General features: G+C 42.9%; 3 protein-coding genes across 6 annotated transcripts; 1 reads left to right on the top strand and 2 right to left on the bottom strand.

Moving 5' to 3' along the window:
* Positions 1-117,029: 117,029 nt before the first annotated feature.
* On the top strand, positions 117,030-174,614 carry TMEM45B (transmembrane protein 45B). Of its 2 annotated transcripts, none has more exons than XM_080815841.1 (7): positions 117,030-117,153; positions 161,387-161,488; positions 168,975-169,170; positions 171,138-171,344; positions 172,219-172,403; positions 172,902-173,047; positions 174,098-174,386. In XM_080815841.1, the coding sequence occupies exons 3-7, from the start codon at positions 168,990-168,992 to the stop codon at positions 174,204-174,206; spliced, it is 828 nt and encodes a 275-aa protein (XP_080671967.1). In that variant the 5' UTR covers positions 117,030-117,153; positions 161,387-161,488; positions 168,975-168,989; the 3' UTR covers positions 174,207-174,386. The 2 variants fall into 2 exon arrangements, with proteins under 2 accessions (XP_080671967.1, XP_080671966.1); XM_080815840.1 differs by lacking the exon at positions 117,030-117,153 and adding an exon at positions 141,687-141,806 and having other exon boundaries at positions 174,098-174,614.
* A 631-nt stretch (positions 174,615-175,245) lies between these two features.
* Positions 175,246-217,974, bottom strand: NFRKB (nuclear factor related to kappaB binding protein). The gene is made up of 27 exons (XM_080815839.1): positions 217,901-217,974; positions 216,756-216,839; positions 214,540-214,695; positions 211,829-212,030; positions 202,695-202,822; positions 202,026-202,200; positions 201,338-201,475; positions 200,645-200,718; positions 199,609-199,693; positions 199,029-199,209; positions 198,666-198,774; positions 198,325-198,451; positions 198,018-198,083; positions 194,068-194,147; positions 193,913-193,959; positions 190,991-191,051; positions 190,403-190,577; positions 189,252-189,358; positions 188,733-188,856; positions 188,477-188,556; positions 188,122-188,342; positions 187,729-187,999; positions 186,927-187,139; positions 183,550-184,317; positions 180,002-180,108; positions 179,080-179,215; positions 175,246-178,964 (listed from the first exon to the last, which is right to left on the bottom strand). The coding sequence occupies exons 3-27, from the start codon at positions 214,672-214,674 to the stop codon at positions 178,839-178,841; spliced, it is 3,936 nt and encodes a 1,311-aa protein (XP_080671965.1). The 5' UTR covers positions 214,675-214,695; positions 216,756-216,839; positions 217,901-217,974; the 3' UTR covers positions 175,246-178,838.
* A 1,453-nt stretch (positions 217,975-219,427) lies between these two features.
* PRDM10 (PR/SET domain 10) lies at positions 219,428-279,591 on the bottom strand (the record flags this gene model as incomplete). 3 transcript variants are annotated; one of them, XM_080816898.1, is made up of 21 exons in its annotated part: positions 219,428-222,383; positions 224,831-224,934; positions 228,828-228,999; positions 231,708-231,848; positions 233,062-233,232; positions 233,637-233,780; positions 234,521-234,721; positions 235,621-235,731; positions 236,405-236,584; positions 241,244-241,399; positions 243,066-243,413; positions 248,561-248,803; positions 249,548-249,677; positions 252,886-253,003; positions 255,017-255,089; positions 259,783-259,986; positions 261,480-261,721; positions 263,897-264,122; positions 275,210-275,269; positions 277,068-277,232; positions 279,523-279,591. In XM_080816898.1, 21 exons carry the CDS (start codon positions 279,589-279,591, stop codon positions 222,183-222,185), a joined length of 3,459 nt encoding a protein of 1,152 aa, XP_080673024.1. In that variant the 3' UTR covers positions 219,428-222,182. The 3 variants fall into 3 exon arrangements, with proteins under 3 accessions (XP_080673024.1, XP_080673022.1, XP_080673023.1); XM_080816896.1 differs by lacking the exons at positions 219,428-222,383; positions 224,831-224,934; positions 228,828-228,999; ... (10 more) ...; positions 252,886-253,003; positions 255,017-255,089 and having other exon boundaries at positions 258,655-259,986; positions 263,897-264,098; XM_080816897.1 differs by lacking the exons at positions 219,428-222,383; positions 224,831-224,934; positions 228,828-228,999; ... (10 more) ...; positions 252,886-253,003; positions 255,017-255,089 and having other exon boundaries at positions 258,655-259,986; positions 263,897-264,098; positions 277,068-277,157.
* Between the last annotated feature and the right edge of the window lie 8,767 nt (positions 279,592-288,358).

Below are 288,358 nucleotides of genomic sequence, written 5' to 3'. Positions count from 1 at the left end.
GAACCAAACGGCACTAGGTACTAGCAGTTCTATCTTCGTACTATGTACTCAAAGAAAGCACAAAAGTGCCTCATTTCATGTCCCTGATGAAATAGTAACAATTACTAATTTTATTAAGTCTCTGTCCTTAAGCATCTTTAAAAATAATCTGTGCATGTTAACATGCAAAGTACACATAACGCCATTCTGCTGCAATCCAAAATATGATGGTTGTCTCAGGGAAAAGCATTTGTGTGATCATTTGAGTTGCAAACTAAACTAGCCATCCTCCACCCCCACCCCCCGCCCAGCAATAACACCATTTTTACTTGAAAAGCATGACTGATCGATAAACTGGTTACTCAGGCTTGGGTATTTGGCAGGCGTGTTCTTAAAAATTAAGTGAGCCTGTCACTTTAACGAAAACATCTAACAAAGTTTGTTGCCAATATAAGATTTGATCTTTCAAGCAAAGGTAGGATTTTGAAACACATGCATCTGCTACTACAAGCATGACAGCTTCCCGATACTTAATTACTTTTGTGATGAAATTGGTGGCGATATCAGTGAGTGTGTGGGGTTTGTTTTGGATCTTCTGTAATGAGATGTGTCAACATTTGGAAGATTTGCATAACCCAGTCAGTCAGTATTTTCCAAATGGTCAGTGGTTAATGTTACAAAATCATGTGTGGGTAAAAACAGAACAAAACAAAACATCTGTTCGGGAGCGAGACAAACCAATGGTTTTAATGGGACAGTTCATTAACATGGCTTCAGGTTCCACACTGCAACTAATCTTTAAGAAACTACCACTCATTGGGCACCTCAATTAAGGGCACCTCAGTCAATTAAGTGTCTGGCACTTGATTTTGACTCAGGTCCTGGGGTTCAAGCCCGGTATGGGGCTCTGTGCTTAGCGAGTGGTCTGCTGGAGATTCTCTCCCTGCCTCTGCTCCTGCCCCTCCCCTGCTTCTGCTCCTGCTCTCTCTCTCAAATAAATCTTAAAGGAAAAAAAATAGTTTAAAAAATGAAAGTGTAAAGGGCTCTTAAAGCCAAAAAGTTTGAGAACTGCTGACCCAATTAAAAAAAAAAAAAAAAAAAAAAATCTGGGGACGCCTGGGTGGCTCAGTTGGTTAAGCGGCTGCCTTCGGCTCAGGTCATGATCCCGGCGTCCTGGGATCGAGTCCCACATCGGGCTCCTTGCTCCGCAGGGAGCCTGCTTCTCCCTCTGCCACTCTGTCTGCCTGTGCTCTCTCTCTCTCTCTCTCTCTCTCTGGCAAATAAATAAAATCTTTAAAAAAAAAAAAAAAAAAAAGATTTAAAAAAAAAAAAAATCTGGTCATTTTTACTATTAAGCTTTATGTTAATTTTACAGATTAATTTGACACTTAACATTCAGGAATAAGATACAAAAAGCAGATAAGTGACAGTGGCTTGGGAAATAATTGCAAAAGCAAAAGTTAAATCTTTAAAATTGTGAAATGTTCATACTTAGATGATGATTTGCCTTAATGACAAAAAAAAAGATTTTGATTTTGATATAGTCCAGTTAACCTATTTTTTTCTTTTGTTGCTATGCTCTGCTGTTGCATCCATGAAAACATGGCTAAATCAGTGTCACAAACCTTTCCTCTATATGCTCTCCCAAGAGTCTTATAATTTTAGCTCCTACATTGAGGTCTTTGATCCACATTTAGTTAATGTTAGCTTATGGTATAAGAAGGTTTCACAAGCTTTGTACAATGTATTGGGTCATTCATTATTTGGCCTCCACCAGCCTCTCCAGCCCTCACTCTCAGTCCTGCGCCATCGCCAACACGGCGTCATCTCCCTCCTTCTCCTGCCATGGCCACACTTCCTCCATCCCCACGTACTGGGGCAAGTTAGCCAGAGGATATGAGCTCTGGTCGACCCACCAGATGGCCCCCAGCAATCGGAGGCTCTTTACCCCCTTTCCTGTCCTTGGAATGTGCTTCCCACTTGCTTTAGAGGAGCCACCCAAGAACATAACCTTCAGGTAGCGATGTATGTGGAGGCCGCCTGGACTGAATATGGGACCGAGCTCAGTGAGGGCCTCTATACATACCTCAAGATTTGGCGGGTCGTGCGTGCACGGATCTACTCTTCTTGCGGGCATCCAAGACAAGCCTCCTGGGTAAGTTCCCTTGCTTATTAACCCTACCACCTCCCACCCAACCTGGGGTGGCCGGCTTCTTTCTTCGGTCTCTTCCTGCCCTCCCTATGTGGAGGCCAGGTTCAGTTTGCCTCCAGAAGCTCCTACGGAGCTTGCCCATCGACACCATGGGCTGGGCTTTCCCCAGCCTTAATGCTTTTGCTTACCATCTGCCTGGTCTGCCCTTTTCTTTTGTTGCCTTTCTGTTTCTAACTCCTATTCATACTTGAGAATGCACTATTGTCATCTTCATTTTTTTTTAAGATCTTATTTATTTGAGAGAAAGAGAGTAAGTGAGAGAGAGAGAGAGAGAGAGAGAGAGCGCGCGCGCACGAGCAGGGAGGGGGAGGCAGAGGGAGAAGCAGACTCCCCACTGAGCAGGGAGCCCAATGCAGGGCTCCATCCCAGGACCATGCCAAAGGCAGATGCTTAACCAGCGGAGCCACCCAGGCACCCCACTATTGAATCTTAATGAGACACCCTTGAAAGAAGGTGATCCTTTGAGGAAGGATTCTTCCTTGATCCCTCCCCACTTTATGTTCCCTAGATCCTTCTATCAGCGCACCCTTAACACTACAGTGCTGGTTCTCCAGCTTAAGCCGCAGGCCTTACCCCGGGTAAACTTGTGGATGGTTCCACAGTGTTAGGCAATGGATCGCTTCTAGTTTCTGCTGTTCCTAACAAAGCTTCCCTGGGCCTGCTTGTACGTGTCTCCCTGGGCACTTGTGCAAGAGGAGATTCCTGGAAGGGGGAATTAGGGTGTCACAGGGTTTGCACCTCTTCACCTTTAGCAAGTATTGCTAAGTGTTCTCCAAACCCGTCAAACTGATACACCACCACCCGCCATCAATAAAACCTGCTGATTCCCCTACAATTTTGTCAACACTCAGTATAACCAGACTACATTTTTTTTAACTGATGAAAGAATATCTTACTGTTATTTTCCTAATTACTAATGAGGTAAAAATCTTTCTGTCACCTACCCAGGATTCCTCCTCTGAGAATTGCCCGTTGAGAAATATCCTTTGTCTCTTTCTCTGTGGTTTGTCTTTTTCTTACTGATTTGCAATTCTTTCATAGGTTCTGGATACTAACCTTTTTTTCTGCTGTATGCCTTACAAATCTCTCTTCCGTGTGTGCGACTGGTCTTTTAACTTGGTAGGTGAACTTCGTTATTGTACCAAAGTTCTCATTTTTAATATAATCAAATTATCCACCTTTTTCTTTATGGTTGTAGCTTTTTTTTTTAATAGTTGAAGCTTTTTACTATTATTTAACACAGTCTTCCTCATCGTAAGTCCAGAAGATATAGTATGTATTTTTGTCTAAAACTTTGAGAGTTTTGGTAATGTATAAAGAAAAGATGTACTTCTGTTTTTTTCCCCATCTGTATAACAAACTGGTCCAAATTCACTAACTGAATATTTCATCCTTTCCCAATTGTATCGAAATGTCATTTGCTGTCGGTCTTTTATTTTATTTCATTGGCCTGCTTCAAGGGTCAGCAGAACTTTTCTGTAAAGAACCGGATAGTAGATGTTTTATGGTTCGTGAGCCTTAGAGTCTCCATCACATTACTCACCTGTTGTAGTGCGAAAGCAGATAGCAGGTGGGGCTGTGCCCCAATAAAACTTTATTTACAAAACAGACAGTGGGCTGGATTTGGCACGGGGTCCTTCGTCTGATCCCCCTAGTCTATTTCTCCACTGTTGCACCATTAGGACGTTGTTTCAATTATGTGGAGCTTTGATCTTTTATCTTTCTGTTTGGTACAATCCGTTCGCCCTCCTTATTCCACCCTAAAATTGTCAAAGCTATCCTTGGCCCTTTAATCCTTCCACATAAATTGGATCACCTTAGGAATTCCATCAAAATCTCTGATTTGAAGGAAGGAGGAGTTTCTTCTCTATTATCTTTTCTAACTTCTTGAATTGAACCGTTAATTCTTGATTTTTAGTCTTTTTTCTTGTTACACATTTTCCTTTAGCTGTTGCCTATCTCTGTCTCACAGTTTGGCTGCTGTGTTTTCACTGTTGTTGTTATAAATACTTTCTAACACCCGTAAAGATTTGTTTTAACTATGGGTTATTTAAAAGCGTGCTTAAATTGTACAGATGCAAGGGAGTGGAGGTTTGTCTGTTTATTAGTTATTAATTTCATATTTAAGTACATTGAGCTTGGAGAATCCAGTTGAATTAAATAAACTGGATTTTTTTTCATTTATTGCAACTTGCTTTGTGACCTAGTACATGATAAAATTTTATAAATATCCTAGAATGCTTAAAAAAGAATGTATGCTCCCTAATTATTGGTAGCCACTTTCTGTACTTTTCATTTAGATCAAACTTTTTACCTATACTGTTCTAAGCTTTCCAACATGACTATGGATTTCTCCATTTTTCCTCAGAGTTCTGTACATTTTTGCTCTTTCTATATATATTTAAGGCTATGTGATTGTGCGCTATTGGGGGTTTTGATGAGGTCCCCAATAAATATACCCTCTTGCCTGCCTGAGTCTGATTATATTGAGAAATAAAACAGAAAGTAAAGATGTATCACCATCACTGCTGATAAGACTAAGAGATATCTTGGTTTGAGGACCAAATGGGCCTGCACACAAAACACAGAAGGGGCAGGCATCCCCACCTCTGGGTGCAGTCAGCCCTAGGCCACCTAAGAGGAACAGAGCCCCCGAGGACCTTTTGGTCCAAGAGGATGAAGGCAAGGGCAAAGTGAACGCCACGTGCCACTTATCAGTGCCCACGTACCAATCAGACAAGTTACTCCCAAGAGCTGAGTGAGCAGGTGACAGAGAGCCGTGGAACATGCTTCAGGAACATCTCCGCTCATGGAAGCTAGGAGCAAATAGTGTTTCCATTAACACACACCTACACATTTAAAATGATTTCATCTTCCTGCTGAATTGTTTTTCTATTACTGTGTATTGACTTTATGATGAATACCACTTTTTCATTTTAAAAAACATTAAAACATTAAAGAAGTTATGTGGCAACTTTTAAAATTAGTTTATGCCTCATTCATCTTTTTTCCCCCCATCCCTTTACTTTTAACCTTTCTGTGTCATTACATTAAAGTTGTGTCATTTTCAAATAACATCAGCTGTTGGTGGTGATTGGGATTTTTGAATAGATTTATTGTGGTTTTTTCTCTTGAAAATGTTTAAACATACGCAGTGAACACCACTATACCCCTCAACTAAGATTCGCCAACTATTCAAAGTCCTGCTAAATTCATGTTCTGTGTGTTGTGTGTGTGTGCACATGTATCTTTATCACACTATTCACAATACTTCACTCCTAAATATTTCAACACATATTTCCAAAGAACAAAAACATTTTTTATGCAACTATATCACCATTACCATCAATGCGAAAATCAACATTAATTCAATAATATCTTGTGATATTCAAATTTTCCAAGCTGGTTTTTTGTCTTTGGTTTAGGATCTCTTCAAAATTTATGTATTGAATTTGGCCATATAGCTCTTCAATTTCCATCATTCTAGGTATTCCCTACCATTTCCTTCTGTTCTCCATTATATTGAATTTTTTTCTTTTTTAAAGATTTTATTTATTTGTTTGACAGATAGATCACAAGTAGGCAGAGAGGCAGGCAGAGAGAGAGGAGAAAGCAGGCTCCCCCTTGAGCAGAGAGCCGGATGCGGGGCCTGATCCCAGGACCCTGAGACCATGACCTGAGCCGAAGGCAGAGGCTTAACCTGCTGAGCCACCCAGGCATCCCATTATATTCAATTCTTTAGAGAGACCAGGCCTGCGGTCCTACAGTAAGTTCCACGTTCTCAATTTGTCTCTTTCCCCTTGACATTCATCTTAAACATTCTGGGTAAGGACTCCATATAGGAGACGGTGTGTATCTGTGGGTAATGCCAAGCTTGACTCCTTGACTAAGTTAGTAGCTGCCAATCTGCACCCCTGTAAAGTCACATTTTTTTCCCTTTTTAACTAAAAAGTAATCTGTGTAGCGATACCTTGGGACCAAGTGAGTATCTTTCACTCAGTGATCTGAGCTCTGATTGATCACCCTTGCCTGCATAAATGGTTATACTGAGGAGTTACAAAATAGTGATTTTGAGATCCCATCCTTCTTTCTGTATTTGTCAGGTGGCGTTCTTCCAAAAAGAAATTTCTATTCCATTTCTGTCTCTCTCATTCTCTTCTTCCCTCTCTCTCTCCCACTTTTGCTCTCTCTTCTTCTCCTTACAATTTCCTTGAGGTATAACTTTCCATACTACAAACTGCACATATGTGAAGGATATGCTTTGTTGACTTTTGACCTCTCTATACCCCGATGAAACCATCGCTATGATCTGAGCATTTTCATCACCCCCAAAATTTCCTCATTTCCCAACCACTGATCTGCTTTCTGTCCCTACAGACCTGTTTGCATTTCCCGAAGCTTTACATAAATGTAATCACCCCCTACATACTCTTTTTTAGTCTGGCTTCTTTCATTTAGCATAATGATTATGAGATTCATTGTTGTTCCTATTTATTGCTGGGTATCATTCTCTTGTGCGAATGTACCACAACTTATCTGTTCATCTGTGGATGAGCATTTGGATTGTTTCCAGTTTAGGGCTATTGCAGAAGAGAGCTGTTGAAAATATTCTGTACAAGACTTTGTCTCAGCATAAGTTGCTATTTCTCTTGGGAAAATGCTTTGGAATGGAATGACTAGGTCATATGGTAGGTACATGTTTACACTATTAAAAATCTGCAAACTCTGGATAGCCTCCTTGGTTGAGCACTGGGTCTTGGTTTCAGTGCAGGTTGTGATCTTGTGGTCATAGGATCAGGCCCCACGTCAGGCTCCACGTTCAGTGTGGAGTCTCCTTCAGATTCTCCCTCTCCCTCTGTCTCTTTCCCCACTTTCTCTCTCTCTAAAATAAATAAATAAAATCTCTGTATCATCTTACATCAGCAGCAGCCATGTATGAAAGATCCAGGAAAAGATCCATTAAACATGACCCACATGTATTTTGTATGTGGTATGGTCAGTCCTCTTCAGTATAGATGGGTGTGTGCTGGATTCTAATGGGAATTTTAACTTGCATCTCCCTGATGCGTCATGGTGTTAATTATCTTTCCCTCTGATAACTGCCCATACATGTATTTCTTTTGTGAAGTCTCTGTTCAGATCTATCACCTTTTCCCCCACATTGCTTCTCTTCTTATCAGATTTTAAGATTTCTGGATATAGGTCCTTTGTAATATATATGTGTGTGTGTGTGTGTGTGTGTGTGTGTGTGTGTGTGTATATATATATATGACATTTTTTCCCAGTCTGGCTTTATTTTGTTTGCTCTTTCAGAAAGCAAAAGTTTTTTTTTTATTTTTATAAAATCCAGTTTATCAATTTTTTCCTTTTATGGTTAATATCTCTGGTAGCCTGTTCTTTAGTATCTAAGAAATATTTGTCTGACCTAAGGTCAGAAAATCGTATGATTTTCTCATATGTTTTCTCTTAGAAGGTTTTTTTTGTTTCAGGTTTTGTATTTAGATATATGGTTCATTTAAAATTTATTTTCATATATGATGATAAGTATGGTTGGTGTTCATTTTTCTCGTATGGATATTCGGTTACTATAGCATCATTTCTTTAGAAGACTTTCTTTTCCTCCATTGAATTTCCTTTACATTTGTGTTGAAAATCAATTGAGTTTATATTTGTATCTCCATTGCTGGGCTCTATCTGTCCTATTGATCTAAATGCTTACCATTTTGCCAATACCAAACTATCTTGATTATTGAAAGTTTATTTTAAGTCTCTAAATTAGGTGCTATAAATCTTCCAACTTTGTTCATTTTAAACATTGCTTTGAAAATCCTGGGCCCTTTGTATTTTTATATGCAATTTAGAATCAGATTACCAATTGCTGCAAAATAGTCTGCTGGGATTTTAATTCAGATTATATTGACTCTGGAGATCTGTTTGGAGAGAATTGTAATATTAACAATATTGAGCCTTCTGGTGCATGAACATGGTAAGCCTCCCATTTGCATGTTGGTCTTCTTTAATTTCTTCCAGCTTTTGAAATATTTATTCCTAAGTATTTCAGGGCCTTTGGTACTGCTGTACATGAAACCACTCCATCTTCCATTGGTTTGCTATAATTGATTTTTGTATATTAACCTTATGACTTGAGACTTTGCTAAATTCACTTACTAGTTCTAGGAGTTGTTTTGTAGATTCCATTGAGTTCTCTTTGTAAACAGTCATATTCTGTGCAAACAGGGACAGTTTTACCTCTTCCTTTCCTATCTTGATGCCTTTTAAAAATTTTTATTATTTTATTGCAATGGCTAGGACATTCAGTACAAGGTTGAATAGAAGTTATGAAAATTAGGTCTTTTTTTTGCCTTGCCCAATCTTAAGGGCAACTTAGTCTTTAATTCATTATTAAGTAAGATATTAGCTGTATGTTTTTTGTAGCTGCCCTTTATGAAATGGAGGTAGTTCCATAGTTTCCTGAGTTTCAAACATCACTCTCTTAGAATTTACCAGCCAGTATTCTTTTAAAAAGAAAAACACTCCCTTTCCCTATACTTCTTTCTCAATCTCTCCTTTTAAAAAAATTAATACTAACTTGTAAATTATTTTGTTCCATTTGTTGTAATCCATTCCCATCTTTTTGATGCTCAGATTATCCCAATTTTGGCCACTGGGAACCTCGTTGTGTCAATTCCTGTGTCCTTTTAATATGTCCCATTAATCTTTGAGCACTTCTCTGCTTAATGGCACAGTTAATGTGTCAGGTTCCCCCTTGTGCTTTCCTTACCCCAGATATGAAATCATGAATTTCCTTAAGCAACTGTAACTTCTTTTAGTGAGGAATGATATTGGGAAACCAAGAGATGGATGCTGAGCATACTCATTTTTAGCTTAGTAACTTGCTTCTAGATACTTTCAGAGACAGCGCTAACACACACACACACACACACACACACACACACACACACACAGAGCTTGTTTTGCTAAGTCCAAATAAAATCCAGTAGTATAGGGTTCTTCTTTATCTTCCCTTAGAACATGTTTGACTCTCTCTTCTCTCATAAAACATGTTTTCCCCAAACATAGTATCTTTACTCTATCCTAAATACCACGTTTTCATTGGGTTATTACATCCCACATGATCAATACATTTGTTCATAGAAATAGTGAAGCGCAGCCTAGTGAAAACCCCAGATGCCAGACATAGTCCTCCTTGTCCCCATTATACAGAAGAGAAGCGGCCTTATTTCCCTTTGCTAACTCAAACCGTTTATGCCAACTATGGAGTGACTGTCTCTCCTCTGAGACCTGAAAGGCCCCAGATTGTCAATGGAAAGTCTCAGTTCCAACTTAACCATTTCTCACGGTGAAAGTGTTGCTACCTTGGGCTTCATGATCTCAATCCTTTTAAGCTTAATGATGCATGGGTAGAAAGCAAAAAGTCTTAGGTAGTTATTTATGGGACAATACAGAGCTTTCTGCCTATGTTCTTGGACTACATCTGAAACTTGCAAAATGTTGTCCCTATTTGGTCTTATAAATGACCCCTTAGCAGGCTATTTTGTCATTCTTCCAAGCTTGTAGGTAATGAGCCATGACGTAAGGCCTTTGAAATCTGAGACCATGAGCCCATTGCCACTCTCTCTTCTGTAAAACACTGTTTTCTGATCGGAGATTATTTTGAGTATAATGCCATGACAACAATTCGGGTTTTCTTTATGTCCATGAATGATGATGCTGGCATCAACTTTACTGGCAAAGAAGATAAATCTGGGTCTCTTCTTATGAAAAAAGCCACTGCCCTTCAGTGATGATGTGAGGTATCTAATGTAATCAACCTGCCACCAGGTGGTAAGCTGTTATCCCTAGGTAATGCTGCCATATTGGGACTGCCTGTTGGCAGGTGTCATTTGGCTGCCATATTGGGACTGCCTGTTGGCAGGTGTCATTTGGCAGAGGTAGCCAGAGCATCTTTGCTGAGGAAAAGGTATGTTGCTGCACCCACGAATGATGCCCATCTTGCTAGAGAGGTAGCTATTTTTCATGGGTCCATTGAGCAGGCACCAAGGTAGCTGAAGAAGGAAGCTGAATCATGTTCACAAGATGGGTCATCTAATCCATGTGATTGCTGAGGACCTCCTTTCCAGTAGATGCCCTCTAGTGGGCAGCATGTTCACGCTTGAATACAAAAGATCCAGCCACATTTCTGTCTCCCAAATTTCAGTAATCAATCTTCCAGTCTTGTCTTTCCAGGTCCCTGATCAGCCAGCCAACCCATTAGTAAGTGTCCACAAATTAGGGTAGAGTTGTACCTCAGGCCATCTTTCCTTCCACACAGAGAGAAATCAGGTGTATTTCCAGATATTCTGCCCACTGAGGGGATTTTCCTTCACCAGAGTTTTTCAGAGCACCAGCATACTGTGCAGACTCATTTTAAAATTGGTCCCGTAGATTATTCTGTTAACTGGTCATCAAAAAAAAAAAAAAAAAGAAAAGAAAAGAAAAATACCCTATGAGGTCGAGGTTGTAGCTATGGGTCAAAGGTGTGGTGGCAGAGGAGTAGGAATAAATACCATGGGAGTTGAAGCCACTTGTTCCTGCAATTCATTTGTGCACTCCAGACCCACCACTTCCATTTAACACACTGCACATATCCAGTTTTATGATCTAGTAGATCAGACAATACCCAGCTTATGGTGGGTGTTTCAGATCACATAGTTCCTTGGTGTCTCTTGGTCAGGCACTCAGTTTCTACCAGAGCATGCTAGCAAGCCAATAACTGCTTTTATCATTATTAGTGAAAAATAAACAGGCTCAGTGGGTTAAAGCTTCTGCCTTCGGCTCAGGTCATGATCCAGGGTCCTGGGATCAAGCCCCACGTCGGCCTTTCTGGTCAATAGGGAGCCTGCTTCCCTCCTCTCTCTCTCTGCCTGCCTCTCTGCCTACTTGTGATCTCTGTCTGTTAAATAAATAAATAAAATTTTTTAAAAAATAGAAAAAAGAAAAAGAAACAGCCTTACTCCAAATTCTCAGGAGTCTGTGCCATGATTCTCTTACTGGGTCTAACTCTCTGTTTACCAAAGACACTAATTACTATTGGAACTACACTGTCATAAGATCCAAGTAGCAAGGAAACTTGCACTGTGGTCTGGATCTATTTTAGAGTTTCTTACTCTGGGACTTTTTCAGAATGGATAGCTTTTTAAAATTTTTTAAAATTTAAATTCAATTAACACATAATGATTTAGTTTCAGGGTTCGAGTTCAGTGATTCAACAGTCTTATATAATACTCAGTGATCACTACATCACATGCCCTCTTTAACATCCATCACCCAGTTACCCTGTCCCTCCACCCCACCCCCAGCAACCCTCAACTTGTTTCCTCTGATTAAGAGTCCCTTATGATTTGTCTTCCTCCTTGATTTTGTCTTTATTTTTTCCGTTTCTTTCCTTATGATCCTCTGTTTTGTTTCTTAAATTCCACATATGAATGAGATCATATGATAATTCTTTCTCTAACTGACTTATTTCACTGAGCATAAAACCCTCTAGTTCTATCCACGTTCTCGCGAATGGCAAGATTTCATTCCTTTTCAGGGCTGAGTAGTATTCCATTGTATATATGTACCACATCTTCTTTATCCATTCATCTGTCGATAGACATATGGGCTTTTTTCATAGTTTGGCTATTGTGAACATTGCTACTATAAATATTGAGGTGCATGTGCTCCTTCGGATCACTACATTTGTATCTTTGGTGTAATACCCAGTAGTGCAATTGCTGGGTCATAGGGTAGCTCTATTTTCAACTTTTTGAAGAACCTCCATACTGTTTTCCAGAGTGGCTGCACCAGCTTGCATTTCTACCGACAGTGTAGGAGAGTTCCCCTTTCTCTGCATCTTCACTAACATCTGTTGTTTCCTGACTTGTTAATTTTAGCCATTCTGACCAGTGTGAGGTGGTAGCTCTTTGTGGTTTTGATTTGTATTTCCCTGATGCCCAGTGATGTTGAGCATTTTTCTATGTGTCTGTTGGCCATTTGTATGTCTTCTTTGGAGAAATGTCTGTTCGTCTCCTGCCCATTTCTTCATTAGGATTATTTGTTCTTTAGGTGTTGAGTTTGATAAATTCTTTATAGATTTTGGATACTAGCCCTTTATCTGATAAGACATTTGCAAATATCTTCTCTCGTCCTTTAGGTTGTCTTTTGGTTTTGTTGACTCTTTGCTGTGCAAAAGCTTTTTATCTTGATGAAGTCCCAATAGTTCATTTTTACCTTTGTTTCCCTTGGCCTTGGAGACGTATCTAGCAAGAAGTTGTTGCAGCCAAGGTCACCGAGATTGCTGGCTGTGTTCTCCTCTAAGATTGTAATGGATTCCCGTCTCACATTTAGGTTTTTCATCCATTTGAGTCTATCTTTGTGTGTGGTGTAAGGAAATGATCCAGTTTCATTTTTCTGCATGTGGCTGTCCAATTTTCCGAACACCATTTGTTGAAGAGACTATCTTTTTTCCATGGGAGATTCTTTCCTGCTTTGTCATAGATTAGTTGGCCATAGAGTTGAGGGTCCATTTCTGGGCTCTCTATTCTGTTCCATTCCTACGTGTCTGTCCTTGTGCCAGTACCATACTGTTTTGATGATTACAGCTTTGTAATAGAGCTTGAAGTCCAGGATTCTGATGCCCCCAGCTTTGCTTTGCTTTTTCAACATTCATTTGGCTACTTGGGGTCTTCTCTGGTTCCATAAAATTTTAAGATTATTTGTTCCAGCTCTGTGAAAAAAGCTAAAAAAAAAAAAAATATTTTGATAGGGATTGCATTGAATGTGTAGATTGTTCTAGGTAGCATAGACATTTTCATAGTATTTGTTCTTCCAATCCATGCACATGGAATGTCTTTCCATTTCTTTGTGTCTTCTTCAATTTCTTTCTTGAGTGTTCTATTGTTTTCTGAGTACAGATCCTTTGCCTCTTTGGTTAGGTTTATTCCTAATATCTTATGGTTTTGGTGCAATTATAAATGGGATCAACTCTTTAATTTCTCTTTCTTCTGTCTCATTGTTGGTGTATAGAAATGCAGCTGATTTCTGTGCATTGATTTTATATCCTGCCACTTTGCTGAATTCCTGTATGAGTTCTAGCAGTTTTGAGGTGGAGTCTTTTGCGTTTTCCCATGTAGAGTATCATATCATCTGCAAAGAGTGAGAGTTTGACTTCTTCTTTGCTGATTCAGATGTCTCTTGTTTCTTTTTGTTGTCTGATTGCTGAGGCTAGAACTTGTAGTATTATGTTGAATAGCAGTGGTAATAGTGAACTTCTTCCAGATTTAGAGGAAAAGCTCTCAGTTTTCCCCCATTGAGAATAATATTCACTGTGGACCTCTCGTATATGGCTTTTATGATACTGAGGTATGTTCTCTCTATTCCTACACTGTGAAGAGTTTTAATCTAGAAAGATGTTGTACTTTGTTAAATGCTTTCTCTGCATCTGTTGAGAAGATGATATAGTTCCTGGCCTTTCTTTTATTAATGTAATGTATCACCTTGATTGACTTGTGGATATCAAACCACCCTTTCAGCCCAGTAATAAATCCTACTTGGCTGTGGTGAATAATCCTTCTAATGTACTGTTGGATCCTATTGGCTAGTATTTTGGTGAGAATTTTTGCATCCATGTTCATCAGGAAGCTTGGTCTATAATTCTTTTTGGAGAATAGATGAACAAGAGAACAATATACTAAAATGGCCAAAATGACCCCAGAAAAATATGCACTAAACAAATCAGAAGAGACCTAAAACTGAAAAAAAATGAAAAAATAAACAAACAAAAAAAGAAAATATAATCTGAAAAGTGAACAGACCAGAGCAATACACTGGATCCTATGTGTATTTTGTTAGAAAACTAGATCCCAAAATTGTAAAGAAAGAAAAACGTATATGTATACAAAAATACAAAAAAAAGAAAGAAAACATATATATACAAAAATAAAATTAAATACATCAAGAGGATAGAATGTAACTGTAAAAATTAAAATTAAAGGACAAAAGAAAAAAAAAGAAGGAATATAAACAGACAAGTGGACAGAACAGAGCAATACACTATAACCTGAGTGTATTTTAGTCTGTTTGTTAGAAGATACCACATCCCAAAATTGTAAAGATTTTTTTTACATATTTACATATTTTTACATATTTACAAAAATAAAATGAAATACAGTGAAAAGATAGGATGTAACTGTAAAGATGACATTTTAAAAGATTTTTTAAAAAGAGTTGATGAAATAAGAAATTGGCTGAAAAAAGAAAGAGGAAAAAAATTAAAATGGAAAGACTAAAGAATTGTGGAGGAAAAACCATGAATTCTATATACTGTTTTCCCCTAGCATTGGAGTTTTGCAGTTCTCCATGATTGTTAACTTGGTCTTGGCTAATGTTAATTTGCTAACCTTGTGGGGGAGGGGCCTGTTGGCACTGATTCTCAAGTGTCTTTGCCCCAGATGGAATTGCACCCCCCTCCCTAGGGCGTTAGACTAAGTTCCACTCTGGTTTGCTCTCTGTGGCTTTTGTTCCCTGAAAGCTTCCCACACAGCTCTAGAGGATGAGAATGAAAATGGTGGCCTCCCAATCTCTGGCCCTGGAGCAACCAAAACCTTGGGGCCCCACTCCTCAGTACGCTCTCAGAGAAGAACTGTCCCTCCTGTCTCCCCAGTCTCTGTCCTCACTCCATGCACACCTGGTCTGTGACCAAGAGTTTCTATCTCAGGCACGCAAACCCATTTGGACCCTCCAAGCCCAGCAGATTCCTGCAGCGTGCTCCCACACCACTCCTCCCAGGAGAGGAAGGGAGGTCTCGCTGGTTCTGCCACTTGTTGGCCCTGGCTGGGAAAGCAGTCGCCTGACTGTGCCAAGGTTCATGGTTTATGGCAACCCCCAGCTGAAAGCCCACTCCTGGGCTTGCAGATCAGAACTGGCTTCCTCTCTCTGATGCCTGGGAGTCTGCCAGCTCAGGCACTCCGGGTCTTCCTGTGACCCTGGGATCCTGAGACCACACTGTCCCACCTAAGATTCCACCCTGTTTCGCCACTTGAGCGCCCTTCAGGCCAGAATGTCCCTCACCAGAGCAGACTTCTAAAAGCTCTAATTTTGCACACTACTGCTCACTTTCCAGGCATTGGCTGACTCTGAGGCCTCCACGCCCTTAGGTCTATTCTCATATATCTCCTTGGACTCACTTCTCCACACCTTCCACCTTGCAGAAAGTGTCACTTTTCTATTCATAGAGTTGCTGCTATTCTTTTCTTAGATCTCCAGTTGAATTCATAGGTGTTCAGAATAATCTGATAGCTATCTAGCTGAATTCTTGGAACCAGATGAAACTAGGGTCTCCTATTCCTCTGCCATCTTGGTCTGTCACCTCAGAACTGACAGCTTTATCAATTATTTGGGAATGGATCTCCTGGTACACTTTTTGGCCCTGCATTTTTAAAAAAAGGTTTTCAATTTTTAAGTAATGTCTGCACCTGCCGTGGGGCTCAAGCTTACAACCCTGAAATCAAGAGTTGCATACTCTACCGACTGAGCCATCCAGGGTCCCCAAAGCTAGTGGTGCACTTAAGTGAAGTATATGTTTGCCTCCAACACCTAAAGAGGTCCATCAAATAGTATGCCTCTTTCTGCATAGTAGGCAATGCAAACTACGTCAGTTTGCTCACTTTACAAGAGAATATCCCGACTTTATCTAGGCCAGTGACCTTTTTTTTTAAACTGGTTTTGTTGTGTCCTAAAATTTCATGGGGTTTATCTCCCACCTTCTGGCATGCATGTGTTTTATTAAGATATTTAAGGTGTGTGATATTTCCTGTTCACCAGATATAATTAGCGTAATATCATCATTGTGATGGCCAAAGTAATGCTCTGTGGAATATCAAATTGCTCAAGGTCCCTTCATTCTAGATTAAGACAGAGAGCAGGACTCTGAGAACAACCAGTGAAGGTGCAGCCCTGATCCTGCCACAAGAATGCAAACGGCTTCTGATCATCCTTATTGATGGGAATAGAATAGAAAACATCGGCTAGGTCCAAGCTGCATACCAGATATCAGGAGCTCCATCTACTTTCTCCTGGAAATACACCAGGACGGCAAACTAGATGAATTACCAGATGACTAGGTTTCATTCTCAAAGACCCATATAACTTTTTCACCAGCCAAACATGAGCATTAAAGGAAGATGTTGTAAGAATCCCCACCCCTTGCATTTAAAAGTCCTTGGTGGGAGAAGTGTATCTCAAATTCCCTCATGGAAGGGCTCTCCGGGGACTTCTCCTAATAGCTTTCAATCCATACATCCAATAACCAATGTGGCAATTTTGTTAGTTACTAAGCATGTCTAAGTTCCACCATACATTAAGGGGCTGGGGAAATCCCTACCAGTTGGATTCTTTATTTCACTGGACCCACCATGAGTGAGCCTGAGTCAGAACTCCATCTATCACCTAACACCCCTACATCTCCAATCTTAACAGTGAGCTCTGGAGGCATTTCAAATCCAGGATTTAGAATCAGTTCAAGCCAATATCTAAGAATACATAGAAGTTCTGCATATTTCTCTTTCACAGCACATAGTTACTCTGGTAAATGGGTACCAGCTTCTCAGGAAAAGATTTGCAGAAATACTCATAGTACATACATTGTGACAACATTGAAGTCCCTTTTCCCTAGGGACTCAACTTTCTCCTCAATCAAGAGACTCCAAGTCTTTTTGAACAGAGCTAAGTCTGAGAATTAGGAAAGAGGCTATGAAACCCCACTACAGTATTGTGAATCCTGTTGTTGCCTACAAGACCTAGAGTAGTCCCACTCATATATTCCAGTAAATACCATTGTAGATTGACTACCCATTCTGTTCCTTCATAAGTCTGATTCATTTGCTATCATACAGGTTCCATGTGAGTAAAAATATAGATTGCCTCTACCCCAATTTGTCCAGCATGTCTCTGATGGCTAAGCACCACCACCAGAACTGTCCCATGCCAGGATCCATCATTTTTACCAAAATGAGGGAACCCAGTTCCACTATATCATCTGCAGCCATGATCTCTGACCCATATCATATTACCACAGTTTTTCAATAATTCTGGTGCTCTTCTGAGCAATGCATTTATTATATTTTAATGAGGAGGATATCCCCTAGGACCTCCTGGGAGATAGTTAAAGAGTGGCTGAACTCATGATAAGTCCATGCCAACATTCTCATCTCCTGAGTCTTTAGACTCTTTTCTCCACACTGTTGGTTAGAGGTTTTTGCTATTTGAATATGATCCATGAATCAGGACTTGTTCTAAATGCACAATCCAGGCCCAGCCCATACCTACAGAATCAGAACCTACATTTTAACAAAATTGCCAGGTGATGTTCTGCATATTAAACTTTGAGAAACCCTGCTATACACTATTATTGAGTCCAGACTTCAACTGAGTGCCACTTCCAGGTGTCTGAGTCAACGTATTAAATCTAGACTACCAGGTGAGTGCTCCAATATCAATAAATTCTGCCTGACCTAATTTTATATTCTATATTCGTATATTTCACACATTCAGAACCCACTCCCGTACATTCTGCCTGTAATGGAACACCTTAAAATATGATCTGACAGAGAAAGAGAGCCTGAGGCAGAGCCACCCCTATGGTATGTGGGTCTGGACAGATACAGTAGGGCTCTTTTCTACATAAACAATTTAACTTAAAAATGTATTGCAAAGTTCACAGACACATGTGAGTCAAAGTAATTTATAGTATATAAAATATATATATATTAATTATATATATATAGTATATAAATGTAGTATATGCACAACTCTTTGGAACCTGTATGAATAGAAACAACTATGTCTCTTTGCCTCTGCCATTTTCTAGAACCATTTATCTAATGCTGGTTACATCATTACTCATGACATCACATCATCCATACATCATGCCACTCATGAACACCAGCTTCCAGTGACTCTCTCAAAAGCAGCTATTGCGTTTCACTCACAATGACTCTAGGTCAAGTTTATCCAGAGAATGCAGAATGAGAATGACAATTAGCTTTCTGGTCATGTTAAACATGCCATTCAAGACTGACCTGGGAAAGCAAATTGATACCACGTCAGTCAGGAGAAACAGAGAGTGTGGATTAAGAGTTGGGGAGCAGTCCTGAAAGCCTTCAGAGGATACAAGTACAGCCACTCCCAGAGGATTGCCTGGCCTATGGCTCAGAGCCTATGAAGAGGGTGGTGGCCACCCAGTGAGCCAGCAGTGAAGCATACACACGGTAAAAGACCCTGACAGTTGCCCCCACTGCCTTTGGGTGGACTACTGATTTGAGTTAGCACCACTGTCAGAACACATTCCGGCAAGATATAATGAGTCTACATAACAGTCACAAGCCCGAAGGTGAACAGTCCAGTAGCCTAGAGCTCTGAACTCATCCTCTACCTGACGTGAGTCACCCAAAGGCAGCATATCCACACCATTCTGTTCTGTTGGCCCAATCACAAATCGATTACAGGGTCAAAATATGCCTCAAAGGTGATAAATAGGGCCTGAGATCCACACAATTCCCAGCCCAAGCTCAGAGCTCCCTGCTCAAATTGCACTGTTGATTCCAGCTAGTCCCAGGCACTAGAAGAGAGCTTAGACAATTTTGAGTAAGACACTCGCCTTTCAGGACCCAAGTAGGACCCAAAATGGCCAGCAATACCAAATCCAGCCAGTTCTAGCCACTGAACAAATAGTTAGAAAATTATGATTCAGCTAACCTGGGATCATGTAGAACCATGTGCAGGCTGTGGTATCCTGTCTGCTCAGTGTTGCTGGTTTTAGCTGTCCCAAGAGCTGGACAGGGGCCTAGACAATTTTGAGGAAGGCATTTCCAAATACATCTCTACTTCACCTTCCATCCCCCAAACATACTTTAATTCAGGACCCAGAGCAGGGGTCCTGCCTGTCTGGATCTAAGGGTAGTACTGATGATGGGAATAAATACTCTTTTCTCTTTTGAGAGATCTTACCACTCTCTACCCTACAGCGACTGGACCCAATCAGAAGCCAAAAAGCAAGTGACCCTGAGTATTGCATTTTACTAAGGTCAGCCTCCTGGGACAAGAAGCAATGTGCAGAAAGGTGGAGAGACAAACTGAAAATATCTAGCACATAGATTGACAATTACTTTTACTCATCCCTCTGATGGTATTGGTCCATTTTCTGCATTTTTATTACTGCTAATGAATTGATTTCAGTTGAATTGTCCCTTTGTAATATTCTGGAAAATTTTCTCAGCTCTATATTCTAGTTCTCTGATTCTCTCTCTGACCCTATTTAATCTGTCACTTAAATAGTCCATTTGAGTTTCTCATTTCAATAACTTATTTTCATTTATAGAAATTCTATTTTTTACCTTTCCTTCTAAAATAGTGTTTTTTATAGTTTCTCTTCTTCTTTTTATCTCTAATTATTTGCTTTTGGTTTTTTTTTTTTTCAAATAAAGTATAGTTCTTAGGTGAAAATTTTTTTAAAATTTGCTGACTCTTACTCATGATGAATTATTTCATCATTTTTAATTGTGTGTTCATCTTTAGTGGGGTTGTGATTTCTATTTTTTGTTTGTTTATTGTTTGTTTTTTAATGGGGTTGTGCTTTCTATGCAAGTCCTATACAACCTGAATTATAGAGGTATTCCCTCCAGAGTGGTCTTATATTTGCTTTGCCAAATGGATTAGAGCTATTACTGGCCAAGTTCCAATTTTTATGTTAATTTCTCAGGCTTGGGATTCCTGAACCACATGATTCAATAACACTGGACACTGGTCCTGTGCATGGTGGAGGCTTAGCCTTTGATTTCTCATAAAAGGAATGCTCTTTCCATTCAGCAACCTTGAGAGTAATAAGCTTTTGTCACCATCATAGATGGCCTTATTTCTTTACATGGTTATAAAATTCCTGGTCTGAAACTGCCCCATCCTTCCAGACTCCCTTACCACTCGCTACCTACCCCAATCCTCTACCCTACCCCAATCCCTGCCATTGCAATGTCAGCTTCTGTCTTATACCCCTGACTTTCAGGGTTTTGTTGGATTTTCTGCTCCTCAGTCTTTCTGTTTCTAGCACCTAAAAACTTCCTTGTTTTTTCTTCTGAGCTCAGCTCTGTTTTAGAGTTTTTTAGTTATATGTTGTCTAGAATTTCTAGGGATCTATAGATGGGAGGTGTCTTGTTGTCTCAACCCACAAGTTTCCAGAATCAGCAGTCCTCACTGTCTTTCTATTTCAGGTAAATTTGATTTAATACCTCTAAATTCATCAAGAATTGATTGAGAATCTAAAATATATCAATTCATTGCTAGACATTAGAGATAAAGATCTAAATAAGACTCAGTCGCTGCTTTTAGGAAATCTGCCATAAAGTGGGAAATACAAGCATATTTAAAAATTATAATACAATTTGGTGAGTACATTCCATTTTACAGAATAAGCATTGGAGAGGATGGACCAAAGAATACATGGCAAGAAGCCAGAGACTAATAAAGTAATTATTTGACTACAAGATTATGTGAACCTACCCTACTGTTTCCACGTAGGAATTCCTTCCTGACATTTCTTTAAAATGTTTATATTTTTCTAAACCCTAGACCTAAAAATAATAATCAGTTAAGAAATCATAAAAATGAAAGAAAATATTATAATTCACCTATGAGAATTAGAGCTTAACTACTAACCCTAGAGGCACTAATGGCTCAATGAAATCGATTCAACATCAAGTCAAAAACAAGAGCAGGAAACATGGGCCACAGAGGCGAATATTGAAGCTGACGTTCTGGGAACTGGAGCAGAACCAGGTAAGAAAGAAGCAGTCACTACCCAATCAGTCAGTCTTGCTTAAGGCTGTTGACATGCTACAGGTGTGTTTCTGAGGCTCTATCTCTTAATAATGATGTCATTCTTGCAAATAAAATAAATACTAATAAGTGTATACACATAGTATACTTTATACAAATTCTCTTGCTGGTCGTGCTAAGAAATTAACGAGTTTTGGGAAGCAAAAGAAGTCCCAAATAGGCAATTTGGGCATGCAATCCTGTGGGGTGCTGTTGAGCTTGTTAGAAGATCTAAGCGTTATGTTATTTGAATATTACTGAACACTCATTAACATTTCTAGTGTTTAAATATTCACCAGAAGCCATAGTCTTTGCAAGTATTTTGACAAAAGAAACGCATAAAAAAAGACAGATTAATATTATAGGATGCTCTAATAAGAGACCAGGAACTGATCTAAAATTTGAATTCAAAAAAGCAGTATATTTAAATGGCAAAACAAAAACCAAGGCAAGCAGACAAAATATTTTCATTGTTAAAAAAGAGAAAATGAGCATATGTGAAGCAACATGCTCACTAACACCCAATCTGAAGATGTTTCTAACATATCTTCAACCAACTAATTCAACTAACCTCAGCACAAGATAAAAGACATTTTTAGACATCTGGAATGTTTGTCCTAAAACAAAGACAGACTGTTGGTCAAGGAAATTCATGCTTGTATGATTTATAATTCTATTTTAAGAATAAGTTTAAAATATTAAATACTTGCAATGCTATCTTCTTTTTTATAACATAGGTTTTTATGGATGAATCAGTAGAGAACAATGTAAAACAATATTGAGAACATGACAAAACCAGGAGACAGTGAAAGAAATTGTAGGAGAGTATGAGGCTGCATGGCATGAGATGGCTCCAGAGCTTCTCATTGGAAGCTATTTTTCAATAGTTTCTTTTTTCAACAGTGCTTCCATATTATTATTTTGTTTCAATTTTTTATTTATATAGCCAAGGTATAGCACATCATTAATTTTTGATATAATGTTCAATGATTCATTAGTGCTCATCATATCACGTGACCTCATTAACTCCCATCGCCCAGTTGCCCCATCCCCACCCACCTCCCTTTCCACAATACTGTCTTTCAATTTTTTTAAATGATTTTAAAATCAGTGATTTAAAATTATTACTTGTGGCTAAAATTAACAACACAGGAAACAGCAGTTGTGGAGAAAAAGGGAACACTCTTGCACTGTTGGTGGGAATATAGACTGGGTCAGTCACTCTGGAAGACAATGTGAAGGTTCCATAGTTTAAAAGTTAGAAACAGAACTACCTTATGACCCAGCAATTGCACTACTAAATATTTACACAAAGGATACAAACATACTGATTCGAAGGGATACATGCACCCCAATGTTTCTAGTAGCATTATCAACAATGGCCAAATTATAGAAAGAGCTCAAATGCCCTTCCGTTGATGATGATATATATATATGATGGGCATTTATATATGATATACATATGATGATATATATATACCAACTCTTCTTCATCCATTCATCAATGGATGGGCATGTGTGTGTGTGTGTGTGTGTGTGTGTGTATGTATATACATATATATACATATATATGTGTGTGTGTGTGTGTATACACATATATACATATATGTGTATACACACACACACACACACACACACACACACACAATGGAATATTACTCAGCCAACCAACAAAAAGAATGAAATCTTGCCATTTGCAATGACATGGACAGAACTAGAGGGTATTGTGTTTAGTGAAATAAATCAGAGAAAGACAAATACCATGTGATTTCACTCATATGGGGAATTTAAGAAACAAAACAGATGAACATAGGTGAGAAAAAGGAGAGGCAAACCATAAAACAGACTCTTAACTATAGAGAACACAACGATAGTTACCAGAAGGAAGATGGGGGTAGGGGGATGGGTGAAATAGGTGATGGAGATTAAGGAGGCCATTTGTTGTGATGAGCACTGGGTGTTGTATGGAAGTGTTGAATCACTGTATTGTACACCTGAAACTGGGTTACAGTATATATTACCTAACTGGAATTTAAATAACTTCAAAAAAATAAAATCATTACTTGGCATTTGTGTTGTGTTAATGCTCCCTTCTAATTTTATATCCTCTTTATTTTAGCATCTATTATCAAGTTGTCTATATTAGGCAGAGGTCATTTTTTGTGTTACTGAATTATGTAATTTGATCAAAACATTTTGGTTCATAATAGTAATAACCAAGCATTTATTATTATTATATCTTTTTCTTCTTTACAGAAAACCTTTCAAATGTTTATTATAACACTATCACAGAAAAACTACACGTTGTTTATTATGGTGGTAAATCTTTATTATTTAAAGACATTCAAGTAAGGTGTTATGAAAATTCAGAAATTCTGATTTCTGATTTCTGCATCACAAAATGTATTGTGTCAGACATTTGGAAACACTGGCCTGTGCTAAGGCAGTCGCAGTGGAAGTGGAGAGGAAAAAACAAAGATCCTGAAGAGGTAGAATCATCAGGTTTTAGTGGTTGAGCTGGTGTGAGGAATCGGGGAGAAAGGAATCTAGAACAACTTCTAAGTGTCTGGTTTTGTTGACTTGGTTGATGTGGATTTCAGGAAGAAAAGCAGAGTGGGGAGATGAGATTGTTGAAGTGTAGAAAGTCTAGGGAGCCTGAGTCATTTGTCTAGGGATGGCTTCTGGTGTCTGGAACTCAGCAAAGAAGTTTGTTCTGGGGACGGAGGCTTGAGACAGCAGTGAATAGAAGGGAGTTAGAATCATGGACAAGTCAGTATTTGTTTCCGACTGTTTCAGACTCGTTTAAAACATCTAAAATATAATAGAAGAGGTAGGTGTTTGGGAGCAATATGTGATAATTATTTTATAACTTCCCCAACCTTACACATCATCTTAGTCATTTGGCAAACAAAATACGACAGCTGGTCATAGCTTTTAGCATCTAAAACTTCTGAAATTATAGATTTATGTACTTCAAGAAGTAAAACAGAAATGCCTTTTGGTTTTACTTTAAACGGAAACCAAAATTCTAGTGAGGGGAAGAAATCTTATTTAACCCTTCCTTTTCCTTTAATTACAACAATGTTTACACAAACGTAGAGGAAAAACAACAATGCAAATGAGTTAAATGCAAATAGGAAATGCTAATGATTTTTTAAAATCGAACACCCATGACTATGTTCTGATTTGTATGCTAGAGAGCTTAGAGTTAAAAGCCAAGGCTCCAGAGTTAGACTAACTGAGACTTGGATTTGACTCCGCTGCTTCCGAGCTGTGTGACCTCCGGTGAGCTGCATGATCGCTCTGAGCTTCAGTCTCCCTATGTGTAAGATGAGTCATCCTTGACTTCCTCCATTCTCTAAGCCCTCCACCAGTCATACACTGAACAATTTCTTGTATCTGTTACCTTCTCTCCAGCCCCACTGCCAATGGCCAAGTCCAGGCTAGGGAAATCTCAGTAGCTTCCTACTTGGTGTCCCTGCATTCAGTCTTGCTCTCTTGAAATCCACTCTTGATCCTATAGCCAGAGCGATTGTTTGAAACCCTAAACCTAATCAGGTCACTTGACTATTTGAAAGTCTACAGTATCTCCCCATTGCTGTTAGGGCTAACCACCAACCTTCCCCCCTCAATGGGGTACCTACCAAAACCCTCCCTGAACTCCCCTCTGGCCTCTGGGTCTTTGCACAAATTGAAGACAGTCCCCATCTCCTCCACTCCATGCCTTTAGGCTACCTAACCCCCTTTTATCCTGCAAGCCTCAGCTTGGAGACCACTCAGGGAGACCACTTCTCCCACGCCCCCCCCCCAAATCTGAGATTTGTTTCCCTTCACAGATATTCCTATAACACAGTATACTTCTGTCTGTCCTGTTTTCCTCATTGGGCATCAAGTTATTTAATAATTACTTACTGTAGCAGTCAGCAGTTTATCCGGAAAATAGAAGCTACTCTGTGTATCATGAATATTAAGAGTTTTAAGACAGGGAAGTAAGGCGTGCACAGCCACTGGGGAAGCAAAGATCAAGCAAGCCATTGTTCATGTCCTCAAGAGCCCACTGGGGAAATTACAAAACCCGTGAGTCTATAAGGTGCTCCCGCCAACTGTCAGCCTATAGCACAATATAGACAGTTGTCAAAAGGGCATCTGGAAGATGTTTGAACTTTATGCTTCTCTGTGCATTTGTTCACTTCTACCTGTGGAGAATAATGGTCTCTGTCTTCCCACGTCCTCACATAAGAGCCTCTCACCAGATGATCTCTCTTGGAACCATGTAGAGAAGATTCTGGGAAGTGTAGCTACCAACTTCTCTTCTACAAAACAGGAAGACATCAGAAAAGGATGTCAGTGATGTTCAAGTTCACAACACTCGGCTCAACACACTTGTCCTATGAAAACAGTTCATTACAGTTACATTAATGACATTGACGTTGTCGAACTGAACGGGTTTTTGTTTGTTCACTGAGCACCTATGCTCAATTTCCTGTAAAATCACAAAAACTCATAATGCACATTCATTATAGCCCATACAGAGAGTATTATGACTGTGGCTGAGTTGTTTGTGTACTTTTGTATGACTGTTAAGTGGATAGGTGAGTCACATCCTTGTGTCCTGCACATAACCCATTAAAACCAACAGGCCTCTACAGACCTGGGGAAAAACAGGGCTGTCTTGCGCTCCTAGAATTCATTTCTGGCAAAGGTGCTATAAGTCAAGATGATGTAAGCTGAATCAGATTTTCCAGTAGAAACCAAGCCACATGCATTGCCAACAGCCAAATGACCAATTTTTTTTATAGAAAATGATCACAAGTGCAACAACGAACTCAACACAAATTATGTATCCGCACACGTGTCAGTACAAAACCTCACAAAATGTATAGACACCAACCAGGGCAACATAGAAGCCAATCACTGTAATACCATAATCAGTTAAACCTTTAACACCTTTTTAATCATTTTTGTTATATTTACAATGACTGTAAAGTGAAATTGCATTTTTCAAGGGAAGCTTTGGGTCCATTCTCGTAAGTATCTTTAAATAGAACTTTGAGGAAATTTAGGAGTTTTCAGTGGTTGCTCAGAAATAAATCCAGGGATGTATACCCCTGCTGCCAAGTTGTTAGGATACAAATAATTGTCCATTTAGTATTTGAATTCTGGGTTTTGTTTTTTGAACTGCTACCCAGAAACACCAGCTAATCCCTCGCACCCAGTCTTACGCCAGGCATGCTTTCTCTAAAAACTTTGCTTTTAAGACACAGCCTAACCTTTGCAACGAAGTTTCCACCATTTTCTCTCCTATTATATTGTTTCACAGTGGCAGGAACTCTCCATTCCTGGCCTGGAATTATAGCGAGACTCGTTAATACACATCATTAGGCTGGTCCTGAGTCCAGAATTCATCCCTTTGTAGCTATGGTTGAATAGAACCCTCTAGGGGAGAAATGTACTTTCCATTAAAAAAAAAAAAAAAGGCGGGGGGCGGGTAGAGGGAGCTCTAAAAGAGTGAGTAGTTAGAATATGTTTAAGTTAAAGAGCTGCTGCTTTTCTCCCTAAGCATGCTGGAACATTGAGATCCAAATTCATGGTAGTCTTCCAAAGCAGCTGTTGTGGTCGAAGCATTTCTGAATTGTGAATTGTCTACAGAAGTGGTGTAATCAAGGTGATCAGTTTCCTCCACTCTGTGCTCCCAGGACAATTTTCAGGTGTCTATGGCTTTTCTTTTCTTCCTCTTTCTGTCTCCTCCCCTCCACTTTATCTGTTGGAGTCCAGTCTTTCCTCCTCCTCTGCTGCTGCCTTTGTGCTGGAGGCAAACAGGAGGGGTCCATGCAGGCTGGCATGAGTGCCAGGGGCAGGGATGGTGGAGGCGGACCAGGGCAGCCAGGACAGGGAAGGGAGGCAGAGGTGGAGCACAGCAGGAAGGCAGATCCCAAACCCAAGCCACAGAACCATAACCCTGCACTGACAAACATGACCTTTGTATTCCCCACAGTCACCGACGAGACAAGTTTTACAGAGTCTCTGGTAACCTCCATGTTCTCATCTGTGAAATGAGTGGGCTGCATGCTTTGGCTATGTCATGTGTATTGTCTGCCTGCTGAAAGAAACAGTGACATAATTTACTAAGCCATTAGAGTGTAAATATGTGCCACAGGCCAGAGTGAATATAGGTAGAGAGAGCAAACACCCATTTGAGTTCTAATACCATTTGCTGAAGGTGAAGATACTGGATCTGATTGGACACCTCCTGGGAAGCTGTGGTGCCGGAGGTGGGATTTCCAGGGACAACTGAACAATGAGAGAAAGAAAAACAACCTAGAAGCTTCTAATTCAAGTGGTCACGTCCTTTAAAGCTCTGGAAAATGTTGGTCCTCATTAAATGAGCTCGTCCATTCTGCCCTGAACATCTTCCTTGTACCACCTCTTCCCCTCCCAAGTTGTCACATCATGTTGACCCTACTGACTTTCTGGAATTCTCTCCAGGATGGAAACTTTCCTAACTGACTGGAATGACATAGTGATTTTTCCTGCTGAAAGCACTGCCCCATATTCAAAACCCAAAGCCCTTACCCCTTCCTGAATACATCAGAGCCCCTGACCTGAGGCCAGGATGTAATGCGTGTCGATATGGACTCAATGCTCTTGAAGGCTGTCCAGGCTTTGTTTCCCCATTGTGATTTTGGGATGTTCAGTTTAGACCATAAACTCTTAGAAGGAAGGTGCCACATCTATTTACTTCATCTGATTTGGCTCTGAATTTGTGCACAAAACAGGCTGTCTTCGGATTAACTCTTGAAGGAAAAAGATGTCCTCAGGCTTAATAATGGTTGATCATCCTTCAGAGTTGTGGCTGTTGAGATGGTCACTAGAGACCTTCTTGCCGTCGCACTCTATAAATGAAAGCATGACAGAGGTCCCACGGACAGGAGTTGGAGGCCTGGTGCCCAGTGCTGTGGTCCAGGGGGTCTTGGGTAGTCCCATGTTGGAGCTATTCTCATCCTCTTCTTTGTTTTCTTCCTTCCAAGAGAGGAAGTATCCATCTGTGCTTCTGTGGGTCATTCTCCCTTGATTTGGCTGTACTCTGGAGTTTCTTCAGGGAAGAAAGAGCCAAATCATGTTTCTTGTCTGAGAGGCTGAGATTACTCGAGATGCTGATGGGAAGAAGAGAGGCCGATGAGAGTCCTTTCTTTGCAACTGGAAAATGTGAGATGAGGGAAGCATGAAAGAACTCATTCTGGGATTATAGTAAATAGAAAGGAGAGAAGAAAATAAGCCCTATAACCCAAGCTGCTGAGGACGAACAGTGGATCCCTAGATAGAACCAGGGACAAGAGACCTGAGTCATTAGGCCAACCTCTTCCGTTTATATGACCTTAAAATCCAGAGAGGAGTAGTGACTTGCTTTCTTATGCTAGTGAAAGTCTCTGTGTTTAGATTCAATCTGATCTTTTGTGGTTCTACTAGAGATATAGTCACTTTAATTCCAAAACAATAGCGTTTCTTCTAGGGTCCCAAGGAGCCAAGAAATGTGGACCAATATTGCCTACCCCACACCCATCTGCATCAACCCCATATCCAAAGTCCCAACAAGTTAGGTCAGCAAGAAAATAGATAAATTTCAGCCTACTAAATAATCACAAGATATGCATTTTAAATTCCCAGGCCAGAAAGTTCATAGAACAATCCAGAAGAAAGAAACTTAGCAGAAACAAAGGCTGACTAAGAAAGAAAAAATAAATTGACTAAGAAAGAAAAAATAAATCCCAGATTTCATGTCCATATAATCCAAAGAGTATCTCATTGATGTAAACAAAGTATATATGTTTTTCCTAATCATGCTTTTATGTTTGTTTCCTTTCTGGTGATCATTTCCAACCAGCTGATCCCATGGCTCATGAAAACCCAGATCTAAGATTGACTAGCCTCCACTTCCAAAATCAGGGTCCCTAAGACCTTCTTCTGTAGAAATTCTGGAGTCTCCACTGTAAGGAAAACACATGGTACAGTCCAGTGTCCTAGGGAAGGACTGTGCTCCTTTGGGCAGACTATCTGAGAAGCATTCATAGAAACTCAAGATATTTGTGCCATTAGGGCCAACCTATGAAAATTGGAGGGACTCTCCATGCTCCTGTCATTAAACAATATAATCCCTAATAATGATGGGAGCCCCCTAAAGCTGGTTAACAGAGAGCAGGAGCTATTATGAAATTCCCCCAGTGACCTCAAGATTCCTGCCTTCTGTCCTGTTCTTCAACACAGCACCCAACTTGGCTCTTCATCTGACTCTACTAATGACATCTGTAGAGAAGAAGCTTTTATTCTGTCCTGCCTCATAAGAGGGCATGTTGCCCATTGAAATTTACTCCAGAGTGCTAGGCGGTAAGAGGTGCGGGGTTAGCTCACATTGTGTGGAAGCACTCTAGAACCTCGATTCTACAATGTTTGGTGTCTTTGGGATGGAGGAGTGCTCTGTAAATCAAACCCTTCTCCATTTGTCAGCCCTGTGTCAGCGTTTGCTGAGGCCTGAAGTCAAAGGCAAGTTGGAACAGTGTGGAGTCTTTGGCAAAGGGCTTGTTCCCCCATCTCTAGCTCTCCATTCGAATGAAACAATTCTAGGGTGAGGTTGGCCCTAGGAGTTTTTTCTCTGACTCATATTCCCTTGGTGCTTTTCACACACTCAGAATGCAACAACTCTGAGTACCTCATAGCCCTGGGCAGAGAGAGGCCAGGGTTCAGGCAAAGCCCTACTGGGGCCCACTCCCAAGACTGAGAAGATAGAGAGGCGTCTCTCCATGCTGATTTCTTTCATCACCCCAAGCTATTTGGGGACACCATTGCCACACACTTGGTGAAGAGGCCACAGACTGGTTCTAGCTCTCCAAGATCAGAATAGGCCTACTGAAGATATTTTTTTTACACTTGTGCCTATTTAATGGAAATATTAAAATAATTTTCTATTTCTTCCCATTGCTAAAACCAGGAAGGAATATTCCTTTTGTAGTCAAAGTAATAATTTGTTATCATGCAAGAAATTATTTTTGTTATCACATTCATCAGTAGAAACCAAAGCTGAGAGAGAATTGGGCCAGGCAGGGTGGGATGCAGGTTGTCTTGGTGTCTGCCCTTGTGGCTAGAAAAAGGAGCAAAGGGGACCCTTCCTCCACAGAGACATGGGCTAACGGGAGGATACAGGTCCTAGCCCAGAAAAGCAGCTGGACTCTGGGAGCATCTTGTCCCAAGTTTCCTCTTTGAGTATCTGATTCAGCACACATTTCCTCTCTTGGCACAGAGGGTACAAAGACAATGCCGATGTAATGCCCATCTTCAGGCCACTCACAGTTCAGTGTGTGTGGGGTGGGGGGTGCGTACCCAGAACAGCTTCCAGGTGATGGGTAAGTCCTGAGGCAGATCTCTTCAGGGAGTGCTGGTTTTCCTCTCCCAAAGACACGGGCTGAACATATCATGAACACAGGCACACACGTACACACGTGTGGGCACCATACACACTCACTCAGGACATAAGCTCTGTGTGGCTAAATGTCCCCGTTCATGACTAGAATAGCAGGAATAATGCAGGAGGAGCAAGAGAAATTCTGGCCGCACTGAGAAGGAGAATTTGCACAAAAGCCACCTGTGTTCTGCCACTTTCCTGGAGGCGTTCCCACTCCTGAAATTTCACAAGCCCTGGTTCAGTCTGAAACAAAAAAGTGAGTGTACAAATCCTGTAAAAGGCACAGCACACTGCCTCCATGTGGCAGCTGTCCTAGCCTCTCACACTCCCTGGGGAATAGAGACAACAGCTTGTCAGCTCTCCTGAGCTCAGGATTTCCAAATCCTCTGCCCCCCTCCTTGGCTGGTCTTCTGTGACTAAAGCCTCTGTCTTACTATACCATAAGAGTTGTTTGAAGAAAACGAAGGATTGGGGTCTTATGGGAAAGCCAATGTGAAGTCCATAAAAATGATGATGCCAGGAGACATTTATTCACTAACTTGTTTGTTCATTATGTCTGCATTTCACAGTTCTATTGGGTGGATATTCTGGGTTAATATGTTGGTGCAAAAGTCAAGGATGTGCAGAACACAAAGACGAATAAAATGTGCCTGCCCTTCAAGGAGTTTGCCATAGCAAACCATTCAAAGAGGAATGTTTAGCAACAGTTCAAGGAGGAATGATGTAAGAACTTTAGTAAAAAAATGTACCAGTAGAATTTCTAGGAACACTGACTTGGGCATTCTCCCTTATTTCATCTACTCACAAAAATGCTAGATAAACAAATGAACAAGAGAAAGAACTCAAACCCAGAGAGAGTGGAAAGTGAGAACCAATGTCACAATGGCCCAAGAGGTTCTTCAGGCCTGCATACAGGCCCCAGGGACCATGGACTGGTTTTTCATGTCTACACTGCTATCGGTTAAATGGTCTTGAGCATGTATGAATTTGGAAACTACAGTTGAATCCCCCTCCATAATGCCTAGTGACCTGAAGGGATTCCCAGCCCCTGGAAGGGAACTAGAAAAATTTCATACATCAACCTTGGAAGGGGCAAAGAAACTTGACAGCCCATTGAGGCCTTCTGGAGTTAAAACAAACAAATAAACAAACAAAAGTCATCGATGAGAAGGCGAAACTCCAAGCCTGTGCTGTGTCAGGATGTGAGAGCTAGATGTATGCAATATATACAGACAGAAAACCCAAACCAAGGTATCACCATAACATAAAACACATGTGGGGCACCTGGGTGGCTCAGTTGGTTGGGTGGTTGATTTCGGCTCAGGTCATGATCTCAGGGTCATGAGATCGAGCCCCACGTTGGGCTCTGTGCTGAGCATGGAGCCTGGTTGGGATTCTCTCTTTCCCTCTTCCTCTGCCCTCTACCCCCCTCCCATGAGCGTGCTCATGCTCTCTGTCTCCAAAACAAACAAACAAACAAAAACCATATATTCTACACCATTGAAACCCCTGTTGATCCAGTGGAAGCAATCAAAAAGCCACTGTGTAGAAGCACCAAACCCAGATTAGACAGGATTCCCCCAGGAGGAAAAAAGTTGTGCTAACAATAAGCTCATAACCAAAACTTGTAAACCACGTGATGAGACAAACAACCATGGGGTGAGGACGTGTATATGGGTGTTAAGCACGTGCAACAGACTTAGCATCTCAAGCACGAGAATAATTACACAACTTGAAAAAGATGATAATATATGGATATTTAAACTGATCAGACAGATCAATGAAGAAATGGAAGCTGTAATCACAGCAGAAGACAGTTTGGAAACATAAAAATAAATTCAATAAAGAACCACACAACATTTTTACAAGTGAAAAATACAGCCCTTGAAAATTAAAAACTCAATGGACAGGTAAATAGTTGATTTGTTTGGTATAACCACATGGGAAAGGAGTATGCCATCATCTTGAAAGTTGAGCATTCCCACATTCTGTATCTCAGTAATTCCATTTATTGGAACATAACCAAGAGAAACCCAAGAGACATGAACAGTGATATTTACTATGGTGCTGCTCATAATAGCAAAAACCTGGAAATGACCCAAATGCTTGTTGATTAAATATTAGATAGATAAACTGTGATATAATCACACGATAACACAATGGGACATTATGGTGCAGTCAAAACAAATGGATTGCATATACATGCATCACTATGCATGAATCTTAACAACATAATTGTAAAAAAGTACATCCCAGAAGACTATTTTAGCATAGAACCATTTTTATAAAGTTACACCATTTGGGGCGCCTGGGTGGCTCAGTGGGTTAAAGCCTCCGACTTCAGCTCAGGTCATGAACCCAGGGTCCTGGGATCGAGCCCTGCATTGGGCTCTCTGCTCTGCGGGGAGCCTGCTTCCTCCTCTCTCTCTCTGTCTGCCTCTCTACCTACTTGTGATCTCTGTCTGTCAAATAAATAAATAAAATCTTTAAAAAAATAAATAAAGTTATACCATTTTTTTAAAAAGTTGTATACTGTGCTTTCTAGGAATCCATATATTGTTAAAATAGGATTTTAAAAAACTGTAAGTAGAGGAATGATAAGCACAAGGTTTAGAGTTGAGATTTCCTCGGATGAGAGGAAACCACTGGGACAAAAGTAGGTGGAAGTACGTAGGCAGATTTAAGATTTATTGCTAACATTCAAGTGCCTTCGTTTTTTAATATATTATTAATGAATAGATCTATATCTGAACAAGAACAAGAGGGCCATGTATTAATATAGGAAGAAAGTATGTAATGAACCAAGGATTAACATCAATCTAATTCTGTGTACCTGAGTTTTTTTAAATCTGTAGTCAGCTCGACACAGCTGAAGATGCCTGGAGAACGGAAGGGTAATCAAAATTACACGTACAGAGATAAGAGATGAAATAGGGATCAGGAGTGAAACACAACAAGGTGTCTGGGTGGCTCAGTTGGTTAAGCATCTGCCCTTGGTTCAGGTCATGATCCCAGAGTCCAGGAATGGAGCTCCGAGTTGGTCCCATGCTCAGCAGCGGGGAGCCTGCTTCTCTCTCTCCCTCGGCCCCTCCCCAGCCCCCAGCTCATGCACTCTCTCTCTCTCAACTAAATAAATAAAATCTTTTTTTTTAAAAAGTGAAATACAAGGAGGGAAATACAGAAAGGCAGTTGGGATTTGGAGAATAGGATGAGCAGGTGAAACCCACATTTATTAGACATTCCAGAAAGCATGATGTCGAGAATAAAGGGAGATAGGAAATGTTCAAGGAGATTATGGCTGAGAATTTCCCAGAAGAAAAACATAAGACTCTAGATTGAAGAAATATACCAAGTTCCAAACAGGGTAAGTAAAAGGCGATACTAACTTAAATGTTTAGTAGTGATTTTAAAGGACATCAGAGATGAAGAAAAAATCTTCAGAGGAAAGATAACACACCCTTCCACACAAAGGCAACTTGAACAATAAAGAAACATTATCAACTGTAAGAGCCCAAAGAAAGAAATGATTAATTGCCCCTATGAATGAGGGACAGCGTAGCAGGGTGGGTATATTCGCAGTTGAGCACAGACAGACTTTGGGAAGGAGAAGGAGGAGGAGGCATTTCATGAATAGTTAATGGCGTGAACAGCACATACAGGGTACCTGGTTTGTTCAGACCGTCCAAAGTAGAGGCTTGGAGGCTAAGAGCAGTTTGGGATATTGTGGAATTAAAAAGGCCCAAGCCATTCATTCCAAAGTCATTAGTCTGCATTGTTTTTTGCCTTTTATCCAGTTTGCCAGGGTGGCCTATGGCACAGTCGGGAAAAAGTCTGGTTCAACACCATCTGCAAATATTCTTACTGTACCAGCCTTTCAAAGCACTACAACCTTTTTTTTTCTTTTTAAGATTTTATTTATGGGGCGCCTGGGTGGCTCAGTCATTGGTCTTTGACTCTGGTCAAGATCCCAGGGCCCCTTGGGAGCCCCGCATCAGGCTCCTTGCTCAGTGGGAAGCCTGCTTCTCCCTCTACCACCCTCCCCCTGCTTGTATCTCCTCTCTCACTGTATCTCTCTCTATTAAATAAATAAATAAAATCTTTTTTAAAAAGATTTTTTAAAAAATCTTTTTTAAAAAATCTTTTTAAAAAAGATTTTATTTATTTATGTGAGAGCGAGAGAGAGAGAGAGAAAGGAAAGAGAGCAATAGGCAGCAGGGGACAGGCAGGGGGAGAAAGACAGACTCACTGCTAAGCAGGGAGTCTGCCATAGGGTTCCATCCTAGGACCCGGGATCAAGACCTGAGCCGAAAGCAGATGCTTAACCAACTGAGCCACCCAGGTGCCCCTCAAAATTAAAATCTTGACTGCAATAAAAGATTCAGAATATCTGAAGGAGGTCTTTAACTTGAGGCTTTAGAAATACAGCATATAAGTTTAGATGAAAATGACTGGCTCTGTACAACTAATTACATATACTATCCTTTAAAAGTTAAGATAATCCCTATAATAAACCTGAAGGTAGGTTTATGATTAATTCCAGTCTTCCTCATGAAGGAACTGGTGAAACTCAGCCTGAGGTTCCCCAGCTTTGTCAAGATCCTCTCCTTTCTTCCTCCTGGCCCTACCTTGCCCGCTAATCCTATTCTGGGCCCTATGATGATAGTCCCCTTTAGTCTGCCCCGGACTCAACATTTCCATACATTAGATTAGAATTCTTTCAACAAGTGGAAGAAAATGAACATTTTTCTGTCTGCAGTTTCTTAGGTCCTCAACTTAAACACAAATGTAACAATTATATTTTTATAGATCCCGTTTGTGATCCTATTTTGTACCTCACACTTGGGCGCAGTGCTGGAACAAAGGAAACTTAACTTCTGGTGTGTTCTTTGTATTACTCCATGAATGGCTTCTTTCTCCCCTGGTGTTCTAAGGGACGGTCAAAGAGGTTCTATAGGGGTTTCGTTGACTTCTGTCAGGATCAAATTGACTTTCAAGCTGAGTACCACCCAGGTGAGTACCGCTGTGTCGCAGTCTCTGATCATTCCAACGAATAGAGACACTGCATCGGCACCAGGAAAATTCCAGAAGGGCTAGAATGTAGTATAACACAAGGACCCATCCCCAACACATCTCTCTCTCTTTTTTTTTTAAAGATTTTATTTATTTATTTGACAGAAAGAGAGAGAGATACCAAGTAGGCAGAGAGGCAGGAAGAGAGAGAGGGGGAAGCAGGCTCCCCGCTAAGCAGAGAGCCCGATGTGGGGCTCGATCCCAGAACCCTGGGATCATGACCTGAGCTGAAGGCAGAGGCTTAACCCACTGAGCCACCCAGACGCCCCTAACACATCTCTTCTGTCCAGTATCCCTTACTCTGCTTCTTCTGACTTAAAACTCTTGCTACTTGAGCCAATGGGGGACAGGACCACCTTGTAACTTTACAAGCACTACCTCAGAGATATTGCTGATTCCATTCCAGACCACGGCAATAAATAGAATATTGCCCTAAAGTGAGTCAAATAATTTTTTTGGTTTCCCAGTGCATATAAAAGTTATGTTTACATTGTACTGCAGTCTGTTAAGAGTGCAATAGCATTATGTCTAAAAAGACGAAGTAAATACCTTAGTTAAAATACACTTTATTGCTAAAAAACACTAACCATCATCTGAGCTCACAGTGAGTTGTGATCTTTCTGCTGGTGGAGGGTCTGGCCTCGATGGTGGTGGCTGCTGACTGTGCGGGGCAGTGGTTGCTGGAAGCTGGGGGTGCTGTGGTAAATTCTTAAAAGAAGACAACAGTGAAGTTTGAGACATTGATTGACTTTTCCTTTCATGAAAAGTTTCTCTATAGCATGCAACTCGGGGTCTAGCTTTCAGCCTGTCTTGGCTTTTGAAATGCTTTCCACCCTGAACTGAATCATTTCTAGCTCTCAATTTAAAGTCAGACACACATAACTCTTCCTTTCACTTAAACGCTTAGAGGCCGTTGTAGGGTTACTAATCGGCTAAATTTCAGTATTGCTGTATCTCTGAAAATAGGGAGGCCCCAGGAAAGGGAGAGAAATGGGGGAAGAGCCACTCTGTGGAGCAGTCAGAACCTAACATTTATCAATCAAGTTCACAGTCTTACACGGGTGTGGTTCATGACGCCCCAAAACAATACAGTAGTAACAGCAAAGATCCCTGCTCACCATAACAAATATAGTACTGATGACAAAGTTTGGGATATTGTGAGAATTATCAAAATGTGAAGCAGAGACATGAAATGAGCGAATGTTGGAAACATGGAGCCGATGAACTCTCTTGATACAGGATTGCCACAAACCTACAATTTGTAAAAAAAAAACAATAATAATAAGAAGAATTTAAAAAATAAAAACAAACAAAAAACAGTATGTATGAAACACAGTAAAGTGAAGCACAATAAAATGAGGTATGCTTGTATGTTAAAGCCTGTTATGTGCCTCTTAAACTTGCCTTTTCCCCAAGGCTAATAGAAGCTGGAATTTTAGCAACTCTAAGCCCTTTTAAAGATTTATTTAGTTAGTTGAGTGAGAGAGAGCATGCACATGAGTGGGAGGGGCAGAGGGACGGGGAGAGAGACTCTCAGCAGACTCTTTTGAGCGTGGAGTGGGACGGGGGACTCTTATCTCACAGCTCTGAGATCATGACCTGAGCCAAATCCAAGAGTCAGACGCTTAACAACTGAGCCACCCAGGGGCCCAAGTCTGCCGCAGGTAAAAAAAAGTTCTGTAACTCTGTATGGTGACAGGTGTTAACTAGATTTATTGTGGTGATCATTGTGCAACATAAATGAATTATCAAACCATTATGCTGTATACCTGCGACTAATATAATGTTGTATGTCAATTATATCTCAATTAAAAAAGAGAGAGAAAAAGAAATCTGGACGTGGGGCCTCACTGAACACACCATAAAATTTAAGACTTAAAAAGAACTTAAGAAAGGATCTGTTCCAACTTACCCTTTTTGGTTTACAAGCAAAGGAACTACGGTCTGGACAGGCAAATGATGATGATTCACATATTTCTGGATTTCACTTGCTATTTTGTGAAGGATTTTTGAGTTTATGCTCCTGAGGAGCATGGTTCTAGTTTTCTTGAACTGTCTTTTCTAGTTTGGTATCAGGGTGGTTTTGAATTTATGAGAATAAAATGAGATGGGACATGTTCCTTCTTTTCCTAATCTGTAAAATTTGTGTTGAATTCATGGTATTTTTCCTTTGGCTGTTTGTTAGAATTCATATACGAAATTTTGTGAGCCTGGGATCTTCATTACAAGACAATTTTTAATGATACATTCAATTTATTTAGTACTTACAAGGTCATCCAGATTTTCTATTTCTTTTTGTGTCCATTTTGATAATTTGTCTTTCAAGGAACTTGTCTATTTCAATATGTTATTAAATTTATGCCAATAAAAGTATTTTAATTATGTCTCATTATCCTTTTATCATTTCTAGTACTTTTGTGATGTTCTCTCTTTCGTTCCCAATATTAGTCATTTGTGTCTTTTTTCTTTACCAGTCTAGCTGAAAGTTTTCCAATTTTATTGATCATTTCAAAGAAATCACTTCTTATGTCATTGATTTTTTTCTTTTGTACATCATCAACTTCCACTTTTCTATTTATAAGTTTATTTTTTTTAGTACTCTCCACACCCAACATGGGGCTCGAACGCAGAACCCCAAGATCAGAGCCAGCCAGGTGCCCCATTTAACTTCCACTTTTTATTATTTCCTCTCTTCTATTCACTTTGCATTTAATCTGCTCTTTTCTTGCTTTTAAAATGGAAGTGTAGATCACCCCACACCTTCTTTTCTAATATAAGCATTTAAAGCTAAATTTCTTTTTAAGTCCTGCATTAGTGACATCCCCGCAGACTTTTATGTAATGTTTTCATTTTCATGTAATTAAAATTTTTTTCTGGTTTCTTCTTTAGAAATAAGTTGTTCAATTTTCAAAAATTGGGGGGATTTTGCAAATATCTCTTTGTTATGGAACTGCAATCTCAATTTTGTGATCAGATAACATAATTTCAGCCCCGTTATATATATTAAGAACTGTTTCATAGCCCACTATATAATTGATCTTGATGAATATTCCATGTGTACTAAAAAAGAATGTGTATTCTGCCACCGTTGGATGTATTGTTTGGAAAACATCAGTCCAGTTGTGTTTGTGGCTAGCATTCCCAAGGGGTCCTCCATTCTTAGTAATTATCTGTTTACTTGTTCTGTCAGTCAGTGAGAGAAGAGCTCAAAATCCTGCCATTGTTGTGGATTTACTATTTCTCTCTTCGGTTCCATCAGGTTTTGCCTAATGTATCTTGAAAATCTGTCATTAGGCACCTAGAAATTTAGAATTATGCTTTTTAAAAAATTAATTTGCACCATTATAATTGTGAAACATCCCTTTTAATCTCTTGTGATATTCCTTGTCTGAAATCTACTTTGTCTGTTATTAATATAGCCAGCTCAGCCTGCCTATGAGTAATGTTTGCATGGGATATATTTCTCCATACTTTCAGTTTTAACTTTTTGATTTTTTAAAAGATTTATTTATTTATTTGAGAGAGAGAGAGAGAGCAGGAAAAGGGGCAGAGGGAAAGAGAGAGAAAGAATCTCAAGCAGACTCCCCACTAAGCGTAGAGCCCAATCTGGGGCTTGACCTCATGACACCCAGATCACAACCTGAGCTCAAACCAAGAGTCAGTGGCTTAACTGACTGAGCCATCCAAATGCCTCCTTTTTAAAAATAACATTATATTGGGGCACCTGAGTGGCAAAGTCGGTTAAGCATCCAATGCTTGATTTCAGCTCAGGTCATGATCTCAGTGTTGTGGAATCGGGCCCACATCTTCAGTGCAGAGCCTGCTTGTCCCTCTCCCTCTGCTCCTCCCCCTGCTCAAAAGCACGTACTCTCTCTCTCTCTCTCTAATAAATAAATAAATAAATAAATAAATAAATATCTTTAAGAAATAAAAATAAATTAAAAGATAAAAATAACATTGTATTGACAGAATGGGAGAAGATATTTGCAAATGACATATCAGATAAAGGGCTAGTATCCAAAATCTATAAAGAACTTATCAAATTCAACACCCAAAGAACAAATAATCCAATCAAGAAATGGGCAGAGGACATGAATAGACATTTCTGCAATGAAGACATCCAGATGGCCAACAGACACATGAAAAAGTGCTCAGCATCAGTCAGCATCAGGGAAATACAAATCAAAACCACAATGAGATACCACCTCACACCAGTCAGAATGGCTAAAATTAACAAGTCAGGAAATGACAGATGCTGGCGAGGATGCAGAGAAGGGGGAACCCTCCTACACTGTTGGTGGGAATGCGAGCTGGTGCAACTACTCTGGAAAACAGCATGGAGGTTCCTCAAAAAGTTGAAAATAGAGCTGCCCTATGACCCAGCAATCGCACTACTGGGTATTTACCCTAAAGATACAAATGTAGTGATCCAAAGGGGCACATGCACCCGAATGTTTATAGCAGCAATGTCTACTGTAACCAAACTATAGAAAAAGAACCTAGATGTCCATCAACAGATGAATGGATAAAGAAGAGGTGGTATATATATACAATGGAATACTATGCAGCCATCAAAAGAAATGAAATCTTGCCATTTGCAATGACATGGATGGAACTAGAAGGTATTATGCTGAGTGAAATAAGTCAATCAGAGAAAGACAATTATCATATGATCTCCCTGATATGAGGAATTTGAGATGCAAAGTGGGGGGTTTGGAGGGTAGGGAAGGAAAAAATTAAGCAAGATGGGATCTGGAGGGAGACAAACCATAAGAGACTCCTAATCTCACAAAATAAACTGAGGGTTGCTGGGGGGAGGGGGGCGGGGGAGGGTGTTGGGTCAAGGACATTAGGGAGGGTATGTGTGATGGTGAGTGCCGTGAAGTGTGTAAGCCTGATGATTCAGAGACCTGTACCCCTGGGGCTAATAATACATTATATGTTAATAAAAAATTAAAATAAAAAAACACTAAAAATGTTCCAACTAAAAAAAAATTGTATTGAGCTAGGATTGGCATATAAAAAGATGTACATATTTCATGTATACAACTTTTGATGAGTTTGGAGATAAGTTTATACCCATAAAACCATCACCATAGTCTGTTCTATAAAAATCTATTAACTCCAGCTTTTCTCCTGCCCTCATTATTATTATTATTATTATTCTGTGGTAAGAACACTTAACCTAAGATCTTCTCTCTATGCAAATTTCACTTATACAGTATGAACTGTAGGCTCTGTGCTGTACGTAGGTCTCCAGGTGCTGTTCATCTTATATAAGTGGAACTTTATACCCTTTGACTAATCTGCCTGTTTCCTCCTCCCCCTCCCCCCACAGGCTCCGTCAACAACCATTATACTCCTGCTTTTTTGAGTTTGATTATTTAATTTTTTAAAGATTTTTTAATTTATTTGACAGAGAGAGAGCACAATCAGGGAGAGAGCCAGGCTCCCTGCTGAGCAAGGAGCCAGACATGGGACTCGATTCCAGGACCCTGGGATCATGACCTGAGCCAAAGGCAGACAGACACTCAACAGACTGAAACACCCAGGCACCCCCATCCTTTTCTTCTTACTCCATCCTTGTCCCACTAGAACCGTGTATCCAGTTGTTGAAAAAAGTTATAGAAAAGCAAGTCAGATTCCCTAGGTCCTGAGATACAACCCTTTGGAGAAGCCAATTTCCCAAGTATCTTTAGAACTGCACTTTCTAATATGGTAACCACTGGTCAGATGTGTCTATTAAGCTCTTGAACTATGGTTAGTCCTAACTGAGATGAGCTATAAACATGAAATAAACACCAGATACATTAGACTTAGTATGAAAATATGCAAAATACATCAATAATTTTTATATTAACAGCATGTTGAAATGATAATACTTTTTATAAATCAGGTTAAAATATGGCATTAAGACTAATTTCTCCTGTTTCTTCTTACATTTTAAGTAAAGCTACTAGAAAATTTTAAATTATGAATATGGCTCACTTTATATTCCTGTTACACAGCACTACTCTAGAGTATCAAATTTAATACATTTTGGTGATAATAATAAATCTATCAATAAACAGAACCATCCTGTAATTGGACACTCATTATCCATTATGTAATTTCAGCTAACTCTTTATTTCTTTCACCCATCTTTCCCATATAGTTTTTAAAAAAAATCAATCAAGACAAAAATGAATAAATGTTTTTATGTTTTTTTCTTCTCCCTTTAAATCCCTTGAAATTTGGGGGGAAGAGAGTGACAGCAGGATGCAGGATATGGTAGCAAAGACGGGGCCTTTGGAGAAGTTTGGATTTGTTTGTCATTAAGGACAGCAAAATTTGGCCAGGAGCCAGCTGTTCATCTAGAAAACCATTGCAAATGCACCTGTCTGCATCTATAGCTTCCCTATCTGTACTTATGCTGAAGGTAAAGACACGCATGTACACATACAATTGACCAAGTTAGGTAATTTTTCCTTCTGGTTGTGTTTTCTGTATTATTACTATCATTGGTATTGTGTCTCTTTCCCCTTCTGTCTCTTGCAAACTTTGTGAGCCAGACACATGTTTTCCTCACACTGCAGTGGCTACAGAAATGACAAGGCTTGAAGGAAAGGAATTTGCATCCTGTAGTGTTATGGAAGTTGAATGTGAGGGAGATGAGGAGGTTTGGGGGAGGGCCCCAGGGTATGAGAGTGAGAAATGCAATTTCTAATTCTCTGGTGAAGAAGTCTTTGGGCCTACAATGTGTCAGAAAGGCTAACTGAACATACATACATACATACATACCCTAGGAAAAACTCAAAATAAAATAAGAAAGAAAAGAAAGAGCTCTCAGAATGGTAAGGATTGGTTTTCTTTCATTTTGTCCAGAAACACTGCCGGGTGGACATAATCTCTTTGGAGAGATATCTCATTCCCAGTAACGGGGAATGGCAATGTTGCCATCTTCTCCTCTTCCTCTCTGCCCCCATGAGATGTTTACTCCTTCATCACAAACATCCAGAACATGGCAGGCATGGGCTCCCTGGGTCTGGGAGGAGAGAGCAAGCTATTGGTTGCTACCTAATACCTTTGACTGTTCTGTCGAACTAGAGCTAGGAGAATTTCCACCACATCCATGCCTACATGAAGAAATGACTACTCCCTGGTGAGAAGCCAGTCTTCACTCAGATTCTCACCGTATTCCCTAGGAACTATTGCAAGGCCTCCAATCTCATTGCTCTGCCTCCACCGTAGCCCATCTGAGCCACCCATTACAATACCTTGAGTACACTACAGTGTACTCAGGGGATTCTTCCCAGGGATCTGGTCTTATCATGCTTGAAACTGTTCAAACAACCCTAGATAAGTTTTAGTGGGAAGTGTGAAACTCATACCATGTCTGACAAGGACTTCAACATGTTCAACATGTGATTCTTTTCTATTTCTCCCTCATCATCTCTTCCTGGTACTTTCAGCCTCCCATAAGACCCCTTTCCCTCTTCCTCTGACCTTTTCTGACATTATTGCCTCTATATGCTCAGTTCAAGTTGATAAGCACTAATTTAGCATTTATTACATCTCAGGCACTGTTCTGAGACCACCAAGATGAAGAAGACAAGGTCCGTGCCCTCAAGACAATTATAACACCTGAAATGTTCTTTCCTATTCAACTAGCTGATGAACAGTCAGTCATCTTGAAGACTCAGTCGTGTCATACCAGCTTCAGGGGCTTTTATGGCCTTGTCAAGATGTAACTGCCCATGTGCTTATTTCTACAATATCTAGAACCATGCTGCACAAAGGGCCAGTCCACTATGAGATAAGGAGCTTATGCCAGAATTTAAATCAATGTACTACTTCTTTTATTGAGAAAGCCTTAATTTAAAAATGTCAGCTAAACTATCTACTTAATGATGCTTGCCAGTAATAAACACTTTGAAGACCAACAGTTGGTGGATGGACCCCAGAAGGGAGAATAAAAAAAAGAAAAAGTAGAATTTTGAAAATATAGTTACTGATAATTTGGAAATTCAATAATACAACAAAGAGTTGAAGCTGGTAGTCAACAGAGAAAATAAGGTGGAATCCTAAAAAGTAGTTCATGAGAAGACAGAAAATTTTAAAAAGAATGAGGAAAAAAAGGATAAGTAAAAAATAAATAGCAGTATGATAGATATAGACTCAAATAAATAAACATATTAGGGTAAGTTGTCTAAACAATTCAGTTAGAAGATTGTCAGTTATGACAATTAGAGATTGTCATGTTGAATTAAAAAGGAAGATCCAACTGCCTACAAGATACCTACTTTAAACATAAAGACACACATAAATCAAAAGTAAATGAATAACAAAAGATAAACCACACTAACACTAATCAAAGTAAAGCTAAAGTACATTAATATCAGAAAAAAATAGATTTCAGAGCAAAGAATGCTACCAGGATAATGAAGGCTATTTCACAATGGTAAAGATTCACGAAGGTTACATTAAATCCTAAATGTTTATTCCCCTAATAACAAGGCTTTAAACATGAAGGAAAAAACTTATTGAATTTCAAGAGCAATAAAAAAAGTTTAATATTGTACTCGGAGATTTCAACACCCTTCTCTCAATAATTGAGGGAGCAAGTAGGCAAAAATGAATAAGAATATAGACTTGAATGACACTATCAACTAAGTTGACCTAAATGACATTTATAGAACACACCACCCAACAATTCCAAAACACCCATTCTTGTCGACATTTACCACTGTACATCGTATTCTGGACCATCGGTACACTTAAAAGGACTCAAGTATGGGGTGCCTGGGTGGCTCAGTGGGTTAAGCCTCTGCCTCCAGCTCAGGTCATGATCTCAGGGTCCTGGGATCAAGCCCCGTGTGGGGCTCTCCGCTCAGCGGGGAGCCTGCTTCCTCCCTCTTTCTGCCTGCCTCTCTGCCTACTTGTGATCTCTCTCTCTGTCAAATAAATAAATAAAATCTTTTTTAAAAAATTTAAAAATTTAAAAAAATTTTTTTTAAAAAGGACTCAAGTCACCATTTTCAGACTACAGTGGAATTAAATTTGAAATCAGTAATAGAAAGTTCTCTGGAAAATCCCCAAATATCTGGAAACTAACTAATGGAATTGTAAATAACCGATGGGGTAAAAATAGATCAAAAGGGAAATGAGAAAACATTTAAATGGGATGAAAGTGGAAAAAAAAAACAGTATGTGCAAAGAGTGGGGTTCAGCTAAAACAGTATTTGGTGGGAAATATTTAGTACTAAATGCCTACATAAAGGTCCCTAATGATCTCAGCTGCTAACTTAAGAACTAGAAAGTGAAAAACACTTTAGCAAGTAGAATCCACTGATATATAAAATAGATAATGATCATGTGGAGTTTAAACCAGGAATGCAGAGTTAGGTTAACATCTGAAAATGAGTCAATATAATTTACCACATTGATAGATTTTAAAAGCCATGTGATCATCTCAATATATGAAGAAGAGTTTTATAAAATTACACATCTATTCCTCAGTGAGGTGGCTAGGGTTAGATCATACAGAATCTTGTAAAGACTCTGGCTTTATCTTTCTCCTAGTGACACGAAATGCCATTAGGGGGCTTTAGGAGAGGACTGAAATTGTTTCCATTAAATGTTAATGAGATCACACTCTGAACACTTCTGTGTTCAGAATAGACTTGGTTGGGGAGTGAGGGTTGAACACAGAAGTAGAGGCATTTACAGTGATGCCTGTGATTGATGGCAGTGCTTGGTTGTGGAGGTGATGACAAGTGGTGGGATTCTGGATTCTGTTTTGAAGGATTGCGTTGAATGTGAGGTCAACGATGATTCCCATGTTTTTGTCCCAAGCAAATGAAAGGGTGGTGTTATTAACAATGATGGTGAAGACTACAGGGTGGGGGGTGGGGGGAGTGAATTCAGAGAAAGAAAGGTACTGATGATCAGGAGATCAATTTTGAACATATTAACTTTGAGATGTCTACAGGACGCTCGGTGGAAATGTTAAATAAGTGTTAAGAAATACAAGATCAGAGGGTAGGAGAGAACTCCTAGCTAAAGTCTGAAACTTGACAGTCATCAGCTTGTGAATGATATCAACATTATAATAGAGGATGAGATCACCAAGAGAGTGTAGGTAGAGAAAAAGTCTAAGGACCCCTTGCTGGTATGGGCACCCGATACTTAGAAGTTGGGGAAGTGAAAGCCCTCTCCCTTGGATGTTAGCCCTTAGCATATGGCAGGCACCATGACATGCATGTGCATTTTATAGCTCATTTAATGCTCAACCTGTAAAGTAAGTACTATTATTATAATATTCCCATTTTATAGATGGTTGAAAGGGAGACCAAAGGTTTAAGTAACTTGATAAGGATAAGAAATATTCTAAGAATAGAAACAATATTGAAGAAAGACAAAAGGACTCAGACACGTGGAGATGAGCACCAAGAAAAACTAACTCACACTCTATCCAGGCAAATGGGATGGGCTGATAGGACTGCTTATATTACATATTTTTAAAGAATAAAATTCATTGCAACGATGCAAAAACATAAAGGAAGAAACCTAGTGTAAACAGGTAATGAAGGATCCATTCTGGAAGATAACACAACCCTAAGAAGCATGGAAAAACCCCAAAACAAGTGTTTTGTACTTAGAAAAAAAAAGAAAAACATGAACTCTATGAAACAAAAATAAGTAATCAGATGAGAAAATGAAATGAGAAGAATGATGGTCACAACAGAGCCAAGAACAAACTGAGAAGCAAAATAACAATTACGTAGTTAATAAACAACTCTAAAGCAGCAAGGAACAAAATGAACATATCTAAATACTAAATCTATCATATTCCAGAAGAATCTGTGATCAATCACAGAAAATGCGAAGGAAAAAAAACAAAATTGAAGTGGTTAGGAGAAAGATACAGATACAGAGGATAATGATCCAAAATACTATTATTCATGTCCCCAGAGGAAATACTACAACACATTAAATAGAAAAATTATTTACTATTTTTTTTAAAGATTGACTTATTTATTAGAAAGAGAGAGTACTAGCAGGAGGAGCAGCAGCCAGAGGAAGAAGGAGAAGCAGGCTCTCAGCTGAGCAGGAAGCCCTATGTAGGGCTGGATCCCAGGACTCTGAGATCAGAGCCTGAGCTGAAGGCAGATGCTTAACCCACTGAGCCACCCAGGTGCCCCCTAATATTTTAGAAAGGAAGAAAGAACTGTGTCAGGAAATTGAAAGAAGTACATTAGGTTCTGGGGAAAAGTGATACAAAATGCTCAACTCTGAGATGTGTCTTGATGAATCTGCTACCCTTCAAAGTAAGAGGAACCAGTCTTGGGTACCCAAGAACAAAAAGTAATTCACTGATACTGGTGGGAGGTGGGGTGGGCGAGGACAGTGAGCAATGAGAATCGGGCAGCATTTAATGCAAGAAGATGGTAGAACAATGTCCATAATGCATTGCTGTGAATCAGAGGCAGGAGCAATGTGAAACATACAAAAATTCAGGGAACATAATATCCATGAGCCCTTCTTGTAAATAAATGAAAATGAAACATAGTCAACCAAGAGATGAATCATAACAGTTCAGAAATGGACAAGTACTGGCATTGGAATTCTTCTTACAGAGGGAACTTCCCTAAGGAAAAAATACTTTGATAAGCTTCCAGGCGTAATATAGTATTTCCCACCTTCGCAGACATTTCCTTATCTGTATATTATCTCTACTGTTATTTACTTAATATGTTTCTTTAAAATCACTCACGTCTCAATTTAGATTCATTTGTTTATAAAGGAAAGCTGCTATTATAGGCCTAAAAGAAAAATTGGCATCGCTTACAATAAGTAGAAGATAGCCAAGCATGAAAATAAATTCAGAGAAGCCCAAACAATGTAATTACTATCTAACCAGATCCTGTTGCCAGCTTTCAAAGAGCTGAGCCTAACTCCTGCTCTGCCTCTCTCTCATGAAAGGGGAGATTGGTGCTACAGGTTATATGCCTATTCCCACCAAACTGAGACTTTCTTTTTGACCAGTTAACATTATTAATAAACAGAATGTAACATTTCGTCTTGTGATTCCATTCAGTTTAACACCATGTCTTTCTATCACCTTCAACCTCGGCTTTTGGGAAGCCTAAGTGGAGAATGAGACCCTGTGAACACAGGAAATGAGAAATCATCGTGCTTGGGACCATAAGCGGAAGCTGGTTTTGCTCTTCTACTGGGAGAGCGGAGACGCCATAAAGGGAAAAGAAGCCAAATGCATGTCTTAGTTTCCTCGGGCAAATCACCATGTAACAACTAACCACAGACCGGGTGGCTTAAAACAACACGTATTTGTTCTTGCATTTCTGGAGGCCAGAAGTCCAAAATTGAGGGGTTGGCAAGGCTGTGCTTCTCCCAAAGGCTCTAGGGGAGATTCTTTCCTCACCTTTTCCGGCTTCTGGAGGCTCTGGGCATTCCCTGGCTTGTGACCGAGTAACTCCAGTCCATCTCTGCCTGTCTTTGTGTGACCTTCTCCTCCTTCTCCCTATGTGTCTCTCTCCCGGGAGTCTCATATAAGGACACTTGTCATTGGGTTAAAGCCCACTTGATGTGCTAGATCATCTCATCTCAAGATTCTTAGCTTAATTACATCTGCAAAGACCCTATTTCCAAGTGAGGTCCAACTTATAGGTTCCATAGGATTGGAACATGCATATGTCCCCTGAGGGTCAACACTGAATGCACAACAGTGGACAAGCAGCTAAAACACTCAGTGAGATGCTTTTGGAGTACCTGGCCGGCTCAGTTAGTGGAGTGTGCAACTCTTGATCTTGGGGTTGTGTTTGAGCCTCACATTGGGTGTGGAGATAAAAAATAAAATAAAAAAAATTGAGAATTAGTGAGCTGATTTTAAGATGGGAATTTATTTGGTTGAAATAAATTTGCTAATCAGCAAAATGGTTTTTGAACATGGGGATCTCAAATGCTCCATTTGAAATTATTTGAATTGCTAGGATATAAAATCCTCCTTTTTCTTCCCCTAAATTTTCTGTCCAGCTATCACAAACACACACCCACACACACGACTTTTTAAACTCTCCTGTTTGCATGTAGGTAATTTTTTTTCTCAAGTACATACATTTAAGTAGATCATACTCTTCCTTTTATGAAATGCTATCATTATTGGCTCATGCAAGACCCCATTTTACCTTATTCTGTTCCTGTTTTTATCCAACATTATATTTTTGAGGAATATCCACATTATTACCTGTACCTCAAGTTATTTTTTTTCCAAACCCTAGACAGTATTCGTTCATATACATATAATGCACTTTCTTGCTACTAGTTTCCCCTAGAAGGATCCATAAGACATTTCCATCTCTTTGCTACCACAATCAGTGCTGTGATGAACTTATTCCTGAGGTCTCCTTCTGCATTCATGTGTAAGCTTTTCTACTGTGGAATTGCTTGGTACAGGTGTATGAACACTTAAGTTCAAGAAAGCTAACTCTCGGGGGCCTGGGTGGCTCAGTGGATTAAGCCTCTGCCTTCCGGCTCAGGTCATGGTCTCAGGGTCCTGGGATCGAGGCCCGCATCAGGCTCTCTGCTCAGCAGGGAGCCTGCTTCCCCCTCTCTCTCTGCCTGCCTCTCTGCCTACTTGTGATCTCTCTCTCTCTGTCAAATAAATAAATAAAATCTTGAAAAAAAAAAAAGAAAAAAAAGAAAGAAAGAAAGCTAACACGCCAAAATGGCTATACCAATTTACACTTCTACCAGCAGTGCATTACGGTTTCCGTTTCTCCACATCCTCACCAGCACTTATTAGTAGGTGGCTTCATAGTTTTTGCCAATCAAACAAGGGCAAAGTATCACCTTATTCTTGTTTTAGGTTTGTGTTTCTCTAATTACTGGTAAAATTAAGCATCTTTTTATATACAGACAGATAGTCCCTGACTTAAAACAGTTCAACTTACGATTTTTCAACTTTACAATGGTCGGAAAGCAATATTCAGTCAGTAAAAACAATACTTTGAATTTTGAAGTTTGATCTCTATCCAGGCTAGCAGTGTATGGTACCTCGAGATGCTGGGCAGCTCCCCGTCAGCCACACAATCACAAGTGTCAACAACCAGCATACTTACAGCCATTCTGGTCGTCATTTTCAGTACAATATTCAATAAGTTGCATGAGCTATTCAAACCTTTATTATGAAAATTGTTTTGTATTAGATGATTTTGCCCTGCTATAGGCAAATGTAAGTGTTCTGGCCATGTTTCAGGTAGGCTGGGCTGACCTATGATGTTCAGTAGGTTAGGTGCTTTAAATGCAACTTTGACTATGGTATTTTCAAATTGCAATGGGTTTATTGTAATGAAACCCCATCATAAATCAAGGAAGATCTGTACCTATTGGTAAATCAAGTTTCCTTTTCTGTGTGTTACCTATGGATATGCTTTTCCTAGTTTTCTTTTAGGTGTCCGTATTTTTCTGGTTGATGTGCCAGATACTAATCCTTTGTTACTTTTAGCCACAGAAAGCATCTTCTAGTTAATTCAGCTTCCTGTGACTGTCTCATGGCATCCTTCATTGAACAGGAATCTTTCATTTTAATGTGTTCAAATAACTCTATTTCCCTCCTTATGTATTGTGTTTTGGGAGTCCTTCCTCCACCCCAATGTCAAAAATCCATTCGAAAATTTTTCTCATTAGCTTTGTAGTTAGGCCTTATTTATTTATTTATTTGAGAAAGCGTGAGAGTGAAAGAGCACAAGCAGGGGGAGTGGTCTGAGAGAAGGGGAGAAGCAGGCTCTCCACCAAGCAGGGAGCCCGACTCAAGGCTCCACGTCAGGACCCAGGGATCTCGAACTGAGCAGAAGGCAGACACTTAAACCACTGAGCCACCCAGACCCTCCTACTTAGGACTTTTATATTTAGATGTTTACTCCATATAGAATCCTTACTTTCTTACATATGTAAAGTAGGAATTCCAATTCACTTCTGCCATATAAAGAGCCAATGTTCCCAACACTATTAACCAAATAACCTCTTCTAATGTTTTTTATTTTTTTTCCAAAGGGATTATGGCCTTTTAGAAAAGAGTTTCTACTCATAAATGAATAAGGAATAAAAAAAGAGAGAAACCTGGGGCGCCTGGGTGGCTCAGTGGGTTAAGCCACTGCCTTCGGCTCGGGTCATGATCTCAGGGTCCTGGGATCGAGTCCCGCATCGGGCTCTCTGCTCAGCAGGGAGTCTTCTTCCTTCTCTCTCTCTCTCTCTCTCTCTGCCTATCTCTCTGCCTATTTGTGATCTCTCTCTGTCAAATAAATAAATAAAATCTTTGAGAAAAAGAGAGATACCCTCAAGCTCGCCAAAAGCATGAAATAGCAATTAAAAACAATAAATACAAATAACCAAAGAATATGTTCAAACTTCCTAATGAACAAGTAGCCTAAAATCAAAACAACAATGAAATATCATTCTCATTTCTCAAACTGGCAAAGATTAAAAAATTAAAATAATGCTTGATGTTGGTGAGCAGGTGGCAAAATGGGCACTCATAATCTAACTGGTGGGAATCTAAATTGGAAAAACAATATTTGAGGGGGATATTTGGAAATATTAAATATCCTTGACTTGTGACTACATTCTTGGTTTATTAATTTCTGTCATAAAAGTATAACCTATGGAGGGGGTGCCCAGTTGTTTCAGTAGGAAGAACATACGACTCTTAATCTCAGGGTTGTGAATTCAAGCCCCACGATGGGTGTAGAGATTACTTAATATAAATAAGAAATTAAAAAAATAAAGAACATAACCTCTGGACAAAATCACAGCAATGGCCATGCAACTAGAGGATGCTTGATGAATGGAGGGGCTACTAAACTTTGACATGCAAGGAAATCTCTGCCATGTCACAGGCTTACCACAGAGATAATGGGATAGAAACTTCGGTGGCCACATGCAATGAGAAATACAGACATTACAAAAATAGCTTGGAAAAGTCACTATACAAATGGAGGACCAAGACCTCAAAAGACCAAGACCAAGACCTGGGAGGGGTAGAATCTGATTCTCAGAGTCACCACCTTATAACCCTCAAAATATCAAGTTCTCAACAAAAAATTACAAAGCATACAAAGAAACAGAAAAAATGTGGTTCATTCACAGAAAAAGAAGAATTTGACAGAAATGTATATACCTGAAGAAGCCCAGATATTAAAATTAGTAGTCAAAGTTATTAAATCAACTGTTTAAACTATACTCAATGAGCTAAAGGAAACCATGGATCAAAAACTAAAAGAAATCAGGAGAGCAATGTATTAACAAGTAGGAAATGTCAGTAAGGAGATGAAAATTATAAAAAGGAACCAAGTGAAATTCTGGAGTTGAAAAATGTAATAACTGAAATAAAAATTCACTATAGGGATTTAATGGCAGATTTTGGTAGGAATAATAAAGAGCCAGTGAACTTGAAGATAAGACAGTTGAAACTATCCAGTCTGAGGATCTGAAAGAATAAATAAAAGTGAACAGAAGCTGTGGGACACCATCAGACATACCAACATCTGTATCATTGGAGCCTAGAAGGAGAAGGGAGGGAGAAAAAAATATTGGGAGAAATAATGGCTGAGAACTTTCCAAATTTGATGAAATTTATAAAAATCTACACATCCAAGAAGTTCAACAGGCTACAAGCAGATTGAACTCAAAGAGCTCCACACCAAGAAACAGTAAAGTCAAATTGTCAAAGGACAAAGACAAAGAGAATCTTGAAATCAGCAGAGAAGTAACTCATGACATACAAGTGACCCTCAATGAGATTAATAGCTGATTTCTCATCAGAAACCATGGAGGTCAGAAGGCTTTCAGATGAGATAGATAGATAGATAGATAGATAGATATAGATATAGATAGGTATATATATAAAGATTTTATTTATTCATTTGAGAGAGAGAGAAAGAGCATGAGCAAGGGTAGGGGCAGAAGGAGAGGAAGAGGAAGAAGAAAACTCCCCACTGAGCCAGAAGCCTGATGCAGGGCTCTATCCCAGGACCTGGGGATCATGACCTGAGCTGAAGGCAGACACTTAATGGACTGAGCCATGCAGGTGTCCCTATATATATTTATTTACATAACATAGAGTATATATGATATATTTATATTTTATTTATTTACTTATTCATTTATATGTACATAAAAGCGCTGAAAGAAAATATACCATCAACCAGAAATTTCATACCTGACAAAACTATCCTTCAAGAAGAAGGGAAAATTAAGAAATCCACAGCTAAATGAAAGCTAAGGAAGTTAGTTACTAGAAGATTCATTAAAGGACTCTTGGTAGTAATTTGAATCCATATGAAGAAATAAAGAACACTTGTAAGGTAACTACACAAGTAAATATAAAAGTCAGCATTATTTTATTTCTTGCTTGTAACTTTTCTCTTTTTCTATATGATTTAAAAGGAAAATGCATTAAAAATTGTAAATCTATGTTAATGAGCAAACAATTATAAAGTTATAATATGTGACAACAATATAAAGGGGGAACAACAATGTATAAGAACAGGTGTTTGTGTATTATTGAAACTAAGCTGGTATTACTTAAACTAGGTTGTTAAAGTTTAAAATGTTAATTGTAATCCTCAAGCCAACCACAAAGAAAATAACCAAAAAATATACAGAAAGTGGGGGTGGGAGGGAAGGAAGGAATCAAAATGGTATACTAGAAAAAAATTAAAAATCAACCAAATACCAAAAAAGGCAGTAATGGAAGAATTGAGGGGGAAAGCATATAAAACATAGAGAAAGCAATTAACTGGCAGAGGGCAAGTCCTTTTCTTATCGGTCATTACTTTAAATGTAAATGTATTAAACTGCCCAATCAAAAGGCATAGATAGGCTGTCTACAGACTGAATGTTTGTGTGCCCCCAAAATTCGTATGTTGAAATGTAACATGGAATTGAACTTCATGTCCCCCTCCCTGCTCAGTGGGGAGTTGGCTTCTCCCTCTCCTTCTGCCCATCCCCCCCACTCATGCTCTCTCACACTCTCTCTCTCAAATGAATGAATAAAATCTTTAAAAAAAATAAAAGAAATAAATTTCTAGACACACTACCAGAACTGAATCATGAGGAAATAGAAACTCTAAGTAAGCCTAAACTAGTAAGAAGATTCAATCAGTAATTAAACCCTCCAAATTGAAAAAAAAGCAGATGCAGATGCCTTCACTGATGAATTCTATCATACATTTAAAAAAGAATAAATACCAGTCCTTCTCAAAGTTGTCCCCCAAAAATGAAGGTAACTCATTCTATGAGGTCAGCATTACCAAGATAGAGACATCACAAGAAAAAAAAACTGTAGCCCAATATTCCCTATTAATAAAGATGAGAAAGTTCTTCACAAAACACTATAAAACCAAATTCAGCAGCATCTTAAAAATATTATTCTCCATAAATAATATAGATAAATTGAACTTCATCAAAATTAAAAAACTTTTGGGTATAAAAAGATTCTATCAAGACCATGAAAAAACAACCCACAAAAAGGGAGGAAATATTTGCAAATGACATATCTGGTAAGAGTTTAATATCCAGAATATATAAAGAACTCCTGCAACTCGATTCAGAAATGGGCAAAAGACTTGAACAAATGCTTCTCCAAAGAAGATACATGGAGGGCCAATAGGCCATGAAAACATGCTCGACATCATTAGTCACTAGGCTGCAATTAAAACCACAATCAGACACCACTTTGCATCTACTAGAACAGCCATAATGGTTTTTTTGACAGAAACTATAAGAGTTGGCAAGAATGCAGAGAAACTGGAACCCTCATGCTTTGCTGGTGGGAATGTTAAATGATACAACCATTGCAGACAAAATTTAGCAGTTCCTCAAAAAGTTACACACAGAATTACAATATAACCTGGCAGTTCCATTCCAGTGTATGTGCTTAAAAAAGCAATTGAGAAGAGGGACTCGGGGGCACCTGGGTGTCTCAGTCGGTTTAGCGTCTGCCTTCGACTCAGGTCATGATGCCGGGGTCCTGGGATCAAGCGCCATATCAGGCTTCCTGCTCAGTGAGGAGTCTGCTTCTCCCTCTCCCTCTGCCCCCCCCATTCATGTGCACGCACACACACTCTCTCTCTGTGTCAAATAAATAGACTCTTTAAAAAAAAAAAAAAAGAAAAGAGGGACTCAAACAGATACTTGTATGACAATGTTCACAGCAGCGTTATTCACAATAACTGAAAGGTGGAAACGATCCAAATGCCCCTTAACTGATGAGCCGATAAATAAAATGTGATACACGCACACACACACACACACACACACACACACACACTGTAATATTACTCAGCTATAAAAAATGAAATTCTGATCATGCTTCATCTTGAATGAAGACATTGTGCTGAGTGAAATAAGCCAGAGACAAGTGTTGTCTATCCTACCTATATAAAATGTGTAGAATAAGGAAATTCATAGAAACAGGTAGTGGATTTGAGATGACGGGGGCCACGAGGAGCTCTTGCTTAATGGGCACGGAGTTTCTGTCTGGAGTGAGGAAGAGTTTTAGAAATATTTTGGAAGAGTGGTGAATGTTGCACAATATGCAAATACAATTAATGCCACTGAATTGTACCCTTGAAATGATTAAAAGGGCCAATTTTATGTTATATGTAATTTACTTCAATAAAAAGTAAAAGAAGAAGAAGAAGAAAGAAGAAAAGAAGAAGAAGGAAGAAGGAAGAAGGAGAAGGAGAAGAAGAAGAAGAAGAAGAAGAAGAAGAAGAAGAAGAAGAAGAAGAAGAAGAAGAAGAAGAAGTAGTAGTAGTAGTAGTGGTGATGGTCCTTCACAGCAGTGAGAGGAAGAATTACCCATCCCACAACTAGGATGATTCCCAAGAACGTAAGCATGACTGAAAGAAGACAGACACGAAGACATTCAGAGAAAAGGAAACATATGATACTCTATGGTTCAGGGCAGGGGGTGAAGAAGGATTGAATACAGAGGGGCTTGAAGGAACCTTCTGGGATGATGGAAATATTCTATATTTTGTCTGTGGTAGTAGTTGCATGACGATTTATATTTGTCAAAACTCATTGAACTATACACCTAAATAGATCAATTTTAGTCCATGTAAAGGAGACCTCAATAAACCTGATTTTAAAGAAAGATGCCCCTTGCAGAAATGTTGGCCTCTGCTTTTGGAGCGCTATGGACCCATTAGTCCAGACTCAGAGCATTTAATCTGTTCCTGGAGTTTGACTCTTTTCTCCTGCAGGCCTCGCAGCCATGCCCGCAGAGAGCCAGGAGTTCCAAAACCGTTGGCTGGATGACATTTTTATTACTTCCAGCTCTGGAAACCTGGCTAAGGGGGACCCCACAAGCCAGCAATGGAGGAGAAACCGAAATGACAGTTTGCTGGAGGTGGCAGGGACAAGGAACCAAAGGCAGAGATGGTCTGCCCCCAGAGCAAGAAGACTGGGGGGAGAAAGGAACTCTGAACACCTTTGCTTGTCCTTTCATACTCCCTCTGCCCAGAAAAGGGAAATTCCTCCCTCTGACAATCCCGCATCAAAACAGTCTTTGACAGGTGCTCTCGGCAACCACACGTGGAAGGAGGGTCTCTCCCAGCTGAGGTGTTTGTCTCTGTAACCCCCAGAGTGACACGCAGGCTGCCCCAGCCTTCTCACTGATGCTGCGCCACGATTCTGCCACCCTGCCCAGGAAAGGACACTGCCTGCCACCTCCTGCTCCCCTCCTAGTGGGACCTGTTGAGGCCTGTCGCTTGTTTCCTCTCCCTCTCATAATCCTGCCAGCCCGGTAGGGGTTGTTGGGGGCAGACCATGGGTGTGCCTCACCCTGGGAAAATGCTCTATCGTTGGTCCCAGCCAGGAAAAGTGATTGCCTTGGAGACAGCTGTACTCAGCTCCCATGGGCGAGGCGAGGAATTCAGCCATCTCTGCCAGGGCCACTGGCTCTCACTTCCAGATGCACCTGGGGACCTGGGTTTGCCTGTGGGCCAAACTGGAAAAGGAGAGTGAAGAACAGGAAATGTTAGCCAGGAAACCAGTACATTTTCTGTGGCGGACAGAAATACTGGGGAAGAGTTGGCTTGCTGTGGTCTGCACCTAACACCCCAGGGTTTACAACAGACCCTGGAAACACCCCGAACCAACTGTCTCTTCTCACTCCTAATGCAAGTACACCCCAAAGAGGTTACCTGATTTGTCCAAGTGTCATGGCAGAGGCCTGGCAGCCTCAGGACTGGAACAAATTCTCCAGGACCATCTTGTCAGGCCTCAAAAGCCGCCAGTGGCTCCCCTTTTCTCCCAGAGTAAAAGTTGAAGTCCTCAGGGTGGCCTCCAAAGCCCCTGCATGATCTGCCTTCCCTCCTCCAACCCCAAACCTCTCTGGCTTCCTCACCTTCCTCTCTCCTTTTTCCCTCCACCCCACTGCACTAACTGCTCACTGAGCACCCGGGCTGGCTCCACATCCTTCCCCAATCTCCTCCAAGGCTTGGCAAACTCTCACCTTTCAGTAAGTCCTCTCTGGGATCTCATATAACGACTCAACCAGTCCCCTTGCCCCTCTGCCATGCTAACTCCTCCCACCCAGTCCGACTTCTCTTCTTTCTCGGCACTCACTGCCTACCGCACCTCCAATGTCCTTATTTAGGAGGCTTCCTGCTCTTGTCTGCCTCTGCCACCAGCATGTCAGCTCCACAAGGGGGGGGCACCATGCGTTTTGTTCACTTCTGTGACCCCAACATCTATGGGAGGCCTAATACAATGAGTCCTTTCTGAACGAATGATTAAATGAGCTTTTTAAAGTGGGCATGTCCTATACATTGACTTATCTTTCTAAATTTCCCCCCAAAGGTTTGATATCAAACTTGCCAAATGATACACCTGCTTTCACCCAGCTCCCTGCTTAGGAGGCTGTTGGAAATACCCTATAGCTCGGGGGAAACAAGTCCCTGACAAAGGCTAGCACCACCTCAGAGAGGTCCCAAGTGAGTAGAAGCTAGCCCTTGCTGGTGACAAGACCTGTACATGGAAAACTGTAAGACATCGATGAAAGAAACTGAAGAAGAAACAAACAAATGGAAAGATATTTGTATTCATGGGTTGAAAGAATTAGTATTGTTAAAATATCCATATTCCCCAAAGCAATCTACAGATTCAATGTCATCCCTATCAAAATTCCAATGGCATTTTTCACAGAAATGCAACAAACAATCCCAAAATTTGTATGGAACCACAAGAGATCCCAAAGAGCCAAAGCAGTCTTGAGAAAGAAGAACAAAGCTGGAGGCATCGTGCTCCCAGATTGCTAACTCTGTTACAAAGCTACAGTTATCAAAATTGTATGGTACTATCATGAAAAATAGGTACAAAGATTAATGGAACAGAAGAGAGAGCCTAGAAAGTAACTCATGCCAAAATGGTCCATTAATTTACGACATAAAGCCAAGACTATACAATGGGGAAAGGACAGTCTCTTCAGTAAATGCTGGGAGAGCTGAACAGCCACATGAGAAAGAATAAAATTAGACCACTGTCTTATGCCATGCACAAAATCGACTCAGAATGGATTAAAGACTTGCATGTAAGACCTGAAACCAAAAACTCTTAGAAGAAAACAGAGGCAGTAAGCTATTTGACTTTGGCCTTCTGGGGATCTGACTCCAAAAGCAAAGGCAACAAAAGCAAAAATAAGCATGCAGGACTACATCAAACTGAAAAGCTTGACACAGCAAAGAACATCACCAACAAAGAAAAAGACAACTTACTGAATGGGAAAAAATATTTGCAAATCCTTTATTGATTGGGGGTTCATATCCAAAATATACAAAGAATCCTACAACTCAAGAGCAAAAACACCGCACAATCTCATTAAAAAATGGGCAGAGGATCTGAGTAGACATTTTTCCAAAGAAGACATCCAGATGGCCAACAGGCACATGAAAAGATGCTCAGCATCACTCATCACCAAGGCAATACAAATTGGAACCACAATGAGATCTCACATCACACCTGCTAGAATGGCCAGTATCAAAAACAGAGGAGATGACAAATGCCGACCAGGGTGCGGAGAACAGAAAGCCCTTGTGCACTGCTGGTGGGAATGTAAATTGAGACAGCCACTATGGAAAAGAGTATGGAGGTTCCTCCAAAAATACAATCTAGCAACTCCACTTCTGTGTATTTATCCAAAGAAAAAAAAATTAATTGAAAAGCATGCCCTTTATATATGCACCCCATGTGTTTATATTTTCAAGAGCCAAGATATGGAATCAACCAAAATGTTCATCAAAGGATAAATGGATAAAGAAGATGTGGTCTATAAATACAGAGGAATACTATTGAGCTAGAAAAAAGAATGTGATCTTGCTGTTTGCAACAACATGGATGAAGCTTGAGGGCCTTATGCTAAGTGAAATAAGTCAGACAGAGGAGGACAAATGCCATATAATCTTACTTACATGGGGAGTTTAAATAACAAAACAACAAACCAAATTCACAGATACAGAGAGCAGACTGGTGGTTGCCAGAAGCAGGGGGTGGGAGAAACCGATAAATGTGGTCAAAAGGTATGAACTTCCAATTATGAAATAACTATGTTCTGGGGATGCATGTACAGCATGGTGTCTACAGTTAATAATACTATATTGCACACTTGAAAGTTGTGAAGACAGTAGATCTTAAGTCCTCATCACAAGAAAAAAATTTTTCACCATTTTGTATGGTGATGAATGTTCACTAGACTTATTGTGATTGTTTTGCAATATATGCAAATATTGAATCACGTCATACACTTGAAACTAGTATAATGTCATATGTCAACTAAACCTTAATAAGAAAGAGGAAGGAAGGAAGGAAGGAAGGAAGGAAGGAAGGGGAAAGAGAGAGAGAGAGAGAAGCTCCTGGTACTTTCCATAGCCAGGGAAGAGAGCTGGGGCATCCCAGACTGATGGGGGACTAACACACAGCCCCAAATCACTGAGCAATGCCCATATGCCACAGCTCACAGACCCTGGCCCAGGAAATCATTGGAAGTAGGCCTGCCCTTCTTCAAATGCAAAGAACCAATAAGTGTGTGAAAACACACACACTTCGTTCCAAGGGGCCTGAAATGCCCCAAGAACAGACACTGCCTGGCATGGAGAGAACATGGCCCTCATTGCACCCAGGTTTCCTTCCTCTGGGTTTTCCCACCTTCAGGCCCTCAGCTCTCACTCCTCTTCCCCCAGGTGGATTACTGGCCTTTTCCCTGATGAGGCCAGGCTGTCCAACTTTGCTGCCGAAACGCCCCGTGATCAGACAAATTCATCCACAACAGGCTACTTGAGTGGTACACGAGATAATAGAGAGAACACGGACTTGAGATGTGGAAGATCTGGAACTGAGACTTCTGAGGACATTGGGCAAGTCTCTCCACCATAAAATGAAGAGTAACATGACAGTGCCTGTCCCCCAGAAAATCGTGATGATTCATGGGGCAGATACGCAGAATTACTTTAGATACTAAAAAACAGCAAAGAAAAATTAACAGTCATTGGTGATTTTTACAGGACGCCTTGAAGTGAGGGCACTGCCTGTCTTCAATCAATTTCCAACTATGCAATTTTAGATGTGATTCGATCTTGGTGAGGAGAAAGCTTTGGTTCTATTGAACCTCCTTGGTGTTTCTCAAATCATATGCTCACCCATTCTGCCAAGAGGTAAAGACGGGTTTGGGGGAAACTGCTCTCACCTGTTCTTTCCCATCTGAAACAGGCCCTGGGAGGAGGCAGCCAGGACCCGGGGACAAGGAGCCCTTCCTGACCTACAAGGGACTCAGATGTCTGGCTCCCTCCTGCATGGCCAAGGAGACAGTTGCAGCTGCTGGAGAGGGAAACTCGGCGCTTTATCGCAGGGCCGCTACCTGGAAATGGAATATTTCCCCCAACAAATAGTCTGTTACTCCAGGTATGAATTTTCTATCTCACTTTGCACCTTCGGATCTGGCCAAAATGCAGGAGAGACTGTGAGCAAATGCCTCCTGGTGACCTTGGGGGAGATAATGGGACTAAATGCAGAAGTCCCAGGGTAGGTGGGGCCACCCCACAAAGAGTCATCTCCAAAAGCCAGGACTAACCCAGTCAGAAGAGCTCCCTCCCAATGCCCTGTGTGGTGCCATCAGGCCCCATGTCCCCAAGGAGGGACAAGTTCAGTTCCGGCCAGGCTCCACCAGGCCCCCTTGTGGTCAGAGGGCTTATCTGCAGGATGGGTGGGTTCAAGAACTAATGGAAGTTTCTCCCCACATGGGAATTGAACCCATGCCCTAAAGGACACAAGTCCCTTAACGCCCCTCCCTTAGGAGGCGTGTTCTGGCCAGATTATGTTGGGGTCTCCCTTATCACAAGCTGTCAGAGCACAGGTGTCTTCCTTCACCATATTCCTCCCAATTGTAATGATATAGTTACTGGGGAGCTTATCACCCGCGGTATCCACATCCACAAAGAAAGCCTCCACCCCTCACCATAATGTCAAGACTGGCGCTGTCTTGAGAGAGAAGTAGGAATTCCACGCAATGGGGTGGCGGTGTGGGTGTTCTGGGCAGAGTGGAGCCATCTGTGAAGAGGTGCGGAGTCCCAGGGACAAGTACAGAGCTTACGGGACCCCAGGGCACCTGCCAGACAGTGCAAGACAGGATGAAGAGCAGAGGTTCCTGACCACTCGAGAATATCAAGCAAGGGATAGGCTAGGGGGCTGTGGAAGGATTTTAGGCGGTGTAGGTGAGACCATCAGACTTTTTACTGAGATGATCTCATGACAGCATGACAGAGAGGCCTGGAGAGAAGCATCCAGGGGCAGGAGGCTGCAAGATGCTATTGCTACAGTCCAAGCAGGAGAGTGGGGAGGCCTGGAGTAGGACATGGCAGTGGGACTAGAGGGAGGAGGACGGAGTCAAGAGATAGAACAAAAGACTTGGAGCTCAGTTTGGTGGTGGATGGAAATGGGGTGAAGGACAAGAGCCCAGCAATCAATCCAGTTCTTCCCAGCACATCCTCACCCCAAGTCCTCCCTCACTGGGCCTGGGAAGACAGAGAGACCCGGCTCACTGATCAGATTTCACATAGCTCAGCAATTTCCTCTGACAAAGAGGGATAGTTCAGAAATCCTACATCTGTTTGGAAACAGCCACTGACTCACAGGTCTGTCCTTGGTCAAAGGAGGAACCCCCGTGGCTCCCTGACCCCTGTTTTGAGCCCGTGTGCCCAAGGCCGGCTGGCTGCCCAGGCCATCTGTGACGTGCCATTGTTTGTCCCCCCACCTGTTCTGGGGGCCTGAACTGCAGGCCTGGGATGAAGGTCAGGTTCTGGGGCTTGTTCTTTCTGTATAGGGGCTAGAACAAATGAAAGATGGAAAAGTAGAAACTCCTAGATTTCTATGCTTTTTCGCAACCCTGAAAGAAACTGGTAAAAGTTCCTCCTTGCTTCCTAAATGATCTCACCCACCGCCTGGAGAAGATTGCATGACCTCCACGCACAGGCAGATAGCAACCAGCAGCTGAGATGATGGGAGAGATTAATTTCCTCATACAGGGCAGTTTCTCCCCTTTTTGCATAGGCAGCAATTCAATAAATAATTAATGCTTGTTAATCTTTTAGCTATTTCTCCCGTTGTAAAAAATTAATTGGTCTTCCATCATCTATTGCATTGGAACCCGGAGGTATTTGGCCTCTGTCCACCACCTGCTGAAACTTGTTCCTGCCGACGCTCGGTGGTGTGCAGCAGTTACGCTCAGCCGTCCTGCCCAGCCCCCAGGTTCAGCACCCGAATGGGAGTGCACAGCGCTGTGGCAGGCACGTCCAGGGGAGCCTCGCACAAACACTGTCTCTTTCTTCCAGAAAGCTTGGGGAGTTTGCAAACACTCCTTCTCACATCTCCTCCCTAGTTGCTGAGACTCTCAGTTTGCAAAAGAGGTTGAGCAAGATTGATGATAGGGTGGGGGAGGAATACCATCTCTCTCTAGGCCTCAATCTAGGGATGTCAGATGTCCTGAGATCTCTTACTGGCTTTTGTCACAGAGCTGGACTTCAGGACACCAGAAGCAGAACTATCAGATCCATAGGAGGTGAGATGGGGAGGTCAGGATGGGAGGGAAGACGCTTTAGATGGCTTGGTTCCTTCAGCCTCAACTACTACATTTTCCCCCTCTTTTAAATCATAAATCAATTATAGTGCCTCCTCCAGGAAGTTCTCCTAGATTAAACCAGCCTAACTTCCCCAGCCCAGTGCCTGAATCACCCTTGCCCCTCAGTGCCCTTTCCTGACCCGAACAATAGTGTTCTCTTGACTACTAGTTTGTCTCCTTTGTTTTCTGAAATGAGAACTTAAGCCCCGGTCCGTAGGGCCGTCATTGTATTGGCTCTGTATCAAATACACCAAACACTTGTGTGGCCACCAAGGGGCCTAAAGGTGAGATGAGGGGTTCTGGCGGAGTAGCTGAGGAAAAGTCAGTGAGAGCATCAGCACCTGGAATTGTCACTCTTGGAAAGCCACGTAGCTACCCTGTGGGTACATGTCACAAGCACTGCCAGGCACTCACTCACTGAGTCCCAACCCTGCTACTTTTGCTACTTAGGAGTAATATCACTTAACCTTTTCCGGCCCCAGGATCTCATCTGAAAAAAATACCTCCTCCTTAAGGCTGACGTAGGGATTGCATGAGAGGACACGTGGAGACAATGTTTGCAAATCGTAGCGCGCTAGGTGACTCTGAGAACTCATTATCATCATTGTCTGTGTGGTCCTCTCGCTCCAGTTCCCTGACCTAGAACTCTCTTCAGAGACCCCACCCTCTGCCTACCCCGGAAGCGGCCTGAATTCCAACATGCTGACTCTCCACCCCTCCCTCTGGTTTCTTCAGGTAAACTGAGGCTAGAATACTATAACACTGAGCTGGGAGGATCCCTTGAGGGCAGCCAGCAACTCGTTCCACAGGGAAGGAAAGAGGCTCCATCCATACTGCTTGAGAGAAGGGCATTTTTCTTGCCTGTTTACCTTGTGCTGGGATCTCTGCTAAGCACTGTGCACGGATTGACGAACTTCATCCTCATACAGCTCTGTGGGGTCAGTACAGTCATTCACCTCACAGAGACAAGATCACTGAGGCATTAAAGGTCGCCACTCAAAGAATCAAGGCCAGATTCTAGGTGATTCCAGAGCCTGGTGCTCTTCACTTTACCTGGCTGCCTCTATACACCAGCTTCTCAAAGGCTAACTCTCTCTAGGAAGAAAGCTCTGTGGAAAATACCCTGTCAGTCACAGGAGTCACTGAAGAATAAAGTAGGATCTCTGCCATCAAAGGGTTCTAGTCACGCTCTTCCTCCTCACCCTTCCCCCTTTTTCTGGAACAAGTCAATCTTAAATCTGTTAGTGGAGCTGAACAAGATAGGCTTCCAGTGCCAGAGAATGAGGGTGTGATGGCCCAAAATGGAAAAGTCAGAGACCAAGCAAGGTAAAGAAGGCATCCCTGTATAGGTTACCTGACGCAGCAGTGGTAGAGCCCAAGACAAGTAAAGAGGGGCATCTCCAGGGGGACGGCCTCACGGAGCAGCTGAGGAGAGCGTCCACGCAACCGCGGACCAGCATGGAGTATTGGCGCCCAGGCAGAAAGAGGAGAGATTTACACCGTGGGACAAACCAGCAGAGGACACCGGAGCCTGCCTGGGGTCAAGAAGGCGTGGAGAGGGGTGGTGGTGCTAACAGGAGATTTGTTAATGCAGACAGTTGATCAAATAAGTAAATATATTAAAGGTCGTGGGCGCCAAGTCTTTCTCTAACAGTAAAGGATGTTCAAAACCAGGCGATGGACAAACATGGGGATAAACTCTGCAGCTTGGGGGTGGAGCTGGAGGTACCCGTGTGAAGTCACGGATTTCAACCCATGGTGGTCTGGCTTAAGGGATCGGTGACGAAGTGGGATGATTCTGCTTCTTCGGAGGAAATCTTGTTTGTTTCGAGGTACTGGAAATCTAGGTGCAGGGGAAATGATCTGTGTATCCCAAAAGATACGGGGCCAGGGGGCCCCACCAGCCCTTCCTGCTCACCAGTGAAGATGGCCACCACACAGGGCAGCAAGAGCAGCATTTCCTCCAAGCTTCAGGGCCGCCGTCCGAAGCGCAGCTAGCACCTCCTCTGGGGTGGGGCCGTGTGCTAGCCCTAGGGGACCAGTGGGAGGGGCTACAGCCCTAGTCTTAGACCTGTAGTTCCGAGCCTGCGCGAGCATGAGCGTCACGTGGAGAGGTGGGAGGAGCTTATTAAAAATTCGGGGTCCTGGGTGCCTTCCCAGAACCACCAAATCAGAATCTCCAGGTGGGGCTTGGACAGTTGGGTTCATAACAATCTCCCCGTAAATTCTTGTCCAGCCAACCCGTGGGTGTGGGCTAGGATTGGGACTCGCTAGCTTAGAAAATAGTGAAGACACTGCCATATTTGTCCTGCTGAATTGAATAAAAAGCCTTCATTCTCAGTTAAGAGACAAGGAAGGGGTCCCGGGGGGGGCGGGGGGGCCACAGTGGGTTGAGTGTGGGACTCTTTGTTTGGCCCAGGTCCTAATCTCAGGGTTGTGAGAGGGAGCCTCACATCAGGCTCTGCACCCAGTACAGAGTCTGTTTAAGACTCCCTCGCCCTCTCCTTCTGTTCCTTCCCCGCACCCTGCTCACATGTGCACACTCTCTTTCTCAAATAAATGTCTTTTTTAAAAAGAGAGGGAAGAAGAGGGGGAGGAAGATAATGACAATTTGACATAATTATGGCATCTCCCTTGTAAGCATCAAAGACGATATCCTGTCTAAATTCCTTTTCCAGGTACCACTGGTTCTCACTATGAGTTGGGCACTACCCAAAAGGCAAGATGACTCCAGACTGTAGCACAGAATCCTGTGTTTCCGATGTAGAAAAAGTGGAGCGAACAATTCAGAAATTCTGCATGTCCTTTAAAGGCCTGATACAATCATTCCACACCATTAGCACAATTCAACTGTGTCTGTCACATAAAGTATTGGCCCATCTCCAAGAAAGTCACCAACATCCCAAGGCTACCAAGGTCTCAGGGATTGTGCCAAAGTAAATAGAAACTTTCCAATAAGCCCCACCCAAACTTCCATCCACAGTCACTGTCAGGAACAACATTAAGAGTTTCAGAATATTCAAAGATGGTATTTTGAGATGGCCTTTTATGGCTCACAGAGAACCCATTATACTCAAAGAGAAAGACTATGGCAAGGAAGGCAAACAATTGCTTGAATCAAGGTATGAAATTGAGAATGCGAAAGTGTATCCATGAAATAACAATAGCCCAAGATGGCCCAAGAACAGGGCACGACACAAGATTTTTCTTTTTCCTTTTTTTTCAAAAAGATTTTATTTATTTATTTAGAGATTGAGAGCATGTGTGAGTGCCGGGGGGGCGGGGGGCAGATGGAGAGAGAGAGAATCCCAAGCGGACTCCCTGCTGAGCTCAGAGTCGGACGTGGGGCTTGATCTCCAGATCGAAGATCACGACCTGAGCCAAAATCAAGGGTCCAACCCTCAGCTGCGGGCAACACCGAGGCAACCCCACACAGGATTTTTCTCTCCAGCTCTGAGAGAAAAACACATGAGGAATCAAGAAGCTAAGGGCTAAATGCAGGTTTGTACCTCTGAGAGATCCTGTCACCACAACACAGCATAAATGTCATGGAGACATCTTTTTAAGGCATTACCATTACCCGAAGTCTTATGGAATTCATAATCTCTTATACCTACATTTTTTTAAAAGATTTTATTTATTTATTTGACAGATGGAGATCACAGAGAGGCAGGCAGAGAGAGAGGAGGAAGCAGGCTCCCCGCTGAGCAGAGAGCCCGATGCGGGGCTTGATCCCAGGACCCTGGGATCATGACCTGAGCCGAAGGCAGAGGCTTTAACCCACTGAGCCACCCAGGCGCCCCTCTTATACCTACATTTTGCCTCTAGAAGGGGCTTTGCTGGAGATAATGCCTTAACCTAAAAGAATGAGTCCATGGTGGGAATACTGAGCTCCAAGGCATGGAGATACCTGTCTAATAACAGGTAAGCTTATTAACATCCCTCAAGTGCCAGCACATTCTACCTGCATTTGGCAAGCCCACTCAACATGGCATCAAGAGATCTGAGTTCCAGACTGGCTCTGCCATTTGTTTGCTGTGTGGCTTTGGACAGACATCCTAAATTCTGTGAATCTTTCATTCCTTGGCCACAAATTGCAGATAGAGTGTCTGTCCTGTGTACCTCACAGGATTTCTGTAGATGTAGCAATGCATGAAACGCTCTGTCAACTATTAAGCATCAGTGAAGGATAATGTGTTATTGTATGATTCTAGGGACCCATAATCCTTTCCCATGTTCTGCCTCTTGCCCTTGCAGGCTGACCAGCTCTCCTTTCCACTGGACACTCTGAGTCAAGGATGGTCTCTTTCCACAGTGGTGTCTGCTCACTACCCCATCTATCTGAGTCAACCATGAAGAGGACTCTATGACTCTCATCTGGGGTCCCCAACCCAGAACACTTGAGTCCCATCCACCTTAGGCCACATTCTAGGGGAAACATCTTGGTCATGTCTTACAGATTTTCCTCTTGCCCCAAATCACAGAGCCAACCAGACTACAGTAAGAAGAAAGTCTTGCTTGGTGAATTTGGGTTTTCCATTCCTTTGATGGTGGTTGATGCAATAGCTACTCCCGTGCTATTGTTTAACCAGCCTATTATGGTTCTATTTTCCATAAGATATTTTCCTTGTATTCCATCCAGAACTGACTCGCTCAGAGCTCAGGACTGCTAAAGACAGCAGGGCCAAGCCAAGGACCTCCTAGTGTTTACTCAAGGAAACTCCATATTAAGGGAGCGCCTTACTACACATAAGTGCTGAAAGAAAACAAAGTCATGTCTCATCTATCCCCCATTCAGGTCCCCATGACCTGGTTTCTCTCTTTCTCCCAAAGAGGAGATCATGCATTGTGAAATGCCTTCATGGAAAAAACAGCCACAGGGCACCAGTGTAATGGGATTGTGTCCAAAATCATTATGTCATGAAAAGTTTCTTTCCCCGAGTCCACACAGGCTGTTTTCCAGCATCTATCCCAAATCACTTTTTATAGGGAGATGGGGCTGAGGAGGTGGTTTATAGCCAGAGAGATGCACAATCCCCCAATTCATTCTTCTTGGCTCTGCATTCTCTCACATTGTAAAGGGCTCCCCCCAACCCTGAGACACTGGGCTCTCCTCCTGACTGTCTCTCACCATCATCCCTGCTTGCGTATTTAGAGGGGTCCTTGAAAAGAGATTTGCTGAGTTGGCAACTGCATTTCTCATATTTTACAAAGCCTTGACTGGAGAAAGCTCTCTAAATTTGGGGATGAAAACAGCGTTATCTCTGTGCAGGTCATGGACACCCCCAGGAAATGGTCATTCAACTGGGAGAGGATGGTGCAATGTAACATAAAGAACACTAGTCGGGGAGTTCTGGCTCCAGCCCTGTCAAGGACGACAGCTCACTTACAGAATCTGTATAGTTACTGAGTCTCCAAAAGGACTGGGTCTTGCCACAGTCAGCCTGACTGGGCTGAACAGAGTGCAGTTGAGCGTGCTGGAACCTAAACCATTTTTTAGGACCCAGCATTTCATTACTACTCATAGAGGAGAGGTAAGGAATGTGACTGAAGGAAGGGTAGGTGGGGCTGGAGGGAGAGGCAGGTGCAGAGGATGGGCGATAGTATTTTTCTGCAGATGATTTAGGAGATAACTGGTCTACCCAGTTCAGAGGCCAGTTGAAGGGCCCTGAAGTTAACTAATGAGAAAGTCAAGGCAAGGGGTGGAATCTCAAGAATGGGGCCACTACCCAGTCACTAACAGAGAGGATCATCAGTAGGTTCTGAGAGGGCTGTGTGGGTACAGGGTAGCCTGAGTACAGGGAACAAAGCCAAGTGACTGTAAGAGCACAAAGAGTTGTCGCTCTACTGCCTCACCCACACGAAGATCACCAGGTTCCAACGCAGGCTTTTTGTATTTGATGATAGGTTAATTTCTATAAAATGTCCTGAAGAAATGTATAAATACAAAACTGATATAGCTAGATTTTGGACAGCTTTAAGAAGCAACAATCTGATTGCTGAGTATTGTGCCTGTGAGAATTATAGCTTTAATTACCTTCTAACCTATGGCCAAATCCTTCTGGGGATCATGTCTATAGCAATGGGGAATTCCCAAAATTAACTCAATCCAGCCTCCACACATTAATATTAATGCCATGTTGATATAATAGAGATAGTGTTAGTAAGTTTCCTGGTTTCAACACTCCAGCAAGAGTAGGGGAAGTCCCAGGCATAGAACAAAGTTCAGTTGCTCTACTTCCCACACTCATATTGTTCTTCAAATAGTCCTCGGCTTCGATACCAAGAGAACCCAGGCTTGCTCCCAGTGGGGGACCCTCAGAGAAACCTTCATCAGAAGGGAAGGAACAGGCCCTTAAGAAACAAAACAGAGGATCATAGGGAAAGGGAGGGAAAAATAAAACAAGATTTATTAGAGAGGAAGACAAACCATAAGAGACTCTTAACTATCGGAAACAAACTGAGGGTTGCTGGAAGGGAGAGGAGTGAGGGAATTGGGGTAACTGGGGGGTGTGCATTAGGGAGGGCACATGATGTCATGAGCTGTGGGTGTGATACGCAACTGATGAATCACTGAACTCTACCTCCGAAAGTAATAATACCCCATATCTTAATTAATTGAATTTAAATAAAATTTTTAAAAATTTTTATAAAGAGAGCTGGAGATCATGCAATGCTAGAACCAGGGGACAACTGAGTCAAAGAATGGTCAGTTCTGTTCCAAAAATAGCACTAACATTTTGGCATGTATTTCCCACAAACAAGGACACTTTCCTCATAATAACAATGTGAGTAAAAATCAGGAAATTAATTCGTTTACATTACTATCATCAAATCTCCACACCCATTCGAGTTTTGCCAGTTGTCCCAATAATGTCCAGGATAGCACATTGCTTTAGCTGTCACGTCGTTTGATTCCTCTTTAACCTGGAACATTTCCTCAGCTGCCCTTGACCTTCGAGACCGGTGCACCTCTGAAGATTGTATGACTTCATTTGGTAGAATGCCCCTCCATTTGGATTTGTCTGACGTTTCCTCATATTGAGATTGAGGTGATGCATTTTTGACACAAGTGACACAGAAGTGATGTGGAGTCCTTCTTGCCTTTTCCTAGAAGTTTCGTGACTACAGTGTGCCTTATTAGAGCCGACACTTACTCTGAATCCTTGGTGAGGCAGCGTCTGCCAGGTTTCTCCACTGTAAAGTTGCTCCTTTTCCCTTTGTAGGTATGAGACTATTTGAAGCTACAAAAATCCCTAATCCTCATCAAACTTTCACCCACCACTTCGAACATTCATTGATGTTTCTTGGCTGAATTAACCGCTATGACGGTTGCCGAATGGCGATATTCTAATGTCATCATTCCTTCTAAGTGTATTAGTTGGCATCCCACTGTTAAGAAAAGCTTTCTCTTCCTTTCATTGATTTATTCACTCAAATATTTACACACTACAGACTCATGGATTCTACTTTATTCAGTGAGTTATAATTGATTACTAACATTATTCATTTTCATGTTCACATTATGCCCGTTTTGGTCATGGGGAGCTCCTGCGGGCTGGCTTTTATGTCCTCTCTGTCTCCATCTCTCTCGGAGCACTTCCTTACTTTCTAGCACAGCACACTGTTCCAGGATCATTATGTCCTTTCTCTGCCACACTCATGCAATCTGTCATTTCCCCAGGAAGCCTGGCTCATTTCAGTGGAGAATGGAATTTAGAAAGTAAGATCTGAGCTCTAAGTTTGCTTACTGCTATTGGCTATCCCTGTTCTCAGCACCCCTTGGTGGTGAGGACACACACACACACACCATATACCACACAACACACACATTTAATCTATTTAATGTATGTGACAGAAAGCAGATCAATGGTTGCATAAGGGAAATCAACAGGGGTGGGAAAGAGGAATTTTAAAGGGGCACAAGGAAACTTGCGAGGTGATGGATATATTCCTATGTCAAATTTCAGCAAAATATACATTTTAAATATAGACGATTATATGCAAATTATATTTCAATGAATATTTCAAATTATATTCAATGAACCGTTTGAATGAAAGTTTCAAAAACTTTCAATGAAAGTTTTTACATCCCTGGATTCCCCATATGAGGAAAGCAGTATTCCTCGCTGCCTTCTCCTGGCTTGATAGCTCATCTCTTTGTATCACTGAATAACGTGCCGTTGTATGGATTCCAACCTCTGTTTTCCATGATTTGTTTACCTGCTCCCCTATTGAAAGACATCTTGGTCGATTCTGAGTTTCAGCAATTATGAATAAAGCTGCTATAAACATTTGTGTGCAGGTCTTCTCATAGACCTAAGTTTTCAACTCATTTGGGTTATTAAATAACTAGGAGCCCCCCATGGCGGGGGGAGTCAGAGGATAAGACTTTGGTGAGCTTTGCAAGAAACTACCAAGTTGTCTTCCAAACTGGCTGGGCCATTTTGCATTCCCACCAGCATGAATGAGAGTTCCTTTTGCTCCACATCCTGCTTTGGTCTTTCCGGTGTTTTTGATTTTAGCCATTCCCGTAAGTGTATTGCTTGTAGATTTTTTTTTAATGTTAGCCATCCTCATTGTCTTGCTAGTACATTTTTAAACCAGCTCTCCAGCAAAGGAAAAACCCTGTATGTTTGCCAATTTTCACGGTAGAAGTACTTCCACTGTGGCCAATGTAAGCAACCAAAGCGACATCACCAAGAAGAGCATCAGGTTGAGGTGTGGGGTGGTGGGGGGCGGAAGGCAGTGCTGGTTCCAGAAAACCACTGCCTGTACTGAAGCCTAGTCTGAGAGTGGGCTTAGCCATTCTTGACAAATCTTTCTGTCATCTTCTTAGTCTGGATGGCCACTACTTGATCATAAAGTATTGACGTCCTGGTGCTCAGAGTGGGGGAAATCACATAAGCAGCCTCCTTGTGTGATCAGAATGCAGGCTTAGCAAGGCTAACTTCTTTCCTAATGCCAAAGATGCTAAAGGTAATAAGTGGGCATTGGGCAATCACTAAGTCATTCCTATTAATGCTGGGTGCTACTTCAAGTTTTCCAAGCTTTATAAAATTGTGCCCCAGTCCTCTAAAAATGTTTATGCCACCAAGACTTTGCCACCCTATACCTTCTTTCTCTGTCGTTCACCTTCCTTTAAAAGAGAGCCATTGGGGGGAACCTCCTCCTTCTCTTTTCTCCCTCACCTTTCCTCATTTGTCCTGCCCGAGTTGGAGAATTTAGTTGATGACCGTTTGACAGTGTAATTTAGATACATACTGATCTAGAAGGCAGGAGAAGGTCCCCATCCCCTTGTCCAGCCTCTTACTCTGACCCCACTCCTCTTAACTCCCCTATAGCCTTTCTGGGATGATTGTCTTTATCTCCATAGCCAAAGAGGTTTCCACGGCTTCAAGGAGGACATCTGATAGAGGTGTTAAGCTTTCTGATATAAGAAGACAATTGTATGTACACAGGATTATTTTTTAAATCCTCCATGAAGGTTCAATTATGTAACTGATTCCTCTCTTCCTAGAGCATTTCTTCTTAGTCATCAATAATTGGAGTTGGTAATGATCTTTTGATGATTTAGTGTTCGGTAATTATTTGATTAAAGCCAAATTTAGCCTTGATGGATAAGATTATGCTCTGAAGTGTGACCTAGGCCCCGCAAGCATGAAACAGGTGCAGCCAGGAAGTCAAAGCCGGAGTGTGGAGGCAGGACTCCACGGCCATAGTCCTCTTAGTCCACGTGCAGAGAGCGAAACTGGAGGGCAATTAACAGACAGGATTAAGAGGAGCAATCATCCCGGAGAAGTGAAGTAATTTATCTAAAAGGAAAATGGCCCCCCACAGCCCTGTGGTTCCCAGCCAGTGGCCTGCTCCAATTTGGCACCCTCTGGCCCTTCCAAGCGCCCTGCACTGAGCCCAGGTCTGACCTTGAGCAGATTGTGCAATGCCCTGAGATTAATTTCCTCATCTGTTACCTGAGACTGCAAGCCTTTCATGATGGACAGGTGGTCTGGCTTGGAGGGTGCAGCCATGGTTGGAAGCAAGCAACAGGGAATTTAAGACCGGTTTTGTCACTATTGGTGCTATGCGACCTTGACTGAGCAAAGCACTTAATTTAAACCTGTTTCTCTCTCTCTCCTAAATAAGGACAATGATGATGATGATGGGCTTAGTAAGTTACAAGATGTCCACTGTAACTCCCAGCCTGTAAACGATCTATTGAACATGATCTGAACTCCAGTTCCTTGGGCTAAAAGATTCCTTGGTCCTTTCCACGGTGTCTGTGAATTCCTGTGCCCCCTTTTCAAGAATCTCCTGTCTCCAGGTCCCTTGTTGGTGCTTATTCTGTCCCACATCAACCCAGATGTGAGTCCAACCCCCAGCTGCCACGAAAAATGCCCTTCCCTACAAGCACCTCGTGGATTCAGAGAAACTCACTGTGGAGGAGGCGGCTATGGAGTGGGTTTCCCTCCATGCACTGCCTCCAGCAGCCCCCCAGCATGAGGCACAAGCCCTCCCCATGCTGGTGCAGCGCATTCCACCTGCGCCCAAATGCCCCTAAATTTCAGCTTCTATTCCAAAGCAAAGTATCTCCCCCAACAAACCAGCCTTCTCTTTCTAAGGGAAATGCTGGTAAGCAAACGTCTTCCCTTGTGGGTACAGTTATAATAACTGTAATAATGCAGATGCACTCTTTGTTGGGCATTTTACAGGCCATTTCATGCGATTTTACAAATGGGGAAACTGAGGCTCAGAAACAGTCCATGACCATCAATATTGCACACCTGGGAAAAGGTGGGGTCTGAATTCAATGCCAGGCTGACTCCAAAGCCTGTGTTTTTCCTACCATCACCTGCTCTGGGTTTCAGATCCCAAGGATCCCCTCGGGACACACCAGGATGGACACCTGCTCCCAGGAAGACGCTGCATGCCCACCTGCTCCCTGCCAGGAGCAGGGAACCCTACTTCCACACCACTCCCCCATGGAAAGCCTTCTTCTATGACCACCAAGGAAACAGCAACAATCTTCAAAAGAAAAAACAGAAGGAAGCAAGCGGTTTAACAGAGAACTCAGCTTGGGAGGGAGACATTCTCTCTGGCTGTTCTCCTTCCTATACTTGCTTCTCCACCACCCCCCAATGAACTCCCTCACTCTCTTCTCTGTCAACCCCACCGATTCCCAACCAGGACGCCCATGCCTTGACAATGAGGAGGACCCTGGGGTATGTGACCCAGGAAGGAAGAGCAGGAAGCAGATGGGGGCCAGCAGTCCGGGCAAGCACGAGAGGAAGAAGTAGGGTCAAGTCCAAGTTGGGCTCTGGAGATACAATCTAGGCTCCAACAAGGGTGGAAGTTAGTGATGGGAGAGGAACAGACTATCTTAAGTACGTATTACATGTAAAACCTTCTTAAAGATTGACAATTAATTCTCAGGTAACAAGGATAATGAGAGAAGTGGGACTATATCTGAGCAAAATATACCTCTGAAATTGGTTTGGCTTTGGAATGCAACATGCCTCTTATGGGACTTTCACTCTCTGACCAAGCTTGGCTCAGGCTGACAATAAAAATGTAGTCGTGACCTCCTGAGCACACTCCGCACCAGCTGACGGTGGCGGGAGGTGGTGGAGAAATGTGCTGGGTGGTCTGGGCAAATCAGTCTTGGATTAAAGATTGGCTATGGATAATATACAAAATAAATACCAGCAAAAAGTCAACAGTTGACCATGCTACCTTAAAAGGGGGGCAAAGGGGGAAGGGGGGAAAGAGGAGGCAGGGCCAAGGGTGGAGGCTGCCTCACTGTTCCAAAGTGAAGGGTATTTTTAGGTTACCAAGTGAATGAAAGGCCCAGTGAACCTGATCTTGCATTTATACAGCATTTTACAGTGTAGGCAACGGTTTCATGGGCTTTGTTTCATTTAGAGAACTAGGTCGTCCAGAGTCTAGAGTTCCGCCGCCTCATCAGAACAGCAGCCCCACCGCATGCTCCTATGTGACTTCATGAAAATGGTTTTCTTCCCTATGTCTCGGGTTCCTGGTTCTCCTCTCACTGGGTTGTTCTGAGGGCTCGAAGAGATACCCATTCATTCACTCGGCAGATCGTTCTGAGCATCTCCTCTATGCCAAACGCTGTTCTAACACAGAAATTATGGCAAAAGCCTTCTCTCTGTGTTCTCTCCAGTGGGGGGAGACAGAAAGTTGACATAACGACTATGCTATGTTGTGTATGAGAGGTGAGCAAGCTATGAACAGACTCGAGTGGGCTGAGTGGGACCCCAGAGCCTTGCAACTCCCAAACCCTCCGTCCTCAGCAACCCTGAGCTGGAGACGGGCTTCTAACTTAAATTTTACAGGTGTGCCACCTGAGGCTCAGAGAGGTTGATGACCTGCCCAGGGCCACACAGCTAACAAAGGTCAAGCCAGGACTCAGAGTCCGCCTTCTGACTCCTTTTCCAGTGCTCTCCCCCTGCATCTTCTGTGGCTCTGGGGAGGCAAGAAGAAGAATGGTGAGACTCGGAGGGGACTCAACTCATCCACAGAGAAGCTGCTGTCCCCGAAGCTCTGAACCCTCCCTCCCATCCCAGCGAGCCTCCAGAACTTGCGGAGCAGGACCCTCTGGGTGCCAGGACCACTGACAGCAGGGGCTGGCCTAGGCTGAGCGCCTGGTAGGAGGCCTGTTCCTGAAGTAGACTCCTGGAGCAGGGTTCCCACGGTGCAGAGGCTGTCAGGGTGCCAAGGGGAGAAACACCGGCTTGTTTTATTGACTTTCCGCTGCGTGGAGTCCTCCAGCCCCGTGGTTAGAAGACAATGATCAGAGAGCAGTGAAGAGACAGCAGGATTGGGCAGCCCGCCCCCACCCCCGCCAGAGACCACCTTTCCTGGGGTGTGGGCAACCACAGGACACGATGTCTGTCTCCTGCAGTCTCCTGGGGTCATGGGCAAGGCTCCAGCAGCCAGCCCTGCCCCCCAGCCAGTGTGCACACACACTTCAGGAAGGACCCAGCTGGGCTAGGGCTCCACCAGGCTTCCAAGCGGGAGGTGGGGACATCCGTTGCCAGCCAGGACACAGCTGTGTGGGGCTGTGCCTCATTCAGAGACTTCCAGCCCTGCTTCCCTACAGCTGGACCCATCTGACTCTCACCCAGACGCCAGGACCCAGCCGCCCCTGGGATTCATCTGAACTCGCTGGGAGTAAACACGGAACTACCCTCGGTAGCGGACTCTATGGATGCCAGCCGGGGACGGGTTCCTGCTTGTACTTCTGATGACTGGCTCTGTTTTTCCCTGGGCCTTACTAGCTTGCCGGCCCTTCCAGGGAATCCTGATGTCTCCAGTTGTGCTCTTTCCAGACTCCTCTCTCCTGTTCCATTCCTTTGAGTGTCATCCTTGTCATCTTGACAAGGCTCTGTGACATCCTGACAAGCTCCCAGAGGCTATCTGCCTTGGGATAACACCGTCACTACACCCGACTCCCTGCCAGACCGTGCTCCAAGTTGCAAAAGGTTTGGGTTTCCTAGCTCTGAGAATGGTATGAAGATGATGTTACATAGTCTGTTCGATAAATACCTTTTTTTAGCTTTATTACAAAAATTCAAACAACAAAATGTGCACAAAGTTAAAATGCATAGCTCCAAAGGGCGTGAAGGGGCCAAAAGATACAAAATGCTAGTTATAAGATAACAGGTCATGGGAATACAACGTACAGCAGGGTAACTATAGTTAATAATACTGTGTTGAATACTGGAGAGTTGCTAAGAAAACAGATCTTTAAAGTTCTCAGCGCAAGACAAAAAACTCTGTAACTCTGTATGGTGATCCATGTTAACTAGATTTATTGTGATGATCATTTCACAATGTACACAAATACCAAAACATAAGAAAAAGGTAAAAAAATTGTGCTATAGCCCTGACACTAATATAATGTGATATGTCAATTACATCTCAATAAAAACAATTAATTGTTTCCTCCACACTCTTCCTCCTTAATCTCAATCCCCAGAAATACTTACTCTTAGTAGTTCAGTATGTTCCTCCACTCTTTACACACACACACACACACACACACACACACACAGCAGTCCGCATAGAAATAATTCTTTTACACAAACAGAAACATACAATACAAATTGTTCTGCACCCGTCTTCCTTGAATGTAGCATGGACATCTTCCTATTTAGGACTTGTTGCTTTAGTAGCTGCTACAGTATTCATTGCAGAGATGTCCCATGACCTGTTTAATCATTCCCCTGTCCATGTACAATTAAGTTATTTCTAATTATTCACTGCTACAAACAGTACTGCAATAAACATCTTTGTGCATCCATCTTTTGTACTTCTATTTTCCCACAGGTTAGTTTCCAAGAAGTCTTGTTATTCCATTTTACTTTGCATTCTTTGATGACTAGCGAGGTTGGTGTATTTTCACTGTCGGTTGGCACTTGGTGTTTCTCCTGTGGATTTCTTGCCTACAGACTCTGAGGTCTGCACTAACACTGAACTCTCTGTGCTTTTGCTTCTGTAATCCCTCTAACTCCGCCACCACTAACTCCGACCTTCCGTTTCATCAGCCCCGAGCGGACTCTACATTTCTCATGCAGAGTTTGGCTCTGGGAGGACTAGAGTAAAAGCACAGGTCTCTCATACAGCTTCCCAAGCAGGGGTTGGAGGGCTCACTGTCCTCCTGCCCAAGCACGCTCCCTGTGGAACCATGCAGAGCCGGAGACAAAGCAGATGAGAGACCCAGAGACGCAGCTGATGGCGGAGGCAGTGGGTTCTGGAAGCCTCAAGGAGATACATAATCACTTGGGATGAGGATCCCAAATGGGAGATAAAGTTTCAGGCGGGGGCTACAGAGAAACATGAGAGGGATTAGAAAGATGACGACAATGAGAACCGTGAGTTTTGTCATGGGACGTGTCGCAAAGCCCTGAGTGATGAGGTCTTATCCAATCCCTTCGTCCCTCCCTCCTCACTAGGAGGCAAAAGCTGATGGCTGAGCTAAATCCCTTCACCTGTCCTAATCCTCAGAGGATGTGTTGCTCTGCGATGCTCTTGAGACCCTGTAGGAAATGATACACTTGACCTTGGGAAGACAGGTAGGTGGTATTTGAGACGAGGGGACAATACCCAACCTGAGCGAGGGTCAGCTTTCCCCCTGCCACCGAGATGACGACAGGCCTTGAGGCCGAATACACCTCTTCCTCCCCGCCCCCCACCAGCGGCTAGTAAAGGACAACCTCCTGCTGCACAAGTAAGAATGGAAAGTTTGAGTAACAAGAAGGTTCCCATAGTCCTACCATGAAAACACAATCTCTGGGGACCTTTAGAAAAGTTCCATCCAATCCTGTGTGGTCCCCTTTGCTCAGTGTCTTTCCAGAGGCCAAGGGACTGGCTCTTGCATTGAGTGACCAACAGTCCTTGGACTGTAGCCAAGGCAGGCGCTGGGAGAGTGACTTTGGCATTGTTCCTGGGCTAGTGTGGGCGAATTTGGGACTGTGCGTCCTCAAGGCTGACACTCCATTATCTCTTCAGAGAAAACATGGGAATTGCATATATTAAAAAGCCACTCTAATGGTAGAAGCCCTCTAAAGAGGAAGAGGAATTAACATATACTGATGATATACGTTATTCCCATCCTCCGAATAATATTCCATGGTAGGTATGATCATCATCCCCATTGACAAATAAGGAAATTGAACTTCAAAGACATTAGGGAACTTGCTGAGGTCACATGGCTGGTCAGAGGGAAGGCATGGACTGGAACCCAGGTCTTCTCATCCCACATGCAGAACTGCTCACATCACACCAAGCTGATGACGTCATCTATTAGCCATCTTCCAAGTGCTAAGTAATGAGCAAAACTAATTTGTCATACTTTCCCCATCTTCCTATTCACATAAATACTCAAGTGGGCACTGGAGGAAAGAATCAGAGGAAGGATGAGGAAGTCAGCCTTAGGCTGAAGAATGGCCACACATGAGGATTTACACAAGTGCAAGTACGAGCTGCCAGCCCACAGTTGGGGATGTGGACACAAAGGAGACTGTCTGAGCAGACACCTGCTACCCTCCTCCCAGCGCCCTTATCATGCTGTCTTTAGAATCAGCTTCACCCCAGACAGCGGAGGGGGTTAGGACAAGAGCAACCGATTCAAACTCAGAGATAAGTTCAAAACCAGCCTCGGTGAGATACAGAGACATGACCTGTCTTGGTTACAGAGGACTCGGCCACCACGCACTGCTCGCAGCAACAAGAGAAGCCCCTCTCCATCAGGGATTCTAGCTGCTAGCATGTGTCTCCGTGAGTGAGCCCCAGGCAGCCATGCTTTTCAGGAAAAATGAGAGTCCTGAGTTGTAGCAGCATCTGCTTGATTTTGATGCTCTAACTCTCCCCCCACCCCGCCCCCATAGCCAAGGTCAAACTCAAATGTGATGTGACCAGTCATGGATTTGCGAAGACATTCTGCAATAGCTCTCAGCTCTGGCCAGCCCGTGCCGCTGCTTCCAGCACAAATTGGCGGCTTTGGGGGACCGTCAGCCAAGGAAAGGGAGCAGGACACCAGAGAGATGCCTACCCCTTTGGGGGCCATACTCTTCCCACCTGTCCTTCTACAGTTGCAGGATCATACACACCCATAGGTGGTGAAGCATTCAAGGAACAAAAATAAGGAGAGGGCAAAAAGGAGACTAGCTGAGAATATTCTGTTTGAAAAACAAATTTTTTTTAACAGAGTAAGTCAATTTCTTTCATTGTGTCTCCTAACCCAGAAGCCCAAATCTGAGATAGGATGACCTTTCAGAGTCGAGGCGGTGAAGACCTCCACTCCCTCGGCTGGCTCTATTCCCAGACCACCCTTCTCTGATGGTCTCAGCACAGGAGCTTTCCTAGCAGAAAAATCTTATGTCACCCTCCTGCTTAAAATCCATCCACCGCTCCTTAACATGGTCTGTACGGTCACTTGTGATCTGTCCTCTGTCCCTTACGACAGCCTCACCCTCTATGCTGACCCAAGTTCTAGATGTAATGAGTGTCTTCTAGCCGCTCAAACAAACCATCCTCTGCCTTGGCGTCCTACCTGCATGTAGGCTGTCTCTACCCTTCTCTCCAATTGGCCCAAACTCCACACTGGCTGTTCTGGTTAACTCACTGCCCCGAGGAGGTTCTTCCCTTACCTCTAAATTGGTGAGCTCTTGATACCCTGAGTTACCAAGAGCCTACATTTTCTCTGTTGAAGCCACCAACATGCATTGCCACTCTCCCTCATCCATCTATCGCCCCAGCAAACGATAAAACCCTTGAGGGCAGAGGACTTGTCTGCCTTGTTTGTTGCTGTGTTCTACTGCCTAGCATGGTGTTTGGCACATAGAAGTCCTCAGTAAATAGTTGTGAAATGAACCTCCAACTTTTATTTAACAACGCGTCCACCAAGTAATTTTCAGCACCTCAACATGCTAAGAACAGGGCAAAGGCCTAGAGATTGGGAAATCAACAGGCAAGATTCTCCACTTCCTCTTGTAATACACTAAGTGCAAACAAGAGCTGTGGCACCGATGTTCCTGCCACTCCAGTGCAGAGCCACCAAGTGGAAAGTGGGGAGCAAGAGGAAAAAATTGTAGATTCCAGCTATAAATTATACAAATGCTTGGCATTAAAAAATTATTTTAACACATCAAATATTAAGTCATTCGTATGCTCTGCAATTACTTTATCTGTCATCAGCATACTCAAGCTATTCGAAGTGGTGACAGATGGAAAGGAGTCCATGCCAAGTCTTCCCGCAGGTGTGCATCTGGGCTAGAGAGGAGAACTTTGTACGTGCAGAAAGGGAGGGGAGAGGGTAGGTTGACTGAGGTTATGAAACTGGAGCTGATGTGAGAGGCTTGGCAAAAAATAAAAATCACCAATTTGCATCCTGGAGAGCTGCAGGGCCTCACTCATCGTGACTGCTAACAGGGCAGCTTGGGGAGGTGAGACAGCATGCTGTCCACATTGCAGGAGAGAGAAGTCCAGACCCAGCAGGACTAAGGAGTTAGTAAGGCAGAGCTGGTGACCAGACCCAGCAGGTCTGGCTCCTCTCATCCACCTCGTTTGGAGCCTAATCTGTTAGGTTAATCGACTCTGAGTGCAGTGCCCCAGAGAAAGTCAGGCAAGAGGGAGGTTAAAATGTTCCCCAGAGACGACGGCCCCTCAGAAGCCAATAGATGAGGGATGGAGAGACGGCAGGAGGACCAGACACAAAATATTTGACACCAGATAAAGGATTTTCTAGAACATTTTCTAATACAGGTTAGAGACCCACTCTGGAAGAGAGTGACTCGTCTGTTTCAACCCAGCCTGGGATAACACTTCCCAGCCCCAAGGAGATAGCCTCTTGCCAGGTGGCATTACGGATTCATTCATACACACCTGTCCCCAGCTCCTTCCCCAAATTCCCAAACCTGGGCTTCTGCTCCAGACATGGCAACCTCAGCTGCCTTCCGGCAAGTGAGAATCTCTGTCGCCTATCCTGGGGGGTGATCGAGTCCCATCCCCTCCTAATACTCTCATTATGAACCCCACACCCAGCCCCTGGGTCCCACCTCCTTCTTCCATGATCTGTACTTTGTCCAACACTTTGACATCCAATCTCCCTATCTTCACTCTCTTCATTAACTTTGATATCAGAGCTCACCCCTCCCCCCTGCCTTCTAAAATCTCCCTCATATCTGGACAAGTAAAACAACCTCTCGGGTAGACTGAGCTGCCGCCTGTACCCCACCCCAAACACACACACACACACACACCTGCCATGTGGCCGACTGTCAAAGAACTTCACTCCGCAGTGTGCATTCTTGGAAGCCATAATGTCTTCGGCACAAATAGATGCTACTTTTCTTCCATCTTCTCAGGCACAGCAGGAAGGAAACGGCTTAAAGCATGAGATGAAAGAATCAAGGTTGACATGAAAAGTGACTTCCAGCCCACAGACCTGCGGAGTTCAGGCTTAACGAAGTTCTGAAGGTGCCTTTCCCAGGTGACTGCAGCAGAGACCCTTTGGGTCTGGGAGTGGGGGAAGGGTCTGGCTGGGTGGATGGATTAGATCTTTAGATCTTCCTGCCACCAGGGTGTCTCGCCCTGTGACGAGGCAGTGGCGCCCCTCGCTGAGAGCCAACTGCCAAACGGCCAAAGTGACAAAAACCAACTGACTTTCAGCAAACGTGCAGGACATTGACCGCCGGAGCCCAAGCAGGGCGGTAGAGTCACAGCGGATGGAAGGATCGCAGTCCCTGTCGAGCGCAGTACAGGTGGATGGGACGAGCATATTCAAAATGCCATTGCTTTGTTTGGCTTGAATAACAACATCTGCCTTGTTTTGAAATCTTCCTAACATTAAAGAAAAAGAAAAGATTTTTATGTTTCTCCAAAGAGAGCATAGGTTTTTAAGAACTGCACAGCTTGGTTTTTAGATGATATACGTGTTGATTAAAGCAAAGGAAGGAGGGAGATTCCAGCTTTATTCCTGCTTTTGTTCTGCAGAAGTAGGAACTCATTTCCTATTTCAGGCCTGGGATTATATGGACAAATAGGGCCGAGTTCCCAGCCTCGAGGCGGGCCTCGTGTTACAGAGAGAGATGGCAGGAGAGCCAAGACGGCCACTAGGGCCCGTTCTGGGATGCAGGGTACTCCGGGAAGAGGGTGGGGGAATTCAGCAGGCATGAGGTAGGAAGGCTTCACAGAAATATCTAAGGAAGTCCATGACGGGGGGCTCAAGCAGAGGACAAGTCTGAGGATGAGTCTGAGATGTGACAGACCAGGGAGCAAGCAAAAATGGGTGAATGTGTGGAGGCAGAACCGCCCGAATTCCAGAGCCATCAGGAGACTACTGCAACAGTCTGGGCGGGAGAGGTCTGTGCGTTGGAACATATTCCAGACTGAAGATCAGCACTGAATCACACATCTCCAGCACAACTGTGAGTTCAAGGACGTACCATTTCAAATAGGAGTTGAGAATAAGACTGGAATACAAATGCAGAACCGCTGGCGGTAGCGGCGGGCTGTAACTACCATAGGATAGACTCAGGTGGATAAAGAACAGCTTCTTGAAAGTGCTTAGGGGAACCAAGAAGCTAGAAGAAATAGCCTCCCACTCCATGAAGAACTTGAAGGATCATCAAGGTAAAGAGCTCCCAGTCAAAGGGCCTCTGGTCTGAAGGTTGTCTACTATGCCGCCTTGGAAGACACTCCTCTAGGTGGGGCCCTCAACCCGTGGGCTTTTACTTGCTGGCCGGCTCGGCTCGCCCCCTATGGAAGTCACAAGCAGAACTGACCTTCCCAACTCAGCAGCTTGAGCTCTGACAAGATCTCTGCCCCAAGAGGCCAGGTTCCCTGGCAGGCACTGACTCCCTCGCCACGCCTCATGTCAGAAGAAAATGATGCATCCTCCTGAATGGATTTGGGCTGAATTGGAAGACCAAGCCCTTGTCAGTCAACTGCCAACAGGGCAGTTCTGAACCTGCCAGGCTGGGTTAGTCATCACCCTTGTAAAATAAAATACCCCAATAATTAATACAGGACAAATTAATTAAAGGAAGTAGGAGCATTGCAGAGCCCATTATGAATTGGGTGATAATTATTAGCAAACACAAGAAGAGGTTTACTAAGTGCCCCTGACTCTTGCTTCCCTGACAATAAATTAAACCCTGAAAAATCCGTGCCTCCAAAGTCAGGAGGAAACAGAGTAGAGCCCACGTGACTGAAACATACAAGATGAGGGCCTCTGCTCAGCCTTTTGCCTGATCCATTTACCCAGTCAAGGAATTGCTAAGCACCTGTGTCCCTTGGTCAGTTACAATCCCAGCCCACTGAAGGAAGAACCACGGGCTTCTCCCTACATTTTCCACTGACAAAGCAAAAACAAGGGAACATTAATCCTGTAATAAGCAAGCCATCCCTTCAGCCGATGCCCTTCCCACCTTCCCCAGCCGTAGCGCTCCCTAGCCCCGAGGCGACTACCCCAGCTCCCTGACACCCATTCCCAAATTTGCAGCTCCTCTGGGTAGAGCTTTATAGATGATCGGAAACAGGGACTCTATCCAACTTGTGCTTAAACGACTCTATTTTTCTTCTCTATTACCATCTTTATCACCTGCTCATTTACTCCATGCACTCTTGTTAGGAGGTGGAAAAGGGACGTTAAAGTACCCCCCAAACAGAGAGGGCACTGTGAGACGAGAAGATGAAGCAGGCCACCCCACACAGTTGACACAGTTTTATTCAGGGTAACTTAACTGACTGGGGGTGGGGATGGGGCAGAGGACAATCCATTGCAGTTGGATGGTTATTCCGTGCAAAACCCAGACCTTCGTCCACAGATTTTCTAGAGCAAGGGGGACACACAGAAGGGCACTGTAATGAGATCAAAGGGCTCACACACACCTCACAGGGCTTGCATACACCCAACCAACAGCTAACTTTTAGTTAGATCTTAGGGTATCATGTGTGCATCAAGAAGGGGAAAGACTATGTCATCTCTAAGATTCATGGGAGGCCAAAACAAGCTTCCTCCCATCCCAGCCACAGTGGGCATTTCTAAAGTATATGCATTAATCTCCAAGGGGTCTGTGACACGTAGCCCCAGGAGAGGTCACCGAGAGACTGAATCTGAGCAAGATGGAGTCAGTATTGTCAGTTCTCCTGCAAAGACTCATCCACCGACGGCTCTGCTCTCTCTCTCTGCACATCATGAGCAGAACTGATCTTCTGAATCGAGCAGCAATTCACAGCATGTACACCAAGTCAGGTTTGTTGACAAGCAATGAGAATCTGAAGGCATTGGCCCTCTCACCACACCTGACGTCAAGAGAAAATGATGCATCCTCCTGAATAGATCAAACCAGATTGGAATTGACGCCCTCCAAAAGGCTCACAACATTGTATTTAGTGTTTATTATCTCTCATCTCTCTGTGTAACAGAAGTGCCATTGTTTCATTGCTAAAGTGTCATTGTTTTATTGACAGATGTGGTCCCTAATGCTAGAGCGTGGCACATAGTACCCACTCCATAAGTATTTTCTTGAATAACTCCATGAAGGAGACCCTAACCAGAACATTTCAGGAGTAGACTGTATATGTTCTGCAGAATTCCCAGGATGAAATGGCGCCCAGTCACAGCATTACCTCCGTGTCCCCTCTGCAGCCCTATATACCTGTTGTCACAGGCACTGCAGGGAAGAAGGACAGAGGAGACCAGCCATCTGCCAGACCCGAGTGTGTCACCGTCCGGAGATCTGGGCAGTGCTGGAGTTATGAGGTGCACCCTCCCTCTCCGGAGGCCTCCAGGACCACATCTCCAATGAGCTCAAGGGTGCTCGGGCTCAGGCTGCTGCCACTCCCAGCACAGACCCTTCAATCCTGCATGACAGGAAGACAAGGAGCAGCGTGTTCAGTATGTGATGGAAAACGCTCTGTTAGAAGCCCGATCACCGGCCCTCTGACCCCGCCCAGCACCTGGGCCCCCGGCCTCCAAGGCCCTCTGTTGGCTTCACTTTTGAGGCTTCTTGTGGAACACCGGGCCAGTATCTCTGACGGGAAGGGGCGCACCCTCCCTCCTCCCAGGGGAGGCTCCAAGCGACTCCCTGCCTCTGCCACTGTCTCTGGCTGCACACTGACAGATCACAGAAGGCGAAAGTGTTTCCTAAATGGAGGGGGAGACTTTTGCAACCATTCCCTAGGAATAGACTCCATCGTATTAATTAATTAATTGATTGATTGATTAGTTAATTAGTTAATTATCTAATTAATTAATTACTGGCCATCTTGAGTGTCATCTTTATCTTTAAGGCTGAAAAGGCCAGAATGTTTTAGCTGTGAGGCAAACAGGGCCCCTCAGGAAGAGTGACAGGAGCTGTCCACCCAGAGGCAGCAGTTTGAGTCTGTGCAGGAGGAGGTCCCACAGGAAGCAGGTGTCTCCCCACCTTGTATTGCTCGAAGGGAACAGAACATGATGAATTTTGTCTGTCAGTGAAGCCATATGTTTTGGGGGTAAATCCCCCTAAGTTCTTCAGCTACAACCCAGTGTGCCTGCCTTCTAATTACGTGTCCATTCCCTCCCCTGCTCCCCATACTCCTGCAGCCCCCCTCACCTCTCCTCTGCATGAGCACCCCCACTCCTCACTGGTACCCCAGCCTGCAGTCTTGCACCCTCTCCACCCATTGGCCACTCTGGCTAGAATGCTCTCCCCCAGGTCCCTTCCCTGAAACTTTCCAATGGTTTCCACTGAATTCAGTCTCCTTAAGAACCCTCCCAAACATTCGAGCCTCATTTCTTACCCACTCCTCCATCTGCTGCAGAACAGAAGGGTCAGGCTCTACCCACTTCCACTTTCCCCTACACACCATGCCTCCACCCCTCCAGGTCTTTCAGGATGCGATTTCCCTCCCTCCCCACCCCGCTCCTCCCCTCTGCTTCCCACCTACCCCTACGCTCCTGCTTACTTTACAGTTTGCGGCCCTCAGGAGATCTCTGATCCCCACAGCAGGTTACACCCTCCTGCTGTCTATTAACATCTGTCTGAATTTAGCCCGTCCCAAGTTCCATTAACACTTTGTCCTGGCTGGCTTCCCACGTGACGAAAGCCAGCCTGGTCTGTCTCCGCGGCCCACCACGGCTTTACCAACACCCAGCACAGCCCTGGGTCAATAAATGTGTGCTAGATGAAAACATACACTCCTTTGCAGAACCGCTGTGCGTCTCCGCCCCTCTGCTACCTCCCCCAGCTCCTGTCCAGTATCAACCTTCAGTTCATTTCCTAGCTGGGGTTCTCACTAGACCAATTTGCCTGGTGTACTTCCGTACCAAATACCTGCTGTCGTCACTTTTTCTTATCGGCTCACCGGCTCAGCCTCGCATTCCTGCCCTAGCAGTAAATTCCTTCCTGCGGAGGAACTCAGAAGCATTGAGAAAATGTGGGGGAATCGGCTACTTCACTTTCCAAGGCTGTAAGGAGGTCTGGCGCGCCCCCTAGAGATGACACTGAGTACTTTCGTAAAAATCATCTGGTCCTCTGCCTGGATCCTTGGCATCCGGCAATCACCCAAAATCACTAGGCATCAATTCTGGAAGGACTGTTAGGAGGCCTCTAGCCCAGGCAACTACACTCACAGATGAAAAACTGACCAGAAGATCTTGAAGAGGGGAGATGGTGAAAATACTGGTCCGGTGTCCCCCCCTTCTCCCTCCCAGTGCCCCTGCCCCCATCATTCTAAACACACTGCACAGTAAATTCAAAGAGAGTCAGCCAAGCAAACCCCTGGGGGGTGGACACAAGTTCGCTTTCCTTCCCTCTCTAATAGCGGTGAAGGACTGTAATGGGAATTACTGAAAGCTTGTTTCACAGCGAGGAAGCAGAGGTCTAAAATACCAAACGAGAGCCAATGTCCTTCTTGTGGGGGAACTTACCAGAACTCCGCCTGAATCTCTTTCCCAAAACTGTGCAAGACGGAAGAGCACTGCGAAACCTCATTTTTACCAGATATCAATCATCCATATAATGAAACACCTGAAATATTCTGGTTAAACTTAATAATCCCATGAAATGAGAAATACTAACTGACAGACATATTCTGGCACCTGCGTACGTGATACAATGAATGACGTTTTCAGATATTGTCCTCGAGTCGGGTGCAGCTCTACTCCACTTCTGCTGGGTCTGAAATAAGATGAACCTTATTGAACCAATCACCCATTGAATCACTGTCAATACGCTGGGGAGATAATAGGGCTTGAAAAAGATAGAGGGCGAACTGTGAATTTAATATCAATTAATGTGCAGCAAAATGATAACTGTCTAATGAGAAGAATAGAAGGCTGGCTCAGTCAGTAAGCATCTGCCTTCAGCTCGGGTCATGATCTCAGGGTCCTGGGATCGAACCCCGTGTCAGACTCCTCGCCCAGTGAGGAGTCTACTTGTCCCTCTCCCTCTGTTCCCCCAACTCTACCCCGACCCCCACCCCCACCCCGACTCTCTCTCTCCCTCCCTCTCTCAAAAAAATAAATAAAATCTTCAAAAAAAATAAAAGAGTAGACATGGTTTTCCAGGGGTAAGAGACTTTTCCGTAAGGAGACTTTCTCTTTATCACATGTGGCACAGGCTACCTTTACCAGATTGGCTTTCTAATATAATGCAACTGTGAGTCAAGACATTAAATGTTTATGTAGTGTGAACACTCAGTCTTCGAGAACAGTGTTTCCCAAAGTGTGATCTACAGACGACCACTAAGGGGTCTCCAAAACTCTTCTGGGGGGCCTGTGGGGTCAAAACTATTTTCAAAATAATACTAAGGTATTGTCTTTTCCACTGCGTTCCCAGTTGCACTGGTGGACAAAACGGCTGGTGTCTTAGCACAAATCGAGGTGGTAACAGCAAACATTCCTAGCTTCACTGTGTCCTTCTTCTCCAGGTGCTCACAGGGGGAGAAAGTGCTAGTTTCACTTGAGAATGTCCTGACAAAACGGTACAAAGTATTGGGCTTTTTAAAAAAGATTATTTATTTGAGACAGAGCGAAAGCAAGTGAGATCACAGAGGGAGAGGGAGAAGCAGACTCGCCGCTGAACAGAGAGCCCGACACTGGGCTCCATCCCAGGACCCTGGGATCATGACTTGAGCCCCAAGAAGATGCTTAACCTACTGAGTCACCCAGGTGTCCCAAAAGTATTGATTTTATTAAATCTCAACCCTTGAGTGCACACCTTTTAAAATGTCACGCACTGTACATAGAACACTTCTGTAGCACAACGAAGTACAACCCCGTCTAGAGGACTAGAGGATAAGCAATTGAGGATTCTTTGAATTGTGAGATGAACTAGCTGCTTTTCTCATGGAATGCCGTTTTTACTTGAAAGGGTGACTGACAAATTCCTCTTACTCAGACATGGATATTTAGAGATGTTTTCATAAAAAAAAAAAATAGAGTAAATGAGCCAGTCACTTCAATGAAAGCAGTTGAACCATATCATGTTGCCAATGATAAAATTCAACCTTTCAAACAAAAATTACAATTCTGGAAAATCTACCACTATACACTTGACAGCTTCCTTGCCCATAAAGACTGTTTCCAGTAAAGTCAGTATGTCATTAACAAATAGGAGTTTTTTTATCTCGCAAAATGAAATTTGTCAACCCTTGGAAGATCTGCATAACTCTGTGAGTCATTATTTTCCGAATGACCGATGCACGGCGTTACCAAATCATGCATGAATGAAGATCTACCAATAGATTTCAAGGCAGCAGAATGCAAAATTCATTGACATGGTTTCAGCATCCACATAGCCACCGTCCTTCCAGAAATGACTATGCATGAACTTTTTGTGTAGAAAAATATCCATAATTATCTCTTAAATACTTCTCCTCTCTATAGTTACGTATCTTTGTGAAACCATACTTTTTCTCTCTCTGTCCACTGAAACAACACTTCACAACATATTCGGCTCAGAAGCCAGCATGAAAAATCAACAGTCTGCTTTTAAGCCAAACATTAGAATGAGTTGCAAACTTGTAAAACAACGACACTCTTCTTGTTAACCGGTCGTTGCTTTGGAACACATAGTTTTTGTTTTTGTTTTTTTAAAGATTTTTATTTATTTATTTGACAGAGATCACAAGTAGGCAGAGAGGCAGGCAGAGAGAGAGGAGGAAGCAGGCTCCCTGCTGAACAGAGACCCCGATGTGGGGCTCAATCCCAGGACCCTGGGACCATGACCTGAGCCGAAGGCAGAGGCTTTAACCCACTGAGCCACCCAGGCACCCCCACATAGTTTTTTTTTAATATAAAAATCATTTCATCTAAGTGAATGTACAATGTGGTTATCAAAATTATTTTTTTATTTTTTTAAAGATTTTATTTATTTATTTGACAGAGAAAGAGAGATCAAAAGTAGGCAGAGAGGCAGGTAGAGAGAGAGGGGGAAACAGGCTCCCTGCTGGGCAGAAAGCCCAATGCGGGGCTCGATCCCAGGACCCTAAGATCACGACCTGAGCCGAAGGCAGAGACTTAACTCACTGAGCCACCCAGGTGCCCCCAAAATTATTTTTAATTAATACTTTTCGAAAGGTCTCAGTTTTTATTTCTAATTTACATAAAGAAAAGTATACTTTTTTTTCTCTTTCTAGTGCTTATCTCCACAGTAGTTGGAATATAAATCAAGCTACATCCCTCCCTACCTGAAATCTTTAATGGATTCCCATTGCAATTAGAATAAATCCCAAACCAGTTGCTGCTGGGCCCACGAGGGGCGTCCGAGCCCGCTCCAGGGCAGCCCCTGCTTTGCTGCGTCAGAGAACACGGAGCTTGCTCTCACTGTTTGGGCCTTTGCACTTCCTTTCACCCCAGATCCTTGCCTGGCAGCCAGGTCATTGTGCGGGACCTCCACCAACCCCCATCCAACGCTGCATTCACGCGCGGCACTTACACTCCCTGAAATCATCCTACTTATTTGTGGTTTTATGTTAATTTTTACTGTCTGTCTTCCCCCACCAGAAACAAAAGCTTCATGAGAGCACTGGCCTCCTCTGCCTTTTTTTGTCCCAAGATCCCCAGTTTGTAGAACAATTCCAGATGACACCCGGGATCTCAATAAATGCTTTTGAATTAATACATCTCTCCTGTGCGACCAGACACCCTGGAAAGGGAGGAAGATGGAAGGAGTGAGGGGACTCTGGACAGACAGATTCCTCAACCAGGAATCAAGGTGGTTGACAACAGCAGTGGAAACTTCGTAAATACTCTTCCCTTCTGGAAACATCTTAAAAGGGGAATGAAGGCAAGAGAAATCTCCTCACTCTGACACACGAGTGTAGAATCTCCCTTCCTCATGCGCAAACTCCCAGGACCCAGTTTCCCATCCATGCCCTTTCACACTGATGTGCTGGCTCAGTCACGCACACGAACAGGCCCCCACCCTCATGAACATTCTACTTTCTAAAATTCTGCCCTCCTCCTTTCCTGAAACACCGCCACTCCCATTCCTTCTGCTCCTTCCAGATTTAGGAGTTACAACGTTATGTTTCTAATGAAGGATTTTCTTAATTCCCTGGGTGTTCCCGGCATCGAGTTTATGACAGAGTGAACACTGAGAGTCTCGGGCGATGTTTTCTCTTCTCCTCTGTCAGCACCCAGGGAGGCCATCCTGAATCTGCAAGAGGGTGTCTCCCCTCTAACAATTACACTTGGCTCGATTTTATGAGCATTTTATATAGTGGCTCAACCTTTCACTGAATATCTTGCAAGTTAACAAAAGATGCAAAACGAAAGTAGAAGTCACTGAAACCCCAGCAGTGTTTCCTTAGCTCCTACCATCCTCCCAGCACAATAAATCACTGATTGGTGCCCTGGCTGGATCTGGGAACTCACCAAAAAGTAAAGGCATCTGTCCAGAGTAGATTGTAATTCTTTACCCAAATTTTTTAAAGAGGTTTCTATTTTAGGGGTGCCTGGGTGGCACAGACGGTTAAGCATCTGACTCTTGGTTTTGGCTCAGGTCATGATCTTGGGGTCCTAGGATCGCCCCACATCAGGCTCTGCACTCTGCAGAGTCTGCTTGGGATTCTCTCTGTCTCTCTCTCTCTCTCTCTCTCTGTCTCTCTCTCTGCCCCTCCCGCTCGTGCTCACTCCCTCTCTCAAATACGTAAATAAAAAAATTTTTTTAAGTTTCTATTTTATTATTTAATTTTTTTGAGAGAGAAAGTCAGGGGGTAGTGCAGAGAGAGGGAAAGAGAGAATCTTAAGCAGGCTTCACATTCATTGCAGAGCCTGACAAGGGGGCTGGATCCCATGACCCCGAGATCACAACCTGAGCTAAAATCAAGAGTTCGATGCTTAACCGACTGAGCTACCCAAGCACCCCCTTTACCCAAATCTTTAAAGTAATTTGATTCTGTTTTACATAGAACAGTAGATGAAGAGTCAGAAAGGTAATATAAACAAGGGACTCTGGGCCAGGAGAGGCTCACAGGTGTACATTGTGTGAGTCGTGGTGGTCTCTGATGAACTCAAGACCCTGCAAAGGCAGCCACCACGCAGGGTCAGCTGCTTGCTCCCCAGTGGAGCACGGACCTGGCACGGCCAGACCCGCCAATTTTTTATGGGAAGCTAGATAACTGGATTTTTATGCAAAATTCCCCCATTGTTCAATAGTAGCTCATATTCTTTAAAAGCATTTTTAAAACATGTTTAAAAACATATCTGAGGTCAGATTTAACCTGAAGGTCACCAGCTTATGACTTTTGTTCCAGAAGTTCAGAGAAAAAAGAAAGAGGACAAAAACCATGGGCGCAGGCGTGAGGGGTGTGGTGAAAGCAAAATTTAAAAAAAAAAAGGAGAAACAAGCTTCTAGGAAAGATTTTGAATTTCAAGAGTGGAGAGAGGCCCTGGACTCAAGGACAATGTGATTGTATCCGACTTCCTTCCAATCCAATAAAAACCCAAGCAGGCCTTTTCTGGGCCACTTGGTGAAAACGGGGTACGAAGAAATTCAAATGAGAAAATGGGGACCAGTCAGAGAAACTGATCAGCCCCAAAAGATGCGGGGGAAGCCAAAAGATGCTTTAATGACAGACTTCACAAAAGACAGAAATATAGAAAGAATAACTGTAGAACCTTAAGGAACATGGAAGGAGATGTCCTGATTCCCAAGACTCTGGGGGCAGTGGGGTGCAGGGGAGGGGCCGTCCATACATTTAGAAGCTACCTTTCAAATACCGTCCATCTTCTTTTTAAAATTTTTTTAATATTGATTGATTGATTGATTAGTTGATCGATTTCATTTTATTTTATTTTTTAGAGAGAGAGCACAAGCAGGGGAGGGGCAGAGAGAGAATCCTAGAGCAGACTCCCCACTGAGAGCGGAGTCCTACTCCGGGCTTGATCCCATGACCCTGAGATCTTGACCTGAGCTGAAATCAAGAGTCTGATGCTCCACAGACTGAACCACCCAGACACCCCTCTGCTGCCGAGCTTCTGACACAGGATTACCTCTGACAGGGCGGGAGGGGGCCTGACAACTTAAACTTCAGAGCTGCCGAGAGAGGCCCCAGGAGGCCCCTGGCAACGACCGGAGTCCAGGCTGAGCAAGTTTGTTGCATCACATTGGCAGGAAGCCTCCAGCACCCCTCCGGCAAGAGGCGATCGAATGGCTTTGGGGAGTGGATATAGTCTCCACTCTCAACTTGAACTTCCCACTTTTCTCCCCCAGAAGAGGCTTTCCCCTACTTAGTGATCTGACGACTTTTCTACTGCCCACCTTGCTTTTGTCCAGGAGAAAGGTTAAGGACTAGGGTAAAGGGTAAGGTAAAGGCTTGGGAAGGTGGGAGTCTCCTTATGGCATCATAAGACCCAAAAGAATTGAAGCAGGTGTTCGAGAAAATGTTGCACAGGAGTGTTCATCGCTGCACTATTCAATCACACCAAAAACTGGAAATCACTCAAACGTCCATCACTGGTGAATGCTGACCAGATGTGGCAGACCCGTACGATGGACTTTCATTCAGCCATAAACAGGAACGAGGTGCTGATACAGACATGGACAAAACCCGCCAACCTTTCTAAGTGAAAGAAGTCAGACAGTCAGACACAGAGGTCACATATTGTACGATTCCATTTATAAGAAATGTCTAGACGAGGCAAAGTCTGACAGTCAGAAAGTAGATCGGGGGGTTCCAGAGGCAGGGGAGAGAGAATGAGGAGTGACTGTGAATGGGGACAGGTTTCCTTTGGGGTGGGAAGTGGTTTTGAGGGGGCATTGGATTTTTTTTAAGATTTTATGTATTTATCTGACAGAGAGACAGACAGACAGACAGAGAGCACAAGCAGGAGGAAAGGCAGGCAGAGAAGGAGAGAGAAGAAGGCTCCCCACAAAGCAGGACCCTGGGATCATGCCCTCAGCCGAAGGCAGACGCTTCACCGGCTGAGCCACCCAGGCGTCCCTGGGGTGTGAAGTGTTTTGTAACTAGAAAGAGGTGATGCGTATACACCCCTGTGAATGTACTAAATGCCACTGAATGTGCTTTTTTAAATGGTTCATTTTATGCGGCGTGAGTTTGACCTCAATTTTGAATATGAAAGTCAGCGTCGTGTGTGGGGTCCTTACGGACTGTCTGGTTTGGAATCCCAGCTCTGCCGTAGTCCAGTCGCGCGATGCGGGGCAAGTTGCTGACACTCACTGAGCCTCGGTTTCCCTATCCTGCCTTGGGGATGCTGAAAAGTCTTCCCTCATGCAGTTACCATGAAGACTAATTGTGTTCATATTAGTAAAGCACCTCGACCAGTGCTTCCATATCGTAGATGCCCTATCAGCGTTTCTCACTGGATACTGAGCGCCCTCGCGCACTCCAAGCTGGCTGCTCAGACCCGGGGGGTTCTCTCCAGGTCTGCAGTCCTTGGTGTCATAGGATGGCCTCCTTGAGGAGCCAGGTGGCACGTGGGGAGTGCTGAGCTCAGCTGGGGACACTCTCCCAGAGTGTCTCTGGAGCTACACTGTCCCCAGGCAGTGGCTCCGCAGAGCCCAAGTGGGGTGCGTGCCCCTGCGAAGAGTCTGAGGGCACATTCTCTGCTGCATTCACCCAAACACAGCTGTTGTACGGTCCCTATTGTTGGCTTGGAGCTGCGTTTTCCCTGGGTTCTGTTTCTGTCTTTTACACAAAGCGGTTTTGTTTGGTTTGGGGATAGGTAGGACGTGAGTCCAAAATCGATTCATCCAAAAAAGGTAGACCCCGAAGGCACCCCACCCCACTTACTATCTCTTTGCTCCCCACTCCACAGCTAGTGTTACTAGTAGCCTGTGCATCCTTTCCCGCAGTCTCCTTAAAGTAATACAAAGGCATATGTTATTTGTTCCCTTATTTATAGGAAGAACGGCATGTTGCGTACACCCCGTTGCATTTTCCCTTTTTTCACTTAATACACCTTGGAAATCAGTTCCTAGCTACTAGCTCCTTCATTCTTTTTCATAGCTGTATAGTATTGCCTTGAAGGGCAGAAGCGTAATTTAGTTAGCCATTTCCCTCTCGACAGATATGTGGATCGATTCCCATCATTCGCTATTAAAATCCAGTGGCATAATTTTGCATGTCATTGTGCAAGTATGCAATTTCCTATAAGGTAAATCCCTAAAACTGTTATTGCTGGGTCAAAGGTTACATGCAATTTTGATGGATATTGCCAAATTACTCTCCATTTTACCTGCCAACATTACTGTTAAGAGAGCTCTATTTCCTCACAGATATACCAACACGGTGTGTTGTTATAATTTTGGACTTTTTCCAATCCAATAGGTGAAAAATGGTATCTGAGAGTAATTTTAATTTGCGTTGCTACTTTTATGAGTGAAGTTGAACATCTTTATATATTTAGGAACCCTTTCTGTCTTCTATCCTATGAACTAACTTCACATCCTTCACCCATTTATTTTTTTTTGCATTTTTAGTCTTTTGCCAATTGGTGTCTATGAGTATTTTTATCTGTTAGGAAGATCAGCCCTTTCCTATGATCCTAATTACAAATATTTTTCCTAGTTAATCATATTCGCAAGAGGTGTTTTTGCCATGTGGTGTTTTTTATATTGTTTAATTTCTCAGTCTTATGGCTTGTGTGATTTCTGGATTTTGAATCATAGTTAAAAACACATTACTCACCCCAAGGCTACAAAGGTTTTAGCATAAAAATTCTCCCAAATTTTCATCCAAGTATCTACATGGATATAAAAAAAAAAAAAAAAAAACATGTAATCTTTGGTCTTTTTTGGGATCTTTTTTTGCTTCCAGCTTTTTCTCACACAAGGTCGGGGATTCCTGTGTCCTCTCTCTCCATCCAGCCACCCTCATAACTTCCTTTCATCCTAACCTGAACTTGGCCCTGGCACTGGACTTAGACATTACAACAGCTGCCAGCAATGTAGGCTTTAGGAAAAAGCAGCAACCCTAGGGCATCTCCCAGAGCGATCAGAATTTCCACATGAATCTGAGGTAGTCTCGGGTGAAACAAGGTTCGGGGGACCCGAAGGAGACAACTGAACCCCCAAAGCAGGGACCCCAAAGTTGGTTGCCGGGGCCACTTAAAATTCTTGGAAGCACTGAACAGAGTCCTGTGGAAAGGGAGAAAAATGGACTTTAAAAGCAGCTCCGGGGTTTCAACATGTGTTCTTCGTTGGTAGAATTCAGGATGAGGATTTGAAGGACCCTGTGGGAGTATCCTTTCACTGCTCGCTCCTAATCCTCTCCAAATCGCCTAGGCTCTACAGCTGTTGGTTAGCCAGATAAACTATTTGTTCAATTATTCTTGGCCTCGATGGGGCGGCTGGCCTCAAAGGCTTTGGGCTTCATAATTCGGGCTACTTCAATCAGCCCGGGCCCTCCCAGGGCTGCCTACAGGAGCCAGGGCGCGTTTGAAGACACCACGCTCCTAGCAAGTCTCTCCCTTTCACTTCCTTTTCATCTCCACCCAGACAGGGCCGGGGCGGCTGACACCTCCCCACGGACCCCAGTGTCGGGGAGCAGAGTTAGCTTTGGGAACAATGCCAAAGCAGAGAATCAAGGCGATAAAATAATTACAAATGAAAGGGAGATTAGCAGGCACTGTCGGGACAAATGCTTCCAAAATGGTTCCTAAAACCTCGGGCAGCACATTCTCAGAGGACACGTTGCTGCAGCTGCTGTCTCCATGGCAATGGGGGCAACAGATGCCCGGCTGGGAGCACTCCCTGCAAATGTCAGACCCGACAAAACACCAGCCACGGGGAAGGAGATGACAGACTGGGTCACCTTTGCATCATGGAAATGGACTGGTAATTAACACAACTTTATTTTCTCCTTTTGTCTGCTCTCCCTTCCCCTTCCCTTGGCTTCAGCTGAGTCCCACTAATAAATGGTGGACAGCTGTTGAGAGATGGGTCCGGTCTGGCAGTTGCTATGAGAAATACTCTCTTTGGGGGTTGGATCCCCCACTGCGAAGTCCTCAGAAGGGCTGGTATGCTCTGCCCTCAGCTCAGTTCTCCTCCCGTTCCCTCTGGCCCTGTCTCTCCAGTTTGCTACCTTTTCCTCAAAACTTTATTTCAGTTTCTCATGAGATCTCGAGGCAGCACTAAGAACAGCGGGTTTGCTCCTCTTCATCCCATGATCTCCATCATCTCCCTAAGACAAAGCCTAAGTAACAGGAATGGAATTGCTAAGTAAGTCCCTGAGCTCTGTACTTCCAAAGAGACTGCCACTACCTGAGTTCTTGCTCTATAGAAGTTCTAGAACTGTCACTGATAGCACCTCTCTACCTAATATGATTATAAAATCTGGCACTCTCTTCCACATTCTATATCAGCTTAGGCGTTCCTCTTTTCCTAGAAACAATGGCCAGGAATCTCAGCAACATAAGCAAAGAGTATGAAGAGGTACTTCGTAAGTACTCATCAGGAGACCCTTGTCAAAATAATGAACTCATCGTATAGTTACTGACTTGGAGTCCAACGAACTGGACCCAATCTCAGCTCCTCCCTTCAAAACAAAACACCTACTATGTTCAGGATTAAACAGTAAGCTCCACGACCGACACAAATTTTTTTGTGTATCTTTATTGCCCAACAGAATGTTCAGAACAGGCATCAAAAAAACATGCAAGTTATGTAAGGCAGAATACTCCAAACTTTTAAAATCAGGTATCCTTATCAATAAGTTTTCGGCAGGCACCCCCAATCTAGCTGTTTATATAAATAATATGACCTAGTAACATAATTAGCATTACAGAACATACAAAAAAGTAGAAATTGATACAGAAAATTGGGTAGGATTGAAAATAAGTAGAAGTTCTAACATTTTCTTCTTTTACTGCAGCAGATCACCTTGCCTATCCACATTACAGACCACCGTTGTGGCAAATACACAATTCCCATGCTCAAGAGACTTATGGTCTACTTGAGAAGACTTGGGGGAAAAAATAACCGCTGGAACTTCTGTTAAAAAATACTAATAATGAAATAAAAGTGTAGACTGGGGACTGATTACCAAGCTCATGGATGGGCTCCAAGGAGCCCAAGAGACTCACTGAAATTGAATGCTGAAGTTCACAGGTATGAGCATATGCGCACTCTAAGGAAAGACCCAAAGCTTTCAGAGGTTCTCACATGGATCAGAAACACAAAAACACCGATGGAACAGGTGACTTTTTTTTTTCCTGAAGATTTTATTTATTTATTTATTTGAGAGAGAGAGCATGAGCAGGGGAAGAGGAAGGTGAAGAAGGAGAGGTAGACTCCTCACTGAGCAGGGAGCCCGATGTGGGGCTCAGTCCCAGGACCGCGGGATCATGCCCTGAGTTGAAAGCACACACTTAACTGACTGAGCCACCCAGGTGACCTAGAATAAGTGATTTAAAGGGAGAGGAGACACAGGAAATACAGAAGCATCCTGTCCAACGTTGTCCTGCTTTTGCAAACAGAGCACTCTAGAGCTGATGGGATATTGCTCCAAAAGTTTCTCAAGGAGATTATGGGATTTCCAAGGACTGAAACTTTGCCTCAAAGTTGTGATTTTTCCATTTCTTTTAGCGATGGCCACTTTTCAAATGGTCTCTTACATGAAAAGTCACATATGTAAAAGTAGATCAAAGTGAAGGTGTTCCAGATGAAGCAGGATTGACCTCCAACCACCGTTCTCCCGTCATCCCCAACCTCAGCATCCCCATGTTGGTGATTCCAGAGGACGGGAGGATTCCTTGGAATGCAGCTGGCAATCCCTCAGGGGTTCTTGAGCCTGTGATCTGACAGTTTCCCTTAATTAATGTCCACTTCACTCGGTTTATGAACCATTCACAGTCACTCCCTCTGCTCCACCTCTGTTACGTCACTTCCTCTGCATCCTTTGCCAAACACCCCATTAGCTGGAGTCTCTGTTTTTCACCAGGTGTGGTCCACGATCCACCTTCCGCAGAATCAGATTTGTGAAATTTGCAGACTTGTGGCCATCACCCCAGGCCTGCTGACTCGGAATCACTGGGCATGAGGTCCCACCACGTGTAACTTCTACAAGCTCCTCCCATGAGTCTCAGGCGCCCTGAGTTTGGGGTCAGACAGCAGCTCCCACCAGCTGGCCCCTAACTACCGGAGTCACCGAAATTGACTTAGCTTCACTTGAGCCTCCCCAGAAGCTAAACATAGAGCCAAAAGGAGGTGGAGATCGTGGGACTATGTGTCCATGGCTCGGAGGTGAACAGTAACTGAGTGTCCTACGAGGTGACAATCCCCTTTCTCTGGTCCGCATGCACAGTGACGAGTGTTTTTCTTTTAATTTGGGGCCTCAGGCTTTGCAAACTTCTGGAGGGGGAGCAAGGGCAGCTCCCAAGCCATGGAATTTACTAACCCTGGAATCGGTCATCTGCGGCCTTGGTGTAGAGGGAACCGGGGGAGGGGGAGCTGAACCCCAGAGTTGGACCATTGGCTCTTAGGGCATTCCGGGCAATGGGAGAACCCCGAAACCTTTCACATTTTCCCCAGTTCAAAAGACAGCAGTGGCTAAGCGTACATGTAAGCTACTCGGTAACCAGCCTCGTGGGGATGTTCCTGAGCGAAGCAGTCAAAGTTGTTGTCCTACTGACTTAGAGGCCAGAACAGTCCAGAGCTGTAAATGGCAGGAAGTCATAAAACCGATTTCCACGTTTGGCCTTCTGTTAGACGCAGATCAAGTTCTGCTTCTTTCGTGAAGCCCTCCCTCAACCCGCACCTCCCTTTGTTTTGAATTCTGAGCACATTCATCAGCAGAACATATTTTAACACAAACTTATTCTTTACTTTTGGCATCTTGCTTTTTGTCTCCGAGTCTCCACGGCATAAGCCCTTGAGGGCAGAGACCACATCTAATCCCAGTCTCTCCCTCTGCCTCCCACAGTATTTTCCACAGGAGCATCCACGTGTACCTCCTGAACAGAGACCACATCAAAGGGAGAGGCTGGGAGAGGGGAAGGGAGTAATAATGGCTGATGCTTCCTGGGTACCAATTAGGTGCCAGTACTGTTGTAGGCATTTCACATCTATCGATCTGCTTAACTTTCGCAACCACCTTTTGAGGTGAACCCCACATTATAGAAGTGACAATTTAGTTGCAGGGAAGTTAAGTGAATTGCCCAAGGTCACACAGCTACTAAGAAGCAAAGCCATGATCTGAACCCAAGGGGTCTGGTTTCATAACCCAGGTTCTATGCATGCCCCATAGAAGGACGGCTATCCCCTATGGACGTGGGAGAGGCAGATGAGGTCAAAGAAATGGAGGAAGTACATGCTTTCCAGAAAAAGACAACTAGAGCCCAGAATCTTTACCCCAGCTCAATCTGCAACGACCGGCAGCAGAAAAGGCAATGAGCTTTTTTCCAGTGTCTCAGCTCTAGTTTCAGCTTGACAAGTCAACTTTTCCCTCTGCTACACTGACTACAGCCCCCTTAACCGCCAGCCCCCCAGAGATCCTTCCTGCCTCTGCATGGATTGGGGGAGGTGGGAAGGGAGGGCTTTGTTAACGGAGAGTAGCTCCAGTCTCAGCTGGAGACTTGGAGTCTCCTGCTGGGTGCACCCCCAATCCGCATGCACCAAACCAAAACTGGGGAGAGAGCTCTCACTACCCTAGATAGGCACCCCAAAAGTTAGAACAATCCCTCACCCCACCTCCTGCCCCTTGCCGCATACTTTGTTTTTCAAACCTTCTAATGCTAAAAAGATTAACCTGACACCCCTGAGCCCCGCCCCTAAAGCCCAATCCCAGTTGGCCATGCCCCAAACCACCAGAGACACTTCCAACCCCAGCCCAAGCCTGAACGCTTGGCGACCTCTGCGCGTGAGGAAGAACCTTGCCCCAGGTAGCCTGAGAAGCCGCTTTCCATGAGTTGGAGGAAAAGTCTCTCCTTCGAAAGTAGCAACTATCTAAGAGCCTTCATATATGAAGTAAAAGTGAACTTCTTGCTCTGGTAATTATTTTAAAATGTAAACATATATTCAGGGATTCATAGAGCAACAATGAATGAAATGTCAGACCAGTTGTCCAAGAGGCACTGGCTTTGTTTGATTTTTACGGAAATTTCTATCTTTTTTTAAAAGATTTTATTTATTTATTTGACAGAGAGAGAGAGAGAGCACAAGTAGGCAGAGCAGTAGGCAGAGGGGTGGGGGAAGCAGGCTCCCCTCTGAGCAGAGAGCCCGATGCGGGACTGGATCCCAGGACCCTGAGATCATGACCCGAGCCGAAGGCAGAGGCTTAACTCACTGAGCCACCCAGGCGCTCCTGGAAATTTCTATCTTATGTAAATCCTTTGTAAAGTGGAATGTACTTTTTTTCCTTCATTCATTCACTCTGGTACTGAATGACTCCCACGTGCTGGGCTCTTCTCGGGCTGCATGTTGGAGATGTAGAGGTAAATGTGACCTCAAGGAGGAGAGCCTAGAAGACACAGAGAGATAATGTGCCAACAAAGTTTCGGTTTCTGGGAATGGACAACCGTAAAGGGAGTCAGTGGTGAGGGAATCATTAGATCCAGCAAGTGGCTCAGGAAAGGCACTCTGGAACCGCAAGGGCTTTCGGAAATCCTGAAGAGAAGGTAGGTGTTCACATCGAGCGTAGGTTCAGGGCACTGTGAACAGCACGGCAAGGGCGACAATGGACGAAATACAGTGAAAATTAATACTGGAGGGTGGGCAGGATTGAAAGAATGATTCCATTAATTCGGTTCCTCTAGCACTTCCTTCTGAAGTAGCCAAGAACTTGATCCAAAGTCCTTTCTTTGGTCCAAATGGTCTGGAATTCTTCAAGGGAAGAAATGAGCCTTCCACCCTCGCAAAGGAAATGCCCGGCCCTGGTGAAACCCAGGCCTTCAGGAGACCGGCCCGGGGGTGAAGGTCCACGGGACCACAAAGCCAGGCACCGGCCCTCCACGGGGAAGCACAGAGCACGCTCCTCCTGCAGGGCTGGCTGCTTCACACGCCTGACTTGGCCTCAAGTTCAAGGATACTCTTTCATCCTTTCTGCCCACAGTGCTTAGCCCAGTACTTTTTATACCAGAAATGTTAACTGGCCAAAAGTATGGTGATCTTTTTCATGTGATTGCTTTTGGGTAGTAGGATGTGTGGTCTCTGGATTCGTTCTCTGAGGTTGAACAAAGTTACTGAACTGAGGGTAAAGTTATATAATGATCCCCACTATTCCTTGTGTGTCAGCTAACTGCCAGGCCCTGTACTAATGGCCTTTTTTATAGCTATAGATGATACAGATCTATCTCATTTAATACAGCAAACTTATAGGTAGAATTACTGTCCATATTCCACAAAGGAGAAAACTAACCACAGTCTGTACTCAAACTACACATAAGTGGCTGGTCAGGGACTCAAAGTCAGGTCTTCCTGCTCTGTTACCGACATCCTGGCCTTGCACAGGGCATCGAAGACCGCAGTCAAAGGTCTAAGAAGTGAGTTAAGGTATGATTTTCGCCGGTTCCTCTCCACCCAAAACTTCATCCACTTCTTCTTTGACACTCAGATTGTCTCAATCCCTACCAGATTCACATCCTTTCATTTTCAACATTGGGTCTTCCCTCTTCCCTCCTGCCCCTGCCTGAGGGAGAGGAACTTCTGGAAGCGGAAAACCCATGCAGGGAAATAAAAGAGATTTGGACTCCATGAAATCACTGACCTCACAGCTAGAATCACTTAAGGGGGTAAGGTGCTGGTAAGCCTGCAGCCACTTGTTCTCTGCCCAGGGCCAGTTGGAGAAGATGGTTCTTGGCTTGTAGCATTCACCTCCGATGGAGGTCACCCAGCCTCCTGCCTCCCGGTCCTGCCTATCTCTGATGAGCGTCCCAGGGTGCTAACTTGGCAAGAACGGGGATAAGGAGGTGTGCTCCCTTCACCCTTGAAAAGAAAGATTTGCCAAAGAAATTCATACTTGTGCTAAGGATAGCACATGCATAGGATCCAGTTTTGTGCCTCAGTGACAGGCTCCCGCTGACAGACAGATGCCAGGGTGAAGCTGGGACACCTCTGTTGCTCATTCCGTATGGCTTGTTCAGAATACCTTTTCATGCCTCCACCGTTTCAAACCCCGGTGTCCTCTCATCTTTCAGAGTAATAAGAAGCTAAGAAGCCAGGAGAGAATTCTGTGGTGAAACCGTCTTGGACCTGGGCTGTGCGGGACCGGAGATATACCTTGGAAAGGAAGAGCAAAAGAGAGGAGATGGTTTTTTGCCTCGTGGCTGCTGTGGGGGAGCTCTGCACGGTCCTGTACTTTTCCAGGAGAGTTGAACGTGAACCTGTCTCTGGATTAAACTTGGTCCAGAAGACTATTAACATAATCGCTCCGGCTGTATGGACACACTGAGAATATGCTGAGATTGATTTGGTGGTTCCGGTGTCTGCTCTAGGGAGCAAGAGTCAGAGGGCGCGCCCTCAGCAATAATATGTCCCCAGGAGCGGGACAGCACCCCCTAGTGGCGAAGGCGTGCGGAGGTCATTGCAATAGCGTGGAAACAGCGCCACCTACTGAACATTCTGCAACATGGGGATTTGTCAACTCAAACTTTTCTGGAGGTACGTTTTCATTTGCCTATTTAAATTGGGCAGTATTGGGCTTATTGAAAGTGTACTGGTGACACGGAAAAGGAAAGTGAAAATACAAGATGGTTTGCCTACTGGAACAACGGGAATCAGAGAAAAATAGGCAGTCATTATTTCAATAATAAGTGCCGTCTATGAATACTGAGTTGTGAACATAGGGCAGCAAGCTTAGAGCAGTGAAAAAAGCATGGATTTTGGAGTCAGACAACGGGATCAAATTTCCATTAGCTTTGTGAACTTGGGAAAGTTACTTAACATCTCGGAACTCTAGTTTTCTGCATCTTGAAAGACCGGGGTCCTTGCGGTGTGTTACAGAAAAAGTTAAATGAAATAATGTATCAGAGTTAAAAATGAAATGTGTATCAAGTAAATCAGGTACTATGTATAAAAAATAGGCTTCGAAACCATAACATAAAATATCTAACATAGACATTTTTCCCCATTGTAAGAATTGCGAAATATTCCTGAAATGGATGTATCAAAAAGAGAAGAGAGAATATCTGTATTTTTTTAAGTAGTCTAAATTTTCTTTTCCCTGGAGTGGTTAATTCTGATGCTTCTCCAAAAAACAATCCATTTCTGGTCACAGGGCCTAGAAACAGAGTTCAACCAAACTGAGATTCCACTCACATTTATTGACAACGTCTGCCACGTGCTAGACATTTTCAGAGAGGCTTATGAGCAATAAAATATGAAGCTCCGAGATCATCCCTTCTTTCCACCAGAAAAATCTTGGTCAAGAATAGAAAAACCTCCTACTTTCAAGACTCCTCAGAAAAATCCAATACCGGCAACAACCCAAATGTCCATTAACAAGAAGACAGATTGTAGTCTCTCCATACAATGTAATACCACCGGGCAAGACAAAGGACAAACAACCAGACAAACACAACAATCTGGGTACATCTCAAATCTCAGGGGGAAAAAAGCTCAGATAGCCCCCCAAAAAATACACACACACACACACACACACACACACACATACATACGCTATATTTTGATGAAGTTCCAGAATACAAAAATCTAATCTGTGCTGGTAGAAATCAGAACAGTAGTTTGCACTGGATGGGGATGGGGACAGACAACCAGGGGGCACTAGGGAACTTCTGGGTGATGGAAATATTTTAAGTCTTAATTTCAGTGATGGTTACACAGGTAGGTACAGCCAGTGCTGTGCTGGAACCCACTGGAAACATCGAGAACGCTGATTGTCACATTTTCAGGAAGTTTGCGGCCAGTTGATATCCATAGCTTGGAATTCACTATGGTTAAAGTATTCATTCCACAGAAATTCAAATACTACAAAGCAAGGGCTTTTTATTCCACCAGAGAACCAGTTCTTAAACATTTACAAACATACCACTGTGCCTTCATACCTTTCTCAAAACTCATCAAACTATATGACTAATATCTCTGTATTTGCAAGCAATAGATCATGGAACACTACATCAAAAACCGATGAAGGACTGTATGGTGACTAACATAACATAATAAAAAAATAAAGTTGAAAGAAAATAATACCTATGTATTATACGGTATAAGAATTATACCTCAGTAAATGAGAGGGAAATCTCCACTATCAAAATGTGAAAAGGAACACAGCTGTGAGCCTCTGTTGGGCACTCAGTTGAGAGGGGAAGATTGTCGGCAGCTTCTTGGGGTTGACAAGGAGAATGTAAAGAAGCCTTTTTGTTCAGTCATAATGGATCCAAAGCAAGAATCCAAATCAAAATACCCAGACCTCATATACACAGCTGAATTTTTACAGTAGAAACACAGATAATAGACCTTCGGCCTCACCTTAGTGAGGAGGAACTGGAGACCTACATCAGAATGCACTGCCCATCTTCTACAATTTTGTTAATTTTATTTTTTAAAGCATAAAAGAGATTCTCTTGTATACAGTTCCATAATTTTAACACATGTAAAGAGCCCTATAATCATCAGGATACGAAGTAGTGCCATCACCCCACAAAATTCCCTCACACCCTGCCTTTATAATCACAGCCCTCCCCCCAACACAGACTTCTAACTCCTGGAAACCATTTGTCTATTCTCCATCGCTATCTGTGTTTTCAAAAACTGCAAATATGTAGCCTTCGAATGAGCAATATAAGACGTATTCTGTTAGAACAATGTCTTCCACTCAGCATACCTTGGAGTGTCATTGATTGTCGCACATATAAATAGTTGATTCCTTTTTATTCTTGAGTAGTAGTGCATTATGTAGACGTACCACAATTGTTTATCCATTCACCCACTGATGGACACTGGGATGTTTCCAGCCTGGGACAATTACGACTAGAACACTGGTAAACATTCATATACAGCTTTTTGTGTAAATATATGTTTTAATTTCTCTAGGGAGTTGGTCAATGTACATTGACTTTATAAGAAATTGCCAAAGTATTTTCCAGAATGGCTGTACCATTTTTCGTTCCTCTCCCCACCCCACCCCCGGCCCAGAAATGTATGAAAGTGAAGTTGCCCTTGATATTACTAGTGATTTTTATTTTAACTAGTCTAGGCATGTAGTGCTATCTTATGGCTTCGTGGTACCTTAATACTACCTTTGTCGTTTTACTTCACAATTCCCTAATACATAATGATGTTAACTTAATTGTGTGTGCTTATCTATATTCTTATGCTCTGCATACAAGTCCTATGACAGATGTGCGATTTGCAAATATTTTCTCCCAGGCTGTATCTAGTATTTTCATTCTCTTAACAGCATCTTTCACAAAGGTTTTTATTTCTGATGAAGAACAATATATCGGGTTTTTTTGTTTTGAACCATGTGTTCCGTATCCTGTCTAGGAACTGTTTTCCCAGCCTCAGGTCACAGGCTTTCTCACAGGTCACAGGTTTCCTCCTGCTTTCTTCTGAAAGTTTTAATTTCGCCTGTTACATTCAGATCTGTCATCTACCTTGATCTCATTTTTGCCTTTGTAAATGCCGTGAGCTCAGTGTTCTTTTCTACGTTTGGTGTTTGTTTGTTTATTTGCTTTTGGAGGTCCGGTTGTTCTAATATCATTTATTGAAAAGATGATCCTTTCTCTCCCAAACTGTTTTTGTACCTTTGCCAAGAACCAGTTGGCCATGTTTGCGTGGATCTATTTCTGGACTCTAGTCTGTTCCACCCATCAGCGTGTATCCGTCTGCAATTCCATGCTGTCTTGATGACGGTAGCGTCATGGTGTCTCTTAAAATTGTGTAGCGCGATTCCTGCAACAGTGTTCTTTTTTTTTTTCAAAACTGTCTGAGCTATTCTAATCCTTTGCCTTTCTTTATAAATTTTAAAACCTATACCAACAAAATGTCGTGGTGAGATTCTGACTGGACTTGGGTTCAATCTATAGGTCAATTTCGGCAGATTTTACTCTTTCGTGACATCTTCCCATTCATGAACATAGTGCGTCTCTTTATTTATTTAGGTCTTTGAGTTCTTTCACCAGCATCGCAGTGAGATTTTTATCTACGTGCTTCATTTTTGTGGAGCTTTTTAAGTGGTATTGTTTTTTAATTTTGCTTTCCAATCATTATTTCTGGTTGTGATCATCCATTTTATGTCCAGCTGGCTAGGCCATCCATGGTAGCCAGTACTGGGTCTCTTGATGTCCCCGTGAGGTAGTTTCTTGATGTCCCTGTGAGGTAGTTTCTAGATGGGATTAACATTTAAATCCCTAGAGCTTGAATAAAACAGATCCTCCTTCAGAGTGGGAGTGGGCTTCATCCAGTTAGAGAAAAAATTAAGATCCCCCAAGGAAAAAGGAATTCTGCCTCCAGAGATTCTCTCGCCAAGTCTTTCCTGGGTCACCAGCCTGCTGACCTGCTCTGTAGACTCAAACTCACCAGCCCCCACAGTTGTGTGAGCCAACGCCTTAAAATAAATCTCTTTCTCGTTCTTTCTCATATATATATATGTGCGCATAGGGAGACTAGAGAAAGAAATACACACACACACACATACACACACTCCATATATTTTTTCTTTGCACACATCCTATTGGTTGTTTCTCTGGAGAAGCCTGACTTACACTGGTATACAGAAATATAATTCATTTTTTATATATTGACTTTATATCCTAGAATCTTGTTAAATTCACTTACCAGTTCTAGGAAGATTTTTACAGATTCCTTGAGATATCCTACATACAGAATCATGTCAACTATAAATAGAGACTCCTTTATCTGGGCTGGGATGGAAAGCCCAGGGTAAGAGGGTAGCATCTCCTTTAGATTTTCTTATTAGGTGAGATATTTTATGAAAGCATATTTTATGAGAGATATTTTATGAGAGCATTTATGAGTGAATGTCCCTGGCCCTTTTGAAAGCATGAACGTTCTGAGAGAAAGGAACAGAGAACAAGGGTTTTCTCGATTGTGAGGTGGTAAGGAGAGGTGACTCAAACACCAGGGTAGGGAGAACGGGCCCAGACAGGGGGGCAGAAGACAAGTGGAACAAAGCCCAAAGATAAACCCAGGGAGACTAGGCCTTTAGAGGAAGCGGGAATCTGATCTTAAACTGAGGCTGAGTCCATCACAGGGGTCCGGGTAAGTCCGGTGCATCTCTGGGGGTGCCCAGTCTTTTAAGGGGATGGAGGGTGGAGCTGCTAAGAAGTTCTCAGGGCTACAGCTCATTGAGGGAAAAGCAGAAATGGTCACTGCAAACTAACCCGGAACAGAGCCTGGGTTAGAGCATTCTGAGCCCAGCAGGAGATATTTCACTGGAAGTCTCCAGAATTCTGAGACATAAGCATCCCTTCTTGGGAGCCCTTCTATTAAACTGAAAGTCCAGGTTGAGAGAGGCTCCCCGCAGAACAGCATAACACATTGGCCACTGGGCCCAGCAGAGCCGTACTGGTACAAGTCTGCAAAACTCATGCTCAGTGTGCAGGGATGCACCCAGACCCGGAGGTGTAGCTGCTGTCCTGGGGCAGCTATATTTGTATGTGAGCTCATGAAAGGCTCCTATAGGACTGAAGAGTCTGGTGACCGTATCCAACTTGGAATCTGAACCCAATTTCAAGGTTGGGGGGGGGCGGGTGCTGGAATTGCCATACCACCAAGCAAAACTTAGACACCAGCTGGGTGTCTTACAATTCAACTCAATTCTGACGCCCTCTACACCAAGATAGCGTGTACACAGAAATAGCGTCTACGCAGAAATAGCATCTACACAGAAATAGCGTCTACTCAGAGATAGCATCAGATCCCACAGGTTAAGGGTTCAGTCCTGCAAGGCCATCCCCAACACACTCCCCTTTCACATGCCAATCATAAACCCAGGTAGTCACCTGTGGCTTCTGAACAACCAAACCATCCATAAATCAGAGATGCCCACAACCCTCACCTTGGGTTCAATTAATTGGCTAGAGCAGCTCAAAGAATTCAGGGAAACATTTTAGTTACTAGATGACCAGTTTATTATAAAAGGATATAAGTCAGAAGAGCCCAATGGATGGGAAGCAAAGGCCAGGTATGCGGGAAGGGGCTCAGAGCTTCCAGGCCCTCTCGAGCATTTCCCCATGTTCACCAACCCCAGAGGCTGTCTGAACTACGTCTGTTTGGGGTTTTATAGAGGCTTCAATACACAGGCTTGATTGATTAAATCATTGGTCATTGGTGATTGCACCCAATCTCCAGCCCCTCTCCCCTGGGTGGGGAGACAGAAAGTCCCAGCCCTCTAGTCACCTGGCTGATCCCCCTAGCAACCACCCCTCATTCTTAGGCCATTTAGGGGCTTTCCAAAAGTCATCCCATTAACATACCTAAATACACCTGTATTTCTCTTGTCACAGGACAGCCCAAGAGTTTCAGGAGTCCTGAGCCAGAAATGGGGACAGAGGCCAAATATGTGTTTCTTATTACGAATCACTATATCCCAGGACACCAGACACTTGGTGTAGACTTTGAAGGGTCTGGAGATCCCGTGAGATCGTGGGGGTGCGGGGACCAGTGAAACTGGAGTTTTTAACCCATGACATGCTGTTTCTACATACTGTGAGGTCAAGAGAAATTTTTAAATAGGGGGATTGCATTTTTGTCCCTCGAGAACCCTCCCTATTCCTCCATCACAACACCTTGGAGACCTGCTTTTGCCATTTCCACAGAACCAGAAGCTGTGACAGTGACCACCGATGAAGCTGCTGACAATGGCAGGATGTCATCCAGTTCCGCCTGAGGCTGCCCGTTAATCATCACATCCCCTCGCTTCTGCTTACTTTTCTCTCATCCCATGGAAAGTCCCTCACAGCTGTCCCCAAGTTCTCCCAGGCTATAGAACGCTCTCCCTCAACAGTCTGTCAAAACACCATTAGTGCCCCTCGACACAGTCGTCACTCCCCTGCCCCTTCCTCTGCGGACCACTCTCCCCTGCTGCCTCTCTATCTCCACCTCCAGTAACCTTTCCCAGCTTCCCTCCAACCCACTCCTCCCCATCCTTTCTCCTCCTCCTTCCCCCGTCCCCCACACCAAGACTGAACACTTGTCAGAGAGCGTGTTACCTCTGGGCCCCTCGGAACCTCCCGCAGCTCAATCCCCGAGATTCCGGGGCTTCCTCTCCACCCCCCAGCTCCCTGACATCCCTGGGCCTCCCGACAGCTGGGCCCTTCCTGGATGCCCTCACACCACCAAGCTAAGCCAAGGTTCCAAAATAGCCTCCTGAACAATGATGACAACTGCACGGTTATTTTGGAAGGTCTGTACGGCCGAGACCCAGAACAATGCAAGAAGACAATGGCACAGTGACCACCGGGAGGGAAGCATGGCCAGCTGTTTGTGCCGATGAATTCTCACGCCTGGACTTCTGCATTTCTACAAAAGGATGACCAGAGAGAGCATGGAGGAGCACGAATGATGAATCTGAAACCAGATGCCTACAGCTCCCATCCCTGAAATACACAAGGACTGTGTTAAAAAAAAAAAAATTTCAATGGGGTAAATTTGAAGATTTAATTGGCTTTATTAAATGATTTATGAATGGGCAGCATCCCATCTAGCAGGTAGAGGGGAGTTCCACTGATTGAGACAAAAGAAAGGTTTTTAAGGGTAAAGAGAGGGGTTTTTTAAAAAAGAAGAAGAAGAAGAAGAAGAAGAAGAAGAAGAAGAAGAAGAAGAAGAAGAAGAAGAAGAAGAAGAAGAAGAAGAAGAAGAAGAAAAAGAAGGAGAAGGAGGAGGAGGAAGGAATTTATTAGCAAGGAATGCATTGTTTAGGCAAGGCTGTGATCCTAGGGGAGAGGAAGGGGTCTCTCAGGAAATTTCCTAGTATTGGCCAGGATTTTTCGTGTTGACTGATTAAAGGTTGCATTCCTACTGCACTTAGGTTAGGCATTAAGCCTTTGTTTGCTGCCTGGGCCTAAGTGACACCATTTGGGGCCTGTGGTTTTCTTTTCAACAACTGTAAACACATAGAAATATCTTTCTTTAAAATTGGCTTTATTGTTTTCATGAGATGACCAGAATCAGGGCCTGGATTCTTATATATCCGGGTCTATGCTAAGCACTGGCTCCCTTTAAAGAGTGATTTCAGGGGCGCCTGGGCGGCTCAGTCAGTTAAGTGTCTGCCTTCAGCTCAGGTCATGATCCCAGGGTCCTGGGATGGAGCCCCACATTGGGTTTCTTGCTCAGCAGGGAGCCTGCTTCTCCCTCTGCCTACTGCTCCCTCTGCTTGTTCTCATTCTCCTTCTCTGTCAAATAAGTAAATAAAATCTTTTTTTTAAGTTTTTTAAATAAATAAAAAATAAAGTGCAATTTCAAACTAGCCCTGAATGGATTCTAATTATGTATGACTGTATATTACTTTATTTTTTGCGTTAAATGAAAATTCAACTGAATAATTTAAAAAACCCAACCGACTTTTTTGAATGATTCATGAATCAGGCGGCATCCCATCTAGCAAAGAGAAAGGAGCCCTATCAAGCTGCAGTAAAGGAAAGGTTTAAAGGTAGAGAGGGAGCTAGGGGAAACGATATTAATAGCAAAGAATCCATTGTTTTAGGCAAAATCACTCTCCTAAGGGGAATGGAAGGGATCTATCAGTAAATTTCCTAGTGCTAGCCAGGAAATCCCAGGTTGACTGGTCAAAGGTTACACCGGGAGAGGAGCTGAATCTGTACTTAGGTTAGGGTTAGGTATTATGTTTTGGTTTGCTGACGTGGGACCCTTAACATTGAGCGACTCCATTTTTAACATCTGCAAATTTTATACAACATACATGTAGAAACATACATAAGTCATTAAACTCACAGCTTGATAAATATTCACCAAGTAGACCCACCTGGGAAACCAGCGCTCAGATCAAAACACAGAATATTACAAAACCCTAGAAGCCCCCCAGCCCCGCTTCCTGTCACTATTCCATAGCCCCCCAACCCCAAGACAACCAGTATTTTAACTTCTAACATTACAGATTAACTTTCCTGGTTTTTTTTTTTAATATAGTAAAATCATACAATATGCACACTTTAGTGGCTGGCTTTTTTCACTCAGTGTAAGTTTATGAGATTCATTCTTCTCGTGTGTATTTGTAGTTAATTCATTCCCATTGTTGTACAGTATATCAGGGAGTAACTACACCACAGTCTATGTTCATCCATTCCATGGTGAGCATTTGGGTACTTTCCAGTTTGGAGACATTAGGAATGGAGGTGTTGTGAACATTCTAGAACATGTCCTTTGGTAAACATATGCAAGCAGTTCTGTTGGGTATATATTTTGGAATGGGGTTACAGTTCTGGGAAATATATTTCAAAGAAAGGGAAGCAAGCTCAAGTATGACACAGACTTGACTGAATTCCACGATTGTAGCACACCTAATGTGGCCATGGGCCGTGGATGGAGCGTGTTTCCTGAACAACTGTAGTACTGTGACACATGTACAGATCTCAAGGAGATTGTTCAGAAAAGCACTGGACTTCTTTAAAATGATGGGAAAGACAAATAAAAAAATAAAAATAAAATAATGGGAAAGAGCCTCAGGAAAGGATTATAGAATCACTCAGATAAATAAGGCTAATGGGTGGGGCCAATAACTATCTTCAGAGAATTTTTTTTTAAGATTTTATTCATTTATTTGACAGAGATCACAAGTAGGCAGAGAGGCAGGCAGAGAGAGAGAGAGGAGGAAGCAGGCTCCCTGCTGAGCAGAGAGCCCGATGTGGGGCTCGATCCCAGGACCCCGAGATCATGACCTGAGCCAAAGGCAGAGGCTTTAACCCAATGAGCCACTCAGGCGCCCCTATCTTCAGAGAATTTAAGATCATACAGTTATTCTTCATTCTTATATGTGGAAATTTCTGCTGTGAACCACTGGGAAAGGAGACAAGCAGGAAATGGGAAGGGGACCATATGTGCCTGTAGGCCCTAAAAAAATCTTCCCTGGGAGTTATTTATAATCCTGCATGGGGGTAAGGAGGCAGATCTTCTTCCTTAAGGAAAGAAGATTCCAAGTCACCATTCTCTGTCCTCGGTCCTCATACTACATGGGAGTAAAATAATTTCATTAATGCCGTCAGATCCCCTCACCCATATATACAAAATATTTATGAATAACCCTGTCATTTCTGCTCTTTGAAGATAAGGGACAGAATTAGTCTTCCCATTTCAAAAATAGAAAAAATAGTACCAAGGGAGTCTGCATTTTCTAACTTAAGTTTTAGTCAATGATTTTGGAAGTTCTGTCCTAGTAACTGAAGTGACACCAGCCTGCGAACCCAAAGAAGCCCAAATCATCGCAAGCTGACAAGGCAGCGTGGCTGTGCCTCGAGCGCCATCTTGCGTTCACCGTGTGACAGCGACACGTTCTACACATTGTAGCAAGCGTTAGTCAGTCATTCAGTGTTGGGCACTATGCCTCCCTCACTACATTAAGTCCAGGGCATTCAGAGATTGGTAAGACAGTTTTAGAGTTCAAGTTTTAATTGCCATATGAATTGGGGCAGCTTACTTTAACCTCATTGCGCCTCAGTTTCCTAAACCTGAAAATGGAGATAAAAGTAAGAAACTCAGGTTCTCAGAGGAGTATGTGAGGGAAGCAGCACAAGGCACATCAGGTGTTCGTCCACTTGGTAATCGCTCCACACGTGGTAACCACAAAGCAGGCTCCCTTGAAGAGCTGACATTCTCATGGGGGGAAAGTGGGCACGTAAGTAGAACACAGAAAATACACGGTGAGTAATGAAAAAGAAATACAAAATGTTCATGAATATTCAATCCGCATAGACAAGCATCAAAACTAATATTATTCTCATGGGTGACCTTCAGGCATTATGCATTAAGACTTCATTGATCTCAGTCAAAATATGAGTAAGTACGTGCTGGGGCACCTGGCTGACTTAGTCCAGAGAAGTATGCGACTCTTGATCTTGGGGTCATGAGTTCGAACCCCATGTTGGGGTAGAGATTACTTAAATAAACAAATAAACTTAAAAAAGAAGAAGTACATCCTAAAACAACAATAGGGGACTTCCTGTGTGTCCACAGAACTTTCAGGCAGAGATAAGTTGCCTAACATCATTTTGTTTCAAACTCTTTCTCAAGCCTTTGTTGTTAGATATTCACATATTAATATATCATATCTACGTATTAACATTTCAGAAATTTATTTCATCTACACCAAATATTCTCTAAGTTCATTAACGTTGGAGAGTTAAAAGCAGAGACTACAGTTGACAAGAATAATGGCATTTGAATAACAGCAGTGCCTCTGTCTGGAACTCACCCCAGCAAAGACAGCAGGATGCAGTTTCCTTTCAGCCGTGCACTTGTTATCAGAGTTCCTGAGTGTTTCAAGAAAGGTCCCTCTAGCCTCCAGACACTACCAACCACCTTCTTTGCAATCAGCTCCCCTCCTCTGGTCAGTTGGTTTTTCTTCTCTTTGCTAGAGCTGCTTTCCTCTCTCTCTCCTATGACTCGCTTTACTGATACTAAAATCTCTCCCCTCGCCCACCCTCAAGCCCTACTGTGTCCTGAAGCTGGGCCCACATACTCCCACTGGGAACCTTCTAGGCACCATTATTCCCTCTCGCCTGAATGCAGCCCCTCAGCTAGTCCCTAACACAGGAGTGGGTGCCTCAGGCCAGAGTGGGGACTGGAGGCTGCTGCTCCAGAAGAGGAAACCCCACTTTCCCTTCTTTCCCTGCGGCATCCCCAGGGGGCGGCCTCATGCCAGCTTCTCTGGCCCGGCTGGTAGCCACCCAGACCCTCAGTCTTCCACTTTCTTTCAGATGCAGCACCTAACAAGTACAATGTACAGTGTTTTGCCTCCCATTGAAAATTACCAGGCATGAAGAAAAAAAAAAAAAACCACAAAACTACCATCCATAATGAAAAGAAAAAGCAAACACTAAGCCAAATCCAGAAACAACACAGGTTATACGGTTAGTGGACAAGAACATTGAAACAGGTTGTGTACAAGTATTTCCTATAGGTTCAAGAAGTTAGAGGAGAGACTGAACATGTTGGCAGAGATGTGGAAGACACAAAAAGACCCAAATTGAACTTCTGACAATAAAACTACAATTCTTTTTAAGAATTTTTTTTTTAATTTCAAGAGACGGGGAGGGGCAGTGGGAGAGGGAAAGAGAGAGAATCTTAAGCAGGTTCCACGCCCAGGGCAGAGCTGAATGTTGGGCTCCATCTCACGACCCTGAGATCATGACATGTGCCAAAATCAAGAGTCGGACCTTTAACCAACTGAGCCACCCAGGCATCCCCCTTTTTTTAAAACTACAATTCTGAGATGAAAACACACTGCGTTGGATTGACAGCAGATTATACAATGAAAAAGAAAAGGCTAGTGAACTTGGTGACAGAGCAATGTAAACCATCCACGAGGAAACACAGAGGGGGAAAAATATTGAAAAAATTGAAAAGAGCATCAGGGCACTGGGTGACAACTTCAAGCCTAAGGTATGAAAAAAGAGACCCTAAGAAAGCTTCCGAATGTAACAAGGAGTCCCCTAAAATGCCAGAGAGCCCATCAGAATTTTTAAATAGCTTAAATGGAGTAAAAAATCTATTTTTTGTAGGCTAAATGCTGTCATCCCAGGACTTTCAACCACACTGCTCATTTATCAGTGTTTTTTTAATGATATAAAAATAATACATGACCAAGAATGGTTCATTTCAATAATATGAGAGCTGTTCAACAGTGGGACTCCTAGCAACATAAACCATCATACTTGTATGCTAAAAAAGAAAACCTACATGATTTTATAAATAATTGCAAAGAAAGTTGTTTCCCCATATTTATTTTTTTAAGATTTATTTATTTATCTGAGACAGGGAGCGCATGTGCGTATGGCAGGGGGAGGAGCGGAGAGAGACTCTCAAGCAGATTCTGCACTGAGCAGGCAGCCCATGGCAGGGCTCGATCTCACAACCCTGAGATCACAACCTGAGCCGAAACCAAGAGTTGGAGGCTTCAATGACTGAAGGCGCCCATCCAGGCGCCCCTGTTTCTCAATATTTAATAGTAGCTCTAATAAAAACACTAACTAAAATAGGAATAGAAAGAAACTACTTAAATATGATGAAACTCTTTAGCAAAAACCAACGTTCAACTTCAGCTTTCAATCACAGTGGAATAAGAGACTGGATTCACGCTCCCTCCTTAAACAGCCAAATGCTGGAGCAAATATGTGAAACAAAAGTTTTCAGATGTTGTACTTCAGCCAGCACAGGTCAGTGACCCCAGAGAGAAGGAAAACAAGCAAAGTGATCCCGAAAAGTGCCCCCAGCTCACCACTGGAGAGTTTCCAGACTGGACGCAGAAAGTGGAAACTGAAACAGAGTCCGGCATTCTCCCTGGGTTAAGGAGAAAGTTTCAGAGCTGGAGGAGGTCAAGGTGAGGAAAATGTGTTAGTGAAGCATCAGCGAGGGAACTGCAGAGAGAAAGCTCTGGAGATCTGCAGGGGCGTCCCTGGAGTCTTTGGCTGAGCACTACAGGGTCCTGCATGTGGAAGGAAACCTCCAAGGCTGGGAAAGGAACACCAGAGAGGAAGAGGCAGACCAAGCTGGGGAGCTCTCAGGGCCAGAAATAGTGCTCCCCCCGCTAGCCAGGGTGGGAAGACTGCCTGTCACCTGAACCCTCCGACACAGGGCTCAGAAGCATAGTGCCTCTGTTGGGCCAGATTGGCCCTTGATGAAAAGTTAGGTTACACCTGTCCTATCAGAGCTTAAAAGCAAGCCTCAAAAAAAAAAAAAAAAACCAAAAAACAAACAAACAAAAAACCCTCCCGAATAATGTACTGCATTCTAAACGAAGCCCATAAAAATCTAAAGGAATTAAAAAAAAAACAAAAACAAAACCAGCACCTGATAACAGAAAACACAAAATGTCTGGAGTCCAATCAAACATTACCAGGTATGCAAATAAGCAGGAACTATGACCTATATCCAGGGCGGGGCTAAGGGGGGCAAGGGTAGAGGGCGGGCTGGGGGGAAAAATCTATCCATTGATCCACAAAAAAAATCAATTCGAATGAACACAAAGAACTGTATTTTAACCAAGATTCCATACTCTGTCCTCATCAAAGCTTTTAGCAGCGGATGCTGCCTCAAGGTTACAGAATTGGCAGATTTCCTTTCCCTGATTTTTGGTGCTAATAAACCAAAAAGTTGTTAAAAGGAAAGAACAACCAAAGGCCAACGGACAGATCGCTCCTGGGGAGTTCTCTAAGCTTCACGGTTTCAAATCCTGCTTCGCTCTCGACTCCTTTCCATTCTTCCTGCATCGCGTGTGTGTTCCTCCCTTCTCTTGGTAAGTATATTCCTGTTTTTATTTTTAACAAAAAATAATTCAAAAACAAAAACTTAAATATGCATATAGACACACCCCAGCTTACGCCTGGCCACTATTAAATGGATGCTTCAATTTTGTCCTTTTTGCTTTAGATCTCTCAAATAACAGAAAACACTTACGATACACCGCTGTGTGCCAAGCCCAGTCAGAGCAGTGCACATATGTACATACTCTCATATGAAATACATATGTTGGTAATCAGATCAGCCCTGTGTGGCAGATACTATCATCATTCCTATTTTGCAGTTGAAGAAATGGAGTTCTGAAGGCTGCAGTAAGTCACACGGTTGGTAACTGGCAGATTTGGGTTTGGGCTCAGATAATCTACAACCAGAGCCCATGATTTTGATCATAAACTCTACTGCCTTTAACTAATACAGAGGCTATAGAATAGATTATCTATTTTTTTAAAAAATTAAACTATACAGATAAAACCAATACAGATCCCTCCCTTCTTTTCCTCTCTATATCCCTCCAAATAACCACTCAGCTGAAGATGTTCTCATACATGATTTCCCCCTCACCTGTTCCCATCCTTGGATCTCGGATGAGGATGATTGAATGAATCCCATTCCTCAGTTTTCACCTTCATTGTTAACTATGATTTTCATAGTAGCATTATACATAATATTCAAACGAGTTTTGTATGTGTCTTCTAAATTCCATATTGGAATGCCTGGGTGGTTCAGTCCTTAAGCGTCTGCCTTCAGCTCAGGTCTTCATTTCAGAGTCCTGGAATCAAGCCCTGCCTCAGGCTCCCAGCTGTGCGGGAAGCCTGTTTCTCCCTCTCCCACTCCCCCTGCTTATTTCCCTCTCTCACTGTGTCCCTCTGTCAAATAAATAAACAAAATCTTAAAAAAGTAAAAAATAAATAAATTCCGTATTTAATGATTTAATGTGTTTGTATGTATCTTCTAAATTCCATATTTCATCCATGTTGGTGGTGATGGTAATGGTGTTTGTGTGTGTGTGTGTGTGTGTGTGTGTGCATGCTTTAAATTTATATAAAGGGCATTTTACTGTATAAACCTCGTATTATTTCTTACTATTTTTACTCAGCACCGTTTTTACAACATATCCTTGTTGTTACATACATTTCATTGTTGCTTCTAATGCACACGGCATTCCCTAACATGTATCAACTGCATTGTCTAATTGTCTCCAACTCCAATGACCATTTATATACATGCCTTGCTGTGAGTCTGCATGTGAATTTCTCTGCAACATATGAATGCTTAATTTGACCCAATACTACAACTACTCTCCAAAGAAAACTGTACCAATGTCACCACTTCCCCAGCAATGCAGGAGGGTTCTTATTTTTCCCACACTCTTACATTTTTTAGCATTATGGTGATTTCTAATTTTTGCAAATCTGATGTCCAATCTTTTAATACAGAGTACATTTTTCTATTGCTAATGAGCTAGAGTCCCTCTTTATTACTTTTCATTTGGATTTCTCTGTTTGTAAATTATGGTTTATATCATTTGTCCATTTTTCTGTTGAGTTTCTCATTGTTGTTTCACAAGAGTTGTTTGTATATTCTAGCTAATAGAGACTAATAGTCTCTTGTCAGTTTTAGATATGGCAAATATATTCTCCCAGATCCTTCATTTAATAAAAATCTGTAATTTTGATGCAATGAAATCCATTAAATTTTTTTGCTTTCTGCTTTGTGCTTTGTGGTCTTAAGTTGCCATAAAGATATTTTTATATAAGCTTTTTTAGGAATGTACCTTTAGATCTTTGGTACATCCGAAGTCCAGCTCTATAAATAGGGAAAGATAAGAAAAGGATGCAGTTTTAGTTTTCTATTCATGGGCCAATTTTTCCAAGAACATCTACTAAGCATTGATTTGTGGCACCAATGTTTGTCATGTATCAAGTTTATATAAACAGGTGGGCCTATCTCTGAGCTCTCTGTTTTGTTCCATTAGGCTATTTGTTAATTCTCTTTAAATTGTCTTTGTCTAAAATGGATTGGGCATAAATGTAAGAATTCCTTTCAGGACTTTCAGTTCTGTTCCATTGATCTATATGCCTATACTCACACCAGTTCCACACTGTCTTAACTAGCATATTAAAATTTAAATTCAGAAAGAGTAGCCTGAGTGGTTCTGTGGGTTGAGTGTCTGCCTTAGGTTCAGGTCATGATCCCAGGGTCCAGCGATCGATTCCTGCATCGGGTTCCCTGCTCAGCCGAGAGTCTGCTTCTCTCTCTTCTTCTGCCCTGCTTGTGCTCGCTCTCTCTCTCTCTCTCTCAAATAAATAAATAAAATCTTTTTTAAAAATTTTCAAAACATAGGGCTGCCTGGGTGTCTCAGTCATTAAGCATCAGCCTTTGGCTCACGTCATGATCCCAGATTCCTGGGATCCAGCCCCGCATCGGGCTCCCTGCTCCAAAGGAGTCTGTTCTCCCTCTCCCACTCTCCCTGCTTGTGTTCCCTCTCTTGCTGTCTCTCTCTCTGTCAAATAATTAATTAAAATCTTAAAAAAATTTTAAATAAAATCAGAAAGTGTAAGTTCTCCAACTTAATTCATATATATCAGGGCTAGCCCTCAGCTTTTTAGAACATTTTATTATGCAATTTGTTAACACACACAGAAGTAGAAGGAATAGTGTAATGAACTTTTATTACCTATCGTCCAGCTTCAACAACCTTGCTTCATCTGTACTTCTCCACCCCGTACCCGTGGTGGGTTATGATTTTTAATACCTTTACTGAGATATAACTTACCCCAAAATCCACCAATTGTAATGCACTATTCAATGATTTTGAGTAAATTTAAGAAGATGTGCAAACATCACCACAGCTCAGTTGGAGAAAACTTCCATTGTCCCAGAATGTTCCATCTTGCCCAACTGCCATCAGTCCCTACCCCTGCTCCTACTCCAGCCCCAGGCAATGAACCATTCACCTGCTTTCAATCTCTATACATTTGTCTTCTCCAAACACTTCTTATAAATGGAATCATATAGTACGTGGTCTTTTCTAACTAGCTTCTTTCGCTCACCATAGTTTTTAGTCATACATGTTGAAGCTTATATTATTGAAGCTTATTTTGGTAGTTCATTTCTTTCTGCTTTTGTGTAGGATTCCATTTTATAGATGTAACACATTATCATTCACCAGTGGACTGACCTTTGAATTGTTTCCGATTTTGAATACTATGTATAATGCATATGAAAATGTGCATATAAGCCTTTGTGTGGATACATGTTTTCATTTCTCTTGGGTATACAGCCAAGAGTTAAAATTTCTGGGTCAGATGATAAATTTGTTTAATATTTAAGAAACTGCCAAATTGTAATCCAGAGTGGCTGTTCTGCTTGATGTTGCTATAAGCAATATACGAGGGTTCCAGTTTATCCATATCCTCCCCAATTCTTACTATTTTCTGTATTTTATTTTTATTTCCACAATTACCTCTTATTAATATCCACTTGGGGTTGGGGGGGATTCCTTTATTTTTTAATCTAACTTAGTGTGTGTATTGGTGTCTCATTATGGTATAATTTGCATTTTCTTAGTTCTAATTTTGCTAACCATCTTTTTATAAGCTTTTATTTATTTTTTAAAGATTGATTTATTTATTTGAGGGAGAGAGAGAAAGCACATGAGCAGGGGGAGGGGCACAAGGAGAGGGAGAGAGAATCTCAAGCAGGCTCCCCGCTGAGCATGGAGGCCGACACAGGTCTCCATCCTAGGGCCCTGGGATCATGACCTGAGCTGAAACTGAGAGTTTGACACCCAACCAACTGAGCCACACAGGCGCCCCTGTTTGGGTGGGCTTTTAAATATTCATATAACTTTGATGGTGAAACGTCTTTTTAATCATTTTGCCAGTTTTTTAATTGAGCCCCCTTATTATTAAATTGTAAGTCTTCTTAGTACATTCTAGATAAAAGTCCTTTATCAGATAACATAACTTGGAAGTAGTTTCTCCCAGTCTGTGGCTCATCTTCGTTTTCTCACTGGTGTCTTTTGAGTTTTTCATTTTGATCATGTCCCATTTCTACAATTTTTCTCTCACTAATCATGCTGTTGGTATGGATATCTTGGGTCCTCCTTGGTCCATCCCGTGCAGACATGTGGAAACTTATCCAGACCTTATGGCTGTCTCATAACCCAGATCTTCCTGTTACCTTTTTGGCCAGCGCCCCCCCCCCGCCCCCCATTCATTGTTCATGCCAGCCAGGACTACAACCTCAGGCTAGCTGAGCCATTGGTTGGACCTCTCTGTTTGCTCCTGCGATCCTATTACTTCCAGTCCTGCTAGGAGTAGGTTTTTTTTGTTTGTGAGCCCCCTCTGATGGTGAAGCTGTTTTTTTTGTTTGTGAGCCCCCTCTGATGGTGAAGCTGTGGGTTTTCACAGTTTGAACACCTTGGTAGAATATCCCACAAACTGAGGTAGAAGGTGGAAGAAATGGGAGCAGCCTCGGGTAAGAGAATCACAGAACCTACTGTTTGCTGGAGATTTTTTTTTTAACATTTTATTTATTTATTTGAGAGAGAGAGAGAAAGAATGAGAATGAGCATTGGGAAGAGGCAGAGGGAGAGGAACAAGCAGACGAACCCCCTCTCCCCCACACCGAGCAGGTTGCCCAACGCAGGGCTCCATCCCAGGACTTTGAGATCATGACCTGAGCTGAAGTCAGGTACTTAAACTGACTGAGCCATGCAGGTGCCCCAGAACCTACTGTTTTAATTCAAAGTTTAGCATTTCATTAATAACTACCTCTAAATTAGTCATATGCCTTTGGTCAATCTCCAGAGCCCTGGAATGGTTGTTTTGACGATTTAGTCCAGTTTGATAATTAATTTTGGAGGAGAGAATTTGCTGGGGAGTTCCTTCTTGGCACTGACCAATACTGGGTTGGGGGATGGACTAATGCAGGCAAAATGACACTTTTCTTTTTTCTTTTTTTTTTTTAATATATTTTATTTATTTATTTGACAGAGAGAGATACAATGAGAGAGGAAACATAAGCAGAGGGAGAGGGAGAAGCAGGCTTCCCTCCAAACAGGGAGCCCGATGTGGGGCTTGATCCCAGGACGCTGGGATCATGACCCGAGCTGACGCTTAATGGCTTCGTGGCTGAACCCAAGACACCCCTAAGATGACGCTTTTCTTCTAAGACTGGGAACAAGACAAGAGTGCCTCTCTCACTACTCCTATTCAACATAGTACTAGAAGTCATAGCCACAGCAATCAGACAAGTAAAAGGCATAAAAAATATCAAAATCAGAAAAGAAGAAGTAAAATTTTCTTCGTAGATGATACAGTCCTGTGGAAAATCCTAAAGACTCCACCAAGAGACTTAAAACTGGGCGTCTGGGTGGTTCAGTCAGTTAAGCACCTGCCTTCAGCTCAGGTCATGATCCAGGGCTCCTGGGATGGAGCCCCGCATCAGGCGCCCTGCTCAGTGGGGAGCCTGCTTCTCCCTCTCTCCCTGCCCCTCCCTCCTGCTCCTTCTCATTCTCTCTCTTGTTCTTGCTCTTGCTCTCGCTCTTCCTCAAATGAACAAGTAAAATCTTTTTAAAAAAATGAAACTGTTAAAATTAATAAATTCATTTAAATTGTAGTATAGAAAATCAACATAGAGATAACAGTTGTGTTTCTTGCTATACGAAACAACAAAGTATCTGGAAAAAAATAGTCAAGAGAAGTGTCATTCAAAATAGCATCAAAAAAGAAAATACTTAAGAGTAAATTTAACCAAAGAGCTGAAAGTTCTATAAAACTATAGGACTTTGATTAAAGAAACTTAAGACATAAATAAGTGAGAAAATATCTAATTTTCATGGATTAGAAGATTTAATATTGTTTAAATGTCCATACTATCCAAAGCCATCTATAGATTCAATGCAGTCTCTATCTTTATCTATCTCTGTTCAATGGGTTTTTTCCATAGAAATAGAAAAGCCAATTCTAAAATGTGTATGGAATCAAAAAAGACCATGAGTACTCAAAGCAATCTTGAGAAAGAAGAACAAAGTTGTATGCACCTCACTTTCTGATTTCAAACTATACAGCAAAGCTATAGTAATCAAAATAGTATGACCCTGGCATAAAAATAGACAAAGACCAATGGAACAGAATCAAGAGCCCAGAAATAAAGCATTGCATTTATGGTCAACTAATATTTGATAACAGTGCCAAGAACACTTAATGAAGAAAGGACAGTGTCTCCAAGAAGTGGTGTTGGGAAAACTGGACATTCATGTGAAAAAGAATGAAATTGGACCCCTATCTTACACCACGCACAAAAATTAACTCAAAATGGGAGAAGGAATTGAATAGATTTAAGCATAAGGACTGAAACCATAAAACTCCTAGAAGAAGGCATAGGGGAAAAGCCCCTTGACATTTGTCTTGACAATGATTTTTTTGGATGTGACACCAAAAGTAGGAGCAACACAAGCAAAAATTAGTGAGTGGGACTATATCAAACGAAAAAGGTTCTGCACAAGGGCATTGGGGTGGCTCAGTCAATTAAGCATCTGCCTTTGGCTCAGGTCATTGTCCCAGCAACATGGGATTGAGCCCCACCCACATCGGGCTCCCTGTTCAGCGGGGAGTCTGCTTCTCCCTCTCCCTCTGCCACTCTCCTTGCTCATCTCTCTCCCTGTCTACCTCTCTCTCAAATAAATAAAATCTTTAAAAATAAATAAATAAATAAATAAAAAGCCTCTGCACAACGAAAGAAACAATCAACAAAATGAAAAAAAAACCTATGGAATCAGAAAATACTTGCAAATTATATATCTGATAAGGAATTAATATCCAAAATATTTAAGAAACTCATACAACTCAATAACAAAAACAAAAAACAAAACAACAATCTGATTTTCAAATAGGCAAAGGACTTAAATAGACTTTTTTTTTTTCAAAGAAGACATACAAATGGCCAACAGGTACATGAGAAGATGCTCAACATCACTCATCATCTGGGAAATGCAAATCAAAACCACAATGAGGTATTATCTCATAGCTGTTGAAATGGCTAATATCAAAAAGACAACAGATAGCAAATGTTGGTGAGGTTGTGGAAAGGAACTTTTATGTACTGTTGGTGGGAATGTAAGTTGGTATAGTTACTACAGGAATAGGTACGGAAAAAAATTTTTAAAGATTTTTTTTTTTTATTTGACAGAGAAAGATCACAAGTAGGCAGAGAGGCAGGCAGAGAGAGAGGAGGAAGCAGGCTCCCCGCTGAGCAGAGAGCCCGATGCGGGACTCGATCCCAGGACCCTGAGATCATGACCTGAGCCAAAGGCAGAGGCTTTAACCCACTGAGCCACCCAGGCACCCCGGAAAAAAATTTTTAAATAGAACTACCATATGATCCAGCAATCCCACTCCTTGGTGTATACCCCAATAAAATGAGATCACTATCTGATCAAGATATCTACATCTCTGTGTTCATTGTAGCATTATTCACAATAACCAAGACATGGGAACAATCCATCAACATATGAATGGATAAAGAAAACATGAGATATATCAATCTGTCCATATCTATATCTATCTACATATGGAATTTTATTCAGCCATAAAGAGGAAGGAAATTCTGCTCTTTGCAACACGGATGCACTTTGAGGGCATAATGCTAACTGAAAAAAGTCAGACAAAGAAAGACAAATACCATATGATTTCACTTATATATGGAATCTAAATATCCAAACTCGTAGAACTAGAGAGTAAATGGGTGGTTGCCTGGGGCTAGGGAGTGGGGGAAATGAGAAGATGTTGGTCCAAGGGTATAAACCTTCAGTTACAAGTTGAATAAGTTCTGGAAATCTAATATCAGAAGGGCGACTATAATAAATACACTGTATTGTGTACTTGAATGTTGCTAAGCATAGATCTTAAATGATCCCACTGTAACAACAACTCCCCAAAAATGGTAATTATGTGAAGTGACAGATGTGTTAACTATGTTACTGTGAGGGGCGCCTGGGTGGCTCAGTGGTTTAAGCCGCTGCCTTCGGCTCGGGTCATGATCTCAGGGTCCTGGGATCGAGTCCCACATCGGGCTCTCTGCTCGGCGGGAGCCTGCTTCCCTCTCTCACTCTCTCTGCCTGCCTCTCTGCCTACTTGTGATCTCTCTCTCTCTGTCAAATAAATAAATAAAATCTTTAAAAAAAAAAAAAAAAAAAACTATGTTACTGTGATAAACATTTCCCAAAATATACATATATCAGGTTATCACATTGTAAATCTTAAACTGACATGTTATATGGCAATCATAGCCCAATAAAGCTGAAAAAATTTGAGAATTTTTACGTATTTTACTGGATATTTATTCCTTTTTTTAAAGTGGCTATTTAACTCCTTTGTTTATATATTTTTTAAAGATTTTGTTTATTTATTTGACAAGAGAGAGATCACAAGCAGGCAGAGAAGCAGGCAGAGAGAGAGAGAGGGAAGCAGGCTCCCTGCTGAGCAGAGACCACCCCCCCCCCCACCACCATGCGGGACTCAATCCCAGGACCTTGAGATCATGACCTGAGCGGAAGGCAGAGGCTTAACCCACTGAGCCACACAGGTGCCCTCCTTTGTTTATATTTTAAATGTGCTTTCTGCCTATTTCTCACCAGCTTGAGGACATTATTTGTCTATTTTGTATACGCCTCCTTTATCAATACATATTGCAAATATTTTCTTCCCATCTGTGGCTTGTCTTTTCAGCTCCTTGTCCTTTTCTAAACACAACTCCTTAATTATAATCAAGTCTCATTTATGAATCTTTTCTTTTATAATTGTTGCTTTTTTATGCACTTTATAGGAAATAGTTTCTTTTTTTATATATAAGTTTGGGGTTTTTTTTAAGATTTTATTTATTTATTTAACAGGCAGAGATCACAAGTAGGCAGAGAGGCAGGCAGAGAGAGAGGAAGGGAAGGAGGCTTCCCGCCAAGCAGAGAGCCCGACTCTGGGCTCGATTCTAGGACCCCGAGATCATGACCCGAGCCTAAGGCAGAGGCTTAACCCACTGAGCCACCCAGCTCCCCATATAGAAAATAGTTTCTTATTCCCCAGGTTGTAAAGATATTTTTCCATATTGTCTTCTAAAGTCTTTATTATTCTTCCCTTCACAATTAGATCTCCAATCTACCGTCACCCATTCTGGGGAACAGTGAGAGGGAGGCGTCAATGTATAAACATTTCTGTATAGACGCACTATTGACCCAGCTCTGTTTACTGAAAGACTATCCTTTCCACCAGTGCACTGCAAACTTTGACATAATTCAAGTGACTGATTATGCATGGGTCAGCTTCTGGACTCTGTTTTCTGTTCTTTTTGTTAATTGGTCTGTTCTTGTGCCAATTTCCGTACTATCGTGCTTACTGCAACATTGTAGTAAGTCTTGATATTTGATAACATGAGTCTTTCAGCTTTGTTCTTCAAGTTTGTCTTAGCAGTTCTTACCATTTTTGCATTTCTGTGTCTGTTTTAAAATCGGTTTATTGTTTTCCACACACACACATCTTGAGTGATTGAGATCACATTGACTCTATAGATCAATTTAGAGAAGATTAAATCATACTGAGCCTTTCAAAATGTGAACATGATATATCTCTCTTTTACATAGGTCTTCTTTCAACTCTCTCAGTGTTGTTTTATAGGTTTCTGGGTAGAAGTCTGGACATATTGTGTTAGATTTACTTATTAATGATGATTACCTAAATTAATTGTCTCATTAGAAATTGCCCAATGGTGGGGCACCTGTGTGGCTCACTCAGTTGAGCCTCTAACTCTTGGTTTCAGCTCAGGCCATCATCTCAGGGTCGTGAGATGGAGGGCTCTCCCCATTCCTCCCTGTGCTGGGCATGGAACCTCCTTAAGCTTCTCTTTCTGCCCCTCCTTCCCTCCCATGCTTGTTCTCTCTCACTCTTTCTCAAAAAAAAAAAAAAAAAAAAAAAAAATTCCAAATGGTAATTTTCTAATTCTATCATCCATTCTGTACTTCCTAGATAGAATTTTTCTACAAATACTCTCCTGCATTCTCTAAAACTATCTAATTTCTCTGCTTTACAGTTCATATAAGGAAGGCAGGATAGGGGCACCTGGGTGGCACAGTTGGTTGAGTGTCTGACTCTTGGTTTCGGCTCGGGCCTGATCTGGGGGTTGCGAGACCAAGCTCCACATTGGAAGCCCAGAATGGAGCCTGGTTGAGATTCTCTCTCTCCCTCTCCCTCTGCCCCTCCTGCTTATGCTCTCATTCTCTCTCTAAAATAATTAAATAAGATTTTTTTTTTAAAGAAGACAGAGGAGGAGGAGGAGGAGGTGGAGGAGGAGGAGGAGAAGAGGAAGAGGAAGAGGAAGGAGGAGGAGGAGGAGGGGGAGAAGAGAGGAGGAGGAGGAGGAGGCAGAGGAAGAAGAGGAGGAGGAAGAAGAAAGGCAGGATAAATGCTTAATTCCTTCCCTTTAGTTACTAATGAGTTGGCCCTCCAGCAACCCCCAAAACTCACTAGTTGTGCTCATTGGTAAAGGAAATCTCATGTGCAGTCTTTCAATCCCCAGTCAGCACCCTAAGAATGGGCCTTGGGCCTGGAACACTTCCTTACCAAGAGACTCAGAGCCTGTGCACCTGTGCCAGGCTTACAGCCTTCTTCTGCTTAAACATGTGTGTCGATGGCCTCAGGCACACCCCTAGCATTCGTTATTTCAGGCAACATGGGGAGGTGTTCGGGGTCTTTCCACTCTGGACAAGAAGGGCGCCTACAGACCTATTGCCCTACAGTGGCTGTCAGGAATGGAGGGGGACCTTGGTGGCCACAGGGGACCCACACACACTGTTGGAACTGACCTTGTGCTGTTTCGTTCTCTGTGAGAGAAAAGCTTTGTTCCATCCAGTGCTCTGCTGGCTTTGTTTTCCTTGGTGCCTCTGATACCAAGGTGCAGTGAGCAGAGTGTCTGGACTTCTACTCCAGGTGGCTGGCGTTGTGATAAGCTTTGCTATCCTCTAGGTAGTTGGAGTCCTCCCCTCACTGTGTTCTGCTTGACAGTCTGGCACAGTGAGCAGGGTCACCAAACTGTGGCATGGTGGAAGCACAAGGGCTTGTCATCTCCATTGTCCCGGGGTGGTGCCGGCCCCTCAAGGATCATGGACTGCTTCCCTCCGCCTTATGGGCATAAATGGGATGTAGATAATCTCCCTGTCAATAGGACTGAGCTGGTGCAATGGATGAGGGCAGAGATACAAGACGTGGGTCCTAAGAACACCTATACCCTGGCTCTTGGCCACCCTCGCATTGCCACACCACCAGCCAACTCCCAGGGTATCCCAAAGGTCTGTCAGGGGAGTTCATTGAGACGACATGACTGCCGGTTGACTTGCAAGCTGGACTCAGGCAATGGAGGCTCTTCATCCCCACCCTGTCCTTAGAATGTGCATTCTGCTCAGCTTTCCAGCTCCCAGAAGCTGCCCCAAGGATATAGCCTTGGATATAGTGGATATAGCCAAAGATAGAGTGATGTAGTATTTACCATCTCGATAGTAAATACGATTAAACCCAGGTAAGGCGTCTACATAAACTTAAGATTCAGTAGGTAGGTATAGAGCTGTATTCATCTTGTAGCTGCCCAAGACAAGCCTCATATGTTCCCTTTATTGTTAAACCTGCCATCTACCAATCTGGAATGGCCTGCCTCTTCAGTCTCTTCCTGCCCTCTGGGTATGGTGACCAGTTTCAGATTTTGTCTGGGAGGTTCCCAAGGTTGTGAACCAACAGGGTCACTGGTGATGTCCAAGGGAAGTAAGGGAGCCCTGTGGGGGGAGTTCCACCTAGTCCCCCTCATTTTGGGGCCTCACATAAGACCTGTTTTCACTCAATGCCAAACCACTGATGGCATCGCTAAACACAAAACTGTTGAAATAAGATCCTTCTCTGAAAATGAAATACAAAACTGGAAGACAGATACAGACAGAGGCCAGGGTAATATCCTGCAGCGTGGCTGGTGTTTCCATTTGATAAAGAGGCACTGCAGACCCAAATGTCTCAGTCTGGGGGGCACAGTTAAGGGTGGGGCCGAGGTCAGTGGCCCTGTACCTCTGTCAGGATAAAAAGGGAAAAGAGAGAAATCGAGACTTTTATGGGGCTCTTGGATACTGGTGCCATAAGGACCTGAAAATTAATGACTTTGGGACATTTGGGGGTAAATGAGGTGACCCATGGCAGACAGGTGCTCATATGCTCAATATGCTAACTTTGGGTGGGACTTGACCTTCAACTAACCCAGGTCACCACAGGTGTTTTGGCCATCCATCACATCAATGATACCTTAGCTGGAAAGTCCACCAAAAAACAGGAGGAGGTGACACTTCAGTTAGTCATTGGTACAATGACTAGTGGCAGCTGGGCTATAAACCCAGGGAAAGTACAGGACCCAACACAGCAGGTGCATTTCCTAGGGGTCACTTGGGCACAAAGCCAAATAAGTACCCTTGAGAAAGTAAAGGAATTGTTGGCTCTGGTGGCATCCACTACTAAAAAGGAGGTCCAACATCTCATAGACCTATTTGGGTCCTGGAGACAGCATGTACCCCACTTGAATGTTCTTTTGTTCCCCCTAGTTAAGGTGACCCACAAGGCTATCAGTTTTGAATCATGCCCTTTGTTGCAGCAAGTCTAGAAAGTTCATCAGCTATCTGTGGCCCAGCCACTGCATTTGGGACCTTCAGAGCCTAGACATCACAGGTGTCCACAGCCTCCCTACGTGCTGATTAGGGTACGTGGCAACAAAAAACTGCCACTAGGGGGTGCTGGCCTCATGGATTCTGGACCTTAAGTTGCCTAAGGCAGCCACTGGATACACTCCTGCTGAAGACCAACTCCTTGCTTGTTTTCCAGCACTGGTAGAGACTAAACATCTCAGAGCCAGAGCACCACCTGTGACTCTGTGACCTGAACTGCCCATTCTTGCTTGGGTGCTTGCAGACTCCACCAATAAAATTGGACAAGCTCAATAGAGCTCAATTATTAAGAAGGAATGGTATATCCAAGGTGAGGCCTAGCCACGGCCCCAAGGGACCAATAGCCTCCATGAACAAGCCAGTTCACCAGGAAGGGTTGAGCAACCCACAGGGAACGCTTTGCTTTACCTCCATGGCTACTCAGCGCCCAAGATTCAAAGATATGCCTGCTGACAATGTGGCATGGTTCACTGATGGCTCTGCAAAACTAAAGACAGACAAAGTCATCACAGCTGTGGCCACCATTTAGCCAATAGTGGTCATCTTTTGGCTGGGACTGGATATGGACATTCTGCTCAGTGGGCTGAACTCCAGTGATGGTTGTGGTGATGGTTGTGCGGGCCACCCATACAATGTAACCAACCCTTGTTACATTTTCACCAACTTGTGGGTCATTGCCAATGGCCTAGCCATCTGGTCGGGAGAATGGCAACTGAATGATTGAACTGTTAAGGGATTCCCTGTGTGGGGACAAGAACTACATCAGCAGCTCGCTGCCTGGAAAGGAAAAATATATAGTAATGCTCATGGCAAAGGACTTTTTTTAATGGAACATGAATGAACTCTCATACTAGTGGAGCTTTTGCCCAAGGAGTAACAATAGTAGCCCAATGGATACATCAATGAACTGGACATGGAAGCCCACCTGAGACGCAGCAAAATGCAAAGGCCCAAGTAGTGATGCTGGAAGATGGCAAGACTAAAGACAAAGTACAATCTTGGGATTCTTGCCAATGGACATACCATCCAACCAAGAGGGAGGTTCGAAGTGTTATTGGATCTGCCACCCACATATTTTGAGCCTTTCCCCCCAGGCTCAAACAGTCCACGCGTGGCCTGTTGCTCCTTTGATGGGGGTCCCAAGCCATCAGTGGTTCTGGTCAGAGGCTGACGCCCTCAGTGCAGGTTCAGATCCATAGGGTACCTAGTAACCCATCCATGAAGCTTTCCTGGAACATAGACACCAAGCGAGAGGCAGACTTTAAATATCACCGATGGTAGAGAACTGTCATCCATCAGGCAACTTTGCTTTGCCACTTAACCTGCAGTTAAACCAGCCATGAGCTTCCTACAATTGGTCTAGAGACTCTTCTAACGAGTGCTCCCTGACCAGAGTGACATGTGCTCCTCTGAGTTAGATGTTCTCTGAGGGGTACACTGGCTTATGAAGTGCTTGTCACCCTCAGAGGGGGCTTCCTCTTTGGAATTTCAGGGTTCTTGGGTGTTGCTACAAAATGATACAAAATGATACTCTAAATTGGAAGGGCCCCACAATTGGGCCACACTGCAGGGTTTCCAGAGACACTACTAGAAAAACAACTGGACAACTTGTTCCATTCTGCTGACTGTGTCCTCATACCTGGCAAAGGCTCACATGCCCTGGGGGAAAAAATGGCATGTCATTAACTATGGCAGAGATAGTTAACATGGCTCCCCACGCTATTCTCTGCGAACTCACTAGATGTGGAGGTGATGGAACAGGGCGGTATCCGTGCTGTTGCCAATGCCCCTTGCTGTGTAAAATATCAATAATTCAGGGAATGTAGAAACCAAACTAGAAAATCCAGCCTCCGATGGAATGGTTATCAGCTCGCAGATCCCTGTAGACCTTGATGTGTTTAGTTGAAATAACACGAGCACTCGGGGTTCTTTTTTGAGGACAGTCCTCCAGGAAGGCCTAGCCATCCTCTTGGGTTTGGTCCTCCTAATAACCCTAGTAAAGTGTTGTCTCAAAATGACAGAGAGGCAACAAACCACATCCATCTAGTAGGTGGTTTAGTGGCCCCATAAGACCAGATTTCACCTCCCACTTCAAGGTGGGCAAAGGTCCTGCTGGATTTGATGTGTTTCATCTGCTGTTTCAGTGGATGGGTGAGGATCGGGGGGTGGGAGGCTCAGAAAGGCAGTCTCATATGCAGTCTTTCAACCCTCAAGGCCCCTCAAGGATGGGTCTTAGGTCTGGAACACTTCCTCACCATGAGACAGAAAGCCCACACAACTGTGCTGGGCTTCCAGCCTTGTATAGGAACACCTGTCCCTGTTTCAGACTCAGCGTATGCTCCTTTGTTCTGCTTGAGACGGCATCAGTGCCCCTCAGGCATACCCCACCATTCAGTTTCTCACATTCTATTGCAGAGGAGCTGGGGTCCTTCTGCTCTGGTGTGAGGGAGTGCATGTAGACCAGTTGCCCTACATTGGCTGCCAGGGCTAGAGGGGCACACTATTCGATCTGTTTCTTCTCCGTGTAAGAAATGCATTGCTCCATCCAGTGCTTTACAATGTGTGTTTTCTTTGCTGACTGAAACCAGAGGCAGTGGGCAGAATGTGTGGATTGCTATTCCCAGTAATTGACACTGTGATGAGCTTTGCTATCCTCTGTGCAGTTAGGGTCCTCTCCTGGGATTGGTAACCAGTGCGGTATTCTACCCAACATTTTTTTTTTTTAAGATTTTATTTATTTACTTGTTAGAGTGAGAGAGAGAGAGCGAGCACAGGCAGGCAGAGTGGCAGGCAGAGGCAGAGAGAGAAGGAGGCTCCCCGCAGAGCAAGGAGCCCGATGCTGGACTCAATTCCAGGACACTGGGATCATGACCTGAGCCGAAGGCAGACGCCTAACCGACTGAGCCACCCAGGCGTCCCTACTACCCAACATTTTTATTTATCTTTCTCTTTTGAATATCACTGTTTTTTGTATAAATTTTTTCTATTTTTTTATAAACATATAATGTATTTTTATCCCCAGGGGTACAGGTCTGTGAATCACCAGGTTTACACACTTCACAGCACTTACCATAGCACATACCCTCCCCAATGTCCATAACTCCACCACCCTCTGCCTACTCCCCTCCCCCTGGCAACCCTCAGTTTGTTTTGTGAGATTAAGAGTCTCTTATGGTTTGTCTCCCTCCCGATCCCAACTTGTTCCATTTATTCTTTTCCTACCCCCCAAACTCCCCATGTTGCATCTCCACTTCCTCATATCATATCATATGATAATTGTCTTTCTCTGATTGACTTATTTTGCTAAGCATAATACCCTCTAGTTCCATCCATGTCGTCGCTAATATCACTATGTTTTTATAAATGGTTGGTAATCTATTGGATTTTCAATTTGTCCCATTTTTAGAGTGTCCCTTCAAGCTAGCTTCCCTGTCCTTTTGACAAAGCTCCTGTTCTTACCTAGGTTTCCCCACGTCAGAGCCTGAGAAAAACGTTTTTATGCAAGTAGTATATTCGGGCAGGCAATTCCAGAGAGCAGAAATGAAAGACGAGGGGAGTGTCACAGGAAGGAGGGACAAGTTGGCCACTGGGACTTTTTTGACTGGTACTTCTTGAGGAATTTTTAAAAATATGTATCAGAATTATCTACCCAGGTCACCTGGGTGACTCAGTCGGTTAAGCATCTGCCTTTGGCTGAGGTCATGATCCTGGAGTCCTGGGATCGAGCCCCATGTCGGGCTCCCCATCTCCCTCTCCCTCTGCCGCTCCCCCTGTGTGCTGTCTCTCTCAAATAACTAAATAAAATCTTAAAAAAAAAAAACTATCCACCCATGGGACAAAAAGGGAAAGCATTTGTTGCTTAGATACTATTCCCCATGGATGAAGAATGGCTTCATGGCATTTATTCTTCCCAAATTCCTACTTGCACATTCATGACCACCGAGTGGAGTCATGCCAATGTTCTACATCCTGCAAGCCTCAAAAAAGCCCCAAGGCAGGAAGCAAGAGACCATTGCACAACCAAGAGGGACGCGCTCTGTGACCGTGACTACACGAAGCCTGTCAAAGCTCAGCTGAACTGCTCACCACACCCGAAACTAAATTGAGAAGTGTGACTGAGATGATTCTGAAGGATTGCACAAGAGATGTCTAGTGCTATCCATTTTGAGGCACTCATCCTTCTCTTCAGTCCAATCCATCAAGGGGTTCCTTTCATGCCCTGGCTGATCGCCGTTTCTGCAAAAGGATGAGTGAAGCAAACACCGGTCCCCACAGCTCCACTGCTTCGGAGGCTGTGACTGGGATGGTCATCACATATGACCCAGTCTAGTTCCCTCACCCCCACCAGCCCTTTAGCTTGGGGCACACTTCTGAAAAAGTTCTGTCTCGGGTCCAGTGTCGTTATTCTCTTGAAGTAATCGAGGGAGCTTTTCACACTTTCCTTTCTACTCATGCATGTAACACACACACCCTGCACTTGTGTGTGTGTATGTAGTATAACCTCATGATTGTGAATGAAACAACACACAAAAAGAGAAGAAAAGATAAACGGGATCTAACAAACATATACAGAATGCTTCACCCAACAAGGACAGAATACACATTCTTCTCGAGGGCAAATAGGACATTATCCAGGATATACCATATGTCAGGCCACAAATCAACTCTAAATAGATGTTAAAAGACAGATACCATACAAAGTATCTTCTCTGAACACAAGAGGAGGCAGTTTGAAATCAATAACAGAAAGAAAATGAGAAAATTCACAAATTTGTGGTAAGTTAAACAACACACCCTTAAATTCTCAATGAGTCAAAGAAGAAACCATGAGGGAAATTAGGAAATACTTAGTGATGAATGAGAATGAAAACAACGCACTGAAACTTATGGGATGCAACAAAAAGATACTAAGAGGGAAAATTATAGCTAGGAATGCTTACATTAAAATCAAGATCTCAAATTAACCGTCTAGCTTAACCACTCGAGGAACTAGAAAAGAAAAGAAATGAAGCCCAGTGGTAGCAGGAGGAAGGACATAATAAAAATTATGTCCAAGAGATAAGTAAAAGAGAGACCAGGAAATCAAGGAGACTGAAAGTTAGTTTTTCAAAAAGATCAACAAAACTGACAAAACTTTAGCTAGCCTGACTGAGAGAAAAAGAGAAGCCTCAAAGTACTAAAATCTGAAATGAAAGTGTGGACAAATTACTACTTATTCCATAGAAATAAAAAGAAATATGAGAGAACAATTGTACTATGAATGATCACAGGCCAACAATCAGTAACCTAGATGAAATGGACAAATTCCTAGAAGCACGCAATCTACCAAGACTGAATCATGAAAAAATAGAAAACCTGAGCAGACTCCTTTCTCTCCCTCTCTCTTTTTTTTAAGCGGGAGAGAGGCAGAAGGAGAGAGAGAATCTTAACCAGGCTTCACACCCAATGCGGAGCCTGACTCGGGCTCAATCTCACAACCCTGAGATCATGACCTGAGCCAAAATCAAGAGTCAGAGGCTTATCAAAAGAAATGAAATCTTGTCATTTGCAACGACGTGGCTGGAACTAGAGTGTATTATGCTTAACGAAATAAGTCAATCAGAGAAAGACAATTATCATATGATCTCCCTGATATGAGGAAGTCGAGAGGCAACGTGGGGGGCTTGGGGGGTAGGAAAAGAATAAATGAAACAAGATGGGATCGGGAGGGAGACAAACCATAAGAGACTCTTAATCTCACAAAACAAACTGAGGGTTGCCAGGGGGAGGGGGGTAGGGAGAGGGTGGTGGGGTTATGGACATTGGGGAAGGTATGTGCTATGGTGAGTGCTGTGAAGTGTGTAAACCTGACAATTCACAGAACTGTACCCCTGGGGGTAATAATACATTATATGTTAATTAAAAAAATAAAAAATTAATAAAAAAATATTTTAAAAAAATTTTTTGAAGAGTCAGAGGCTTAACAGACTGAGCCACCCAAGCACCCCAGACCCCTAACTCTTAAAAAGATTGAATCAGGATTCAAAATCCTCCCGATAAAGAAAAGTCTTGGACCTAAAGTCTTCACAGATTAATTCTACCAAACATTTAAGGAAGAATTAACACCAATCCTTCTCAAACTCTTCCAAAAAATTGAAGCAGAAGAAACACGTTCTAACTTATTTTTATGAGGCCTGCCTTTCCCTGATACCAAAGTCAAATAAAAACACTGCAATTAAAGAAAATTATAGACCAATATCACTATGAACATTGATGCAGAAATCCTTAATGAAATACAAACAAATAGAATTCAACAACATCTCAAAAGGATTATATAACATAACCAAATGAAACTTATTCATGAAATGCAAGGATAGTTCAACATGTGAAAATCAATTGAGGGGCACCTGGGTGGCTCAGTCGTTAAGTGTCTGCCTTTGGCTCAAGTCATGATCCCAGGGGCCTGGAATCGAGCCCCACATTGGGCTCTCTGTTTGGTGGGAAGCCTCCTTCTCCCTCTCCCACTACCTCTGCTGGTGCTCCCTCTCTCACTGTCTCTCTCTATATATAAAATAAATAAATAAAATCTTAAAAAAGAAGAAGAAAATCAATCAATGTAATATGCCACATTAAAGAAAACCTGATATGATCATCTCAATGAACAGAAAAAGCATTTGAGAATTCAATACCCCTTCACAAAAAAACACTCAACAAACTTGGAATAGAAAGAGACTACCTCAACATAATAAAAGTCATATATGAAAAATCCACAGTTAACAGGATATTCAGTGGTGAGAAACTGAAAGCCTTTCCTCTAAGATTAAAACAAGAAAATTATGTTCACTCTTTCCATTCATATTCATTTTCATTCTTATTCATTCATTTCATCCATTCTAGCCAGATCAATCAGGCAAGAAAAGTTAGAAAGGAAGAAATAAAATTATTTCTATTCAAAAATAATATGATCTTTTATTTAGAAACCCCTGTTACACACACGTGCGTGCACACACATAAACTGTTAGAAGTAATAAAGTAATTCACCAAAGTGGCAGAATACAAAATCAACACTCAAAAATCAGTTGTGTTTCTATACACCAACAACAAAATTCCGAAAAAGAAATTAAGAAAACAATTCTATTTCCAAAACACCAAAGAGAATAAAATACTTGGGGTACGGGGGGGGCCCAGTCAGTTAAACATTTTACTCTTGGTTTTAGCTCAGGTTATGATCTTCAGGGTTGTGGAATTAAGCCTACATCAGGCTCTGCACACAGCGGGGAGTCTGCTTGGGATTCTCTCCCTCCCTCTCCTTTTGCTCCTCCCCTCTCTCTCTGTCTCTCTCAAATAAATAAATTTTTTTAGAAAGAATAAAATACTTGGGAATTAACTTAACCAAGAAGGTGACAGTCTTATACACTGGAAACTACAAAACATTGTTGAAAGGAATTAAAGAAAACATAAAGAAATGGAAAGACGTCTTGTGTCCACAGATTGGAAGACAATTTTAATGCTACCCAAAGCAATCTACAGAGTCAGTGCAATCCCTATCAAAATCTGAAAGATTTTTTTTTCAGGAATAGAAAAATCCATCAAAAAATTCATATGAAATTCAAGGATCCCAAATAACCAAAACAATCTTGAAAAAGACGAACAAATTTGGAAGACTCATACTTCCTGACCTAAAATTCACTGCAAAGCCACAATAATCAAAACAGTGTAGTGCTGCCATAAAGTCAAGCATATAGATCAAGGTAATAAAATAGAGATCCCAGAAATAAACCCTTGCATATAAAATCAAGTGATTTTTTTTTTTTTTTGCAAGCATGCCAAGATGATTCAGTGGGGAAAGGATAATCTTTTCAACAAATGGTGCTAGGAAAACTAGATATCCACAGATAAAAGAATGAAGTTATATCCTTATTTAACACCATTTACAAAAATTAAGTCAAAATGGATAAAAGATTTAAACATTAAGAGCTAAAACTATGCAACTCTTAGAAGAGAACATAGGGGGAAATCTTCATGACATTGAACTTGGCAGTGATTTCTTGGATATGACATCATATCCAAGAGCACAGGCAACAAAAGCAAAAATAGAAAACTGGATTTTACCAAAATTAAAACTTGTTGCATCAATAGACACTAACAGAGTAAAAAGCACCCCACAGATTGGGAGAAAATATTTGCAAATCACATATCTGATTAAAGATTAATACCAAATATGTAGAGAATTTCTAGAAGTGAATGACAGCAGAATACCCAATTCAAAAATGAGCAACAGACATTACTCTAAAAAAGATACATACGGGGCGCCTGGGAGGTTCAGTGGGTTAAAGCCTCTGCCTTCAGCTCAGGTCATGATCCCAGGGTCATGACCTGGGATCATGACCCCCATCGGGCTCTCTGCTCTGCAGGGAGCCTACTTCCCTTCCTCTCTCTGCCTGACTCTCTGCCTGCTTGTGATCTCTGTCAAATAAATAAATAAAATCTTTAAAAAAAAAAAAAGAAGAAGAAGATACATACAAATGGCCAATAAGCACATGAAAAGATGTTCACCAGCATTAATAATTAGGGAAATGCAAATCAAAAACACTCATTTGGTTTTGTACTCATTAGGATGGCTATTATCAACAAACAGAACACAAATGTTAGTGAGGATGTGTAGAAATTGGAACGCTGTGTACTACTGGTGGGAATGTAAAATGGTGCAGCTGCTCCAGAAAACAGTAAGGCAGTTCCTCAAAAAAACAGAATTACCATTTGATGCAACACTGCTTTTGGATATATACACCAAAGAATTGAAAGCAGGAACCCAAAGAGTTATTTGTATACCAAGGTTTGCAACAGCATGGTTCACAATAGCAAAGGTTGAAACAATCAAAAGGTCCATGGACAGATGAGTGGATAAACAAAATGTAGCATATTATATGTAGTGTGTGTCATATATATTTCTGCCTTAAAAGGAAAGAAATTGATACATGCTACAACATGGGTGAAGCTTGAAGACTTTATGCTAATTGAAATAAGCTGGACACAAAAGGACAGATATTGTATGATTCCACTTTTATGAGATACCTCGAGTAGTCAAATTCATAGACAGAATCTAGAAAAGTGGTTACCAGGGGCTGGGGGACCGAGGAATGTGTCGTTACTGCTTGATGGGTATAGAGTTTCAGTATAGGATGATGAAAAAGCTCTGGAGATAGATGGTGGTAATGACGGTACATTAATGTGAACATAATTGATACCACTGTTATGTATAATTTAAAATGGTTAAAATGGTAATTTTATGTTTTGTATATTTTGCCACACACACACACACACACACACGCACAAATCCCATACCACTCTTCAAACTCTTTAAGTTTAACAATATACCATAACTATTTTCCTGGTCCCTATATACAAATAAAATTCAGCCTTTTGAATAACTGCACACTATATCATAGAAGGACATGCTATGCCTATTTAACCACTCCCACACTACAAACATTTGCTATTATAAATAATGCTGTGGTCCAAATCTTTAAGGTTCATATGATGTATCAGTTCCATACAATGGAGCCTTCAAACTGCAATTACTGGGCAAAGTAAATAGTATTTTTAGATTTTTCTTTAATCTACCCTCAACTTTTGTTTATTCATGGTTTAAAGCAAGGAGGAAAGACACGCTGCATTAGTTAGGTTATGGATTTGGCTGCATATGACAAAAACCTCCAATTGCTGGGACTTATACCAGATATAATTTTATGTCTCTTTCACATAACCACCTGGAGATGGGCGTTCCAGGACTGGTACGGAACCCAGCCTTCTTTCATCCCCTCACTCCACCAGTCATTTTCCAAGATGGCTCAGTACCACCTCCACATTCCGGTCAGCAGGACAGCCCAGGGGAGAGGACGGGCACATCCTCTTCTTTTCTAGACTCCACCCAGCAGTTGCCTGAACCACACTTCCGCTTCTTACCTATTGTCCCGAACTTAGTCATATAACCCATTCTAGCTAAAAGGGAGGCTGGAAAAAATGGTACTCATTCCAGGTATCCATGTGCCCTATTAGTATCATGATGGCCCAGGGGAGATCAGATAATGGTCAAGTCTGCGATAAGAGCTTCCAAAAGAACAGCCCATTATGCCCCCAGTATTTATAAAGCAAACAATTTCCCATTGAATTTAATTCAAAAGCCATCCTTGTGTTTATCGAGACCCACATACACTTGGATCTGTTTCTAGACACTAATCTGTTTCATTGTTATATTAAATGGCTTTATCATAATTGGTAGCTGTTCTTGTATTAATTTATGGCTGTTGATACATTAATTACTTATTTTTTGTTAACTGATTGAAGCTACTTGATTTGTGTTGTTTGTACAGATCAAGTTAAAGACCGTCAAACTTAATTGGCAAAAACTAGTTTGTCCTGGCACTTGGATATTATAATTTGAGGCAGATATAATTTTCTTAGTTCCAATTTTTCAATGTTAAGAAGCATCTCTACCCAGCAGTAACTACAACTGAAAGGTCACACATCTGTTTCATCTCCATAGCCTTAGAGGAAAACATCACTAAAGAGAAAGCCTGACCATTGCAGGGATCTTCTAGCGACAGGGAACAGAGTTTCCCAGGGTAACAGACATCCAGGACTCCACGTTCTCACCCATTTCAAAAACAATGGATGTGAGCAAGTGCCAAGATGAGATCTGGTCGCTAGCTAAATTCCCAAGTTGATGGGAAATAAAAGAGGAGCTCTCCCAGCTCCTGAATTGCGTGGCTCAATGAGCCTTTTAACTGATAGCAGCGCCTCTCTGCCATTATCTTCCATCAGGCCTCATTCACTCTGTCTCATAGAGGAAAGATTTGCTCAAGTTGATGCCTTATTCTCAGAAGCGCCTTCATTTGACTTTATAGAAAAGAAAGGTTATTTGATCAAAAGAGCTGTAGTTGGGATATTGTCCCCTGCCGCCCTGCTCCTGTATATCTTTCACCTTTCTTTAAAACCCACGTAGACCATCTTGTCCATGAAGACTTTCTTGGTTTCCAGCACTGACAACAACGGAACAAGCTGGAAGGCATCTTAGAGATCTAGAAGCGAGGTTCTCAACCCTGACTTTCTGCGGTCACCTAGGTAACTTTTGTAACAGGTCCTTCTGCCCTCACTCCTTCCCAGATTCGGATCGGTAGGTCTGACGTGGAGCCTTAGCTCTTGCTAAGGGGGAAGTTTTTAACTTCCGCAGGGTGTTATGAGTGAGAGTAGGAAACTACGAGGCCAACCCCTTACAGATGAGGGCACTGAGCCCGCACGATACTACAAAGAAAGTCGCGCATTTCTTCGTCGGAAGCGAGCCCGTTCCAGCAGGGCCTTTCCTTCGCAGCTCTTTCTCCGGTGCCTGCAACTGTGCGGATCTAACATGCGGCAGATTTGCGTGTGACCCTAAGCTAAAACCAGAAAATTGGCCTCTGTTCCAGGATATGACTCCCCAGCATTCCTTTGCTGCACGGAGATCCGTGACTAGGTCGCCGGTGCGTTCACCGCGACTGCCGGCTCGGTAAACAGCCTTCTTGCGACAGCCTCTGCTCCCAAAGCCTCGCCGCCTCCCAGGCTCTGCAAGCGCTTTGCATCATAGGAGGTCACGGTGGCTCGCCGTCCGCCTCGGGTGCCCAGGAACCGGCCGCCGTCCGAGCACACCCCAGGGCGTGTCTTGGGGCCGGGGAGCACCTCGGCGGGAGTGTCAGGGGCGTGGAGGGAAGTGCGGGCACTGGGACGGGAGGCCCCGCACGCCCGCGAGGGCGGGGAGAGCCGGCCAGGGGTGGGGAGGGCCGGCTGGCGGCGCTGCCTGGGCCGGGCCGGGCGCTCGCACCTGCCGGGTGGCTGCGGCAGTCGGCGCTCGACGCGGGCGGCGGAAGGCTCCGGGGCGCTCCGCGCAGGTGAGCCGCCGCTGCGGGCTGGGGGCTCGGACGGCCAGCGGGCCGGGCCAGGGGACGCGGCCTCCGGCGGGGTGGGTGGCAGGAGAGTCGGAGGGGCCGGACGGCCCAGGGCTGGGGCAGCTGATCGGGGAGGTCCCTGAGCGCGCGCCGCTGTCGGGTCACCGGCGGCCGCGGCCGGTCAGGCAGACCGTGCGGCTGGGCCAGAGGAGCTTCGAAGTGCGAAGCTCCCGCCGTCCATTCCACCCCGCGGGTCCCAGGATCCGAGGACACCCCGCCCGTACGGCTCCCCTCGGGCCGGAGACCGACCCGTCCCACGTCGCCGCGGGCACTCAGCGCCCTACCGTCCGGCCGCCCACAAATACGACGAGCCGGAGCCTCTTCCCGAGCCAGGAAGCCCAGGATTCAGTAACAGCAGGCGACCGGCAGACAAAGCTCCCTGAGTCGTGACGTAGCTTCCACTGCGGCCTCCGTGGGTCGGGGCCGAGGGGCGATGAGCAGGGCTCGGGGAGGTTTACACTGGACCCAAACGTCGTTTCAGGCGACCCGTCTGGGTCCAGAGGCGAACCTCTGGAGATACATTCCAGCCCTAGATGTAAGAAGGATTTGTGCTTCAGAAAGGGAAACCCGTCGCTTCATGAAATAGATCTTTGAAAAAATTTTAGACAGCCACCTCTTCTGCGAAGCGACCATTTCCCCCACATGCCCTTCCGCCAGGCCATTTCCCTTCACAGCTGCCATGTTCCTCCGCATCCCCGACCGTTCGCCCCGCGGCCCCGCCCACCGCTCCAACAGTGGTTGTTGGGCTCATAAAGTGGCGTAAGAATCTTATCTGGGTCTTTACATTCACTTTAGTAGGTAGTACGGCTTATTGTTCTAAGAAACATGTACTACTTAACCTGTTCGGTACAGTCTGCAGTTTGTTGGTGTCAAACCTTGTGGAGGAGAGTCATTACATACCGGAAGACGCGGGCCGGCGTCACTTCCGGCGGCGCCCTTCTTGGCTGAGGGGTCTTCCGCTTCCTGAGGCTGTGCTTGCCCTCTGCTCCTGGAGTTTCTGGAAGAGACGTGGAATTGATACGAAGGCCTTATTGAATATGGTGTCTTGATTTTACAGAGGAGAGTGCCTGTAGGAGCAGAAGGGAAGCATTACTTCTGGTTGGGCATTATTAGTTCTGGTGTGAGGACAGCCACGCATTCAATTTCCTCTGAAAGGACTTTGGTTTCCTCTCACTTCTTCCATGGGAGGTAGCGACAGTACCACTACTTACCTCATGTTGCGGGTTTTTCCTTGTATTCTGTGGATTCCTCCCTCACCCTTCTGGTGGGCAATGGTTATGATGACCCAGGTGAACCTATCAAAGCTGGAGTTTGACATCAGTGATTCTATTTGGGGTGTGCCCCAATATGTCCTTGGTTGTGTCTCTTGCCTAATCTTAGCAAATGGCACTGTGAGATAGGGAGAGAAAAGGAGTAAAAAGAAAGACGGACATCTGCTAACTTGAAAGGTAACATCGGCTGCCATGCTTAATCGGTCAAAGTACAGATATTACTTACGTTGATTATAATCAAAGGATTATCTCTTTTCCTCAAACGCGTTTGCCTGTTGGAAATGGATAAGGGCAGTTTTACCATATGTAGAACCGCTCCCATAGCCAAAGTTCTGTTATTGCAAAACTTTTTATAATTGCGGGTAAGAGAGTGGAAGTCACCAACTAATGTGTCATCAACTAATGGATGTATACCAGACAGATTTCACATCTGTATTTATTTCTAGAGACAAGTTGCAAGACCAAAACTAGATCATGCACAGTACTACACAATATCCAGTAGGAACAATTAGAGGAACCAGTAAGTCCTGTAATCCCCACACTTCCTTTGAATTCAGCCTTCCTTTTAACCAGTCTTGTCCCCCAAACGTTTGCTGGGGGCTAGAGGTGATTTGAATTTTAGATCTTTGTCTCTGTCTTATCTTTTCTCTGTGTCACAGGCTGCACTCCTGAAGGGACAGAGAAACTCAAAACATGTATCCGCCTTATGTGAGGAAGAATTTAAACTGAAAATACCAAAGCATACTTATGTATTCCCTTGCAGATTTAGATGTAATGAGCCGTTATTGATATCTTGCTGGTATCACATCATAAGGGGGCTTTACAGTGTACAAGTTGATTTCCATAAGCAGCAGTGTGAGGAAAGAGTAATTGCTTAGTTCATAAATGGGGAAGGTGAGTCTTATAATACTGAGTATCTGGCCTGGGGTTATCTAGCTCTAAGTGGCAGGGCCAGGACTCAGACGAGAACTTCTTCCATAATACCTCAGTACCCTACACGGTGTCATTTTTTTGTTCATTTAATTTGAGGATGGGGAGTTGTTTGTGATAGTTTCTCCTGACTTTTTTATTGAATATAGTCTCTGACTTGAACTCTTAGAATCTAAATTCAGAAACATTCTTGTTTGGTAGATTTTGTGCGAACCTTTGTATAGTGTAACTGCAAAAATATTTTAGAGCTGAGCATAGCCTGAATTATTACCAAGCCCAATCTTTTAGTTTTTTCAAAGAGCAAGGGGAGATACAGGGAAAACTAAGCAAGTACCCAAACCTACTTTGTTAAAAGTTAGGCCTCCTGGCATTCAGACTCTTTCCAGCATGTGGTCCCTTGAGGATTTCCTAGATATATAAATCAAGTTGTTCAGTTTGATGTACTCTGTTGCTTTGGTGTCTGTGATAGCAAACCATAGCCTCTCTGAATCCTGGACTCAAATATCTGTAGATTCTTTAGCTCTAACTGGATTCACATTCCATGAGGGAAAGAGCCTAATTGGTTTGGCGCATTGTGTTATTCTAAGCACAGGACCCATAGTAGGCGCTCAACAAGATGTGTTCAATACCCATCAAATAAACTTTTGAACAAGTATGAGATGTCATTAGGACTTCATTCAGCTACAAGTAACAGAAAATCCCACCACAGTAACATAAGTGAGGAGTTTGTTTTTCTCAAGATAGCTAGATGTCTAGAAGTAAGAAGCTCAGGCTGGGCCAGTTTCCTCTGTCTTCCTGTACCACCATCCTTAGTATATGGCTTTCCTACTCACTGAGAGACAGGCACCTCTTCTTTTCAGAGAGGGCTTATGAGAAAAAAGGGCACAACGAAGGACAGAAGGTGTGTGCCAGCTGAACCTGTGTTTTTATAGTAATAGATCATTCTTGAAAGCTCTACCCAATAGACTTCTTCTACCTCATTCATATAAGAACTAAGTCACAAAGCCACTCCTTACTGTAAGGGAGCCTGAGCATATCTTGTGGTTTAGCCGACCATGTTGCCAATACAACAAAGTAGGGATTCTTTTAAGGAAGAAGAGGAGAATGGATATTGGGTAAACAACTAGCAGTACCTGCCATAGTATGTTTTATGAGTCATTGACTCTTTGTTTCTACACGGATTATTCTTATTGTTTTATTTTTACTTTTTGTTGTTCTTTGGTTTACTAAAAAAGCGATAGATAATGCAGTGGTTGTAGAGAACTTTTTAAAATTATGGATTCTGAGGTCCAGCCCAAGAAATGCTGATTATTTAGGTCTGGGATGAGTCTGTAAATCTGAATTATATAAACTGGCACTCCAGATAATTTGAATGCAGGTGGTCACAGGATCACAATTTGAAAAACATTGAATTGGGGAGTGGTTTAGAAGAGGCACCTTCAGTTTATTTCCAAAGTCTTTCCTGGCTCATTCATTCCTCTTGAAGCTATTACTTTCTTTTTTAATTTTCTATTTTGGTCAATATAAATAAATATGTAGTCTTTTTTTTTTAAATAAATATGTAGTCTTAAAAGTCACAAGTTCTACAAGGTTCTTACTAAGTCTACACTGAGCTACCTTCCTTGAGGCTACTATTTTCAGTGCTCTCAGCCGTTTCTATCATATTTACCATCATACTGCCAAATAACATGCTAATACTGGCTATTTCCCTTTCTTTTCCCAGTTCTGGATAGTATCTACTGACGTCCTGCCTGGGAAGATAAGGATCTCTCCCTTATGCCCTCATTTTTCTTTATCACATTTGCTTCCCTTCTTACAAGGTCCCAATATAGTTATATCCTAATTTTTTTGATATAGCAATGTTTAGTGTTCACATTATTATGACTCTGTAAATGTTATTCACAACCCAGCTATGTGATAAACCATGATTTCTACACTTTCTTTCTCATACAAGCTTTTTCTATCCCCTGGACTTAGTCATTGCTACCTCTTCTTCAGTTGCTTAGTGTTTTTTGAACACTCACTACAATTCTGACTCAAACTTTGACAGGAGAATAAAGTTCCTCCCAATAAAGCATCAAGTAAGTAGTCAGTTTGATTTGCTTTTCTTGGAAGCATCCTGGCTCAGTACCCCCCACCCCATTCTCTGGGACTGGTTATTCTGAGTCCCTTGTTACCCTGGGAGCTCCCCTGGCTGCCATCTTGTTGATGGTATTGGATTCTGATTCTTGGAATACATGCCTTCTCACTCAGTTTGGTTTTGCTGGACCGTAACTTCCTGAGAAAGGGCATGTGGAGGATGAGGTGGATTTGTCCTGAAAGTGCTGAAGCTCACATGGCCTCTGTGAGGGCTGCAACCTGTTGCAAGTTGACCCACGGGGAAGAAAAGCCAGGTAGCCATCATGAAGCATTTGTGGCACATTTTTTAAAGAGATCTTAGAAGCAAGAGCTGTGAGCCTCCAAGGCTCCTGTTTGTTGTGATTTCTTTTCTCAATCTAAATAAATATTCACATCCACACCCAATTTTGTGTTTGTAATTTGATGACTTTTTCTTAAAGTGGGCTCCCCAAATTATGCAAGATGCAGGCCCCAACAAGACCTTGCCACTTTTTCAGACTTTGTACATTCAAGATATCATTTTTCTTCCTTCACATTTGATTGATGGTTTGGCTGAATATAGGATATTAACTGGAATTAACTTCCCCTCAAATATTGAAAGTGTTTCTCCATTTTCCTCTGTCTTTAAATAGCTTGGTTGAGAAGTTGATGCCATTCTGATTTCCGATCCCTTGTATTTTGTTTTTATATCTGAAAGGTTGTAGGGTTTTCTTTTGTTCATTCCTCCTGTTCTGCTACGTCATGATGTTGGTAGTTGATTTTGGCTTTGGCTTTTTTTCCGCCCCCCCCCCCCGAGTCACTGTTCTAGGTACTTTAAAGTCCTTTTCAATCTAAAAATCATTTTCTTCAGTTCTCAGGTTACTTCTTTGCATAATTTCCTCTGTTCCATCTTTCTGCAACTTGTACTTTCTGCAACTTAAATTACTTAGATGCTGGATCTCTTGCATCTGCCCTCTTATTTTATCTTTTCTATTTCTATTTTTTTTAAGAATTTTATTTATTTATTTGACAGACAGAGATCACAAGTAGGCAGAGAGGCAGGCGGAGAGAGAGAGGAGGAAGCAGGCTCCCTGCTGAGCAGAGAGCCCAATGCGGTGCTCAATCCCCTGGGATCACGACCTGAGCCGAAAGCAGAGGCTTTAACCCACTGAGCCACCCAGGCGCCCCAATTTTTCATTTCTATTTTTAAAAAAACTCTCATCTTTTAGTCCTAATAAGTCTTTCAATCCTCATATTAAATTTTTACATTTCTACCATCATATATATGATATAAACATATATTTTTTTTCTTTTTTAGAGAGAGAGCATGAGCATGAACATGGAAGAAGGAGAGGGAGAAGCATGGGGGGGAGGGTGGTATTTGATTCCAGGACCCTGGGATTATGACCTGAGCTGAGGGTAGATGCTTAAGAGCTGGGTGGCAGATTGAGCCACCAGGTACCTCTTAACAGGTCATTTAGAAGAAGGTTTGAACTAAGATGGAAAATTATAATTAGCTTAGTATTTTTCTTTAAGAGTTTATATTGAGAAAATGTTTTTCTAATACCACTAGAGAATGTCTTAGTTACAGAATTTGGGAGAAATTTTCTGCCCTTGAAAGTCGTTCTCCAAATCCATACTATTTTCCTTCTTTGCTCAGCCTGACATGTGATAACCCAAACCTGGGGCAGATTGGCACTCCTCTTTGCTAGGAAAGTTTTCAGATAATATGGTTCACTGATTTAGCTTTCAGTGATGTCTTCACAGGAAAGCCTAGGCATGAGATACCAGATTTTCTACTGTTGGATCTTCCTTTAAAGACAACTAACTGCAAAGCCCTTTCAGGCTGAGGCCCAACTTTGGTATCTCTGTTTCTCTAGCACCTAGAACCATGCTGATACACAAGAGGCCCTGGGTAAATGTTGCTTGAATCAAATCAACCCCACTACCCGTTTTATTTATTTTTTTTTAAGATTTTATTTATTTACTTATTTGAGAGAGAGAGATAGAGCGAGTATGAGAGGGGGAAGGTAAGAGGGAGAAGCAGACTCCCTGCTGAACAGGGAGCCTGATGCAGGACTTGATCCCAGGATTCTGGGATCATGACCTGAGCCAAAGGCAGTTGCTTAACCAACTGAACCACCCAGGCACCCCCATTACCCGTTTTAAATTAACCCTTCCTAATGGTCCCCTTGCTGTTTCCTCTGTTTCTTTTGCATCTTTTTATGTCACTTTTTCTGGAAGGTGATATCTCGTTCTCAAATTTGATGTGTAGATGTGTTGAAAAACAGACTGGGAAGATTTTCTACCAGGACTCCAGGTATAATTTCCAGGGGTAAAAACTCCCCATATCATCTTACTGAAGATGTAATAATTTCTTAGGTCATCACCAAACATCCTACATCTGGTACCATCTTGAACCACAGTTCTATTTGAATGCTTTTTTCCCCTCATGTTCCATGCCTCACTTATACTGTCCTTTGCTTCCTCCCACTCTTTGATCTGGCCCCCGCCTTAACCCAGACCTTCTCTTTGTTCTGTTCTAATGTTGTTTTTCTGCCTCCTCTCCCCTACCTTCACCTGTCCTCTGGTATATTTTGCAGAAAGCACAGTGATGTACTAATTTCAAAAGACCTACCCTGACTACCGGGCGGACATCTTTTTAAACTAACCCAGGTTGCGGAATGAAGAATCTCTCTCTCCTGGCTGTTGTTGGGATTGTTTCTATGCTTTGTTCCCACTGGGATTGTTTGTTTTTATATGGAAGGCTCTAGAACAAGAGCTAAACTACAAGATCATTGTAAAACAGAGATCGGTAGATTAGCGTCTCACAAACACTATTACTCACCACAGAACTTGTACTCTCATGGCATGGAGTCTTGGATGAAATTAGGATGGCTTAAGCTACAGTCTCTCTTAATGCTAAAAAAGTATATGCTACCCCAAAATACATCTCTATTTGTTTTAACTTGAAAATCATTTTCTCCGAAATCTTGAAGTGAAGTTGGTACTCCAGGATGAGAACCATGTGAGTCACGTGATTCCAGATATATTTTGGCCTAACCATACATGGGTCTAAGAGGCATAGTACAAGATGATCTCTGAAGGACTCATTTAGCTCTAAAAATCATATGCAAAAGTAATGTTAGCCACAGCCTTACTAATGACTGGATTTAGGAGCTAGTTTCCTCATGATTCAGGATTACAGCTAAGGTGAATCAGTTCAGTTCAGATCAAGAACTATTATTATATGGCAGGTTTTGTGCTAAGCCGTGGGAAGTTTAAGGTGAAGCAGATAAGATCTCTGCTCTTGAGGTACGTGTGGTCTCGTGAGTAAGGCATGTAAATGTGTAATTTTCATATGACAAGCTAAGTGATAAAAATCAAGATATGTGTAAGATACTATGGTAAAATTGAAAAAGGTGGAGGGAATAACATGAACAAAGTGTATACTATAAGGTTTGTGGTGGGAAAAACTGGGAAATGAGGCTCAAGGGACAGGCTAAGAGCCAGGTTCTGGGTATATGCCATGCAAAGGGGCGGATTACATCGGTGTGGTGGTTAGTCAATGAAATATTTTAAATTTTATAGTAGTGTAGTCAGATTGTAAGATCTGTAAGCAGATGACTCTGGTGGCAGAGTGGAAGGAGGATTTATGGAAGGCATGATTATAAGCATTACAGTAGTCAAAGCAAAAGACAATAAGAGCCTAAATGAGATAACTATTGTAGGAACAGAAAGGAAACAGAACACCAGAAAATTTGGAGAAACAAAATAAGTGGAGTATTTTAGTCTCTTGTGAAATTGGAATACTGTGGGGCAGAGTCGGGGATGAGGGGGTGTCTAGGATGAGTCTTAGGAATCTGACTTTAGGAGTGACTGAATGTTAAGCCATTACTTGAGTTTGAGATACAGAACAGAAGCCAAATTGATGGGGGAAGGAAGATGATGAATTCAGGTTGGGACATGTTGACTTTGAGATGTCTAAGAAGAATCTGTGTGTTTATGTGTGCGTGTGATGGTTCAGCAGGTAGTTAGATATATGAGTCTGAAACTCAGGGAAGAGGTCAAAGCTAGAGATAAGAGTCATCAGTGTGCAGGTGGTTATTGAACTATGGGTGTGTGTGTGTGTGTTCTTGCAAGAAGAAGATATATAGAAGAACAGTTGACCAAAGTCTGCTAGTGTTTAAGAGACAGGATAGGAGTCAAAGGAGAGGAAGTCAAAGGAGAGGAAGAAGATTACAGAAGATGAAGAGAGCCAGGACAGAAGAGTATCATGAAAGCCAAAAACAGAAGGTTAATTTCAAAATTAAGTGACTAAGTGACATCTTCAACTGGAGCAGCACAAGAACAGAAGAGAGGTCTATTCACATGACGTATTAAAGATTTCATTGAAACAATATGAGGAACATAAAGATTTCATTGAAACAGTATGAGGAACATTTGGTGACGTCTGTGAATCATTTCATTGTCATGGTGGTGAAGGAGGAGCAATAAATGGAGAAAGCAGTTGTATTTCCAAGTTTTTCCAAGAAATTTAAATGATTTTGACAATGTTTGACTGCATTACACAAAACTATCCAAATTCCTTTCTATCCAAAGAAAATTTCATGTAAGTGGTAATTGATTTCAGTAATTACTGACTTGTCAAAGAATTTTAATATTAGAAATTGTTTTTAATTATCTATAGGTAGACCTATTATCAAAGGTATTTTGGCTCTGGACTAGGGGAGATGGTGAGAAAAAGATCCACATATTTTGAGAAAAAAAAATATATATAAAGTTAAAAACTTTGTAAAACTATTTTGTTTGGAGATAATATATGTAGTAAATATGTAGTAAGTATGTAGCATATAGTAAAACAAAAGTGAGTGAATGCTAAACGCACATTTCAAAATGATTCTTATTTCTCAAGAGGGAGGAAGGGGAAAAGCCATCAAGAGGTATCAACAGGAAGCTCCAAGGACGTTAGTAGTGTTCTCTTTCTTAAGATGGGTCATAGGACACAGTTGTTAAGTTACTCTTTATAACTCTTTATATACATTAGCTATGTTATTTTTATGTTTGAAATAGTAAATAGGAAGAAGTACACAGTGGTTCTTCAGAGAGCCAGGGTCAAAGCAGATTTTTTTTTTGTTTGTTTCTTTTCCCTGTTTTCTTTTGTTATTTTGTGTGGGAAGAGCCTTGTGCCTGGTTATAGTTGGAAGGAAGAAAGCAACAACAAGTGAGAGAAGTTCCTGAGTAACAGAAGTAGACCCAGAGGACCCAAATGGAAGACTGGCCTATCAGAGGGGTGAATTTGAGAAGAAGAATAGGTGTGGATAGATATGAATTCATAGGTGAGGAAAAGGAAATTGAGATGATTGGTGCCTTGTAGTCTCGATTGTGTTCATGAAATGAGAGGAAAGGTTTACCCAGGGTTGAGTGAACTCAGGTTTGAGGGAAGGGACGAGTTTTCAGACACCAGTCTGTGGGAAATGGGAGTAAGACCTTGCATGTGTCCAGAAGGGCTGCTGAGTGCAGTAGAAGGCCCAGCATCTGTCTTGTTCACTGATGTAAATGCCAGACACGTTCCCTGATAGTACAGAAGGAAGGAAAAATACATGAGAAATGGTTCCTTGGTGCTTAAAAAATAAGCCAGCCTTTCAAGTCCAGGGATGCCCCTCCTGCTCTAATGTACGCTGAAGCGACTGCTTGTCCTCACTGGTCACATCCACAACTTTAGTTCCATTTTCCCCCCATGTTCATGTCTGAACTTGCTCTGTCCTTTTCATGTTTCCCTTCATTTTTTGTGTTGTGTTAGGAGCGAACATGGAAAGTGATTATAGAACTAGGAGAAGCCATGGAGAGGACCTCTTCCAAACTACCATTTAACAAAGAAGTTGTGATCCTGAGAGGTTACATATCTTGCTCAAGGTCACAAAGTAAGTTCATAACAAAACGTGGACTAGAACCCAGGTCAGCTGACTCAGAGGCCGGTGTTCTTTATTAGTTCCTGAGAAATCATGGAACTTAGCCCAGATATGTTCTTCAGTTTTTAATTCAAGATTCCACTAAGACTGCCTAATTTTCATGATGCTTTGAAAGAGGCAATCAAGAAAGGCCCAACTGTAATGCCAGCCCTCACTGTGACTAGAGGATTACAATCCATGTATTTCCTGACATTCAAACTATCACAAGTATATAGCTCCATACTAGATTATAAACTCCTTAAGGATAGGGGTCATTTCTTTTCTTCTCTTTTCTTTTTTTAAGTTTTTATTTTAATCACCTGGTGCTTATCATGACACGTGTTCTCCTTAATCCCCATCACCTATTTCACCCATCCCCCACCCATCTCCTCTCTGGTAACCATGTTTGTTCTCTATAGTTAAGAATCTATAGTTTCGGGCACCTGGGTGGCTCAGTGGGTTGGGCCTCTGCCTTCAGCTCTGGTCATGGTCTCAGGGTCCTGGGATGGAGCCCCGCATCGGGCTCTCTGCTCAGCAGGGAGCCTGCTTCCCCCTCTCTCTCTGCCTGCCTCTCTGCCTATTTGTGATCTCTCTCTGTCAAATAAATAAATAAATCTTTAAAAAAAAGAAAAGAATCTATAGTTCCTTCCCTCCTTCCTTCCTTTCCTTTCTCTCCTTTCTCTTCTTTTCCTTTCCTTTTTTATTTATTTGTCAGAGAGACAGAGAAAGAGAGAGCACAAGCAAGGTGAGCGGTAGTCAGAAAGAGAAGCAGGCTGGCTCCCTACTGGGCAAGGAGCCTGATGCGGGGCTTGATCCCAGGAACTTTAGATCATGACCTGAGCCAAAGACACTTAACTGACTAAGCCACCCAGGCATCCCAAGAGTCTATAGTTTCTTGATTCGCCTTTCTTTTTCTTTTTTTTTTTTTTTGCTTTGTTTCTTAAATTCTACATATGAGTGAAATCATGCAATATTTGTCTTTCTGTGACTGACTTATTTTGCTTAGCATAATACTCTCTAGTCCCACCCATGTCATTGAAAATGGCAAGATTTCATTCTTTTTTATGGCTGAGTAATATTCCATTGTATGTATACATATATGTATATATAAATATATATTTCTTATCTATATCTATATCTATATCTATATCTATATCTTTATCTATACACACACACACACCGATATTCTTTATCCATTCATCACTTGGATGAAGTGGACACTTGGGCTGTTACCATATTTTGGCTATTGTACTTATTTAATGCTGCTATAAACATGGGGTGCATGTATCCCTTTGAATTAGTATTTTTGTATTCTTTGGGTAAACACCCAGTAGTGTGATTGCTGGGTCATAGAGTAGCTCTATTTTTAACTTTTTGAGGAACCTCAAAAAGTTCTCCAGAGTGGCTGCACCAGTTTGTATTCCCACCAACAGTGCATTGCATAATTGTTCCTTTTTTTGCCACATCCTGGCCAACATCTGTTGTTTCTTGTGTCGTTGATTTTAGCCATTCTGACAGGTGTGTAGTGATATCTCATTATAGTTTTGATTTGCAGTTCCCCAATAATGCGTGATGATAAGCACCTTTTCATGTGTCTGTTGGTCATCTGTATGTCTTCCTTGGAGAAATGTCTGCTCATGTCTTCTGCCCACTTCTAATTGGATTATTTGGTTTTTGAGTGTTGAGTTTTATAAGTTTTTATATATTTTGGATATATTGGATATGTCATTTTCAAATATCATCTCCCATTCAATAGGTCGCGGTTTAGTTTTTCTGATTGTTTCCTTCACTGTGCAGAAGCTTTTTATTTTTATGTACTCCCAGTAGCTTATTTTTGCTTTCATTTCCCTTGCCTCAAGGGACCTATCTCGAAAAAAGTTGTTATGGCCAGTGTCGGAGAAATTGCTGCCGGTGCTCTCTTCAGGATTTTTATGGCTACAGGTCTCACATTTAGGTCTTTAATCCATTTTGAATTTATTTTTGTGTATGGCGTAAGAAAGTGATCCAGGGGCACCTGGGTGGCTCAGTGGGTTAAGCCTCTACCTTCAGCTCGAGTCATGATCTCAGGGTCCTGGGATCGAGCCCCACATCAGGCTCTCTGCTCTGCGGGGAGCCTGCCTCCCCCCCTTTCTCTGCCTGCCTCTCTGCCTACTTGTGATTTCTGTCTGTCAAATAAATAAATAAAATCTTAAAAAAAAAAAGAAAGAAAGAAAGAAAGTGGTCCAGTTTCATTCTTTTGCATGTTGCCATCCAGTTTTCCCAATGGCATTTGCTGAAGAGACTGTATTTCTCCCAGTAGATATTCTTTTCTGCTTCATCAAAGATTAATTGATGATATAATTGTGGGTTTGTTTCTGGATTTTCTATTTTGTTCCATTCATCTCTGTGTCTATTTTTATGACTATACTATACTGTATTGACTACTACAGCTTTGTACTATAACTTGAAGTTCAGAATTGTGATGCTTCCAGCTTTGCTTTTCTTTTTCAAGATTGCTTTGGTTATTCAGGATCTTTTGTGGGTCCATACAAATTTTAGGAGGGGTCATTTCTTATTCATTTTATTATTTCCTCATCACCCAGCACAGAGTCTTCTAGTTAATAGGATCACATGAAGGGAAAAGAAAGAAAGAAAGAAAGAAAGAAAGAAAGAAAGAAAGAAAGAAAGAAAGAGAAAGAACGAACTAAGACCATCTTAGAAATCAAACTCACCTGGAAAGTAACTGAGCTCTTGTTCATGGAATGTTGTTCCATAGCTCATGAACTCATGCCAGAACAAGGTTCAGATTCTTATTCTGGTCTTATGCCTTCTGACCAGTTGTTCCAAGGACCCACCTCCCCACCTACAGAGAAAATAACAGTGATGGTAGTAGCTATGAAATTTTAAAAAGAGTGATGGCCTCCAGAGTGATGTAAGGGCTCTCGGGCTACTGTAAAGCAGGGGTACACTCTGTCTGATTCAAGACTAAAGCACTGTCACATCAGCTGTGGGCAACAGAGAACTTTCACCTCTGTACTTCTGCTTTCTCTGCATTTTACTACCAAGCAGCTCATAGAAGAAGGAGGGGTATTAAGCTTATTATTTGCAGAGTAACAGAAAGCTGAGTCAGGTAAGGTTGGTTATATTCCAAAGTAAACTCAGACCAGAAACCATCTGAGTGTTTCTGTTGGCAAGCGTAGATTCAAAAAGTATAAAAACTATATCATGGAGTAAAGTAATATTCTATATCCTCCCCATAACCTACTTGCCTACTGACCAAACACACATCCCATTCCTATTAAAAAGATACTCAACCGGGGGCGCCTGGGTGGCTCAGTCATTAAGTGTCTGCCTTCAGCTCGGGTCGTGGTCCTGGAGTCCTGGGATCGAGCCCCGCATCGGGTTCCCTGCTTGGTGGGAAGCCTGCTTCTCCCTGTCCTGCTCCCCCTGCTTGTGTTCCCTAACTCACTGTCAAATAAATAAATAAAACCTTTAAAAAAAAAAAAGATATTCAACGGCTACCCTCTCCAGGATCAGTAAATGCGCCATATGATTCCCCCCTCCCCACTTAGAAATAGGTACTAAAGGCAAAGGACAGCAGCCTTTGTTCAATAATTATACTTCCCCTAAGAGAGAAGCCCAGGTTTCTCCCCCCATTAATTGTGGAAATAAGTATAAGAATACCAGAGAAGAGAGGAAACTAACATTTGTTAAACACTCGCTCAAGTTAGCTGCTAGAAACTCTCAGTTAATCCTCACAGGATGCTTCTATTAAGGTCCCTGTTTTGGAAAAAGGGGTACTGAAATCCAGAGAAGTTAGGGAACTTATGCAAGCTCTTACCAGCAGGAGTAGCAAAAGAAGGATCTATACGCCATAGTTCATGCTCTTTCTATTATGTGACTATATTTCCCCTTAAAGGAACATGTCAGAACCCAGTTTCCTTTAGGGAAATCTGGGAAATTGAAAGCACCCAAACTAATATAAAACTTGACTTGCATCTTTTCTAAACCTTCCTCAGGCCCATTTGTGAGTTGGTTCATATCCTTTCCAGAGACTCTTGGGCATACAGGACCCCAAGGTTTGGCTTATTTGACTTGAAGTATACTGCTTTGTTCATTCCCAATCTGAGATAATTTCAAGGGTTAATGGATTCGACCCATGGAAGAGAGTGACATTTGGCCTTTGTTGGTAAAGAAGGTAGGAATGGCAGGGTGAAGAGAGTAAGCAACATTACCCGTCTCAACTCTGACTATATGGATGATTAGCTGCACCTGCTTCTTCTCCTTTGCATGTACTGTTTGCTCTGCCTGGCACTGTATCCACCCTACCTATGCTTACCTGTTTTTCAAGGAAGTTTTAGGGACACTTCCTTCTATAATCTTTCTCCTGTTTCTTGCGGGGTGAGTCAGAGTCCTCCTTTCATTGTCATAACTCTGCACACTCTATTAAGATATTTAATATATGTGTCATAAAAGTTGAAGTACTCTTTCTTCACCAGAGTTTCACCTTATTGTAGTCAAGGTCCTTCTCTGAAGATTGACAAAATCCATTTTCAAGAGTAGAAAGGTAAACGGACAGGCACCAAGACAATTCAAAGGGGAAAAGAAGAGTCTCTTCACCAGATGGCTGGGACAGTTGGATATGCAAAAATGAAGTTGGATCATGACCTCACACCATATACAAAAGTTAATTAAAATGGATCATAGACATAAATGTAAGAAATAAAACTGTAAAAATCTTAGAAGAAAACACAGGAGTGAATCTTCATGTTCTTGAGTTAAGCAATGGTTTCTTAGGACACCAAAAGCACAAACAACAAAAGAAAAAAATAGGTAAACTGGACTTCATTAAAATCAAAAGCTTCTGGGATGCATGGGTGGCTCCATCGGTTAAGCATCTGCCTTCAGCTCAGGTCGTGATCCCAGGGTCCTGAGATCCAACTCTGCATCAGGCTCCCTGCTCAGTAGAGAGCCTGCTTCTCCCTCTCCCGCTACTGCTTCTCCTGCCTGTGTGCTCGTTCTCTCACTCTCTTTCTCTCTCTCTCAAATAAATATATTTTTTAAATTTTATTTATTTATTTTGACAGAGAGGGATCACAGCAGGCAGAGAGGCAGGCAGAGAGAGAAGGGGAAGCAGGCTTCCCGCTGAGCAGAGAGCCCCATGTGGGGCTCGATCCCAGCACCCTGAGACCATGACCCGAACTGAAGGCAGAGGCTTTAACCCACTGAGCCACCCAGGCACCCCTCAAATAAATATTTTTAAAGATTTTTGAAGGATCAGAATTTAAAAACCAGATGTATGGCTGAACAAAATATGCCAGATCTGTACAATGGAATATTATTCAACAATAAAAAAGAATGGGGGTGCCTGGGTGGCTCAGTTTGTAAGCATCCAACTCTTGGTTTCCAAAGGCTCAGGTCATGATCTTAGGGTCATAAGATAGAGTCCCCCAAGTTAGGCTCCCCGCTCAGCAGGGAGTCTGCTTGAGGATTCTTACTCTCCCTCTCTCTCTCCCTCCCCCTGCTTGCACTCTCTCTCTCTCTCCCTCTGAAACAACAACAACGGAAATAAAAAGGAATGAAGCACTGATACATGCTACAAGATTGGATGAACCTTGAAACCATGCTAAGTGAAAGAGGCAGAGATATATGATTACACTTATAGGAAATATCTAGAATAGGCAAGCCCATGGAGACATAAAGGAGGCTAGTGGTTGCCAGGGTCAGAGGGATTGGGAGGAAATGGGAATGGGAAATGAGGAATGATGGCTTTGGGTTGATGAAAATGTTCTAAAATCAGATGGTGGTAATGGTTGCACAACTGTGAAGATACCAGCAATCACTGAATTGTATGCTTTAAAGTACTGAATTTTATGGCATATGAATTATATGTCAACAAAGCTATCTTTTGAAAAAAGAAAAAGAGAAATAGCAAGAAAGCACTAAGACTTCTAGAACCATATGAGGGTGACTTTCAGATTCATTAGGAAAAACTGTCCCAGGAATACAAAGCAGGAACACTTAGCAAAGTTGTTGAAACCTTCAGAGTGTCTTCTTAGATACATCTGAGTTGTCTTTTGTAGTGCTTGAGTAATTAAATCTGTAAAACTATATGGAACTGTGAATTAAGTGATGAACAGATAAATAAAATGGGATGTTATGGGCTGAATTATGCTCCCCACCCCCCACCAATTCATATGTTGTTGAAGTCCTAACCTCCAGTACTTCACAAGGTGACTATATTTGAAGACATGGTCTTTAAAGAGATAATTAAGTTAAAATGACGTCATCAGGGAGGGCTCTAATCTAATCTAGCTGTTGCCCTATAAGAGGAGGGCACAGGCGCATACCAAGGGAAGATAAATGTGGAGGTGTGCCATCTTCAAACCCAGGACAAAGGCAGAAAAAACCAACCCTGCCAACACCTCCATCTCAGACTTCTAACCTCCAGAACTGTGAGAAAATAAAAATTTTTTTTAAACCACCCAGTGTGGTTTGTTACAGCAGCCCCAGCAAACCAATAAATGTGGTATATGTATACAATGAAATATTCAGCCATAGAAAGGGATAAGTAGTGATGCATGCCACAACATGGATGAACCTTGAAAACATGATGCAAAAAGAAAGAAACCAGTCTAGGGGCGCCTGGCTGGCTCAGTTGGGAGAGCATGTGACTCTTGATCTTGGGGTTGTGAGTTCAAGCCCCATCCTGGGTATAGCAATTAAACAAACAATTTTAAAAAAAAAAGAAAGTCAGTCTCAAGTGACTACATGTTGTTTGACTCAATTTATGTAAAATGTCCAGAATAGGTAAATTAGTAGAGATAAAAAGTACATTAGTGGTTCCCTAGGGCTTTAGGGAAAGAGGACTTGGGAAAATGGATTCACTAATGGGTTAGGGGAATTTTTTTGTGGGTATGAAAATGTTCTGAAATTGACTGTGGTGATTGATTGTACAACTCCATAGATATATGCAAAACCACTGAATTTTATACTGTAGGTGAAAATGGTATGTGAATTATATCTCCATAAAGCTGTTACTTTAAAAAAAAAAGCATCATGGAAAGCAAGGGAAATAATTTCTAGGAAAGTGAGTTTATGCCCCATAAACAGTTTTGAAGGTAGAACACTCTAATAAGTGGTGACACACACAACAAATAAAGGCAGCCGGATCTCTGCTTCTTTCAGAAAATAAGCAAGATAGGGAGCTGGCCTAGAATAGATCAGGGTCTCAGGGTCTCACAGCCTCAGCATTACTGAGAGTTGAGCTGCAGAATTGTTTTGTCGTGGGGGGTGTCCTGCATATTGCAAGACGCTTAGCAGGACTTCCATGCTCTACCCACTGGACGCAAACAATACCGCCATCACCCCCAGTTGTGACAACGACCAAAAGTATCCACAGACCCATCGCCACTGTTGAGAACGCAGTGGGGGGGCTGGAGAAATGGCCCTAGAGGTTAACCTTACAATGTAATAAACAGACCCCCACTTGCTTGAATTTTAATTTTGCTGCCTTTTAAGGAAGGGCAGTAGAGTGGAGGTAGAAGAACTCAAGCACCATTTCGAAAGAGAAAATGTGTCTATCTGATATCAGAAAGATAAGGGGGGTGTCAGGACAGTTCCAGATACAGTTTGCCAAAATTGTCTTTCGCAACTTTTTGGTACAAATTCTGCCATTCTTCATGACATCATAACTTCTTCCCTTGAAATAGTAAAGCTTTCCAATATCTTTTTAAAGACACCGCAAAAGCCTGAGTGTCCTACCTATAACATGTTGATCCTGTACATCCATATGACTCATAACAATTTAGGTAATGCTGGATAAAAACAATCCGCAAAGCTTAGTGGCTCATTACAATTTTTATTTTTCTCATGCCATGTGTTCATCATGGCTTGTTTGGGGCTCTGCTCCATGTCTCCTCACTCTGGAATCTAGGCTCTTAGAAGAGCTACTGTCATGAACATTGATAGTAACGTGGTAAAGGGAAATGTGTTCGGGGCAGGGGGGGTCTTGAACTGGCAATCACATGTTTCTGCCCAGAACTAACACTTCTGCCCACAATTCCCAAAACCCCACCCAACCACAGGGGGCCAGAAAATGCAATCATACCATGTGCCCAGAAGACGGAGAGCCAGACATACTTAATATATAGTGTTACATACCCTCAAAGTACCCTTCCATATTGCTTTCCCTGTTCATATAATCATATACCTTTACACATATTTAATATCCATATGCAGGACAGTACCACTGTTGCTCCAAAGGGTTCATATTATTTGTTTCTGTTTGTTTTGTTTTGTTTTGTTTTAATGAGTCATATTATAAGTATTCTTTTCCATCATGCTTGTCTCAGCCAACTCTCTCATGGAAAACCTTCCAGTACAGCTGGTATATCTCTAATTCATTCTTTTTAATGATTACATAATTTCCCATGGTGAAGATAAACCACAATTTTCTAAGTCAAATGGATGGCTAGAACTCAGAAGAGGCCCAGGTTCTCTGATATTTGGTAATCTATACATTTGTATCCTGTCATCTCAAACTGGGAGAAATTGGCTTTAATTCCTGCCCCCCTGCCACGAATGCCAAGTCCTTAGTTCTAATGTTAGAGAGTGCTGGTTGCTAAGCCCAGGCACTCAAGGAAGAGAATAAAACTCGATTTCTTTTTTTTTTAATTCTCTCACTCATCTAAATACATCCTTTCCCTACTTTCTTCATCTAAAATAAGGGAAAATATGGGCTTTATTAAGAAACAAAAGGCACCATATCAAGTTTTATTTTTAACTACAGGCAAACTGCATCAAGCATAATTTCTCCTTTCCTCTGCTCACCCCCTCTACTTCTCTGACTCTCCAGTCCTCTTCTTTCCCCGTCCCCTCCTTGTCCTTACTCTTCCCTCTTTTTTCTCTTCTGGATATCTTTAACTTGTCTTCCATTTCACTTATCTCAAATTAAAATTAAGAGAATGTAGAGGAGGGAAATGGTTAAAGATAAGGAGGACAAGGAAAAGCATGTCAAACCTCTTATGCAAATGATGTTCCTTGTCCAGTGATCTCCTTAGACAGGACATGAAAAGGTACCCAAACCACTAGTCTTCTCAGCTGTCAGCTTTAACTTAAAGCTACTACCTCTCCAAAACACTCAGCCCTCCCTTCACACTGTAGCTTGTGCAATATCAACAAAAGAGCAAGTATATTAAAATAAGAAAGGAAGATTGTCTTTGCAGAATCACTTTCTGATGTTTTCTCTGTGGGTTTTTCTTAGTTTTTTTTTTTTTTTTTTTTTAAATCTCAGGTTTGTGAGTACAAGCCCTGTGGAGCCTACTTTTTAAAAAAGGAAAAAAAAAGACCTGAGCTGAAATCAAGAGTTGGACGCTTAGCTGGCTGAACCACCCAGGTACCTCTGAAGTATTTTAGAGTGTAATTCTAAAGGACTTATCCCTTAAACATCTGCTTTTTATTTTTAAATTATTTTTTTAAAGCTAAACTCCTCAGGGACTTAGCCTCTTTGAATGGTGTTATCCAAATTATTAGAAGTCTAAATTTTTATTTTTTAATTCAAATTAGTTATTTCCTTTTTCCTCCTTATTGAAATTGACCTATCCTATATCTCTACTACATGACCTATGAGGTAGCTAATCAAGTAAAGTAATCTAATAATTGGTTACTGGAAGAAATCTACCACCCTGCTCCTCTCCCTCATCAAATCAAGGTACTCAGCTTTCCAGGTAGCGTAAGTAAGTTTAGAAATAGTGTCTACAGACGTGCTGCAGGCCCTGCATTCACTGATGTGAATCCGAAACCAGGTAAAAAGGGAGGGTGAAGCCTGACAAACTGGTGTGAACAGACAAGGACTCTCTGCCTTCATTCAGGGTATTGCTCCTCAAAAAATGGGGAAGGACAGGAAGGATTTGCAGAGCTGGTTTTTCTGCACTTCTGGCTAAGAAAACAAGGGAGTAGAACAGGCTTGATCATGAGGGGAACCTGTGTTGAACATTAAATGAAAATGGAGGCTTTTTAAAAATGTTGATCAATACAGGGTTTAAAAAGAATGAGAAGAGAACCTTCCAGTAATGGAAGCATGAATAGACAGGCAATTTCTTTCTGCAAAAACCAAACAAAAAAATGTATAAAGCTAGAAAAAATTGTCAAGACTAGCCATTTCCAGGAACTGGAAATTGACCAAAGTCAGACAATGAATCAAGACACTGTTGTGACTTTGTTAAATTGACATTTGTTAAGTAAGAGTCCTAGGGCGTCTGATGGCGAGACTCTGTTCACCAAAAGACTACTATTGAAACAGAGATTTGTATTTTTCAAAGGTCCTGGAGAAGGTGCAAGTCATGCCTTGAGGGACCACATGGGGAGGTCAAGGCAGGGCGCAGGTAGAGAGTGTGATAGGACCTGGCACACATATCCACAAGTGGAGCCCCTGGGATTCCCAGGCTGGTCAGTTCCAGTCAGAAAGAACAGGATTTGGTAAGCTTCACAGGGGTCTTATTTAAGGAGTGCACACAGGGTAAGCCCTGGGTGAGGGGGGTGGGTGTGAGAAGGGTGGAGAGGGGTTTGGAGGGTGGGGACACACCCCTGGGGTAGTGCTACCAGGAACTTCCGTGTACTAATGACTCTGCAGTTGATCTCTGGGGCATGCTCTCAGGACGGGCTCATGCCAGTTCAAGGCCTCTGCTGGCCACCTGCCCACACAAAATGGTGGAGGAGACAGCGGTGTTATGGAGTAATTCAGCTAAACTCCCAACAGCAGCTTTTGTTTTTGAAAAGCTACTATATCTTCAGGCAAAACAGGCCATGGGCTTTTTGCCCTCAGGCTTTTTGCCTGAGGCTGCTGCCATTATCTCCTCCACTCAGTCAATGACTTATTTTTCCTTTTTTTTAAATTGACATATAATGTATTATTTGTCCCAGGGGTACAGGTCTGTGAAGTAATGTGGAGCTAGCTATGTAAACAAGTAGTTTTGCTGCCAGGAGAAACAGATGCAGTTTAGGGTGGTGACTAGGGGGTTGAAAATCCTTGGCTCTATGAGTGAAACAAGGGAATGAGCAGGGAAGGGGAGGCAGAGAGAGGGGGGAGTCAGAAAAGATAACTGAGGAATTAATGGCTGAAAACTTCCCAAGTTTCATGAAAAATATTAAACTACAGACCCAAGCCACTCAGCCAAGATCAAAGAATAAAATAAAACAAAACACAGAAGAACTGCAAAAAGATATATTAGAGTCAGACTGCTGAAAGCCAAAGATAAGAGGAAAAACTTGAATGCAGGAAAAAAAGTAACTCCCTGGGGGATAACAATATGATTAATAGCTGATTTCTCATCAGCCAGAAGCCAATGAAATGACATAATCAAAGTGTTGAAAGGAAAAACTGCCAACTAAGACTTCTATATCCAGCTTATTTTTCACAAATGAAAATGAAATAAAGATATTTCCGGATAAACAAAACAGAAAGAATTCATTGGTAACAGAACTGATCTGTAAGAAATATTAAAGGATATCCTTCATGTTGGAAGTAAATGAGATTAAAGCATTATTCAAATGCACAGGAAGGAATGAAGAGCACTCGAAATGGTAAATATGTAATTAAATAGAAAGACGATATATCCTCTCTGTTTCCTGAAAAATGTAAGACTATTTAGTGCTCAGTTCAACAGCATAGATACTAAAATTGGAACGATACAGAGAAGATTAACATGGCCTCTGCACATGCAGGATATGCAGACATATTTTTTTTAAGATTTTTTTTTTTTTAGATTTTTTATTTCTTTATTTAACAGAGAGAGAGAGATCACAAGTAGGCAGAGAGGCAGGCAGAGAGAGAGGGGGAAACAGGCTCCCTGCTGAGCAGAGAGCCCCACGTGGGGCTTGATCCAAGGACCCTGAGATCATGACCTGAGCTGAAGGCAGAGGCTTAACCCACTGAGCCACCCAGGTGCACCTGCAAACATATTTTTGTATTGAATCACTATATTGTACACCTAAAACTAATATAACACATATGTTAACTATACTGTAATTAAAATTAAAAACTTAAGAAGTTTTTTGAAATGACTATTTAAAGCAATAAGTGTAATGCTGTTGGTTTATAATATAGATGTTATATACATAAATTTATATTTCTTCATCGTTAATACATATCTCAACAATGGCATGATGAAGGGGGTAGGATATGGAGCTATAAATTAGCAAAATGGCTACATTTTACCAGAATTAAGTTAATATTAACCTAAAGTAGACAGTGATGCATACCATAATTTCTAGAGCCAGCACTAGGAAAAAATATTTTCAAAACTATAGCTAAAAAAATGAAAAGAGGAATTAGAATAGTACATCCAAATTATGTTATACACAAAAGACAGCAGTAAATAAGGAACAGAGGGACAAAAAAGGTGTGAGAGAACAAGAGGAATTTGAAATTAAAAACACATTTACATTAGCAACCCCCCGAAAAGAAATACTTAGGTGTAAAACTAACACAATAAGTATAAGATCTGTTTGAAGAAAACCACAAAACTCGGATGAATGAAACGAAAGAACTAAATAAATGGAGAAATATTCCATGTGCATGGATAGGAAGACAAAGTCTTGGTATGGTCAAGATATCAGTTCTTCCCGACTCGACTGATAATTAAATGTAATCTCAATCAAGAGCCCAGCAAGTTGGGGCGCCTGGGTGGCTCAGTGGGTTGAGCCTCTGCCTTCAGCTCGGGTCATGATCTGAGGGTCCTGGGATCGAGCCCCGCATCGGGCATTCTGCTCTTCAGGGAGCCTGCTTCCCCCGCCCCCAGCCTGCCTCTCTGCCTACTTGTGCTCTCTATCTGTTAAATAAATAAATAAAATCTTTAAAAAAAAAAAAAAGAAAGAAAGAAGAAAAGAACCCAGCAAGTTATTTCATGGATATAGACAAATTGATCCTAAAGTTTATATGGAGAGGCAAAAGACCCAGAATAGCCGACACAATATTGAAGAAGAACGAAGAACAAAGGACTCACGCGACCCAACTTCAAGACTTCCTATAAATCTACAGTAATCAAGAGACTGTGGTATTGGCAAAGAAATAGGTAAATATATCAATGAAACAGAAATATATAGAGAGCCCAGAAATAGACCCTGATCAACTGATCTTTGACAAAAGAGCCAAGGTAACACAGTGGAGCAATATGGTCTCTTCAACAAATAGCTCTGAACAACTGGATATCCACTCGCAAAAAAATTAATCTAGACACAGACCTTACACCCACCACAAACGATGACTCAAAATGAACCATAGATCTAAATGTAAAATGTAAAGCTATAAAATTCCTAGAAGACATATAAGAGAAAACCTAGATGACCCGGGGTATGGTGATGCCTTTTTAGATACAACACCAAAGACATAATCCATGAAAGAAATAACTGATAAGTTGGACTTCGTTAAAATTAATAATTTTTTTAAGATTTTATTTATTTATTTGAGAGAGAGAGAGACACAGCGAGAGAGAGATAGAGCACAAGCAGGGGGAGTGGGAGAGGGAGAAGCAGACTCTCCACCGGGCAGGGAGCCCAACGCAGGGCTCGATCCCAGAACCCTGGGATCATGACCCGAGCTGAAGGCAGACACCCAACAACTGAGCCTCCCAGGCACCCCTAAAATTAATGTTTATAAAAATGTTTATAAAAAGATTTTGTAACATGCTTTTTAAAGTACTTTATAATACATTGTCTCATTTGATTCCTATAATAATGATAACTCTGGCAACTAACTGTGTTTCCTATATATAATTATATAATGTTAAATTTTAAAACTTCTGCTCTGCAAAAGACAAAATCAAGAAAATGAGAAGACAAGCCACAGACTGGAAGACAATATTTGCAAAAGACACCTGATAAAGGACTGCTATCCAAAATAAACAACTCTTATAACTGAAGAAAAAAAAATTAAAAATGAGTCAAACACCTTGACAGACACTTCACCAAAGATATACAAATAAGCATCTGAAAAGATGCTCCCCATCATAGTATGTCATCAGATAACTGCAAATTCAAATGATGACATACCTCTTAGAATGGCCAAATTCAGTGTCTGCAACACTGACAACACCAAATGCTGGTGAGCTGCATATGTTGCTAGTGAGAATGCAAAGTGGTACAGCCACTCTGGAAGACAGTTTGGCAATTCCTACAAAACACACACTTACCATACGATCCGGCAGTCTCGCTCCTTGGTGTTTACCCAAAGGAGCTAAAAACTTACGTTCATACAAACACCTGCACACAGATGTAACAGCTTTATCCGTGATTTCCAAATCTTAAAAGCAATCAAGATGTCCTACAATAGATGAATGAATAAACTGTGGTACATCCAGACATGAAAAGACACAAAAGAAAAGTGCATATTACTAAATGAGAGAAGCCGATCTGAAGAGGCTACATATTTTACGATTCCAACCTTCGACATTCTAGAAAAAGCAAAGCTGTGGAGACAGTAAAAAGGGGTGGTGTCGGGGGTGGGGGAGGGGGAGAGATGAACAGGCAGAGCACAGAGAATTTTTAGGGCAGTGAAAATACTGTGTGATATTTATAATGATGGATACATGTCATTATACTTTTGTCCAAACCCACAGAATGCACATCAAGAGTGAACCCTAGGGGCACCTGGCTGGTTCAGTCAGTTAAGCGTCTGTCTTCAGCTCAGGTCATGATCCTGGGGTCCTGGGATGGAGCCCCAAATTAGGCCCCCTGCTCAGTGGGGAGCCTGCTTCTCCCCTCTCCCTGTGCCCTTCCCACCACCCCTACCCAATACCTGCACTCTCTCTCTCAAATAAACAAATCTTTAAAAAAACAGAAATGAACCCTAAGGTGAACTGTGGACTTGGGGTGATTATGATGTGTCAGTGTGGATTCATCCTTGGTTAAAAAAAAAATCACCGAATACTACTCAGGCATCAGAAAGGATGAACACCCACCATTCCCGTCGACATGGGTGGAACTGGAGGGGATTATGCTGAGTGAAATAAGCCAGTCAGAGAAAGACAATTATATGGTTTCCCTTATATGTGGAACACAAGGGGTCGCATGGAGGACGTTAGGAGGAGGAAGGGGAAAATGAAGGGGTTGGAAATCAGAGGGGGAGATGAATCATGAGAGACTGTAGACTCCAGGAAACAAACTGAGGGTTTTATAGGGAAGGGGAGATGGGTTGGCCGGGTGATGGGTGTTAGGGAGGGCACGGATTGCATGGAGCACCCATGGAGCACTGGGTGTTATACGCAAACGATGAATCATGGAGCACTACATCAAAAACTGATGATGCACTGTATGGTGACTAACATAGTAATAAAAAAAAGCATCATTCTGGTGAGTGATATCCATAATGGGGGAGACTATGCATGTATGCAGGCAAGGGGTGTGTGAAAAATCTACCTTACTCTCAATTTTGTTGTAAACCTACAACAGCTCTAAAAAAAAACAAACAAACAAAAATGCTGAAAACATATCCTGTAATATACTACTTGGATAAGCATGTATTTGTCCCACAAATACTTGAGTGCTTACTCATGGCCCCCTGTAGGCACTGGGCTAACTGCAATAACCAAACAGAGCAAATCCCTACTTTCAGGGACTTTACATTCCAGGGGATAGAGCTGGATGCTTAAAAAAAAAATCAATATGTAATATCAGATAGTGATCCATGCTTCCTAAAGAAAATTTAGAAGTTTACCTGGATAGCATTTGGTAGGTAGTTATTAGCTGTAAATAATAAACATACAATAAATTTTTTTAAATATTTTATTTATTTACTTGACAGAGAGATCACAAGCAGGCAGAGCAGCAGGTAGAGAGGGTGGGGGAAGCAGGCTCCCCGCTGGGAGCCCCACGAGGGGCTTGATCCCAAGACCCTGAGATCATGACCTGAGCCGAAGGCAGAGGCTTAACCCACTGAGCCACCCAGGTGCCCCAATGAATAAATTTTTTTTAAAAAGTACACCTGGATTGAAAAATGGGACGTGCCTGCTACTTTACACAAAGTGGTCTGGGAATAGAGTAACATTTGAATGGAGACTTCAGAAACATGAAGGGAGACCTGTTGGCTTTTTGTGGAAAGCCCGCTGGCAATAACAGACGGCCCAAGCCCTGAAGCAGGAGCTGTCTGTGCTCGGGAATGGAGGCCTGGGAAGGGACCCCGTGGGGCGGGGCTAGAGGGGTAGGTGGGAGAGGTCAAAGGGATAGCTGGGATCCCGTAGGGCTTATCAGCCGTGGTAAGGACTTTGGATCGACAGAGCCATAATAATGAAACTGATGATTGAAGCAAATGAACATCATGTGACTGCGGTGAACGTGAGGGTTGAGGAGGGAGAGCTCCAGGAAGGTGGCAGACAAGGCCCCACAGAGATGAACGAGCAAATGGCAGCCTGCACAAATTCACGAGAATCCTGCAGGCAAATACCAGAAGAAATAGTGGAAAGGGTTTAGAGTGATTTCACTAGTGCATGAGGAGGGATGGATCACAGGGCTGCTGCTTTCCATTAGAAGCCTTTTAAATATGGTTTGACTTGTTTTTAACGATAAGGGTTTTTTAAAACTTGGGAAAGTTCTTAAGGAAGGGTGGGATGCTCAATTGTAAGGGCATCAGATGTGACACAGACCATGTAGCCAGTGCTCGGGGGTGGAAGTCCTGACGGCCAGGATTGGAATAGTCATTCTCATAAAATAAGCCCTCATGTTATGCCCTTGAAGTCTTGTCTGCTGAGCGCCTGCCCATGAGAATGAGGGGGGCCTTCTTCACTGGGCTTATGACTTGGAATTCTCAGTCACATATTGTGTTTCCTGCCAAAATATCCTTTTCTGTTTTCTTCGTTCAGCCACATGACAGCTGTCCCCTATTTTCTTAGGTGCCGGAGAACACGATGGCGAACTTTAAGGGCCATGCTCTCCCAGGGAGTTTCTTCTTGATAGTTGGGCTGTGGTGGTCAGTAAAGTACCCACTGATATACTTTCACCAGAAGGGGAAAAGCAGCCGACTGACTCATTACCAACAGCGTCTCGAGATCATTGAAGCCGCAATCAGAACCTTGTTTTCAGTCATTGGTAAGAAGGGGGTCATCTGGTCCAGGGGATCTCCCCACCACACCCAGCAACTTTAACCCATTTTCTGGACTCTGTGAAATGGAATGTTTCCACTGGCAGTTAACAAAACAAGGATTTTCAGTGCGCCACTAAATATTTTATAGTATCTATTGTGATCCGAGTTTTGTCAGTGTTAATAGTTAATAGCACTTTACACCATAGTGTGCTGTGAAAAACTACCAAATAAACATTCTTTGCCTTAGAAGGACCTAGGTGTAAGTTGTAGGAATAGAAGACCTACTTGATGAAAGAGATAAAACATAAATAATAGAAAAAATAATAGAGTAAGCTCATGTACATGAATTAGGGAAGTACTAAATGGAGTTTAGGAAAGTCATCTTTCCTTCTCTCCACTAGAATCTCAAGACTAGTTACCACCTAATTCCTTGGCATATCCTCCATCCCCATATCTCAAGCAATCACAAAGACAGGGACTTTATGCTGGAGGACTAGTAAGAGAGGCAGGGGAACAGACTGAAGAAAGCCAGCAGAGGGCTGTTGGAAAGGGATTTTCCTTTACTGTGCCCGTTCCAGCAAAGCCCGTGCACTTCCGTGGTGACTTGTCATCCCTTCCACTCCACTCGTGGCCACATGAGAAGGGGCCCGCAGTGCCAATAGTAGAAAGCGTTCTTCCTCGGGATCTGCCCATCATAGGGGTAACAGGGGACTTCATTCTGCAGTTGCGTTTTGCTGCTTCTCATCTTATGCCTACAGCGTCTCAGAAGGAGCTGAAGCAACACCAGCAGCCCCTCTTGGAGTGAGCGGAGGCACCTAGCTTGCTTTGCCCAGCCCCGCTGGGTTTTCCCATGCCCCAGGCAGTCATTCGGGCATCTCGTCTTTCTGGAGTCAAGAAGTGACGGGAACTACACAGCTTAAATGCTAAGGACAGCGTCAGTGTTGCCTAGAAAAAGAGCTAGAAAAGTATTTGGCTTCTTTGCTGGGGAAAACCATGGCTCATCCAACAAGATCTCCTGAGCTCCTACCCAGCAGGAACTCACTATTCCAGGTCTCGGGGATACAGTGGGGAACCAAGCAGAGTCCCTGCCCTCACAGAGCTCCCATTCCAGTGTCAGCGGGACTTCTTCCCCCGGCCCTTGCCACCAATTCCTTGGCCCTTCGCATATAAATTTGGGAAGGAGCTGGGTTTAAGGGAAAAACCTTTGGGGAACAGGGTCCAGAATGTTGTCATGGAGCATTATTCTAGGCCCCACAAACATTCTGAGCACCGGGCATAAAGGCCAATCTTTTGCCTTCCAAAACAGAAGATGAAGTAGGAGAACTAAGAACTACGAGCCAATGTCTCAAAGGGTTGCCTCTTGTAAGACACAGAAACCCCGGTGACGTGCCTCCGCCTGCTTTTCCCAGTGTTTAGGTTACAGAGACCTAAAGCTACGGGAAGGGCTCACAGCTCACAGAGCTCACTCTGTGCTCAGGAAAACCACTCACTCGAAGGCTGCCCGGATGAACACGCACCGGGAGCTGCTTCTCCCCGCTCAGGCGCACTCCACTGTCTCCACTACCAGTGTGTCTCTGCTCAGGTCCCCTTATTTTCAACCTAATGGTTTCGTTCCAGGATTTCCTTCACTGCTCACTTAGCCCAAAGATTAATTCATCAGCCACATTCTCACCGAAGTGATTGTGCCTTGCTTTCAGCTCAGTCACCAAATATCCTGGGGACCTGTGTGGCTATTTCTACTGCTGCTTCTCTCCACACCCCCCCCCAAAGGAACAAAGGCAAGATGTCCACACTGGTTCCCTGGCAAATGTCTTATTTTGCACTGAAGTAGCTGCCTCTGAGGGAGCAGAGTAGGCCCAGTGAGGTGTGGGCCACTTTCCCCCGTGTCTCAACTTCACTCATGACCTGCGGGTGTTTTCTCATCTGTGTTGAGCTCCTCCTCCCTCTCATGCTCCGCTCTCATCCCCCACAGGGATCCTGGCGGAGCAGTTTGTTCCCGACGGGCCCCACCTCCACCTGTACCACGAAAGCGAGTGGGTGAAGTTAATGAACTGGCAGCACAGCACCATGTACTTATTCTTCGCGGTCTCGGGGATCGTGGATATGCTCACCTGCCTCGTCAGTCATGTTCCCCTGGGGCTGGACAGACTGGTTATGGCCGTGGCGACATTCACCGAAGGTAACTTAGTGGTGCGGATGGGAAAAAGAACAAAGCAAGAGACTGACAAATTGTGTTTATGATGCATCAGGATAGAAAGACCAGAAATACTGCAAATACAGTAACTTTCCCCCAGAAAGCCCCAATCTCTGAATTTCAGAAACCTGAACAGGACTTGGTCCTAGGCTCTGGATGATACAGGGGACGTAGTCCGTAAAACAGCACATGAAAACATGAGGCTTTTAGCCCGTCTTGGATCTCTGTGCACAAACTCCCTAGCCCCTCCCCCATCACGCTTGCACGTGTGCACATCCACACTCACACACATAGTAGCTCTCCCAAACCTGGCCAGATGCCACCACGCATCAGAACTCCCTCTGCTCGGGGAAGAGAAACTGCACTCCACCTCCCACCCTGGAGTGTGTTCCTGTCTGGACTCCATCACAATCCTCAGGAGACCCACCCAGTAGCTAGGCCCCATCTCCCCAAAGAACTCACACTAACTGGGATAAGGAAAAAGCATTTTGTAATCCAACAACCTCCCCTCCTTCTGTACCTCAGGAAGAGCTGGGGGGGTGGAAAGTTTGAATGAGGGCAAAACTGAACTTCTAGTACACACGCACAGTCTGTCACAAATCAGCAACATGTTTCACCTACGCATCTGCATGAAGGCGTTTACTTAAAGGATCCATCCTTTGCGGCACAGATCCACTTCGAATGTAACACGAAATAAATCTGCCGTAGCCCTGTAATGCTCTATCAGCTGATTTCCTAACTGCTGAAAGATCGAGCTTTGAGACAGGTGTAGGAGGGCATTCTAGAACGGGAACAGTGCAGATGAAGCCTTCGGAGCAGAAACCAGTGAACCCGTCGTGGCTGAAATTGCTTTGTGCAGGTTTTCTCTTCTACTACCACGTCCATAACCGCCCACCCCTGGACCAGCACATCCACTCGCTCCTGCTGTGCGCCGTGTTCGGAGGCGCCTTCAGCATCTTCGTAGAGGTGATCCTCCGGGACAATATTGTGCTGCAGCTCTTCCGAACCAGTCTTGTTATCCTTCAGGGCACCTGGTTCTGGCAGGTAATTATCTGAAACGGTGCTCTTCACACGCATGGATTCCAGGAGCCACGCTGAGCTAGTGTAAGGCAGGTCCCGCCGGGCCTGCACAGGAAGGGCTCTGCAGGGCAACTTGTCTTCCCACACCTACCCCCGCCTTAAGTCATTTCCTCCAGTAGCATCTTACTGATGGATTAACAGGCAAAACCACGCAGCACAGAGCAAGCATATTAAAGAACGCCCCATCTGCCCTGTGGTGCAGACACTGTTACAGGCTCCACTTGCGTGCTCACCGGAAATGGACGTCCTGAAATGTTGTCTTTAAATAAGCTCATGCTAAACCCAGGAGAGTAATCCTCCCGTGCAAAAAGGCCTTTCTCTGCCTCCAGTATAGGTATGGGGAAGACGAGCAAGGGGGGGAGATCCTAGTGGGGGAGATACGGGCAATGGGGGGAGTGTGGGGAGGCAGTGAGCTCGCTTCTCAGGAGCAACTAAGGCCAGCTTCTCTGTATAACCCACCAGATCGGGTTTGTGCTGTACCCGCCTTTTGGAGGACCCGAATGGGACCAGAAAGATCACGCAAACCTCATGTTCATCACCATGTGCTTCTGCTGGCACTACTTGGCTGCCCTCTGCATTGTGGCCATCGGCTACTCACTCGTTTTCTGGTAAGTCCAAGGGAAGACAAATTCTGTCTAGTTTTTTTCCTCCTAACAACCTCTTGTCCCCAAAATCTATTACATCATTTTTATTTCCAGTGATGGAGCTTCCATAACTAAGCAGTGCTAACTTATACCACTTATTGAGAGCCAACTATCTGCCCAGTGCTGCAGATGAGGGTGATGAGATTCTGAGAAGTTAAAGGTCTGGTCATAGTAACCCAACAGACCCAGGTTTTAAAGGCAGTTCTGATGGACTTGAAGGCTGGGATGTGTAAGGAAAACTCTGAATTAGGCATCAGTCCTGGACTGCAGGCGCTGCTCTGCCATTGTTTTGAACCCATCACCTTATTCCTGGATTTGCCCCACCTCCTTCCCCGAGATGTGGCAATCAGACAGTGCCGTAACAGCAGGCGCGCTTTCAAGTGCTCGTCAGAGGTTACTAGAATAGCTGACCATTCCCAGGCACTCACTGTCCCAGGCCCTGCAGTAAGAACCGCATGTCTATTATCCCACTGAGTCCTCATTATTTTATGAAGTATGTGCTGTAAGGTTTTACAGATGGGGAAACCAAGGCTTCAAAGACTTAGTAACTTGATCGAGGTCACCCATTGAGTCAGCAGCAGACATGGCCTTGAACTGTGGAGCGAGTGATTTTGGGGGTATGCTAGTAATTAGTTCTGTTGTAGCTGCCCCTCATTTTTTCTAGTTTCCAGTTTCCCTCCCCAAAGCAGATAGACTTCACACACACACACACACACACACCAAACAGAAGGGAACTTAAGGTCACACTTTTCCTTTAGTTCTACTGCCTGGCCAGTGAAACAATAAAGTGGAAGACAGGAGATCTATGTTTAGTCTGTTATGACATTAACCATTAAATATTATTAATCTACCAATGAACAGTGTCCAAGAAGTGAGATATGCACAAAGCCACAGTATTTTACAGACATGTAAAGAAAATGCTTTAAGAACCAGCGGATGCCTTAATGTCCTTAGTTGAGAGAACAAGGGACTTCAGGGCTAATGTCATGTGCTTTTACTGTTGCTCTGTTACAGCCATTTGACCCGGTTAAAGAGGCCCGGAGGAGAAATCATTGGCATTCAGAAGCTGAAGTCAGATCACACTTACCAGACAGCCCTCTTGAGTGGCTCGGATGAGGAATGAGAGGAAGCCACCCGTCACCAGTGCGGGGTGGATGTGCCCCTCTGAGTACAACATGCCGGAGTGTGCGAAGAGGTAGCTCATCTCCCTTTCAGTGCCTGCTGTGGTCTGCTCTTAAGGGTTTATATATTCGCACCTTCTCATTAAACTAAGGTCTCTGTTGCTATGGTATCCTTCATAGAGAAAAATGAAGCAACAAGCCCTTATTTATGTCCCTGTGTGAAGGGAAATCAAAGACTCTGAAAGTTTTAGAATAGGATGTGGCCCCATGGATGAATCCACGATATGAATCCAGCAGAAAATACTGCTTTTTTTTTTTTTAAGATTTTATTTATTTATTTGACAGACAGAGATCACAAGTAGGCAGAGAGGCAGGCAGAGAGAGAGGAGAAAGCATGCTCTCCACGGAGTGGAGAGCCCGATGCGGGGCTCGATCCCAGGACCCTGGGATCATGACCTGAGCCGAAGGCAGAGGCTTTAACCCACTGAGCCACCCAGGCGCTCCAGAAAATACTGCTTTTGATAAATTATTCCTTTTTCTCTCAAGAAAACAGGTACTTTCTTAGCAGAAATTAAGTAAACAAGACTGCCTTTATTTTAAAGATGCAATTCTAGCACATATTTTTTTTTTAAGTAAAAATTCACAAGCTTTGGTACTTTAAATATTACTTGTTAAACATTTCCTAATTAACCATTAATATTCCAGAATACTGCAATACTACTGATAAGTGATGACGCTGGGCCAAAGGTGACTTTTTTTTTTTTTTTTTAAATCAGGAAGCTAGTTAGTGGCCCAGCTGAGAGCTGGAACATAGATGTTCTGGGTCCTCAGAAGTACTCTAATAAGAAGATGCTAACAGGAAGTCTGTATAATGAGGTAGAGAGAAAAAGGCAGGTTATTAAAGACCTTGAATTTAAATATAGCTGAAAGCAGAGGGTAAGAATCCTGCAGAGGATGTGGATCTTGAACTAGTAATATTAAGTCTCAACACTGTAATGTTGGTTCTGGATGTTTTTTGGTTTTTGTTTTTTAACTTCCTTCAACAAATATTTATTAAACATCTGCTTTGCACCAGCATAGAAATGGTTAGAAGGATCACTGAGATACCTGTCCAACCAAGAATTCAGTCTAATGGGAGAGATATGCAACCAGTTACCTACAGGGTGACTGGTGCCATAAGGGGTAAGTGCAACTACCATGAAACACGAGGGAGGGGAGGAGATGGGGAGTCTGCCCTGTAGAAAAAGCACATTCCAGGCACAGAGAACAGGAAGCACAAAGGTCACGAAATCATGAAGGAACACAGAGAGTTAAGTTCCACAAACTGACAGAAGCTGGGAAGGTCTTCCAGACCAATAGTACCATTTGTGTGTACAGCACTCCCCTCATTCTGAAAGGCACTGTCTCTCATGTGATTTGCACAACCACGTGTTATGGAAGCACACTTGGTTCTGCAGAGAAGCTGATGAACCGAAGGTCACAGAGCTACAAAGTCGCAAAGCCAGCCTTTAGGACTACAAAGCCAGCTTACTTCTCGATAGAGGACCCCCTCCCCACGACCACTACTTCATACAAATACGGCAGAGATCTTCGACATGAAGCACTGTGTGCTCTTTGGCAGAAATGCACTTACGTGAGAGCTGACCTCCCACGGTTAGCCAGCACTTCAGTACTGAGTTCACAACTAAGGGGTTAAAAATTAGCTACCTGAAACTGGGATTTAATTATGAGAAGAGAACCTGTGTGTCACCTTTCAGGATCCAATTCCGTTCGCCTGCTAAGTAGGAACCCAAACATCCATTCAGTAAGTACTGGAGGACCCATTATGGGCAATTAACATAAAACACGTTCTTTCCTTAGAGACTGGCGTGGGGGTAAGGAACCTATTTACAGTGTTAGTTGCATGTAAAGATCTCCACTACGGATGGAAGGGGCGAGGACAGTGCAGCACACTGTAAGGAAATGTAATATTTTCTCCAGAGTGAGGGGCTCAGGTGTGAAGATCAGAGAGGAAACACTGATTACTGTGACGCCCCTTTCACAGAACCTTCATGGAGCTTATCTACCCTGGAGAAAAATCTTAGAAGTGGTATCAAAATACAAACCCATCACAGTGCTAGTCACCAAAGCAGTCTTAGGCACACAGTCTGAATAACTGTACCAACCTCTGAACCTTAGGTACACAGGCTCAATTGTTCCCACAAGTTCTTCTGGACGTGTTCCCCCAAAGTATCCACCATAGCTCCCACATCTCTACAAGACCCTTGAGGTCTGTATCTAAGGAACGATGTTTGATGCAAATGCTGCTGACATCCCTTCAACAACTCCAGCAGGGGTTGCCATTCCCAGCACTCCACCGACTGGCCGGGCCATACCAAATCGTACTCACCAGGGACCCAGGCCTACCCTAGTATCCTGAAATGTCCCTGTTCTCTGAGCACGCAGGTGGAGGTCTCCAGGCACTAAGGAGACAGACACGGCCGGGTGACTTTAGTAAACAAAGAGGGAGGCAGGGCTGGGGCTGAACGTCCAAACTACTTTCCTGCAATCACTTGCTAAGTAACTTCAGGAAGGGTGTGTTTTAACCAGCAATAAATACCTGAGACAGGGTCCCTCAAATGTCTATCATTTTCTCATTTAGAAACGGTCACATGGACTCTTCTAGGAAACAATAACATGCAAATATCAAAGGACTGGAAAAAACAGATGCCCTCTCCTCCACTCAGCTAAAAGGCCATTTTTCTCCTTCATGGTAGTCCCTACCTTTCCCCCTTCCTAGTCTGACTTCCGTGCCAGCCCCCGATCACCAGCAAAAGCTCAGTCACCCTTCAGCCAATCCATGTCAGCACTCTGTAACTGGGGCTTACCACCCTTACTTACTCCAACTGTCCCCACTTCTCAGCATGACACATCACAACCACCCTCCCCCGGGAAGGCAGCAAAAAGGATACTTGACTTAGAATCAGAAGACTGGATTTACATCTTGCTTCTCTTTAACCTCAACTCAGACTCGCCATTTGTCACAGGGATGAGAAGTCAGAAGAGGGATAGGAATGTCTATTTTATAGAACTGCTTCAAGAATCAAATGTGATGTCTGGAAAGCCACCAGCCGCTCTGACCTCTGCAGCCTATCTTTATCGCTCAGCACCACCGAGCAACCCCCTCTAAACTAGGCCGCTGAAATTTTCTGCCCCTTAACTCCACTTCCTCACCAGACCACATAAAAGATCATCACAGAATTTCCACAGATTAAAGACACGTTTTTAATAATCTGGACACTCTTAAGAGAGACAAGGAAGCTCTGACCCTGCAGGAAGGCTCCACCATCCAAGCCCTGCTCCCACACAAAAGAGGCCTATGCTGTTAACAACCAGGGCTTTAATTACTTCTGACAGTTTCCAGTATTGTTCAGAGCTCTGCCTAGAGGTTGGTGACACAGCCAGGATGAAAAGACTGGTAAATCCCAGCTGACCTCTCCAAGACCGAGCTGCAGGGTGCACACACCACTCTCTCCTTGCTGTCTCTACTCTGGAGCAGAAGTCAGCAAAGTTTTACCTAAAGGGCCTATGGATGTAAGTATTTTAGGCCTAAGGGCCACATAGACTCTATGGCAATGACTCAGATCTGCCTCTCACTGAAAGCAGCCATGGGTAATACAGAGACAAATGGCCATGGGCTGTGTTCCAATAAGACTTTATTTACAAAAACAGGTAGCCAGCCCCGAGGCTGTGGTTTGCAGACTCTTGCTCTGGAGCAAAGCAAACGTATCATCTCTGAACCGTAATAACGTCTGATCTGTGACAGCAGCGTTTCTGCTGGCGCTTGCCTACTCTGTCCACCGACTCTGGACTTTGGTTTGAACAGGCTTGACAAGGAGGACAAAGTCAGCAGGTGAAGGTAAGGACCACAATCAAGATCCTGATGCCTCATCTTTACGAGGCGGTGCCAAATTCATACCATTTCGGGGAACCCGCACTCTCTCGCTCCCTAGGGTTCCTGACCACCTTAAAGCCTCCCCACTACTATGTAGTGATCACGTCAGCCACCAACTTAGTAAGAATCCTGCTATTCTCTCATTATGGTCAAGAGTAAGTCCTCAGTTTGAGGGGCAGGGGAGAGGGCTAAAGCCCAAGTTTCTATTGGATAAAGATGTACAACAGGTTCTTTAAAAAAATAAGTTACATAAAAATTTCTGGACACAAAACTCCTATCTAGACCACTAGTCACAGAGAAGAGCAGAAGCTAGAAAATCCAATCCCCACAGAGAACATGACTTCCTGCCGCTCTGCACACTCTGCGGCTATGAACCTGCCCCTGGTGTCTGGCTCTTAGGAAGAGAACTGGGGCTCGTGTGGCACCACAATGACCTCACGCAACCCTGACAGAGGAGCTTCTCCCGATAGCAACCGCACAGCCCTGGGAAGTCTGGCGGGGACTTTTCTCGGTGTGCTCCACCGTGGAGTATGGCGGCAGATTCCAGGCCACGGATGCCGTCATGCCACTGCCGGCCTTCCCCAACCAGACAAGCTGAGAAAAACGCCGCCGCCTCCCTGCTCCCCTCGTCTCGGCCAGGAGGGCAGACCGGACGTGCATGCGTGCGTGCGTGCACGGACGCCATCTCTCTCTCCCTGAATCACTGCTGTTCAGGTGCCTGTTTAGGAGATGGAGCTGTGGTCACGACGACAGTGGAGACTGCTTTGGAGGAACCAGAAGCTGTTCCCTGTTGAAGATGGGATGCGGGGACAGTCTGGATGCGCACCTGTGTACAAAGACAGAAGGTCCGGTTAGGAGGTCACAGATGAGCCCCTCAGCTGCAAAGAAACAGTGACAGGGAGAGAAGCCTGGTATGGCTGACAGCTCGCCTTGGCCCTTACCTGTGTGGCCTGACCTTGTTGCTGAAGCTGCTGCAACTGCTGGGCAGTGAGGAAACTCACAGGCTTATTGCCAGCAATGAGCTTAGTACCCGCTGGCATGGTGGTGAGGATGATATTGCGGCCCAACCCACTGAGGCTGTGGAGGGAAAGCAGGGGTGAGGCGTCACGATGGGCGGGGTGTCACCTCTGGCCCAGAAGCAGGCCGCATGCTTAAGGAAAACAGGGAGATCTGCAGTCCTACGAAAATTCCTGCATTCTGGACTGAAATGGAAACCAGCTGGTGAGACCACCTTTCTCCTAGCTTCTAGGCTTCCCATAAAGCCCCAAGGCCCTCAGCGCTCTGAATACAACGGCTCTGACACTGTACCCAGATCAGCAGAAATAATGGACAGGACTCCAGGGAAGTGTGCATTCCAGAAAAGAAACTTCCCCAAGACAGCTGTCTTGAGACTATCTGATTTCATCATGCCCCTTATCCCTGTTTAGGTCAGGACCACACAAAGTCCCCAGGTAAGTCCTCCTCCTCTGAACTACCATAACACAGGGCTCAGTGTCAAAATGATGCCTTCCCTAACACCCACACTGCGAACTGCCATCTGAGCCACAGCACCAGCCCAACCCATCCCAGCACTTCCCATCCTCCTCCCTTTTTCTCCATAGTACGTCTCACCACGCTACATGGTATTTTACTCCATTATTTCACTCCTCCCTCTACAATGTAAGCTTGAAAACAGCATGGCCTTTTGTCTGTTTTAATCACGGCTCTGTGTCCCCAGCGCCTAAAAACAATACTAGGTACTCAATAAATATGTTAATGAGCACAACAAAGGAGAAATATCCAAGAGCCCCAGAAACACTAGCTGCCCTTCCCCTGTGTGGCAGGGAGCCATGTGGAAGCCCTGCCCTTCACTCCGGCACTTACTTGGCTCCAAGGTTGCCTTTGATGATGGGGGCCGTGACCACACTTTTGCCCTTCATAGGCTGGCTGATAACAGACAGTGGAACCGTGATCCTCGTGGGCAGCTTCCCCTAAAGAAGAAAAGAAATCAGGCTCACGGCACAGAAGGGAAGAAAAACCACCAAGTGTCACCTACTGGGCCACCAACTAGGAGCAAGCACCCTGATGCTCTCATTTCCTGTACTCTGCAGGGGCCCAGTACTTCTGAGGGGTGGGCCCAGGCTGCTTTCCTAAAACTGCCGACAGGCTGTAGTAAGTGTTCATATATTCTATTTAGGTCTCATCTGACGTTAACCATCCTCCTTCACGCACCCTAAAGCATCAACAAACACAGATAACCACTGCCATCAGCATAAACACGTGTACTAAACTGCAAAGGGAAGCGTCGTTTTCACTTAAGCATAGTAGGAATCTGAGCTCTGTAGAGGGTAGACTCTCAATCATGCGTGTACCTCCCGATACTTGGCACACAACTACTATCTGCAGGAAGTGTGACGAAGGACAGAGGCACGCGGCAGTTACTAAAGTGCACAGTCCTGCTTCCCTGGAACGCAGGCTCACTGGCGCGGTGCACACAGCCCAGCATGCTAGATTGGGAACAGGTCACATTTTCCAGGTGCTTTCCCTCTCTCCCAGAGATAAGAGAGGTTAGTTAAGGGACATTAATAATAAACTCAACCAAGTGAAAAGTCCAACCCCAAAGCCAATAAAGGCCGAAAAGGAACAAAGTAGAAGGTGAACAGGCCTAGAGTCTTTGCGTTTCAGGATGGCGAAGATTAGCTCACTGCATCACCAGTGTTCAGGGTGCCTGCTTAACCCCTGACTGGTAATAAAATTTAAACACAGTAAAATCTTGTGTAAACTTGATTTTTATAAAAATGATTCAAGGGGCGCCTGGGTGGCTCAGTCGGTTAAAGTCTCTGCCTTTGGCTCAGGTCATGATCCCAGAGTCCTGGGATGGAGCCCCGCATCGGGTTCTCTGCTCAGTGGGGAACCTGCTTCCCCCCCCGCCCAGCCCCTGCTTCCCTCTCTGCCTACTTGTGATCTCTGTCTGTCAAATAAATAAAGTCCTTTAAAAAAAAAAAAATGGTTCAAGGGACGCCTGGGTGGCTCAGTCATGCTCGGGTCATGATCCCAGGGTGCTGGGATCAAGTCCTGCATCAGGCTCCCTGCTCGGTAGGGAGCCTGCGTCTCCCTCTGCCTGCTCTGCCTGCTGCTCCCTGTGCTTGTGCTGTCTGATAAATAATTAAATAAAATCTTAAAAAAAAAAAAAAGATTCAAGAGGGGTGGTCATTAGGATACTCAGTTCCCAAGGGCAAGCTATTTCTCAAGAAGCCAGGCACTCAGGTACAAAACTGTGTGTCACAGGTCCCCATACCAATCTCCAGCTGATTCACAAGTTGTAGCCCATCAGAAAGCTCAACAATGTCAACAGACAATAGAATAACTTGAGATGGTACCTCCAAGTGGATTTACTATGGTTTTATTTTCTTAAGAATGCCTCAGCTGGGGCGCCTGGGTGGCTCAGTGAGTTAAAGCCTCTGCCTTCGTTCGGCTCAGGTCATGATCCCGGGGTCCTGAGATCAAGCCCCTCATCAGGCTCTCTGCACAGCGGGGAGCCTGCTCCCCCCAGCCCACCCGCCTGCCTCTCTGCCTACTTGAGATTTCTGTCTGTCAAATAAAAATAAATAAAAATCTTAAAAAAAAAAAAAAAAAGAATGCCTCAGCTGCTTTCAACCTTTCAGACCACCAGAACACCAGCTGGAATTGTCCCTTTGTGAACTAGCCTAACTTGCTGACTAGACTGGGAAAAGAATCACTGCTTTATGCTTTGTGCCCCTCACAGGCTCTTGGGCTGTGACAGAGTAGATGCCACAGGCTTACTACGTTTCTGTGTTAGGAGAAAGATTCAAAGAAACAAAAGTGGATCAAGTACACACTGTCTTCTTGCTTCCTTAATTTAACTTTTGTGATATGAGAACCTAAATAAATATTTTCTTTTAAGCCACACTGTATTTCAGGGTTTTTTGGCTGGTTGGTTTTACTAATGTCCTCCTTCCTCCACCACTCTGGCTTTAATCCAAATTCCTGAGGATTTACTATATATGTTGCTTAGAAAAGTGAAACTGTGTTTTATACTGTGCATATGCACCCCACTCTACAGAAGAATGCTCCTTATCCACAGGCTAAAGAATAAAAACACGAACCCAGAAACACACCTATGTTGATATGGGAATTTGCTTTATGATAAGTGTAGTATTTCAAGTTAGTGAGTAAGGAATAAACTGGTCAATGATGTTGGAATAAAGTAAGAAATATAAAATGACATCTCTACGAATGCCATTTAAAGAACATATTTCAAGTGCATTATCAATATACTTTTTCTAAAATCCTGAAAATATTTTATTAAAATGAAGGCTAATATCTTTATTCCCTGGAGTAAGAAAAGCACAAGACGCAAAACCCAGGAACCATAAAAGAAAATGTTGATAGATCTAAACTGATAAAATACCTGTAGAGCAAAGGCTCCATACACAAGGTTAAAAAAATGACAGGCTGGAAGGAAGTATTTTCTACACATATCAAGAATAATATCCAGAAGAAATAAAGAGCCACCTCAAACAACGGGAAAAAGCCAAATACCCCAGAAGAAAACTGGCAAAGATTTATTCACCCCTGGACAGCACATGGCAAAATGGATGCCCAACTCCTCTAAAGATCAGAGAAATGAAACAGAAGAACTCTCTTCACCAGTAAGATAAAGTTAAAACAACAAATCCCAGGATACCCAGCATCGGTTAGGAGAGCTGCCAAGGGGAGTGTAAGGTGGTGTGAGCTTTTTGGTTGAATGACTGGCGTTAACAAAGCTTTCCGTGTGTATCCCTGCCCCCTTCTAGCATTCTCCACTCCGCAGATGCTTTTCTGCATTCACCGCAGCACTGGTCTTCAACAGAAGAGGTTCAAGCACACCCCTTCTTAGAAAAGTAAAATACGAATATGCACTGATACAGGATTACCATGTATCAGTAAAAAGAATGCTATCAATATCCACGGGGGATCTAGAATAATCCCCAAAATATATTTTTCAATAAGGAAGGCAAAGCACAGAACAGTATACAGATTTAAGGTCTCTCACAGGATTTCTTTTCAAACTATGTGTACATACTGCATGAAAATGCTCAGGAAAAGGACTTGAAGGATCAATGCCAAAATACCAGTAGTAATGAGCCCTCATGAAGAGTGAAGTAAAGGGTGATTGAAGAAATTTTATCTTTTACCCTAGGTACTTTTGTACTGTTTTAATCCTTTATGAGAGCGAACACATATACTACTTCATAAATTTGTTTCGAAATTTTAAAAAGCCTACTAAGAAGTAAGCCTGTTTGGGTCAAACAAAGCAATACAGAGCGGGTGTACCTTCCGTTCCTAAGCAATACAGAGCGGGTGTACTTTCCGTTCCTAAAAAGAGAAGCTCCCTAAGCAGAAGGGCTATTCTTCCCCATGTTACTCACAGCCTGGGACGTGGAAACCACCGTGGTGCTGACAGGGACCTGCCGCACTGCAGAGGCTCCCGTCCCGATGCTGATGGGCGTGCTGGCAGCCCCAGAAGCCACGGCCACAGTCTTGGACACAGCAGCATTCATACTGGGCAAGGACACCGCTGAAGTATGGACAGTTCCAGACCCACTGGCCACTGAGGACCCTTGCTTGGCATGGGTCGCAACTGTGATGGTCTGGCCTGCTTTGGGGGGCATCACTCCCAGGCCCTGCACGATGCGGATCGTGGCAGCTGGCTTTGCTTCTGAAGAAGCCACCGTGTTTTTCGCCTTCTGGTCTGCCACACTCACACCAAGTGCTGGCATCAAGCGGAAAGCTGAACTTGAGGCTTCTGCTGGCTTGAGGTCAGGAGTCACTTTAACCACGGTGGTACCTGTCGGAGTGGACGAAGGGGCACTGGCTGAACTGGCCTTGGCAGGGCTCTCCGTGGCATGGACCGGATTGGAAGTGATGTGTAAGGTAGCAGAAATGCCTTTGCCCGTAGTGCCGCTTCCTGTCCCAAAGAGGTCCTGGGTCAATTTGACTGTCGTGACCTGGGACTTGGCCAATGTGGCCATCATGTCCGGAGTGATTCGCAGAACCGTCTGGCCTTTGGCATCTGTGGTGATGGAAGAGGGCGGCAGACGCAAGACATCCTTACCCTGGATACGGAAGTTAGTGGCTGTGAGTGGAATGCTGTTGCCCGTCTGGGGCTTCACACCAAGCTGCCCAGTGATGGCCACCTGGATAGGGAAGAAAGAGCACTGACAAGGGGATCCACGGTGCTAAGCTGCTCGTGTAGAGTAATGAGACAAACCTCCATTTCCCGGGGATGTGTGCTTCAGATATTTTTCTAACTTTTTGTTTTGAAAACTGGTGAACATTTACAAAAGTGGAGAATGGTGTATAACAAATCCATGTACCCAACTTCAAAGGATCACTTTGCCAATATTGTTTTATCTGCCCCACTTTTCCTTTTTTTGGGGGGTGGGGGTGGACAGAGGAGCTGGGATATTTTAAAGTAAACCACTATATCATTTTACTGATCAGTACTTTTGTACACACTTCTAACCCAGAAAAGGACTTTTTTCTTAAAGTAAAAAAATAATCACCTACACATTAGACCAGATGGGTTTAACAGACATATATGGAGCATTCCATCCCAAAAGAGCAGAATACACATTCTTAAGTGCACACAGAATGTTTTCCAAGACAGATCATATACTAGCCCACAGCCCCCACCCCAACATACCCAACTACTATAACCTAATAATCATCTATAAATAGTATCTAATAATATATATTTGCATTTCCCCAACTGTTTCAAAAATGTCTTTTATTTACAGTTATGATGACCTTTAATTTCGAGAGCAGACAATGGCACCAGTGGTCCACAGCATGGGCTTTGGAGCCAGACTTCCTGGATTCATACACCAACTCCTATCTAAGGTCAACGTCCCATGTGTAACACATGAACTCTTCTAGCCTCAAGGACCTTCTCTACGTTGCATTTCCCCCTCTACTGGATGACTGCCAACAGTATGCAAAGACGCTCAAACATTTCTCAACGTACAAAGCAACGTTTTTTTCATTTACGACACATACTGCCCCCGCAGCCCCACTTCTCTGCTCTCTTCAAAAACAGAATTGCTGAAAAACTGCCTATATTCCTTGTCTCTACTTCCTCACCTTACATTCTCTCTTGAACCCATTCCCAAACAGCCACCAATCCACTGGTGGCCAGTCAAGCAAGCAGAGAGTGATCCACCTGCAGCCTCACGTCTCTCACACCGTCACAGCCGATACAGGTGCTGACTTCATAAACACACTGTTCTCTAGGTCTGAATTCCAGTATCTGCACCTCACTGTTTTCAAGCTCGGGAGATGATATCACAATCTACCGAATCACTCAAGCCCAAAGCTGTGGGACACACTCAAATCCCTTCTTTCAACAGACCCCCCTAAGCTGCCCACCGGAGAATCACACAAGCTTGACCGCCAAACCTATATCCAGAATCCCAGCACCTCTCCGACCTCCAAAGATGATGCACACAAGCCAGCACCATCTTCCTGGACTGCCTCGACTACCTCCCAGTCTCCCTGCTTCCATTCCTGTCCCCTGAAGCCCATCCAACACAGCAGCCAGAGAGCTTTTTAAAGATAAACCAATCAACTTATTCTGGCCCACGCTCTTTCAGTGGCTCCCCATGTTAAAATTAAAATCAAAGTGTGATGTGATTTAACCACAGCTAACTTCCCAAGCAACACCCTCTGAACACTTTCACACCTGCTTACTAAGTTCCACACACAATGGCTTTCCTGTTGCTCCTCAAGCGTATGACGTGAAAACGATTCCCTGCACTTTCAGTTACTTCACCGGATGCCTAGAATGCTGTCACCAGATAATCCAAATATGGCACACTCTCTAACCTCATTTCGTCCATTTTCCAAATGCCATCTCCTCAGGCCTGCACAGATGGCCTTAGCTAAAATGGCACACTGTCACTCTCTACCCCTCCCCGTTTACTGCTCTCCTTAGCTATTATACCTGTCCTGGAAGCAGCTGTCCCCTAGCTCTATGAGAAGATGAGCTCCACAAAGGCAGGGATTCAGTCTCTGAAATACACCACTACATCCCCAATACTCTGGACAGTGCCTGGCACAAAAAAAGCACTCAACAAATATTTGTTCAATGAAAACAATGACATTATTTTACCATTAGATGATTCCATTTCTTCATGTATTAAAGAATGATAATAAAAGCATCTATCCCATGGCATTATGAGAATTAAATTACATAGTACCTATAAAAGCACAGTGCAGGCACATGAAAAGCACATCACTGCTACTGTGCCTAACAATTCTTTGTATTTTTTTGTGATTTTTTAAAAAAATATTTTATTTTTAAATAATCTCTGCACCCAGCATGGGACTCGAACTCACAACCCTGAGATCAAGAGTCACATGCTCCACTGACTGAGTCAGCCAAGTGCCCCACTATTTAGCAATTCTTCAAAAATTGGATTATCATCCTTGCATATTCACAAGCAGGAAAGTACAAATGTATCCTGTTGTTATCAGACATAAGCAAAAACACCAACAAAGTATACATTATACCCCAAGATTGTCATTAAATAAATTCACAGAACATCTACTCCAAATCCAGAAACTACTAACTGCTAAATTATACAGAAAAGAAATAGAAGAAATCTTTGGCATCTAAAAGACTGCACCAGGGAACTCACCCTTGAAATACCCGTGAGCTAAAGATCAAAGATTACAAATCATTAAAATCTCCAACGGTCCTGCTTTAGGACAAATGCGTCGAATCCACCCAGAGATTTCCACCAACCTGCTTGATGATGTTCTGTCCTGTGACATTCTGAATGACAGCAGCCGTGGAAGCACTTGGAGCGGAGCTTCCGGGAGAACTCGTGGCTGGCTTGCTCGCAGGGTTGGCTGTGGCAGGGAGACTGGTCATCGTGAGCCCCGTCTGCCCGGGGCCAGGACGCTGCACAGTGGCTGCCGCAGTCTGGGCTTTGACTGGAACAGTGGCCATAACTGTCTAGTTCAAGTGTGAGACCAAGAGCTTGATTAGACACCGAAATGCAGCCCAGCCCACCAAGCTGCCTCCAGCGTGCCCCCAGCCAGAAGTGTCCCTCTAGGAGCACATGTACTCTACCACTGCTTAAGGCTCGCTACACTCATAAGCGGACATTGTAAAGTTCTTGTATCTGTGTGGAGTGTCTTAATTTTCAGAAAGCTTTCACGCTGAACCGCCCATTTTATTCCTACATGATGAGAACAAATATTATACCCCTTTTAGGGTAAAGGAAACTGAGGCAGGAGTAAGACTCTTCTCTAAAATTACCCAACTAGTTAGTGGCATGACTAAGATGAAAGGCGCAATGGAAGGAGCCTGAGATTTAGACTCACATCCCACCTCCATGAGTGTCCTGACATTACAATCCTGGGTAAATCACTAAACTTCTCGGAAGTTCTGATTCCCACCATGTAAAACATAACTTATTAGTCATGCTTACTCGCCTGTGAACATTAAATGAGCTGCTGTGTCAGGCTCCTTGGTCCCTCCCTAGCCTGCCCACTGGACTCATGAGACCATGGCGGGGTCCAGGCTTGCTGTCCCTGTTTACCTGGGGCATGACTTTGGTCTGTGGAGCGCTGGCTGGAGCGCGAATCTGTGGTCCCGCCGGCATCTGGGGCAGCGTCTGTGTCGGCCCCGTGGACTGCTGAGGCACAGTGGGAAGGCCCGGCTGGGCCACCACCCGTACCTGGGGCAGTCCAGCAGAGCCAGAGTGGCTCACGACACGGGCGGGGGCCTGAGAACTTGGTGGAGTCTGGCTGGAAGCCGGGGAAAGCATTGTTCCTAGCTGTGGCATTGTTGGTGAAGATACCAGAAGAACACTGCAAGGAGATGGGGAAATGAGGGCGGCGGAGGGCAACATGACAAAAACCAAACAATTTAAGCCACGCATCCGAAAGGCCTTTAGAGGGAGAAAGTTGGAGCTAAAAATGGAGGACCTTACCCTGAGCTAGATTTAGCTGGTTCTGAGACAGTAGTAGGGCCACTTTTGTTCACTGATGACACAGGTGGAGGGGAGATCGGAGTGGCAGGCAAAGCTGGAGTGGTGGGGGTCACAGGTGTGACCGGGGTGGGTGGCATGCTGGAGTCACTGAGGCTCATCTGGCTCTGCTCGGAGGGACCACTGCTGAGGACCTTCAGTGAACTCTCCTTGCTACCAGATTTCTACAGGCAAAAGAGAATTGTGGGTGCAGTTTAACCAAAGTCACCAAGGGATGGCACGGCACTGCGGTTCAAGGCAGGCCTCACTGCCACCCGCCACGACACCACTCAGGCAGCTGCCCTCAGAGGTCACTTACCACCTTGGACGGGGGCTTGGGTTTTTGCTGAAGGGCTTTCCGCGCTTTAGCTGCAGCAGCTTGTGCTTGGTGAATCCGCTCTGTAAACAAGAGTGGTAAGCTTCAGCACAGTAACTAGGGTGGCTTCATTAAGAGCCAAGCCCTAGCTGGTGGCCTCCCCAGCGGGCTAGGTCCTGCCTGAATGTCACTGGGAAGTATCATGGCCCTGGGGCAGGAAGCCAGAAGTACCCCTAGTCTGCTCGGGGCCTCAACGCACCGAACTCCTCCTCACTCCGGTCTCGATGCAGGTAGATCCACAGCTTTCGCCCAATGTCATATTTCACACACGGGTCTTTCTCATAATGCAGCCGATCCAGCGCTCCGCTCACCACTGTGTTCACCTGAGAACCAGAGCAAAGGGGAAAGGGACCCGTCAGACTCGGACACCAGAGGCAAATAGCCAGGTGTGAAGCTGCAGGTGATAAACAGACCCTCTCCGGCCTGCTGGCCATACTGCCGATGGCTCACTGCAGCACCTAGCAACACTCCAAGATTCCTGAGAGACTGAGCTGCTCCCCGAAGGAGCGGGGAACCAAGAAGCCATAGAAGCTGAAGGAAAGTGCGAGTGAAATCTGTGCTCCACAGGGTCTTAGGTCATCACTATTCCCCTTTCTCAGGACCTCTTCCTTTCCTTTTTTTCATTCAATTAAAAAAAACTATGACATTTTATGTTTCCTTGTATTTTTTCTTAAATCCGTTCTGGAACAAAACAAACACGATCTCTTTTCCATCCTACCTGAGTGCTGGTGACATCTGGGGCGAGAAACTGGGAGTCCTTGAGCAGCTCACAGATCTCTGCCCGGGTACCTTCCCCATTAGGCAGCCGGGCCGCAGCATCTCGAACTGATGGCATCAGAAAATGGAAAGTTCAAGAGTCAAGCATGGCTGCCACTGAAGAGCACTGTCCTCTAACCTGCTCTCATGGGGAGCAGCTCACTGAGGAGGAGTGCTTCAGCCTTAGTCAGACCCGGCATTATCACCTATTATGACAGTAATAAGGGGGCAGTGTCCTACACTCTTCAGCCAAGACTAAAGTCCGTAAATTCAGGTGGGAAAAAATTTTCCACATCTGACTGAAATATAGCATTTCCTTCAATTATGAGCAAAGGTAACAAATCTTATGTTGGCAGTGATATGGTCAGAAATCAGGTATTTTCTTTATCACATCACAGTATCATTTCCATTCAACACTATTCGGAAATTATAGGAGATAAAAGACCTGCTTCTGAGGGCTGTCATTTAATATCATATAAAAACATACATATTTCTGCACCATAAATTTAACATTTTGATAAATATTTTAACAGGACCAAATCCTGAGGTGGAGTCTGTAGGATTTACCAGACCACCAAAAAGCTTCATGGCATAAAAAAAGTTAAAAACCAGGGGTGCCTGGGTGGCTCAGTGGTTTAAAGCCTCTGCCTTCGGCTCAGGTCATGATCCCAGGGTCCTGGGATCGAGCCCCGCGTCGGGCTCTCTGCTCTGCAGGGAACCTGTTTCCTCCTCTCTCTCTCTCTCTCTCTCTCTGCCTGCCTCTCTGCCTACTTGTGATTTCTGTCTGTCAAATGAATAAATAAAAAAAAAATAAAATAAAAGTTAAAAACCACATCTTTAAAACACTCAGTCTAGAGAAAGCAAATTCCCACACTTAACTATTTAGCTGGCCTGTGAAAAATTTCTACATGAAAATAAATGTGAGCCTAGACTTCAGGGGAGAATCACGGATTCCCACATCGATCTCTGGGGACAGAATTCCCCCCCCTTCGTGTCCCAAACTCCAAGGCCTCCTAAAACTGCTCTGACCCTCAAAGCCCTTCTGGGAGTTGGCGGGGGAGATAGCTGATTACAGAAAGAAAGGATCCCTGACAAGAGACAAATGGCACATACCAAGAGACAGGATGGTGACATAGGCAGGCCGGTCAGAGCGCAGCAGGGAGTGCTCCCGAGCCTTGTTGAGTGAGGTCTCCTTGTCAAAAACACCCTTCACAGGCCCCACTACAGACTCGAAGCCATGCATGCGAAAGGTGAACGCCTTATGAGGTTGGCTGTATCTGTAGCGCTCCTACCAAGAGAAAAGATACAAGGCTCCTAAGTCACAATTAGTGGGGTTCTAACACTTTCATACAATAAGGGATTGACCTGGAGAGACTAAAATAAGGAAACAGGGTATTGCACTAGGAATACTGAGCCAAACACAGTGGGAAAGGATGATCTCCAAAGAGCTCACTAGCAAAGGGACAGAGAGAGAAATATAGAGGTATTCTGCTGTCTGGAAGAAAAGCCCATCAAAACATTTCTCATTTGTTTTCTTCACACCAATTCTACCCCAGCAAACAATCTCAACCAGGAGAAGATCTAAGGTTAAGGGTGTGAGTTTCCTCTAAGAATATGGACTCAAGGAGAGCCAGGCTCAGAGCTTTCTCTGCATGGTCCCATAGATGAAAGGATTTTCAGTGGGTACTAGCAATCCCTTACCTGCTCCTGAAAAACTCGTTTCTCCTCCCCCGTGCTGGGCCGCACCACATAGTCAGTTCTTCTGGAACATAAAGAATTCTGTATCCATCACCCCTTCTCCAGTACCCAGAACCAGTCCTTTGCACCATGAGAAAAATGTCCCTTCATTAGTATTCTGTTCCTGCAAAGGCCAAAAAGTCCACTTTCCAGACCCTACCAAGTAACTCCTGTATTTCCAAAAATTACCTGAGTCTTAGAAATCCAGAAAGTTATTAGGTAGGTAAGAAAGAGGCTGGTATTTTTACCTGTTTTTAGTACTGTTGCTAAGTAAATCCCATCTAATGGCAACAAAAAAATTCAGCCTTAGAGGAACAAAGGACTTCAAATTTGTAACATGACAAGAACGGTTTTTCTGCTCCCAAGAGAAATTGAGTTCTACACCCCTGTTATTTAAGACAACGGTTCTGCCTTATTCAGGCTGGCCCTCTGTGCTGGTGCTCAGGGACCTAAAGAACCACACCACAGCATCAAAGCAACAAAATACTTAGAAATAAATTTAACCAAAGAGGAGAAAGATCGGTACACTGAAAACTACAAGAATCCGATTAAAGAAACTGGAAAAAAAACCACACATACACAAATAAACAAAGATTGCCTATGTTCATGGACTGGAAAAATACTGTTAAAATGTCTGTATTACGGGGGCACCTGGGTGGCACAGTCGGTTGAGAATCTGACTCGGTTTTGGCTCATATCATGATTCAGAATCATGATAACAGCTCTGATTTGGGCTCTGCGCTCAGCAGGGAATCTGCTTGGGACTTTCTCTCCCTTTCCCCCTCCCCACTGCTCTTCTCTAAATCAATCTTTAAATAAAAAAATAAATAAAAAGTCTAATGACCTCAAATCACCTATAGATTCAAAGTAATCTCTATTAAAAGCCCAATACCATTTTTCACAGAAATAGAAAAAACAATCCTAAAATTTATATGGAACCACAAACAACCCCAAATAGCCACCGCAATCCTGGGAAGTATCACATTTGCTGATTTCAAACTTCATTACAAAGTTGTAATAGTCAAAATAGTACAGTACAGCACTGGCATAAAAACAGACATATAAGCCAATGGAACAGAATCAAAAGACCAGAAACAAACCATTGTGTATACAGTCAAACCACTGGCTCCATATTCGACAATGGAGCCAAGAATACTCAGTAAGAAAAGGACAGTCTCTTCAATAAATGGTGTTGGGAAAACTGGATAGCCACATGGGAAAAACCGAATTTGGAACCCTATCCTATACCGCTCACAAAAATTAACTCAAAATAAATTAAAGACTTAAACATAACACTTAACACTGTAAAACTCCTAGAAGAAAACATATGAAAGAGGCTTCCTAGACACTGGTCTAAGCAACAATTTTTTAGACATGATACAAAAACACAAGCAATAAAAGTAAAAATATACAAGTAAGACTATTTCAATCAAAATCTTGTACACTGCAAAGGAAAAAACAAAATGAAAAAGCAACCTACCAAATGGGAGGAAATATTTGCAAATCATAACCACAATGAGATACTACCTCACACGTGTTAGAACAGCTATTACCAAAAAGATAAGAAATAACCATTAGGAAGGATCAGGGAACAGAGAACCATTGTGCACTGCTGGCAGGAATGTAAATTGCTTTAGCCACTACACAGAAAGCATATGGACATCCCTCAAAAAGTTAGGTTAAAAAAAAAAAATTAGAACTATCCCATGGTTCAGCAATCCCACTTCCGGGTGTACTTCTGAAGGAAATGAAATCACGATCTTGAAAAGGAATGTGCACCTTTATGTTCATCACAGCATTATTTACAATAGCTAGACACAGAAACAACCCAACTGCCCGTCAATAGATGAACAGGCACAGAAAATGTGGTATATAATACTCCATAAGACAGAATATTATGCAGCCGTAAAAAAGAAAGAAATCCTGCTATTTGCAACAATATGGATGGCCCTTCAAGGCATTATGCTAAGTGAAATAAGTCAGAGATGACAAATACTGTTATGATCTCACATATGTGGAATCTAAAAAAAGCCGAACTCACAGAAACAGGAGAATGGCAGTTATCAAGGGGTGGTGAGTGGGTGAAATGGGGAATGGGGAGAGGTTGGTCAAAGGGTATAAACTTCCAGTTAGAACACAAGTCCGTTCTGGAGATCTAATGTACAGCAAAATGACTACAGTTATCAATACTGTTTCATACACTTAAAAGTTGCTAATAGAGATCTTAAATGTTCTCACCACAAAAATGAACTGATGATTATGTGACATAATGAATATAACTAATATTATGGTAATCGATACATAATATATACATGTATCAATTCAACACGTTGTATACTTCAAACTTACACAATACTGTATGTCAACTGTATCTCAACAAGGCTTGGTGGGGTGGGGGTGGGGGGAGGACAAAAAGGATGACATCAGACTGGAAACAATCACGTGAAAACGATGTGATATAAAGAGCTCATGATTAGAGGTCAAGAGGCCTAAATTCTAGATGAGGTCCTGTCACTAACCTTCAGCAAGTCATTTAACCTCATGCCTCAATTTCTTCATAGGTAGAATAAGAAAGATCAGATCCTTCTCAAATGGGAACTGAAGGAGAATTCAGGGAAAGGACTATGCCCTCCGACAAGGTGGATCACAAGCTCTTCAGAGCCTCTACTATGCAATCCTCTCCCTAGTTCAGAATCCTTTGCTCGGAAAGCCATTCTTACTGATGGGAGCATGTTACCCTTCTCAGGTATGTTAAGGCAGGTCAGAATCAGGGGACACCTGGTTCACTACAACGCTAACATACTAAGAAATGTCACCAAAACAACGGTAGGACCTTAAACTATAATTTCATGGACTATCACCCCCCCATTAAAGTATTATACTCACACCCGAGGAACAGGTGTTGTGGCATCTGAACTGTCTTCATTTTCTTGCTGGAGAAAGAAGAAACATTAACAGGTAAACAGACTAAAGAATTTTGGCTAATTTAAGGACTCTAGAAATCCAATAGGAAAAGTCTGGTTATTTCTTAAAAACCGTACCTTACAGAAAGCCTGGTCTTTGGTTTCCAGCCACAGCTGGAAGAGTGCAGCTAATTCCTTTTCATTATCTTGGGCCTGGCCTATCAAAAAAATAAAAAGGCAAAAAATAACAACAGTAATAATAATAATAATAATAGTAGTAATAGAACAATCTAAGGTATTACTCAGAATCCCACTTTCTTCTTACTCGCTGTATCTATGCCAGACAAAGAACCCATCAGAACCTATGGTGTAATGGTCCTTTGCACTTACTATTCCCTCAGCCTGTACTGCCTTCCATTCACTGTCTGCCTGGACCAACACTTCTGATGTTTCCAGAGTAAATCGCTCATTCCCCAGGTATTTGCTGGGCAGCCACCACGTGCCACACGCTGCATGCTAGGCAGGGTTACTCAGTGAACTCAGTCTCTGTTCTCACGGAGTTTATAGTCAAGTGAGAAAAGAATACATGTTAATAAAACCTCAAAGTGAACGCTATCACAAAAAATATCATGAGAGCTTACCCTAGGGAAGCTTTCCTATCTTTGTGGGATCAGAAAAGGCTTCTTCTCATAGTGGGGGAACAGAAGCATTCTACCAACTGGTACAGCAATAAGCAGGCCCTCGGGCAGGAGAAAAGCTTGACCCCCTTGACCCACCTAGAGAAATAAGCACGTCCCTCTGCGCCCTCCTCCCCTACTACTTTGTTTGGTCTCCTACAGAAGCACCCATCACAGGACAGTCCCTATGTCTCCTGCCCAGGCTAGAAACCACAGAGACCACCAGCACTTGGGTCTGCTTGTGGGAAGAATGCAGCCCCCCAGGGCCTACCCTTCTCAAAGCAGCTGAGACGACACTTCTGAGGACTCAAACATGCTCTCCTTCGTCAGGCACAGTCCCACTGTCCCCGGAAAGTACTGCACTTTCTCATCCTGGAAAGACTCCTCTACTCCTCTGCCTTCTAGAATTGCTCCTTCATAGTCCGTTTGCCCACAGCCTAATCCTCTTCTCAATCACTCCCTCCACATCCTTATTGGGTGTGAAGTCTGCTTCTCCAGTCTACCTTGGGGTGTACTGGCTGCCTATCCTCTCACAGCCACGCCCTTCTGAGCAGAGCTCCTCCTTCCATCCCATCACTGCTGCCAGACTACCTCTCCCCAGCTCTTCTGGAAAATCAAAATAAAACAAAGGCCTGGTCCCCAAGACTCTTACCATCACCCATCCACCTGTCCCACCCTGTCCCCTGCATCTTGCAGCTACTGACCTAGTCATTTCTCATGGAGCACTGGCTCACCTGGCCCCTTACCATGACACTTCCTGCCAGCACACTGGGCAACTAGCACATCCAGATGGACAGTACGGCCAATATGCAAACCTCGTGGTTCTGTCCACACGACCTCCTCCCTCCACTGCACCCCAGCCACTCACTCCCACAGTCACAAATGGACTGTCATTACCTAAAACTCCTCCATCCTCCACATGCCTAATGCAGTGTTCCCCAACCCAGCCCCATCCACAGAATCACCACCTGGGAACTTTTAAAAAAACAGCCCACCAGCCAGCTGCCGGGTGTCCACCACCTGCCCCCACAGTAAGAACTGCACTCTCTCCTGTCGACCAAGGCCAATCCCTTTCCCTCTTTCTCAGGCGTTTTCATGGTGAATTCTCCCTTCTCTTCTGCATTTTCAATCTCCCTCTCTCCACTGTACTCTTCACATCAACACTTAGACTCAGAGTTTCTCTCATTGAAAAAAATGCCTCTCTTGGCCACAAGTCCCCCTTACTATCATCCCCTCCCCTGTTAAGCCTCTAAAAAGGTGTTTAGATTCATCGTCTCTTTAACCAGAGGTAGGAAGGTCAATATTTAACTGACTATAGAAAAGAGGGCCCTGACTGGTAGCACCCGCAGATTTCCAAGGGGTACATTACATGCGGGTCAGCAAACTGGCCACCTGTCTTATCTGGTCCACAAGCTTAAAATCCTTATTATCTGGTCCTATAAGGTCTGCCACCCCGGGCATAGGTCCTCTTCCAGGCTGACTTCCAGCCACCAGTAGGCTGACAGAGTCAGAAAGAGCAACACAGTCAGCAATCACGAGTTGCCTTCAGCTCCCCACTGTCCTTGATGCCCGTCATCACTCTTACAAGAAACTTACCAGTTCTTCCATGTCCTCGAATCCATGGGCTTTATCTTACTGAATCTTTTGGGATGATCAAGGCTAATGACTACTCCCCACTTCCTGACTGGGTCCTTCCCTGGCTTCCAAGATCCAACTATTTCATGGCTTTCCCCCAAGTCTATAGTCACTTTGGCATATGCTCTCCTGCTCAGCCTGCTCTGCCTTGGAGCTTCTCAAGGCCTAGTCAAAGATTCTCATTTCTCCTCACTTCACACTGCCTCCCTATGCCTCTGGGTTTGATTACTGTAGATATGCCAACAACTCCCTGCCTTGACTCTCCCATCTGGGTTCTAAACCCACACTCTCTACTCCCTCTCACCCACACTGCCTACTCAACATCGACACTTAAAGACCTCGAAGGCAGCTCACACTCAGCACGTCCAAAACTTAACTCAGGATCTCCACCCTCACCCTCCACAGCTGCCTACCACAATGAATGGCAGCTTCACCACAAGGCACAAATCTAGAAGTGATGCTTGACAGCACTCTCCCTTACTCCCCACAGCCAGTCATAACCAAGTCGTATGGCTTTTACCACCTACAACTTTCTCAATTTGTCCATTCTCTCTCCTCGCCTCCAGATTCTCATCATCTCTACGTAGGCCTGTGTGATTTTCTCGAATCCAATCTTCCCTGGCTGACCCATACTGCTTCCCCCACATGGAAAGCTCTTCCCCTCAGTCTGCCTCCCTCCCTCCTAGCCATCATTAACATCTCTGCTGAAATGTTCCTTCCTCAGGAAGGTCCTCCCAATTTGGCAGAATACACCAACACCTTGTCATAAACTTCCATCTTTCTGGTACTTTCCCCTCACAGAATGTATATGTTTGTTTTTTCATGTGAATGAATATTTGTTCATTATGTACTCTGGCACCTAACACAATCCCTGACATCTAAAAGCCAAATAAACATTATAAGGAATAAATTAATCTACTACATTTGAAACCTTGTCTCCTTCTCTCCCTTCACAGACCACTCTAGGGGGTAAAGAGAAAGGTGAGTGAGTTTCAGTAGGAAATCAACATGGAATTTTCCTCATTGGTAAGAGTCATCAAAGTGGGGGCACCTGGGTGGCTCAGTGGGTTAAAGCCTCTGCCTTTGGCTCGGGTCATGATCCCAGGGTCCTGGGATCGAGCCCCGCATCGGGCTCCCTGCTCACCAGGAAGCCTGCTTCCCCCTCTCTCCCTGTCTGCCTCTCTGCCTGCTTGTGATCTCTGTCTGTCAAATAAATAAATAAAATCTTTAAAAAAAAAAGAGGCATCAAAGTGCTTCAGGTACATGATACTAAAACTTAGTAAGTGGGACTTTATAGATTTAAAAAAGAAAAAAACAATCCTGCTACTTAGAAACAGTGTACTCAGGGCTGTCTGACATCCTGCTGCATGTTATCCTCAATAACAAAGCCCACAGTTAGGAAAGAAAAATAGTTACACTATTGCAGGTTAATCTACAAGAACAGGTGCAATTAATATGACTATGGGTCCTACTATAAAATAGCCCCATGGATATAAACCCAGCCAGCACCAGAGTACATTGTCCTAGAAAGGCCATCCACCCCAACTTGGGGGAGCCAAAATCCAGAGGAGAGGTGAAACTTAGACCCTGAGATACCCAAGGAGTCACGAAGGATTTTTTTACAGATATTTTGCTTCTTTTACTGAGCAAAGTAAGGCTTATTACTGCTGTTCTCAACATACTATTGGGCTGTACGGACTGGAAGGCAAAAGCAGCTAAGCGGGGATGGGAGAGGATGAAAACCCACTGCCACGAGGAGCAGAATGAATTACTCACCAAGCAATTTCCACTGCTGGGTTTTCTCTTTGAATTCAACAAACGGAGAGAAACTGGAAGGTACGGCTGCCAAGAAATGGATCACATGAACAAGCGGCACAGGTCAGAAAGAGCACAAAACTCCAAATAACTGCGATCCCCGAGCCCCGAGAGAACTTCTGAATGTTTCATAGTGGATCAGGACAGTGGAGACCCCCACGGCACAGCAGTAGGCGAAACCACAGGGATTCAACCAGGAATGTTGCAGTTTACAGAAAAATGAATTAAACTGGGGGGATACTTGACCCTAAGGAAAAAAGTATCTTACCCCGACTTTCCCCAGCAAGATACTGCAGAGCTGGTAACACCAACTCTGCCCAGTTGGGGGCCGCAGAGAACCAGCTATTGAGGGAGCTGGCTGGAGAGGACTGCCAATCCAAAACCCGTTCCTCCAACTAAGGAAACACAAAGGCAGAAGCAAATCAGAGTTCTATTCCACACCAGCAACCCTGCAGATGCGTCCGAGCAAGCTAGAGTCTATCTACAAGTCGCAGAGCAAGTGAACTGCAGAGCTCTGAGAAGAACCTGGAATTCCTCTCCAGCTGAACAGTGCCAGTCTTCTACAATTTGAAAACTCTAATGTACATCTGACCTTTCCAAAACTCTTACCATAGGAAGGCTAGCTTGCCCCTCTAGCAGCAAGATCTCTAATAGAAGAGAGAAGAAACTGGAAGATATTTCATTGATTCCAAGGCAAGGTTTGAGATCTTCAAGAGGCCTAAGGAAGGAAAAAAATATATAAGAACAATTGAAGAGACCAAGAACACATTCCCAGATGGTTTAGGTCCTCCAAACCCTCTAACAGTTATACAAAAGTTCAATAAAGGACCACACCAAACACGTTCCCTAGCAGGTCCCCTGGGACTCTGGTCTTGCAGAGTCAACATGCACAGGCTTCTTCCACGCACCAGTGCTGGGTAAACCGCGGGTTCATCTTTCACCCTTGAGCAGGAATCTCTGTTGCTCACTTACTCCTCCTTGATAGCAGGTATAGCCAGCGGAGAAGGGGCCTGGGAGAGAGGTGGGATCCCATCGGCACTGCTTAAGGGTTCAGCCAAATCCTCTGCCTCTGATTTGATCAGTTTTATTTTCTTCTTCTTCTTCTCCTCTTTTTCCTTAACCTTTTTTTTAAGGACAGCCAAGTCATACAGGGCTAGGAAGAAAAGGCAACACAAATCACAGAACTGCATTTTCTACATCAGGAAGTGAGGGCCCCATCTAAATGCTATTTTCCAAACACCCACCAGTAGATGGGGGGAAAAAAGTCTTAAGTATTAAGACATTGAATTATTTTTTGTTTTTTTTTGTTTTTTTTTTTAACCAAACCCACTGAAAGATTTCACAAGTTAATTTTAACACCTATTAAACAGCCAAAGATGTAGTGTATTGATCTTATACTTATTTTCCACCTGTAAGTCCATAAGAAGCAATAACTAAACAAAAGCTATCAGCAAGAAGAAAGCTGTGGTCTCATTTATTTTTGCCACACAGACAGGCTCATGTAATGTAACACAACAATCCGATGATATATACCTAAAAAGGACATCTTTACCTGCTAGAGAGCCCTTCCTGCCAGCATTTACTCGAGTCATGATGTCATTGAGAGTGAGGTCCCCTGTCAAAAGGTCCGGATGATCCTGGATGTGATATTCAAAGATCTGTTATACAGGCCCCCAAAAGAAGCTAAAACTACTGATTATTTTCCCAATTTACCTAGATACAATCAGATATTGGGCACACTTGAGGAAATCATGTTGAATTAAAAATACATGGAGGGGCACCTGGGTGGTTCAGTGGGTTAAAGCCTTTGCCTTCGGCTCAAGTCATGATCTCAGGCTCCTAGGATCGAGCCCCACATGAGGCTCTCTGCTCAGCAGGGAGCCTGCCTCCCCCACCTCTCTCTGCCTGCCTCTCTGCCTACTTGCGATTTCTGTCAAATAAAATAAATAAAATCTTTAAAAATATATATATATGGAGACAAAAACTACTCTCCTTCATAATGGGGCACAGAACTCACTTCCAACCTTTCTATTGCACATTTAGTTTATAAAGCTCTTCTGCATTCCTTTTCTTAGTGCTCTTCAAACAAGCTTATTAAACATCACTATATTTTATAGTCTGAAAATGTGTTTCAGAAAAGATAAGGGATTTGCTGATTTCCAATGTGGGACACTTCCCACCTCCCTGCCTTTTCTTGGAGGGGAGCTCTGCTCTCTGGCTTGGCTACACTGGCATCACCTTGACTCAGCAGAGTAACAGAGAGTAAAACATGGGAAGAACACAGGATTTGACTCCTGACTTCCTAGCAGTAGGGCCAAGGACAAGCTCCTTAACCTCTCCGAACGCAGGTAAAATGTATATAGTGATTCATATACCATATAAATCAGACACTAGGTCAAGCATCTGTCTTCCTCTCATATTGCTGGTGTTAACAATGAAAGAAAAGGAAGCATAAACAATATGGTGATTACCTTATCTCCTAAAAGCCTATCCAAAGATATTTGATATGGTGACTTCCTTCATCTTCCAAATGCCAATCCAAAGATGTTAGACCAAAAACCACTAATGACCACCCCACCCAATCTTACTGGTTGATGTTTCCGCTTCTCATGGTGCTTCTTTAACATTATCTTCAGGTCATTGTCCCCCAGTTCTATTTTATCTGAGAGAAAATGAACCAAACCATATGGACTAGGTCATTCACTAGCATGATGCTCAAATTCAAGTCTTTCTGGTCACTTGTGATACTCAAAGTACATGTTTTTGAGTGTCCCTTCTGACTCCCATGTACTATAAGCACACACAATCTTGAAATAGTCACAGGATCAACTCTTCAGCTTTTCTCTAGTTGACGGATAACAATGATCTCAGCTGCTCCTAAAACACCTCAAAAATTCTTAACCATCTTCTTTGATTCTTATCCCAGTTAAAAGATCTTCTTTAATTTCACATTCTAAGAAACTGCTATGGCTCTGATTACCTCTCTTGTTCTATTATTAAACTGCCCCTAAATACTGCTATTTTAAGAATCTGCTTTCTTTAGCCCAAAATACCATCTGATCAGCTCCTAAGGAAAAGCTTCAAAACAAAGGAAGGAAGAAAGGCAGGCCTACCTACTTGGAGAAAAGTGGAATCGTACAGAAACTTCTAATCTCCCACTTCTAAGGAACACTGCTTCGATTCCCTGGCAGGTAAGAATCCAGTGCCCCCCTCCCAGTAAGGGAGTTCTCAGATCTAGGTCCTGCTCTCCCAAAGCGTCCATAGCATCACTCAGCTCTCACCTGCAGTTCTCATATCCGTGGTTGAAAGCGTGGGCACCACCCTCAGGGGCACCGCAGGGCTAGGAGAACGCGCTGGAGAGCTCGGAAGCCATGAGCTGAGATCTTCAAAAGAAAATTTTTCTTGTAAATCCAACGTGGCTGTGGACTCCAATAGGGGAGATTGGGTAAGTGGCCATTTGGGTTCAACAAGGCTAAGCCAACAACATGGAGGCCAGGGTTCCACCATTCCTTTCTGACCCTTCTCCAGACGAACTGGAGCACACTTAGGTCATTTAAACGGCTCTTCCAGGAAGAGAGACTTCAACAGAGTGATGGGGTCGCATTGCAGCAGGCCAACAGTCACTACTACTCTCCTGTAAGGGGAAAAGCAGTTCTCTCAAGTGGCACAATAGGACCAGAAGGCCTACTGTGGAGAGCCCTGCCATGCAGGGATTCATCTCATCTAAACTCAAATGCCACTTAAGCATCAAGGGTAAAAAAGGTATGCAGTCACACCCCACCTAACAGGAATGTCTCAGAGCCCAAAGACTAAGGAGTTCTGAGTCCCATCATCCACCTCCCCCCAAGAGAGACAACTGGGATAGCTTCCTTCCCGGGAGATAAATGGCTACCACTGGCTCCAACTGAACAATAAGCTGCTGGTGTAAATCCAACATCCCAGCTACTCCAAGTGCCCACAGACACTCACCCTCTTCATCAGATGATAGGTCTGTGTCACCACACTCCTCCTTCACTTCCCTCAAGACCTTCAAGTAGCGCTGCTGGGTCCGCCACTCCCGCTCCTCAGGGGTATGGGACGGTGAAGGGCGCTTCTGGCGGAAGGGAAGGGCTGGGCCACTCCGTCGGGCCATCTCCAGTAGGTCCTAGGAAGAGAGCAGATGGGCATACACGTCATCACCCGAAGCTTGTTCCGGTGCATTCCCCAAGTCTACAACACGTGCCTTGAAGACTACCACACAGGTCCAGATCCCGAGGCATTGAAGCCTGGTGCCCTATTCATCCGTCAGGGTATCTGGAGGCCTGTGTGTCCTCGCACGCCAGCTGTGCAGCAACCTGCTTCTCCTAAACAACCCACGATGGATCTCAAAGCCATCTGCTGACCTTGCTAAAGACTGAAGCTGTAATACTTCATCAGTTTTAAGAGATACTGTTTTTCCATGTTTTCACATCTCTGAAACCAGGCTACATCTTAAAATGAGTAAGAAAGGACAGTACAGCCTAACTGTGTGGTGGCTTTATTGGTCCCGTTTTCTTCTTACTGCTATCGCCGGTATGCGGTACCCGAACCACTTCTTGAAGCGATGAGATGTGTGCGTTCAGAGTCCCCGTGCCACACGCAGGGGCGGGCACTACTTACGCTCCGGGAGGCCAGGATCTGCTTAAGCAGCCTGTGGAAGTACTGCTGCTGGCACGTCAGGTAGCGCTTGTACTGGGACTTGAAGCACAGCTGCCGGTACTTGACCACCTCTGGGTTGAAGTGTCCGTCTGAGAAGAACGGAAGCACAACTGTGTGTGAATACGGGTCAACAAAGATCTAACACGTGCTTAAAAGGTGCTAGATACCGGAAGACAGGACAGGAGAGAAAAAGATGACTGTTGCGTATGTGGAGCCTACAGTTCATGGGAGGCAGAAAATAAGCAGGTAAACAGATAGATACTCTTTTTAAGTACTCTGGGGAATTAATTTGAAGCAACTACCGAGAGTGAGGAGGGACATATTCGGGAAAGAGATCTCTAAGGAACAAAACATAAAATGAAGTCTAATTTAAGCAACTATAGCAAAATGTTAACTGATAAATATTAATAAGTTACACAGACGTTTGTTATACTATTTGCCAACTTTTCCATATCTTTAAAAATTTTCAAAACAAAAAATTGGGAGGCAAATCAATGGGAATTTAAAAGAAAGAAGTAAAAATGGGGGAAAGGCAGAAGGAACAGCCCATGCTAAGGCAGATCTGAAGCAAGCAAGGACTCTGCACATCCCAAAGCTGGAGGAAATATCTGTATGACTAACACAGAGTGGTCTGCAGCCGAGGTACCGGGTGACGCCCTGGGAAGGCAGGCAGAGATCCAACCACACAGAAACCCATAGGGCACGGGTGGAGCTGTATTTTATCCTCAGTGCAACGGGAATAATTTGAAGGGTTTAAAGCAGAAGGACATGGTGGGGAGCAAGAGAGAAGAAAGAAAACTCCTGCAGGAATCTAGGTGAGAGGATGGCAGCTTCCCTCCACACTCAGAATAAAAGCCCAGGTCTGAAAGATAGCCTGGAAGGCCCTTCATGTGTCCTGGGCTCCCTCTGGCCTCATCTTCCACCAGTATTCTCTTTGCTCCCTCTATCTCAGCCCCACTGGCCTCCATGCTGTTTCCTGAATAGGCTACATACCCTATTTTCTCAAGGCCTTTGTACTTAAAGTTCCCTCTACATGCAAGGCTTCCTACTAACACCCAGTATTTTCATAGCTTGGTCATCCTACCCTCATTAAGTCCCTGTCTTGATACCATCTCATCAGAGAAACCTTGGCCAACTACCATGTCTAAAAGAGCTCCTTCCCATCACTCTAGTCCCATTACCCTCCTCATTCTTAAAAGTACTTAATGCCCATAAGTATTTTCTTCTTTATTATCATGTTCTTCCCTATAAGAATGTAAGATCATTATCATATTTCCAGAACCTCAAAGAATGTCTGGCAACTATTAGCTGACTACTAAGTAAAATAGTGGTTACATGAACAGCAGTAGAGACTTGAGATACATTCCTGAGGGAGAAGGATTAAACCAGCTGATAGTTCAGATCCTGGAGCAGGATGGGGGCCACATGGAGGTCAACTAAGCATGGTGCCCTGATTAGTAGACATGAAAAACTGATATCATCTAAGATAAAAAGGTCGAGGAGAGGTCTATTTTGGACATAATAGATTTGAGCAGATAGACCATGATGAAAACTGAAAGGGAAAGATTGAAAAGCTAATCTCAGAACGCTAAAATGAGAAGTTAAAGTAACAGTGTTTCTCTTTTTTGCCCCAACCACCCTAATACCATCCAACGTAACTAATAATAGCAAACGTTTACTTAGAACAGCCCCTGACTGGGGCGCCTGGGTGGCTCGGTGGGTTAAAGCCTCTGCCTTCAGCTCAGGTCATCCAGGTTCCTGGGATCGAACCCCAAGTCGGGCTATCTGCTCAGCAGGGAGCCTGCCTCCCTTCCTCCCTCTCTGCCTGCCTCTCCGCCTACTTGTGATCTCTGTCTGTCAAATAAATAATAAATAAAATCTTAAAAAAAAAAAAAAAAGAACAGCCCCTAACAACTGCCACTATATAAGGACCCTGCGTCTATTAACTCATTTAATCTTCATAACCACCCCATAAAAGACACTACTAAATCCTCATTTTACAGATGAAGAAACTGAGGGATAGAGAATTTAAATAACTTGCCCAAAGTCACACACCTAATAAAAGGGGAAAGCAGGTATGAACCCAGGTAATCCAGCTCCACAGTCCAAGGTCTTACCCACCATGCTATGCTGCCTGCTTCAGGGAAACAGGATGTGACCTTCAAGAAACGAGCCCAGAGTTGAATGCTACTGATGCTGTTTGATATATAAAAACTGAGCATCTTTTTTGCCTCTGCACTTCTTTGAAGTTATGTTCCTTCAGTCTTTAGTTTTCCCCACTTTTGAAAGTCATTAAATGCCATACCTCTGTTAAAAAAATATTCTGTATGTACTAAGGAAAATATTGGTGCACCTGGGTGCTCAGTGGTTGGGCATCTGCCTTTGGCTCAGGTCATGATCACAGATCCTGGGATCGAGCCCCACATCGGGCTCCCTGCTCAGCAGGAGGCCTGCTTCTCTCTCTCCCACTCCCCTGCTTGTGTTCCCTCTCGCTATCTCTCTCCCTGTCATATAAATAAATAAAAAATAAAATCTTTAAAAAAAAAGAAAAGAAAATAATAATTATAATAGATCAAAATGTCTCATTAAAATTAACTACCTTTATGATTCTTAACACAGCTACTGGAACATTTTAACTTGAACACGCATATTTCATCTTTTTTTTTTTTTTAAAGATTTATTTATTTGAGAGAAGGAGAGCAAGGCGGGGGGAAGAGCAGAGGGAAAGGGAGAGACGCAGCCTTCCCATTGGGCAGGGAGTCAATGCCAGGCTCGATCTCACAACCCTGAGCTGAAATCAAGAGTCACTTAACCAGCTGAGCCACCAGGTGCCCCGGTTCATGTAACATTTCTATTGGCTGGCAGTGGGCTAGTTAACAGTGAGGAAAGGAGAGCACAGTACCAGATGAAGTTGGGATAAGTAGGCAGGGCCAGGTCACATAGAGCCCTGCAGACACTGAATTTTACTTCAAGTGAAGGCAACTGCTAAATATTCTGAGAAGGGAGGTTTAAGGAGCTCAGCGCTGTAGCAGCTGTGTGGAGGTGGCTGCTAAAGCAGCCCGGCAGTCGGCAGTGAAGAGACAGTGAATGAAAGCAGGCAAGTACAGAGGTAAGAACAGTGCCTCAACAGCAGTAACACAGAAGGGACCAGTGAGTGGAACAGGGGTTAGCAAAGAAAGTGGGGTGTGGGGGGGTAGGGTGTCAGAAACCAGGAGGAGATCCAGGCCAGGGAAGAGTCACTGATGCAAAAGGGAGGAAAGTCTCAAGATGAAGAAAGTGCCCACGACAGCAGGTGCTGGGCTCTACAGGGGCACCCGGCTGACTCAGTTGGTAGAGCATGAGACTCTTCATCTCGGGGTCATGAGTTCAAGCCCTGTGTTGGGTGTAGAGCTTGCTAAAATAACAGTAATAAAATGAAAAAAAAAAAAAAAAAAGACTGTGATACTGTGCACAGAGCAAGTAGAGAACTAAAAAGCATCTGCTGGGGGTGTCTGGGTGGCTTAGTCAGTTAAGCGTCTACCTCTGGATTTCAGCTCTAATCATGATCTCAAGGTCGTGGGAGTGAGCCCCGCAACAAGCTCCACACTCAGCAGGAAATCTGCTTGAGACTCTCCCTCTCCCTCTTTCCCTCCCCACTACGTGTGCTCTTACACTCCCACTCTCTCAAATAAATACATCTTTTAAAAAAATGAAAAATAAAATAAAAAGCATCTGCTGGTTTGGAAATTACATGCTCACTAAAGAGACATGGAGCAGGGAAAACGCTCACTGGTGAGACGTGATATAACTAGGTAACGGCTCATCTATGTTACATTTTACATGTGCATACAGAATTTAAACACAGAAAAATTCTGTACTTGCAGTATCTCTGAATTTGATCATTTGTGGTTATGTAAGAAAATGTTCTTATTCTTCAGAGATTAATGCTGAAAAATGTAGGGTTGCAATGTCTGCAATACTCTCAAATGGTTCAGCAAAAAAATGACAGTAATAGTCTACAGTAACAATGAGAGCCAATGTGGCAAGATGTTAATGTTGATAGTTGGTGGATCTGGTGAAGAGTAGAGCTGACCCTTGAACATCATGAGTTTAAAACCGTGTGGGTCAAGTTCTATGTGGATTTTTTTATGGTACTTACTGTAAATATATTTTCCTTATGATTTTCTTATTAGCATTTTCTTTTCTCTAGCTTAAATATGTGTTGTAAAATACAGTATGTATCACATATAAATACAATGTGTAAATTACATGTTAATCTTACATGTTGTAAGACTTCCAGTCAATACCAGGCTATGAGGTAAGTTTTGGGGGAGTCAAAAGTTATACATGGACCTGTGACTGACTGGGAAGCAGGCGCCCCTCAGCCCTGCAGTGTTCAAGGATCAACTGTATATGGGTGTCCGTTATAAAGTCTTGTGACCTTTCTGTACCTTGAAATCTAAAAGTAAAAAAGTTGAAGGAAAAAAAAGGTCACTGGTGGCATTAGTGAGAGCACTGTCTGTGAGGTAACAACGGAAGAGCCACAAGGGAACAGGGCAGAATGACTGAAAGGAACAGATATGGATGTCTTTCAACCAGCTTGGAGATAAAAAGGCAAATGATAGAGGACAACTGAGGGAACAGATGGTGAAGGACTTTTTTTAGTGTGAGACTCCTGAACACATCTGTAGGCTGAAGAAGAGCCAGTGGAATGAACAGCGAAATAGAGAGGATACACAGTACAGAAGGGATGGTTAACTGAGGGAAAAGAGGTCCCAGAAGAGGTAAAAGATGAAAGGATGAAGAGCAGAGGTTAATCTCAAACAGAAGACAAAACTCCTTTCTCCTCAGAGGCAAGTAAAGAATGTCAGAAACTCTCTGTGTGCAAGAGCACACAGGCCTCCAGATACCCTGACGGATGAATAGGGCACCAGGCTTCATGGCCCCGGGGTCTGGACCTGTGTGGTAATCTTCGAGGCACGTGGTTGTGGCTCTGAGTGGATCTTGGGCTCGGATGTGGAAATGGCTGGGTGTCCGTATAATAAGTATTCATTCTTGAGGGAGCAGTTTGCCAGTCAGATTTAAGATGTTTTGCCATGTGGTAATCAGCAGAGGCTCTTTTTATCTGGACGTGTTCCCCTACGTGCATCTCTGATCTGAGGGGGGCAATTCAGCTTGTTAAACAATGAAAAGAAGAAAATGTAGGTCCCAGAGGAGGTAAAAGATGAAAGAATGAAGAGCAGAGGTTAATCTTAAACAGAAGACAAAACTCCTTCTTCCTCAGAGACAAGTAAAGAATGTCAGAATGGAAACGAAAACAGGGAGCGGGGGTATAGGTTGGAAGTAGGTAAGTTGGGGGGGGGGTGTGTGACAGAAGATCCTTTATGAAGCAGGAAGCAAGAGTTTGCTAAGCATGTGGAACTTAAGGAAAAGGTGAACACTTAAAACAGAATCAGGAAAGCTAAGCAAGGTGAAAAAATACAAGTAAGCACAGTCATGCAGCTGTCTGCAGCGACACCAGAACAAAATATGACTGCGCTCAGAGTGAAACGCGCAGGAATTCCTGTCTTGACATTCCTTGTCTGCATCCTCACCACACCAGCACACTGCTGTGGGGGGAAACATGCCAGCACAGCAGCCCAGGCATACGTTTCACAAGGTCCCTGTCACAACCCCACCAAAAGCAGGCAGGCTCTATCGGAAGAGATGGTTTACTCCTACCTGAGGCCCCTGCTGCAGAGAAATACACCTTTGCCAGCTACGCAGCTAAAGGAAGGAAAGCTAGTTTGAAACAAGCAGAGATAATAAAAGTTCTGCAACGATAAGCCTGTCCTGTCCAGGCTTTTAGAGCAACTGTGTCCAATTTTCCCAAACTCAGGGAGATGCGCTGTACTTTTAGGGCCTCCTGCCAAAATAAAGTCACCCCAGAAAGGGGAGAAGAGGCCTCTTCTGCTGCTCTCCCTGGGAGAGAGAGGAAACCGTGGCTTAATAGTGGTCCCAAACCATTTTGCAATCCCTAATGTAATAAATGACTCAGGGCAAGGATCACTAATGGACGTTAAACCACTGAGTATAACAAAGGCTTTTGGGAAAAAAGTATCATCCTACATTTTCCCTCCGAATTATGAAGGAAAAAAGGTACTGTTACAATGAGTATGTCTGGCAGACACCACTTAACCAAGTAATCAAATGCATCATTACCAACATTGGAAAAACCGACTGCATATGCTTCCTGAGATGATGGTGGGAAAGAAGTAACACTTCCCACCTAGTATTCTTGGTAAAATGTTTAAGCCAAATCCAATGATGAGGAAACAAGACAATTCCCCAGAAAGCAGGACATTTTAGAATTCAAGCGTCCTAGACTCTTCAAAAATATCAGTGTGTTTTGTACAGAACCACAAGAGGCCCCAAATAGCCAAGGCAATCTTGAGAAAGAAAGACAAAGCTGGAGAGATCATGCTCCTTTATTTCAAACTACACTACAAAGCTACAGTAATCAGAACATGATGGTACTGGCACAAAGAGACACACAGATCAAGGGAACAGAATAGACTCCAGAAATAAACCTACGATTATATAATCAATTAATTTACAGAAAAGGAGACAGAATATACAATAGGGGAAAGAGTTTCTTCAATAAATGGTGCTGGCAAAGCTGGACAGCTACATGCAAAAGAATAAAACTAGACTGCTTTCTTACACCACACACAAAAATAAATTCAAAATGGATTAAAAACTTAAATGTAAGGGGCGCCTGGGAAGCTCAGTTGGTTAAGCGTCTGTCTCTGGCTCAGATCATGATCTTGGAGTCCTAAGCTAGAGCCCGGCCTTTGGCTCCCCACTCAGCAGGGAGTCTGTCTTTCCCTCTCCCTCTGCCTCTCTCCACTGCTTGTGCTCTCTCTCTCAAATAAATAAAATCCTTAAAAAACAAAACAAGACAAAACAAAAACCTTAAATGTAAGGCTGAAAATCCTAAGCTTCTAGAAAAAAACACAGGCAGTAAACTCTTGGGAACCAGTCTTAGCAGAATTTTTTTGGATCTCTCTCCTCAAGCAAGGGCAACAAAAGCAAAAAACAAAAACAAAATCAAAACCAACAAACAAAACCAAACGGAACTACATCAAATTAGGAAACAAAGGAAAGCAAAAAAACCATCAACAAAACAAAAAGGAAACCTACTGAATGGGAAAACGTATCTGCAAATGACATATCCAGTAAGGAATTAATATTTAAATTATATAAAGAACTCCAATTCAACATCAAAAAAACAATTAATCCAATTAAAAATGAGCAGAGGATGTGAGCAAACATTTCTCCAAAGAAGACATACAGATGGCCAACAGGCACATGAGAAAATGCTCAACATCACTCATCACCAGGAAACTGCAAATCAAAACCACAAGATACCACCTTATACCTGTGAGAATGGTTATTATCAAAAAGACAAGAAATGACAAGTGACAAGGATATGGAGAAAATGGAACCCTCGTGCACTGTTGGTGGGAGTGAGCAGCCACTATGGAAAACGGTATAAAGTTCCTTAAAAAATTAAAAACAGAACTACTATTCAACAATTCCACTTCTGGGTATTTATCTGAAGAAAACACTAATTCAAAAAGTGTACATGCATCCCTATGTTCACCACAGTATTATTTACACAAGTCAAACCATGGAAGCAATGTAACACATCCATCCACAGATGAATGGATGAAGATGACTATATGGATAAAGAGTTTACAGATAGATATAATAGACTACTATTCAGCCTAAAAAAAGAATGAAATCTTGTCATTTGAGACAACATGGACGGACCCAGAGAGTATTGTGCTTACTGAACTAAGTCAGAGAAAAACAAGTATCATAGTTTTATTTGTATATAAAATCTGAAAAACAAATGAACAACCAAAAATCAGACTCAGCAGACACAGAGAACAATGTGATGACTGCCTTGTGTTTGGGGGGTGGGGGGTTGGTATAAGCAAAAAAGGAGAAGGGGATTAAAAGCTACAAACATCCAGTTATAAATAAGATAAAAGGATACAATATACAGCATACAGAAAATAGTTAATAATATGTAACAACTTGTATGACAACAGGTGATAGCTAGATGTATCATGGGGATCACTTCAGAATATACAGAGAATTGGGGCGCCTGGGTAGCTCAGTGGGTTGAAGCCTCTGCCTTTGGCTCAGGTCATGGTCCCGGGGTCCTGGGATCAAGCCCCACATCAGGCTCTCCACTCAGTGGGGAGCCTGCTTCCCTTCCTCTCTCTCTGCCTGCCTCTCTTCCTACTTGTGATCTCTGTCAAATAAATAAATAAAATCTTTAAAAATATATATATATACAGAAAATCAAGAGGTACACCTGAAAAAAATATAATATTGCATGTCAGTCACACTTAAAAAAAAGAAATCATTGTTTTTTGAAAGACAAAAAAAAGCCAGAGGGCTTTAGGTTCAGGAAGCCAAGAGACATGAAATCCAAACACAATGCATAAACTTGAATAGATCTGAACTTAAAAGGAAAAAAATAAAAAAGGCCACCATAAAGGAGATTTAAGAAACCACTGATAACATCTGAGTATGAGATATTCTATGGTATTTGTGCACTATAAATTTTCTTGGGTGTGAGAAAGGACTGTGATTACATGGCAGCACATCCTTGTTAAGAGATACATGCATGCTGAAGTGCCTGACAGTAAAGTATCACATTTTCTGCAGAAAAAGTGTATATATGTGTGACACACAAATACACATACACACATCTGTATGCAGGAAAAAGCAAATGATAAACTGTTTAGAAATTTTTTTAAAGACTACTCAAAAAAGGTGCCTATAAGACACCAGTAATGTTTTATTTCTTGATTCAGGTGGTGGTTATACAGTTAAGTTCATTTTACAACAAATCATTTATGACTGATATATTTCCTGTGTAAATTAAAAATTTTTATTAAAAAAAGAATTGCCTATGCAAAGTGTTGCACACAATTGGGCTCTGAGTCAGTATCAGTACATGAAAATAAATACAATAAATGTAGAAAGTAGTACTCACATAAGTGAACGTGTTCCTTCTCTTTCACTCCCCTCAAAAAAAAGAATGCCAACCTACGTACCTCGGAAAAGCTTCTGGGCAATGTGCAGAGGGTTCCCAAAGCGGAAGTTCTCCCCACTGAACAGGGCTAGGATGAGCTGATTTTGCTGCTCAAAACTGTCTTCAGGAAAGCGAGGCAGAAACTGCTGGAGGTGTTCACGCTGAGAGTCACTCAATACTTCTTGCCATGTTGAGAGGCTGACTACATCAAAGAATATCTCAGGCTAGGACAATGAGGAAAAGCAGACAAGTAAACAAGAGAAAAACAAAAGCTTTTAAGTTTTTCCATGAGTGGTAAAATATACATAACATAAAATTTACCATTTTATCCATTTTTAAGTGTACACTTTTAAGTGTACAGTGATATTAGGTACACTTACACTGTTGTGCAACCATCACTATACCCAAGTTTTTAAGTTTGTTTAAACCAAAATGTTATTGGGATGCCTGGGTGGCTCTGTGAGTTAAGCACCTGCCTTGGGCTCAGGTCATGATCCCAGGGTCCTGGGATGAGTCCTGCATTGGGCTCCCTGCTCAGTGGGAAGCCTACTTCTCCGTCTGCCTGCCGCTCCCCCTGCTTGTGTATACGCACTCTCTAACAAATAAATAAAATCTTAAAAACAACAAAAAAATTCATCGATCTTTATTCAATTCTCAAATCTTAGAGATTAACAACAACATTTAAACCACTATCTTATACCCAACAGTAAATAATAACCCAAAGGAAAAACGATCTCAGTTTCTACCTGAATTCAGCTTGAGATGAGGGGCACAAAAAAGTTAACATGGGAAGAGAGGAAGAGCAGTTGAGTCACCTGCGAAGAGTGACAAGCAGCAGGATGGAGTTTAATCTCAGCTCAGTTAAATACTGTATACCTTCTATGTGCTGAGTACTAAGCTATACGGTTTGTTTCGGGGGGGGGGGGGGACAAGCAATTACAATGTAACTTAAGAAGAGCTAATGTGGGGCGCCTGAGTGGCTCAGTGGTTTAAAGCCTCTGCTTTCGGCTCAGGTCATGATCCCAGGGTCCTGGGATCGAGCACCACATCGGGTTCTCCACTCAGTGGGGAGCCTGCTTCCTCCTCTCTCTCTCTGCCTGCCTCTCTGACTACTTGTGATCTCTATCAAATAAATAAATTTTTTTAAAAATCTTAAAAAAAAAAAAAAGAAAAAAAGAAGAGCTGATGTGCACAGAAGCATACAGGAGAAGCCCATGTCCCAGACCCAAGGTGTCAAAGAACATCTACCAGAAAAAGTGACATTTAAGATAGTTAAAGGATAAAAAAAAAAGAAAAAGAAAAAAAAAGTGCTGAAGCAGGAGAGTTAAAAATCCAACAGAGCAGGGCGCCCAGCTGGCTCAGTTGGTAGAGCATGTGGATCATGAGTTCAAGCTTCACGCTGGGCATAGAGATTAAAGATAAATAAACAAAAATTTAAAAATCCAGAGCAAAACCATAAAAAGAGTAATTAATATAAAAGAAAGGACCCCAATTACCTGTTGGGGCCTGAATGGTATTGGCAACGTTCTACTTCTTGTAGCTACATGGTTGTTTTATCGGTGTTTTATTTATATGGTTTTTATATACTCTTCTTCTATATGATACAGTCCACTTTTTTTAAATAATGAAGAGAGTTGAGGCAATGCATAGCTAGCGCAAGGACGCAGAGGGAGGGAGCAGCAGACAGAAGAGGAGCAAGGGACCTAAAAACATGTTAAGTACTTGTGACATTATCCTAAGAACAATGGAGAGCCACCAAAGGGCTTAAGCAGGAGACAACCCAGAATTCTAACCACTTACTAGGCATCTCTTGCATGCATGTACCAAGAGCACCTCAGTGTCCAAACTGTCCCCTGCAAGTCTATTTTTGCACACCACTTTATTCCTGTGTCTCAGTTCTACCCAAGTAGGTATGTAATAAAATAAGTGTTTGCTGACTAAATGAGTAACAGAAAGAGATTTATCTGAAAGAGTGTGCAAAGAAAACATGGATGGGAAGGATATATATGTCACTTCAGTAGTTGTTACTTCAGGTGGCAGGGAGAATAAATGGTGGCATTATTTTATCTATAATGTTTGACATATTAGGAAAGAAAAAATCTGAACCGTAGAGAACGAAATGCAATTATCTCCTAAAACTGAATGATGTACAAATGAATGCTTGATATGACATCCTACACCTGTCTGTGTATGTGATAATGGCAAAAGAAAGGAGATAAATAAATACACTTTTTGGCATACACAATGCCTTACACATAATAAGCACTTAATAAGTGGGAGCCCCCTTAATGATGATGACGATTACATAGCCTGCCTGTGAAAGGGGCCAAAAGCACACAGATATCCCATCCCAGAACATGTACTACTCACAGAAGAGGTTACTTGCTTGATGGACAGATACAGTATGCCTGGATTTTGTTTCACAATCCGCAATGTGGGTAACAAATTCAATGTAAACACATCCATAATTCTGTCCTTAAAATATCTAATTTCTTGTTAACTGCTCAGAATTATCTGGTTAAAAATAGGGGTTTAGTATACAGCTTATACTTTCTGAACACATTATTAAAGACTATACATTAAAAAAGTGAGAGATATCACTCTGGCTGCATTGTAGAAAATGAAACCAAAGCGTACACAAAAGACTGAAAACCTTCAATGTGTGGAAAAGGTTTAGAATAGCGGTTACGGGCAAGGTGAAAGAAAGAAGATGGTAGTGTTGCTACTACTTACGTCCTCCAGAAGGTCCTCGGGCAGACTAACCCTGGTGCCCCCCAGGAGGCAGTCTTCCATAATACGAGTGCCATGGCCATCTCCACATGGACCCAGTTCCAGGGGATCCGTCAGCATATGGTCCAAGGAGTCCATTGTTTATGTTCCAAAGAAAATCTAGACAAATATATGCAGTCATACCTCCAGATAGAAAGGTAGGAATCCCAGGGGTCTGGTTGATACTAACACTCCTTCAAAAAATATTCTGGCCCAGAAAATAGTCAAACTCAAGTCCAGTTTTAATATTTTATCCTCCTATCTTAACTACAGCTACACACCTCTTCTCTCTTCTACCACTGCATTCTCATCTCAATCTTCAAACCTTTTCTAGCAGGTCTCCTGCTGCTCAGAATGCTACTACAGTAACTCCCAAATCTGCAGAATTTCTTATACCTTCATTTTACACTTGAGCAAAGTGAGACTTAGAGATTAAACAGATAACTGATAAACAGATCAGAGTTCATAACTTAAAACTTCTGAGGCCAATAATCTCTCTACCATAAGATAATTTCTTGGGGTGCCTGGGTGGCTCGGTTGGTTACGCATCTTCCTTCGGCTCAGGGCATGATCCCCGGGTCCTGAGATCTAGCCCTGCATCAGGCTCTCTGCTCACTTCTCCTTCTCCCTCTGTCCCTCCCCCTGCTCGTGCTCACTCACTCTCTCCCTCTCTCAAATAAATAGATAAAATCTTTAAAAGATAATAATTAAAAAATAATTTCTTTAACAATTATTGCTTTGTTTTTTTAGTAATTCTTTGTTATGCTTTCATAAAGAAAAAATCAACCATACAGACTAGTAAAGCTCAGATATACAGACTAGTAAGACAATAAATTATTTAATGAGGGCCTATTAAGTGCCTGGCCTTTCATGAATCTCATTTAATTCCTACAACTGTGCAACACAGGGTCATCAGATCTATTCTACAGATACTAAAACTGAGGATCAAAGTAGATAAATAACTTGCCCAATCTCAGCAGTAATGAATGAATGAAACTCAGGTCTGTCTGACTACAAACACACATTCTTAACACTACACCTCCTATATAAACTGTCAATTGCAATTTTGAAAGGGGAGCATGTTAATATGACTTTAGTCCACATAAACTCTGGGGTCTCGGGACGCCTGGGTGGCTCTCTAAGCGTCTGCCTTTGGCTCAGGTCCTGATCCCAGGCTCCTGGGATGAGTCCCACAGCAGGCTCCTTGCTCAGGAGGGAGGCTGCTTCTCCCTCTGCCTGCCCTCACTGCTTGTGCTCTCCCTCACTCGCTCTCTGTCTCAGAGACAAATAAAATCTTAAAAAAAACAAAAACAAAAACAAAACAACCTGGAGTCTCCAAGCATTTGACCACACCACCAGTAAACTTAGTAGCTAATCTGCCAACTAAAGGTCCATCTGGTATTTGTAACCATGTAAATATAATGCTATTTTTTTCCTTCCTGTAATAAATGAACACTGCTGATCTTCTTTGTAAATGTACATATCAACACATCTTCAGAGGGGTGTCTGGGGGGCACAGTCCGTTAAGGGTCCAACTCTTCTTGGTTTTGCTCAGGCTGTAATCTCAGGGTCGTGAGATCAAGCTCTGTATCGGGCTCCATGCTCAGCGGGGAATCCACTTGAGATTCTCCCTCTCCCACTGCTCCTCCCACTAATGTTCTCTCAAATAAATGAGTCCTTAAAAAAGAAAAAAAAGGGACGCCTGGGTGGCTCAGTGCGTTAAAGCCTCTGCCTTCTGCTCAGGACATGATCCCAGAGTCCTGGGATGGAGCCCCACGTTGGGCTCTCTGCTCAGCGGGGAGCCTGCTTCCTTCCCTCTCTCTCTGCCTGCCTTTCTGCCCACTTGTGATCTCCGTCTCCGTCTGTCAAATAAATAAATAAAATCTAAAAAAAAAAAAAAAAGAAAGAAAGAAAGAAAAAATCTTCAGAAAGCATCTCATTAGGCTAATGGCCTGAATCAGCTGTAAAGCTGAGGCCAAAGGACTGAACTAAACAGGACCACAAGGAGTATGAACTCAATCACTCTACAAACATTTGCTAAATCAATTCTATCTCCTATTCCTACCAAATGGACTAAGAAGCACAATAAAATGGAAAGAAAAAAACAAAACAAAACAGACTTAACAGTCAAAATGCCAAACTTCTAGCCTAATCTCGGTGACTTTAGGCAAAATTCTTACCTTGCCAGGTGTCAATTTCCTTATCTGTAAGACAAAGGGGAGTTGTACCAGGTCCTCTGTACAGTTATTTTCAATCTTGGAATCCTACAATAAATAATCTCCAGATGGATGACAGTTTATATGACTTAATGCAGTCACAGAAACACAGTAATGTAACGACTTCTGATCCCAAAATTCTTAAATGATAAAAAGCAGAGCTGTAATACCACTACTAAAATAAGCATCTTCCCACAAATTATCTCAAGTTATCTTTTAGAGATTTCAGATGTATGTACAGATACTGCAGGAAGATTAGTGTTGGACAAACCAGACGGTCTCCAAACAATTGTGCTCCATCACCTTTCAGTACATGGGGAATGATAACATCCTGACCATTGCTGGTACCTAAGTAACTGAAGCAGGTGAGAAAGCACATGGCGCATGAGTTTAACAAAACTTTTAAATAGAAAAATTGGCAGAAGCAACCTGATGCTTAGAGCAAGGCACTGTTCACAGAATTGACATAGAACAGGACAGTAACTGCAAAGCCAGTATTCTGACTCTTAGGAGGATCACCCCTGTTTCACAACTTGTTCACAAGTTTCTTCAACTATGATGGATGTGTAGCTAAATTTAATCTATTGGAGTGGCAACCTTTGCCCTGCTACTATTCTGAATAGGATCTCAAAACACAAAAAGCAGGGAGCTGCCAGAGGATTGAAACCCCGGAAGCCAAGGATTTCTGAGTCTTGCGGCGTCCTGAACCTCTGTACCGGACCGGGAGGGTGTCTCCCGATGGCTCTTCCTCTGCACCTGGGCTAGCCTTGCCTCTTGGACCCTCCCCAACGCAAAAGCTAAACCCTGGGCTGCTTCCGGAGCAAACGCCCGCTCCAAATTCGCCGCCCCTGCAACTAAACCCCTCCCCAGCCAACCCCGCCCTGCCCAAGGCCCAGGTACCGCCCCTCTAAACTGCACCTCTGCGCCCACGGCCCCTCCCCCACACCGTGCCTAACCCTAACCCCCACCCACCCGGCAGCCCGGCTCCCAACACGCCCGCTCCCCTGCCCCAGGCCCACAAGAGCAGCGACCCTCGGAGACCCAGCCGCTCCCCCCCTCCTCTCCCCGGCTACACTTTAACCCTTTCGCCGTCCTGGGCCCGCCCTCACCTGAGTCGCAGGCGCGGATCTCCCAACCCGCAGCGCTTCTCGGCCCGCGGGCTCCCGGACGCGCTCGCTCCCGCAAGGCGTCTCGGTGCGTGCACGCTCCGGGCTCGGCGGCGGAAGGGGCGGGGTTGCGCGGGGCGGGACCTGGAGGGTGCCGGGGGCGGGGCCTCGCGGGGCGGGGCCTGGGGCGGTGCGAGCCCGCGCTGCTGGGTTTGGGTTGCAGTTTTCACGCGGCCCTTGGTGTCACCTGCCGTGGAAGCTTTTTCAGAAAGAATGGTGTCGGTAGCCTTTACCTGGCCGCGAACTGAGGCCCGTGAATGGTGAATGCAATTTTATTCGCCAGCGTTTGCAGAGAGTATACTCTGTCCCAGACACTATGCTAAGCACTTTCTAGCCCCTATCTTTGTACTACAGCTGTCTGCTCTTATGCACTATTCCCATTTTACAGCTAAGGAAACTGCAGTTTCTTGAGTTTCAGGGAGGAAGGAAAACACAGGAGCCTGTGCCCTTGCGTATCCCCGTATCTTCCTCCTGTCCCTGGGCCCCTGACCTTCGGAAAGAAAGTATAAACACGTCGAAGAAATACATTTAAAATTAAACTCGATAACATTCCTCTGTTAAGAATCTAGGCCCCATGGGACGCCTGGGTGGCTCAGTTGGTTGGGCGACTGCCTTCGGCTCAGGTGATGATCCCAGCGGCCTGGGATCGAGTCCCACATCGGGCTCCTTGCTGGGCGGGGAGCCTGCTTCTCCCTCTGCCTTTGCCTGCCATTCTGCCTGTGCTAGCATCTGTCTTCGGCTCAGGTCGCGTCCCTGAGTCCTGGGATTAAGTCCTGCATGGGGCTCCCTGCTCCTCTATAGTTTGATGCTCCCTCTGACCCTCCCTCCTCTCGTGCTCTCTCTCAATCTCTCAAATAAATAAATAAAATCTTGAAGAAAAAAAAAAGAATCTAGGTCCCTTTCTTATTCACTAGGTCTTATTTAGAACAGCTTCAGACTACTTAATCCACAGAGTCTCCCACCGGGTCGTGCAGAGACCGCCCTCAGGTCTCTCGATTGGATGGAAATGTGTCGGGGAAGCTGATAGGTCAAACTAATGTTCCTCCCTTGTTGGAAAACAGTGCCCACCAGCCCTTAGTTCCTGCCTATTAGACCATTGGGAGGTTCTTCAATTAGAAAACACGAAGTAGAAGGACAGGGGAACACCATTCCATAGTTGTCATCCCTGAGTTCCCTTACATTGTGTCTCTGACCAGACCAGCGTCAACCGAAGAGTCAAAACATTATAAATTGTAACGAACAAAATTAGTTAAGAGATAACTCTCGATTTCGGGTCAGGTCAGATCTCAGGGCTCTGAGATAGAGCTGCACTACGCCTCTTGGCTCAGACCCGAGCCAACTGCCCCTTCCCCCTCCCAGCTCACTCAGGCACGTTCTCTATCTCTCTAAAATAAATAAAAATATTTTTTTAAATTAACAATCCCAGTAGTTCTTGTAGCTTCACACATACAAACAAGGAAGATGTTTATTAAAAAAAATATTTATTAATTTTTACACCTGCTGAGTAGCACAAGACTATTAACACTATAACTCACTGAATGTACATTAAATGTTCACATTTAAATAACAGGACAGGGTCAATATTTTCAACCTGTGGGTCAACTTCAGCATCTCATGAAGTGCTTTTTAGCCCTAGATATCTTGAGAGTTTTTTGAAAGGATAATTCCAAATCAGAAAACAATTCAAGAAGATCAAAGCAATAGGTTTTTCCAGAATAATAGGAATTTTACATGATGAAATGTCTATTTATGTGAGCACAAATCAAACAATAAAAATGTAAAATCTGTATGGAACCTACTCCAAAATTTTCACACTGCACTGATTGAAGTTTAGAGTGCCAATATGTCCTAAGAGAGGCCACAATATAAACATTGGCTACATATTTTTTTTTCCGTTTTGGTCTTCAGATGGCTTATAATCCACCACCTCTTCAAATCCAAGTCCTTTTGAAAAATCTGTTAACTTGGAATGGACGTGCAGAATACCTGATCTTAGAGAAGTGTTGTTTGGCTTGACGGCCACCTGCATCTCTGGTTGATAATATACAAATTGGTTTTAGATCCTTTGTTTATTCCACATAAGTACAAAAAGAGAAAAAGAAAAAACTTAGATGAGAAAGAAACAGAGTCCTTCCAAACTACTTTCTTCTGTGTATTTTACAACTTGAAATAACTGGCATAAAATGAACATTCCGTTCAGTGATAGTTTTCTCTTGTAATCAATAAGTTATTCCTGAGGGAAGGGGAAGTACCTTGCTCATTCAAATTAAAAAGGACCCAATAGGGCCAGACTTAAGGTATAAAAATTAAACTGGACCTTTAGCAAAGTCTAATACTCTTCGCCTAGCAAGTCTTTCTAGACTGGACACTGGGATATTTACAGTTATTATACTGCAGGACTCTGGAACCCAGAGTCTCTGTTTTGTGACTCAGGATCAATATTTTCTATGGAAAACATCAACATTACATCTTTGTTACCAAAGATAGAGTCCATCCTTAGTTTCTACACATTTACCAAGTGACTTTCTCAAGCTCCCTTAGTCCCCAGGTTTTCAGGGATAACTAAATAAATGAGGTCTCAAAAATAAAGTGCAAAATCTACATATTAGTAAAGTTATTTCAACAGAATCGTTTCTTTTTCCAAAAGGTGTCTTTACCATAAAGAAGCTACTATACTTTCTTAGTTTATAGAACCAGTTTTTACCCAGAAATGTAAATAAAACAGATTAGCTAACTTCATTTGAAATTGAAATTAGATCTTTCTGTTCAGGAGTGATAAGTTCCATCACAGGATAATTACTCTAAAAATGTGTTAGTATGTCACAAAAAATTGTTAAAATACATACCGATTTCTGCAATGTTTTATGTGTACAATTGGAATGCACAGTAAAAAGGAGGGAAGTATTTTCCCCATTGAATTCATAGCCAACAAGACAGCAAACAGGAACACATATAAGAAAAGCTATTGCTGAGGCAGATTTTTTTCCTCCCAAGTGACAGTATAAAAAGCATAAAGATTGGATTTCTTTCATATCCCTTATAATTACCTTGACATATAAATGGTCCCCACGTTCTTATTTTTCCCCTAAGTGTGAAGTTGGTCATCTTTCCAAAAGGTCCAGGTGAGTTACAATATGTCTAAGTTAAAAGTGTTAAAAAAAAAAAAAATAAGGAGGGCCACCTTTCCAACCAAACTTAAAGAATGTTCATTTTAAGACAGCATGAGAAGTACTAAAATACACTGAATGATGTGAGAGTCGGATGTACACCTGCTAATAACAAGGAATTAATCCTGTACCAATGAATGGTAAATGGATCCTGCAAGGCAGGACAAGGTTTCAGTGCTTTTCACTTTAACGATATGTAATTATCTTAGTAATTTTTCCTGGTACCGAGATCTCAAACACCTCCTTCTTAATACACCACAACCAGAGAATGGGAGGCAAAGCTTTAATGTGGGAGTTTAAATTCCGCTGACATCAAACAAACCTTTTCTCCTACAGAGAGTCTACCGTGGTGGAGTAACGAGGTAAGACCTACCAGAACAGGAGGTTCTTGCCTCAGCGGCTGAAGGCCAGCGCCTGTGCAAAGCACTACCAATAGTAGCCCAAAGAGGCAAGTTATTGTCGTGGTTGTTTTAAATCAGCAATAAGAAAAATCTAGATGACGGTTTTTCCTTCAGAACATCACTGTCAAACCTCTGTTTCATCATCTTTATTTTCATATTCAATAGGCTTCCCTTGTTAAATTACTGAAAATGCAAACTCAGAAGATGAAGCAGTTCTGACCGAATAAAATGCCCCTCTCCTTCAGCGCCATGGCTTGGAATGAAGAAGTCCAGTGGCCATGGACTTGGCACATCCTTTCTCCACCTTTGGTACAAACGTGATATACCACTTAATGTTTCCGCAAAGGAAAAGTAAGGCCTATCAATGTGTTAAAAAACCAACTCGAGAGTAAGGCGAAGTTTCTCCACCTTGAAATCCACTTTCCCCTGAAAGATCTCCATTCCATGGCAGAAGCTCTTAGGGTTTGAAGAGTCAATTTGGTAAAGATGACCTTGATAAAAGGAGCCCCGGTGTGTGTAGAGTGTCAAAACTGTGGTTTCCAAATTCTTGAGCGAATGATAAATCTTAAAAAAAGAGTTCCAAGTGTCAGAAGTTTTCAGACTTATGGATGAGAAAAGACATGATGTGACTGCTGGATTCAAGCTCAAGGGTAGACGTTAAGGTTTAGTGATATGCACTTCACTGCTCCCATTCCCGTTGGTGGTGGTTGTAATGATATACTGTGTGGACTGCTGCTGGCTGGTGGTCTGGGGGTCCAAGTCACTGTGTGTAGCTGGCTGAACCTGGACTCCCGCGGAGAGAGCAGAAGCTTGCTTTTCCTCCAATTCTGGTTGACTTTCTGATAACACATAATGACCCTAGAATAAAAAAAGATCTTTAGAAATCTGAAGTCTTGAAGGAGTGGGGGAGGTTCTGGGTGGAGAGAAAAAGAAGGAATATGAAAGGAAATGTTACAAGGTAACACCAAAATAGGCCCCTATGTGAGTACTTTGGAGGGGATGAATCAGAGTTAATAGACTGCGAAGGTATTTTAAGGGACCGCCTTAGGTGTTCTACCAAATGATACAGTGAAGAGCTCCAGGTACAGAAATTTGCATCACAATCATGACCAATGTGGCAAAGGAAACATGGGCTACTGTACCGCTCTTAAGAATTTAGATATTCATAAAGTAAGATTGCTGTCTATTACAATTTAAGAGTAATACAAAAGAGATCACAGAAGAGATATTTAAAGTTTCCTTAAAGTGGCAGAATGGCGGGGCACCTGCATGGCTCAGTTGGTTAACCAATTGCCTTTAGCTCGAGTCCTGATCCTGGAACCCCGGGATCAAGTCCCCCATTGGGCTCCCTGCTCAGCAGGGAGACTGCCTCTCCCTCTGACCCTCTCCTCTCTTATGCTCTCTCTCACTCAAATAAATAAATAAAATCTTAAAAAAAAAAAAGAGGCAGAATGGCTCCCAAGACAGGGAGTCAAGATCAGTGGTTCCTAGACGTCAGAATTTCACAGACCAGCAAATTAAAAGTAATAGTAAGTATTCCAAAATTTTATTTTGCCAAGAAAAGTCATTTTTAAGATGCTACTATCAAATCAGAGAAATTTTAACACTCAAAAGTATAAGAAGAACACGATCTTAGAACAAAGTCCCTTACCCTGAATCAATTTAGCTTTATGAAAACATGCATTGTCATTATTTTTCCTCTGATCATGAAAACTTCACAGACGTGGAGCTAACTATTTCCTTAAGTTAACGTTTTTAAAGCACGAATGTGTCCCTTGGCAGGGTGATCGGTCTGCTATTTAGGCTAAGAAAAAAGAAGTCACGGAGGAAAACCCAGGCAGTGGCCTTTTCAAGCACTGTCTAGAAAAAAAAAGTCAGAGACAAATACCCATTTGATTTACCTAGGGCCACGTGCTCAGAGTTCACACTCACCAATCTCTGATTATGATTTAGTTTCCCATGTGGGTCTTTCTCAAGCAGGAGGAGGCCAAGTTCTCAGCCTGGGGTCCGTGGACTACTAGGTGGTCCACAGGTAGGCTTGAGCGATTCTATGAACCCTGGAAAATGTACATTAAATGTGTGTGTGTGTGCATGTGTGTGTATTATGGCAGGAGGAGGGGAACATCCTTGGCTATAATCAGATTTTCAAATGAGTTCCTGGCCCAAAAAAGGTAAAGAGTCAATGGGTCCCACAGGGAGTAAAAATTTCACTGATTATGCCTATGAGACTCTTCCATTTCATATTAGTCATTGTTTTCACGGACAATAGTGTTACTCTGGATTTACACATCTCTCCTAAGTCTAGTTAATGTGAGTTTGTGTGCTAAGAAATGGGTAAGCTCTCAGTATGTTTTGGGGGAAAATATCAGGTTTTTTTGTTTTTTTTTAAATTTTTTTTTATTTATTTGTCAGAAAGAGAGAGTGCGAGCACAACAGGGGAAGCAGTAGGCAGAGGGAGAATCAGGCTCCCTGCTGAGCAAGGAGCCCAATGCGGGACTTGATCCCAGGACCATGGGATCATGACCGGAGGCAAAGCCACCCAGGTGACGCAAAAAATCAGGTTTTGGGGCCACCAGACTACTCTGCTGCTCTTTGAGACATCTTGGGAAAGAGTCTTCCCCTGGGAACATCCCAATATCCCTAGCCACTTATGAGTATGTTTCTTAATTTAAATTTACATACTGTTTTCTAATTACTTATAGACAGGCCAGCACAAACCAGTGAAGATAAAAACACAGGTAGCAGATAAAATCAACACTGACCTGCCTAATCTAAATAGAACAAGATAATTCATGCCAATGTTTTTCTCCCAAGGGGAGGCGGGGGGACTATGCTGACTATTTAAAATAGCTTAAAAGAGCTCCATAACAGATTCATTCTACTATTCTCTCCCAACCCAGCTGAGGACCAATAGTCATGAATACTTCCCAGAAAGCACGTAAAAAAGGTGATCAACTACGATTCTTTACACGTATGGATCTAGGAGATTCTTTACAGTCATTAATTGCGTGGGTATTTATTGACCATTTGCTATACGCCAGCCTCCTGGGCAAGGCACTGAGAATAAAGAGGTAAAGACCAAGACCCGGCTTTCAAGGAATTCACTGTCTGCTGGGAAAAGACAGACTGGAAACCAGTGATTAATATACACTATAATAAGGGTTATAACATAGCTCCACAAGGAGTTAGAGGAGTACAGAGGAGGTACTTCTAACTCAGGTAAGGAGAGCTGAGGAGTAGGAAATGGGGGTTCGTGGAGACTGGTGTAGTATAACGGACAGGAAAGTCCTCCGGAGGTCACTTACCGGCGTAACCGCCTTTACTTGGCCAGTGGTGACGGGAGTGGCCACACCACTGTCTGTAATCACGAACTGACCTGGGGGAAGTGTCATCATTTGAATCTCCGATGCTGAAAAACAGGAAATATCCATACTTCAGTGGTTTCAGATTTTAATACAAGTTGTAGAAACAAATACCTAGCAAGGGACCACATCCCTCTTTGAGACATTTTCCATAGATTTGCTTGCCGTTAGTCTTATGATATGACTTCCCCATACTCTGATAAGGATGATCATAGAAAGTTAACCCAGAGTTAGCAAATATCAGAAACAATCAATGCATCTGCCCTGAACATGACTTCGGAATATCCATAAGACAAATATTTAATAATTTTTTTAAAACCTCGGAATAAGTTACAAAGGTTTACCTGTTAGCTCAATATTTTTATCCTTTAATTTGGGATTTGAATCACTGACAGTGTACCCACTATTGCCTACTAATCACAATGTAATCTAACTTGAATTTTTATTTCACCACCAGTGTTATTAAAGCAAATTAAAAACAAAGCTCACCCTACCATCCAGCTGGTCTTTACATAATATTTTATATATATAATATACATGGTCTTTATATAATATTTCCTTCTAAAAGGAACCAGAGCTTCTGGCTTCTGTCTGATTCCAAAGCTGGTGTAGGAAACATTACAGGATAAGCCTACGTCATAAGATGAGCTGGGATCATACCAGCATGCAAGCTGCTGTAAGAGACAAGGGGTCACATAGAAGAGACACAGGGGCCAATGTGAAGATGCTCCCGTTGGCCAACGACATTATAATCTGAGCATCAGTAAGGGTAATGACTGCAACAGCCTGAAATATATTTACTATGATGACATTCATGAGACTACAATGATAGTAAGACACACACACATACCCCTCATTGGTCACCTTGGATAATACTAGGAAAGAACTCATTATTTTGAAAACTGGGAAAGAAAAGAGATGAACTGGATATTTAAAGCATTTATCCTGCCCTTCTGTGCAAAATGTACCTCAGAGTAACCTATTAGTCAAGGTAAAGATTTTTTCTTTTTTTTTTTTAATTTATTTGACAGACAGAGATCACAAGCAGGCAGAGAGAGAGGAGGAAGCAGGCTCCCTGCCGAGCGGAGAGCCCGACTCGGGGCTCAATCCAAGGACCCTGGGATCATGACCCAAGCTGAAGGCAGAGGCTTTAACCCACTGAGCCACCCAGGCGCCCCAAGATTTTTTCTTTATAGGAGTTTTCTGGGGGTACCTGGCTGGCCCAGTTGGTGGAGTGCGCGACTCTTGATCTTGGGGTTGTGAGTTTTGAGCCCTATGTTGGGTGTAGAGATCACTTAAAAATAAAATCTTAAAAAAAAGAAAAAAAGAAGAAGAAGTTTTCTAAATGATAAGTAAAGAATGATAGAATCAGACTACGACAGCTCTGCAATCCATAACGAAGCAGAGGAGCAGAGGGAGAAGGCAGCCACCAAACATCATGTGCCTCCTGCAGAAGTCCACACCACCAGCCAGAACTGTCTTGGAGGAAAAAAAAAAAAAAAAGAACCTAAATTTGGTCAAGTCTCCAGTCTACGGGAAAGAAAAGGAACAGAAGAAAGCATCTTAAATGATAATATAGGGATGACAACAGCAAAAACCAAAACATGAGAAATTCTACAGAACAAATGACCCAGTTTCTTCAACACATAAACTGCAATTTAAAAGAGAGAGTATACAATAAATAAATAAATAAATGAATGTGTCAATAGGATCTAATTAATTTTCATTAATCACTAATAAATATCACTACATTCCTAAAAGAAAAAAAAAACAAAAGAGAATGAATACATACAAAAACAAAAACAAAAACAAAAACAAACCCTCAAGGGCTGTTTGGTCAGTGGAGCACGTGACTCTTAATCTCAGTGTCATGGGTTTGAGCCCCATATTGGGTGTAAAGATTACTTAAAATAATAAAATCTTTTTAAAAAATCCCTCAAAAGACATAACCAATTGCAATGCACGAGCCTTATTTAGAACTCAATTTGAAAAAACCAACCATTAAATAAAAATTTAAGAGGGGAGCCTGGGTGGATCAGTCATTTAAGTGACTACCTTTGGCTCAGGTCATGATCCCAGGTCCTGGGATTGAGCCCTGCATAGGGCTCACTGCTCAGCAGGGATCCTGCTTTTCCCTCTTCCTCTACCCCTCCACTGCTTGTGCTCTCTCTCTGTCTCTGTCAAATAAATAAATAAAATCTTTAAAAAAAATTTATGAGACAATCACAGAAATACAAACAGTGGATATTTGATGGTTATTAAAGAATTACTGTCATGTATTTTTAGGTTTGATAACTGCACTGGAGTTGCACCTTAAAAAATATTTATGTGGGCACCTAGGTGGCTCAGTCAGTTGAACATGAGACTCTTGGTTTTGGTTCCAGTCATGATCTCAGGGTTGTCAGACCAAGCCCTGCATCAGGCTCCATGCTCAGTAAGGAATCTGGTTTGGAGTCTCTCTCTCCCTCTCCCCCAAACACTCCCAAGAGTACTCTACATAAATAAATAAATAAATAAATAAATAAATAAATAAATAAATAAAACTTTTTTAAAATATTTATGGATGAAATAATACAGATTATTATACAGTTGGGGGATTAGAAGAGAATGATGGGAGTACAGATGAGACAACCTGAGTTGGTAACTAAAGTTGGATAATGGGCACAAAGGCATTCATTATACTATTCTATTTTTGTGTATTTTTAATGTTTCCCCTAATAAACAACTTCAATTCCAGAATCTTTTCTCCAGGTTTTCTATTATTCCCATGGCAGTCATTTCACCTTTCTTTCACAGGAATTAAACTTAGTATAAATGTCTACTTAACAGGGTTCTCCTGGTAGTTACCATGAGTAGGAGTCTTTCCCCAACTAGAAACAAGACTCAGCCCTCATTGTGACGACCAAAATTTAAGAGAACAGATTGTAAAAATAACAAGAACATAGAGTTTGAGCCTAATTCCATACCAAACCCACATAACACAGCCAAAGATCAAGGACAATGGAGACAGACTCAGAGAAAGAAATCAATAGTAGGAGGACGGCCAGCACTGGCCTTCCCAACTTCTCAGCCCCTACTGCTCCTAGTTGCTACTATCGACATCTAGCTATTCCTCTGTTTTAGATCTTCACCATAAAGATCTCAAGCCTTCCAGCTCATATCCAAGGCTGCCATTCCCACCAAAACTGTTAACTACTAGGATCTTCAGCCGCCATCCTTTTGCTGCTTCTGTAGCACTAATCTCAGGGTTTTGAAAGCCATCCACTCATCTCTCTATCTCTACTGGATAATGATCTCTGAGTCAAAGTCAAAGACTATCTTATAAGGAGAGGCCACACTGTGTGGTGGTTTGGAGTTCCAAGCCTCTAGTTACCAGCTGGGTTCCTTGGCCAAGTTACTCTGTGTCTGAGTTTCCCTATCTATAAAGTGCAAATAACAACTGTATTTACAGGTTGTTGTGAATACTGAATGTCATATGTATGTGGCTTAGAACCATTCCTGGCACCTAGTGAGAGCTTAATGAAAGCTGGCTAACATTACTACTGTGTGGTGTTACTGATGGGAATGTCAATATTAATTTTTTGTATAGCCAGGGTCTAGCACATCCGCTTATACAAAGATTCTATTCAACAAATGTTGATGGAAGAGATGACTCACCACCATCAATATACCCTAGATTCATCTATTCTGCTATCAAGTCCCTCCGCCTACACTTTCTCCGGCAGTACTCCTGATGGCTCTGAAATGGGTCACTCTCTGAGATCAGAACACCGCCTTGAATTTGGTCATGAAACTCGTTCAAGGATACGCACCACAGAATGTAGAAAATGGCCAATGATACTTTAACCCAGAAAATTTATTCTAAAGCTGATAAAATTATGACCCTTGACTGTAGATTTCCCACCCATGAGCTAGACCCCCATCTCTGGTTCTGACTTACAGTAGCCACGGAAGGAATTCCAAGTGTTGGGCAGGTAGGTGTGTTGTACAGAGGAACCCTGCTGCTGCTGCTGGAGAGCCTGGCCTGGCGTGGAGGCACCACCTTGGATATGGGAGGGGCTAAGCCCTTGCTGGGACTGCTGGGAGGCAGGGCTCAAGGGCTGCCCAGCTACCTAGAGAGAAAGACAAGGCACAAGTAGAAAACTAATCACTTCCAATATAGTTAAGACTCACAAATAACTGAAGGAAGTAAATCTGGCTAGCATGAATGATAACACTGAAAGTGTGGTTGCTAAAATAATAATATTTTAAATAAGAAGAGGATTAATGAAAAGGAATCATAACTATCAAAACCCAATTCATTTTCTAAGGATTATCTATAAGAATATCCAAAAAATTAATTTCACTAAGCTCATTAGAAAGATAAATGAATGAAAGTCTAATTATCTTAATTACATTAAGATTTTTAAAAATTGAGGAGCTAAAGAGCTTGCCTATGTCACAGAGCAAATCTATAACACAAACTGAAGCAGAACCCAGAAATCATCATTTCCACTGAGTACACTGGGAAATCCCACCCATTTAGTGGAGATAAACACAGGTGTGGAGGCAGACATCCAGAGAGAGGCTTATTTCTGTCCACAGGATAGAGCCCAAGCTCCACAGTTTGCCCTGCAAGCCCTCCAGATTCCAGCTCCAAACTACCTTCCCAAATTCTCTCCCAAACATCATTTCCTGTTAGTAAACTAAACAGTTTCCCATAAATGTACCAGTTTCCCACCTCTGAGCCTTTACTCACAATGAGAGAGTATTTGGATCCTAATGTCTTGCCCAACTACCATGTCAAAATCATACCCCTCCTTCAAGACCTAACTCAGATACCACTTCCACAGAAATCTCCTTGATTCCCTGCTAAACGTAATCTTTCCCTCTTCTGAAAGCCCAGAACTTATCTATATAGCCACATCAACCTCAGACCCAGACAAGACCCATCCTTAGACCATGGCCCTGGAATATGTGTCCCCTTCTAGGTGACACTTGGGAACCAGAGTCCCCCATTCCCTGTGGAAATGGCCCTGCACCCACTTCCAGGGCCTGCACAAGTCTCTTGCCTGGGCCTGTCATCTTGCAGGGGTCCTACCTCTTGGATGTGGGCTCCTCTAAGGATATCTGGCCACAGGGGACCAAGGGGGTAGCTGTGGGATCACCTTTGCAGGGATGTGGAAGTAGCTGGGACACGTGGGTTGGGGTGTCCACACGGGTACACAGAAGGCTCTGTGAGGTGCAGGATGGAGGCTGAGTGAGAAGAAATGGAGAACAGTCTTGGGGAAGGTTGTCCCTGAGCCACCACCTTCTGAGAAGGAGTCCCTCCAGCCTAGGGTTCCTTTGAGAAACTTGTAAGTGTGATACCTGTGGTGGTGGGAAAGACGGGCCCCTTGTTGACAGAGGTGACTGTCTGGGACGAGAAAAAGTGACAGAAACCTCACAGCCGCTGAACCTCACACTAGAAGGAAGAGAGCGGCCATCAGATGGCAAGCAGCAGAGCCTCCCATCCCCAATGTCCCCCAGTAAACAGGAAGGCAGAGAAAGTGTATGTTTATCCTGTGGATTTCCACAGCAGCTTGAAGGGCACAGAGCCAGCAAGGGAGGGAGAAATCCTTCTCTCTCTTCTTCCCGCCCCAGCCTGGCAGCTGCCAGCACCGCCCATACGTTTGGCAGGAAGGCAAGTAATTTCCAATCAGCACTAACCATGTTACTTAGTATCAATTGTTACTTAGCATATATTTTTCAATTTTGTTATTATGAAAATATGTGTCAAGTAGGAAGGCAGAACATACATTTTTTTAAAGTCTTTATTTAAATTCTAATTAGTTGGGGCGCCTGGGTGGCTCAGTCAGTTAAGTGTCTGACTCTTGATTTCGGTTCAGGTTGTGATCTCAGGGTGGTGAGATCGAGCCCCCTGTTGGGCTCCCTCCTCAGTGGGGAGTCTGCTTCTCCCTCTCCTTCTGCCCCTTACCCTGCTCATGCTTGCCCTCTCTCTCTCTCAAATAAATAAATAAAATCTTTAAAAGAGAGAGTCTGTTTCTTGGTTTGCCCCCTCTCTCTTTTTCTTCCCTTTGCTCATGTGTTTTGATTCTTAAATTACACATATGAGTGAAATCATATGGTATCTGTCTTTCTCTGACAGACTTATTTCACTTAGCATAATAGTCTCTAGCTCCATCCATGTAGTTGCAAAGAACATATTTTATTTAACAGTTTGTTAGCTTGATTTGAAACTTTAAACTGCCTCGACACACGGCACGCAGGCTTTCGTTTGTACTCTTGTTCTGGAACCTGTCAATATCAGAAGTGGGCCTACATGTGTCCTTTCTGGTTCAAATACCTTCGCTTCATATCCTGTTTGCTTCTGTATATATGTCATAACCCTACTAGACTCCAAGCTTGGAGGGCAAGACCTAGAAACGTTTCATGCAAAGGGTAAGATTGTAAGAAATATTATTTGAATGGATGTAGCTATGCTGTCTCTATCATACAAACACAATAATACGCCACAAAGTCACGGTTCCAAAATTCAAGGAACAACTTAGCAACTGCATGCTATCAGAGAGCCATTCAGAACAGGAAGCAAAGGCCAAGGCCGTCCCTAGAATGTGAGATCACAGGGCTCCTTCTGCTCAGGGGAAGCTCATCACTTAATGCAAGTGTGCCCATAATGCCAATATAAAACCCAGAGGCAAAGGCAGGACCTTTCATGAAGGCCTCAAAATCATTTCAATAGCCAAGGTACCTAGGTCTGAAGATGATGTCTCTTCACTCGTATGAACGTTCCCGGGTCCCCAAGACCACACTGCCCTCGGCGAACTGTCGGAGGACGTACCTGGGATGACGAGGGGGTAGAGGAAGTGGGCTCTGTGACTTGGATGTGTTGCACCTGGATGGCATGCTGGGTGTAGGTCTGAGGGTCGTGGAGCTGGCCAACGTCCACAGTGGACTGCTGAGACTGGTGTGGGGAAGTGGCCTGGGGGATGGGAAGACGAAACGCACACTAATTAAGGGGAAGGGAAATCCTTCCGGAGAAAACCTTCAGCTGCACCAATACCCCAGCAGGAGAGCAGATGGAACTTCACATCCGGGGCTTCGCTCCCAGAGAGCTCACACCTCAGCCACGCTGGTAAGCGTTAGCAAAGACGATTGTTCTTAAAAGTTACACTTAAAAAACATAAGCCGCTAATGCTATTTAATTCTGAAAGAGAAGGGCAGAAAGGGAAATACAGCTCCTCATCATAAGATGAATGAGAAGCTCTCAGGAATCAAAAGTCCTTTTCCCTTAAGTTTCATTTAATTTAATGCCTTACCCTTGACAAGAGAATTTGCTTTCAGCTACTGACCCACTACAAGAGTGGTCCCCAACCCTTTTTAGGTACCCCAGACATCTCTGAAAATCTGGCTAAAGTATAGTCCCTTTTTCCAGAATAATGTACATATACATCACACTTCACAGGCAATCCCAGGGATTCATAGGTTCCTCCAAAGCCTGAAGTTAAGAAATACCCCATAAGAAAAACAAGAGAAAGAACAGTCTATGACAGTAGCAACTCCTCCTTTCCTGCTCTGGTATTCATCCAGAATTTTCAGACCAAATTAGTTCAAAGCAACAGGTTTGATCATTTGTGCCTTGAATACACTTCCTCAGCATAATTAAATGAAACAATAGTTCTGGGAGGATTTCTTCTTTTAGCTCCCTCATCAGTGAGAATGAGCTACCAATTATCTGGTAGAAGGAACAGAATTACACCTCTGTACTAATAATATGCTGATACTCAAAACTCAAGATCGTTCTTTACAACCTCCTTTTCGATACCCAAGTCAGCACGTACCAAACTAATTCCCCACCAAGTAGTCAACTTCGGAGCTCAAGGACTCAGAAGAGGCTCTGAAAGATCACGGGGGACTGTCCCGGGTAGCACAGGAGGACAGTATACATGGCAGCCCGAAACGGCTAGACTGCTCTTGAGAGAAATCTCTTACACCGCTAATTCCACAGCCCTATACAGCGAGAGTTTTACAACAAAAGCCTTAGACTCAGACCTTACACGCAAAGCACGTGACGTGGAATCCAACTCTAGGTCTGAGAACTGGGTGCTTTTGTTGACCACCGCCCCCCACCCCAGCCCCGCCATATTGGCTAGTGGCCATATGACACTGGTGAAGGTGAAGAGAAACATGTATACCGGAGCCACTTGAACCACTTGAAGCTGTATGTGCTGAGGCTGCTGAAGACCGGATGTCGACTGAGACACGGGAATGTACTGAATTCTCTGGTAGTCCCCCTGTGATGTTCGGTAATCTGTGGTTAAGGTCTGGGACAGTTCTGTCATGGCTTGGGTTAGGAGGTCTGTTGTCTAGAAAAGTCACAAAAACCACATTAGCTGGTGACACTACTGCTTGTACAAATTAGCCCTGAGCTCAGGCAGGAGAAATCCGAAGGTGAGAAGATACTGGAAGATTACCCATGTGTCTGCATCTGCCTGTCTGTGTCAGCCCCAGTGGAGCTACCAGAGAGGTTCTGACAGTCTCCCAGCACAGAAGCAGCACTGAACATTTCTTGCTGCCCCTTCTACGGGGAGCTTTGGAAAGTATCAACCAGGAGACCAACCTTATATAAGCGTAATGCCCTGGGTAGAAAACTGAAGGATAATGGGCTACCTTTGTAGCCAATTATAGAGCAAGTTAGACATGGCTTTGGCATCGGAAGCCGTGATGGGCACCAAAGGGGATGAGGTGCCCTTACCAGCCACACACTTACCACAACGGTCTCCCCGGTAGCACTGTCTGTGGTTAACACAGCTGGGGTAGCACTGATCACAGCTGTTGTCAGTGGTGGATGTAAGGTGTTAGGGAGCTGGGCATACTCTGGATGCTTCTTTCGAATGTGCTGTACCATCTTGGTCTGGAAGAGTATGGCAAAACCAAGAATCATTACTAGAGTTAGTTATTTGCCATTTTTCTCAAACCCAAACCCTGCCAAGAGTCCTAAAGTCTTTCCGGATTTGCCTTCAAAGAAAGAAGGTATGGTGCTCCTCCCAAAGCAGCACAGGGTTTGCAATAGAAAAAGAAGAGGCGGAGAAGAAACTGAACACCCATGGGATCCCACACCATCAGGCAAGGGCAGCACACCTCACTCATGGTAACCCCTCATCCCCCCAGTACCTGCAGCAACCAATCACAAGCTTCCCGCCCCCCACAACCAAGAATGACCCCCTTTTCAAGATCTATCATGTAAGTTCCTACATACTTCCTACAGAAGTAGGAAGTTCCTAGAAGTCAACCTATAGAAGTAAACCTATAGAAGAAGCAAACCTGCAGAAGTTCCTAAGGAAGTAAACCTGAGCTCATAAGGCAGGAGCATAAACTATTCTAACACAAAACCTTCAGCAGACCAAGGGAAAAGGAAACCAACAGAATGCTCAGATTATGTATGAGATACACTAACTCTGGGGAAATTCCACATACCCTCTTCCCATTCTGGATTTACAGTTCCTATTCTCAGGAAGTAGCTCCTTTGCCATCTGAACTAGGAAAACACCTCTGACAGCCCCATCAATCCAGAAGAAGCCAACTGCCACCTTCTCTTAGGAGATTCCTTCAGTAATGACCTTGATTCAGATGCCTTCAAAGCCCTTCCCATACCTTGCTGCTGTACTGTTTGGAGCAGTGAGGGCAGCAGACAGGAGGGGTGGCTATCGTGCCCGTGAGCTGGGTGTGGGTGCTCAGCATGGGGTCTGGCTCTCCCGGGCCAGCTGGACGGAGTTTGCGAATGCTTGGTGGGAGCTCAGCCCCTGGATGGTTCTTCAGAATATGGGCTTTTCGCTTGCTGGCACTTTTGTAAACCTGCAATTCAAAAGCTTTGTCACGAAAGCAGCATATGGTTCCACCTTCTTACTTTAAAGCACACTCTCTAACAATTCTGTTGTTAGATAGGAGAAATGAGGAAAGGTATTCAGGTAGCCCAAAATAAAATATATGAACAGCTATACTGAAGGATATATAAAATAAGAACATAATGTAGATAGACTAGGCATCTCTCTAGAATTTATACGTGTAAGATAGTAATAATAAAAATACCCCTTACCCTTTAGTTTAAGAGGTAGATACACAGTCACAGAAAAAGAATTGTTTCAAAGCCCAGATCCCACTTAGCCTTTCTACAAAAGCTCTCATATGTTTACTAGATGCCAAAGAATCTTCCAAAATGGCAAATCTATAAGTGACTAGTACCTCCAATGGTAAATCTATGCTTTAAAAAGTTTCCCAGTTTTAAGCTAACACAACTACATCGTGTAAGGAAACAATATTACAATGAAACAATAGGTGTATATTTGGGTTTTTTGTAACTGCACAAAAGTAAGGATGAAATAGTACAGTCTTCCACCGCAAAACTTGTCCACATCCTACTCAATCTTCTAGAAATCCCAAACCCACTGTATATATTTTACAAGTAGGATGATAAACAATTTCGCTTTAGAGCCTAGGAATTTAAAATGAATTTATATACTAAGCCCTTGGTAAGCCTCTACTTTTAAAACAAAACCACAGAGAGAAGGAAAAACGTTAAACACAAAGTCAACTAATGCTTAGGAAAAAAATTTTGGCTTAAAATGAGACTGAATGGAAAACTACTGAGAGCCAGGGGACCATCTGTTAAGAGTAACTGTAAGATCCCAGTATATTTATACATGCAGACAAAGGGCTCCCAGAGACACATCCCAGCGTGGATAGTTTCCTTTTACCTTATCACAATACTGACAAAAGTAGTCGCGGTTGGGCTTTATGATGGGGAGGGTTAGCTCCGGCACCTCCTCTATCTTCATGTCTGGGTGCCTCTTTGATAAGTGATTTACCTAAAGGGGAAAAAAGCAAATGAGAAAAAGAGAACCCACTACAAAGAGAAGCGAACCAAACGCTCTGGTCTTGACTGCCAGAAGATGGAATCCTCTGAAGCCATGCCCCAAAACAGTAAGGCACGTGGCCAGATCCAGCATCTCCAGGCAAATGTGACACGAAGCCTTAATAGTCACAGTTAGCAGGAGCTACCAGTCATTCAGCAAATCACTGAAGGGTCACTGTGGATTCCACGATGGGAAAGGGAAAAGCACGAACCCGGTGCACACGCCCTGCTTTGAAGGGCAGTTTCCTACTTCTGCTCTTTTGCAGCAGTAAAGGGGAGGCATTAAAGGAACCACTGGGGAGAAGAACAAACCCCACCAGAAAGGATGTTCAGGAACCCAAGAGAGAAGGAAATGAAACAGAAGGGCAGAGACTGGGCAGGGTAAAGCAAAAGAAAACTCGTAATAAGAAGTGACAGAGAAAGACTCGTCCCAAGAGGTCAGGAGAAATGAGCTGTGCCACAGGAGGGCAAAGGGAGACTGGGAAGAACTCCAAATTGGGCGTCAGGTGCTCCTGGCTTTTCCCCTGGCCCCTGACAAAACCTACTGAGAGTTTCACACAGAATAGTGCACAGAAGCCATCACCATAAACAGAAGCGGGTGGGTCTGGTAGCCGCTTGGCACTGACCAGCATGCCTCGTCTCCGGAAGCCCATCATACACAGGCGGCACTTGAACGTGAAGCTGTCGTAGTCCGTGGACGTGATGCGAGGCTTGAACGTCTTGGAGCGGCTGATGCGGTCAGCCTTCTTGGCCTCCCTCTCAGGGTTGTGCATTCTCTGCATATGTTCCCGTAGCTTGTCTTTCCGCTAGTTAGAGAGAATGTTTGAAAAGGCAGGGGAGGGGGCAGCGAGGGCAGAAAATTTTTAATTGAAGGGATTAAAGAAAGCAATACAAGCTACCAGTAAGCACAACCTACCAAGAGGCATCTGAGTTGCTAGGGTGCTGGAACAGACAAGGACATGGCAAAACTCTGTCTGCTAGCAAATAAGTGTGCTCCACTGAGCCTTGCCTTTTGGGAAGGGAGAAATTATGTGTATTATGGAGAAGATCAAAGGATAATGGAATAAACTCGGTATTAAGAATTACAAGACAGAGGCGTTAAGCATCTGCCTTAGGCTCAGGTCACGACCCCAAGGCCCTGGGATCCAGCTCCGCATCGGGCTCCCTGCTCAGTGGGAAGCCTGCTTCTTCCTCTGCCTCTGCCTGCTGTTCCCCCTATCAAATAAGATCTTTAAAAAAAAAATTTACAAGATAAATTGATAATGAATGATAGGTAATACTGTATTTACAAAGTCAGTTCCCACACATTTTAACAAACATTATGATGCTCTTCCAAATCCCACATAAATTTAAGTATTTCTCATCTTCTGGATTTAGAAGTTCATGTAAATAATCACACTGCCCACAGGGATGGAGCATATGGTCTAGGTCACAGGTCTTAGTCTGACAACCTAATCTAGTGCTACATGTTTATACAAGTGCATAGAGAGAAAATCAGGCAGAGCCTATCCCAAGGGAAAAAAAATTCAGAAACATGCCAGCTCCCTTCTTCAGCATTTCTCTCTTCTCTTGGACATGATTAAACTCTTGTAGGCCTGATAAAGATTCGGAGCCTTCCCACCAGAACAGCTCTCCCCACATTTTGGTATAAGGACTTTTATTTAACCACTGCCTTTTTTCAGCACGTTCATCTAACAAGTATTTCTCGAGTGCCCATCGAGTATTGGGAACCATTCGAAGTTCAGAGTTCAACGCTAGGACCCCCTCACTTACCTCCTTCTTCTGCTGCCACGGATCGAACACGACCACTCTCTCCTCCCACCCCACCCACCCCATTCCCGGGAAGCCCATCAGAGAATTTCATCGTCTCCTACTCTGCAGTGAAGTCTGGATTACAAGCCCTGTCCTAAATAACAGTATTTCTGAATGTCTTTAGATAAAGCTCAACACCTCAGACTTCTGTTACATTTCTACTTTTTCCCCAGCATTGGTATTCACTAATTTCCCCCCACCCATTCTCTTTAAAGGACCCACTTACTGAAACTGAATCATTACATAAGCCTGAAAGCCTCCTCCTCCTACTACACCCAGCTCCGCATACACATTCGCTGAAGGCCATTTCTCAGCATTTTCCATCCTAACGGCCCTAAAACCAATCCATTATGCCCCACTCTCTCCTCCTGCCTAAACCCTGCTGCTGGATCAGCAATGTTCCCAAATATCTAGCCTCCCAAGCTGCAAAGCCCAATTTCTCTCTGTCCACCCATCAGCCTGGCATCCAGACACAAAGTCCTACCAATTCTCCCTCAGACGTTTGTCTTGAATATGGGCCCTCTTCTCCATGCCCATTGCCTGGGCCTTAGTTCAGCCCAGCTGTAAAATGCCCCTGGAGAGTCTTTACCCCTCTCCCTGTCCTCCTCCCATACCTTTCTCTAGCAGGCTCCCTCTTCCCCATCCTTCAGGGAATTCAAGTGTCACCTATACCCCAAATCAGATCAAATCCTTCTCGTGGCATTTTTTTTCCTCTATTACAGTAGCAGAAATAATTTTTTTGAAGTTTTATTTACTTAAGTAATTTCTACACCCAACCTGGGTCTCAAGCTCATGACCCTGAGATCAAGAGTCGAGTGTCCTTCCGACGGAGCCAGCCAGCTCCCCCAGAAGCAGTAACAATTTTCAATGCACCTGTCAGATTTCCTCTTTAAAGTGAGAGCACCTGAAAGTCAAGAGGTCCTACCTTTTGGAGCTTGTAGTAGGACAATTACAATTCAGTAGAAGTGCTACAACAGGCTCACAAGTTAAGGGTTCTATGGGAATACATAGGAGAAGCACTTAATCCGGGGAGGGGGGCAAAAAGAAATGCCTCTGTATGAAGTGACATCAGCCAGGTGGAAGGATGAGAGAGTCTGAAAGTGTATTTCAAGCAGTGGGTTGAGAAGGAGAACAGATGCAAAGCCCGCGGGAGAGTCAGACGACATGCCACACTGCAGTAAACCCCACAGTTCAGCAGAGCGGAGTACAAAGGGGAAGGGAGAACTGCACAGGTAACTGGGAGGCAGGTCCTGTTTTTAACTAGAGTTTGGGTGACACACACTATTATATCAGTTTCAGGTGTACAACACAGTGAGTTGACAACTCTCACCATATATTCTATTATGGAAGCCAGATCTTGTGGTGGCTTTTTTTTTTTTAAGTAAGCCTTTATGCCCAATGTCGGGTGACCTGAGAGCAAGAGTTGCATGCTCTACTGACTGAAACAGCCAGGTGCCCCTTGGGGTGACTTCTAAGTGATAAGCACTTTGAAATCTATCTAAGAGGCTATTAAAATTAAAGGGTTTTTCTGAAGGCACAGGACATCCAATTTGTTCTCTAGAAAAATAACTCATTATAGTCTGAAAAATGAATTGTAGATAGGTTGTGCTTTTATACTGTGTCAACTCAGCTAAGGAGAACTAACTGTATTGACACGGATCCCCTTCCTAGCATGGTTCTCAGTCTTCACGAGGAGACAGGCTCACACCAGACTGGAAGACGGGAAGGAAGCAGTGGCCAGGATGCTCCAGGAGCCAGAGGTGCATTGCCGGGATGGCTCTGCTCACCCTCGCTGGCTCCTACTGAGCCATCAGCTCTCCTGCTGAGAGCAGGCACCTCGGGCAACTCCATGTCCACTACCACAGGTAGGAAGATTCCTCTGTGGCCAGCACCAGCTCTCTTTCATGAGCGCACTGAAGGTGCCTGGGTCCCCAGATTCCCAGGGAAGTGCCCGTTGTCCACCCGGACCAGGGCTGCAGAAGGGTGCATTAGTGACTTCTCTCCAATCCTCCAACTTCTGCCAGATCCTTGCTTCTCTATCTTCTTCTATGATGTTCTTATTCCTGTAAGAAACTCCCTTGCTGCATAACTCTAGTGGGTTTGCGTTCCTGTTTGAACCCTATCCTAATACATCGGGTGAGAGTGAAAGAGAAAGTGAAAGGAGCAAGGTGTTTCACATGCCTGGTGCTAAAATGAGATCAGGCACAAAAGAGAAAACAAAAAAATATCAAATATCAAATGGTAGGATGGATGGATGAACAATCTGTTAACATCATAAGACAGGGATCCTCTTAGATAGATTGTTGGTGGTGTTTTTTAATTAAAAAACGAAAAAGAGGGGCACCTCAGTTACTCAGTAGGTTAAGCCTCTGCCTTCGGCTCGGGTCATGATCTCAGGGTCCTGGGATCGAGCCCCGCATCAGGCTCTCTGCTCAGTGGGGAGCCTGTTTCCACCGCCCCCCTCTCTCTCTGCCTGCCTCTCTGCCTACTTGTGATCTCTGTCTGTCAAATAAATAAATAAAATCTTTTTTAAAAATAAATAACTAATAATAATAATAATAAAAGAAATGAAAAAGAACCTAGGCCTATTTAGAGCTCACGTTAGAGTTCTCCACAAAGGCCCAAACTGTGCTACCATATACTGAATGCCAGCAGGATTATATTCCACGACATATGATGTTGAAGTTTGAAAATTACTTCCTATAACTCTTTATCATCTCTAAATTCTATACAATGCATCTTTTTAAAATTAGTTTTTCCCGGGGCACGTGGGTGGCTCAGTGGGTTAAAGCCTCTGCCTTCGGCTCAGGTCATGATCCCAGGGTCCTGGGATCGAGTCCCGCATCGGGCTCTCTGCTCGGCAGGGAGCCTGCTTCCCTTTCTCTCTCTGCCTGCCTCTCTGCCTACTTGTGATCTCTGTCAAATAAATAAATAAAATCTTTAAAAAATAAAAATAAAAAGTAAAATTAGTTTTTCCCTTCTGCATCCATTCCTGATTCTTTTCCAGTTTCTATGACAGCATGATCTACAATCACACTCACCAGTGTTTCTCTATTCAATGTGAGCCATCTGATTTCCCAATGAAGTGTACTTTACTATTTTCCTATTTCCTTGTTTAACTCTTCTCCTGTGGGTTTGCCCCTTGCTTCTTCTAAAGTCTAGGCAGGCTACCAATACTTATGATGTCTTCTTTTAATCCTGGAGTCATGACCCTTCCCCAAAGTTGCCCAAGTCATTCGGCATCCCACAGATCTCCTGCCTTCCTTAGATGACATTTCTGAGACTTTCAGGGCTCGATCTCCAGGCTCTGATACATAATAGGTCCCCAATAAAAATCTCTCCATTTAGTAAGTAAACGTATTGTTCTCTTGGGAATTCAAAGCAATGTGGTTCCACTTATTGTACATTTGGATTCTTTTAAGGAGATGGGTTATCACTCTATTCAGCAATTATATTAATTATTTGGGGATATTAAGGTGAGCTGTTCCCCTCATTTTATCATAATAACCAAGTCAAACGTGAGACATAAAATGCATCCCAAGTTCAGCTCTTTGTAAGGAGATGATTAACTGACGGAATGAACAGGCACCTATCCTTAGCCCCGTGAAATTTCGGTGACCCTGAGAACGTTAGGTCGTTCACTGCTTCTGTACCTTAAATTGCTTCCCGCACGTCGAACACAGGAAATCTTTGCGGTCCGAATGTCGGAGCATGTGCAGGCGCAGTTTGTCAGGCCGGCAGAACGCCTTGTCGCACTCTGTACACTGGTAGATCTTTTCTGAGTGGAAGCTTCGCACGTGTTTTTTCACCTGGCAGTTGAAGACACGAGTCAGTCAGAGGACCCAGGGAAAGGACAAATGGCTGATTACGAACACTAGAGGGAGCCAAACGCATTCCCATGGATTTTCATCGGCCCTGCGGTGTAACCTAATCAGATGTGATGATAATTGGCCTCAATCACACACAGCACCCCTGCCACAAAGAAACAAAACGAGTAGCCAGAAAGCCTTATAAATCTTAACCTCCCATATAACTTGAAGAAGAGGAAAAGAGGAACAAAGAGTACTTGCTCAGTTAAAGTCCTGATCACATGAGACCCATTTTTCGTTCTCTCCTTTTTTAAGATTAAAAGCGGAATTCCTCTGGATTTAAATAAATCTTGGTAAAAATTATCCACAGAAAGATAAAAAAAAAATTCTTTCTCACTCTTTCCTGCCTCTAACATGTATAGAAGCAATTTAGCCCCTTTCAATAATTGGTCCTTTTACATCTTTCCATCAAATCAGGTTCTGAAAGGGATGCCTGGGTGACTCAGTTGCTTAAGCGTCTGCCTTCAGCTCAGGTCATGATCCCAGGGTCCTAGGATGGAGCCCTGTATCGTGATCCCTGCCCAGAGGGGAGTCTGCCTTTCCCTCTCCTACTCCCCTTGCTTGTGTACTCTTTCAAATAAATAAATAAAATCTTGGAATATATAAACAAATCAGGTTCTGAAGAATAAAGACATGAATTTGATGATATAAAATACATTACCCTTTTATGAGAACAACACAATACCAGTATCATTTCTCCTTAATCGGGACTTATTCCCCATACTTTCGGATAATTTAAATAAAGGAATATGACCTCTGAATTTCCTTAGCCATAAATACCCAGGGAGGGAGAGCCATGAACGACAGCTAAGTAGTGAGTCATAGCAAACTATTCCTATAAGACATTTTGCTTCGTTGTTTTTTGAGTCTCTTTTGCCATTAGATTCTGCCATAAGCTGCTTTTCTAATTGTTGTGGAGTGACAAAATTACCAAGGCTCCCCATACTAGCAGAACTATGAGCTCCTTTTGTCTAGGTAATTTTTTTTTAAGAGAAAATATTTTTACTAGATATTTATATTTAATTATTCATTGACTAACATAGAACTAGCAGATCATCACTTGACGTTCAAATGAAATCACGAATATTCTGGAATTTATCCTCACCTATTTTGCTCCAGAATATAGTCCAGGGAAGGAGGTCAGTGCTTGATACAAAAGTATATTATATACCAACTCTCTTTGTTTCCTTCCAAAATGCATGACCTTAGTAAAGCAAGACAGGATACCACAGTAGTAGAGAGAAAATGTTTCCAGGCCAAGAAATGGGAGTATGTCTTCTACAGGCTCTCTATATTTTATCAGTAGAGCGTACTGGCAAAGATTAAGAAAGACTTTGTAAAAATGATAATCATATCTGGGTATTTGTTCCTTGTAATACAACTTAAACGTTTCAATGCCAATGTCTGATTTGGACAATTAAGGGTTATGATGATGTTTCGCTTATCAAAAGTAGCTTGATTGAAGAAATACCGTTCTCAACCGGAAAGTTGTTTCAAGGACGGGATGAAAATGCAGGCGGTAGGCAGTCTCAATTTTCCAAACATCCAAGTTTCTTTTACTAAAGAAGAAAAGTGTACGGGATCCCTCTCAGGAATAGACACTCACCTGGATAAAATCTGGGAATCGTTTCTTACAAGTTGGGCATGTGAAGCAGCCATCATTGATATGAATGGCCACATGATCCTTCAACAGATCAAGGCGGTCAAAGGATTCTGGGCAAAAAATGCAAGAATAAGTCTTCTGGTCGGAATGGAGCTTCATGTGGCTCTCCAGAGACGCACTGCTGATGAAGCCCTTGTTACAGAGATCACAGGTCAGCGGGCAGTTCCCCTCCCGCCCGTGGAAACGCAAATGTTGGTCCAGTTTGTCCTTTTCCCGGAAGGCCTTCCCACATTGCAAACACTTAAAAGGCCGGAAGGACTTTCGAATAAACAGATGCTGAAGAGCTGCGTTCTGAAAGACACACACAAACGGGATCATTCAGCGAGGAAGTCAAGCGGGCAAGCAGCTCGCACACCTACAGAGAAAGAGGATCGTCTCTGCAGTCAGACTTTTCAAAGAAGTTAAACTCCAGGACACACAGTGGAAAGAAGATTTTTCTGGTGAGGACGTGAAAACTAAACCCATCCCCAGAGAAGATCCCCCTGAAAAGCAAACCTTTTTTATGTCTTACGATATTTATGGATGTATGGGTTTGTTTGGGTTCTTTTTTTTTTTTTTTTTTAAATTTAAGTCAGTCACAGCCAAAATAGCATTCCTAATAAAAGATCTGTATGATAAAACAAATTCCGGAGTTGAGCAGAGCAACAATTGGAGATTTAGAAGAAGTGATGTGGGATGAGTCACACATGCATAAATGAGGTTGGAGCAAGTCGGCCAAATGTGACTTGCTGAAGTTCTTGAGAAAAAGAATTCAAAGCTTGATTAAAATGTTTAGGAAAAAAAAAAGATATAAAAAAACAAAAGAGTAGTACTTGCCAGGGGCTGGGGAAGGAGGCAATGGATACAAGGTTTCTTTGAGAATGATGAAAATGTTCTGGAATTATAGTGGTGATGGTTACACAACTGAGAATATTCTAAACACCGCTTGTAAAAGGGTGAATTTTATGGTCTGTGAATTATATCTCAATTTAAGAAAGAAAACTTGAAAGAGAAATGAAGGATACAGATTTATATGAATATGTTCATTCATGAGATAAGATATACGAGCCACACATTATAAACGGAATGTGTATATTTGACCACTTCCTACTTAGAAAATGCAGAAGACAAGTACTCGGTGTAGCTAGTTAGTTCCACTGGTTAAAAGGCCATGATAACAAAGTTAAGACTATCTTTTTGTTCCCTGTCTAGACTACTCAATTTTCCTTTTTTTTTTTTTTTTCTGCAGTCACAGATCGCGCTTCTAATGCTGATTAGCCATCTTATTGTACATTCATGCACTTGTTATAGGGAATCCAAGTGAGAAAATACGGATATTCAGTGCAAATTCATCACTACCACTGGAAAAACAACTCACGCTCTACTGAGAGCAGATCAACAGAATCATCTTTCACACAGGGAATACAGAATCAATATTTTATCTATACTATAATGAAGACTCACTCATAGGTTCCTCAAAAGACCAGAGGGAAAGCTCTAAAGAGCTCTGGGGAGGAGGGGAATTCCCTCAAAAAAAATGAATCTGTGAATGGGTATGCTTACGTAACCAAGGAAATAGTAACTGAAGCATTAATGGAGACCTTGATACGTTATTAGTGCAATGAAAAAAATACAATGAACCATGCTTAACCCCCAACAAGAAGCAGCTTCTAAACTAAATTTAGTGGGAAATAATCATTCAGAAAAAAGCAGAATAATCATTTTTTTCTTTAGTGAAAATTCTGAACACAGTTACTCTATGACAGAAAACTTCCTCCTCCGGGTTCTCTCACGGGGCCAGGAGAGAGATTTTACCTACTCGTTCATCTTGAGGTGATACTAGAAATTCTGTTGTGTTCCCCAGTTGACGGAGACTGCTTCAGGACTGCATTATGTCATATTCTCCTTTGTATCTAGATTCCTTCACATATAGCTTAGCTCATAGGAAGTGTTCAATAAGAACTCCAGAATTAATGAAATGCATTTCATATGAGAAACAGAAAGAATTCTTTCAAGATCCCTCTACAGCACCTGCAGAGATCTGCAGGAGCAGACCATCCTCATGTCAGCCACAGAGTCTGCTTGTGCTTTATCATCCTGTTCGACAGGTACCCAATCTTTTTACTCTATCTGAAAAAATATTTATTGCACAGAAGAGCTCTCACTATTCTGGCGACTTTGAAAACTTAATGGAAATACTGCAAACAAACAAATACTATCCCAAGATTCAGACATGCAAGATTTAGAGTGCTTTCAGCATGTAAGAATCATTTCTTTTATCCAAGTTCGATATGGTTTCCAAGGGCAGACACAATATACAATTGCTCTTGGTCCCACTGGGGATTCCCCTCCTCTTGGGGTGCCAAATCTAGAACGCGGTTTTGTTTTGGACTATTACGCTAATAAGTCTTCTGTCATTTCTGATTAGTTTGAATATCCTCAGACACTTGATCACTGAGCAGCCACTGGGCTCCTCAGTCTTAGTTCTGTCCACAGACCTTGTTCTTGTTTTCCTTTTAATTCCCATGGAGCCCTGAAGGTCATATTCCTCTGATCCTCATGTAATCTACACAGTACGACGAGGCAGTGAAAGTGCTGAAACTGTCCCCACCCGTTGACCCACTTGCAGGCCATTTCTACTCGAATTCTACATTCCAGTGTAGCTCAGAGCTCTGCTGGCACACGTTGCTAGAAGAAACCATGAGAAGTGGCAGAAAAGGCACAGATGGATCCATTACGGATCTTCTGACCCCTGAGTTGCCATCAGCCAGGCACAAGACACTATATGGTCCAGAAGATACTCTGGGTGCCAAAATGCTATGATGGCTGCCATCTGTGATGGGGGTTCAACTCACACTGAAGTGAATTCTAAGACAACAGATTCTTTGTAGGCAAAGAGCTATAATGTTTCTAAAGTTTGATATTAATAGCTTAAGGAAATTCATTCTTGATCACTTTTCGTATTATTTTGATCTTGATACCAAAAAAGAAAACAATCCTGTTTGGTTTTGGGCTCTTGTTTGTTTGTTTGTTTGTTTGTTTGTTTTAACACTCCTCTGCCTATTTCTACCAGACTTTCAAAGCCTTTAGTGGGCTAGCCCTACCAATGTACCTCACTCTCCGCCGTCCTTCAACTGGCACCCCATGCTAGGGTCAAGCTACAATGTGCAGTGTCCCAAAACCATTCCAAGCACATGCCTATGTGTTGGCCTTTGATCCTGTGGCCAAGAGCCCTGGAAACAGCCCACTTCTTCCTGTCTCCCTCCCAGAACATTTAAGGCTCACTTCCTCCACAAACTACTCCCTGACCCCTTCTCATCTTTCTTTGGCCTTTCTCACTTCCCAGTTCCTATAGCAATTGCAGGCTACGCTTTCAAATTTAGCCCTTGACTCTAAGATCCATTACATGAGCACTCTCTCCCTAATTAGATGGTAAGCTCCTAGCGGAGAGGACTCATGGGAAGATTGCATGGTGTCCCTAGCCAGGGCTGAGTATGCAGTCAGATCTCACTACCATGCCCTAAGTCATCCAAATTGTTGTAGAATTGGACGGGATCCTGGAGATCACTTAGTCCTACCCTTCATTTGGGGTAGGGGGAATCTGCCACCCACAATGTATTCATCGGTCTACCTGAAAATAAATGGTTGTTCATCGACTGATTTGCAATTACAGTAGATTCCACCAGGTTTTAGCAAGTACAGGTTGCAAAGAACAGCAGGTCAGCAAACACGTCAATAACGTTCTGTTACGTGGAACACAGGAAACGAACCTACCTGCAGCTCCAACTGAGCAGGCAGCATTAGAGGAGAGAAAAATAGTTACATTACCAATGGGATTGGAAGACTTCCCTTCAGTTGGTCATTACCAATCTGGAGAGAAAAGATGAAAAAATACATAGCCCTAATTTTTAGAAGGTGTGAGAGGAAGAAACACAAGAGCTGAACTAAGACTGACCTCCAAAAGCCAAGTGCACGTGGCTTTTGCTTTGACGCAAGGAACCTCGTACCCAAACCAGCCACCCAATGCACTGAAGGATACGAACACAGTTAGAGCTACACTAGGCTCGTACAACCACGACTTCAATACATGTGTGGGCTTTCATTTTGGGTTGTTTTTATGGTTTTTTTTTCCTGTAAAAAAATTAAATCTTGTAAGCATTTCTCTGGACTTGGTGAAAAATCAGAATGGCCAAAGCAGAAAAGACAGTCATGGAACAAGAATAAAGTGCAGATTGGGAAATAAGGTAGAATGATGGATTAGGAAGGTATTAATTCATACCTTTTTGCCTTTCTGGTCTATATTTACATATGTTTCCACAGCCTTTGGAAAGAATATACATGGAGCCAAAAGCATTATATGTTTCCATCACAGGACCCTAATAAAGACTACTTAGCCTCAGAGTGCTGAGAACCTTTCAATGTTATTATATTGCTATAAATGTTTAAATATATTTTTATAGGAAGGCATGGACTAGACTATTTTTCAAGGTCTCTTCCAGTCTACAAGCAAGTAAGAAGACCAAGAGAAATATAAGCTACGTGTAGGCAAGTGAGAAGACCAAAAGAAACATGAGCAAAAACAACCACGTCTCTCAAAACTGTAAGGCCTAGAAAGCTATACAAAAAAACTCTTTCTAGCCACACATAAAGTACAATAAAAGTATATACCGCTGCCATAGACAGTGGTATAAGTCATCGTTTTCTGGATGTAAACTGGTCAGCACATGCGCTTATCCCACAAAACCCTATTGTTCTCCACATGCCTCTCCTCCAGGAACTAACTCAGACTCCAATGCTATCTGTGAGGTAAGAGTAACACACATCTGACCTGGAGGCCATGGAGGCTGGGTGGCCGCATGGTCTAGAGTTGAGACACAGGCCACAGAAGTGTAACAATGACCAACTCCCAAACCTGGTACTTAACTTCAGGCTGTCCCAGGTGTATAAACTCTACTTGCCACAGCCATGTGGACACGGGTCCCTTTGCGATGATGAGTAATGACATTTGCCAGTCTTCCTTTGGAAACTGTAGACAACCAAATTCATGCACCCGAAATTAATCTGAGAGCTATCATTAGGCATGCAGTAGAGTGGCTTCAGTGTAAATAATTATTATAATTAAACCTACTTATTTCCCCATTTCCAATCTGTGAGGTTAGGGATCCAGAGAGCTATCGTACTCGAACTATACTAGTCCAGAAGCTGCCAAAAGCCAAGCTTCTGTGTCATCACTGAATTGATGGAATCTAGGACCAGCCATTCCAGGCTATCACAGGACACAAAGACACTGAGAAGTAGTTAACACATTCTTCCTAGATAAGGGGATCTAGTGTGTGGTAGGCTAAATGCAAGATTTCAGAGTGGATGGTGAGTGAGTTGGGAAAACATGGCACCTAGAAAGCCAGTCGACTGGAGAAAGGGCAGCACCTCGTGAAGGAGGAGCTCTGCTTCCCACTTACTCGGATACGCTTGGCTCTGCGCATGTCATCGGCCGTCAGAGTGCTCTGGGTGGGCAGCACGCTCTCCTCGTGCTGGGGCTGCAGGTGGAGGCTATGAGTTTCTGGCTCGTGCTCCAGAGAAGGCTGGGTTTCCTGTGGCAGCTGAGGGATGGGGAGGGTGGTCTGTTCTGGGGGATCCAGCCCATTCAGAGTAGCTGGCTCAGCCTCATCGAACTGTTCCTTGGTGGAAAAATGTAGCAAGTCCTGAAATTGCAATAACCAGGAATTATTTCCCCAGCTAGATAGAGACTCATGCTAGAGTGCCAGATAGGATTTAGAACTGCTGCCTATTTTTTAAATCTCTAGAGTCCTAATGCTCAGAAAAAAATAGTCTCCTTCTGGGAAAACTATCCAAGATTAGGTAACTATCCACAGGATGTAAAACTAAGAGATATTCCAGATTGCTTCATGAGGAAAAGACTCTGACAGGAGAACTCATCTGGAATAAGACCATTTTAACTACTGAAACTAATTAAACAGCATCCCCCAACAATATCTGAACAATTTCAACTCCTTTTTTTGATGGCAGGGGTGGGGTGGTGACGACAGAGGGAGAGGGAGAGACAGAATCTTAAGCAGGCTCCATGCCCAGCACAGAACCCAAGATGGGGCTCAATCTCACGACCCTGAGATCATGACTGGATCCAAGATCGTGACCTGAGCAAAATCAAGAGTCAGACACTTAACTGACTGAGCCACCCAAGTGCCCCCAATTTCAAATCTTGATGGCAGCAAAGTTGGATTTTTGTTGTAACATTCAAGAATATGTTCTGGGTTTTTTGAGAATGCATTCTTCTCGCCTTCTCCCCGTCATCCTCTAATTAACAAGCCACCAAGCTCTGACATGGCAGGACCATCAGCCTCCAGGAGGTATCTGTACCGAAGCCTGGTAATAGTTCCAAATCCCCAGAGCAGGCATCTAACACAGAGTTCTTCCTCCCCCGATACCTGTGTCCCGTCGTCACACTTGTCCCCATTTTCACTGGTTATTTCCAAGCGGATAAATTTTGGAGGACGTCCTGGTCGTCGACCAGGGCCAAATCGCCTCTTGCCTCGTCCCCTTCCTCTGCCTCTTGTTCTGGGGACAGAAGATTAGGTTATAAACAATCATGGTTACACAGTACTCCCTAACAAGTATTTTCCCTCGACGGTGCTGATGAGCCCCAAATCTTGATTTCCTCTCATTTTATTACTTTTCCTGATTCTTTTTCCTACTGGCAACAATCATTTTGATAATATGCACTTTCTTTTATTTAAGTTTTTTTTTAAGACTTTTAAATTTATTTTAGAGAGCATGCTCATGCCCGTGCATGAGTGGGGGAGGGGCAGAGAGAGGGACAAGCAGACTCCAGGCGCTGAGTGCAGGGTCCAACGTAGGGCTCAATTCTACCACCCAAGATCAAGAGTAGACTGCTTAACTGACTGAGCCACCCAGGCGCCCCAGTAATATACACTTTCTAAATATCTCACCCCTGCCATCTATATAGCCCAGAGATATCTTAAATTATTCAGAAAAAAAGGAGCTACTGAAAACTCAGAGCACTGACAACCATTTTATTACTGCAAATTCGGAAAGCACAAACATATCTCTGAAACGATGTGAGAAATGCAGACAGGACAGAACACGCTAAGCCTTACAGTGCGTTCCTAGAGACAAGAGTCCGTTCTTTCCCTCTTTCCCCTGTGCTTCACTTCCTGTTCCTTCCAAGACATGTGGCTAGATTCAAAAGAACTTTCTTGTTTTGCTCTAAGCTTCTGGGAGGTCAAAACAAATTTCTAACTCAACTGTTCTATAATATGCCTTGTAAACACCAAGTAAATTTTATCTCCTTTATAGATTTCTAGCATATAAAAATTCCTCAATAAAGGAATTCAGGAAGTGTGCCACTAAAATCTCTTTTAGAATATGAATGAGTGAGAGGATTAAGAGTACACTTACTTGATGAACACTGAGTATTGTATGGAACTGCTGAACCTCTATACTGTACATCTGAAACTAACCTAACACTGTATGTTAACTATACTGGGAAGGGAAGGGAAGAGAAGGGGAGGGAAGGGAGGGGAAAAGAAAAAAGATGTGTGTGAGAGGTATGTGTAAAACTGACCAGATCATGTTTTCTTTCTCCACTTATCTATTTAGCAATTTAACAAAAATTATATGTTGTTCCAGAATTTTTAAAAGACTCTTTATTGCAGAAAATTCTGAACCTAGATAAATGTAGAACCCAATGTACACAATGAACCCTATGTGCCCATTACCTGATTTCAATACTTAGCTACTCATGGCTAATTTTATCCCACTGTACCCCACCCCACCCCCGCTATTTCCCCCACACACTTACCCATTAGATTATTCTGAAATAAGTTCCAGACATCATTTCAACTGCAAATATTTCCACAAATATGTCTCTACAATACAAGGACTCTTTTTTCTATATTCCATATAGATAGATAGATAGATAGATAGATATACACATGTATATTCCACAATACCATTATCACACCTTAAAAATCTGATAGTTGTGGGGCATCTGGGTGGCTCAGTGGGTTAAGGCTCTGCCTTCAGCTCAGGTCATGATCTCAGGGTCCTAGGATAGAGCCCTGCACTGGGCTCTCTGCTCAGCAGGGAGCCTGTTTTCTCCTCTCTCTCTGCCTGTCTGTCGACTTGTAATCTCTCTCTCTCTGTCAAATAAATAAAATCTTTAAAAAAAATACGATAGTTGCTCAGTATTATTAAATCTAGTCAAAGTTCAAATTTTCCTAATGGTCTCCAATTTCTTTTTAATAGGCAGCCAACAAATGTCTTTATATACCATGTGTCACGCCCCATACTAGGCAATAAAGACAAGTTATATGTGACAGTTTTTGCCCTCAGAGGTCTAATAGAGACAGCAGGCACACAAACCAAAAAATCACAGTCTAAAAGTGCTATAACAGAGCCATGAACAGAGTTCTAGAGACACCTGACAGGGAGTGATTTCCCTCTCACTATGCCCTCCACCCACCTCAGACGTTTACTCCAATGGCTCCCATGGTCATATCCTAGACAGGGTAAGTCTAGGATACTTACTCTGTACTTACTCCGTAAGTACAGAGCCCTGCCCCCTTACCTCAGTTCCATGCATTGCCCACTAGAACGTTATCTCTCGCTTCCCAGCTCACACCCTCAAATCCCTGGACTCAACAATCCTTGCATCTCACCACCACCTCCAGTGTAGTCCCTCTGTCACCTGTCTGCAGTCCTACAACCTCTTGATGTTTTCTCTCCCTTCTTCTACACATAAACTCCGAAGTCATTCACTGTAACTGCTATAACCACTCCCTCTCGATTGCCATCCCTACTGTTGCTCCATCACTCCGGCTGTGTTGGCAAAGCCACCACACTGTGCCGTCCCATTCCCTGGCTGCTCAGCACCGGCATCACTGCAGCAAATGATACTGGACAATGACAAAGAGCCATGCTAGTGGTCTCACTTTAGCATCATGACCATGAACCTCAAGAGAGCTCTTAACGGTATGATCGGAGGAAGTCATACGTCCTTCCCTAGAACACGGATTTTCCCACTTTCCTGAACACCATGTCATTCCATCTCCTCTCTTTTCAAATCCTGTAAAAGATGGCAACTCTAATGTTGTCCCATTGGTGCCACCGCATTCCAAAATACTCTCATTCTTCACCCGAACTGTTAAAATAGCTTCCAACTGGACTCCCTGTCTTCACTCTTGATCCAAAGCAAGCACAAGTGACATTTTAATTTTCATCCAGCATGACATTTCGACATATAAATTCACATCACAGATACTCCCTGATCAGAACCCTTTAAAGACTTATCATACTTAGAATAAAATCCAAATGTCTTACCATGACCCATAAGGCCTACCTGATCTGGCCCCTGCCTACTCCAACTTACAGGATTCTCACTTATCTATCTTTATTGGACAATGGAATGAATGATTTAGTTTGATGAAGGAATCCTACTTCTGAAAAAGTCTGTACATCAGAGATGCAGACTGTGTACTACCTCAAGAATTCCCATCCCAGAATCTCTTAGAGGAGGCAACTAAGGGGGAAAGATCTCCTACTGCTGGGTACTCTGATTATGCTAGAAAAGAAACCAACAGTAGATGAGGATGGGGGCAGGCAAAGGGAAATGACAACAAGAACTTTCCCTCTGCAGCCCACCTGATTACCTGTCTACACACAGAAACAAACACTCATTAGTTGACCGACAATATGGAAATGAATCTGGACCTTTAACACCCAAGTTTGCAAAACGTTCTGATACCTGCTAAACACATCCAGTTTTTCATCGTGGGAATTGAGATGCTGTTGCAACTGCTCCGAGCTTATAAATCGGCGGTTACATTCATAGCAGGGCCAGTTCTTCTCTTGCTCACGAAGAACTGCAATCACAGGAGAGAAATCGTAATGGCTGATGACCAAGAGACCTCAAATGCCCAGTGTCCCCACCATTCTCATCTCATGCAGCCCGGGGCTCATAAACATAGTGTCTGCTATCCGCATTACTCTTTTGTTAGGAAAATCAAAGGCTACACTTTGACAAGAGTACTTTCTAGGATCTTATTTTCTTCTATATTCATGTAAGACATCAAAAGAACGGAACTCTGTCATACTACCGTTTCCCATCTCCCCAACACACATACCCACACAGCCTCACCACACACTACCGTGGAAATCTGCAACCAGATGACTTAGGGATTCTGAACCAGGGTTCATAAGCTGAAGGCCTCTTTTATCACAAAAAGACTTAAAAGCCAATGCCCAATATGATTACTTTAACAAAATGTTAAAGTAGCTACTAAAGTTGATTATTGGCACACCCAATCCTAGCAATGCCACTCCTGAATGTGCACCAAAAGAAGTACGCACATGGGTCCACTAAAAGAAAGACCTATATAAGAATGTTCACAGTGGCACTCTTCAAAATAGTCCCAAACTAGGAACAACCCTGTTGTATAAAAAAGAATTAGGCTGGCCTTTGTCCCTGGTTCCTGGCAAACAACCTCTGAGTCTTTGGAATAGCTCACGTAACAGGAGTGCTGTTGTCATTCGTGGTAGTCTTTGACCATACACGAGTTTCTCCTGAAATGACTCAAGATGGGGGCTCCTTATGCCAGAAAGTCAAACCGTCTGATTACAGGGTTGGAGCCTTGAGCCAGGGAGCAAGAGCTGGAGGGCAAGTTCAATCATGCAGCCAATGGTTCTATCAACCATGCCTATTTCATGACACCTCAATAAAAACTCTGGACACTGCAGCTCAGGTGAGCTTCCTGGGTTGGTAACCATACGTCAGTGTGCCACAGAGGTGACATGGGACATGGAAGCTTCCTATTTGGGGCCCACACATACCTTGCCCTAAGTACTTCTTCATCTGGCTAGTCCTGATATGTGTCCTTTATAATAAAACTGTAATCATAAGCATAGCACTTTTTTGGAGTTCTGTGAGTCATTCTAGAAAATTAGCAAGCCTCAGGAGGTTCTAGCTCCCTAAATTGTAGTTAGCTGGTCAGAAATGCAGGTGGCATGGGAACGCCAGATACCAGCCGCAAGCTGGTATCTGAAGTGAAGAGAGTCTTGTGAAAGACTCAGCCCTTAACCTGCACAATGTGACCTAATCCAGGTAAGTGTCAGAATTGTACTGTACAACCCAGATTTTCACCTACAGCGAAACAGATTAATTAACATAACATTAGTTATGACCATAACATTAATTATGGTCTAGCCGTACTCTAGACTACCAAAATAGCAATGAGGATGAATGCTTTACAATAACACATGATATGGATAAATCTCACAAACATGTCAAGCCAAAGATTCCCAGAACATACATAATTCTAGTTATATGAAGTCTGATATGAGCATACTATATTCATGGTATTAGAAGTCAGGATGTTAGTTACACCCAAGAGTGAAGAACGCACGAGGGACTTCCAGAGCACTGGCCACATTCTGTTTCTTCATCCGGGTACAGGTTATACAAGTGTGTTCCCTTTGTGAAAATTTATCTGACTGTATGCTTATGATATATGCACTTTTCTGTATATAAATTATACTTCAGTAAAATTTACATTAAAAACAAAGTCAATGCCTGCCTTGTGAATGTCCTCAGAGATGATTATCTAGATAGAGATCGTCCTCAAGTCTAGATTCTAATTTAGTATTTGGAGGTTTTCCTTACATTAAATACTACTTTCCAGCCACCCAGGAACAAAATGTAAATATGTCACTGTCATTTGATCCCCAAATCAGACAGGGATGTGTAGCTGAAAAAAAAAAAACCTACTGGAATATCTTTTAAATATATTGAGATAGGAAAACTGGAGGTTGCATACTGATATAATATATACAATTTAGAATTCATATAGAAAATGGAAAATAGAAAAAAGTCCAACCACCTTTCCTTTCTTCCTCAGAAATGTCGTGAATTTTCTGGTTCACAAACTCAGCATAGGATGCAGCATACCACACCTGCAAGAACCAAGCACATCATGAAGTATTAGAGGGCACCAGCACATGTTCCTCAGGCGCTTAGTCTTTCTCCCGCTTACACAAAACAATTCAGGCTTTCCCACAACCCACGAAAAACAAACAAACAACCACACCAACAAAATCGCACCGTGAGCCGATCTCTTTAACACCAGATGGTCAGTCAGGAAGTGAGTTTGCCAAGACACACTCACTGTGTGTTTTCTTTCTCCTTTTTAAAAAACTTGTTTTTGTTTAAAAAAAATGTTTTTGTTATTAGAACAACTTCACAAGAGATAATACGAACAGTCTCTTCATCAAAGTAAAACATAGCCTCTTCTGGTTGTTTTATCTGTATGTAAACACGGGTTTTTACACAGCTGGAATCATCATGGCTTCTACCCAACGGCTGTTGCTGGGATCCCTGAGGATGATTTCAAATGCGACGGTGCCCTCCTGAGTCTCTTCCTCCCTCCTACCCCACTGGCTACTTCTGCTCAGTCTCATCTGGCTCTTCTTCCTCTCCCTCTTCCTCTCTAAGTTTCCTCAAAGCTTAATCCAAGTCCAGGGCCTTCTTATTTTTCCCTAAAGTGATCACATCTATTTCCAACCAATTCTAAGTGAGTATCTCCGTCCCAGGCTTTCCCATTCCATTCCCTCTACATACCTTCTACTGCCTACCTGGTATTTTGTGTGTTTCACAAACACTTCAAGCTTTACACGTCCGGAACTGAATTCTAGATGCTTCCATATTGCACCCCCACCCCTGCCCACCTTCCTCATCTCAGTAAACACCCTGCCTTTCCCCCTGCTGCTCCAACTTGACAACTACAAGTTATCTCAGATTTCTCAGTGTTCCTCTGTCATCCTTCAGCAAGAGGTGCTCCGATGTTCTTCATCTCTGCTTCTCCCACCAAGATCCACGCCAAGACGAGCTCTTGCCTGGTTGGTTTTCTAGGGAGATTCCCCTTTTCCACTCTGGCTCCCTCTAATCCATTCTTCACACAGGAGCAGAGAGGGTTTCTTACAACACGATCAGATTTCATCATTCTCCTGCTTAAACAGCTTCTCACTCATTAAAAAAACCTGCAATGCTCAATGATGGGCTCCAAAGGGCTCCACAATCTAGTCTAGCTCTGATGACTCTCCTTCACTACCTTTCAACAAGAGGGCCTGCTTGCAGTTCCTCAAACAGGCAAAGGGCTTTCCCACCCCAACCTCTGTCCTCGCTGTTCCGCCGTTAGGACTGTTGGGTTCTTCCCCTTTGCCTCCCCAACCCTTCCACAGTGCTGGCCCCTCCCATCCTGTTCCATAGTCCCCGGCCTCATGACCGTCTCCTCGGCAAGGCCTTCCTTCTCCAGCATTTGTAAACTGGTCCCTTTCCTGCTACCTGCTCTTTTTGTACCATCTGCTTCCTTCAGAGCACTTAACTACTATTTGATATTACATTTGACCCTTGAACAACAGGGCTTTGAACTGCATGGGTCCACTTATAGGCAGATTTTTTTTAGCACAGTACCTTTTTTTTAGCACCTTCTCTTCCTTATGATTGTCTTAATAACATGTTCTTTATTCTGGCTTGCTTTACTGTAAGAATACAGTATATAATGCATACAACATATGAAATATGTGTTAATCAGCTATCATGTTATTGGTAAGGCTTTCAATTAACGGTGGCTATTAACAGTTACATTTTGAAGAGTCAATAGTCACGTGTAGACTTTCAACTGCCCAAGGGGTCGGTGCCCCCAATCTGTTTTATTCAAGCAACTGTATTTGTTCACTTACATCCTTCTGCCCACTTCCTCTCTAGGATACGAGCTCCCTGAACACAGACACCGGTCTATCTTTTCCAAGTGTCTGAAACACAGTAGGAGTTCAATATATTAATCACTAAATGAATTAATCATGTATAATTATTGTGGAACACTATTTTAACAATGAGGAAATATTTATATTGAGAGTCCATTTTTCAGTGTGGAATAATATTCTATGACAGAGTCTATGTTCTAATTTACTTGACTGTGACCTACAGCTGGATTTTGAGATAGCTTATCAGTTTGCTCTTATAAATTCTACCCTAGTCCATCAATTCCAAAATGTGTATTTTTAATATCTTAACACCTCAAAAACCATCTCCATGGCATTCTGCAATCACTGTGATGTGGCTTTCTTTCACTCATTGCTCATTGCTCCTGCACAAACCTGGCCAAGCTCTTTGCATTGTTCTCATCTCATGAAGTTACGTGCCCCTGTGGCACTCCATGACTTGTTAACACTTGACAAGCAGTGCAAAAGAAGATTAAAAAAAAAAAAGCCATCTCCCTCAGAATAAATAAAACAAATGTCTAAGCAATACAAGGCTGGTGCGATCACCTTGCAGGTCCTCGGTTAATACATCAAACATCAAATTGTCGGGAACCTTCGTACTAACTTAATCAAAACTCACTGAACTTCCAAAGACATGTGTTTTAATTAAGGAAAAAGACACATATGGGTTCAGTCAGTGGGAAAAACACAGGGTCAAAACGTGCTCAGAAATGCCATCAGTCATCTGGAAAAATATCCCAAAGGCAACAGTGGTTCATTTATTTTAAAAATACTACAGCAACATCAACACCTTGATGGCACAGAAGACAACAGATATACAAAATACAAACATCCGCGACAAAGTAAAAGTGATTTAGTTTTAAAAATAAAAAAGTTAGAGTACACAAGTACACAAGGCAGTTTATATGTTAACCAATTTATTTTGCTTTTATGTGCCTTTTTAAATATGCAGAAATGTGATAGGGTTTCAAAATTACCTCTAAATAAGTCTAACACAGCTCCTGAAGTAAGTAGAAAATTACTCTTTTTGGTGATAAAAATAAGCACTATAACCTAGCTTAAATAGCAGCATATTTTCTTTTAATGATGTATAAAATAATAGTTCATCTTAAAGTCACTGGTGTTTGGGTTAGTGAAACACAGCATTACAAAATTAGAACATATCTAGCTCTATCTTTGTTTATAATTATTTCCTCAGACTAATTTTCAAGGATTAGGTTTATTCAGCCAAGAACATTTTTACTATATACTGCCAGAAATATTCTATAAAATATTGCAGTTCTGTGATGAATGTCCCTATTTTTTAAACCCTCACATTCACTGTACAGTATCCATTTATTTTTGTTAACTTAAATTAACAAAAAATAGTAACTCATAGTTGTTTTAAGGGTTTTAAAATTATTAATATTAAAACAATTTTTAACCTTTCTTTACTAGTGATTTCTCCTCCAAATAAAGCCTATCCCCAGTATTCTTGTGTCCATGTGGATACCAGAGAGGTTAGAGATGTCTTTTCTCAGTTTTTATTCTTTCCTTTTAAAGATATTTTATAAATATCAAATATTTACTTATTTGAGGGAGGGAGGGGCAGAGGGAGAGAGAGAATCTTAAGCAGACTCCCCACCAAGTGCAGAGCCCGACATGGGGCTCGATCCCACGACCCCTAGATCACAACCTGAGCCAAAGTCATACCCAACCCAACCATCAGATTTTATTCTTTCTTTTTTTTTGTTTTTTTAAGATTTTAGTTATTTATTTGAGAAAGAGAGAGCAAGCAGGAGTAAGGGCAGACTCCATGCTGAACGTGGAGCCTGACACGAGACTTGATCTCAGGACCCAGAGATCATGTCCTGAGCTGACATCAAGAGCTGGAGGCTCAACTGACTGAGTCACCCAGGCACCCCTCAGTTTATATTTTTAAACCTTTTAATGTGTATTACAAAGATTTATCCCACTCTGTTGCTTCCTTTTCATGTAGTGTTTTGGTTGTTCATTACACTCAACTGTTACATTCTTCTTTAATTGTTTCTGCCTGTCTTTACCTCTACAGTTTTAAGAGAGAAAATAATCTCCCCTCCACAGTCAAGAAGTATTCACTTGGGTATCAAGAATATATTGGGACAGATGATGTGAGGTGTGACTCTCCTTTTACAAAGACATAGGTTTTGTGTAGCTTTTGAACAAAGTCTAGGTCTTTGTTCTCCCCCAAAGAGGTATCTATCTGCCACTTTCACCACATCGCAGCATTGTGCAATTCAGTGTTCATGTACTGATAAAGTCATTTCTTGCCTCTTTTTCAACTATATCAGGAATTTTCCCTTAGAATCACAACAGGATTTTCATTATGTCATCAAAAGTTAATATTTAGACAAATTATTTGGGGATAACAGAGTTATCCCCAAAGAACACATTCCTGAAATCAGAAGTCAGTTCATCGAATTCCTAGGGTAAAATGAAGCATGTAGGTAAAGAAATCTAGCTGGTACCTCTAAATTCCATGTTATAAGATCTCCTGTTTCCAACTAATTCTTCTTCAGAGTATGTAAATAACATTAAGTGATCCCAACTTTAATCCCAAACTCCATCATAAATACCAGTCTGCTCCCCAAACGCAACCACTTCTTTACTTCTGGGCTGAATGCCTTCGTGTAGGCCTTTGACAGACTCAAAAGTCATGTACTTTTCATTTCTTTTTTATGGTATTATTATAAATGTACTGTACATAGCAGGTACTCAACAAGGAAGTGAATTAGAAGGAAAGGACCATTTTTGTAAGAATCCCCCTTCAGAGAAAGAAAAAGAAGAAGAGGAAAAGCATTAAACAGTGACTATTCCTAACAAAGGTACCACTGACCCAGCACTGTACCTTCAGCTCTTGTTTGGGCTCTACGTTCTTTATTGTGGTGTAATACACATGGTGGCCATATTGGTAAGCCACCAGGTTCTGCTCCAGGTGGTTCTGGGCTGGACGTACAAACATCATCCAGTTACACAGGGTCTCATCAGATAATTCAAACCACAGGTCTTCATGCAAATCTCGGTCTTTTCTGTCCCCTTTATCAAGAGAAACCTGCAACCAAAGAGAAAGTAAAAAGTCACACCAAAAAAAAAAAAAACCAAAAACAAAAACAAAAAAAAAAACAAAATAAAAACAAACCTAACTTTTGATATGATATACATTAATGTAATAATATATGAAACATCACTCCTGAAATTAACCGTATATCCTGATTCTTCCTTTTGCATCTAGAAAGACCCAGGAATTGTGTCTTGCCTGGTGTAAAAGGAAAGGGCCACTTTTTGAAGACTCACTTGGAACAGAATCACCTGGCAAAATGTTCCAGTTAACAATATCATCGTATAGATTCAGCTGATCTTCATCATTAATTAATACATAAAAAAATACTATAAATAAGCCAGGAAATGCAAGCAAAACACTCTCTGGTTCCTTAGAAGTTGCTTACTTCAGAGATTCAACTGCATTCATTAATAATGAGTAGCCTAGTGATATGTATTTCTCTTTCCAAATATTCCTTCTTGAAGATCTTGAGCATTCACTAAGGAAAACCTCCCCGTGACAGCAAATGACTTCTCAAAAAACACACCCCAAAGACTCTCCCTTCCTGCTGCCCTTTCTTGGTTCTCCAGGGTAGCTCTCCAAGAAGCAGACAGCACAAGGGCTGCCAAAGCATCAAATGGAAAGAAGAGAGATGGGTATAAATATATTTTACAATACAAGGAACTATTCTTTAGCAAAAGACTCAATAGGACAGACCTGTTTCAAAAATTAACAAGAGGTTTTCCTGAAAACTTTTTTGGTACTCAGCAGATTACATGAGTCTACGTCAAGTTAATTTGAAGAAGGAAAGAAAAAGTTGTCAAAGTTCCTATTATGGACTGAATTGTGCCCTCACCAAATTCATATGTTAAAGTCCTAACCTCTCAGTATGTGACCACATTTGGAGATGAGGCTTTTGAAGCATGAACTAAGTTAAAAGAGGTGATTAAGTCATTAGTGTGGGTCCCAACCCAATCTGACTGGTGTCCTTACAAGAAAAAGAGATCAGGACACAGGGAGAGATGCCAGGGACATCTGCACACACAGAGTAAAGGCATGAGGACACAGAGAGGAGACTGTCGACAAGCTGAGGAGAGAGGCCTCAGGGGAAACCAACCCTGCTGACACCTGGATGTTGGCCTTCCAGCCTCTGGCACTGTGAGAAAATAAATTCCTGTTCTTTAAGCTCTCCCAGTCTATGGTATTTGTTACAGCAACTCTAGCAGGCTAACACAGCCCCTAAGAACAACACCTCTCAGAATGACTCACAGAATGCCTTAGGGGACTGAGACTGCGACCTCCAATTTATTGGTGAGAGAGAGAATGTTTCCATTCAAAACAAATTAAACAGAAAAAACAAAAATAAAAAATAGAACAAAGCAGAGAAAGAAAAATACTAGCAAACAATGGTTATAGAATTGAATTAAGAGAACCCATAGGAAAACACACGCTCTTTTAAAAGTTACTAAGAACAAGAGTGAACTATACAATAAAGCATAAATTACCTTCAGATGAATGTAACAGTCTTTCAGCTCAGACTCCCTGACGAGGGGACCCTCCACAGGGCCAAACTGGGTGCGCTTGGGGATGCGCCTTTTGGAGAACACTCCTCCGAGGAACCTGTCAATGTAGAGGACCAGGGGGAGGCTCGCTCTGGCTCTAGTGAGTACAGGCCGGTTAGGGATGGGATGCAAGGGGCCGTGCTTCGGGCACACTGAGGAATGTGCATTATTACACTCCTCACACCCTGCAAAAGAAAGAAAATCTTAAAGTCAAATTTCTCAACATTACTTGATCTCGGGGACAGAGTTGTAACCTGAAAAATCCCCAAACTCCAAAATTCAATTAACTCCTACAATTATACTATTCATTCAGTTGTAATATGCTAGCTTTCATAGACCAATAAAATCCTGTCCTGTGAGGTGTTTGAGGGGCTCAGTCAGTTAAACGTCTGCCTTCAGCTCAGGCCCTGATTCCAGGGTCCTGAAATTGAGTCCCGCATCAGAGTCCTTACTCACTGGGAAGCCTGCTTCTCCCTCTCCCTCTGCCTGCCACTCTCCCTGTCAAATAAATAAATAAAATCTTTATTTTATAAAAAAGGGGGGGGGCACCTGGGTGGCTCAGTAGGTTAAGCCTCTGCCTTTGGCTCAGGTCATGATCTCAGGGTCCTAGGATTGAGCCCCAGATTGGGCTCTCTGCTCAGCGGGGAGCCTGCTTCCCCCTCTCTGCCTGCCTCTCCACCTACTTGTGATCTCTCTCTCTTTCAAATAAATAAATAAAATCTTAAAAAAAAAGGGGGGGGGGATGCCTGGGTGGCTCAGTTGGTTAAGTGGCTGCCTTCAGCTCAGGTCATGATCCCAGAGTCCTGGGGATCAAGTCCTGCATGGGGCTCCTTGCGCAGCAGGGAGCCCGCTTCTCCCTCTGCCTCTACCTGCCACTCTGCCTGCTTGTGCTCTCTCCCTCTCTCACTCTGACAAATAAATAAATAAAATCTTAAAAAAAAAAAAAAAAATCCTGTCCTGCACCTCTAAAATCAGGCAGAATTAGCTTGTGCCTGCCGAAAATAATACACAGGCAGTGACTTATTTCTCTGCTGGAGATTAAGTCAAATAGTAGCCCAGTAAATTTACAAATCAATTATAACGGATCTGAAAAGAAAAAAGAAAAAAGAAGAGCTTATTAGGATAAATACTGCAAAATCTGGTAAGACAGATAGTTGAATTTTAGAGTATGTAAATTATATCTCAGTAAAGCTATTTTTAAAAAACCCTGACAATACCATTTAATCAGTTTCTTCAAAGGGAGTCACTGAAGCCTCATTGTCTAGGCATGTCTAACTCAAACAGAAAAAGCACTGTACAGTTTGAGACTTCAATGCATATCGTGTGAAGGTAATGCTAAAATGAACCAATTTAGTGTATTCATTCTATCCTTAATTAGCCAACTGTATTTTACCCAGCTGGATGATGACCTGGCTTAGGAAATAGGTACTTCCAATTTCTACAACTCTCCAATAATGTAAAGATAAAGTCACTGTATGCATATTTGACTAAGGAGTTGCCTTGAAAACTCATAAATTCAAGGAAAAAATAAAACGAGGAAGTTCTCTATTAGATATGGAGGTGAGCGCTGGTCCCATGCAAAGAGGCTTCACCATCACCACACAGAAGGTCCCCGGAGATATGGGGAAAATGTGAAGCTCCGAACAGCGTCAGTAACTCAAATAATTGAGATAAGAACTTTGCCATATAAGCATGAAAATGGATGGAAAGAAGCAATAATCTGTCAGGTGGAAGCAGGAACCCTCCCACCCTCTCCCCAAGCAGCAGTACAGAGAGGCAGTAAGTGTTGTGGCTAATCAGGGGCACACGGGAGCCAGACCACCTGTGTTTGAACCCTGACTCTCACAACAACTGAGCACTACCAACCCCATCCTAAGACTCTGGAAAGCATTAAACAATGTAGAAAATGTAAAGCACAGGTGTGTGGAACAAAATAGGCCTGTTTAAAAGGTTACTGGGGAGAGGTGAGGCAGCAGAGCCAACTTGTTGAAGCTGAAACAGCAGGACATTCCAGGGATATTCGAGAACATTCCAGGAATATCTGAGGACCAGACAAACTTACCACACTGGCTCAGGGCTGGTGTCAGAGACAGGCTCCATGCCTGTGCCACCACTCACCCCTGCAGTGAGTGTGTGTGAAGCAGAGCAGGCAGCTCAGCCTCTTCCCACCCTCGGTTCATTCATCAGTCAAATCAGAACCCTCCCAAAAGCATCCGTGCCTCTCTCCCAGGCTGTTGTGAAGACCGAGCAAGATGGTGCGTGCAGAACAAGGAGCACCGTGTCTGCACACAGGAAGCCCCCAGCCGATGCTAACCGTGTTCCTGTGCTCACACAGCCCCCCAGGAACAGCTCATACTTACATAAGTCATGTGGGTCGAAGGGCCGTGGGGGATCTGGTTCCCAATCATCCAGGTCCGTGTCTTCACCATCTTCCTCCTCATCTTCCTCCGTATCTTCATCCTCATCCTCATCTTCTTCCTCTTTGGCCTCCAGTCTGCCCATAGGGTTCTGCAGAGTTGCCAAAGGGTCTGAACCATCCACACCCTCAATTGAAGGTAACACCTGGTTATGCACCGGTAATGAGGCCTGGACAAACAGTAACCATAAAGTCAGCACATGTTTGCTTTCAGTTAGCTGGTGCACACACACACACACGCACACACACACACATGCACACACACCCCAAGGTTGGAAGATAGTCTTCACATCAGCTCCCTTCAAGACCTTGAAAAAGACATTATTTCCATCTCTAGGCTGTAACGGATCTGCCTTCATTTTTGCTGTTTCGGCCCCTCCTCTGGGAAAGCTGATAGGAAAGCCTGGGTGCTCCCTCCTTTGGTGTGTGCCCTGTCTCCCCAGAGGCTTCTAAAACCTTTCCACACCCTCTTGGTGCAAGTGTGGTATTGTGTCTCAACATCTGAACCCAATTTCAAGGCGGGGGGTCCCTCCTGCCTTTTCAGGGTAACCATGACACCGTGTATGTAATGATCTGATATATCTTCAACCACTTCACTTTTAAAACTAAACACATGGTACAAAACCCAGTTGGTAAAATGTAGTGGTTAACAGCCTCCTTTTACACACTTCAGAGAGGCTGAAGTTTTTAAGTAAGTGAAAGAGATGCTTATTTGTTTCAGGCTAAAGTTAGTCTTTTAGGAATAAGAGAAGGTGTGGGGCATGTATTGGGTTACTACTACCTTACCAAATACACTAGCAAAAAAATAAATGGCACCTTAAAAAGTTCCCTGCCCGTTGGTGGGAATGCAAGCTGGTGCAACCACTCTGGAAAACAGTGTGGAGGTTCCTCAAAAAACTGAAAATAGAGCTACCCTACGACCCAGCAATTGCACTCCTGGGTATATATCCTAAAGATACAAACGTAGTGCTCCGAAGGGGCACGTGCACCCGAATGTTTATAGCAGCAATGTCCACAATAGCCAAACTGTGGAAAGCGCCTAGATGTCCATCAACAGATGAATGGATAAAGAAGATGTGGTATATATACACAATGGAATACTATGCAGCCATCAAAAGACATGAAATCTTGCCATTTGCGACGACGTGGATGGAACTAGAGGGTATCATGCTTAGCGAAATAAGTCAATCGGAGAAATATAACTATCATATGATCTCTTTGATATGAGGAAGGGGAGATGCAAGGTGGGGGGGTTTGGGGGGAGGTAGGAAAAGAAAAAATGAAAAGATGGGATTGGGAGGGAGACAAACCATAAAAGACTCAATCTCAAGAAACAGACTGAGGGTTGCGGGGGGGAAGGGGGACGGGAGAGGGTGGTGGGGAAATGGACATTGGGGAGGGTATGGGCTATGATGAGTGCTGTGAAATGTGTAAACCAGATGATTCACAGACCTGTACCCCTGGGGATAAAAATACATTATATGTTTATTAAAATAAAAAATTAAAAAAAAAAAAAAAAAAAAAGTTCCCTGCCCGAATAAGTGTCTTGGGGTTCCATGGGACCCCAGATTCATTTATTTAATCTTATTTCTCCTGCCCAATTTGCACCATAAATCATACTCAAGCCATGTCCCTTTCCTGTTCAATGAATAAAGCAAGTTTTTAAAATGCCTACTCCATTTTTCTTTATCTTCCCCTATGTTGTTGTCCTCTCCTAGAATGTTCTTCCCTTTCCAATCTTCCACACCCAGTGGTGGTCCAGTTTCTCCACGAACCATCCCTGACCACTCCAGGCCTCCCCAACTCTCCTCTGCTCTGACCCCTGTAGGATCTGGAGTCTGGAACCCCGATCCCCAACATCATTCAGCCTCTGCTCCAACATTTCATCACCTCACCAGACAGCCCAAATCATTTGGGATGGTTCAGGGACAGTTCTGCGGGGCCAAGGTCTCCCCGTGTGCATCTTCATGCAGTGGGCGGGACCTGCACCATCCCCCTCGAGGGAGACAGAATCCGTGAAGACACGAAGGTCTTCAAGTAGTTCAAGACCAAAACCCCTAATTCATTCAATCATGTTCACGTGGCCCAATTTCCAGATCCCTCATCATCCTGTTGTCTTCATTCATTCCTTAATGGATTCCACATTTCTTAATGAATATGGCTTCAGATTACATTAGCATTTATGACAGCCATTGTTCTACTGCTGACCCACTTTGAACTGGCAAATAACTAAAATCCCTGAGCCCTTTTTCCTCTCACACCATGCTATTAAACCATTTTACTCCTCCTCATGACTTAAATAGCTGATTTTTTACTTAAATGTGTGCATGTGTGGCAGGGGGGAGTTTTGCATTTATCACCAGTGTATTTCATTTTATCACTTTTTCTGTTCTTCCAATCTGCCAGGATCTTTTAGCATCTTGATTCCGACATATCACGTATTAGCTGGCCCTCATAGCTTTGTATCCATGGCCAATCACCATCTAGATTTCAGTTAGTATGGATTTTCCTGTGAGCCCTTCTTGCCTCTCCAATGGCACCTCAGGGGAAGTAGACCATGGGCTTTGGAGCCACACAAACTTGGATCAAAATCCTGGCCCCATGTTTATTAAAATAAATTAAAAAAAAAAAAATCCTGGCCCCAACACTTGGGTAGGGGCAGGGTGGAAACCTCAGTTTCTGAAGCTCTGAACCTCAGTTTCTTTATCTGCAAAATGGACACAGTAATGCATACAGTATCAGCTACTCTGAAGAATAAGTGATACAGTACGTACACGTGAGGCCAGTAGTAGGGTGTCTGGCATTTAGGAAGTGCGTAATGATAGTAAAAATCAATGATTATTATCATAAGTTCTTGAAGGACCAATATATCACGTATGTCCTCCACAACCTTACAAGATGGCTGAGCATGTGGCAGGGATTCGATGGAGATTCATTCTAGCAATACATTTGGCCCTTTAGGAAATGATCAATCCTTTCAGGCGTATAAAGGAACTCTACTATATTCACAGAAAATCCTTTTTCAGTTGTGCTTCTGAGAGCTTCTTAAACTCCATGAAGAAAGAGCATTGTGTGTGTTTACAGAATTCCACCTGCCCAGCAGCTGAAGACCCCCGCCAGGCATCAGAAACACTTGGGCTCCGGGAGCGGCTAGAACCAGTTACCTCGAAACAGTGCGCACATGTTTAAACACGCATCCATTTCACCCAGGAGCCAGACTTCTATGTGACACTCCGTCTCTGGCTCGGGGCCTTTTAGAGGCTTTATATACGAGGACACAATTCTGGGAGATGCTTCAACGTCAATAAAAACAGAAAGAGCAGGAGACTTCTGGCAATGAAACCGTGGGTGCCGTCGCACCCCCCGCCCCCGAGCCCCCACCTGATCCTGCTGCCAAGCTATCCTGCTGTCTCAGAGCACCGTTCTGTTCTCACCCCTCAATTCTAAGCCACTTAAATTTCAGGCCAGCTTTGGTGATGAATGTCACCACACCGTGAACAAGCTAAAGCATATATATCCACCTGGACTCCACACACATTCGTTATCGCTCTGCAGAGCCGACCAGAAAGAAGGAATTCAGGAATCCAGAGTCATCCCAGGGAAGCTGTGATGTATTTTTTTTCCCCAACAGATGCTGCTAGAAACACTGCGGTTAGACAGGGTTACTGCTGGCTTCTCGCCACTGCTGAGAAAGCTGACATGAAAACACTACCAACAACCTCCCCCCGACACACCCCGGCTGGAACTCTCCTAAAAGGCTGTCGCAAAGACAAGGCTTGAACACTTCAGCATTATGTTCAAGAACTGATGCCGAAACACAGGTTGCGTGTAGACCAGAATCACGTGAGCTGCAGTTAGAAAGGGACAAAGGGGCTCATGATAATCACGACTAGGTCGGTTCTGTGTATTTCTCGGTAGCTCGGACCTTATTAACACACAGTAGGCATGCCTCGTGCATTTGTTTAATGAATAATTCTAATTCAACTGACATTTCTGGAGAGCAAGGCCTGTATTTAAATTCCTTTGAGGCCAGGCAAGATTACCACACCGCTCCTAAATGACAGAGATGAATTCAAATTCTGACTCTGCCTTGCCTTTCCCTTTACATCACAAGGGCCCCTGTGGAGTTAAGTCTGTTCTGGTCCGGAGGGCAGGGGAGGAGGTAAACATCACACACGCCTTGAATACCAGAGCAACAAGGTGACCACACCTGCCCCTGAAGCACCAGCTCGGTGGGAAGGAGGTGAGCTGTGTGTGCCAATTTCACTTAGAGGAAGGGAAGAAGCAACAAGAACCTTAATCCTGTGCACTTTGTCATGCACAATAAAACACGGTAAAAGGGAGAACGAATTTGTTAAACTTATGGCATACTTTCTCCTTCCCACTTAATATCACTCTCTGTAATTATTTCTGAAATTACATAATGCATTTCAGGATACGATTTATCTGAGAAGTGGAATATGAAACTACATTGGACAGCAGCAAACACAACAGAATGCTTCTGGATTCCTACTGAGACCAATTACCAGTGTAGCATATTTCCTTCTCAGTGTGTGGGGAGTCACACATGTTCACTTTCACAAACAAAGGGGAGACTGTGCTTCTAGGTCTAGAGACTGCCAGTACCTTTCTTAAGGACAAGGGAATGCATATATGAAAAAGGCTTCAAGTGAATTTTGCTACCACTGTGAACAACTGAAGATAGGAAACTTTAAGCTAAGGGGGGGGAGGCAAGGAGAGAGTGGCGGGGGTGGGGGGGTAGTACCCATCAACTGTGTTGAACTCTCGCTTTAACTTTCTATCCAGAATTTTTCCAGGTCACAGAATAAACTGACAATCTCAGGTATTTATTGCAGCCAGCAATAAAAACCATGCTGGTCGAAAGGAAACAGCAGTACGGCAAGGTATGAAGCTGATAGTTACACTGCCTTGTAATGCCAGGGTTCACAGAGCTATCTGACTACAAAATGTGAAACGAGCAGATTGTTTCTGGAGATTAAAGAAGATGAAGGGCTCTTTGAGGTGCCAGTGGCAGCAAAAGTTCTAATTAAAACCATGCCTTAATATTAAAACAACAAAATGCCTATCAGATTGGCAAAGTTTTAAAAGAATGCAAATACTTAGTGTGGCAAGGGTGAGTGGAAGCAGGTATTCTCATGTATTGTTGGTGGGAATGTAAATTTTTCCAGCATCTGAAAAGCCATTTAGAAAGTCTTATCAAAATAACTTTCCCATTTACAATAACAAATTTCAAACATGTATCAACCCCAGAGACCAGCACCGACAAATTTCACGCATCACTCAGCTTCGACAATTATCAACTCTTGGCTAACCTTATGTCAATGACTCTCCCACCCACTTCCCTCCTCACTAGATTGTTTTGAAACAAACCTCTGACCTATATTTTCATCCGTAAATGGCTTAGTAGACATCTTGAAAGGAAAATAACTTACATATTTTATGTATCACCATATCTAAAAAAAAGTCATTCCTTAGTATCAGCAAATATCTAGTAGATGGTAGAATTTCCCCCAACTGTCTCATACTGCTGTTTTTAACAGTTAGTTTGTTGAAATCAGGACCCAAACAAGGTTCACATACTGCATCTGACTGATATGTCTGCGAAGTCTCCTTGAATCTGTAAATTCCCATTCCCCTTCTTTTCCTTCACAGTTTGCATGTGGAAGAAATAAGCTATTTGTCCTACGACCTTCCCATAGTCAGACTTTGCTGATCGCATCCTTGTGGATCTCTTACTTGTTCCATTCTGTCTACTGGGCTTTCTGCAAGCTGGAAGTGGAATCTGGAGACTCAATAGGATTCAGGTTCAGTTTTGGGGGAGGAATACTTCATATGTGGTAAAAATGCAAGAGGAGGTGCACAGCACCAGGAGGCCTATAATGAATGGCTCTCTCTTCTTAGTGATATTAACAACATCCCACGGGTTGGGCTGATCCATCCGTTATAAAGTGCCTCATCAGCTTTTTCCTGATGGTTTTAGGCTGTGGTTGATGATCATTGCCTAGATCCCCATTTCATTAGGAAATAAAAAATGGCGATTTTCCAAGCCAGTCATCTCCTCTTTATTTATTAGTTGGAATGCTTCTATAAAGAAATTTCCCTCATCAAGTAATTGTTTACCTGAGTAACATTCAGAGAGGAAAGCTGGATTCCTTCCCATCATTTACCAGTTTTTTTAAATAATGTGGTGGTACCTCAGCATCCGCAAAGATCAACTGAGTTATTTCTCTTAATATTAGTATAAATGTATGAATTTTAAATATATTTAATGCATTTCAATATATTGTAAATATTTTCCTGTTTTTACAGGTCAAATGCCTCATTTTGGCCCTTTCAAGCCAGATCATGAGTTCTTTCCATAGGACTCCAGAAATTTTCACTAACTTCCTTGCATTCTGATAAGGCATGACATTTCAGGCACATCTTGCACATTTCCTGCACCAGAGCTAGAATCTGCCATTTCCCTAAGCAGCCCTGATCTCTTTTACTGGAAAATTGTGTTAGAGACCACACTGGCTCACTGCTACTGGATTGATGACTCTGGCTAAACATTTTTAGAGGCCCAAACTAGAAAATATATGTTTTAAGAGAAAATATATTATGAGTTAATGCTAATATTCTAATTCAGATTTAAGATTCTGGATTTTTATTTAACTTGTTTGATTTTTACATTTGTTTTTGTATATGGGGGGGGTAAGATTTTATTTATTTATTTGACAGAGAGAGAGAGAGAGACAGCTGGAGAGGGAACACAAGCCAGGGGAAGTGGGAGAGGGAGAAGCAGGCTTCCTGCCAAGCGGGGAGCCAAATGCGGGGCTAGATCCCAGAACCCCAGGATCATAACCAGAGCAGAAGGCAGACACTTAACGACTGAGCCACCCAGGTGCCCTGATTTTTACATTTGTATCTTTTTTCACTTTCATAAAAAATCTTGGTTCTTAAATAATTTTAAATATGAATACCTCTAGTCTCCATCATTTCTTCTTGGGGATTTATTCTAAGGAAATAAGCTAATACGACATCTATGGCCATGTTCTATACAGTAGCAGGGGAAAAAAGGAAATAATGTACATATAAAACAATAAACAGAATATAAACAATAGTAAGCTCTTAGAATACTAGACAGTCAATGATGATAATATAGCTTTTCAGGATGCCATTAAAAGAAAAAATCAATCAGATGAAAGCTACCTTTGTTTTGTTTGTTTTTGTTTTAAATGAGATATAATTGACATGTTATATTAGTTCTGGTATACAATATAATGATTTGATATTTGGAAGCTACTCTAAAAGAAAGAAATCAAAAAAAGAAAATAAAAGAAATCTAACACTCAGGCTAAAAACGCAATGGACTACTGAATAAATATGCAAAACCCTAAACAAAGTATTAGCACATCAAATCCAAATTCAGACACATATGAAAAGGAGCAAGCAGCGCTTATTCCAGTGCATGGCTGGCTTAATTGATAAATATCAATGACTATAATTCACCATATTAACAGAAAAGGGGAGAAAAATCTCAACAGATTCAGAAAAAACATTTGACAAAAATCAATATGCATGAATAATAATCAATATCATTAATAATCAACACTCATTAAAAAGTAGACATAGGGGCGCCTGGGTGGCTCAGTGGGTTAAAGCTTCTGCCTTTGGCTCAGGTCATGATCCCAGGGTCCTGGGATCCAGCCGCATAGGGATCTCTGCTCAGCAGGGAGCCTGCTTCCCCCTCTCTCTGCCTGCCTCTCTGCCTACTTGCGATCTCTGTCTGTCAAATAAATAAATAAAATCTTAAAAAAAAAAAGTAGAAATAAAGAGAACTTTCTTCAGCTGATTAAGGGTATTCTTTTTATAAAAATCCTATATTGCACATCATTCTAAATAGTGAAATTCCTAAAAAAAAAAAAAAAAAGTGAAAATCCTCTAAGAGCAGGAAGGAAAAAAAAAAAAGAAACCTACTAGTACCACTTCTGTCCAACAATGTATTAGAGATCCCAGCCACAAGACCAAAGAGGGAACAAAAAAGACGTAAAATTAAAAGATAGAAGGTTTGGGAAGGATTGAAAACAAAGAAAATTGTCAGTATTCACGGACAACATGACTGATTATCAAGAAAATCCAAAATAAAAGTTAGAAGATGAAAATTTTTAAAAAGTATACCATTTATAATATTATTGAAACACACCAAATATCTAGGAATAAATCTATTGAAAGATGTTTTAAGACTCTACCTGAAGACAATTTTTTAACTTTTATTTTAAATTTATGGATATATCATGTTCACAGAATGGAGGTCTCAAAACTATAAATAGTGCTTCACAAACTGATTCATATATACAGTGAAATTCCAATGGAATTGGAATGCCAATTGGAATGCCAAGAGTCAGCATACTTGGAACTGATGTTCCTGAAAAGTGAACATACCAAATGAAACTGAAAAGATTTTCAAAGGTCTGATAGATGAAAAGTTTGCTGAAATAAAGTCTTAACCTATACGTTTGAAGGACACATACTGTCCTATGAAATTCTGATTCATATGCAGGTGAAGTCATTAGACTTTGAAGAAAAACTTCAAGGATAAAGAAAGTACCAAGCAGGCGCTAAGGTAGAAAAGGAATGAGGAAAATAAATCAGACTCAATATTTCTACAAATTAAATGCCAGCAGAGAATGGAGCAAAACTCTAAATAACTGTGGTTACTGAATAGGACGTGAATTTATTAGTCACAATAATAATGCACCTAACAACAGAAGAGTGAAGAGGCCGGTGGGAGGAACTGTCCGGGTGCTGATGCCCTTGTCATCACAGCAGGAGCCAAGGACAACACAGGACCATCTCGAGTGCAGTTTAGAGGATATGATGACTCCGACCTCCTTCACTTTCACCTCAATTTCTCTTTCTTCTACTCAAGTAAATTTCAAAGTATTTAGGTTAATAACAGCATTTGGAGCACAATACCATTTCCCCCATGCTTACCTTTAGTTCTATGTCTGGAATAATAGTTACCAAGGATTAACTTAGTGAGGATATTTCTGGGAAGAATTTGTTTGTTTGGGATCTATTTTATGTACTTTTTTATTCTGTATTCCTTCAACTTTTTATGAAAAAAAAATTATTACTCCAAAAATGAGTGAATAAACTAATCATCTGTGAAAAACAAAGGATTTCCTTTTATTTTTTCTTGCCAAATTATCAAAACGAATTAAACCCATCCATCGCTTGGTGATAGAATCAGTTAAGTATTCATAGAAACGTACATCATTTGCTTTTTCAAGCATATACCTAATGATTACAAAATTATTAAAATAACATTCCTATAGACTGTCTCTCCCCAAAATTTACATTTTGAAAGCTAATCCCCAAAGCTGAAACTAATATAACACCATATGTTAACTATACAGAGAATTAAAATAAAATTAAAATTAAAATAAAGAAATCCTCAGGGCCCTTGAGTGGCTCAGTTGGTTAAGGGTCTGCTTTGGCTCAGGTCACAATCCCAGGACCGGGGGATCCAGCCTCCAGTCAGGCTCCCTGCTCAGTGGACAGTCTGCATCTCCCTCTCCTCCCAGTTCCTTCTCTCTCTTTCTCTCTCTCCCAAATAAATAAATGAAGTCTTTAAAAAAAAGAAAAGAAAAGAAAGTAAGCCAATCCTCAGTGTGACAGTATTAGGTGGGGCCTCTGAGAGGCGATTAGGTATTGAAGGTGGAGCCCTCATGAACAGGATTAGCATCCTTACAAAAACCCAGACTCCAAGGCTGCCTCAGTCTGTAGAGCACATGACTCTTGATCTTGGAGTTGTAAGTTGAAGCCCCATGTAGGGTGTGGAGTCTGCTTAAAACTAGGAAAAAAAATTAAAATTAATTTTTAAAAAAGAAGCCCACAGAGCTCACTCGCCCCTTCAGTCATATGAGGCCTGAGCAAGGAGTCTGCTGACTGTGATCCAAGAAGTAAGCCCTCACCAGAATCTATCAGCCCCTTGATCTTGGACGCCCCCCACCCCTCCAGAACTGGGAGAAATAAATTTCTATTGTTCATAAGCCATCCAGCGTATTGTATTCTATTACAGCAGCCTAAACAGATTAAGACAAATGCTCATTCAAGTTCACAGACGCCACAAGATTGCAGATTACTATCAATCAGGAATAAAGTCAACCATAACTTATGTGACAAAGACTCCTCAGAATTCTCTCTAGATTTCATAAATAATATTAACAGAACTACTGTCCACTTTTCAAATTTTAAAATGGAAGTATATGAATCATCTACCAAAAAAGATTTAAAGGCACAAAGTGCTTGCTAATGGGAATTTTCTTGATAATCACTCATGACGCTCAGTGGTACAGCTAAATAGCAGTCATACTAGCCAGCAGGGAAATCAAACTTATTTGGATCCATATTCCCTTTATAGTAAGACCAGGAGCATCTAGTTTCTATATCTTATCACTTTCACAATCTGGACGAAAACAAGGAAGAAATCCCCCAAGTCAAATAGGATATATTAGAAATACAGATAAAAGGAAGGAAGGGTTTTAAAAGAAAACCAAAAAGGAGGCACTTGGGTGGCTCAGTCGGTTAAGCCTCCAACTCTTGATTTCAGCTCAGGTCATGATCTCAGGGTCATAAGATCAACGCCCATGTCAGGCTCCGCACGGAGACCACTGGAGATTTTCTCTCCCTCTCTTCCTCTGCCCGCCTCCCCCCACCTCCAGAGATCGCTTGCACTCTCCCTAAATCAATAAACAAAATCTTCTAAAAAAATTTAAAAATAAAAGAAAACTAAGAAAAATCTCAATTTTTCAAGAAGCTAAAATGAGGATTTGTATGTCAAATTTGTATGTCATTTGTATATCAAATTTGTATGTCATTTAAGCAGAAATTTTTTCCTCAATATTTAAAATAGACAAACTACCCAAATGTTTCCAAATTTCCAAAAAGAGACACCTTTAACTTCAGGATTATTCTTTAGAATTTGAACCAATATCCTATTAATATACTTGTTTTTTTAAATTTCCATGACAAATCATTTTTTTATTACCAGACTATTTCAGTATGTACTGATTGTAATGCGTTAGCGTTGTTTTGCTTTGTTTTCATTAAAGGAAGTAAAGACCATTCTTAATACATAAGAATTAGACAAGCAGAGGACGCAGAGTGCAGAGGGTTGGGGTGGGTTGGAGGGGGGCGGTGCATTCCAGGGAATGGAAAACAATAAAAAGGCAAAAAAGCGACTCATTACCTGCTGAGCTGTAGCATCCTGTTGGACATAAGCTACCTGCCCTGGGTCTGTAAACAGAGTCTAGACAAAAGAAACAACAACAGGAAAAAAAACCTATCAATAAATCTTTAGACAGTTTGCCTACACAGGAAAAATTATCCCACTGCTAAGCACCAATTCTTGGCAGACTTAATTTCCATATAGCTAGTAATAATCCTTCATTAATAAAGAAGATAAAGACAGTAATCTTACTTTTAGCTAAAACCTTTCATTCAGATGGTTCCAAAGAGATTATATAAGTTAACCATCTCAACTGGCTAACATACTTGACAATTTTACCCTTAAGCAAAATCTCTCGAGGTTGAATGTCACAGCTAATTAAAAAAGGTATGTCCCAAAAATGTAAGACATGGCATGAACAAGGGCGCATACATTCACACATCACACTGTGTACCACAGGAGTAGACTTGGGATTAAGTGAAAATGGATGGAGACATACAGACACACAGAAGACTAACATATACACAAGGATAGCTTTCAAATATATATAAATGCGTGCTCATTACCAAAAAAGTAGAAGGGAAATAAACTGAATTTAATGTTCCATAGGTTCATTCCTGCATAAAGTCAGTAAAATCATAATTTTTAAAAGGTCTTATTGAAACACATAATTTGGGTCATGATATAGCAGAATTAACTAGAGAAGGAAAATCTTCGAAATCATTTTAGTCAAGGTACCACAGAAAATCGCCAATCCAGAAAAATATTCTGCCCAAGCCTTTAGCAAACCCAGAGGAATAAGAACTATGGTTCAGTTCTGATTCCAGAGGTACATCTAGGAATTTCAGCCAGTTGTATGACTTCTTAGACTTGCTATTTTAAAATTATTAAAAGTCAAAAGAGCATGTGACTCTTGATCTTGGGGTTGTGAGTTTGAGCCCCACATTGGGCACAGATTACTAAAATAAAATAAATTTTAAAATCATCAAAAATCAGACATTCAGTAACACAATAATAAGTTGCCTATAGGACATTCTTTACATAAACTATCCGAACTTGTTTTAATATAGTCAGGGGATTAAAACTAAGTAGAAACATCATAAAAGTACCATCTGACTACTTGGTGACTTTCATTTATATAGATTTAGAAGTTTTCAATTAGGTGGGCCCTATTTCTTCTTGGGAGTGATTTGAGCCCCTTGATTAAATACTGCATGAGGGCAAATTTTTATTACCAAGATTCCACTACAAAAGTATGGTACTTGTTTTTTTGTTTTGTTTTTTTTTAGTATATTTAAAAGTGCTCTCTACATTCTAAAGCATTAACATGCAAACTAACATTTACATATTTATTTGTGTCATGCATTTGGAAACTTAACACGCCAAGTCACTGAGAAAAAAATAAAAGAAAGCAGTTCTAACTGCACAGCTTTTACCTTTGTTTCTATTATAGTCCTACAAATCAGTCAATTATTAATAAGGAACAGTTAATAAACCAATAGGACTTTTTGCTTACACCTTTCACTGAAATAATCTGTATGTTTTTATTGATCCATCTGTGATTAAGCTATACAGAACTAAATGCCATTTTTGACTTGGTTCTTGATACTTCAGAAAAGTAACAAGTTGATAAGCTAGTCCATGGTTGCTGGGACAAGAACTCAGAGGAGGCTAGTGCTCTAACCTCCTACTATATTTAATTTAAATAAAGCGTCTCTTCCTCTGCCAAGTTAGTTATAAGCTCCTGAAAAGCACAGATTGTATCTGAATCATATCTTGCATCACCAGCACCTAGCCCAGGGAGGACAGAAAATAAACATAAGTCAGTGGGGAGTTAACCAATTAACAAACAAACTAGAAACAGTAACCCTTCACATGCCTGTGCGGCTTCCACAGGATGGATGTACACCAGTGTGTGCTCAGGCCCGTCCACTGAAGTGTAGGAGGCACCATCTGCCGTGTACACCACCTGCTGGGGCGGACGAACCTGGTCATCGGTGTAGACAATCTGAGCCACAGTTCCAGCGTCAGGAACAAAGTGCACCTGGGGCAGAAAGCAGCAAGTATATAGTGAGTGTCCTTGTAGAACAAAACCAATCTCACAAAGATACCTGGCTGACCAAGCACAGTCCACAATTATATCTCTAAAATATTCCCAGTGAAAGGAGAATGAGAACTGATACACCCTAGTCATCTACACTGTTAGTGACTTGGGGACAGGATCCAAGGAAGGAATCCTTGTCACTGATTTGCTAGTTAATATCAGGCAGCTGATATAAATTCTTCTTGGCCCCAAATGTCCAATGCAGACATCTCTTTTGGCGAATCATCAGGGGGCAGTCACCTGATTCTGGAAATGTGACTGAAGATTCCTGGTTGACCACATTACCAAAATACGAAATACAAATTATTCTGCAATGTAAAACAATGTCAACTCAAAAGCCAATTGCCCTCAACACATGATAAATATTCTGCTTTATAATCAATAGTGCCTTTCTTCAGACATATTAAAACAAGGTCACTTTCTTTCCTACATGTTTTTTTCACACTCCAAGGCTATCCCGGAGGCATGGCAGTAAGCATATGCTGAGTCAATGAATGTTACAGAACTCTTCCTTGCCAGCAAGATAAAGACACAGAAAATTCTAGTCTAGTACTTTTAAAGGGTTTTGGAAAACTATTTCAGTTGTCACCAGGGTAAATAATTTTCTACCTACCAAGAATGAAAGCAGAAACTGAATTCTATAAAATGCTTTCTGGATAGTCAGCTTAGAGGAGGTTTGACTTCTTGAAGGCTAGAGCTTGGCACACAGCCTGATACCTGATATTGAAGGTATGGAAGCAGATGGCCAAAGCACACATTTGGGAGAGAAATAATTTATGTGCTGATATCAACGTTAGTTGGAATCTTTACTCTTATGCTATCCTGGCGTTGGACCTAACTTTTTTTATTTCAGTTTTTTCCAGCAGTAGATTCCAAAGACGATATGAGGAAATTTAATCCCCAGAAAGAAACCTGGAGACCAAATGCAATCAAACAGAAATAAAACAAACTTCCACTTTTAAACTAAGTATACTGTCCAACTTCTACACAATTTTGGTTTGTCCATGAAGATACAGTTTGTATATTGCAAGAATTGGACTTCTAACAATTGGCACAGCTTGAAGTGCTGCAAGATAACATTTTGGCTTTAGATTTGTGCATTAACATTGAAACTTGGTCTCCGTCACACAGTATCTTGCTAAATCAGAGTTCCTGGCTAGGAAAAGAAACAACTGAGAAGAGGGAGAGCAATGAAGGGTGTTGAGCTCTGCTGTTTACTATCCAATTACCTACAAAATGGTGACCCTGTTTTTTGAATGAACTACATTTTTGCTCATAAACAAAATACACCAAAATACGTAGCTACATGAAAGTTGTCTTCAAAATGGTTTCTGTGAGGATCAGAACAGCATTCTCAGTTATCCTGCTGGAAGCATCACTAGAACATTTTTTTTTAAGTATTCAGACTCAGACTTTAAATCATACCAGAAAACTAATTTTATTTATTGCAATATTTGCTGTATTACTTAAATAAATGTGTATATTTAAGTGTTTAGTGTTAACATCCTGATTTTGATAATAATACTAAGATTATGTAAGTTAATGAAAAACTAACTTAAAATTGCATTATTTATTACAATGCTTAAAAATTAAGTTTTATACTTTGGCCACACAGGATTCCATATGACTGTGGACTGTTCCCAGAATTCAAATCCACATCAAAAAAGCGGACATTTGCCTTTGCTAAGAATAGTCAAAATAACACGCTGCTGGTTATGATCACGGTCCAAAAGGCCGTGATCATCTATCACAGCAGCATTTGGATAAGTGGCCTTCCAGGTGGCTGACTCGATGGGACAGCTTGCCATTAGACCTTTACATTCTGAATTTGAAAGAAAAGAAAAAGCCACTCGGTAGACATACTTTGTACTTCATTACACACGAAGAATCAAAACCTTATACTAGGTAACATGAAAGAAACACTCCAGTTGGAGGCTTTTCGCGCTAAGAACATAAAATAAAACCGGGCAGTGAAACAAACATGACAGTAAGTTGCGGAAGTGGCAAAGAAGCCTGTGGGTGGTCCCCGAGCCCTTGTAAATCATAGTGACCCATACTGGTGGAGCACTCGAAGTGCCAAAACCCTCCGTATTCCGCCTGTGCTGGTCCTGCACGTCCCCTTCCTCCCAGCTACTCTCACTACAGGGAAGCTGGTATTTCTTTAGCTGTCAGCAAACCGACCCAACTGAAATACCCCTACTAGCCCCAAGCTGGAAAGCCCACTCTTCACCTGTGCGGCATTCTCTTCGTGCTCTGCAGATGTGGGCCACACGTGTGAGCTCTCATCTTTGGAATCCATCCTTCCCCCTGCTGGACAGCTCCACGTCCGTCCGGGGCACCTAGAGCTGCACCGGGCAGAGGACAGTCATCTGTCTACCACGTGCAGGTTCATGAAGGAGAGACAGAAAGACCTCTCTGCAACGTGCCTGAAGAAAAAGAGAAAGTAAACCAAGTTCTTTAATAGATGAATACATTTTAATAAATTACAGTTTCAACCACAAAGGGAAAAAAATAACACATCTGGACAAAAAGGTGAAAATGGAGAAATTATTTCTAATGATAATACAATGTATTGCATGCTTGCTATGTTCTAGACACTCATCAGGTAGGTGTAAACTTCACTAAAAATACTAAAGGTCTGGGGCTCCTGGCTGGGTCAGTCCATAGGGCACGTGACTATTGATCTCAGGGTCATGAGTTCAAGCCTCATGTTGGGGGTAAAGTTTACTTAAAAAGTAAATGAATGAATAAATACTGAAGGTCAACGACATAGACTAAAATAGAAAAAAAATGCTGCAGGTATATCTGAGTTCTGTTGATGAGGAGAACAAGGTTTCTAGAGAGTAAATGCAGGTAAGTGATAGATTCATACCCAAGCCTGACTGTGGCACAGCCCAGCTCAGCTGTCCCCTGCACACTTGCTCAGACACTGACTTCCTACACCACCTACACGAAATGAACAGCAGAATAATAAAAGTCACAAAAACAGGAAAACGGCAGGCAGAGAAGACTGAATTTTTTGGGCCACAATCTGGTGAATATAAATGTAGATTCTGTTTCCCATTTGGTTAATGCAGGATCAATTAATGAACAAATCACAAACCTTAATAAACATCAACCTGCACTAAATCTGCATCTTGAAATCTTTTCCAAAATAGGTGGGTGTTTTCCATTTTTAAAATTTTTTTTATTTTTCCAAAATAAGTGTTTTAAGGATATCAATCTTATGATGATAAAACATGGACATGTTAAGACTCATGTGAGATTTGCTGTTTAATGGAGCAGCTACGCCTGATATACCTCCTCCCGCCATCCCATTAAAGCAGCATGCATAAACAGGAAAGGTAAAACTGCTTAGAACACCACTACACCAAAGGTAAGGATCCAGTCAGAATTTTCCCCATTATTAATGGAAATAAGCCAAGAAGCATATTCTTAGGCTGCACATGGTCCAATGTCTGAACCAGAATAAGACTCAAAGAAGAAAGAAAGGAGGGACGCCTGGGTGGCTCAGTGGGTTAAAGCCTCTGCCTTCGGCTCAGGTCATGATCCCAGGGTCCTGGGATCGAGCCCCACATTGGGCTCTCTGCTCAGTGGGGAGGCTGCTTCCCCCTCTCTCTCTGCCTGCCTCTCTGCCTACTTGTGATCTCTCTCTCTCTCTCTGTCAAATAAATAAGTAAAATCTTTTTAAAAAGAAGAAGAAGAAGAAGAAGAAAGAAAGGAAAGACTGGAGGGCTCCTGAGTAGGGTAGGCAGTTAAGTAACCAACTCTTGGTTCTAGCTCAGGTCGTGATCTCAGGGCTATGGGATGGAGCCCCGCATTGGGCTCAGTGCTCAATGCGGAGTCTGCTGGGGATTCTCTCTCCCTGTCCCCTCTGCCCCTCCTCTCGCTCTAAAATAAATAAAATCTTTAATAAAAAAAAAAAAAAGAAAGAAAGAAAAGACTGTAATAAAAGAAAAGACTGCAATATCCAATGTCTGGCCCTTACTCTGGAAAACAGAAACTGCCACATCACGCTGCCTGGGAGACTCTCCTGAGACGCTGAGGAGCCTGTCCCCACTTCACCTCAGCATTGTCATCCTTACCCCCACCCAAAATCACCCCCGCATACACTCATCCTGCATACATACACCTGACTCTTCTCCTCTCCGTCAGAGGATGCTGGAAACAAAGCCCACGTCTACCAACAGGTGAATGCATAAACAAAGAGTTATGGGGGAACTTTCTGGATAAGTGGTAGTGTTTTATACCTTGTATCCAGACTGGGGTTGTGGTTACATATGGAATACATGTATCAAAAGTCATCAAGCTATTCAATTAAAATATGCTTAAATTAGGGGCATCTGGGGGGCTCAGTGTGTAGAGCAGCAGGCTCTTGATTTTGGCTTGGGTTGTGATCTCAAAATCCTGGGATGCAGCCCCCTGTGAGGAACCCGTGCTCAGTGGAGAGTGCCTGAGTGCTTGAGATTCTCTCTCCCTCTCCCTCTGTCCCTCCCCTCACTTGCATGTCACATGCATGTGTGCTCTCTAAAATAAATAAGGCTTTTTGGGGTGCCTGGGTGGCTCAGTCCTTGGACGTCTGCCTTCGGCTTGGGTCATGATCCCAGGGTCCTGGGATCAAGCCCCACATCCAGCTCTCTGCTCGGCGGGAAGCCTGCTTCTCCCTCTCCCACTCCCCCCACCTGCATTCCCTCTCTCGCTGTGTCTCTCTCTGCCAAATAATAAATAAAATCTTTTTAAAAATAAAATAAAATAAATAAAGCTTTTTAGTTTTATTTTTTTTAAAGATTTTATTTATTTATTTGACAGGCAGAGATCACAAGTAGGCAGAGAGGTGGGCAGAGAGATAGAGGAAGGGAAGCAGGTTCCCTGCTGAGCAGAGAGCGAGATGTCGGATCCCAGGACCTTGGGATCACAACCTGAGCCGAAGGCAGAGTCTTTAACCCACTGAGCCACCCAGGCGCCCCTAAATAAAGCTTCTTAAAATTAATTATGTGTTAATTACACCCTAATGAAGTTGGTTATTTTTTAAAAAGGATACCTTCCTTACATAAGAGTACTATTCAAGCACATATAAAAAGATATTCAGGGCAAGCTGCATAGTATGTGAATTATATGTGAACAAAGCTATTATTTTTTTTAGAGGAACAAATATATTAAGAAATCTAGGAATAAACGTCACCAAAAATATTAAGATACGCATGAAGAAAACTACAAAATTGTGTAACAGGACATAAAACGTTCAATATTATGAAATCACAAAATGTTCCATATAGGAAGTGGTTTGGTTTTTGTTGTTTTTTTTTTAAATTTTGAAATAGTTTGAGAGAATAGCTACAAAATGGTAGAAATAATACCTGTATTTCTTCAGATTTACCAAATGTTAGCATTCTACATGTTTATTATTGTCTTCTCTTTCTCCCTCTTTTGCTATTTGAGAGTAAGTTGCAGACACATGCCCCTTTATTACTAAATTCCTAAGTACCTACTTCCTAAAAACAGTACTTTTTCTCAAATTACTAGGAACAAAACCAGAAAGTTACAATGAAACGGTGCTCTTACCTAATTTACAGACCTTATTCGTGTTTTGCCAACTATCTAATTAATATCCTTCATAGAGAAAGAAACAACTTTTTTTTTAAGGTTTTATTTATTTATTTGACAGAGAGAAACACAGCAGAGAGAGGGAACACAAGCAGGGGGAGTGGCAGAGGGAGAAGCAGGATTCCCCCAATCAAGGAGCCCAATGCAGGGCTTGATCCCATGACCTGAGCCAAAGGCTCAGCTGAGACACCCAAGCAACCCCTCAACTTTTTTTCTGGCCCTGGATCCAGTCTGGCATTTCATGCAGTGCATCCAGTTGTCATATCCCTCCATCCCCTCTGCTCTGGAACAGTCTCCTAGTCTTTCTTAGTCATCCACGACCTTGACATTTTTAAAATACACAGGCCATTTATTTTTCAGACTGTTCCTCAATTTGAATTTGTCTGATATTTCTTCATGGTTAGATTCAGAATATGTTTTTTAAGCAGGCATACCACAAAAGAGATGTTGTATCTTTCCTATATAGGAATTTGAGATTGTTTTTTCAACTTGGTTCATTGATTGCATAAATACTCAAGTGCATAAGTACTGCATACTATGCCAGGTACTGGGATGGGACAAGGACCAAGGCAGGCTTATCCCACACACTCATGAAACATACACAGCTCTGAGTGTCATTCTGTATTTGTTTTCATTTCTAGGAAGGTGCTTATTATTTCAAATTCAAATTCAAAAGGCATAAAAAGGTATGGACAATCTCTGTACCTGGAATCCCTTAACCACCCTTCAGAAACAACCTGTACTGGGGCGCCTGGGTGGCTCAGTGGGTTAAAGCCTCTGCCTTTGGCTCAGGTCATGATCCCGGGGTCCTGGGATCAAGCTCCACATCGGGCTCTCTGCTCAGCAGGGCGCCTGCTTCCTCCTCTCTCTGTGTCTGCCTCTACTTGTGATCTCTGTCAAATAAATGAATAAAAATGGGGGCGCCTGGGTGGCTCAGTGGCTCAGTGGCTTAAGCCTCTGCCTTTGGCTCAGGTCATGATCTCAGGGTCCGGGGATCGAGCCCCGCATCGGGCTCTCTGCTCAGCGGGGAGCCTGCTTCTCCCCCACCCGCCCCCCCCACCCTCTGCCTGCCTCTCTGCCTACTTGTGATCTCTGTCTGTCAAATAAATAAATAAAATCTTTTAAAAAAATGAATAAAAATGTTAAAAAAAATTGAATCTCTAGAATGAGGTCTGCTTTTAAAAAAAAAAAGAAAAAGAAAAAGAAACAACCTGTATTATTAATTTCTTGTCTACACTTCCAGAGATATGCTACGCATATACATGCAAAAATACAGGGCCATGTGGCTGGCTCAATTGGTAGAGCACATGACTCTTGATCCCTGGGTCATGAGTTCAAACCCCAGCCTGGGCGCAGAACTTGCATGCATATATACATACATAATATATACATACATACATAAATACTCTGTCTCTCCCACCACAAATGGCAGCATACTATTGATTCTATACAAAGTAACATCTCTGCTGAGCCATGTTTATTCTACAAAACACCATACCTTCTACATTGTTCCCTGTCTATATTTCATTTCCTCCCACTGCATCATTTCACTGTGTATACATACACACTAATTTATTTAATCTCCTGTGGATAAACATTTAGGTTATTTCAAGTCTTTTCCTATTACAAGCAACACTGTGATAAATAACTTGGAGGCTGTTTTATATTTGTTAGTATCCTGAATGCTTTTGAAGTCTCTAAGGGAAGATGTTGAATCACTTATAGCCACTGTCTGACTAGTAGGTCATTATTAGTTCTCAAACTTCAAGAGTGGCACCCACCTCCCTGTGCCTAGTGCATGAGGGCATTGGGGATGCACAGGGAGAAGTGCTCTGACCTGTGAAAACACAGCAGTCAGTCCAAAGCACAGTGGTTGAGAGCTTGGACTCTGGGGGTGCCTGGGCAGTTCAGTCTTTGTTAAGTGTCTGCCTTTGGCTCAGGTCATGATCTCCAGGTCCTGGGATGAAGCCCTGCCTTGGGCTCCCAGCTCAGCGGGGCCTCTGCTTCTCCCTCACCCTCTGTCTCACCCCCTGCTTGTGTTCTCTCTGTCCCTCTCTCTCTCAAGTGAATAAATAAAACCTTAAAAAAAAGAAAAAAAAAAGAGTTTGGGCTCTGGACCTGGATTTGAGTAGCAATTCTGAAACATAACTGGCCTCACACAAAACACAGATGTTCTCTAAATTCCTGTTCCTTCTCTAGACAATGGGGATCATAAGCTTATTGAGAGACTGACATGAAATAATGCATGTGAGGTGCTTAGTACAATGGCTGTTACGTAACAAACACATATTAGCTTTTTAAAAAAGGTATTCAATCACATTGCATTTTTATGTCAAACTGGCTCTCCAACTCAACTGTAAGTTCCTACAGGCCAAGGAATGTGTGTGTTCACAAAAGTAACTCTAGATCTGGCATGTGGCAAGTACTCAAAAACTTGTATGGAGTGTTTAAAAAGCTATCACAGGGGCGCCTGGGTGGCTCAGTGGGTTAAAGCCTCTGCCTTCGGTTCAGGTCATGATCCCAGGGTCCTGGGATCGAGCCCCGCATCGGGCTCTCTGCTCCACAGGGAGCCTGCTTCCTCCTCTCTCTCTGCCTGCCTCTCTGCCTACTTGTGATCTCTGTCTGTCAAATAAATAAATAAAATCTTTAAATAAATAAATAAATAAATAAATAAATAAAAAGCTATCACAGGGGTGCCCGGGTGGCTCAGTCAGTGAAGCGTCTGCCTTCGGCTCAGGTCATGATCCCAGGGTTCTCAGAAGAGTCCCTCATCAGGCTCCCTGATCCACGGGGAGTCTGCTCCTCCCTCTGCCCCTCCACCTGCTCACTCTCTTTCTCTCAAATAAATAAATAAAAACTTAAAAAAAAAAAAAGAAAAAAGCTATCACAGTAGCCAGGGTAAAAGAGGACACCTAATGCCAACTGGATGCTCAGGGCTGGTCTCCAAGAAGAGGACACCTGAAGGAAGGTAGGAGCAAGTAAGCAGAAACAGGAAGGAATGGGACATTTGCCCCCAGACTGAAATACCCTGTTTCTAATCTTTCCCAAATAAGGACATAGACACTACATCTGGCATAAAGTACCAGTAAACCATAGAGGACAAGATTAAAGAGAAGAAAAAAGGAGATAACTACTTAGCAGATGTGGAACAAAACAATAGAACGTTAATCTACACATAGGAAAGTTTGCAAGATACGTTTAGGAATCAGGATGTGAAATACCGCCCAGTCACAGCTCTCAAAAATTTTAGAATGCTGGGGTGCCTGGGTGGCTCAGATGTGAAGCATCTGCCTTTGGCTCAGGTCATGGTCCTGGAGTCCTGGAATTGAGCCCCGCATCAGGTTCCTTGCTCAGCGGGAAGCCTGCTTCTCCCTTTGCCCCTCCCCCTGCTTGTGTTCCCTCTCTGGTTGTCTCTCTCTCTGTCAAATAAATAAAATCTTTAAAAAAAAAATTTTTTTTTAGAATACCATTAGCAAATAAAGAAACCCAAGATGGTGAAAACTCTTTAATTCAGATAGTGTCTGGAATCCGAAGCAGTGCTACAGATTATCCACTTGGTAGTTCTTGAAGATATAGTTATAAAACCTATTGAGTTTCTCTCTCTATGAAACTACTTAAAACACCAGTGTGACATTCCGCAATTATTTATTATTTAATAAATTGCTCAAGAAAACTCAAGTCTAAGGGCCACCTTAGGACTGGCTGGTTCAGTCAGTAGAGAATGCGACTCTTGATCTCGAGGTTGTGAGTTCGAGCCCCACAATGGGTATAGAAGTCTCTTAAAAATAAAATCCTGGGGCGCCTGGGTGGCTCAGTGGGTTAAAGGCTCTGCCTTCGGCTCAGGTCATGATCCCAGGTTCCTGGGATGGAGCCCTGCATCGGGCTCTCTACTCGGCAGGGAGCCTGCTTCCCTCTCCCTCTCTGCCTGCCTCTCTGCCTACTTGTGATCTCTGTCTGTCAAATAAATAAATAAATAAATAAATAAAATCCTTACTGGGGTGCCTGGGTGGCGCAGTAGGGTAAGACTCTTGATTTCAGCTCAGGACGTGATCTCAAGATCATGAGATAGAGCCCCGCATGGGGATCTGCACTCAGCGGGGAGTCTGCTGTCTCCCTCTCTCTCTACCCCCACCTCCACAACCAACTATGCCACCCAGGCACTCCTAAATAAGTCACTTTATATCCTCTAGCATCGGTATCCCTGTTGTAAAATAAGAGGGTAGAGTGGTGGGTGCCTGGGTGGCTCAGTCAGTTAAGCGTCCGTCTCCTGGTTTCAGCTCAGGTCGTGATCTCAGGGTTGTGAGATCGAGCCCCATGTCCAGGTCCTTGCACAGTCTGCTTGGGATTCTCTCCTTTTCTCTCCCCTGTCTGTCCCTCTCTGTGCTCTCTCAAATAAATAAATTAAATTTAAAAAAAAAAAAGAGTGTAAAGTGGTTTCTAAAGTCTAGTTCTGCCTTAAGCTTAGAGAGGAAGCAGCAGAGAACAGAAGCAAATCTGCAGAATCTCAGCTAAACACCCCGGCTCCCAGATGGGCTCCACCACTCACTAGTGTATAACTTTGGCCAAATCACTTATTCTCTGAGTCCTCAATATCATCATAGAAAATGGAGACAGTAATTACCTCCCAGAGTTACTGTAGGGATTACCTGATATATGGAGAAATTCTAGGCACAAGATCTAACACAAAGTTGTATTCAAATATGTCAACAGAATTTTCGAAACATTTCATATTATTTAAAACCCACAATTGACCACATATAAACGCCCTGTACACAAGCTTCCTTTATAGTAAGGCTTATCAGATTGGCTTCCTTTTTTGTTTATTTTCAACTGCACAATTCACAGAGTCCTACTGATCTTGATTTACAGGAGATGAGGAAGATGAGTCCAGAAATTACCCTAGTGCTGTCCAGCAGACTGGTGCTGACACACTCTCTCAGCTACGGACAGACATCCTTTGACTCCTCACCGTTTTGCCTCTTCTAAGGTGAACCACAAACTGCAGCTTGTCTAGAAAATGGTCACCCATCCTCCCTGCTTTTACCCCTTGTCCAAAATGTTACAGACTTCATTTCTAGGAAAAGAAGGACATGACTGCATTTCTATCTTCTCTTTAAGGGCTTTATTCAACAAATATTTATGAAGTACTTAGTATATGCCAGGCTGTTCTAGGTCCTAAAAAAATCAGTATAAAAAAAAAAAAAAGTCCTTGCTTCCTTGAAGCTTCTAGTCTATTTTTTCTGGGATAATGTTTATAGATGGAAGTATGACCTTTAGAATCAGACAAATCTGGATTCTACTCTCCCAAATCTACCATGTGCTTCCTAGCTATGATGTTAGTAAGAAACACACTAATCTCCAGTCTCCTTGTCTGAAAATCCAAATTATCTGCCCAGCATGGATGTCATTGGAATTAACAATCTGTATTTTGCCAAGCCTATAATGCTTTTTTTTTTTTTTCA

This window comes from Martes martes, assembly GCF_963455335.1.
Source record: "Martes martes genome assembly, chromosome: 10".
NCBI lineage: Eukaryota > Metazoa > Chordata > Mammalia > Carnivora > Mustelidae > Martes > Martes martes.
The sequence above is the reverse complement of the archived record's forward strand: the minus strand, read 5'-3'. Positions and strand labels throughout refer to the sequence as shown.

Excerpts from the sequence above, each read along its gene's own strand:
- TMEM45B (XM_080815840.1), top strand. The coding sequence starts at position 168,990 with ATGGCGAACTTTAAGGGCCATGCTCTCCCAGGGAGTTTCTTCTTGATA. Across the intron at positions 169,171-171,137 it reads AACCTTGTTTTCAGTCATTG|GGATCCTGGCGGAGCAGTTT; the intron begins GTAAGAAGGGGG and ends CATCCCCCACAG. Across the intron at positions 173,048-174,097 it reads GGCTACTCACTCGTTTTCTG|CCATTTGACCCGGTTAAAGA; the intron begins GTAAGTCCAAGG and ends GCTCTGTTACAG.
- NFRKB (XM_080815839.1), bottom strand. The coding sequence starts at position 214,674 with ATGGACTCCTTGGACCATATGCTGACGGATCCCCTGGAACTGGGTCCA. Across the intron at positions 190,578-190,990 it reads AACGAGTTTTTCAGGAGCAG|GAGCGCTACAGATACAGCCA; the intron begins GTAAGGGATTGC and ends TTCTCTTGGTAG. Across the intron at positions 178,965-179,079 it reads AACAAGGTCAGGCCACACAG|GTGCGCATCCAGACTGTCCC; the intron begins GTAAGGGCCAAG and ends CTTTGTACACAG.